Below are 279,808 nucleotides of genomic sequence, written 5' to 3' on the forward strand. Positions count from 1 at the left end.
ATTTCAAAGACAACAACAACAAACAGCTGGAAGAAGGCCTGAGACACCGGATATGTCGTATGGAAAAATGGGAGAATGGAAATGTGGCTTGAAGTTGAGCGCGTGTCTTCTTTTTCGCTCGTGACACGAACATTTAAATATAATACATCAATTTAAGGAATGCAAGCAGAAGAATGCATAGAAAATAAAATAAAATAAATATTTTATATATATATTTAGAAGTTAATATTTAAAAGTTAAGCACAATTAAAAAAATTACTTAACAATACCGAAACGATGGGGAGAAACGATACTTCAGCCGATTATTTAACCCCAAAGAAAGTTGTTAGTGCTCAACTATATAATCTATTTATTATATTAAGAAAATGGAGTAAGGAAATTTGTTATGTAATTGAGAGGGGATATATTGAATATTTTTAAAACTGTTCAATACTTATTTTTTCATATATAACTGATCTTATTGTTAGTATACATAATACACAAATTAATACATGTTAATATACATAAGTTAATCAAAAAATACTCTTAACAAAATATGACCATGAGGAGCTCGAATTGCCGAGTTTGATGAGAACATTTGGGAGAACAGATAATTTTTGCATTTAACGATAAATGCTTCCTGCGGAGCTATATGATAAAGTAGTTCGATATTGATAAGATAAGGCTCAGATATGTCAAGCCTAGCCGAATTTGTAAAGATATCACGACAAACAATAAAGTTTGGTGCACAAACTTAATTTTCGAGCGATCCTTCCTTCTTATGACATCTATATTGTATATATGGTCCGATACGGCAGATTCCTTTAATGTTTAAGAGTATATACTCTATTTGATTGAAGATGTCTTCTTCTACAAATTTCGTTAAACATTTCTTCTCTACAAGGTCTTAAGTATGAGAGTTTTAAACTGAACCCTGAAGTAAACGTCGAGTTCTGGATAAGTTAATTTCTCAAAATGCATATGACCGCGTGCTTCCTCGTCGTCTTTTCGTGTTCGTGTCATGTCGTGCTGGAAAGAAGAAGAGGCGCCCATCTCTAGCTCGGATGCGCCTGGCTGACGGCAGGCCAAGTTGACATTGACGTTGACGAGAGTGTTGACAAAAGGGCAAATTATCAATTGATAATGCGGCAAATTGTGAACAAAGCATTAAAAACATATCGCAGAGAGTTTGGTTAATTTATCAAAAGATATGAGAGAGGGGTTGGGGAAGGGGGAGGGGAAGGGAGAGGGGGAGGTAGAGGGAGAGGAAGAGCCAATTGGTGGGCGGCATTGTTTATAGGGCTAATAACAAGCCAAGAGATGGTTTGTAACAATTTGAAATCGATTTGTCAGAGAGAGAGGGAGAGAGCGAGAGAGAGAGAGGGAGAGAGCGAGAGAGAGAGAGAGGGAGAGAGAGAGAGGGAGGGAGGGATCGGAGCATATGGCCGGACGTGTATTACTTTTTGCTGGCATCTACTCATTAGCACGAGCATAAATCATTCTCGCTGATCGTTTCCCTGAATCGATGGACAATAAGTGAGAGAGAGAGAGAGGGAGAGAAGGAGTGTGTGAGAGAGAGAGGGCAAATTGAGCCGCAGGCAATCAGCAAAAACACTTCCGATGGCCCAACGAGCCGCTTTCAACTGCCATCTTTGAGCTGATGCAACACGTACGTGAAGCAAAACCTTTGCGTAATTTGCACGAAAACGTTTTGTTTGAAATTGAAATTGGTTTTCTCCTCTTGCCAGACAATTTAACCGCAAATCGAGTAAAACGCGCAAAACGATAGGCCCAGCCCCAGCCCAAGCCCAAGCCCCAGCCCCGGCCTGAGACTCTGAAAACTCGCGAGCAACAAAAAAAAAAGGAGTAAGAAGAGCTATCTTCGGCACGCCGAATATATAATACCCTTCCATAATGGTCACAGTGCTTTGCCCGTATCTATCGAGCTTGGTTAAGATATCTAAAAAAACAAAAAAGTTTTCCATACAACTTAATTTTCGTCCGATCCTTCCTATGCCAGATATATGATATAGTGGTCCGATGTAAATAAGACTTTGCTTAAATGTAGGGAACATAGTGAAACTTATAAATGGCGAGTTTGGTCAAGATATCTTGATAAACAAAAAAGTTTTCCATACAACAACTTTATTTTCCACCGATCGTTTCTATGCCAGCTATATGATATAAAGGTCCGATATTGTTAGGATTTTGCAAATATATGAGGAGCATAGTAAAACTCATAAATGCCGAGTTTGGTCAAAATAACTTGATAAACAAAAAAGTTTTTCATATTAGAACCTGTTTTTCGACCGATCGTTCCTATGGCAGCTATATGATATATTAGTCCGATGTAAATAAGATTTTGCATAATTGTAGGTAACATATTAAAACTAATAAATGCCGAGTTTGGTAAAGATATCTTGATAAACAAAAAAGTTTATCATATAAGAACCTGTTTTTCGACCGTTCGTTCCTAGGGCAGCTATATGATATAATGGTCTGATCAAGCTAGTTCTGACATATGTAATGCGTGCAACTAAAAGAGGAACTTTTGCAAAGTTTCATAAAGATAGCTTTAAAACTGAGAGACAAGTTCGCATAGAAACAGACAGACGGACAGATGGCCGGACGGACGTGACTATATCGACTCTGCTGTTGATAACGATCAAGAATATATATACTTTACTGGGTCGGAGATGTCTCCTTCTATGCGTTACACATGTCGCGACAAAATTATAATACCCTCTGCAAGGGTATAAATAAAGGAAAAGATTAATTCGAGCAAATGTTAAACTTTTGTGTGCGATTTAGCATACCCTACAATGGAGACGAACTATATAATTGGACACGCCGCATCAGGCAGGCACGTTTCGTATTAACAAAATCAGCAAGACCCAGATTGAGAGAGAGAGAGAGAGACAGAGAGAGAGAGAGAGAGAGGGAGAGAGGGAGAGAGCGCAGCGGTCAAATGCATGCAATTGGCTATAAAAATGGATGGCAAATGAGACGTTTGCAGTTGCATTTGCATTCGCCGCGAATCAATTGCAAATGGCCATCCATTTCCACTTCATCATCATCAATACAATGATCATTATCATGATCATTATCAGCATCATGATGATGATGATGAAGAAGAAGCAGCCATTGCTGGTTGATTGTCTGGCAACAAACAGAGAAGAAACTCTTTTGTGTCGTTGTTGATGAAAACGATTTTAAATTATTTCTTATATCAATTGCGAAAATGATATTATTGCCCCGACTCGGATCGACTTCCATTTGCGGCCGAGCCTGGCATGGCTATAACAATTATTTGCGCTTTTTGCTGTTTTATTGCTACTCCATTAAAATTGAATTGACTTTTTGTTGTTGTTGTTGTTGTCGATGTTGTTGTTGTTGTTGTTGTTGCTGGCATATTGCCTGTTAATGTTGAAAATATAATAATGCCCATTACGCCGAAACAGAAACGATTGTGCGATTGATGTTAAATTAAAAAATTATTGATTATGCAGCCGACACCAGCTGCAAAATGTTCGCACAAGCGCAAGACATGTTTTTAATAGAAGCAACGCAGGGTAATTAAACTTTAGCCAAGCTAAGCTGAAAACATTCAGAAAATATTTCAATTGGAGAATTTTTAATAAAAGCGATTAATTTTGAAAATAATTCTAGATTGTCATTTCAAAAATTACAGCTTAAATTATTCTCTGTGTTACAGTCTGCATTACGAAATTATAATACCTTCAGCAAGGGTATAGACTTACTTGCTTACAAAAATATCTAGTGTAGCAATTTCGTCTGATTTATGTGCTGTTCTAGATTATCATTTCCAAAATTATAGTTTAAATTATTCTCTGTTTTACACAATTCATTACAAAATTATAACACCTTTAGCAAGGGTATAAGACTTACTTACCTTTGTGAATTTGCAGGTTTCCGAATTCAAAAATTAACGTAAGAGCTCAACACTACGTTACGTCTTGTGCATAAACAGTGCAAAACAAAGTAGTTTTCAAGCAGTCCATATGTCATATCAGTTCACTCATTAAGCAACAGGTGGCGCAACATTTTGGTTGGCGTCTCGACTGTGCCGTTCGAGTCCACACTTAACGAATTTTATCGTATTTACGATAGAATTACGTAGAATCGATGTTTTCATAAGCTTGATATGCCTGACGCTAGAGTGCGCTCCTTATGATCCGAAGTTATTTGAGGAACGTGCGAGGACATGGTGAAGAAACGGGCCTGTTGAATATAGGAAAAGTTAAAATTAAGTAATATGCAACTCAATAAATACACTATTATTACTAGTTCTCAGATGGAGATATTAATAAAAATCTTAAATATAGTCATGAGAATTTTTACATATTTTTTATTGTATTGAAAAACATAGAAATGCAAGCAAAGGCAAGATCAAAGAACTATTTTCAGCACACTGAAGATCAAATACGCTTACAGACATTTGGCTTACGGCTGCGAGATGCATTTTAAAGCTCATTTTTGCAGGGTTTTGTGTATAATAATTGAGAAATATATAAACAAAATACTCATTTTTTGGGAGATTCTTCCTATAGAAATTTATGATAAAGGAGATGGTAAGAAGATTTGGCTTGTATGCAAGGCGCATGGTAAACTTGGACATTGCTAATCAAAGAGATATATATATGTCCGTAGATGTCTCCTTCTATGCATTACAAATAGCATGACAAAATTACAATGCCCTGTAATAACAATCAAAAAATTCCCGATTGTACTTCCGGGCAGAGCAGGTTATTTCCAGATGAGCTTTCACAGTTGAAGTCTTAAAGCTATTCCCATAACCAATTGCCTTTAAATTTATAGTGTATATAGACAGACGCGTATTTTGTCAAACTCAAAGGGCACACGGAACTCGCATTTAAACTCTTCGCACTTGTGTGCAGCTCCACAGTTGCAAAATGAAAACGAATACGCTACAGTCAAGCCTCATTAATAGCCGCCAGTTGAACATGGACCGCCCGCCCGGCTGAAGCGTCCTCCTCCCGCTCCAGCTCCTGCTCCAGATTTGCCGCCTTGCGATGTTTTTGACTTTTCATGTGATTGTCTTAAATTAGGCGATGTCAATGAAGACTGCTGCACGCACCCCGCCCCGCCCCGCCCCGCCTTGCCCCCGACCCTTGCCCGCAGCTCATTCTCTGGCAAATTGTGCGGTAATTGAAGTGTAACGGTAAATGCGGTTGGCGTCGATGTCGACGTCGACAGCGACGCGGGCAGCAGAACACTCATACGCACCGTTGCTGCTGATGAAGGGAAATGATAATTACACACACACACACACACACACACACACGCACACACAGACAGGCGCAATTTTTGTGGAAAAACGTACGTAAATAGCAAGAATCTCATTAAAAAATCTACAGCAAGGGCTCTAATGAGCGCTTACAGCAAAGAGCACCCCCCCCCCCCCCCCCCACTCTATCTACCCTCTCCCCTCACCCCGCCCCACCCATACTCCACACAGTCCAACAAAATGTAATTATATCGCATTATTTGTCATTTCGAGCAAATGAATTGAAACAAATTTAGTGTGACAAATGAATTGTTTATATGCGCGTATACGCACACACACACATGGACACATGCACATATATATATAGCTGCATGTGTGTGTGTGTGTGTGTGTTTGTGGTTACAGTCAATTTGCTTATTTTGCTTTCTAGCCAATTTGATTTGATTTGAATGCGTGCCTCGCATTAGAACTTGGCATGGTCGTATCTCTTGGCCATCGGCTTTTTGTGTGCTTTTGGCTTTTGCCTTTTGGCTTTTGGCTAGCTAATTCAAGTTTATGAGCCATGTCTAATTACCAAATGAATTGTGCAATTATTTATTTTTATTTATTAATTGGCTGCCTCACTAATGAGCCCCAATGCACTCACAATTGAGATGCGTTGCGATGAGTCAGCTTTTGACTGACTGATTGACTAACCGATTGACTGACTGACTGACTGATTTACTAACCAATTGAATTTTTGACTAACCGATTGAATGATTGACTAACCGATTGAATGTCTGACTGACTGACTGACTGACTAACCGATTGAATGATTGATTAACCGATTGAATGATTGACTAACCGAAGGACTGACTGACTAACCGATTGACTGATTGAGTAACCGATTGACTGATTAACAGACTGACTGATTGTCTGACTGACTGACTGACTGATTTACTAACCAATTGAATTTTTGACTAACCGATTGAATGATTGACTAACCGATTGAATGTCTGACTGACTGACTGACTGACTAACCGATTGAATGATTGATTAACCGATTGAATGATTGACTAACCGAAGGACTGACTGACTAACCGATTGACTGATTGAGTAACCGATTGACTGATTAACAGACTGACTGATTGTCTGACTGACTGACTGACTGATTTACTAACCAATTGAATTTTTGACTAACCGATTGAATGATTGACTAACCGATTGAATGTCTGACTGACTGACTGACTGACTAACCGATTGAATGATTGACTAACCGATTGAATGATTGACCAACCGATTGACTGACTGACTAACCGATTGACTGATTGAGTAACCGATTGAATGATTGACTAACTGACTGACTGATTGACTGATTGACTGATTGACTGACTAACTGACTGACTGACTGACTGGCGACATAAATGTCTTGATTTATGACGTCTTGTGGTTTTCGGGTCACATCATCCAGAGCCGATCGATATATATTTATATTTATTTTCTGGAGAGACTCGTCGCCTCGTCGCCAATTGGCATCGCTGGATGCGGTTTTGCGTCCGTAACGAGCGTTTTGGCCTACAATGTTGCCAACGCCAGCGGAAGCAGCCACCGCAAAGAGCCATTTATGCAAAGTGCTCAAGCATTTAATGCTGGTCCTCAGCTCCTCTGCACCTCTGCACCTTTGCGCCTCTGCTCTGCGCTCATTGTGCAACTCATTAGCACTTATTAAAATTAAGTGCAGTCAAAGGGCTGCGCTGGGCAGACCCCAGCTACACTCAGCGAAAAATATAAGGCTATTTATGTACGAGCATGACTGCATTAGAATTCATGACGAGTTTCTTTCTTCGGGTTACTAAATACAATTGGATCTTCATTTAAGTCGTCGATATATAAATTGAATGCTAGACATTTAAAAAATACTAAGCGCTTGTAATAAGAATTTACATGCTTAAATAAAGTGTAAAATAAAAAAATAAATACAAATTTGTGTTAAGAATTTACATGCTAATGAGAGCATAAATAATATATATTAAACAAAAAATATGCACAATTCCTATACGAATTTACACGCCTGAAAAATTAATTTAATGATATAATTGGCATTTACATGTATGAAAAATGCTTAAGATAATTATATAATATTTCTTATAATAAGAATTTTTAAACCGTAAAATAATAATAAGTGATAAAAATACTGAATTATAATAACAAATTATATGCTACAACATTTTTAGAGTTTCTTTAATTCAAACTCAACTAAAGCTATCGTTGATTCAGTTTTCAGTTTTCACCAATTTCTCGCCTTAAGGTTCGTTTCAAGAAATTGGTTTCGCACCTCTTTAAAGCTACCTTTTGGTTCTAGACATGTTTTGATACTTTTCAGTAGAGCAATCAAATTAAGAATTAATTCAATTTATCTCATTATGTAAATAATAATCTATATATATTATATAAAATTTATTGAAAAGGTTGATATTAGAATAGCTAGAGAATCTTGCAATAATACTTACAAAAAACATTAAGATGGCTTGATGATGATTATTATTCCTATTGTTATTATTATCATTATTATTATTATATGATTGGCACCAGACTTAAGTTCGACTGTTCTTTATCCAACTAATACATCGTCATGTACCGCAAAAAAGTTTGAATTAAATAAAAGCTTTGCACTCTGCTTAATATAATTTAATTTTTAGATTTCTTCATGTCATTCTAAATTTTTCTGCGTGTATTTTAGTAGCTGGCGGAAATGATGGGCCTAGATTTGTGAGTTGCGGGCTGGGCCCTCGCCCTGGGTGCAACATCAACAGCGACACAGACGCAGTCGCAGTTGCCGTCGCAGTCGCGGTTGCAGTCGCAGTCGATGTCGACGTCGCAGTCGGCAGCAGCTGCTGCTGCGTCAGTTGTAATCAACATTTCAGCAATTGTCAGTTACAGTTGCAGTTGTTGTGGTTGATATGCTAGTTGTTTGTTGTTGTCGGTTGTTGTTGTTGCTGTTTGTTGTCGGTTGTTGTTGTTGTTGTTGTTGCAAGTGTGCAGTGGCGCGTGTCGCTGGTTGTATTAAAAAGGCAAACAGAGTAACAGAAACAGACACAGAAACAGAAACTGAAACGAAATGCGCCTCAAAATGGCGTCCAATTATCGTTGGCTGCCATGTTTCTTTGTTTAGTTGTTGCCATTGTTGCCATTGTTGTTGTTGTTGTTGCTGTTGTTGTTGTCTGTTGCCGGGCAATAAAACATTTCATTTATTAGCTTAAGGCGCGCCCAAAATTGTGCATTTGCCGCATTCGTAATTCGACTGCAAGTTTCATTGATTCTCCAAAAGTTGTTGTTTGTTTTTGTTTTCATTTTTTGGTCGTGTCAGTTGGCAGTTAGCTTAATGCGCCCAGCTGTGCCACGCCCCTCGCGCAGCCCAGCGAGCAGTTCGCACGTTCACAGGCAAAAGGCGAAGGCTGCGGCCAAAAGGCAAACAAATTAAAACAAATTGGTCAACATAATTTTCATTATAAAAGCAATAGCAACAACAACAACAACTCGTGGAATCATCATCACATTAGGGTGGCAGCTGCTGGCGCCGCGGCTCGATTATCCTTTTCGTGGCCAATCCTTTTGCATACGTGCCGCACCTGTTGTCATGGTTAATCGACAGCCGCAGATCGCAGATCGCATTCGTCTCTCCATGCGATGGATATCGCTCTCTAATGGCGTCCCTGGCCATTAATGCCGCGAGCTGTTTGAATTGGACACGGCAGCCGGGCTGCATGTTAAGTGCTTTGCCACAGCTCCTGCTGCACTGCGGCACGGCGGAGTAGGTGTGAAGTTCGCTGTTGCAGTTCCACAAGTGTTGCCGCAAAGTGTTGGCCCTTGCATAATTATATGCAATTTATATGCACGCTGAGCCCCGTCCAGCCTGCTCCTTCTTCTTCTTCCAGGAAACGGCTACCGTGTTACCTGGTCGGGCCAGGTCAAGGGTCAAATGGACGAATGCTGCACTGATGTGTCTGAGTGGGCGTGCGAGGGGCGTGCGAGCTGCAGCTGCCTGCCTGTAGGTTGCATGTTGCGCGCGCGTTTTAAAACGCGCACAAAACGCGCGCGTGCTTTGTGTAGAGCAAACGCGGCCATAACTCGCTTAATTAGCAGTCAATATCACGCACTTCATATTGTCCAATTAATTTAGCATACGACTACGGCTAACTACGCCAGTTGCTGCACTTGCTGCTGGCAATTACCTGAGCCCGAGACAGGCCCGAGACAGGCCCGAGACAGGCGGACATGCAAAACAAAAATCAGCATATTGCATGTTCCCCCCCCCACAGACCATGCCCCAAGCCCCGCCCCCTAACAGCCCCTGGGGCGCCTAATGACAGAGCCTGCCGCTTGGCGCAGCAAAACGTCAAAACGTCAAGCATCTATTAGCCCGATTCTGTTTATAAACTTATACTATATATTTATATATTTTATGGCATGCGTCGTTGTCGTTTGTCTGGATTCAACGCCTTGTCCAGGTCCTCTTTATTCTTTTGGAATGCCCTGTACCCTAGGAAAATGGCGCACAAGTGGGGCATATTGCAGCTGGTCGAATGTGTGTTAAGTCGAAGTAAGAAACAATCGATGTATTTGGTGTTTTTAAAAACGATCGATGATTTTTTTTTTTGAACATTCGCTGTTTTCTCAGCTCTAATGATTTTTTCTGTTAATATATACTATATATAAAATATAATCTAGTGTTAAGAGTAAAGGCTTAAATCTATTTCTGATCGGAAATTATCTTGATATGTTTCCCTGACTGAGATCTCGGAGACTTTAGGAGCTAGAGAATGTAGGCACATATATTCTTCTTTTTTCGATAACCGATAAAAATCGATATAAAACTTTATTTATATCGAATTTTATAAGAGTTACGCCAAATTTAATGTCTAGGTTCTTGCTTAGTATATACATATTTTATTTATTTCTTTGTCTGAGATCTCTGAGACTTTAGGAGCCAGAGAATGTAGGCACATATTTTCTTATTTGTTCAATCACCGATAAAAATCGATAACTCGATTAACTTATCAGAAATATTATAAAAGTTACAGACGCCAAATTTGATGTCCAGATACTTGCTTAGTATACACATATTTTATTTATTTATTTGTTTGAGATCTTTGAGACTTTAGATTCTTGAGAATATAACCGATAACCGATAAATATCGATAATTAACTTAATTTTTCACGAATATTATAATAGTTACAGACGTTCAATATGATGTCTAGTTTCCCTTATAGTATGCATATTTCACTTATTTATTTTTTTGTAAATATAAGAAACACCTTAATATTTTGAATACAACTCGAGGATTCGTAGAGTTAGCGCCCTGATCTTTGGGATGGTCACTCATTTGAATGCCTTCTTATAGCCTAGAAAATTTAATAAATAATCGGGCGACAAACAGCGCAGTTATTAAAGACTACATTTTCCATAATAAAGGGCTAAGGGTTAAAAGAAGCGCAGTCGCTTTGTGTAAGTGTCTTCCCTTATAGGTATTCATATAAGTATTTCCGGTGCTGATTACAGGGCATCTGCTAGTCGAGCACGCTCAAACATTCGCATGCCCTGTGCTATTTGAAATCAGCTAACAAAGTCTGGGCCCAGCTTCGAGTTTGTTTGTTCGTTAACATTTTCTATATGCAAATGCCGCAGCCGAGTGTTGCATGCAACCGTTGCACTTGCCACAATAGTTGTTGTTGTTGTTCTTGTAAAACAATATTTAGTAAATTTATAGATTGTTGTTGTTGCTGTCGTTGTTGTTGTTGAAATTCTGTCTGAAATTCGTGTCATGCGCCTGTGTAATTTAACGTTTAATGAGAAGGCGTTTGTTGGTCATTAAACTATCGCTGCCTCAGCTGCCTCCCCGTGTCGCCTCCCCGTGTCGCCTCTGTCACGTAATTGTGACTCGACTCTTTTTTCAGCTTATTTTTTTTTAATATTTTGTGGCAATATGTCTCGCATAGCCGCTTATTAGTTGCACTAAGCAGCTTGTAACGCAGCCATTGAGCAAGTTGCGTGTTAGTTTAGCGTGTTTCCAATTTTTCTTCATTTTTTTTGGTTTTTTGGTTTTTCAGTTTTTATTAGTTGCGGCTTAGTGTGCAATCAAGGGTCAAGAGGCACGCTTAAGGAGGTCTGCCATAATTGGGCCACACAAATTATAATTTAACAATTAGGCACATTCAATGTATTGACAGAACGATTTGTACATACATTTAAAATTGAATTTTTATAATAATATTGCTAAATTTGAAAGATGTAGCGAGGCGAGCTTGGAAATGCCAAAGATTCAACACTTTTGCGGACAAATAACAGACATGGAATATTTATTTATATTTATTTATATTTACTTATATTTATTTATATTTATTTATTTTTTTTTATATTTATTTATATTTATTTATTTATTTATTTTTACTTATATATTTATATTTATATATATTTATTTATATTTATTTATTCATATTTATTTATATTTATTTATTCATATTTATTTATATTTATTTATTCATATTTATTTATATTTATTCGTATTTATGCATATTTATTTATATATAGATTAATTTATATTTATTTATTTTCATTTATATTCATATATATTTATAAATTTATTTATATTTATATGTATTTATTTTTATTTTATTATTTTTATTTATTTGTATATATTTATATATACATATATATATTTATTTATATTCATTTATATTTATTATATAATTATATTTATATGTATTTATTTTTATTTTTTTATTTATATTTATTTATATATATTTATTTATTTATATAAACTTATTTTATTGGAATAACTTTTTTTAATGCCAACTATATATAAATTTAGCCAAAATAACTATTGAATTCATGGAAGGGAAATTTAACAAGAAAGAGGAGGTATTTTTATCAAGCCGAAGATTAAATACTCTGCTAGATATACTTTGCGAATATGTGAGGAGCAGAGTAAAGCTCGCAATAGCTGGATTTAGTGAAGATATTTTGAAAAACAGACAATTTGTCTATATAGAAACTAATTTTCAATTTTTCTTAAACATTTTTGATTCAATAAAATAAACATTTATCCCATATGATATGGGAGTGCGATGTTGATAACATTTTGCTCATTTTTGTAGGGTATGGTAATTCTCTAAATTCCAAGTGTGGTTGAAATATAATGAAAACCCAAAAAAGTAGTTCATACAAGAACTTAACTTACGGACCAATTATTCCTATGGCAGTTATATGTTATAGTCATCTGATTCGGCTCTTTCTGACAAAGTTTCAGGATGATGAAAGAGTATTAACATGGCCAGATATCGCACGGGCTCTTGTTACTGATACAAAATATTCACATGGGATGGAAGATGTCTTCTGCCAGGTTGCATTTTCGTGACAAAATGTGCACGCTCAATGTAGAAACGAATAATAATTTGCACTTTTGTTGCGCACATGATTTTCCTATTAATAATTATATAATTAATTGCACTCAATAAAGGCAAACACAGACAGCAGACATTTAATGCAGATCGCAATCGGGCTAATATATAATACTATATAATGCTTGGAATTGTTTTTATTTTTCGGCATTGCATTGCCATTTTGAAAGACACACATAAATAATAACCGCAATTAATTTGGATGTAAAACACAACACACAAAATTGTCGCATGAAAAATGCATGTGAAATGCAATTAATTCAAGTGCCATAAAAACGACAACCACCCAACCGACCCCGTCGGAGCCCAACAACAATTGTTGTAACAATAACAATACAAAACAAGTAAGAGGTACTAGTCGGAAGCTCCCGACTAGGGGATACCCTGCGCCCTCTTCTTCCGACAGGCGATAGGCATAAAATGAAAGATACTTGTTATATATGCATATACTATTCTCGAAGCGAAACAGGATTTCGATTTGTATCGATTACTTTTAAACGGGGCAAGTTATCGAATATCGGAAACAAACTCGATGTGCGCGTGGACTAGGAGGACCTACAGCTGAAATTTCAAGTCTCTAGCTCTTATAGGTTATGAGATCCTGGCGTTCATACAGACGGACGGACGGACGAACAGACAGACGGACGGACGGACGGACATGGCTAGATCGACTCGACTATTGATGCTGATCAAGAATATATAACTTTATGGTGTCGGAGATGGTTTCTTCTGCCTGTTACATACATTTGCACAAATACATTATACCCTCTTTAGGGTATAAAAAAGATAAATTTTAATGACAACGTTGCCGCCATTTTTTTTTTTTTTTGTTGAAATTGTGCCAGCAAAATCGGATTGTGTTTGTATTTTCAGTTGTTGTCGCTGTCATTTGTTGCATTCGTATTAATTATAATTATAGTTGCAAAAGTATCTCATTTTACAAATTGCACTCAACGCCAACTCCGACTCCAACTCCGACTCCAGCTCGGAGTCCGATTCCAGCTCCAATTCCAATTCCAATTCCAATTTGAATTCAGCTCCAACTGGCATTTAAGTTAAATATTTTGTCTTTTGTTGTTGCTGCCGCATTCAAATTGGCGCATTAGTTGGCTAAATGTGTTTCTGGCCGGGCTCAAAGCCGCAACGAGACGGACGCCCCGTGACGGTTTGCCATTGCCAACTGCCCCCCTCCCCCCCCCCACGACTGACGTCCCCTCGCCATCGACGGGCGACCCCATGTCTATGTATGCAGATGCAATGGCCACGCCCCAGCCACAGTTCCAGCCCCAACTACAGCCTTATTTGTAATTCATAAGCTTGACGGCGGCTTTTTGATGTTTTTTATACTCTGTTTACAGGGTTAAAAGAGAGTATATTGATTTTGGTAAATAACTTTTGATATGAAAGAACTCAAAACTCTCAAACTCAAAACGTGCTTAAAAAGTATATTTAATATTTAATTTAAGAACTAACTTTTTAAGAATCTGACCCTCTTAAGGTCAAGGTTGGAAAATTCCCTGTTGTGTCCATAGAGTTTCTTTTATTGATTATTAATAATAAAGTAGTCTCTTTTCAAGCTTGGCTCATTTGTTTTTATCAAAAAAAAATTCGATTCGAGCCCAGAATTTCAAATTCTTTTTTACTCCGAAGCTTAGTTTAAAGTCCATAAAGTGAAATCAAAACTTATTTATTTTCAAAACTAGTTTGGTTTATATAAAAAATATCTTTTGCGAAACTCAGTACAAAGCAGAAATATATCTTGGTTCCCAAAAATTGGTAAATTATATACAAAAAATGCAAATTAATGCAACGGACAATTGCAAAAAAGTAGCTTATATATATATCTGACAAATCAGGGTAAAAATATAAATCTGGAAAACAAGCTGCACGAACTAAACCCAAATATACGATAAGTCTTGCCTTTGTGCTTATACTTGAGGCTCTTACACTCCTTACAGGGTATTCCGTAGTCGATTACATCCGTTCTTAATGCTCTATCTTCTTTTTTGGCTCGTGCATTTGTCATTTGGCGGCAAAAGTTTTCCTCCAATTACACGTTGCAACAATATAATGACATAATGTGTCAGGCGATTCACCAGCTGCTCCTGCTCCAGCTCCAGCTCCAGCTCCAGCTCCACAATCACAATTCACATTCGCATTCACATTCACAATCACAATCGCATTCACATTCACATTCTCAGGCACATTGTGTTTATGCAAATCGGGCATTTCTGCGGCTTATAATTGGCAACAGTCTCTGCAATCGCAATTGCGGACTCAGGCCCAGGTCCTGGCCAAGTTTCAAGTCGTAAACTGGAAACTGGGCCGCTTTGATTGGCCAGCGAGGCGTCTGGCCAGTCCGCCATTGCCCATTAGGCCGAATGAAGCGTGGCTTAGGAGGCGGCTTTGTTGGAGATTTGTTTATGGCCCAGCCAGCTCGCCCGCCATATTGTGCCTCATTAGCTTTTGGGCCGCGCTGCACTCGTCTTGGCCTTATTCGTTTACACTCGGCAAAAAAAAATGCTGCACATTTTCTACTTGCCAGGCTACAATTTCTTAAGCCGAACAACAGCTTTATCTGAAAAAGTTTTGGCTAAATCCCACAATTGTTCTAAAGTATTAAAAAGATTTTACACTTATTTTATTTCTTAAGCTGACTTGATTTAGAAACCTTTTTATCTTATCCCAAAAATTTCTGTAGAGCAGTATGAATCTATTTTTACTCTCATTTTAAGTTGATTTATTCTTGTAATAGACATTTTGCACTCACTCCAAGATCTTTTTTTTTTCTATTGTTATATTTAATTTAACTTATAAAATAGGGCGCTAAAGTTCCGGCAAGGAACCATCTAAGGAGGCGAAAAAGAAGGAGGCATAAAAAGACATACCCTATAGACCTACCCACATAAACCTCCTACAAAATGTAAATATCTAAACTAAGCTACCTTACCTTACCTACCATTGCCCGATCTTCACGCTAATAAAAGTTGCTAAGCTTTAGCAAGAGCATATCAGTTTTAAATGACAGAATTGTAAGCCCAAAAAAAAAAGAAGATTTTCAAATAGGGGGTATTTAGGCTTTATAATTTTAAATTTATCTTTTTAAAAAACCTTCAAAAACAACGCAGCTTGAAACTGCGTGGCTTGGGTGTCTGAGGATTGGACTAACAAACGGTAGGTCGCCGGTACAAATCCAGCAACATTTTTCATATGTTTATTACATTTTTTAATACTAACAGAAAAAAGTAACTTAAAAAATGAAATTGTAGTCCACGACCTAACAAACGGTAGGTCGCCGGTTCAAATCCAGCAACAATTTTTAAATTTATTTATTTAATGTATTACTTACAGAAAAAACAACTAAAAAATATGAAATGAAAAATGAATCAATTTGAACGGCATTTTATGTGAAGTTAGTTCTAGTTGAATTTCGCGCGAATTACACTTAAAACTTTATAAATGATTCGATTCCATTCGCACTCATATTAGAATTTAGATGCAGTTTTTTTCTGAGTGCATCGGTCGCTCAATACTCCGTGCTCCGTGCTCCGTGCTCCGTCCTCATCCTTGTCCACATCTTCATCTGGCGCGGCAGCATTCGCCTAATTGCCTTAATTGCGCTTTGTTGTTGTTGTTGTTGCTGCTGCTGCTGCGAGATGTGTAAAGTTGAAGTGTTAATTTTGTATCACACACACACACAGCATAATTATCAAGTGGGCCAAGTCTGGCCAAAGTCTGAAGTGTGTTTTAGCCGCCAACTCCTCGGATATGGCTTGATGCACACATGTGACTGGTTGCTGGGCATGGGACTCGGACTCGGACTTGGACTTGGATTTGGGCTTGGAAAGCTGAAAGATGAAGTTGAGTCAGAGGCCGGATTTGGGCTATCAACGGGCTCGATATAATGGCGATCGGCCAGCCATTTGACTTGCTAACCAAAAGGCACAAAAATAAATCAATTAGCTGGATGAGTCTCCCCTCTCTCTCCTCTCCGCCTCCTCCTCCTAATGGCTGACTAGACTAATTAGTCTGCGACTATTTTTGTGGCGTTGTCAATTAATTCGTTTTAGGTTTCACCAATTAACACATTTCGGTTTTGTTTATGGTAATTTCATAGCGCAAATGATAAAGCATCGATAAAGCCATGTTTTCGTTTGATTTTAATGCTAGCCAAACAGTTTTATGGCTTTATATAAGATCTTCCACTTTGTATATGACTTCAATTTGCACTTTGCACAAAAGTATCGCGCAAAAGCAGCGTCCACAAAAAGCCGCTAATTGAAATTAGTTAAAACCCACTTGAACCCCATTTTAGTATTGCGCAAATCACGTCCAAATCGAGCCCAGACTTGGAACGGGGCCTGACAGCATTCCTCTACGAAAAAACGATAAAAAAAAAAAAACAAATCAATTAGTGGCTGTCGCCGGGCCCATGCCCAGCTTTCGGAACGTGATCAGCTCATCAAACAATCCGATTAATTGGTAGAAATAGCAAATAAATAGGAAGCTCAAAACTCAACTAAACTGTCATAAGAAAACGGGCTAAGCCAATTGGAGACCATGTGCTCAAAAGTGATCAAAGTTATATGCCAAGCACGACTTGCCGAGAGATATTTTAAAGAAATCGAGTATCAAATAGTTATTTTCTAAATATATCTTTTATTTGTAATGCATTATTGATTATTAGGCCTGCATTTTTGGTAAGGCTAAAGAATTTCTGTCTATTAAGACTTGATTTTTACACACAAATGCAATTACCTGAGGCTTTTTATACCCTGAACCCATTGAAAATGGTCAAAAAGGGTATAATGTATTTGTGCAAATGTATGTAACAGGCAGAAGAAAGCATCTCCGGCCCCATAAAGTATATATATTCTTGATCAGCATCGATCTAGCCATGTCCGTCCGTCTGTCCGCCCGTCTGTCCATCCGTCTGTATGAACGCCAGGATCTCAGAACCTATAAGAGCTAGAGACTTGAAATTTTAGCTCTAGGTCCTCCTAGTCCACGCGCACATCGAGTTTGTTTCCGATATTCGATAACTTGCCCCGTTTCCAAGTAATCGATAAAAATCGAAATCCTGTTTCGCTTCTAGAATAGTATATACATATATAACAAGTATTTTTCATTTTATACCTATCGCCTGTCGGAAGAAGAGGGCTCAGGGTATCCCCTAGTCTCGACTAGAACCTCTTCCTTGTTTTTATTAATTCTTGGCCTTAGTTTCAAAGCAATTGCTCAAAAACAAGGGCAACTCAACAATATCCAAAAGACAAACCATGTCCAAAATGCCATTAAGCATGAAAATTGGTTTGATTTTGGCCAAGTTTGGGGCAGCTGAAGGTCTAGCGGGAAATAAGCTAGGATCTTCACATATTCACACTTTGATGATAGAAAAACATAATCCACATCATAATTTATGTCTTATTTTTAGATATTTTAAGACCCTCAATTGATAATGACCACAAATTCTGGAATTCTTCATGCTAATTAAAAAATTGTTGCGAAAACAGAGTAAATTATATTTTTCCAAAATCATGTATGCATTGTTATATTGAAGGAATATTGGCTCAGTTTTCAAAAGTTTAACAAGGTTTGGAAATCTCAAGAGAATATATTCAATAAAATAATGCTCCTAAAGTTATTATTGTTACGAGTTGCATATTCTTTGAAATCTATGCAGCAAATAGATGCGATTTTTGATTGTCATTGAAGTGGCTATAGAGAGTAATTTCTAAAAATATTTAATATGTGATCCGCGGAGTTGCCGTTAATTTGGATATGGGATAGAGCAGCGGGCTGCCTGGCAACATTGATTATAAGCACAAATCAATTAGTTAGCAATCCGGTCTGAGCATGAGTTTCATTAGCAATGCGGCCCTAATTAAGCTAAAAACAATCAAAGCCAGCAATTGTCATAATTTAGTCATGGCAACAGTTGAAATACCAGCAAATCGACAGTCAGACAGAGTCAATTAACATTAATATCGATCAAGACACAGACGCATTTGAGGTAACTAGAAGTTATAGCTCGATCGGAATTGGCGCCAACTGTACCCCAAAAAATGTGTCGTGTTTGGCCTTTTTTTTATTTAGTTTGAGTTTTTATACGCAGCACAGCAATTGATGTCTGCTTAATAAAACTTAACGTTTCGTATAATTCCGACGAATTGGCAGCGGTCCATGCCAAATGACAAGACCCAAAACGGGCGACACAGGCTTTATGCTTGGCTAGAGGCCTGGGAAGCGGGAATCGGGACTGGGAATCGTTATGCATTCATATATATATATATTCATATATATCTGTATATATTTGGCCTTTTTTTCGCATCACATCCGGCACCGAAATGGTGTGCTTTGTTATTTCTGCTAATTGGAGTGTCAGCTTTGAATGCGAGTGTTGAGCGTCTTTTGTTTCGACTGGCATCAATTTCACTTCACAGCCGGAAACGCCCACTTTTCATACAAATCTGCTCTATTAACATAAATAAAAACTTCTCTTTTTTCTTTGTATAATTATATGCATAATATGCAAGTTTTTATGGTTTTATCGCAAACATTTATCTTGACACTTAAAAACAGCTTATTGTTATTAATAATATTATTATTGGTATTTATTTATTAGTTATTAAATGCAGAAATAAACTAAATCTCGTCTGAATCTCTGTTTCACCTACATCTTTCCTCTGCACTGGGAGAAATAGGTAATAAGAATATCAAATAATATAAGGTATAAGTAATATTCCCTAAATTTACAACCATGGAAAGTTAGCCAAGGTTTTTGATTCAACCTCAACAAAAGCCAATAAACTTACATTCAGGAAAAGTTAGACTTGGTTTTTGGGAGCTACACTGACTAAATATATTAGGCAATATTTGATCTTCGAATAAGTCCATTGCTATAACCCAACCTACGGCAATAAATTGGCATTCAAAAAAAAGAGCTACATTGACTAAATATGTGATATATGATCCTCTAGGAACCCCAAGTTAGTCTTTTGCTGCCTCAATGTAAGGCAATACATAGTCCAAAATACAGTCAATTTCCACCTGAATATTAGCGAAAATATAGCATAAAAACTAAAACATTTTGTCTTAATTATTGGACAACAATGAACTCAACTATACTTTTCAATGACACGAATTTAAAAATTAATAATTTATAAAATTATAAGAAGGCAACAAATAGGCCAAAATAAGGAAAATACAGCCGAAAAATGAAAACATTTTTTCCTTATTATAAGGACTCAAATATAGACTATATTTTTCTATAAGACACAAATTTAAAAATTAATAATTAATATAATTAAAAGGCAATAAATAGGACAAAATATGTTAGAGTCAATGAATATTGCAGCCCAAAATTTAAAACATTTTGCCTATTCTATTGGGCAATATATGGACTAAAATATAGACTTTTTTTTTATATATTTATATATAAAACACAAATTTTGAAATAAATAAATAATATAATTAATAGAACGCAATAAATAAGCCGAAATAAGTCAAGTCAATATTAGGGAAAATGCAACCTTGAATTTAAAACATTTTGTTTTAAATGTTGGGCAATATATGCACTTAAATATAGACAATATATTTTTTGAACATCATAATAAATATTACACAAATTTAAGAATTAATAATTAACACAATTAATTGAAGGCAACAAATAGCCCAAAATACAGTCAAAGCCCAACAGAATATTGTGGAAAATACAGCCTAAAATAGAATAATCTTTGCCTAAAGTATTGGGCAATATATGAACTAATTATAGATCACAATTTTCTATAGAATATGTAAATATTAATGAAAAATAATTAACTATGTTACACAAATCTAATAATTAATAATGAGAAACAAGCAATTAATAATGAGAAGCAAATAATATTCCTTTAGACAAGTGAAAACTTGCCTGCGTCTTTTCTCTGAGTGTATTCAGGCCCGCTGATGACAATTTATTTTGTCCGACTTGTAGCTGGCAAATTTGTCAAATTACCTGCGTGTGCGAGATGTGCCCAGTGCAGTGCAGGGTATGCAAATAAATAAATAGATTAAAAATGCTTCGTAAATAAATTCTCATCTAGTCAGGTTTCGCGACTGCGAAAAGCGTTTTATGCACGCCTCAATGCTGCGGCACAGTTGTTAATTAAGTGCCATTAACTGAAGGATATAAACGCAATTAGCGCCGAGCGGATCTCAAGCAAATCGTCAACGCAAAGGCACTCCCGCACCCGGCTAATACCCTTCCCTTCCCCAAGCCCCCCTTCCCCTCTGGGGGGGGGGGAGAGCTGCATAAACGCGGCCGGCGCTGTTGTAGATGTTGCGTAGCCGCGAGCAAAGTGCCGTCTGCTTAATTAGTCTGCCTCGCTACCGATCCGTATATATATGTATATATATATATATGTGTGTGTGGATATATGGCGACTGGGCATATGTCCCAACTCATTTAAGTCGCATTTAATAAAATCAAAATCCATTATGCGTAATTTTGATTAAAACATTGGCATTGCGCGGCCCCAACCCGGCGACTGCTCATTAAATTGTCACGCATGTTGTCCCCCACACACACACGCACACACACACACTCACACACGCACACCCGATCAGTTGCTGCCAGTTCTGCAATCCCAGCAGCAGAGTCTGGGCGCACTTTGAAGTCGGTTGTGCGGGCCGCCAACGCCTGACACTTGCTTGACATCCCGTTTGACAGTGTGCATCGCGGCATGACACACACTCCGCCAACTCCGCAAACATATTCTCGGATATTTGTTCTACCCGCAATATCTGGCTGCCCCTCTGCAATTGGTGGGATTCAGCTCGGATCTATTTGCAACATCTGTCGGGGTGGAAATGCAATGCAAGGCCCGCTTCGGTGCGGCATTCTTAAAAACGATTTAATTTAATTTTTATTGTTGACATAAACGTAATTGTCAGACCATTTATCCGCATTAAGTCCTTCGATGCGTAAGGATAACAACAACAACAACAAGAACAAGAGCGACAATGACAACAATAACAGCCACAAACAAATATGGCGTCAACATTGCTTGACAAGGGGACAGGGTGGTAGGGACAGTGGAACAAATACGAGAAACTGCGCTCAAATTCTTTAATTGTGAAATTCTTGGCATAGTAACTGAAACTAATAAAGCAGCATATGAGAATGGGAATTTAGTTAAAGCTAGCTTTTATTATACCCTGAACCCATTAAAAATGGGTAAGAAGGGTATAATGTATTTGTGCAAATGTATGTAACAGGCAGAAGGCAGCATCTTCGATCCCATAAAGTATTTATATTTTTCTCAAAAAATATGTGCTAAGTTCTGTTCGAATTTGATGAAATGCGAGAGACAGTATCCCAGCTCTTCTAACATACAGAAATTAGATTTAGATTCTTGAAGCTTCTTTCTTCTTCGATTCGATTATAACTCTGTAAAAACTTTAGTTTAGATTTCTATTTTATTCTATCTATCTATCTGTCTATTCTTCTTTAGGACGAACGGAAGATCGATTTATCCACAAGGAATCAATAATAATTGCAAAACCAGTGTTGCAAAGTAGCACACAAAATACACTTAAGAGAGATCATAGTTGTTTAGGTAAATGTGTTATTTTAAGCGCAAAATGTAGTACAAATATAAATGTAAGAATAGTTTATAATAAATCCACAAGGAATTAATAATGGTCTAAGTAAGTGTTGGGTAAACTAAATTCTGCCAACCTAAACTTATTTTAATTGTGGTAAAAATGCAAAACCAGTGTTGCAAAATAAAATACAATTATATACTTAAGAGAGATCATAATTGTTTAGGTATTTCTTAGCGCAAAAGTTAGTAAAAATAAAAATGTTGTTTAGTAGATTTAATAGAGAAGACTTTATAAAGAGATTGAATAAACTTGAGCATGGGAAGGTCTTGACTTTAATTTCTTTACGAATAAATAGATATTTATCTATAAAATAATAAAGAGTTTCTATCCAGTTTCTTTATCATTCTGACTTACGTCTACTCTCAGCAACTGCACTTTTTATAATTTTAATCCGCAACCAGTGGCATTTTTAGCCAAATCGCAACCACTGTGCAGCACGGGCGACAACAACATAAATATTTACAATTTCGCACACTGTAAAATCAGTTTAAGTTTATCTGCCATTGTGGTTGTTTTACCAGAGAGACAGAGCCGAGGCTTATTCTGGCTATTCAGTGAAATGGGGTTTATCTAAAGCGAAAGCGGTTATTTTCGTTTGTTTCGTGGCTTATTTATATGCAAGTCAGGTTTTTGTCAACAGAATGTTGGACATAATGGCGCGGAGGCGTTGCCTGGTCACAGAGGGGAGGGTTAACGGGCATCACGCGCCTCACTGGACACTAATGGAAAAACTCGACCAGCCGCAGGAGGAGAAGGGCGAGGCAACAACAACAACAACTTCCTCCTGGTGGTTGGTTTCCACTTTCACGCCCTCGGCCTCAGCTCGGCTTTAAAGCGGGCCAAAAAAAAATTGTTGTTGTTTTTCTAGCCAACATTTTTTGAATGTGGATTTGTTGCCCATGAATTGGCTCAATTTATGTTATTGAAATTGTTTCAATTTGTTTGATTTGCAATTAAAAAAAGCGCCGCAATTTGTGGCTGCCACATGCCGCGTCTTGTATTTCCGCTGGGCGCGGCACGTGCGGAGTGTGGGCGTGTCTTATGTTACATGCGAATACCCTACGTCTACGTACGACTTTCACATGTGCTCACACACATTTCACATTTCACATATTACATATCACATTTTGCTAGTAATTACGCCTAATGATCTGATGTAATGTATATAGTCTGATTAAATCGGCATAATTTGATGACGCGCATTAAAATCGAATTAAAGTCAAGGCATTTTCTCTACTTGAGTCTGGCAGCAATTGCAATTAGCATTTACATAAAACAATTTTGGTATTAGAGCTAGGCTAACCCACCCCACCTCTCCCCCCTCCCCCCTCTCCCGCTCCCTGGGCCCATTTTTGGGCGTTGGCTTGCGGCACAACATGGCGTATAATTAATAAATTTGTACACGCGCACAATATGCCCATTATTTAAGTTGTTTTTGTTTGCCGGGCGTTAATTGCACAAATACGTTTCTGAGCAGTCCATTTTGGAATTACTTAAACCACAATGCTTGCCCCCGGGCTCCCCTCCAGCCCTTCATCCATCCCTCCATTCAGCCCTCCTTTCCTCGACGACACCCAAGTCGCGGCGCGCGTCAAAAGCGGAAATTTGTTTATAATCGTTGTTAGCGTGTGGTGCGCTTCTGCAGCTATAGCTATATTTATAACTGAAGGCCCTATCAATACTCTAACAGACCCAACAAAAAGAAAGAAATTAGAGTGCTCTAGTAGGGCGTGCCCGACTGGCAGATACCCTCAAAAGAGCGTGTCGAGCTGTTGTTGAACAGATTCCATAAAAACTTTCTTCTATGCGCACAAACTCACAGACACACACACATATATAGCCACACGCACGCCGTCAGCTCTGGTCCTGCTTCTTCTTTCCTTTAACTCATATCATGCTTGAGAAATGCAACCTTGCCTAACTTTGGTTATTATTTTCCGATCTCTCTGAAATTTTCAGGGCTTAAATATATCGAGCTAAAGCGAGCACATACCAAAGCCCAAGCGTCTACCTTTAGTAATACATTTTTTTTCAATTTCGAAGGAATATACAGAAAGTGAAATATTACTAAACTGTGTATATTATACTTGCACCTACATGCAAAGTTTCATGTGTATAGCTCTTATAATTCTCGAGTTATGCTTAAAGAACCTTGACTCAAAATCGATATTTATCGATATAATGAAAAACACACGTCTAGGTTGCCTCAGACGGTTTCTGCTGCCTGTTACAAACAATTTAATCAAACCAACATACCCCTGATAAACATTTTCAATGGGTTGAGGGTATGAAAACGGAACACAAGCCCAAAATTTGAGGCTGAACTAAATTGATACATTACCCCGCATCTCGCCTGGGCCGTGCGATATTTCAATTTGTGGGCTCAGCTCTTGCTTCTGGGTGTTCCCTATTCCCTATATATGTATATATATCTTTCCATTGGCCATATGACATGGCCACTTTCCTTGGCCCATTGTCTGTCTATGTTTTTTTTCACTAATTTTCGTCTTGCCTTTCTTTAATAAATTTTTTATTGTTTGTTTGATGGCAGCAACAAAAGCCTCAAGTCAAGACTCGAAAATGTATTTGATGGCCGCCGAGCACGCGGCTCTGGCCCTCTAAAATGTATCTATTAGCGAGCGCCCTTTCCCAGAGAGGGAGAGGGAGAGAGAGGGAGAGGGAGAGGGTGGGGGCATCTATTGTTTTGATAAAGGATTTTCGGGTCATCTAATTGCCGCTGCCTGATGGTATTTTATTTTATTTTATTTTTGAGGTAATTTACCGCCTGAAAACCGCAACGAAAATGCACAACATATGAGCGTCATTAGAAAATTGTTTTGCCAAATGGTTTTTAAATTGTTTTTGTTTACACTCGTCTCAGCCGGCAACCGTTTCTAAACGCTTTCTACGATTCGCCTGGCCAACTGGCGCAAGTCGAAATAATCTCTCTCTCTCTCTGTCTGTCTCTTGGCCTGCGGTTTGCACCGAACGTTTAGCGATTTCAGGCCAAAAGTCTCCGGCAACTGTTGTTGGCTTTTGGCTCGATCATCGTGTCATTGATTGGCATTAATTAGTGTTTGTGCCGCATTTCGGATTGACGGCAATTAAATCAACTGGTACCAGTTGAAGGATCCGCTAATTGAAGACGATGCTTAACTTATTCGCACAGCTTTAAACAAAAACTGTTCGCCGTTAGATGCTAAACAATATTTTCGGGAACCTGGTTAAAGCCTATGTGTGAAATACCGCGCAACTAAATTTAGTAGCCATATATTCCAATGGCTGATTGACGCACTGATTGATTGACTGATGATATACGCAACGGCCGAATTGTAGGAACTGGAACCTTTCACAAGCGTGAATAAATTATGGAAGTATTTTATTAAAGTTTACTATATCTTTTATTGTTTTAAAGCCGTCATTATTGATTGATTGCCTGATTGATTGACTGATGATGAATTGTAGAAACTGTGAGGCGGCTGACGAAATCTACTTTTACAAATGTGGATAATTTATTGAAATATTTTAGTAAAGTTGTATGTATATACATATATACTTTTTTGCCTCAAAAATAGCCCGACATTCCGCTCTATAGAGTTTTTACTGTACATACATGTATAGTTTTTATATGGTTATAAAAATGAACAAGGCAACAGCTGAGTTGATCTAACTCATCGAAAGGCTTTCAAGAAGTCATTAAAGCCGTCATTAAGCTCTTATATTGTCCATATCTATATCTGATTGACGGACTGATTGATTGACTGACGATGAACGCGACGCCCGAATGGAAAGGAACTGTGAAGCGACAATTCAGGGCTTACGAAATCTCCTTTTGCAAACGTGAATAATTTATGGATATATTTTATTTGAGTTTTATATATACATATTTTTTTTAAGCGGACAGTCCGCTCTATAGAGTTTTTACTGTACATACAGATATAGTTTTTACATGGTAATAAAAATGAACAAAGCAACGGCTGAGTTGATCTTACTCATCAGAAGGCTTTCAAGAACTCGTACGCCTAAATGTTAAAGTCGTCATTATTGATTGATTGACTGGTTGATTGACTGATTGATTGACTGACGATGCACGCGACGCCCGAATTGTAGGACTAGGACAGCGGAAATTCCGGGCTTACGATATGTCCCTTTAAAAGCGTCAATAAATTATGGAAATATTTACTTATACTTTTTTGTTTTTCCTCCAAAAATGACCTAACATTCCGCTCTATAGAGTTTTTACTGTACATACTTATATAGTTTTTACATGGTAATAAAAATGAGCAAAGCAACGTCTGAGCTGATCTTACTCATCACGAAGGCTTTCAAGAACTCGTATACTCGTAATTCAATTAACTGTTAAAGCCGTCATTAAGTTCTTATAATGTACCCAGGTCAGGCAGGCAGGCAGGCAATGGAGGAGAGAGGGGGGAGGGAGGGAGTTGGGGGAGTCACACAGAAGTAAGCAGCCCATCGTCGGCATCATAAAAACTGAACAACAAAGTCACACCTCAAAAGCGGTGCGCGATAAATCAGCCAAAGATCTGACCGATCTGGCTATATGTATGTATATGAATCTGGCTTGCGGGCGGCCAAAATTTAATTACCAAAATTATGACAAAGTTGTTTACGACATTTTGGGAACGTGGGTCCGAGAGAAAATATTTGAGTGGAAATTTATTGATTTTTAAGAGTCTCTCGCTCGCATTTTATGCAGATACTCTCGCCTTTGTGTGGGATTTTGTGCCCAACCATAAACAACATTTGAGAGCTATAATAAAACAACAACAAAAGCGCTAAACTGCTGTCCGTCTGTGGAGGGGGAATGGAGGGGAATGGGGGGGGGTTTAAATATTGGCTACCGTTTGGCGGGGCAAACTGCAGCCGCGAGCGCTGTAATTTTCGTCAGAACTCATGAGCACAAACTAAAAACGGGCCACACGAGTTCATAATTTTGAATTTGAAACTAACGCAAAAATCAGAAACAAAACCCGATTTAATCCTTGGCTGCATTGTTGGAGCGCCCAGTTGCACGCTCGCGCCCAGATTAATTGCCCAGACGCCAGACGGCGAGGACTGGGCCTGGACCATGGGTCTGGACCAGGGTGTGGGTCTGGAGTTGGGTCTGGGGACCTACAGCAGCGCAGCGAGGCATGAGGCAAAGAGCAGCAGCTGCGCAGCGTACGTTGTGTGTAGGAATGCGAGGCTGGAGAATCCAATAAAGCCAAAATTATCAATTTATTTCACGCCTCAAAATCACAGCCAAGAGAGGGAGAGTGAGAGAGAGGGAGAGAGAGGGAGAGGCTGAGCCTGGGCCGGGCAACGGCTTAATTATAGTCGCGCACATTTGATGATGATGCGGCGAATGTATCTGAAAGATACCGAAGCACCAACTAAGGACTAATGGGCACGTAGCGCACATTGATAGTTAGTAGAACATTAAAGTGAGTTGTCATTTCAAATATTAACAAAAGAAAAATGGAAGGATTGCCTTGGAATGAAATACCATTTGGCGATATCTAACAGATGAGCAGAATCTTTCCATATTGTGCACAGGTATATAAAATCGATTATCTTCCGGGAATGGGGGGAACGTATCCAAAAAGTGAAATACTATATATCTGTGTATGCTATACGAGAAGCTAGATAGCAAGTTTGGTATATTTAGCTCGGATAAATTTCGAATTACGCTTAGAACATAGATGATAGATAGATAGATAGATAGATAGATGGATAGATAGATAGGTAGATAGATAGATAGGTAGATGGATAGATAGATAGATAGGTAGATAGATAGATAGATAGATAGATAGATAGATAGATAGATAGATAGGTAGAGAGATAGATAGATAGATAGATAGATAGATAGATAGATAGATAGATAGGTAGATAGATAGATAGGTAGATAGATAGGTAGATAGATAGGTAGAGAGATAGATAGATAAAGAACAGATTCTTACTTATATTACGAAAATAAAAGCAAAGATATCAGCAAAACAATTATTGACTTGGACACATTAAACTGGCTAGATGGACTCAGCTTGTTATCTAAAAGCAAAGTATATTTATTTTATCTCCTGCCTATAGCGAAAACCCTTTTTTAATAAGATCAGGGTATAAGAAGTTGATCATATTAGACCCATTAGTTCCCATGGAGTTATATGATATAATATCCGATTATTATAATATATTGCTCCGTAATTGTTCAAAGTTTAATTAGTAATTAATAAATAATAAATAATTTTTATAAAATACTCTGTTTTCAAATAATAGTTTCAGCTGATTTGATGATATCAGTCTAGCTATAAGTCTATCTATCTTTAAGTCTATCTATCTATAAGTTTATCAATAAATTGTATCTTTAAGACCTGAGCGAGGCGGGCAGACATGGCTTGCCGATTTTTGGTATAGTTTTTAATCAACATATTGTATCTTTAAAAACTGAAAGATTTGGCTGATTTGTCAGTTGATGCTGAACAAGAATATATAAATACTTGATGTGTTGGGAATTCTCGCCTTGCTTGGAACGCATCTCTCGTCTAAGAATAATTGTGTATCTGTAAACAAAGGATTTTCTCTTTTCTCCGCTCGATTGTAAGCCAATATTTGTTTGCATTGCATCAATGAATTATATATATACTCTTGCCGAATCTCTCCTGCTTGCGTAATTTTCACTTTGTGCGTGCCGCAGCGCAAACAATGCGCCCGTGGAAGGCGTTAAGAGGGTGTTATCCTTTAGCGCCTTTTGCGCTCTGTGAGGAACCCAGAAAGCGGCAGACCCTAATTGCAGCCAGCACAGCTAACCGAGCCCATGCCGAGCCGCCGCACAAAGCGAAATTTACAATGGCCAAGAGTAGAGGCAGAGGCAGCAGCAGCATAAAGGCCAGATCTGGCCCTCTAGGCCCATTGTTGGGCATTGCCAATTCCAGCGGGGGTTTTTTTTTTTTAGTTGTTGCTTTGTGGTCAAATCGAGCGACCACCGCCTGCTGTCCATAATGAATGAATTCCATTAAAGATTTATGCCAGTTTGATGATGCCGCGCAACAGGATCAGCAGCAGCAGCCGGAGGAGGGGCAGGAGAAGGCGGCAACTACGTTTGACTTGATTGAAGGTTGATTTGTTGCGTTTAGTCGGCCGATCTGTCGGTTGTTTTGATGAGATTAGCACACGTGTTGAACACGCACAGCACAAGGTGTACGTCTGTGTGTGTGTGTGTGTGTGTGTGTAGGTGTGTGTGTGTGTGGGTGCAGGTTGAACAAGGCAGCGGCTGCTTGAAAGGTTGCTCAATTTTATTTTGACAAATGACATTTCAATTGCAATTGTTCACACAGCATGTGGCCAGCCTCTCCCTCTCCCCCTTCCTCTTCCTCTCCCTCTCACCTGTATTTCTCCCTCTCCCTCACCTGCTCTGATGCATAATTCAAATTGAAACTGCGCAATTCATTTGGGGCAGATCAAACAAATCGTAAAAGGCAAACGGCGCGCGAAAAAACGTGATTGGAGCCACCTCAACTGATATCTCTCTCCCTCTCTCCCTCTCCCTCGCTCTCTCTCTCTCTCTCTCTCTCTCTGTCTGTCTGTCTACCTACAGCAGAGCTGGAGCAAAGTGATTTGATCTTTGCACCAAAGTGGTAATCCGCATCTAATAATGTGAAGCATTCGGCGCACGATCCGCGCCGCTGTGCATGGAGATCGCATTCGAGCCTCTGGCAGAGACCTCCCAGTTGGAGACCTCCCCTCTCGCTCTCTCTCTCGCTTCGCCTGGCCCAAAGTTGATTGGAGTCAACGATGGAGTTATTTGTACGATTGCGAAGGCCGAGGCTGGCTGCCGGTTTGAACCAGCTGCCGGTTCGCCAATTTGCCGATCTGCTGGCGATCTGCTGGCTGGCTGGCTGTCCGACAAACAAATTATATGCGTTGCGCGTAATTGAGAAATATTGAGACATTATAAACGGCGACCCGAAGAGCGCATGAGAGCTGGAGAGAGAGAGAGCGGGGGAGAGAGAGAGAGAGAGTTTCTTTGAGGTGTGTCCACGTTCAATCAGAACGAACCAAACTCTATTCCAATATTCCATTTCTTTTCTAATTACAAATAGTTTCAACTGAAACGTGTGCTCGCTGCTTGCCCCGCCCTCCGCCCCTTCCCCCTCTCACCACAACTGCTGCGTCATTCCGCCTCCATTCGGATTCTCCAGATTTCTCGCCGTGGCCAAACAAAACGAACGTTGATTTTATTTCATAGATAATTCGCTTAAATTATGGCGCAGCGGCGTCGACTTAATGCCCCAAAGCGACCTACAGCAGCGCCTGATTGGATCGCTCCCCGCTCCCCGCTCCCCCCCTACTCCCCCCTACCCCATCAACTCTGGAATCGATATCGATATGGATCGAGCGACGTCAATCATGCCACGATTTGAGCTGCAAGAGACCAAAAGCTGGCCAACAAACAAAATGGCCGCAGCTAACTATAATGCCAAAATAGTGTGCATTTAATATCAACAATACCGAATAGGTCGAGCGTGCTCGACTTGCAGATACCCTAACTAAGTATTAAGAAGTCATTTAAATATTTTCTTGCTGTAAATCGCATTGGAATGTTTTATTCAATCGGAAAGGCGGCCTTTCAGACTGCTTTAATCCAGTTTGTCAGACTAGTGATACCCTGTAATTTTGTATATACTTGAATTAAGCTGGTCAGCTCAAGGAAATTGTTAGATTGATTTTTGTTAATATATAAATAGCTATTTTAGGTAGCTTCCAGCTCTTTTATTCACAGTCTTTGCTATCGACTTTAGGATCACATAATCCCAGCCCTAACTGGTTGCGAATTACAAGTGTTTAGCTATGAATATATTCTTTATATATTTTGTTTACACTAAAGAAGGTAACTAAACTTTCGTGTGTTAAGCTTTCCTTCGACCCTGAACAGAGTATTTTCTCTATATGTTTACTGGTAGATAGCATAGCTCAGTTAACTGTTTATACTTTTACAGGGTATATTTTGCCCTGGGGCAGCAACTGTGTTATTTATACTAAATATAAGGTAACTAAACTTTCTGACCGTGTGTTAAGCTTTACTTAGACTCTGAACAGAGTATTTTCTGTCTATGTAGATAGCATAGCTCAGTTAATCGCATACAGTTTATGCCTTTATACGTTTACAGGGTATATTTTGCCCAGGGGCATTAACTGGACTCTTTATACTGAAGAAGGTAAATAAACTTTCTCACTTTAAGAGTATTTTCTTGCCTTTTATATATGCATACTTAAAGTTAACATAGCCATATTTAGTTTACGCATTTATACGTTTACAGGGTATAAAAAACAAACAAATATGCAGCTCAAGTGTAATGCATTATATTGTTGCGATAAAAATGTTTTAAAATGTGTGAGTGTGTGAGTGTGTGTGTGTGTGTGTGTGAGGGTGTGTGTGTGTTTGCAATTGAAAAGAGCTGTCATGCATATTTTATACTCGTATTGCGGCATTTAGCGGAATTAAAACACGCCTCTCCCCCCGCCCCGACCCGCGCACCGCCCGCCCTGCCCCGGCCAAGGCTGTGGCACAGTCATGTGTAAAGAGCTGCCCCACCCGAGCCACTTGCTGGTGGCAAAGCGAGAGATTGACAAATTGAAACGAATGTGGCCATTCACTTGGAAAAGTTCATTAAATGCCCAAACAGCAGCCACCCCACAGACAGGCAGGCAGGCGGGGTATATCATAAAAAGGCAGCGGCAGGACATGGGCATTATGACAATATGGCAACACCTCAACGGGAACAGGAACAGGACGGGCAGCGCTTGGAATTGAAAATTCCTCATAGTCATCTGAGAGCGCGGGGGGAAACCAAGGCCGAGGAGGAGGGAACCACGGCCCACGGCCCACCCTGCCAGCAGGCAGCCGCAGAAAAAGCGTGACGTATTTCCGTTTCCCATTCGCACCTGCATTCATTATCCTGGAGTACATTTCATGTTGTAGTTGTCAATTGTTGTTGTTTTTTGTTATGCGTAACTAAGTTTTAGCTGTCAGTTTTTATGCTTGCCGCATAATGAAGTCGGACCAGGCGCAGGGCCTGGGGTTGACATTGCCCTGCTTGAGGTGTGCGTGTGTGTGTGCGTGTGTGTGTGTGTGTGGTACAAGTGCGCGTGTCCAATCCGATTTAATGCAGTCAAGTGACTTTATTTTTATTAGCACAACTTAATGAACTTGAAATTTCAAACAACATTTATTACAATCTCCTTTTTGCTCTTTCTCTCTGTGCGGTGAAATTTGAAATTAGAAAGTCAAGTGATTTATGAACGTGCCGTGACTGAAGATTAGCCGTCGTTTGTATATAACCTACAAGTGTAATCCAAATCGGCAAATTGGGACTGCCGGAGAATATAATTATTCAACATTAAGCTAAGAAGAGAGAGAGGGGGGGAGAGAGAGAGAGAGAGAGAGAGAGAGAGAGAGAGAGAGAGAGAGAGCGAGAGAGAGAGAGATAGAGAGAGAGAGAGAAAGAGAGCGAGAGAGAGAGAGAGAGAGAGAGAGGGAAGAGAGAAAAAAAATAGACAGAGAGAGAGACACAGAGAGAGAAAGAGAGACAAGGGAGAGAGAAAAAGAAAAAGAGGAGAGAGAGGAAGAAGAGAGAGAGAGAGAGAGAGGGAGATATAGATAGAAAAAGAGAGAGAGAGATAGAGAGAGAAAGAGAGAGAGAGAGATAGAGAGAGAGAGAGAGAGTGAGAGAGAGAGTGAGAGAGAGAGAGAGAGAGGGAGGAGAGAGAGAGAGAGAGGGAAGAGAGAAAAAAATAGACAGAGAGAGAGAGACACAGAGAGAGAAAGAGAGACAGGGGAGAGAGAAAAAGAAAGAGAGGAGAGAGAGAGATAGAGAGAGAGAGAGGAAGAAGGGATAGAGAGAGGGAGAGGAGAGAGAGAGAAAGAGAGAGAGAGGGAGGAGAGAGAGAGAAAGAGGGATAGACAGAGAGTAAAAAAGAGAGAGAGAGACATCTCTACATCCATGCACCAATTTAGGATTCGAACCAGTAACTTTTCTTTTTCAGTTGCCTAAATGACTGGAGCACTGCAGTATACCAAGGATAACAGTTAGGGACGTATATTATTACTATTACTTGTGTCTTTTTATGCTAGTCTATCTTTGAAAAAGCACTTAATTTACCACAGCCCAAGATTCGAACCAGTAACCTCCTCTTTAAATGGCCTGAATGACAGGATTATTTAGTCAACTTATCTATTGAGAAGTAGATGAGCAAACTTATTACTATGATAAAAACATTTATTAGTATCGGGCAAACCCGCTTTGAACAATCTACTTTACAGGCTAAGATTCGAACCAGTAACCTTCCTTTTAAGCTGCCCCAATAACCGAACCAATAAGACAACTCATCTAGTAAATCGAATAAATTCAAACATAGGCTCACACTCGATCTATTTTTCAAAGCTTTCAACCATATTTCAACTGTTGCACAACATAGTTGACTGATTAAACCCCCCCCCCCCCCCCCCCCCCGCTGGAACCACCCAAGTGGCTCATTAATGAGCGCAAACGATGCATTTGATGGCAATGCAATCAACAGACAAAATAGCGAGAAAGTTTAATTGCAGCTTTTTAGCTTAAAAGCAAAAGTACGCCGTAATTATATACATGCACAAGCCCAGCCGAGAGCCGGACTAGGGACGCGGACACGGAGACGGACACGGAGAGGTGCCAACCATGACGCATGCGCCTAATTGCGGCAACGCACACGAAAAAAAACAACACGAAAAATTGTTGTAGAAAACGAAAAAAATTGGTTTCCCTTCGGGCTGGCAAAGCTAAAGCAAACTCTAAGCTCTCTTTGATAGATATGCAATAAATTATTCGACTGCAAAGTAAACAACAATTTTGGCTGCTTCTCGACTTATTTATTTTTATTTATTATTTATTTTAATATATTTTTATTTTTGTTTATTTAAATATGGTCGACAAAAACGAGAGTCTGACTAATTATTCAATTAGAAAAATTATATGATAAAAGCCTAATGAGAATACACAATTTTCTAATAGCAACGTGGAGTTATTTTATTCCGGCCCCTTTTCACAGCTAATTTTATCAGATTTTATTAGATCCTATAGCTAAGAGGGAATATGTTAGTAGAGAAAATATTGTTCTTAAGTAAAAATTAAAAATAATCTTAATTTACTATATTATTTAAGAAAATACAATAAATAGGAAAACAGAAAAAAATATGTTAATAATAAAGTAAAGAAATTTATACTCGATATATAGACAGTTAAGAAGGTAGGATAAACAGATTGGGATGGGAAATCATGGCAAAATTTATAGCCTGTTTAGCAAGCTATAAAAAATGTTGTATACTAATATCAAAGACAATAAAAATAGTTTTTATATTGCCTTTATATGTCAAAGTAGGGCTCTTAATTTCAGTATTTATTTAAAATATGTTAAAACACGAAAAAGGTTCATTAAATGAGAACTCATCTTTCGACAAAAAGTTCCTGATAGCTGACATTAGTTTGATCTATTTGAACCGACTCTGACCTATCTACTGACCCCTAATTTAATAAACACATAACTACAGCCAGACTAGCTGATATTCCATGCGTTACATATTTGGCCACAAGCAGAATATGCCCTCTGCAAGAGTATGAGACAACGTCAAAAGAAGCGGGCGAGCGGGTCGCGGCCATTGTTGCTGTTTACGTGACTTATTTATATGGCCCGCATTGTTGTCGTCGCCGTCGTCGTCGTTGTTGCAACTTGCAAGTTAAGCAAATCGCATTCTCATTACTTACGCGGCGTCCAGAACCTATGGAGAGGGCCAGGCATTACCCGAGCCGAAGCTCCATTAACGTCAGACTCGCGTTAAAAATCGATAGATAGATTGAGCCAACTACTGCTGGGAGCTGGACTGGGAGCGGGAGCGGGACCGGGAGCGGGGATGGGGACGGGAACCAGGCAAGGAGAGGCGACGTGTCGTGGTCGCCAACGAAGAGGCGAGGCGAACTCTGGCTTTGCGTCTCGTTGCGGCGGCAGAGATCAAAGCCCGCGAAAAGCCACCATCATCTTCTTAAAGGTGGTAATTATGTCTCGTCTCTGGTCAGAACGTTCTGACTGGGCTTTTACCTCTGCTGCTGCTCGGGTCTCTCAGCCAAGTTCTTGTTGTTGTTAAGGATGTGTCGCTGATCGAGGCGATCGCTGATCGAGCTGATCGTGGTTCCTGGCGCAGTGAAAGCTTCACAGTCAAATTTGTACGCACTTGTGGCCCGCAAAAATGGCCGCCGGCTGCATAAAACTCTTTGGAGCTCCTCAACCGAACCCGAAATTTAATTTAAGTAGCCTTATAGCAAGATCCGCTGGCCCCTCATCATAACTCAGCTGTCAGCTGCATGTCACTTCTGTGGCTACCGTTGCCGATCCAAATTGTAGACGCAATTAGTTTGAAATATTATTATCGACACGTACTGCGGCTCGGGCCGGACTCTGTGTGTCTGTCTGGTCTGGTCTGGTGTGACCGCACCACAATTACCCTCAATTGAAGGGAGCTTCATTCGTGTTAAACTCTTTGACCACATCTCGCACTTATGCACCACACCACTTGCCACAGTTTGTTGAGCTGATTTCACTTGCCCCAAGCCAGACTCCGCACTCCGCACTCATTGATATACAACCGAGAGATATACATATATGGAGCACAAGCACACAATTCCGACTTCCCGTACTCGTTGCCTCAATTGAAAAGCTGCTGACAAAAGTTGTCATTGATGATCTTGCCGGGCACCGAGAACTGAGAGACCCGAACCGCTATTTGAAAATCAAATTGCGCCATTAAGTGGTGGCAATTAGTAAGCCCAGACACAGACACAGACAAACTTATAATTTCTACACTCGCAGAAAACAATCAAGAATATTTTAACAAAATATCGAATCAGGGTTGACATTTGAGCGTATTTAAAAGTTTGCAAATTCATGTATTAAGTATTTTTTTGATATTTATCTTATTTCCCTAATATTAACCACAGACAAAGTTAAATATTCTACACTCGCAGAAAAAGTCAAGAATATTTTACCAAAATAAGGGATTAAGTTTGTCTTAATCCGAGTACGAAATTCTTTTCCAAGACTCAAATAGCATCTAAAAACATTTGAAGCTTATTTAAAAGATTGCAAGAGAGAATCTGAAAAACATTTGCAGCTTATTTAAGAAATTGCAAATTTTTGTATAAATTTGCTGCAAACCAGGTTTGAAGCGAACCGAATCAGACCCGAAACCAACATATTTCATTGTAATTTGGTTATAAAACAAGTAGAATAGAATAGAATAGAAGTAGATTGAAAAGTTCTAGATACAACTGAAAGAACCAAAATCTAAGACCTTCAGGTATCGAGTATTTTGTAGGTCTTTCTTTATATTATTTTTCTAATATTAACCTTCGCTGCAAATCAGGTTTGAATCGAACCGATTCAACATATTTTATTTATCATAAGCCAAATACAACTGAATCAAACCAAATCCAAAGCCTGGATTAACGAATCAAGCTTTAAAGCGAAGTATTCGTTCGAACAGCAAACATTTTTGTTTGGCTTGCAGTCAAACCTGAAGTCAAGAATAATTCAGACTTAAATTAAGTTTGATCAAAAACGAAATATACTCGGCAATCAAAGAACATTCCGTTCAGACTAGAATTTTGATAGGCGCATTTCTCGCAGTGTAGTTGCTGTTATAGACATATCGACTCGGCCTGTCAAACGGTAGTGGAACGTTACTTTTTTCAATTATGAATAGAGAATGATTGTTTCGTGCGGTGCCGAATGATGGATGAATGCCCCGAGCCCCAAACATAGACAATGCCAGCTCGAAATGCTTTTTGCCATATAGACTCAAAGCCCGCAGTCATCTGGCCTAATGGGCCCACAATAGACGTACTCGTCTCTCTGTCTGTTGAAGGTGGCGTTAATTAATTTGTGACAGACAAACAGAGAGCGAGAGAGGGAGAGCGAGAGAGCGAGAGGGAGACAGAGCTTATTAATTAGACAATAAACTTCAGTTGGGGCCTCTTCAAAGCTGACATTTGGCTCGTTGGAATATGAATACCCGGTTCGAGCAATAAGAGCTGAAAGCTAAAAGCGCAATTATCAATAATAATAATATGATACTGTAATTTAAGTAAATGTATGGCTCGATTCTACATAACGGAGGGCGCACAAATTACAGGTATACCTATCTGACTCTTACTCCTCCCTCCGCCGCGCTCCCTCGCCCTCGTCTCTATGAAACACATTTCGAAATGCATTCAATTTCAGTTTATTTCATTAATTTATTTTTGAGTGCCGAGGCGCAACGCAATTGGCAAAAAGAAAAATAAATACTCACAGTGATTACTCGCTATAAAGAACCTGAAAGAGAGAAATGTAATATATATCATATTTAATATACATATTATGTTGAAGGTATTAAAGTAATTAATTTTTATTTTCATATGGTTTTTTCTGCTGCCATTCGTTCAAGCGAAGCTCCACTGTGGCCACGTACCAATGTGTGCGTTAGCCGGAATAAAAAATGACGACAACAAAACGGCAACAGAAAATTACACTGAAATTATAGCAACAATTATTTTCAAATTGAATTACATCCAATTACAAATAAAATGAAATGCAGATGGCATGAAGATAGCGACAATGGCGTCGTCCGCAGCCAGGAGGAGCCTCTCCAGCTGCTCTCGTAGGCGGGTGTGGGTGGGTTTTGTGTCGCCTCCGTTGCCCCTGTCCCTGCCCCCGCCCCTGTCCCTGTCTAGAAAGACGGTGGAAAAAAAAACCAATTAGAGACTTGGCCAGCGGCTGTCACAGTCGGGCGGGTGTCAGCTCATAAGTTATTATCCTGCAATTAATTTGGCTAAACATTTAGCTCTGCTGCTTCTTGCCCTCTGCTCTCATGCGCCGACGCGCAGCGCAAGCGCCTGAACGAGCCGTGCTGATTGGCTGCCCCGCTCGTGATGACGTCACGGTTGCAAGAGCCATGCAAGACACGCCTGCAACACGGCTTCGAGCAGAGAGTGGAAAAGAGCGACGCAGAGAACAGTAAAAAGAGAGAGAGGGAGAGCAACAGAGTGCGTTTGCAGGCAATGTGTGCGCTCGCGCTGCAACATGTTCGATGTTCGATGTTCGAGGTTCGTTGTTGCAGTTGTGGGCGAGTTGCATATCAACTAGATACTAAATACTTGTAGACTTGCCTGTTAACTTCAATTCAAGTTTACTTTTTGTTATATGATACTAAATATATACTAAAATTGCAAATATTACCCGGCTTTGCACGTCGCAAATACTTTTCAGCGAATTTAAAGTTAGTTTTCCTTCTATCTTCTGTTTTTGGATAGTTTTTCATATACAATTTTGAAATTTTCGAATTAAAAATTTAAATTTTGTGGATTTTTCGAATAGTTAGAAACATGCTTCTTCGCAAATTAGCTTGAAAAGGATCAGAAAATATTCAGGCTATTTTTATTTAACCGTTTTCCATTATTTTCCCAATCATCGTCAGGAATTTTTTCATGCTCAACTTCAAAAATTGTAACTTTTTGTGTGCATTGATTAGTAAATCATTTCTGTGAGGGTAATCTATTTAAATACTATGTGATTTAAGCTACTTCACTCTACTATAAAAAACTTACTTAACTGGCGACAAAATAAGGTAAACCGCATTCAATTTCTAACTGAACTTCACTTGATTAAGAACTTAACGGGAGCTTGACAGAAACAAATATTAGCCGCATTTTAAAAAGTAATTTAATTGAAGGCATTCAAATGGCATAGAATTTATGTTCCTAAGACTATTGCACCTCTTGATTAATTCAATTTAGATTAAGAGCCAATCATGAGCTTATCTTAAGCTAATTTCTATCTAAAATGCTGCCTACTTGAGTTGAAAAAATAAAAAAATAAAAATTCTACATTCTTTTTTATATGCAGAGGCAGAGAAACGGAGATCCATTTAGATAGAACCAATTGTTGATTTTCAGCTTTGCTTTCTCGCGCTTATCGGAAAATGGTGGAAACCTTTTAGGCCGGCAACTTGTGTGGCAAATTAAAATTCAATTTTTCAAAATGGATCAAATCAAATCGAACAAAAAAATAGATGCGATGCACAAATTGAATGCGAGCGAGTTCACTTAATTCGAATTAGTTTTAATATGCTCAACATTTGTTGTTGTTTCTGTTGTGTGTGTCAGCGCGTGTGTTAATGACGCTTTACAAAATGTAACTGGTCATAGTTCATGCCCGATCCTCGACCCTGATCCTAAGACTGTGAGGCAGCATTGTCTCTGGATGCGTAACAAATGCGCCTGACAAAGGGAATTGGCACAGGTTTGCCAGCAGGTCTAGGAAAAACTCATTAAAAAGCGTGTGATAATCCGCAGCCGAGCACAAAAGGACACATTAGCCACACGTAGTTAGCGCAAGGACCTCAGAACTATCCATCGCATAGCTCAGCGTAGGTGGCTAATGGACTCTCTCTCGCTCGTTGCACTTTAGTTTTGGTCAATGCCTTTCACACCTTCTACTCCTCACAGTCCGACTAAGCGTGAAGAATCGTAAACGAGAGAGAGAGAGCTGCACTCGGGCTCCGGCTGAGCAGATCCTTTTGTGGCCCTACCTTTGATCGGCGCCGACTCACACACAGGTGAGCCGAGTTGCATGCAACTGGCCAATGGCCAATAGCCGCAATTAGTCCTTAATACGCCAGCCAAATCCTTATACAAATGTGCAGCCGTACATTTATAATTGTGTTAAAAAACTCGCGCTCACATTTCATGAGAATCCTTGGCCCTAACCGATTCGATCTAATCCAATCCAATCCAATCCAATCCAATCTGATCCGATCCGATGCGATGCGATCTGAGGGCGTCAAACTATTTGCTGTTGAAATTTTAAGCTAATTTACACATTTTACAACAACAGCCCCGAGTATTCGACTACATAATACCCCGTAACCAACTCGACAAATCAATAATTTACCTTCACGCAAGGGAAAAAGTATTCTTGAATAACTTACTTGTCTACTGTCCGATCGTTATAGAGCTATCAGCTCTTTAAGATTATAGTTTAAATTAATCACTTATATACATCCTATTATTATTCTCAACTAACCTATATAGACATAGGTCAAAACTTCCCATCCCCGTAACTCGGTCAAATCTGATCCGATTTTCATAAGGTTTGGTTCCTTCTTCATGGTTTGACCTCTTTATCAATTTGGCATCTAAATCTGCCAACAGTATTCTAGGTCGAAATTCATGTGAAAAAGTAACCCTCAACCTATATGTATAGACATAGGTCAAAACTTCCCACCCTTGGAACTCGGTCAAATCTTATCCGATTTTCGCCAGGTTTGGCTCTTTCTTCATGGTTTGACATCTTTATCAATTTGGCATCTAAATCTGGTAGAACTTTTCTGGGTCGAAATTCATGTAAAAATGTGTACCCTCAAATATCTTATGTAGACATAGGTCATAATTTCCCAACCCCATAATGTGGTCAAATCATATCCGAATTTTATAGGATTTAGCTCTTTGTTTATTTGTTTTATACCCGCTAGTCATGCATAAATCATATAAATCTCCTGTCTCAATAACTCATCATTTTTTAATACCCCCAATAAGCATTCTTTCAGTTTCAGACTCGATCGGGTCATTTAAAGATTCACTTATAGGTACATATTCCAAGTTTGCTTATAAAAGCTCCCTTTTAGCTCTGGAATCGACGCATATATATACGGAAAGAAAGAAAGCCTCTGATCGAGTATACCCTATAAACTAAGATCGTTCTTCTGAAGAGGCATATTTATCTTTATGCCTCCATCTGGCTGTGACATACACTCTTACACATTCAGCATACCCTGCAATATCGAGCAGCAAACAATCGGTGCAGGGCATAAAAATGTAAAGTCACAGCGTTAATTGCAGCAACCCCCGCAACCCCGCAACCCCGACCACATTTTCCATTTCCACGCCTCAAAACCGAACATTTTCCCTGCCCGGCTTCTAATCTGAATATCGGCATCTGCATCTGTCTATTCACGCCCCATATTAATCTCCATTATTTGGCGCCCCCCCCTCCCCCGAAAAGATATTCTCTCACTCTTTCAACGCGGAAGCAATAAAAACTCAAATTACTTTTCGTTTACATCCTGAATCTGACTTGGACTCTCTCTCTCTCTTCTAATTCTCATGTTAATGACAGCAATTAATTTTCGTTCGTCTGATATCGTCTGTGTGCGAGATGTGACCCCAACCAGAGCCAAAGTCAAACAAATCGAGAAACATATTTTTATTGTCGCATCGCAAAAATACCGCTGGGAGCTATTAATTACTCAAAATGTACAAATCGCTGGCAAAGTTCACAATCCCCCCCCCCCCAAAACGTGTCTGTCTGCGGCGTGGCGAATTCCTTATCCCTTTGTCAATTTCAGCAAACTTTCTCTATCTCCCTCTCCCCCTCTCCCTCTCCCCCTCTCTCTTGCGCCCACGCAAAACTGTCGTCGCTGCTGGGCTGATTTATGGCCCTGGGCCACAATAAATTTCAGCACTCCAGGTGCTGAGCCACATAAATCAATCCATTAGTTTTTCGCACTCACATGTATTTCGATTTGTTGACTCTCGACTTTTATTTGCTGCTCGAAGGGTGGCTGTTCCCTGGAGGGGAGGGGAAGGGGAAGGGGGGTTGGGGGGGTTGGACCTCCCCCAGACTTGGGCTCGATTCGTTGCACTGTTGCTGGGCTTTGGCTGTGACAATAAATTATGGCCATGATTAGTCTAAATTTGGCAAATCTATGAAAAAAAATCTATGAAAAACTTTGGCAAATAATTCCCACAGCATGGCTAATGCAACGAAAACTTTCCCAAACATTTTTCTCACGGCGACCAAAAAAAAGTTGCGAAAATTGAAAAAGCGAAAAAAAAGAGCAGCTCAACTAAATCATTAGCAAACATCAATAATAAAAGTTGCATATCAGGCGGCAAAGCGCCGCAAGGTATGCTGCAATTTGCGAGCGAGTGTGCGTGTGTGTGTGTGTGCGTGTGTGTGCAACACAGGTGGCAATGTGGCCATTATGGCTAATGGGCAAACGCAAGATGCCTCGCGGCCAAATGAGTTAAGCCAACAAGAAGAGGAAGAAGCAGCCGCAGCAGCAGCAGCAGCCGCAGCAAGCGTTAAAGTAAGCCATAAAAAAGACAAAGCCGTCATTTTTCTAATGAAGCAGCCGAGAAGAAGAGCGCAAAAGATACATTCTTCTAGATACATATAACCCCAAGTAGAAGCCAGTTAAAGACTTTAGTTGCGCCTGTGTAGAACAAAAAAAAGCCAACTTAGCTCGGCCAATCAGGCAGCTGCGCCGAACTTCAAAGCCAAAATCAGACAGCTCGCTGCGGATATGAGCCGCTTAAGATACACACACAAACACACACACACACACACACACAGATACAAAGATACACAGATACAGATGCAGCTTTGATAAATGAGCAGACAGGCGTACAAAGTGGAGAATAACGAGCGAAAGAAACAGGCTCAGGCTGGAGAGCAACTGCAGCAGAGACTCTCTGGGTGTGCGAGTGTGTGTGCGAGTGTGTGTGTGTGTGTGTAAAGCAGGCTTAATCACATTGCTTGGCCATTGGCCAGCAGGCGGCAGAAGATCAAAAGCGCGCTTTAGCTGTTAGATGCGGCTAGCTTGTGTGGTCGCCTGGCAGTCCGACTGAGGCTGAGGCTGAGCCTCGGCTAGAATGATGGCCAGGTAATTGGCAGGTAGCTGACGCTGCAGCCAAATGACATGCCAATGCCCCCCCCCCCCCCCCCCTCCCTTGGTAGATGAACAAACAAAAGCTCTACCGAATGTGATATTTGTGTCGTCAATCTCTGGCATTCCCAGACGCGAATTCCCATGACAACAGCAACAGCTACGATCCGGCGGAAGTGGCAAATCGAGTGGCGTTTCAAGACGCCGCCCTGAGATCCCCCCCCCCCCTTCCCTTCCCCTCTTGCGTTTTGGGCGCATTTTTCGCATGCGAAATGTGACAAAGTGACAAGACAAAATTCTGTCAAATTAAAGTCATTCAGGAAGGCAACGCCCCGAATCCGAAACCGAAGCCGATCTGAGCCCGATCCGACTCAGAATGTCATTAGCATAACTGTCAAAGCGAACGGAGGCGCATCCGTGGCGTCTCTCTGAACGGGGGCCGCGACACGCACCGCTGCCAAGCAGACAAATTTTGGATGAATAACGACAAGCGAATTCGCGGCAAACACTCGATATATATATAATATATATAAACGCTGGGAAAATAAATAAAAATAAATTACAAAGTTTCAGACATGCCACAGCGAAGCTCGAAAATTCTTATTCCAGGAACTTTTTTAATCCACAAATTCACTTAAATTCTATATTCAATCTTAGAAATATTGAGAACGACAATTATTATTTTTACTTAGTTTATTCCTTAACATAATATAAGAAATTTATTAACTTTAAAATTCCCTAACAAAATGTTATAAAATTTATGAAATTTTTTGAAACTTATATTCAGTAGTAATTTATTGATTCAAAAATATTTTACTCTTGTTAAGAATATTCGACATTATTCTTACTTTTGTTATTTAAGGAATAATTTAAAACGATATATTTTTAAAAACTTTCTATTCCCCAAAATATAATAAAAAAAAAAACATTAATTCAATGTTTCCTTTTAAACTCAAAATAAAGAAAAGTTTTAAAATCAATAAGGAAATATTCAAATATTTAATTACAAAATTTATCAGTTCTTAATTTCTTAAATTCAATTGAAATTAAAAAATAACACATTTTTTCTTATTAATATAACATTAATTTTATATTTTTTTTTTATTAAAAACGAAATAAAGTTTTAAAATAAAAAGGGAAATATTTAAATTAATAAATTAACAACTCTCAATTTCTTTAAAGATAAATTGAAATTAAGAAAAGAACATTTGTTTTCCTATTAATATAACATTAATTTAAAGTTTCTTTTTTACTCAATGCGATAAAAAGCTGAAAAGTAATTAAGGAAATATTTTAAATTAGATAAGCTTAAAAGCTTTCAACTTTTTTTAAAATTCAATTGAAATTAAGAGAAGCACATTTTTGTTTCTTATTGAGAAGCCTATATGCCTTTCTCAGGTATGAAAATTAGGGTATTCAGTTTTTTGTACTTTTGTTAAGGATGTATTTCGAAATTTTCTAATAGGCATATTGCAAATATTCAATCTATTTAAATTATTTATCATTTATCATACTTTTTAATTATTTTTAATTTAATTATTCAAACTTTTTATTTATATGGAAGAACTTTATACCAGAATTTCTGCTGTCTTTCTTTAAGTGCATGGGAATAAATTTATGATTTGCTGTGTAAATCGAATCTGTTGTTGACTTGACTTCCCTTAAGTATTAAGTACTTTAATGGCTGGCGACTAAACGTAACACAAATGAGGCACATCCTTAAGGAAGTGCAGGACATGCATTTCCCATGCAACTATTGCAGGTGCCACCAAAGACGCGCGGAAAATTTGAAACTAATTGCTGTAAAAAGTGAAAAAAAAGAGGAAAAAAGGAAAGAAAAAGCATAAGAACAACAATTGTGTAGAATAACAATCAAAAAACGCCCACTCGAAGTGAACAGTTGTCAGCCTAAAACAACAAATAAAGCAATCAAAACTGAAGAGCCGAGCAACTGAGCAACTGAGGAGCTGAGGCAGCGACATATGTTCTCACACGCGGCACCTTTGTCCATCAGCATTACGTCAGAGCCAGAGGAAGAGAGAGGGAGAGGGGGAGAGGGAGGGATACAAATTGTGGGATATTTATAAACGTCAAAATAGCCAAAAGGAGCGAGCTGAAAGAATATGATCTGTGAGATCCCTAAAAGAGTTTCTTTTCGGGTTTTTATGATGCACAGCCCAAGAGCTGGCCAATTCGAGGTTTTAAGAAGAAGCAGAAGAAACCAATCTATAAATTGACATTGGCAGAGCCGAGCCACCGGACTCTCTGTCTGTCTGTGTGTGTGCGTGTGTGTGTGTGAATAGAAACATCAAATAGTCGCTAGAAGGAGGCGGAGGAGGCTGCTGCCATCAAAGGGCCCACGGCCACAAATCGTAAAAACACCGACAATTTCACACCCTCCTTTTCGGTTTCTGCTTTTTTTTTGTTGTGTGTGTAATAAAAAATTAAACGGTAGCTAGTTAGGATGCATTCTTGGAGCTGGGCATTGTTGTTTGCATTGATGTCTGCCCCTTTCGGGATTTTTCATTTCGTGGAAATCCGAATTCGACGGCGGCTTTTGAAGCGTTTCCCCGAATGGGTTGGGGGAGGGGTGGAAAAATGTTGGCTAATTAAAGCACCTTTTAATGGACATCGATGTTAATTTATGAATTTGTTCCGGCCCGCAAACGGATATCTGACGGATCTGAAGAAGAATCTGCCACACAAAACTGAGAGCTGCTGCTAAATAAATTACGAACTAATCATTGGGGCGAAATTAATCAGAAATCAACAAATTTTTCGCTGCTAATTAAAATGTTTACGCAAATGAATAATTCGTTATGCGCGATGCGCTCGCTGGCAATGAATATGAATATTCATGAATCGCCAAAAAAAACCAAACCGAAAATCTTGCCACAGCTCGATATTTAAAATAAATTAAATTTAAATCAATTCAGAGACGAAAATCAAGTCAAGCAATGAAATGCCACCGACTGCGCTGCACGTGAAAGTGCTCTAGTCGGGAGTGGAACGACTAGGAGATACCCTGTACCCCATACAAGGTGCTGTTATAAGCACTGCGTTTCCTCTTCCTCTTCCCTTAGCTCCACACTAGATATAGGAATTTATTCTTTATTAACTTGGGTGTTTATAATCTGATCTTCATGAAACTTTCAAGGATTAAATGTGACATATAACAGGTTGTATGTACCAAGGCGCAAGGCTCTACTTGTAAAAATTAGTTTTGTTTAGAATTTTCGTAGGAATAAGGGACCTGCCCGTAGAGTGAAGCATCCTTAATATGAATAATATATATGAATATATACTATATATGTATAAATAAAACATATTATATACATAATTTATAATTTATATAATTTAAATAAAATATTTATAAAATATAATATGTATAATATACTATATAAGAGAACCTACAATCTATAAAAAATGTTTACTGTATCTAGCTGTTATATTTCTCGAGCTATTCTTAAGAAACTATGTCTCAAAATCGATTTTGATCAATATTATGAATATGAACAAAAAATGGGAGGAAAAAATATATATTATATATAAATATATATTTCGATAACTGTCCTATTTCTCGAGCTATTCTTAAGAAACTATGTCTCAAATATAAATATCGAATAATAAATAATATGCTAGCTGTGCAAATGTTGCAATTTTCTAACTAGTTTCAAAGTTTCAAGTCTCTATTTTCTGTAATTTGCGAGTTAGACGCAAACTGACTGACTTTATCTGGATAGACTCGACTGTTGGGAAGAATTGATATACTTTATGGGCTTCCCTCTGCCTGTTGCACAAAAGCAATATACCCTTTTTTGGCCATACTTCATGGACTTAGGTATATAAAAATTAATTAATTGTTTGCTCTAAAAGTCAAAGAAGCCGCTTCAACGGTAGCAAAACACTCGCACCACACACACACACTCAGATTAACCCAAAGTTGGGCATAATAAATTCCAAATAACGATCAAAATTAGTGGCAACAACGACCAATGGCAGGCCGCCTGCAACTAATCACAGTTTATTAGCTTTAAAACGGGTCCCGTTGTTGTTGTTGTTGTTGTTGTTGTTGTCAACTGTGACAGCATCAAATCGAGCTGTCGACTGTAACAAATAACAAACAACAACAACAAATATAATTGCTATCAAATATCGTAAATAAGTCATCAACAGCGAAAATTCCATATGTCAAGTATTTTTTAAAGGTTATATTTTTTTGCTCAAGCGTACAGTAGTCACTGCCTTGGAAGAATTAGCTGCGTCGTAACTAAACATATTTTCTTTAATTTTAATTATCTATATATAAAACTTTTTGTGCTTGTTGACGGATATGTTTACTGTAGTTATGGAATAAAGGTGGAAACTCTAAAGCGGGTATTTCGGCAAAATTCACTCGCAAGTGTGGAAAATTCGTGGAAGTGAGTGCCAGAAATGTTCACTATAGTTTTGGAATGAAGTTGGAGGCTAAAACGGGTATTTCGGTAAAATCCACTCGCAAGTGTGGAAAATTCGTGGAAAAACAGTTGAGTGAAAATTTTTGTATTTTTCGATATAATCATTAATGCTATTAACTATATAAAAAACTTTTCGTGCTGAGTGCCAGAAATGTTCACTATAGTTATGGGATGAAGGTGGAGGCTAAAACGGGGTTTCGGGGAAATCCACTTGCAATTGTGGAAAAGTCGTGAAAAAGATGTAAGAAATATTTCCTATTTTTCGATATTTCCTTAAATCTATAAACTATATGTAAAACTTTTAGTGCTGAGTGACGGACATTTTAACTATAGTTATGGACTGAAGGTGGAAGCTAAAACGGGTATTTTGGGAAAATCCACCCGCAAGTGTGGAAAATTAGTGGAAACAGTTATGTGAAATTTTTCCTAAACCATCCGAATGGTGTCAAACTTATATTCAAAGATTTCTATGAAAATGTAGTTGTAAGGCATTTCACATTTTCCGCAAAATCCACCCCTCTGGGTGGAAAGAAGAGTTTACAGTTTTTTAGAGCAAAGTTTCAAGGTTCGTCCGATTGGATTTGTTTCAATTTAAAAGCTTGAGGTTAAATAATAATTATCTTGCAACGTTTAAGCATATCGAAGCGGGAGCTTGCTTATAGCTGTCACTTAATGGCAAGCTGCACTGTACTGGACCACCATTTTATTGCTGTGCATTTAATTTTGTGTAGATTTAATTGACTGAACGCCATTAAATAAAAAATGGAGATGAGATTTATGCTGCAATTTGTGCAAAAATTATGTTAATTGTCGCCAAGGGGTAGCAACTTTTAATGCAGTCGAGCGCAAAAAAAAACTATATATAAATAAATATAGATATAAATATATATCATTGATTTAAATTAATGGACATGTCAGGCAATTAATAAACGCAAAGACCATGGCAACGCGACGCGGCGACGAGACGAGAGGCTAATGAATGCCAGAGTGTGATATTTTTGCAAAATGTGGACTCATTTGGACTCGAATGTGGCCCAGTCTATAGTTGGCCTCATCATTTAGGGCCTCATAAATAACTGAGGCATTTGGTCGCGCTGTCAATCAAATTGGCAGACACCCTCGAGCGAGAGAGTCTCTCCTGCGAGTTTAATAGACACATAAATGCATTTTGGACGCCCAGCTGCAATCAATTGTGTCCATTGTCCCGATCGCACTCGAAACTCAAAGGTTCTAATGAGTTTTCGATTAGGTGTGACATGCCCAAAATCTGCCTCCAGAGCTAATCGATGAGCATATTGTCTCTCTGTCTCTCTGTCTCTGTCAACCCCCACGAATTGGCAACCCGCTCGCCGGACATTTTCCACCTCGAGTGCCAAGGATTTAATTCGTTTGCATTAAAATGACATCAATTCATGTACAGTTGAGTGCGTCTTGCGTCTTGCGTCTGGCATGGGGCATGCCCCCGAAAGTGTTTAGTCATGTCGCATGCGCCGGGCACAAAGTTCGCGGGATGCCTTCATTTCCGGTGCTGCCTGTGCCCGTCTGCAGGTATTTGCTGGCACTCGCCATTTTCACACTCATGCAGCTAATGAGCAATAAAGCTAAATGAAAATGCCGCTAAAGAAAAGCGCAAAAAAAGGCTGAAGAGAAAAACGCGCAGCCAACAAATCGATTTGGTCAATTTGTTATTGTTGCAGTTGGCGCTGCAGATGCGACCCATCCTCTGGCCAGGTCCAGGGCCAGAGAGCGCGAGAACAGCGTGCAAAACTGCGATTCTGCGACGGGTTGGGGTTTGGCCAAGAGGGGGTAGGGGAGGGGGGGCAACAGGCGGCAAAAGTTGAAACGTGTCGGCATCCTTTGATCAGTTCATATTATAAAATACTATGGTCACGCCTTAAAGGCATTAAACGAGATGGCGCTCAGCTCCACACACACACACACAGAGACAGAGAGAGAGGGAGAGAGAGGGGGAGAGGGAGAGGGAGAAGCTGGAGCGGGGTCAGCAATAGATTCCAGCTTGCAAGTTCTTTGGCTTCCTCATGAACAGCAACAAGCTTCAGCTTCGCAGCCTCCGTCGCCAGCTCTGTTCTGTTCGCAACAGGAATTGTTATTTCCACATATGGACGAGCGCAAAAAAAAAAAGACAACAAAACAGAAAAAGAGGCAACAAAAAAGATTTCCTCGCTTCCTGCCACAGCCGCAGCTCGGGCCGCGGCTCGTCTCGAGGTAGCGTCGCAAATGCAACGTCATCTCAAGCGGCGCGCGGCAATCAAGCAATGTGGTCTCAGGGCCAGGGCCAGGGCCACAGACAGGGCCAGAGTCGGAGTCGGAGCCAGAGTCGGAGCCAGAGTCGGGGCCAGGTTCTGGGCAGCTCTTCTTAATGCTCACTTGGGGCGTTGTGGACCACCAAACGAGCAACTGACTGCGCACTGCGCGAGTCTGCGAGGTGTTTGAAATGCGCTTTTTAACTGCATTGTAGTTGATTTGATATTCATACGTGCCGTGCCCCTGCACCATGCACCCTGCCCCCTATTCCTACCCCTTACCCCGTTTTGAAGTTGCGTACACGAAGCTCTTTAGTAACAACAATTTGCAAGATGAAATGCAGACCCACAAGTCGAAGATTTAATACTCTTGGACAATGATTAGCAATGCGAAAGTTTTGGAAAGTATTTGCAGTCCTCCAATGATATAGAAAGAGAACAATAATGAATTAGGTATATACATATACATATATACAGCAAACTGATTGATTGACTTACTGCCTGGTTATTTGACTGACTGATTGGGTGATTGATTAAGAGATGAACTGACTGGCTGATTGACTGTCAGTAAGTCAATAATTGAATTTAAGACTAACTGATTGACTAAATAACTGATTTACTAGCAGCCTGTTTGATTGAGTGACTGATTGTCTAGTTGGCAGTTTTTCAATCATAGATTGATTGGTTGAATGATTTACTGACTGATTGATTGAGTGAGTCACTAATTGATGAGCTTACTGGCTGATTGATGGTCAGTAAGTAAATGAATGACTGATTGATTGAATTTTAAACTAACAGATTGACTGACTGACTGATTTACTGACAGCCTGTTTGATTGAGTGACTGATTGACTAATTGTTGCAGTTGTTCAATCATAGACTGATTGTTTGAATGATCGATTGACTGACTGATTGAGTAATTGACTAACTGATGGACTGACTGGTTGATTGATTGTCAGTAAGTAAATTATTGACTGATTAATTGAATTATAGACTAACTGCTTGATTAAGTAATTGATTGACTGACTGATTGATTTACTGACAGACTGCTTGATTGAGTGAATTATTAACTAATTGACAGTTGTTCAATCATAGACTGATTGAATAAATGATTGTCTGACTGATTGATTGACTAACTGATTGGCTTATTGACAGTTACGATTGACTGGTTGTATGATTGACTGCCTTATTGATTGATAGACTGATTGATAGTTAGAAAATGATTGATTGACTGATTTCCTATTTGACTGATTGTCAATCGGTATGACTGAGTCATTGATTAACTGATTAGCTTTTTGAGTTGACTGACTAATTGACAGCTTTTGACTGATTGACAGTCAGTCATTTATTGACTTACGAATTGACGGACTGAAAATTGACTGACTGATTGACTGATTGACTTAATGACTGACTGACTGACTTACTTATCGACTGACTGATTACCTGAATAGCTGACTTACTTACTAACTAACTATTCAACTGACTGACTAAATGATTGACTGATTTGCTGATTGATGATTGACGTACTTCGAAAACCGTAAAAGCCACAATCCAGTTTCTTATGTGCAAGTCTTAAAAATGGGTATCTCATGGAAAAACAGTCGCTAACTAACAATTTATTTTTTTGATCAGTTTACAATTTCCACAATTTTAATTTTCATTTGAAAATACACAACATTGTTAATATGCCCGTAATAAAGTGTATATGTTGACACAATAATGTGCAGCCATATAATTAGTGTATTCTGCATGCAAATGTTGATTGCATTTGCGCCTATGAAGCGCACAGAGAAATAAAAGAGCGTTATTTCCTTTGGCCGATCGGTTGCGGCTACTGTAATTGCCACTTGCATTAATTATGTTAAACACAAGTCCCAATATTTAAACAAGAAGCCGCCGAAAAAAAACAAAACAAATGAAAAGAACAACAACAATAAAAGTGCAGTGGAAATGGCAGTGAACCGTTTGTTTGCGCACGGCGAACGCAAACTTTGAGTCAAAGAAAAAAGGCCGCTGCCTTGGAAACTCGCTCTGTCCGTGCCTCTAAGAGCTGCCCCCATCAAAGCGGCCGCAGCATCGATGCTAGCGTAATTATCACACATCGGTCAAAATGAACGCCGGCCACGCGTAGACCTGGCCCAGAGCCCAACTAACTCAATTAAGTTGGCCGGCGGACAAATATTTGTATGCGGCATTCAGTCGAAAAAGTATCCAAACAAAGTTCTCAAGACATGTAAATGCGCCGTGCCGTGTGGAGCGTGTGAGTAGCCGGATCAGGGGTCAATATTGATATAGCTCGCAACAGTAGCTGCGCCCGAGCAGCACCTGAGAACCCCTGAGAACCCCGCCAAGAACTCGACCCAATACGATCCGAATCCATGTGGCTGTGTCCAGTGCCAGCTAGATCTCAGCCAAACCCACTCGATATACGCGCAAGTATGAGCATGATACACAGCTGTTGATGTGTGCTGCAATATCAAATACCCTGTAAAGCATGTTAAAATAAAATCTGGCAAAACTCAATATCAAACTCGCATTTGATAGACCTTGCTTAAATAGGAGTTAGGGCTCGCAGGACTTCCTTTTTTTTCTAGTCTGATTTGAAGTCTGATTTGCCTTATTGATATGTTGGGAAATTCGTGTTCAGACTCAAAATATTATTAAAGTTTTGAAGTAGACTTAGTTTGTCACGAAAAGAAGGAGAAATTGTTTGCTACATATACTATGTATACTCTTGACCCGCATCAACAACCAATTCGATATAGCTTGGACTTTCTGAATGTATATTTCTTTCTATAATATAACTCCGCCTGCTCTCAAGCAACCTGAAAGATCTGTTTTCTTTGTCGGTAAGATCGAGCTACTATATTCTTCATTGGAACGATCAGTATCAAATAGATATTTCATGCGAAGCACCTTATTATATTAACCAAACTAAGCAAGAAGAAGTTTCTCTCTGCTTCTCACATTAAGGAACAAACCTGTCAAAATTGGGCAACTATATCATAGAGTTCATATAGGAACAATCATTTGGAAATATAGTTCTTCTTTTAATGAAAATACAGCTGAATCGCAATATATAACAAATCGCCTACAAATATTTTCATAAAATTCAGTTCATAGGTCCCTCTTATAAGTCCTACTTTTTGGTCCAATTAATCGAGTTTAAGATTTAGTTCATGATAATAAATAGAATTCCGGACCTTAACCAGTTCGATTTAAAGATATTTTGCAGTCTTATCCCCAAACGACAAATTTTAGTTTCAAAATAAAATATCTACCTTAAAGATTAAATTAATTATTGTTCAGCTATCTAGTCTAAAATACCCCACATTTGTCTATTTGAAATTTACAGGGTATAACCAACAATAAATAATCCAAAAATAAAAACTTTAACTTCGATTTCAAATAAAGTCTTCCTCAGTTATCTAGTCGATAACACCCGACACTAGTATGTTTGTCATTTAGCAGGGTATTACCAAAAAGTTTAACATTTCAATTTGAGCATCGCTTTAATTAGCATTCGCTTGTTCATTGTTTTCCATTTTTCGTGCTTTCCATTTGCAGCGAGCGTTTGATTTGTTGTCTCGCGTTGTTTTTTTCTCGCTTTTAGACCGAAGCTCTTAACTCTTAACTTGGCTTGGTGCTTGATTAGCGTGGCCGTCGCGAGGGCTGCTACCAATCTTGACCTGAAAGCTTTTCGGATTTTCTTTGCCTGCTCTTTGACTGCGCTGCTCTGCTCGGCTCTGCTCTCGATGTGGGTGGCCCTAAACGGCTTAGTTCGATTTGCTACCTTTTTGTTCGAGTGTGTGTCTTTGGGCCAAGCTTTGTTTGGGCCCAGCTCAGTTGGCCATGCGGCTGATTACTGTGAAATTGGCAATGTTTAATGGTCGCTCGAGTGCCTTCACTCTAACTACCTTTTCTGATGAGTTTTCTTCTATTTCGCCACAACAACAACAACACAAAACACAAAACATTGCCGTCTTAAAGACTTTCTCCCCGACAGTGGCTGGCTGTTTGCTCTCGTTGCGGGCCAAAGTTTGTATGTCAAATGGGAAAAACGCGGCCCGCTACTAAAGAAGTGAAATGCCAAAATGTGTGTCATTAACACATACCAGAAATCAGTGCCATATTTGCAAGTGGCACTTTAACGGCGGAGAGGACGCCGGTTCAAATCGCAGACTTGTGCAGGCATTCGAGACGAAGTCAATATTTAAATGATTTTAGATTTGTTGTACAATTAATTGATAATTATGTCCTGTTCTTACAGTAATACAAATATGATTCTTGTATAATAATAAGTCTTGAAAAACAGTTCACTTTTCCATACAACAATTTATATTTCTACCTATATTTTTCTAAAGGAGCTCTATATATTTATTTATTTATTTTATATTATTTCTATATACATATATAGTAGTGATATTTTGATAAGCTTTGACTAATTAGTAGAGCTCGTAAATGTTGAATTTGATCAAAAAAATATTTTAAAAAATTAATCATACAAGAAGTTAATTTTTGTATGCTCCAATATTGATAAGATTTTGTTAGTGTGTGTGTGTATGTGAGAAGAATAGGAAAAATATTAACACTATTACTACCGAGATTTTGTGTATACCTATTTCAACCAAAAATGGTCTATTTTCACATTAGCTAATAAGTGAGGAAAAAGTTTTTAAAATTATTCTCTTATTATTTTTTTTTTTCGAGGATAATGCTACCATTAAATTAATTTTACAATCAATTAAGCAATTAACAAAAAGTAAATTGAGAAAAAATTATTATTATCTTAGAAAATAATTTAAGGTTAAAAATTGATAAGGTGTCTTTTGATACCTTTGGTAGAAATAGTGTTAAATAAAATATTAAAATAAACATAAAAGTTTTCCGAACTAGAACCTAAACTTCGATCGATAATTCCTAAGGCAGATATATATGATTCCTGATAATAGCTCCAAAACTGAGAGCTTATTTTATATAGAAACAAACAGATGGAGGTTTTATAGATTCGACTTTTGAGACAGTTTCGACAGTTGAGGAATATATATAGCTAATGGTTGGAAGATGTCTAAAATTAAATTATTTTGCCCTCTGCATATTTTTCCTTTTAGAATTGGCCAACTTCCAAATACACCTCCGATATAAACAACTTGTCAACTAAATCTTAATAGATTGCAAAATATGAATACACACCCAGATTAATCAAGCCGAAATAGCCGTCGTACAGCACAAGCGTGTAAATTTATAATTCCAATAAATTATGCATAATAATAATTGTAAGACTTAGTCGGATAATTTTCGATACGCTACCAAAAAACGGCAGCTATTGCTTATCTGAGCCAGATATCAGAAATCAACAGCAAGTGCAAATGACAGCCGTGTGTCAATGCAGCGTGGGTAGCCGACTTCTCGACTTCTCGACTTCTCGAGTTCTCCAACTCTCGAGCTGGAGGTGAGCCAAGGCGACTTCGTGGCATATGCAAATTGGCAGCCGCTGTCACACCACAGAACTGTGGAAACCTGTGAGAGGGAAACTGAGAGGGAAACCTGGGGGAAACTCTCAAAACTCAAAATGAGCCACAGCGAAAATGTGTACAAGTCGGGATTGCCCGACTTGGAGATAGCCTGTCATTAAAATCATTCTAGCTTCATTCTAAACATACTTATCCAAAAGACCATTGTGTTTCGTCTTTCTCCCCAGAACCAAAACTTAAAATCCTTCTAGCTTCATTCTAAACATACTTATTCAAAAGAACATTGTGTTTTTTTTTCTTTCTCCCAGAACCCAGAACCAGAATGATGGAAAATGCATTCTTGAATAACTTGCGTGCTTATTAAATTTTTCAATAATAAATAAATAATATATAGCAAAAATCGTGCTTATTCTTCTTCCTCTAGACTCAAACTATGGAAATTGCATTCTTGCTGCGGTGTTCATAGTCCGATCTTTATGAAATTTCCAGGGATTAAATACACCATCCAAAAACGTAAGCAACTAGGGATTAACCGACTTGGAGATAGCCATTAATTAGCTGCCGCTAGAATCATGCTAGCTTTATTCTTTTTTAATTTGCCGAACATCTCTTGGTCACTTTTCACTGCCGAAAATTATTTAGTGCCCTCAGCACAGCATGACTTTATAGATTGCATGCTTGACCTTTCGTTGTTTCAAATCAATTTCAATTTCTAATCATTTGAATAGAACACTTGATCTTGTATTTGTTAACGACTACCTTATTTCTAATGTATCTAGGTCCCCTCCTTTATCTCTTCCTGAGGATGTATATCATCCTACTTTAGAGGTTGCAATGTTCAATTGTAATCCTCATATTTCGTGCTTATCAGCCAATAAGCCCCGCCGTAGCTTTCGCAAAGGAAACTATTCCTTGCTGAATCAGCTTATTTATGCAACCGATTGGTCTTTCTTATATGACTCGGTTGACATGAATACTGCTATTAACTTTTTTTATAACACCCTAAACTCCCTCTTAGATATGTGTATTCCCAAGTCAATTCCTTCGACTACCTCTTCAAAGCCACCTTGGTTTACTCCCAGATTAACGAATCTAAAAAATATAAAATCAAAATATTTTAAAAAGTTTAAAATGTCTGGTTCGTGTACTGACTTGGCTAAATATTCCATAGCCAAGTCGAATTTCTTTCTTCTGAATTCTCAATGCTATGAGAATTATCTAACTCGTTGCAAAAGGCAATTTGCCCTAAATCCAAGACAGTTTTACAATTTTGTAAACTCGAAGCGTAAATCTTCAAGTTTGCCATCTTCTTTTTCTCTCGGGATGGATAAAGCTAGCAATGACTCTGATTCTGCTAACCTCTTTGCTAATTTTTTTCAATCAACTTACTCTTCAGTTTGTCCTAATAATAATTCTTACCCTTATATTATTACTTCCTCTAGTTCTATACCTCCCCCTATTATTTCCCATTCCTCTCTCCTTTTAGCTTTAAATTCTTTAAAATCTTCTTTCTCTCCTGGGCCTGACAATATCCCTAGTTGTCTACTCAAGGAGTGTAGTTCTTCCCTTGTTTATCCATTGCTAAAGCTTTTTAATCTATCCCTCGTTTCTTCTGTCTTTCCATCTCTTTGGAAAGAATCTTATATCATTCCTCTCCACAAGAAAGGTGGAAAGACTGATATACTAAATTACAGGGGCATTGCAAAACTGTCCGCTATTCCTAAATTATTTGAAAAAATAATCACTTCGAATTTGCAGCATTTCTGCAAATCAGTTGTTTCCCCTGTTCAACATGGATTCGTAAAGAATCGGTCTACTACGACCAATCTGCTTGAGTTTACTTCCTTGGTAAATGATGCTTTCCTTTCGAAAATGCAAACTGATGTCATTTACACTGACTTCAGTAAGGCGTTTGACTCCGTGCACCATGACATTTTACTTTTTAAACTTGACCGAATAGGTTTCCCTCCGTCTCTATTGCTTTGGATTAGTTCTTATTTAAAAGGTAGGACCCAAAGAGTAATGCTGAGGCTGACTACCTCTAAACAGGTTCACGTTACTTCTGGTGTTCCTCAAGGTAGTCATCTTGGACCTTTACTCTTTACTCTTTTTATAAATGATCTTCCCTCTGTTATATCCCATGCCCGTGTACTCATGTATGCGGACGACGTGAAACTTATTTTATCATACACCAATCCCCTACATCATTCTCGTCTTCAAGACGATTTGAACGCAATGCAACTTTGGTGCTCGGCCAATCAATTGCATCTGAATTGTTCAAAGTGTATGTTTATGACATTTAATCGTACTACACCTTATCTGGTCAGTTATACAATCGACAATACTCCATTGCAACGTATACTAACAGTTAAGGATTTAGGCGTTCTTTTTGATTCTAAACTCTGTTTCAATCTTCACATAGATACCATCGTTAATGAGGCAAAAGGTGTACTTGGATTCATTAAACGATGGTCGAAAGAGTTTAACGATCCTTTTATAACGAAACTTCTGTACATCTCTCTTGTTCGCCCTATCCTTGAATACTGCTCTTGCATCTGGTCTCCGCAGTATAACAATAGCCAGGATCGTATTGAATCTGTTCAGAAGCAATTTCTGCTTTTTGCCTTACGAGGTTTAAATTGGGACCCTAATCTTCGGTTGCCATCCTATTCCAGCAGGCTGCTTCTTCTTAACCTTCCGTCGTTAACCAACCGTAGGACAATTCTCGGTGTTGTCTTTCTACATAAGTTGGTTGTTGGCGATATAGATACTCCTTTTCTGCTAGGGCGTCTTCAATTCTCTGTTCCGGCTAGACCAACCAGAAATTACCGCCCCTTATTCCTATCTACGTGCACAACCAGACTACGCTATGCACAATCCTTTTCGCGTGCTATGTAAAAATTACAATAGTTTTCATCACGTTTTCTCTACCGAACTTTCTCTACCCCTAATAAAATCGTTGCTTTCAGGATACCTTCGGGAAGTCACTGACCATTCCCAGCTATGAGCAGGGGCATAGCTTGCCGGACAGGCTGCAAATTTTCCCCCACCGGGTCGGTGATTTCCCATTACTTTCCCAATACTATCTCTTTATCCTATCTACTTAACACTTTATATATTAAGCATACAATTCTTTTCTTTATCAACAATCTTCTTACTTTCTTTTCTCCTATTTATGGTATTTTCTAAAATAATATAGCAAATTAAGATTATTTTTAATTTTACTTAAGAACACTTTTTCCTACTTACACCCTTCTTCTTAGATGTAGGCTCTAATAGCGTCACTGACAAAATTAGCTGTGAAAAGGGGCACAGCTGGCCGGACTGGCAAATAAAACACCTCCATCGGTCGGTGATGCTATTTGAAATTTGTGTTCTCTATCTAGGCTTTTAGCATCTAAAAATTTCATAATTGTAAATATAATGTATTGAATAATTAGGAAGACACTCGTTTTGTCGACCACTAATAAATAAATAAATAAATAAATTAACTTCGGTGTTTATGGTCCGATCTTTACGAAAATTTCAGGGATTAAAAATGCCATCCAACTCTCAAAACTCAAAATGTGTCATAATGAAAATGTGAACAAGTCGGGTTAGAATCATTCTAGCTTCATTCTATACATACTACGAATTCTATGCACTAAAGAACTTCTTTCTCTAGACCCACACTATAAGAAATGCATTTTAGATTAACTTCGGTGTTTATAGTCCGATCTTTATAATATTTTCAGGGATTAAATATGCCATACAACAATTTTTAAATACCACAACTTCAGGAAAGATCTTTAAAAAAGTTTTTTGTTTAATTTTCAAGGGTAGAGCAGAGAGTAAAAGTTGGGTATTAAAGAACGTGAACTATGCCCAATCTGTTTAACTTTATACGAGAAGCTACATAGCAAGTCTTGAGCTCTTATAATCTTCGAATTGTGATTAAACAAAAATGTCTCAAAATCGACTTTATTGATTCAATGAGAATGTGAGGATAAATCGAGAAAAAAAAGAAAAAAGAAGAAAAATGAAAAAAATTTTGCAAATTTGCAAGCCTCCAGCTTTTGTAGACGGACTGAAGAGCATGACTAGATCGACTCGACTGTTAATGCTGATCAAGAATATATAAGGTATATATATTATTTTTTCTGCTTTCTGCTGCCTGCACACAACTGTAATACCCTTTTCTAGACATTTGCTAGACATTGGGTTGAGGGTATAAAAAAGAGTGGAAGCTGTGACTCGACTCGGCGCTGTTGAAAGCTTGCTAATTGACAATTACAGACAAGTTGCCGGCGTTGGCCATGAATTCTTGCCCCCGGGCCACATGCTCTTAACAAATATTTCCATGTGGGCCGCATAATTTGCCGTTTGCCGTTTGGCGTTTTAGTTTCATATGGATGAAAAATTGAAAATGTGAAATCGTTTAGAGCGATTATCCAAGCGATAGCTTGGCTGGATAGGCTAAATCAGCTAAATTATGGTGCACAGCATTTCCGCCAGAAGCTGCCACAGCTGCCACAAGACGCGGCCGCAGCTGCCGCAGCTGCCCCGGTTACCCTTTGGCCCTGGCGATAAATCAATGAAATCGTCGCCATTTGAATATTAATGAACCCTTTTCACCACTTTCACCACAGGAACGGCAGCCACAATTTATCAGCGTGTGAATGAAGCCACACACACACACAAATACACAGGTGTAAATTGGCTTTGCTGTTATTGTTTTTCGTGAAGGATTTCCGAAGGACTTTGGCGGCATAATTAACACCGCAGGCTTTCCCACGCCGCGTGTGTATCGAATAGATACACTAATAGCCGCCAGAGTTAAGAAATTAGAATTATGTAAGAAATCAAATAAAAAAGGGCGCTGGGGGCAATACAGAAGCGCTAAACTCGGATATCAAACGGGGCCGCCGTTTTGTTTGGCGCGCCGCGGCGAAACTCAATCACAAAACCGAATGCTCAAATATTTGTGTGATTAGTCCTTATCAACAGAGGCAGAGGCAGAGGCAGCAGACCGCCGCTGCTGACCGCCAGGTAGCCCAGGTGGGACCCACTGCGGCTAAAGTCGAGCGGCAGCCGGCTGGTGGTCGGACAATAAATTCCTTTTTCATTTAGCATCCTGCAGCGACGGCAATTGGTTTCGATTTTGTGTCTTCGATTTTTTGTTCTCTTTTCTGATTCTTAAGTGCGTTTAGCTAATAGAAGCGGAGGCTCTATTGTTCTCAGACGCCTTGACGCCCTTTGTGTGCGCTCTGTTTGCCTTCTTGGCCTTCTTTTGTTCGGCTTTCGGGCGTTGGAGTAATGCGCATTTGTTTCAATTAAAAGGATTACGAGAGACACGTACAATGCGTGTCAGCAATGTGCTTAAGTCGCAGCAAATGTGTCGACAATTGGATAATGCACGCAAGAATGTCACATACAACACATAAAACATTTTCAATTTGTGTCAAAAGGCGCACATTTCGGACGTATATTCTTTTTACTTTTGTGGGTTTTTTTGTTTGAGATATGCAGATAGATGAGATAAGGACATTGTCCTTCTTTCGCTCTCTCTCTCTCTCTCTCTCTGTGCCTTCGGAGAGTTTATATAGATCAAGAATTTCATTAGTTTGATTCATGGTTAGAATCAATTCTTTGGTTTAAAGTTCGGTTTGTTAACCTTGTTTTACGCATCTGTTCGCACAGGTTTGAGTTGCAGCTTAGGGTTCGGCTCGGGTTTCTTTTCCTCTAACTTGTCCGATTGAGTACTCGGTCTATTGAAAATACAAAATTTGATTTTGGCATTTAAACCAATTCTGCCTTAAACTGGCTTTGTGGACTTGTCTAAGAATACGTTCACATATTTCTCTGCCCTAAAAAAGTACTTATTCTCGATCTCCCGGATAGATAGATAAAATGAGCGCAACTTCAATCTAACATACAAAATAAGTAAAATATAATTGTAAGTTTCACTGGAAACTTTCTATTTCTGTTATTTTAAATTATAGCTAAATGTACTAAATTTACTTATTGTCCTAAGACAGAGTAAATAAATAAAATGTAAAAAAAATAACATATTTCTCTCTAGAACTTTTCTTATAAGTAAATTACAAATATTCCAATGCTTATGCTATTATATTTGAAATATTTATAGATAACTTAACGAATAAATAGCTTCCAATTTTTCGGACTAACCAAATTTACTTATTGTCATTATTTATAAGTGAATTAAAAATATTCCAAAACTATTGTTATTTTATTTCCAATATTTATAGATAACTTAACACATAAATATCCTTCAATTTATCTGACAATAAAGTTTCTTATTGGAGCATATTACACGTATCACAGTTTTCCCTCTGTATATTTTTATAGTTTTCTTTTAAATAAACGTATATTTATGTGATATCTTATTCTGATCGTTTGCAGGTTTCTCAAATTAATTAAACGCTTTTTTGCTTGCAACAAATTAAATGCAAACGCTTGACAATTAAACACGGCTGCCGCTGGGTGAGGGAGAGTGAGTAAGAGGGGGGGGGCACGGCGCGGATAGTCGTCTCTAGAATGCGTCATTAAAGGCACATGCGCCTGTGGGGAGGGGGGTACGTCTCTGCCGGCGTCGCTGCCGAAGTTTTGAAAACTTTTGCTGAGGCTGAAATACTAAATACAGTCTCGTTACAAACTGAGGAGCGTCGCGTTTTTCTTATTTCTTATTTTTTTGTTTTTCGTTGTTGTTCTCCTCATATGGCGTTGCGCTGTTGCTGTCTCGCTTTGGCGCGTGGCGCTTGATGAACGCCATAATTACCGTTACGTATACGCCACCATTGCTATTTTTTGCTGGCATCGCTTTCCGGCCAGCCGATTGGCCGGCGCGCAAGAGAGCGCACAGCTATTGCCGGCTCGCTCTAACGCAGGCAGGCAGACCAACAAACTGGTTGGCTTCCGAGAGGGAGAGCGAGAGCGAGAGAGAGCGAGAGAGCAGAGCAGAGCAGAGAGCAGAGTGTGCAGTTATGATTTGATTGCCGAGTTTAACCACCGACAAACGAGACACGACACGAGAGAGCAAACGATGTTAAAGAGACGGCACACACACACACGCACACAAACACGCGAAGTGAGCGGCGCGGGCAGCAAAAGAACTGAAGAAATATCGACGTGTCTAGTTAGCAAACCAATCTTCAATCTAGTTTCGAACAGTTGACTGTGAAACGTCGAGTTGAGAGGTCCTCCCATTGGATCAGCGTCGTTGTCGTTTAACGTTTATCGTTTATCGTTGCGCGTTGCACGTTACACGTTACTTTGATTGATATAAATACTAAATATATTTATTAACAAGACGCAGACACAAAGTGCACACCGTATTCTACACACATCAAGTTCCCCCCCCCTGACATTGAAGTGCGCCCGCGTGTGTGTGAGTGTGTGTGAAAGATTTGACCAGATCTTAAATGCTCTGTCCGCCCACAATGCGTCCGGCCAGCCCTGCCGAATCCGAGATTTCCGTCGGCGGTGCACCCAGCCCGCTGCCGGCCCAACATCAGCATCAGCATCAGCATCAGCATCAGTTGCATCATCAGCTGCATCATCATCCGCATCAGCTGCCACGCGGCGGCACCATCGATCTGCTCCAGCAACAGCAGCTGCTGATGCAACAACATGCTGCTGCCGCTGCGGCGGCCGCTGCTGCCGCCGGACTGACGCGCAGCGCCGTCGGCACACTGCCGGAGGATTACTTCCAGCCGCTGAAGCGTCTGCGCATGTCCTCCTCCTCATCGGAGCCGCGCGATCAGACGCCCAGTCCACCTGCAACCCAACCAAATCCAACTGCCACGGCAGCCGCTGGCAATGCGGGCAGCACAAAGTCCGCCATCGAGGGCGTCAAGAGCTTCTCGATTGCCGACATTCTGGGCCACTCGGAGAAGCAGCGCTGTGCGTCCAGTTCGCCACCGCCGACTGCCACGCTGCTGGCGCCGCCCGCTGCCCGGCCCGTTGCGGGTTTGCTGCAGTCGCAGCGCAGCGAACCGCTGGACATGCATCCGGCTGCGGCTGCCATGCTGCTGCCCGGGGCACAGATTGTGCGTCCGTGGGATCATCTGCTTGGGCCGATGCCCGTCCGGCCGTTCATACCCTCCGCCCTGCTGCACTACGAGCAGCGTTTGGCCCTGGACTATCATCGCCAGCTGCAGGAGCACTTCAATGCCCAGGCCCAGCTGCTGCGCCACATGGGCATGGACATCATACCCTCCGAGAGCGGCTCGGATCGCTCCAGCTCCGCGGCCAGCGACTGCTGCTCGCCGGAAATAGCACGCGACTCGGCCGCTGCCGCCGCCAGCGCTGCCCTGCGTCGCAGCCACAGTCCACAGTCCTCGTCGCAAGCGGCCCAGGCGGAGCGTGAGCGTCATGCATCCGGCGGCTCGGCCAATGCCGCCTCGAGTCCCGCCCAGGCGGCAACGGGCAGCGCCCAGAGCACAGCCGCTGCAGTTGCCGCCGCCGAGGCCAAGGCCAAGGCCAATGGCACGCCGCTCGACGCGCTCTTCCAGATGACCACCAAGGACTTCGATGAGTCACAAGGTAAATAGCCCAACCAATCGATTTACTTATCAATCGATTAGAGATAAATGTTCTCGATTTCGAAATCGAAATTAATTAATTTTGTGGCAATTTCCAATTGAGCGAATGCAACGAAATGTTTGCTTGGATTTTCAATTTTGCCTAATTGAAATTGAACGTTCATCTGTTGAGGCCATTCCCATTTCCAATTCCATTCCCATTTCGATATCTGCTTCTATTTCGCTTTATATACCCTAAAGGGGTATTAAGAGGGGTATAATAGACTTGTGCATTTGTTTGTAATAAACACAAGGAAGCATCTATGATCTATGAGCTGAGTCATTCCAGAGACTTGAAATTTTGAAATATATATATTATATCATGCCACACACAGATCGAGTTTATAATTTTCTCTCCCGATATCTTATCCCATTTCCAAAATGTCGATAAATATCGATTTTGAAAATGGTTTAAACTCGAAATGTTTCAGTGCTCGTATGGTATAGTAGATAATATTAGATAATAGATAATATTTATTATAATAGTTAAAAATGGTTTAAAAGTCTTGAGTTTTATGTAACCTCCTATCTTCGAACTGAATCGGTCTAACCATATCTGTCGGTCCGTCTACAAACTAAAGACTTGAAATGTGGAATATATATTCCTTATAATTTTCTCTCTCTCTCTTATTTCCATAATATCGATAAATATCGTTTTGGAAACATAGTTTTTTACGCATAAGTCGAGAATTAGAAGAGCTAGGTGTAAAAAATTTGGTATGTGGACTCTCGTGTGGTATAGAAGGACTATAAATATTTCACTTTCCAAATACATTTCCCCACATTTCCTTCATAATTCAAAATATCTCATTTGTAAAGTCAGAGCTTTACGCTTCGGTATACACAAAGTTTAGTATGCCAGGAAAGAAGAAGAAGGAAGCCAGAATAGTTTCATAGACAAACGCCAGCTGAAGGGTATCTGCTAGTCGTTCACTCTCGACTAGAGCTAACTTATATGTTTTCTATGCAAATGACTTTGGCTAATTCTCAGTTTTTGTGTGTTTTTCAATTAATTGGCGGCATGTGCTGAAAAAAACAAAAAGCCCAAAACAAATTACAGATAACTCAATATTTGATTGAGAACATTTATAAATGGTATTTTAGCGAGCGGGAGGGGAGAGGGGTAAGGGGAAGGGGATTATAATATAATCCGCATAGCGCACATGCGCATAGTTAATAGCCACAATTTTCCATATCAACGCGAATTGAGAGCCGCATCTGTCACAGTCGCAGTCACAGTCGCAGTCACAGTCACAGTTCATGTTTACACGCATTTGCAGTATTAAGTGGGCGTTTTAGTGTCAAGCCCCAAACTCAACCCCTGTTTTCATGCTAATTATTGCCTAATACTCCACACTGAGAAAAAAAAGAGTGCACTAGAACTCAAATTATTTCCAAACACTTTTAGTTGAAATACATTTTTTTTAATGTGGTATTTAAAAATTTCACTAACAACTTCTTTAAATAACATTTTACAATTTTACATTTTACAATTTGACAGCTCTTCTGCTTGATTTGCCTATTCTTTTCTCTGAGTGTAGCCTAGCTAAATAGCTCAAATCATTTTAACACATTTTAAGTTGAAATTCTCTTTATATGTTTGGGTTTTAGAAATTTCCGAGAAAAATTTTACATTTTGACAGCTCTTCCGCTTGATTTGCCTATATTTTTCTCTCAGTGTAGCCGTAGCTTACTAGCTCAAATCATTTCCAAACATTTTTAGTTGAAATCCTCTTTAAATGTTTGGTTTTTAGAAATTTCAGAGAAAACTTATTTAAATAACATTTTCTCGCTCTTGCTAATTATTGCTTAATACTCCTTGCTAGAGCTTACACTGAGAAAAATGAGCGCTCTAGAATTTATTTGATCTAAAATCATACTCTCGATTAAATTCTATTTTATTATAGGCATTTATAAATTTCAGAGAATACTTACATAACATTTTCGTGCTCAGCTTCATTTTGACAGCTCTGCCGCTTGATTTGATTGATTTGATTTCTCTCAGTGTAGCCATAGCTGCAGCTAACTGTGGCCATATGCGCCTCTGTCTGCTACACTCATATATTTTGTGCATTCGTGTCGATTCTGCGACGATTAGCAACAATTAGCCGCCGGCCAAGTTTGTTCATGTTCATTGCCTAATAGAGTTTGGATTTGTTGTTGTTGTTGTTGTTGTTGTTTTAGTTGTATTTGTTTTTTATTGTTGTTAACATGCCGTTGCCATTTGGTAAAATTGCTGTGTCTACTGCTACTAAAAGCTGACAAGCCTCGGCTCGCAGCTGATAGTCGTAAGCATATTGAAGGCAAATACATTTGTATCTATCGATGTTGTTGTTTTTCCTCTTGTTGTTGTTGTGTTAACGCTCAAACATGTCTATTTATCAAAATATTGTATAACCAAAAACGAAATATTTACGACTGTGCGGCGACTGTGTATATTATGACGCTGGCATCGTTAGTCAATCAGCAACAAGAAGTCAAGCCGATAAACATGTAATTTATATAATATATAATATGTCCCTATCTACTGAGGATTAGGCTCAAGCGAGGGGCGAGCACGGGGGGGGGGGGGGGTGTACACATTAATATCATTAACACTCGGCGAGCAGGAAGCGAGAGTTGACATTGCATCGATAGGAATATGAAAATATTTTTCGATTTTCAACGTTTAAGTATGCATCACAGTAGGAAATTCAAGGAGTAAACGCGGTTTTATTTATATAAATATATCAATCAAGCAATCAATCAGTCAGTCAGGCGAAAAGTTCTTAGATATATCTTTTATATATGTTTGGATTTTCAATGTTTAAATACTCATCATAGTGGGAGGCTCAAGTAGTAAACGTGGTTGTATATACACAAATATATCAATCAATCAATCAGTCGATCAGTCAGTCTGGAGAAAAGTTGTATAGATATATATGTTGTACATATCTATATCTACATATCTATACATCTATATATCTATTTATATATTAATATACAATTTTTCGCTTGACTGATTGATTGATTGATTGACTATTAAGCTCAAGCCGTTAAGGCCAGGAAGCTGAATTCTTCAAAAATTTGCATGTAAATACTTATATATGTGAAATTAACTGTGCTGACTGACTAATTGACTTTTTGATTGATTGATTGATGCTTAACGCACAGCTCAAGCAGTAAGAGCTAGTAAGCGGAACTCTTCAGATTAGTAATATTATATATGTATAAGAAAGTAATATTAATTGTCCTCACTGACTGTTTGATTGACTCGCTGATTGATTGACTGATTGATGCTTAGCGCACAGCTCATGCCGTAACAGCTAGAAAGCTGAACTTTCTTGATTGTAGTGAATACTAAGACAAGGTTTTTCACCACATAAAAATTGTTAAAAAAAACAATTACTTAAAACCTTATTTACTCAATTAAATAAGTATTTAAGGCTTTTCTTTCTTTCACATTTATGGGAATTGTAAAAAACATATTGACAGTTTCCAATAAACTTTTTATGAGGATCTCCTCGAAGAAGTGCCAGACACACTGTCGTCGTCCAGTCCAATTCCACGTATTGACACAAATTAAAACATAAGAACGTGAACTGTGCAACTGTTGCAACGAGGAACAGGGCACAGGTTCTTTAGAAAGTGTGGGCAGTCGGTTGCTTAACTCGAATTACAACTGGAACATATTGTAGTGAAAGGTTTTTCTTTCGACTACAACCAAAACAAACCAGCCCTCAGCTGAAGTGAACATTTCTCCATATAAGTGGACACCTGAGACCCTGACTGCGACAGGGACAGGACCCAAGTGGCCAGCGCACATTTCTCCCTTTAGTTTTAACGTTTTTCTGTTTTTTAGATAAGTCACAGAAATTACTTAATGAGTCTCCGATAAAAACACAAACACACGCACACTCGCTCAAGTGCCTAATGGGTTTTGGGTTACAAAACGTGCTCGAGATAACAAATAGGGCAAATTAATGCGTTTCGCATTTGTATTATACTTAACATAGAAACAAAATTTAGTCGGGCTTGGAAGCGTTTAATTAGTTTTTAATGCTGGGCTAGTTTGTTTGACAAGCAATCGGAATGGAATGGGCGTGAAGACCGGTTCATATGCATATGAATATAGCTAAATATATCCGGATATATATGTGTATATACATATGTATGTATGTGTACTGTATGCATATTTATGAACGGGGGCCAGCCGAGTCACAGTAGCATCTGAAATTCGTAGCCATAAATTAGCTTTGAAATGAGTCGGTCTGTCCGATTTCAACTGGGTTCAGGAAGCGTTATGCAACTTTTACAATTGCAAATTATAAGTTTGCCTGCTGCTGCTGCTGCTGCCTCATTAATCAGGCAACAATAGCGTATGTGATTTGTAGGTGTCAATATAATTATGAAGTATAAATCAAGCGGCAAACGAGACAAATGATTGCCGGCCAAAGTGCAGAGCAGAGCCCAAGTCAATGACGCCCACAACTCGGGCAATTAATCAAGCGAAGCGAAGGAACGAAAATTGCAACCGACTGCACAATACTCTGGGAAAAGAAATGTAATCAAAAGGGGCTCCTCAAGCTGTGACTGGCAAAGCAGGCTGTGATTTATAGAAATTTTATATTAACTTTATTTGATCTGATAATTGCTTGCCTCATATACCCCTTTATACTCTTGTGTACAGAGCATGCAAAGCGCTTGCAATTAAATCATTTAAATGTATAAATCAAAGCACTTTAATTAACACTCGCTCGGACACTCGTCGCGAGCAATTACAAATTATTTCTAATGCGACTTACAAATGCGCTTGTTAACACTCGTGTATTCGAGCTGCGAGCTTCGAGCTTCGAGTATTCGTTCGAACCGGTTTGACTCAAGCCAGACTTTAACTAATCCCCCCCTTCTCTCTCTCTCTCTCGGCAGACAAATCGCACTTGGACATATTCTCGAACCGACCGCAGCCGAAGAAGAAGCGCAAGTCGCGCACCGCCTTCACCAACCATCAGATCTTTGAGCTGGAGAAGCGCTTTCTCTATCAGAAATATCTGTCGCCAGCGGATCGGGATGAGATTGCCGCCTCGCTGGGCCTGTCGAATGCGCAGGTGATCACTTGGTTTCAGAATCGTCGCGCCAAGCAGAAGCGCGACATTGAGGAGCTGAAGAAGGATTTCGACAGCGTCAAGGTCTTCTCGGCGCACAAATCCTTTCTGGAGAATGTCAACGATCTGAGCATACTCAAGAAGAAGCCCATGCATGAGGCGGACATGGTTGGTCTCGCTGCGGCCGCAGCTGCCGCTGGCATGGTCGGCGTCGGCGTCGGCGTGGGCGTGCCCGTATCCGCCGCCCAGTCACTGCCACCCAAATGAAGAGGGGGGCGGCGGGATGCGTTCAGCGCACATGCAACCTGATGAACGGTACAGAAAGCGAGCAAAGTATTGAGGAGGACATTATCATCAAGCGACAGCGCCAAGAGCTTCGCATTTTGTTTAATTTTGGAGCCAGGCCAGGTCACTCCGGCTTCGGCTCTCTAGAGATATTATTTGACACGGATGTGACAATCTAATGACAAGCCTGGCAAAGGCCACGACTGAGGCACAGACACGACTTGCCACGCCTTGCCACGCCTTGCCGCGCCTTGCCACGCCTTGCCACGCCTTGCCACGCCTCCTGGCTCGAGCAACAGACCCGGACTAAGGCCTAATTGCGGCCATCATCTGAAAACCCACCAGCATCGACACACGGCAAGGAGACCAACTCAATCTCCAATTGGAAAAGCCCAATCGGCTCTTTTCAGAGCCACCAAAGCAAACGCCAAAGAGTCTCGAATGCGTTCAATGCGAGCCAAGTTTCAAATAAAAATCACAAACAGAATCTGAAAGCAAGTGTACAAATGAAAATCTTTGTCATAGATATATATATATATATTTATGGCATGAAGTTTGACAGAAAAGTCAAACAGCAAAAAATTCTTTTAAACAAATTAAAATTTTATTGAATAAAAGAAACTTTTTTTACAAACAAGAAAATGTTTTATTAATATTTAAGTTTTAGATGCATTTCCATCTAGAATTCAAGCTGTGATCAAAGTGCTGGAAAAAGCGAAAAATAGTTCAATGTTCAAAGGAACTTCATTTAATGTGAACTCGAAAACTTTCTTGGTCAACATTTTCATAATATTTTGACTATATTTTTGGCAATTTATATTAACAATTCCAGAATCTACGTTTATTTTTTGAGCCTTGACTTACGCTTCGGTTTAAAAATTTATGAGAATTTGAGAAATGGAAAATTACTTCCAATAAAACTTTGGGTGTCAGAAATGTTAACAATGTTGGGAAGATGTTTGACAGAAGGATCTCAAAAATTGACACCCCAAATTTCTATATATAGAAAACTTATGGGCTTCAAATTTTTGAAAAGCACATTATTTTTTGAGGAGTACATAACCTGTTGGTTCAAAACTTTTTAAACTTAATTTTAGATGCAGAATCAAGCTAGAGTTCAAAAAATGCCTGAATTCCAGCTTCTTTTTTTTTAAATTAAATTTATTAAGTGTCAAGCCCGGCTCAGAATGCTCTATAATGCGCTTAGTATCTATCTTAAGTATCTCCAGTTTTATATTCTAGCTTGAAATCGGTTCAGCTTTCAGGAAGATCTGGGAGCTGGATCGAATGGATCTCTCTCTCTCTCTCTCGGCAACATTCGCTAAGCTCTTTTCTTATACACTTTTTAACCCATTTTATGGGCTATGCAAATTTAGAAACCGTTGCCAATAAATTTCAACATATTTAAGCAAACAACGCCGAAGTCGCGGGTCATTAGGGAAACGAGTCGAAAGAGCTTCCATTTCATCGTAGACCTCCCCTCTCCTCCCCCTCTAACATCTCTTCCCCTCTCCCCATCGTTCGTTTGCATTTAGTTAAAAAGAAAAAATTCGATTTAAAATTCTGGCAAGGTTCGATAATTGTGCTGCGTATTTTGTTGGGCTCTTAAAAAGCAAAGAAATCTTTTTTAATTTTTATTAATGATTATTTACAACCGTTATTCAAAATTTAAACTAATTAATTATTAATTTAATCACTTGGCAAAAACAAAGAAACGCAAAACGAGTTGCGTTCACGTTGAAAATCAAAAAAATCAAAATTAAAATCAAAATCCAAATTAAGCGCTCCAAGTGTTTAAAGCCGAGCGCGTTTTGCATACCAAAAATTTTCTTAAATTATTTCAATATTTATTAATTTTCAAGCAATCAATATACCACGTAAAATATGCAAGCAAGGGTATACAGGTTGGAGATGAAAAATAAATATTTTATATTGTATAGTGACTTTCAAATGGACGTCGCATACTTCGATTATGTAGATATTAAAGGGTATAAAATAGATAAAGTGTGTATACCCTGTATATTATCGAAAGGGGTATACAGGTTGGACTGTAACAATAGAATTAGTATATTGGATTGTATATGGGCTTTCAAGAGGACGTCGCATACTTGGAGTATGTGGATATAAAAGTGTATATAATGGGTATACCCTGTATACTTTCGAAAGGGGTATGCTGAGGTTGGACTGTAACAATAGATATTTTATATTGGATTGCACATTGACTTTCAAGAAAGTATCACATGCTTGAAGTATGTAGAAATTAAAGTGTAGAATAGTGCGTATACCCTGTATACTTTCAAAAGGGGTATGCTGGCTTAAGGAGCTTGAACTATAACAATAGAAATTTTATATTGTACATTGACTTTCAAGAAAGCATCGCATGCTTGGAGTATGTAGATATTAAAGGTATGTCTTGGGCATACTGCGTATACCCTGTATACTTTCAAAAGGGGTATGCTGAGGTGACAGGTTGGACTGTAACAAAAACTGGACTGTAATATATTGACTTTCAAGAAAACATCGCATGCTTGGAGTATGAAGATATTATAGGGTATTTATTGCACATACGATATAACGTATACCCTGTATTCTTTCGAAAGGGGTATGCTGAGGTAAAGAGGTTGGACTGTTATATTTTTATTTTCAAAAAAGCATCGCATGCTTGGAGTATGTAGATATTATAGGGTATGTCTTGGGCATACTGCGTATACCCTGTATTATTTCGAAAGGGGTATACCCAGTCTATGCAAATGCATAGTTCGTTTTGAACAGCATTCAAAACTGCGCTGTATTTGATACTTGTGCACTGAATGCAGGATATTTGTCAGTCTATCAGTCTGCCTGTCAATCGACTTACTTGTTTTCAAATATTTCAAAGTGAAGCGGACGGACATTGGCTTGCGTTGGCTACCGTTTTGCGGGCCAGTTCAAAGGCTTTGATCGCCGCCGCCGGCGCACACATTTTTCACTCTCAACTCGAGTCGATGCGATGCGATGCGAGTCGAGTCGAACTCTTCCACTTTGACTGGGTAGTCTGTCGGTGACCTGGCGGCACCTGAGAGCACTTTCCGAAACTGAAGCGCGCCATCAATCGTCGCTTCTGGCCCGGCCTGGCCCGGCCTGGCCCGGCCCGGCCAGCAGCATCGTTTGTTAATAATTTGAATAATCAAGCTATCAATTCCGGTGCTAATGATGCCGACCGCTGGCGGAGCTGAGGGCCCCAGTTCTCGGCTCGGCTTTTTTGGGTATATCGGTTTAATTTGGCGCTTATCGATTCGATTGTCTCTAACAGTTCGTAAACTAGACGGAAAGCCAAGTCCCATTGCATATGCATGAGCTCGGCAAATGCAGCCGCGGATTTGTGGGGGGGGGGGGGGGGACCCAACATTTAGTTAAAAGCAATTTATTTTCATTTTCAAATGTGTGACAATGCGACGCATGCGCCGAGATAAAGAAACTTTTTATAGAGGCCCTTCTCGACCCTCGTTCTCCTCCTACTTCTGATTTGGCTCATCTGTGAAGCTGGGCGTGATTAATGCGTTTTGAAAGTGCCGGGCGAAAGTTGCACTGGAAACCGTTTAATTGAAATCAGCTCATTGGTTAGAGAAAGAGCCAGAGAGAGAGAGAGAGAGACACATATTAGTGGGAGTGCGAGAGAGTAAGAGCTAGCTGAGGCACAAATGACCGGCCATTACCGGTGGCATTTGGTTTTAGTAGCTGAGAAATTTGCCCGGGCAAATTGAGGCAAACTGCGGCTCTAATTATGGGAAAAACTCTCAGCGTTTCCCCGTGAAAACAAATAGAAAACCGGGCGAGAGCGAGAGCGAGAGCGAGAGCTGCAAATGCCGTTTAAGCATGGCTATTATATGCGAGTAGAAATGCGTAAATGTCGAAACTCATTAATCGAATCAACTAAAAATGACTAATGGACGCACCTCACGAGAACTTCCCCCCCCCCCCCTCTCTCTCTCTCCCCCTCCCTCTCTCTCTCTCGCTCGGTTTAATGAACGATAGTTTGTGGAGATGGCGCTACAAACGAGCGCTCTTAAGTTCATTGCGCGGCTAAGTGAAAAGCTTATGTATTCCATGGCCAGAAGGAAGTACGCACAAATGGCCAGAGAGAGCTTGGCTGGCAAACGGAAATAGCTTCATTTGAATATCATTCAATTTTGCGTATGGTTCTTTATTTCCTGCTATAGCCCGTACAAATTATGAGTGTGTTTATTTATTTGTTTATTTAATTATTTATTTATTCATTTATTTATATACTTTATGTATTTATTTATTAATGGTCGACAAAACGTGTGTCAGCCTAATTATTCAATAAATAAAATTATGAAAATTAAATGCTAAAAGCCTAATTAGAATACACAATTTTCTAATAGCATCATGAAGGTCTTTTATTTGCCCGTCCGACCTGCCTTGCCCCTTTTCACAGCTAATTTTGTCAGATTTTATTAGAGCCTACAGCTAAGAAGGAATGTGTAGAGAAAATATTGCTATTAAGTAAAAATTTTAAATAAATCTGAATTTACTATGTTATTTAGGAAAATACAATAAATAGGAGAAATGAAAGGAAGAAGTTATTAATTAAGCAAAGAAATGTATACTAGTTATATAGAGTGTTAAGTAGATAGTATAAAGAGATAGAGATGAGAAATCTCCGGCAAATCCGACAAGCCATGCCCCTACTCATAGCTGGGAATGGTCAGTGAGTTCCCGAAGTTATCCTGAAAGCAACGATCTTATAAGGCGCAGAGAAAGTTCGGTGGAGAAAACGTGATACAAACTATTATAAGCTTTTGCATAGTAGGTAGGAATAAGGGAGATATCATGTAAGAGGGTATATCAGCTCAAAGTGTAGAAGCTATACAACTAAAATGTTTGCTGGAACTGCGCTTTAGATTTTGGAAAATTCAACCCTCAAGTTTGTATAAAAAACGTCAACAACAATGCAGTCAAATAAGTTCGCTTTCCAAGGATTAAGTCGTGAGCTCATGTGGATTAGATCTCTAAACATCGAACCAGCCAGCGGGAGGTCGCCGGCTCAAAGCCAACAATTTCCTAGTTAAACATTTGCTTACTTAATTAGTTATTATTCTATAATAATAACATTAATTCCTTCGATTTGATTGGGTTCCAATTGGACTCCAATTAGCTGCTTGCTTATAATTTAAATTTATTTTGCACAAAATAGGGTATCTTCACATTGAGCATGCTCGACTGTATCATTTGTACTTATTTTATTTGATTGCTTGTTAAAGTGTTTGCGCACTTCCTGCTCAGTCACATTGTCAGCAATTACCCGGCATTGCCCGGCCCCCTTAGCCCTTTGCTGAGCGCAGCTCAGACGATCAAGTGCTGCCCTTCGGTCGACCTACATCAAGTCCAGGTCCCAGTTGCCCGGCTGCCCGGCTGCCCGGCTGCCCGGTTGCCCGGTTAACTGGCGCCGTTTGCCAAAAAAAAGAAAAGCTGCGCCCGCGGCGCTTACAGACAGGCTTTTGCCCAGTGCTGATTATGATAAATGTAAACAATTCAGCTTGGCACACACAAATGCAATCAAAGGACTGCAATTACAACATTGTAGCCAGAGCAAACCAGTTAAGAGAGAGGGATAGAGAGAGAGATAGAGAGAGGGAGAAGGAGAGAGAGAGCGAGAGCGAGATGCCCCCCAAAGCGGCGATCTGGGCATTCGCAGAGCTCTGCCGAACAAGTGTGCATCCGTATCCGTGTGTGTGCGCGTGCATCTGTGTGTGCGTGTGTATCTGTGTGCAATAGAGATATAAAAACTAAATTGGTAACTCATACTTAATTTGGCGGCGGCGCCTTTGAACATGCTGCCAATTAGCTTACAGCCGACACCTCGGGCCGCTCTTTAATACCAAAAAAAAAAAAATGCCGCTCGGGAAGCTCCAGAGTCTGGCCTGCTCAAAGGATATGCCATGCCACACCAACAACAACCAGTCGAAATGCGGGAAATAGAAGGGAAATGGGGCGAAATGGGGGGAAATGGGGGGAAATGATGCAGCAGAAAATGGCAATGGGAGAGGCGCTCGCACAAGCAATTTGTTTCATTCATTCATCCAGTTGATTCAGCTAAATTCTTCGGTTGATCGTGATGCGGCGCATTTCTATGCCACAATCTGCGGCATGAATGAAACCTTATGATTCGTTTCGATCTGAACATATTGTTAATGAAGTTGTAAATTACGAAAGGCAACATTAAAATCGAGTAAAACTCGAATGAGAAAAAAAAAACAACCACAGATCAGTTTATCAAGGCGCACAATTATCGAGGGTAAACAACAGAAAAATAGCTGTTGAAAGACAACTCCATGGATTTTACAACTAGATTATTATTACACCAAAAAATAAAAAAAAATTATAAATAGTATAATTTACAAAATATTTTATTATTATTATATTATATATATTCGTATAGAGCCCTGATTTAAGCTCAATAATCAAATCTGAACCATAATGGGATTCAAGTCGAGCTGAATGAATATATATATATTGAATGAATAAATAATATATTTTATTATTTATAAGACTAGTTAGTATACTCCGGCCTTGTCCGTGTTAAATAAATTCGCTCAAAGATCTTTGAAAATGTTTTTCAAGCCAATCGCACAGTAAGCAAAAAACTTTAATTCAACCGTTTTCCGCCACTTTCCCACTGTCGCGGGTGAAATTTCCCAAATCTCTGAAACACGTATTCATTATTGAATATAAGTTTGAAGCAAATCGAACAAAATTTAAAACTTCGACCAAAAAATCTTTGAAGCTTTGGAAGCTTGGGTTCTGCGAAAAGTGTGAAACAGTCCTCAAATTAATTTAAACAAAGATCTCTTCAAATGAGCTTAAGGTCGATCGGAAGGTAAACAAAAAAGTTTCATACAAACGTTTTTCGCGATTTTTCCACACATGCGGGTGGATTTGCCCGTCTTAACAATTGGAATTTCATATCGGTTGGTCACGAAGTTGGAGAATCGAGCTCCCGTGAAGATAAGCCATTATTATATCATTTAAATTAGTAAGAATAATTTTTACAATAAACGCAAACAGAACATTCTCTTTTGTGCAACTAAGGGGGACTGTACATATAAAGGAAAAAATGAATACGATCTGGTGGAGTGAATGCGTTGAGGCAAATTGAGAGACTTTAAGCTGGCTCTTTCACTTTGAGCGTAATTCATTTAATCCGGGCAATGTTGGGTAATTTCTGCTAGTTATAACAGAAAGCTAGAGTGTTCCAAGCAGCACAGTCGACGGTGTGATATTCGGCATTCTCTATAAGCACTACCTTAGCCAAGGATTCGAACCGTTTTTGCCTGTGCTGGGTTATATCTTCTGGTTATAAGAGAAGCCTTCAACGTTCCAGGATATGCTGGATTATTTCTTCTTGTTATAACATAAATCTTGAACATTCTTTACAGCATTACAATATTCTCTACAAGCACTACTCCAGCCGAGGATTTGAACCATCGCTCAGCTGCTTGCAAGACTGGGCCCATTTGAGAACCTAGCTAGTGAGAACTGTAACAACTTCTGCTAAGATATGCATTTAAAGCTGCTTAAATTTGAGCCCTAAAGGTTGGGAACCAAGCATAATCTCTCAAGCTCTCAAGCTGCGAGTTGTTAAAAGTTTCAAGCTTCCATTCAGCAGCAAGCAAATGTGTTATCTTTATGATGCACTGCTCCATTTAAAAGAGATAATGTTAGCTATGGGCCATGCTCTGGTAGCAGCAGCCCAGAGTTCGCTCAGATCAGAAACAAAAGCCGCCCGATCAATATCCATATCGAGTTCCATCTTCCAGCTACCATCCAATTAGCTGGTGCGCGTGCAGAACACACACGTAGCTCGTCGCCAGCCCCCAGCTGTATATATTTATATTTACATTTATATATATATATATATATATATGTCTGTCTTATATGCATATGTGGGTCTATGTCTTTTGGGTATTTGATTCACGCGTCCCATTCGAAGAGTCGTTATGGCCACTTAATTCGTTTGATGCCAATGAATTGACGTTGACGCCAGCCGCTATATCATCGATAAGAAGAGGAGAAAGAGAGACCCACAATAAAAAAAAAACGAGAGAGAAGGGCTATCTTCGGCACGCCGAAGATTTAATACCCTTGCAGACCCAACCTTTTCAAAATGCTCATAGTGCTTTGCCCGTATCTAAGAAGCACAGGGAAAATAGTTAATGCCGAGGTTGGTCAAGATATCTTAATAAACAAGAGAGTTTTCCATGCAAGATATTTTTCGACCGATCGTTCCTATGGCAGCTATATGATATAGTGGTCCGATCTCGATAGGATTTTGCATATATACAAGATGCATAGTAAAAATAATAAATGCCGAGTTTGGTCAAGATATCTTGATAAAAAAAAAACTTTTTCATAGAACAACTTAATTTACGACCGATCGTTCCTATGGCAGCTGTATGATATAGTAGTCCGATCTTAATAGGATTTTGCATATATTTGAGGAGCATAGTGAAACTAATAAATGCCGAGTTTGGTTAAGATATCTTGAAAAACAAAAAAGTTTTCCATGCAGAAACTACTTTTCGACCGATCGTTCCTATGGCAGCTATATGATTTAGTGGTCCGATGTAAAAAAGATTTTGCATAAATGTAGGGGACATAGTCAAACTTAAAAATGGCGAGTTTGGTCAAGATATTTTGATAAACAAAAAACTTTTTCAAACAACAACTTAATTTACGACCGATCGTTCCTATGGCAGCTATATGATATAGTAGTCCGATCTTAATAAGATTTTGCACATATTTGAGGAGCAAAGTAAAACTAATTAATGCCGAGTTTGGTCAAGATATCTTGAAAAACAAAAAACTTTTTCATACAAGAACCTCATTTTCGATCGATCGTTCTTATGGCAGCTATATGATATAGTGGTCCGATCCAGCTGGTTCCGACATATTTACTACGTGCCGCAGAAAGAAGCACTTTTGCAAAGTTTCATAAAGATAGCTTTAAAACTAAGAGACTAGTTCGAGTCGGCTGTTGATACTGATCAAGAATATATCTACTTTATGGCGTCGGAAATGTCTCCTTCTATGCGTTACACATTTCACGGCAACATTATAATACCCTCTGCTAGGGTATAACAACGACAAGATATTGTGAAAATCAAAAGTTTCACAGCTCCAACTACAAAAGTGTTAATGTCTGTCACTTAAGTAAGAGCCCCGATCTGCCCCCCCTCCCCCTTTTGCCCTGCTCCACACTCGCCGCTGACATTAAGCTTCATCAGAAATTCAACTTCAAACTCCAATTTGCATACAAATTAAAGCCGGGCACTCAGAAATGTTTTTTTTAAAAGAGTTTTCGGTTTGTTTTTTTAGTTTCCAATTTTTGTGTTTCGGTTTTTTTCGTTGACCACAACAAAGAGCCGCATAAAATCCCCCTAAAATGCAGCCAAGGGGCAAACAGCTACCGATTTTATTATTGATAATGTTTTGATTTATCACAAAAAGCTTAAAAATATTGCCCGAGCCCGGGTCGGAGCCGGAGACCGAGTGTCTCTTCTGTCTTCTGGATTAACTTTGCGTTCCTCTCGTTTCGAGCCAATTATTTGAATGCGGTTAGCGGCATCAGCAGCTACTTTGTTGATGTCACTTAAGTTTAATACTTGTGGCTTTCTGCTCCACTTGGGCAAGTCAATCCAATAAAAAACACTCGAAGAAATCGGGGCTCTAAATACAACTCTCACTTGAATAATCGTTGCCTAACCTCGGTTCGTGGACCACATCTGTGAGCCCAGAATAAAAGTATTTCGTATGTAGACTTTCGTATAGTATGCACAGATACAGAATATTTCACTTTTTTAATACCCTGCTAGAATGGGAAAGGTAGAGCCTTTTGCCTTGGTATATACTAACTTTTCCATGTCACATTTAAGCCCTAAAAATTGCATAAAGATCGGACTGTAAGCTCCGAAGTTAATCAAGAATGCCTTAACCCATATCTACCGTTGGGCTAAAGGAAGAAGAAGAGCAGCCGCATTTGAGTACAAAATATTCGACTTTTTCTCTGAGTGCACGATCAACTTGTAATTGCTATAGAAATTTTATAGATTACTAGACTTTTTCTCTGAGTGCATGATCAACCAGTAATTGCTCTAGAATACTCGACTTTCGTTGTTCGACTTTTTTTCTGAGTCCAAGATCAACTATTGATTGCTATAGAAATAATATATTATACATTTTCTCTGAGTGCACGATCAACTAATAATTTCTATAGAAATGTTCTAGAATACTAGACTTTTTCTCTTATATAGTAGACTTTTTCTCTGAGTGCACAATCAACTAGTAATTACTATAGAAATGTTATAGAATACCAGACGTATTCTCTGATATACTAGAATTTTTCTCTGATATACTAGACTTTTTCTCTGGGTGCACGATCAGCTAGTAATTGCTATAGGCATGTTCTAGAATACTACACTTTTTCTCTGATATACTAGAATTTTTCTCTGATATACTAGACTTTTTCTCTGAGTGCACGATCAGCTAGTAATTGCTATAGAAATGTTCTGTTGCCTGACACAAAACGCTTTCGTTTTGTGGTCAAAAATCTGCATAATTATTTGGCAAAATGTTGACAGCTGCAGGTGATGTAGTCCCTCTCCCTCTCTCCCTCTCTCTCTCAGTCCCTCTCTCGCTGTCTGTGTGTCAACCAGTGTGACCAAAGCTGATCGCTGTTCTAGAGCCCGGCACTCGATTTGCACATTCGTCACAGGCTTTGGGCACAGCTGAGAATCGCGCAGCGAGCGAGTTCATTAATTGGCATGCATTTTGGGCATTTGCCACAAAATGTGGCACAACTTCATCATCGGGAGCCGCAAGCAGAGCCGCAGTCACAGCTAAACAAAAGGCGACATTAATGCTGCGCCGGCAGCCGAGACCGCCCGAAGGGGCGTGACGAAATTCGTGACAACAGCAACAACAATGCGAATGACTTTATTACCAAGTGACACTCGTGGCTGATGCCTACCTCCCCTCCCCTCCCCTCACACCTCCCCTCACCCCACTCACCGCACACACCCCTCGATGATATTGTATACAAATACTCGCCCGGAGAGTACTCGTTCCCTGGGGACTTGCCCGGGCCTGCCAGCTGTCCCTCCGGCACCTCGCTGTCACCTCTATCTGTCCCTCTGTCTGTTGGGACAATAAACACTTCAGCTATTTATGAGGTTTTAATGAACACTCTGCGGCCATCTTGTGCTGACTAATGAAAAGGATACCGATACATGCATTTGGCTTATGAATTTGCAGAAATTTTTAGAGGCGTGTCAAATCGGAACGAGTCGAGTCGGGGCGAGTCGGGGCTAGGCTAGGGGCGCGCGCGCTAATTATGATTGACAGGGCGTGTCGCGTCTATTGAGGCGCCCAATTAAGTCGCATTTTGTAATTGATTTCGAATATACATATCTACATATCTACATATCTAAACATACGGCTGAAGGGCGCGTTGCTATGCGGCAACTTTCCTAAATTGAACCAAAGGCAACAACAACAACAACATGAAGAAGAACAACATTTAAGTCAAGTGCAGGCATTAATCAAGCCACAGACGGCCATCTTGAAACGAAAGGAAACCAACGGCAAATGCCAAGCAACGGCATTGAAAGATAACAACCAGGCGCAACAAAAGCAGAAATCGGCGCAACTTTTATACCCTTTTAGCCTAGCCAGGATATACCATTAAATGTGAGAAAATATACATTATTAATACGTTATTTTCATTTACAATATATTTATGCAAATTTGAAGAGCGTATCGCATGCAATAATTTACTATTTTGAGATCAAAGGGAACTTATTTTCAAGAAAGGGATAGATATCATTCAGGCTCGTGTAAATACACTCTGAGAAAATAAATAGTTTTTAGTATATTCTCTCAACCTATTCGAACTTATCTTGACTTGAAATCCAAACAGATGTTCATTAACAAAGTATTCGAAAAAAGGACTTAAATACCATAAAGATCTCTTGATATATGTTGTATATACACTCAGAGAAAAAAAAATGAAATAAATTCTGCTATGATTGAGTCATATTTTGTAAGGTTTCGTTCAAAGTTAAAAGTACTTGAATTAAGTTGCAAACAACTTGATATTAAAAAGTAAAAAATCAGAAAAAAATATTTAATAAAAATACAGATCAACATACGTTCATCAATAGTTCTTCTTATATTTAATATGTACACTCAGAGAAAAACAATGAAGTATATTAACTGGGATGCATTTCGCACCGTTTTGTTGTTAAAATTTAAGTTTGTATATATTTTGTTCTTCGAAAATCTTATAAAAGGTTTGAACCAACCTAATCTTAAAAAATAAATATAATAATAATTTTAAATAATCTTGGATTAAGAATAAGTTTTGCAAGAGCTTTTTAAGTATGTTGTATGTACACTCAAAGAAAAACAATGAAGTAAACTCTTCCATGTCTGGTAGACTGTTCACACTATTATCTTATTCAAATTTTGCAATTCATTCTGTTCTTAAGAATACTGATTGAATTGTGGTGATCAATAGTTACATAAATTAGCAAAAACAACTTAAATTAAAGACTTTTTACAAGAATTTTCTCACTCAAAATAAATTTTAAACGTTGTCAGTAGAAATAACTTGATTTTTCCGATGACTTCGATTTTTCTCGAAGTGCACTCGTTCTGCTTGGAAATCTGGAATATGCCAAATGATTATTTCCCAAAGTGTCGCATTTTTTATGATTTAGCCAAGTGATGTTAACTTGAGAAGGGCACAAAATGTATTATCGATTCCGGTTCAACAGTTGCATCATTTCACTTAGCTAAGTCCACGAGTGGGAGTGGTAGGGTGCAAGGGATAGGGGGGAGAGGGGCGCATTGCAGTTAAATAGACATTTGCATGCAAAAGATATGTCGGAAAAAACCGGGACAAACAACGAAGCAAAAATTGAATAAAACACAAACACACACACACATGAACAGGCACACACAAACACACACACACAAGCACACACATGACGTATATGTAACAGTGCAAAAGCTGAGCAAAAGACAAATGTGATTTACTGCAATCAATTTAAATGCAATGCAACAAGGGCCAGGAGTGGTGACTGGGCCAAGGGAGAGAGGCAGCGAGTGAGGCAATGACAAAGGCAGAAGAAGAGCAGCAGCGGCAGCGGCAGCGAATTCAAGACAAACGAATGTGTGCCAAAGCAAAATATACGAATGCACACACACATATCTATGTACATACACACATGCATATACATATATTTTTACTTTGCCATAAGAATGAGAATGGGGCTATGACAACGACAACGACAGCGACTGCGACAGCGACGTCGACGTCGACGGCGACACCTTCCACAAAGCTGATTTTAAAGACTTTTGCGCAAATTGCCGCAGTCAGCGAATACATCAGCGGCGAAAATAGGCGCTCACAAAGGCGAAAAGGCAAGAAAAACAAAACGGTACAAGCAGCAGAGGCTGAAACTAGACATCATTATTGATGACAATTGAGTGCGCCAGCGAGCAGCAGCTGGACAGGAGTTAACGAAAAAGGAGAAGAGGAGCGCTCTGTGCGTGTGCGTGTGCGAAGAGCGGAAGAGTAGAGAGTGGAGAGCGAGTAAAGAGGACAGAAACTGCAGCAGCAGCAATTACGATAATTAACACAGTCAGCCGCGCGGAAAGGCAGCCTCACACCAAAACACAGTGGAATGAGCAAACGAGAGAGAGAGAGAGAGAGAGCGAGAGAGTGATTGAACGAGGAGTGTCGGGGCGTAAAGGGTGAGTGTGTGAGCGAGCGAGAGCTTCGAACGAGCGCATGTCAAATTGTTCAAATTGATGACGTTCGCACGTTGACAGCCCCGTTGAACTGATGCGAGAGTGTGTGTGTGTGTGTGTGAGAGAGTGAGAGTGAGCGCATGCCGAACGCTGATTGGCCAGCTCAAAGCACGCCTCTGTTTGGCTTCGATTCCAATTAGAAGCCGAACTGCGCAGCTGCAGCTGTGACGTCATCGAGCGCACAGGCAACAAACTCGTTTGGCTTTCGGTCGCTCCAAACTGGTTGGGGGCAGGCAGCGCCAACGAACGAGAGCGAGAGCGAGCGAGCGAGCGAGCGAGGTAGAGGGAGAGAGCGCACTCAGCCCAAAACCATTTTCATCGAGACGAGAGCCGAGTCGCAGCGGCAGCCGCTCGCGTTGCTGTGTTGAATGTGGAACGTTGCACGTTCGCAGTCGCTGTCGCTGTTGTTGCCGTTGTGCGCGTATTTGCCGACGCGTTTTCGAAAATTTCCAAATGTGTAAAATGTGCGTCTCATGTGCTAATTAATGAACTAAACGGGAAATTGAACCTTTGAACTTGATTAGAATTAGAGCTAATTGAAATGCCGCAACGAACGCCGAGTCCCGTGGCCCTGAGTGCCGCACGCAGCTGCAGCAGTCCGGCCGTATCCGAGATCTCCGTGGGCTCGCCCAGTCCGCCGCCGCCGCCGCTCAACATGAAACGCCTGCGAATGCTGCGCAGTCCGGCGACCATCCGCAAGTGCAGCCAGCCGGGCGCCGGCGAGCGCATCAAAAGCTTCTCCATAGCCGATATACTGGGCCGGGCGGAGGTGGAGGAGGAGGAGCGCCCAGCACCGCCCATAGAGCGCCTGCAGGCGCCACAGCCGTTGTTGGCCACGGCGTCGCCTGCCATGCTGCATCCCGGACTGCATCCGTTTCTGCCACCGGCGCTGCTGCACAGCTATGAGCAGCGTCTGGCGTGGGACTATCAGCGCCAGCTGCAGGAGCACTTCCAGGCGCAGCTGCTGCGCCAAATGAGCATGGATCCCGCCAGAATACCCATACCCTCCGAGGATGGCAGCTCCGAGGAGCGTTCACAGCGCTCCAGCAGCAGCAACGGCAGCACCGACTGCTGCACGCCCCACCAGGGCCAGCCCAAGCTAACAGGCCGAGGGCCAGAGGAGAAATCAAAGCAAATAAATGGCCATGAGCCCGGCCAGAAGCCAGCAGCGGGCGCCGATACGCCGCTCGATGCGCTCTTTCAGCTATCGACCAAAAACTTTGACGAGGAGCAGGGTAAGTGTTGCCCCCCAACTTGGGTTGCAAGTGTTGCAACCGCAACCGCAAGTAAATTACATTTTAATATAAACTGATTTGCTATTGGAGCAGCTCGGCAGCTCGGCAGCTCATCAGCCATTAGCTCGGCTCTCGACTTGATCAATTGCTATACCCTGTACTAATGGAAATGTGTGAATGGGGTATACGGGTTTTGTGTGTATGTATGTGACGGGTAGAAGAAGGCAACTCTCATCTTATATCCCCTTTTATATCCCATCTTATATCCCATATCTCCCATAAAGTATACAAGTTCTTGCTCAGGAGGATGGCTAAGTAGATCCATCTGTGTAAACTTTTTAATCCCGGAAACTACAAAAGCTTGAGGCTTAAAATTGGAATAATATATTCTCCTATAAGCGACTAAGTTTGACCCATTTTTAACATATCGATAAATATCGATTTCGAGCCATGTTTCTTTTATGCAAAACTCGAGTATTATATCAATAATTTATGAAGCAAATGGAATGATATAATGTCCATTTATATATAGAAAGAAGCTGGAATGATTGACATATGTTTGATGCTTGATTATATTCAGCATAAAGCGGAAAAACATCGATAAATCGACTATCGATAAATATCGATTTCGAGACATGGTTTCTTTATGCAAAACTCGGGTAGTATAATAACATTGTATGAAGCAAATGGAATGATATAACGTCTATTTATCTGCTTGTTGCTTGATTAGATTCTTCTTAAAGCGTAAATAAATCGATTATCGATAAATATCGATTTCGCGACCTGGCTCTTTCATACAAAACTCGAGTACTACAATAATATTTGATGCAAATGTCTACTTTTATATAGAAAAAAACTGGAATGTTTTTAAAGACAGCTTGTCGTTTGGGTTCAGGGCATCTGCTAGTCGTGCACTCCCTAGACTGGAGCACTCTTACTTGCTGCTTGATGAGATTCTGCTTAAAGCGTAAAAACAGTAGTTGGGGTCAGGCCAGTCCGAGGTGGCTAAATCAATTTTAGCCATTACCCGACACGGTTTCAGTGTTTCAGTTTTCAGTGTTTCAGTGTTTCCACACACATTGAGATTGCCTCCAACTGATCTCTGATGGCATCGGCGCATGCGTATCGTTCGGCATAATTTGCTTAGCGGCGTTGATTTCTCGTTAAGACGGACAGACGGACGGACAGTCAGATTGATAGAGAGAGGGGGGGGGGGGGGGGGACTTGGCAATCCATCAGCTCGTCCGCTGACTCAATTGTGTTGCATAAAGAAGAAGAAGCAGAGAAAACGCGGCTACTGAAATTGAATTTACGCGCCGCACGTACAGCCACAATTTGTGGTGCATCCACAACTGATCAACTCTCGATCCGAACAGCTACTGGCATTGACTCTCGGCCGCAATATGATTGCGCTTACGACTCTGTTTATGATTGTGATTATGATTCTGATTATGTTGATGATTCTCCCTCTGATTAGTCCACTTTACTTTTTTTTTTCGCAAACTGATTTTCCCAGGGCAGCCCAGGCCATCCGGTTGGATGGCCAACAATCTTGGCTAATAGGAACATGATCAAAAGGCGCAGAGCAGCAGGCGCAGCTCGTGAGCATTGCCTACTTCCGTTCCAGCGCAGCGCAGTCGGGGCGGTAATTAGCAGGGTGTTCCTCCAGCTAAGTAACCCGCACAGCGACAAAACTGTACACAAATAATAATTACAAAAATGGGAGAAAATGTGGGGGAAAATTGTTGTAAAAATGGCTGAAAAGTTGTTGCGATTTCAGACAATGACAAAATTGTCGTTAGGGCTCGTCAATTATGAGCCCAAAATAATACTTAATAATTGCCGAGGCACGGGCTGCTTCTTGATTAAACGCCAAGACAATTGGCACAGACAGTTAAAGAGGGAGGGATTGAGGGGGAGAGGGGCTGCTCAGCGGATGCAGCCCTAATTACAATTTAATTACTGAAAAACTTTTCCCACTTGACAAAAGGCAGCCGCAATGGCAGCCAAAGATGCGGCCCAGCCAAGCGTGAGCCACAAAACGCACAAAACACAAATAAAACAGCAACAACAACAACTAAAACAACAACAACATTGACATTAACAACAACAAAGAAAAGATCTTGAGTTGACAGTTGATTTGACAGATAGCAGTGTAAACATTTTACAACATGCGGGTTGCCGCTCTTCTGTGGCGAGGCACTCGCAACAAATTAGTTCAACTAGACGTATACTTAATGCCCAGTCAAGAGGGTGCCAAAAAGCATATTAACTACATATATATATACATACTAGAGAAAATCAACCGGCGTTGCCCGGTTCAAAATGGTGCCAGCTTCAGGCACATACTACATGCTTTTATTGCATTAATTTATTTAAAAGAAAAAGGACAAAGAAGGCTATCTTCTTCTATCACGCCGAACACTTAATACCCTTGCAGACCGAAGCTTTTCATAATGTTCAAATTGCTTTGCTCGTATCAAAGAAGCACAGGAATAATAGTTAAGGTCGAGTATGCTTGGATATCTTAATACACAAAAAAGTTTTCCATGCAAGAACCTCAATTTCGACCGATCTTTCCCATGGCAGCTATATGATATAGTAGTGCGATGTAAATAAGATTTTGCATTAATGTAGGTAACATAGTAAAACTTATGAATGGCGAGTTTGGTCAAGATATCTTGAAAAACAAAAAAGTTTTCTATACAACAACTTAATTTACGACCGATCGTTCCTATGGCAGCTATATGATATAGTGGTCCCATCTAGCCGGCTCCGACATATTAGAGACTAGTTCGCATAGAAACCGACGGACGGACAGACGGACGAACGGACAGACAGTACACAAAATATATATGACAGCATTTTAATTGACAAAGCAACTACAACATAGGAAAAATTTAATGGAAATGTTCTCAATTTATTATTATTGCTTTTTGCTTTGCTGCCATATATTTGAACCGGCGACCTTTCCCTTGTTAGTCCGACACATGTTCATGACGTCACAGCGCAAACAGTTATTCGGCTGTGTGGTCGTTGATCTTTTTCCCCTAGTTGAAGCTCAAGTTTTCCAATTCCCCAAAAGGAAGCTTCAGTAAACATCACAAGTCAATCAGTCAATCAATCAATCTGGACAAACTCTTTAATGTGTATAGAGATATAAAATGCTCGACATACATTTGTAATTAGATGCAAACGTGTCGAGCTGCTGCTGCGTTTGCTAAGTGCCATGCAAACTGGATTTTAACCAACATCGTTTAGAATATCATTTTCCAGTCACGTCAGCAATTGGCAGGCCCAGCTAATATCCAACTAATACCCAACTATGCCGGCTATCTATAGTCTATGGTATTCCATATTGACAGTTGACTGAGGAAAATTGCCTTCGGCTTTTCTGTTTCACACGTAACCAATACAAAACGCAGACAGGGTCATACAAGCGACAGATATGTGTGTATACACTGCAAAAAAAAGCGAGGTGCCTATATAGAAGAATACCAAAACTAAAATGTAACTCAATGAGAATGTTATTGATAAAATAAATCTAATTTTTGGCCACAAATTTAAGTACAAGATTTAAAAGTTTTATTTTAATTATAAATAATAAAAAGTTAACCAAATTTTGTGCTGTGTCGGAAACAAACAACAGACTCAAACAACGTGACATTCAAAATGGCGTGCGCTGATTATCGAACGCCCCTCAAGTGCCACGCCCACGCTGATGTTATGCACACAGAACATGAAGCTATGTCCACACACGAGCATTAGCCCGATATATATCTGGCATATTAGTGGCAATTTGATTTATAATTCCGGTTGCATTATTTGCCCGCTGTTGAAGATCTGATAAAAACCATGTGGATTGTCTTTAATAATTATGGAAATTGTGTGTAGTTTGGATAAGCTAATAAGCAGTTAGCGAGACCCAATAAAAGATGGACGCGATTGATAAGATTGTTAAATATAACCAGGGCAAATATAATTAAAGAATGCCGCTGGTTCAATTTGAGGTTTGAACCAGCAATTTGCCTTTGAGTTCCAGGTTTGAAGTTGGTTCGATTCGCGGTTTGAACCAGCTATTTGCCTTAGAGTTCCAGCTGTGAAGCTGGTTCGATTCGTGGTTTGAACCAGCTCTTTGCCTTTAAGTTGAATTTGTAAAGTTGCTTCGATTCGTGCTTTGAACCAGCTCCTTTTCTTTATGTTCCATTTGTAAAGCTGGTTCGATTTGTGGTTTGAACTAGATCTTTTTCTGTAAGTTCCAATTATGAAGATGGTTCGATTCGAGGTTTGAACCAGCTCTTTTTCTTTATGTTCCATTTGTGTAGCTGGGTCGATTCCCGGCTTAAACCATCTCTTTGCCTTTGAGTTCCATTTGTGAAGCTGGTTCGATTTGTGGTTTGAACCAGCTCTTTTTCTTTAAGTTCCATCTATGAATTTTCTTCGATTCGTGGTTTGAGCCAGCTCTTTTTCTTTAAGTTCCGTTTATGAAACTGCTTCGAATCGTGCTTTGAACCAGCTCTTTGTCTATAAGTTCCACCTATAGAGCTAGTTTACATCGCTTTACTTTTGGTTCACGGTTTGGTTCATATTAAAGAACGAATTGCAGTTCCGGATTCGAGTCGCTCCGATTAAGAACATAAACAACAACTATTTCCTAAAATAATTGATTGACTCTTCGATCGAGAACACTTTGGGATAATTATAAACAAATCAGCAAAAAACACTTGAGAGAATTGTCGTAAACGGCGCAACCTTCGATTACAAATGCAATTTCATTCAATTTAAATGTTTAGCGGGAAAAGGTGAGCACATCACGAGGCGTTTTAGCCCATTGAATAATCATAAAATTGGCTGGCAAAAATCAACAGCAATTTCCAAACATAAATCAAATCAAACAAAAAGAAAAATCCAATAAACAGATGAAAACACAACAAAAAAAAACAAAACAATTCATTTCGAATGATTAATAGCAGCGCAACGTTTCAACAAAAATTTGTTAATGACATTAAAAAACGGCTAAAAACACAATAACAACAAAAAGCAGCAACAAAAAGCTACCATAAAAATTACAAAGCAAAAACCGCGAATCGCTTGCGATTGCCTCAATAAAATTAATAAGATGACTGCAGGCGCAAAAAAAAAAGCATTATTAATAAAAGAGAGAATGGTTAGCCTCGGCACGCCGAAGATTAAATACCCTAAGGACGAGCGAGGCAAGTTGTGAAGTGTGCTGACTTTAGGTTAGAAAAACAAAAGGTTTTCCATGCAAAAATTAATAATATATAGATAATATATAGATATACTAGTCAAACTCAAAGTCTGCGTTTGTTTGAAAAACATCAACAACAAATCGGCTGGTCGCCAGTTCAAATTCAGCAGCAATTTTCGATTTTATATCTGATTTTTATAGTTTTCGAATTGAATTGAATAATAAATTTATGTACTTACCTTCTTATATTTAATTGCCAACAGCTTTTCTTCTTGTCAAAAAATTAAAACATTTTTTTTTAATGGCTCACAGAAAAAAATTTGAAAAAAATGTTAAATTATGAATTAAAACACTTTTTCTTTCATACCTTTTCTTTCTTAGAAAAAAAATTTAACATTTGATCCCAAAATTAAACACAGAAAAAAAATGTGAAAAAAATATTAAATTATTTAAAAAAAATCACATTTTATGCCAAAAAAAAAAGGAACACATTAAAACACCAGAAAAAAATCACAGAAAAAAATTAGAAAAAAATATAAATTCACGCCTTGACTTCCTTTCTTCCTTTCTGCATTAACTGAAAAACACTGAAAGAATTAGAATAATTAATTACTTGAAGTTGAATATAAATATCTAAAGTCATATATAAAAATACAATATAACAGCGGGTATATCCCGGCCTTGCCCTTGGCTGAAACATTAAGTTCTTATGTAGAGGCTTAAAACTAAGTTTCATGCTAATCGGAAACCTCTTCTTCCACGTGCTGCACACCTCATGACAAAAGTGCAATACCCTCTAAAAGTGTATACAAATGAAAACACATTCTAACAGCGCGCGATGCGAGGCTTGGAAAAAAAAGGCTGCCTTGGGGCTTGGCTAGCAAACAAGTTGACAAGCTGGCGCTCGCATAAATTCGCTAATTAACGGTTGAGCCGCGCAAAAGTTGAAAACAAAAAGAAAAGTATATATAAATAAATATTTTATTAAGCAAAAATTGGCAACAGAAATATGAGTTTGCGTGTTGTGCGGCCATAAAGCATTTGCATTTCTAGCTGGCCATTAAAAATTCGCAAAATACCAACGCGAACTGCGTGGCAACAGATTTTTTTTCTTTCTTTCTTATAATTTTTTTCTTATCGTTTTTTTTTTTGCTTTCACTGCGCGCAACTCCCCCCGCCGCGGGGCTGCATGCGGCACACACACGTTTGGGTGGTCCGAACAGACCTTTGAGCAAATTGCAGCAGCAGCAGCAGCAGCGAGTGACTCGCCTGCTAAAAGGCCAACACACTCACACACACAGTCAGGCACACACACGCACACTCCGGGCCTTATAAAAGGTGTGCAAAAGCAACGCACTGAAGGTGTTACCTGCACGCTTTTGATGAGCACTAATTGAGCTCAAGTTGCATTTTTCTTGGCCGGCCCATTACCCCGCGCCACGTCAAGATCAAAGCCGGCAAGCCGGCCATATAAAAGAGTATAGAGACAAGCGAAAATCAGGCATCGACAGTTGCCCGCGAGAGAGAGAGAGAGAGCGAGAGAGAGAGAGGGAATCCTACTGCACACAATTTTGGTAATAACTTTATCATACGTACCATATGGGAGGCCCAGACCTTAGCCCAACTGTTGCCAAATACCAAAGAGGAAGCCAAAACAAATGACTCGCCGTAGCTCGAGTCCGTGTCCGTGTCCGTGTCCGAGTCGAAGTCGAAGTCGGCGTCCGATTCATTGCCAGACATATGGGCGGCCCTTGGCGAGTCAGGACCTTGTCAAAGTTCTTAAAAACGCATTCGCATTCGCGTTTATGCCAAACATTAATCAACAGCAGCAGCAGCAGCGGCAGCCGCAGTGGACTTGAGCTGTGAATTTTCGGCATGTGGTGTCGAACAGGAACATCAAAAGCCCGCGCCACGCACATAAAAAGCCATTTAAAAACGCATTTTCTGCAGTTGCCCCACCAAGTGACCCCGCGGGGCCCAATGGGGCCAATGCAATTGCAAACACGAGTGCGGCTTTTGCGCCCAAAGATTGATGCATTCAGAGACAGCCCAGCGGAAGGGACATGGCAGGGCTAGGCGCTGGAAAACGCACAGGAAAAACCCCGACTGACTGACTGACTGACTGCGTCGCTGGCTCGTTATCGCAGTGCATTGTGGGGGTATTATATGGGTCACTTGGCGCCTTAGCATAGGCAAAACCAGTTTAGCCGACTAGGTGTGGGCAATTAGCCCCAACCAAAGCAAAAGACGAGCTCCGAAACAGGTACTGTGGGATGCAGATACAATTGCAGCAAAAATCAAGATACAGATACAGATACAGATACAGATACAGATACAGATACAGATACAGATACAGATACAGATACAGATACAGATACAGATACAGATACAGATACGAGATACAGATACAGATACAGATACAGATACAGATACAGATACAGATACAGATACAGATACAGATACAGATACAGATACAGATACAGATACAGATACAGATACAGATACAGATACAGATACAGATACAGATACAGATACAGATACAGATACAGATACAGATACAGATACAGATACAGATACAGATACAGATACAGATACAGATACAGATACAGATACAGATACAGATACAGATACAGATACAGATACAGATACAGATACAATACAGATACAGATACAGATACAGATACAGATACAGATACAGATACAGATACAGATACAGATACAGATACAGATACAGATACAATACAGATACAGATACAGATAGATACAATACAGATACAATACAATACAGATACAATACAATAGATATACAGATACATAAATACAATACAGATACAATACAGATACAGATACAGATACAGATACAGAGATACAATAGATACAGATACAGATACAATACATATACAATACAGATACAATACAGATACAGATACAGATACAATACAGATACAGATACAATACAGATACAGATACAATACAGATACAGATAAATACAATACAGATACAATACAGATACAATACAGATACAGATACATAGATACATAGATACAATACAGATACAATACAATACAGATACAGATACAATACAGATACAGATAAATAATACAGATACAGATACAATAAGATACATAATACAGATACAGATACAATACAGATACAATACAATACAGATACAGATACAGATACAGATACAGATACATAGATACAGATACAGATACAGATAAATACAGATACAATACAGATACAGATACAGATACAGATACAGATACAGATACAGATACAGATACAGATACAATACAGATACAATACAATACAGATACAGATACAGATACAGATACAATACGATACAGATAGATACAATACAGATACAGATACAGATACAGATACAGATACAGATACAGATACAGATACAGATACAGATACAGATACGATACATACGATAAATACAGATACAGATACAGATACAGATACAGATACAGATACAGATACAGATACAATACAATAAATAGATACAATACAGATACAGATACAATACAATACAGATACAGATACAATACAATACAATACAATATACAATACAGATACAGATGCAATACAGATACAGATACAGATACAGATACAGATACAATAAATACAATACAGATACAATACAATACAATAAATACAGATACAATACAATACAGATACAATACAGATACAGATACAGATACAGATACAGATACAATACAGATACAGATACAGATACAGATACAGATACAGATACAGATACAGATACAGATACAGACAGATACAGATACAATACAGATACAGATACAGATACAGATACAGATACAGATACAGATACAGATACAGATACAGATACAGATACAGATACAGATACAATACAGATACAGATACAGATACAGATACAGATACAGATACAGATACAGATACAGATACAGATACAGATACAGATACAGATACAGATACAGATACAGATACAGATACAGATACAGATACAGATACAGATACAGATACAGATACAGATACAGATACAGATACAGATACAGATACAGATACAGATACAGATACAGATACAGATACAGATACAGATACAGATACAGATACAGATACAGATACAGATACAGATACAGATACAGATACAGATACAGATACAGATACAGATACAGATACAGATACAGATACAGATACAGATACAGATACAGATACAGATACAGATACAGATACAGATACAGATACAGATACAGATACAGATACAGATACAGATACAGATACAGATACAGATACAGATACAGATACAGATACAGATACAGATACAGATACAGATACAGATACAGATACAGATACAGATACAGATACAGATACAGATACAGATACAGATACAGATACAGATACAAATACAGATACAGATACAGATACAGATACAGATACAGATACAGATACAGATACAGATACAGATACAGATACAGATACAGATACAGATACAGATACAGCGAAAGATACAAATAGGGATAGATCGAGTCATCCGTTGATCAGGAGATCATATATCTATAAATATATACTTAAGAGATTTGGATTGGTATCTTTTTGCGTGGTTATAAAAATTGTGTTTGATAATCGTGCAAATGCAGTGCGACAAATCATATTTACATGGCTGGCTCGAGTCTGGCCCGGCAGCGTCTGCTCCGGAGTCTTTGATGATAAATGCCGAGCGGGCAGCATCAAATTAAAGCATTGGAATCATTAGCAGCGAGGCCGAACAAACGAGCGAGTGGGCAAGCCAGACGCAGGCGAGCGGATGGGAAAATTATTCACAGCTACGGCTGCGGCTCGGGCATTAAGGAGCTGCGGGCTGCGGGTTGCGGAGGCAGCGGGTTGCGGGTTCGACTGCTCCAAAAGGAAGTGGCTGGCAAAAGTGTCCCAGCCGGAGCTGAGGACAAGGTGTTTCTTGTGTTTTGGGCCCATTCGTTGCGCTGCCAGCAGGTGCTTCATTTGACGAACTCGCTTCATGTCGTCACTTCCACAGCTCCGATCTGTATCTGTATCTGTATCTGTAGCTGGTGCCACGAGTAGGGGATCGTTTGATGCAAGATGAATGCGCTTTGTAATGCAAAATTTACAGCTAAGCAGCGGCAATTAGTTCGGCTCGCCATGTGCTCCATTTAAATCGAAAATTTAAAAAACTGCCCTAACGAATTGTGTACATCAATAATGTGTCTGCTTATGGACTGAGCCATAAATTATATTGATCATATACTCAACTAAATTGATCGACCTGTCGAACCAACTTCTTGGGAACCTGATCTAAGTATTCGTCTATCTCTCAGTCGAATTTCTGATAGCCAGAGTACAAAGGAGATCCAATCAGAAAAGCTATTCCAACTTTTGCATAACTTCAAAGAATCAGCTCTTATTAGCTTAAAGTGTTCTCTTATATTTATTAATCTAGTTAAATGTAACTAACAACATCTTTAGTTACAAAAATTCTTTCATTTATTTCTGTTGCTTTGCCCACAACGAATAATTTGTACGCCGTCGAGTTGCGAACCCGTTCGTCCGCTTGTTTTGCTGTCAAAACATGCAATGCCATCATTATTGCATAAATCTTTGTGAGTAAGTCTGACGCATGTCAGACGCATGTACAAAAATTGTATACATTGCGTAAGAGTATTTATTTTTAAACTTTAAACTTTACTTACGTCAGAAATGTAACTCAAAGAAAAAGTTCAGGTTTCCAGCTCAATCAGTCAGTCAATCGTACGTGTCCTTAAGCTTCTCGCTATAAAATAAGTATCTCGGCTTATTTTGACTTGCCTTACCTGAACCAGTCAATCAATCAGTCAGTCAACCAATCAGTCAGTCAATCGGCCAGTCAATAATTCATGCATAGATTAAATAAGTAAGCTTACCTAATTAAATAAATACCTTTGCATGTTTTGATTTTTTTAGGCATATTCAGTCAATCAATCACTCAGTCAATCAATCATTCAGTCAATTAATTAGCACAAACCGTCATGTTTATCAGTATTCGATTCTTAACCTCTATTAAATCATTGGTTTCACTTCTCTTGACTCGCCCTAGCTTAATCTGTCAGTCAGTCAGTTAATCCATCAGTCAATCAGTCATATATACATAGACCAGATCGTTAAGCCTTTAACTCACTTTGAAATTATTAAATTTGTTTCTCTTGAGTTGTCCAAGCTTATTTTGTCAATCGATCAGTCAGTCAGTCAATCAATTAGCAGATTAAGTCATGCACACAAAGATTTGATGCTTAATATTCCCACGCACTTATTTTGACTTTCCTAGCTTAATGAGTCAGTCAGTCATTCAGTTAATCAGTCTGTCAATCAGTCATGTTAGAATTTACTCTACTTGCTCTAGCATAATCAATCAATCAGTTAGTTCATCAGTCACCTTGTCAGCCGCAATTAAATTATTATCTTTGCTTCTCTTAGGTTTTGCTAGCTTACTCAGTCAATCAATCACACAGTCAGTCAGTCAATCAGTCAGCAGAGGGAGACATGCAAATAAAGCTTTAATCCTTAATCGTCTGACTTGTTAGTTAATCGTTTCATTAACTTCTTGACTAGCCTTAACCAAGTCGGTCCGTCAATCAATACTTCAATCAATCCGTCTTGAAGATAAATTCCAATTCCTAAGCTCTCTCATCATTTCCTGTGCTTCTCTTGTAATTCACTTCCAACAACACCCCTGCCCCGATAAAAACATGTAAAAAAAAAACACAAACAACCCCTTGACATAGCATAGAACAATTTTAACAAATACCCAGCACAGTTGCCCCGTTTACCCTAATCCAAATGCCATAATAAAAGCATAACAAATTTTCCAACAATTTCGAGCATTCAGAAAGTAAATTGAAAAGAAATTCAGTGATTTGGAAAAGTGCACGAGTTGTTTACAGCCAACACGCAACAACACACACAAACAACCACCACAACAACAACAACAACAAGAACAACTGGTAGTCCGGAGTCAGCGACAAACTTCACGCTAAAATCAAAGGAAGCTGTGAAAAATGTTTCTTCCCCGAAATGCGCAGCACATAAAAACCGAACAACACAGAACAACACAAAGGGGGCGGCAAGCTGTGGAAAGGTATGCGAGTTGTTCTTGTTGTTGTTGTTGCTGTTGTTGCTGCCAATGTCAACAAAACATTTAACACCTTCAACCGCCTACAGCAGCAGCAGCAGCCCAAAGGGAGGCATATATCTAGCTGCCACTGTGTATTTGTATAATCGTTTATTAAAGTGTGAAGAAAATTAATTTGACTATTTGATGCACTGTCGCTGTTGCAGTTGTTGCTGTTGCAGTTGTTGTTGTTGTTGTTGCTGTTGTTGCTGTTGCTGTTGTTGTTGTTACTGTTGATGACTTGCAGTTGTTGACAAGATTAATTAATCCCCGCGGGAGAGCGTTGGCGGACGGGCGGGTGGGAGCGCAGCCCACGGCGCGTATACGTGTTGCGTTCAACTCAAAAATGAATGTAGAAAAAAACGCCATTGGCAATAATTGTTTTTGTATACTTTTATATGACAGGGTATTCTTAAATACCCTGCAGTCAGTTAGAGGCGTAAATAGGGTACATTGCAGTTATGCAAAGATATGTAAAGGGCAGCTATTTTCGAGCTAAATTTGCCTACTCTTAGTCTTCAGCAACAGTTGAAATTGAAAGCTGAATGTATTGGCAATAATTGTTTTTTTTTTATTGTATATTTCGGGTATATTACAGTTATACTCCTATACGTAACAGACAGTGTTGCCATTTCAGCTTTTTTCTAGCTAAATTAGGCTAGTTTTAGTAGTCAATAAACAGTTAAAACTGAAAACTTAATGTAAGAAAAAGCCATGGGCAATTTTTTTTGTTTGTTTGTATAGTTTTATATGCCTTTCTTGAATACCCTGCAGTCAGTTAAATGCGTAAATAGGGTACATTGCAGTTATGCAAAGATATGTAAAGGGCAGCTATTTTCGAGCTAAATTTGGCTACTCTTAGTCTTCAGCAACAGTTGAAATTGAAAGCTGAATGTATTGGCAATAATTGTTTTTTTTTTTTGTATATTTTTATATGACTTTCTTAAATACCCTGCAGTCAGTTAAAGGCGTAAAAAAGGTATATTAACTCTAAAAGCAACAGGCAGTGTTGCCATTTCAGCTATTTTCCAGCTAAATTTGGCTATTGTTGGCGGTCGTCAGCAACAGTTGGAATTGAAAGCTGAATGTTAAAAAAGGCCATTGGATATAATTGTTTTTTGTATATTTTTATATTACTTTCTTAAATACCCTGCAATCAGTTAAAGGCGTAAAGTGGGTGTATTGCAGCTATGCAAAGATATGTGACATGCAGTGTTGCCAACTCAGCTATTTTCTAGCTAAATTATCGTCTATTTTTAGTAGTCGTTGGCAACAGTTGAAATTGAAAACTGAGTGAGCCATTTTTCTCTTTTGGCTTATGGTATATATAATCTGGATTATTCTGGATTTCTCCCATTTCACTATAATCTTAATATATCGATTTTAAACTAAGCTAATAATTGACATATCAAGCGGCTTATGAAAATTAAGGACAAGAAATTTGGTGTGTGAATTCTCGAATAAAAATGAAAGAACATTTCCCGTTTTCGTTACGTAATTCCCTACCCTAAAATTTCGTACTTTCTAATAGAATTAACCTTGATTTTTTGGTATCTGTGTAAAAACTTTGATGCCATTGATAACATTCCAAAAAAAGATTGTACGAAAAAGCACAAGAATGATATATGAATGATATTTCCATATTGCGGAGCTTTCGAAATGAGTAGCCCAGTTCACTTGCTTACGATAACGATTAAAGCTGCTTACAGGGTATCTACTAGTCGCACACGTTTGTCTAAAGCGCTCTTAGCTGCTTTTTCGCTGACTTTCATGCGCAATTGTTGTGACAAGTCTTGTTATGCCAACGAAAGGCGGCACATACATATACTTATGCGATATGAATACCCCCTAAGCATGCCCCGGAACACCTCTGCCCCTCTCCCTCTCTCCCCCACCCCACCCCTCTCTCCAGGCTCGTGCAACGACTCCCCCCTAGCGCTTATGAGCTGACTCGCAGGCGTCGCGTCGTCGGGCTGTTTCATGTTCTACGACCAGGCCCGAACCCGACCCCGGGCCTGGGCCTGTGCCTGTGCCTGGCCAGTTAAAGCCAGCTCAGACGGCACGACTCGTGTGTGTGTGAGTGTGTGTGTGAGTGTGTGTGTGCGAGTGTGCACTTTTGACAAGTAATTTAATAAAGCCAGCGACATGACGCGCTTGTTGTTATTGCTGCTGCTGCCACATAAAGCCAGAACCTTAGCCGGAGTCGGAGTCGGAGCTCGGCTCGCAGTGGAAGTGGAAGCCGAAGCCGCCGGCTCGAGTGCCAATGTCAGTCAGTTAGTCACATATATGTATATATATATATATATGTATATGTATATATGAGCAGGCAGTCAGAGACCCCGATTGTTGCTTGATTCCAATACGTTTCTTGTTGCTGTTTGATTGCAGCTTGTAATCACAATTAAAGTGTTAAACATAAATGCCAGGGGCCAAATAGACAAAACAAAAAAAACACAAAAAAAATACACACAAAAAACTGCAGAAGGGTTGCCCAAGTGGCACTCAACTTGGGATCGGTCTTCAGCTCGTGCTGGGAGTTTATCATTTTAGTTTAGTGGCATGTCTACGAGTTGACATGACATGCTAAATAAATTACTACAAAATTCCAATTGGAAAATCAAAATTTTGTCAAAATCGAGTAAAGACTCGAAAAAGCGAATAATTTTTGAAAAGACCTTACCCTTAATTTATTAAAAATATATATTTATATAAATACTCGCAAATAATTAATTAAAAAATTATTAATCAAAAGTTAAAAAAAATTAAAAAATTATTAATTAAAAATTATAAAAAATAGATATATCATTATTACATCATCATCAATACTCGCGAATAATTAATTAAAAATTAAGTAATTAAAAGTTATATACAATTAAAAAATTATTGATTAAAAATTTTAAAAAATATATATATCATATATATTAATACTCGCGAATACACTGATAGACAAATACAAATACTATTATTAGCTAGATTTCTCGAGTATTTTATTAAAAACAAATTTTAGACAATTTGTTATTTCGTTCATTGTTTGCTTAATCGAACCTTTTTCTATATATTTCATAAATATTTTTATTGTTTTATCAAGTCTTTACAATGTAAGTGAATATCCGCTTTGCACGTTTAGCTTCATTTCATCGCTTGACGCCTTATAATTCTCAACCAATTATAGCTCTGAACGATTCGCAAAGCTGATGTAGAGCAGGGAAAATAGCTCAACAGACAAACTGTTCACTTTTAATATAATTCATTTAAATATATTTGGAACTATTTAATTTCTTAAAAATAAGTTACGAATGGCATATTTATGTAGTGTATTTTTCGCAGTCAGATCCTCAGGATACAGAACTTGTAGATCCTGGCTTTTCTCTTCTGTGATTCATATGATTCTAAGCTAAATTTATTTACAATTTTGATTTTGCAAACTTTTCTTACAAAGCACATTTTTAAACTGATTTCGACTTGAAAGTACACTTATTTAAAAAGTTAATAAAGGATAGTCCATATTTAACAATCGAACATCCCGAATTTACACTAACTTACTTCTAGTAAAATATATTTTTATCAGCTTAGTTGTGTTATCTAAAATCTGTAAAATGTTTCACTTGCTCTTTGAGCTTTTAATCAGTCTAAGCAATTACTTTCCCACAACCCCTAAAGACTAGTTAATTTGGTAAATGATAAAGTTGGCATAATTCGGATTGACATGAGAATAACAAGCGTTTAAATGTCTGTAAACTGTGACTATAAAGTTGATTAAGTCCCACCGAGAGGCTTGGACTGGCGCCCAGCCTGAAGCAGATCTCTGATATCTCGGCTGCCCATCAAAGACAGCAGCTTAATTGATTTTAATGTGCCAATACGCAGAGAACATGTGTAACGATACGATACGATATGGATCGGCACTTTTCACTAATCGGTTTGGTGTTAATTTATGGCCTATCTTTATGGCTGGCCCCGGCAATTGCTTCCGCCTCGGCGGCCATGTTGAAGCAGTCGGAGAAGCAGCGACGGGCAGCTGGAGCTCTTCAGAATCCACTTGAATCGTCGTCTCTCGCTAATTACGGCAATTAAAATGCACTAAATACAAGAAACAAGAATCAATGGGAATCGCTGCCTTCAAGTCGCCTTCAAGTGGCTGCCGGTAGCGCCAGTTGAGTCGAAAGTGCCTCCGATTCCCGCTCGAAAATAATATACAATTTAACCAGCCAAACATAATCTGCTGCGACTAATTAGAGGCCAAATGGAGGGCACTTGAGAGATCCTTTTGTGCTCAGGATCTGCAGTTAGATGTCGCCGCTGATTAGCCAAGTGCATAACTCTAAAGTAATGCCATTAGCTCGGACTCAGCTCAGTCTCAGGCTCTGTTGCAATTGCAGCGCATTGTTGAGCCTCTCTCGAGCAGCAGCAACAACAACTGCAAGTCATAAACAATTTCAATTGCCGTTGCACATTCGCAACACTCAATTAACGCTTTTCAACAAAGTATTCACAACAACAACAACGCAACAACAACAATAATAATAATAATAGTAATAATAATACTACTAATGCATTCATCACTTTATGACAGCCGCATACAAACTTGGCCTAGACAATAGTGTCAACCATAAAGAGAGACGGCAAAACCTGGCCGCGTATCTATTAAATTATGCTTAACTATGCGCTTTTGTTGCAACCAGACACATACAATGTATTCCACATTATTGTGTAGCTCTTGTTGCTTGTATCTCTGCCTGGGATCGCGCCCGACAATGGCCAAGCTACTTATGGACCCAGCCAGGCAGGCTGGCTGGCAGCCAGGCTGGCAGGCTGGCAGCTGAAACTGGACTTGCCGCCAAACAAAAGCCTTCAGCGGCAGCTACCATTTATATTGGCTAAGACTTCGTATATTCGCCTGAATTTATAGCTCTTTCAACAAGTATTTAGTATATGTAGACTGTCATTTGGCCATTATTAAGTCGCCATGTTTTAGAATTTCGAAAATGTACATAGCATTCGAATTATTTCAAAGTTGACACAGAAGAGCTGTAAAATAATACGAATTGCATAGAAATTTGCTACTCATCAATTGAGAATATTTGAAGGCGTTAAGAGAGATAATTGAATGATGAGAGAAAGAGAAATAAAAGAGAATTACATTATAGAATAATAAAAGGAACAATGTCATTGACGAGCTTCTCTTAGGCATAAAACTACTTGGAACTTTGGCAGCAAAAAAATTAATTTATTATATTTTAATCTTCGCTTTTTGTAACTCGACTTTAATTAAAGTGGATAAATGAGGGTACATTGTTTTGAGGAAATGTAAGTGACTGGCAAAAGTTAATCCGAACTTACAAAGCATCTATACATATATATATATATATATACATATATATTTATATACTTATTCTTCCCTTTTTCAACACTTCTTTGATCACAAAAACTAAAACTGAATACTAATAAAAATAAAATAAACTACAGAATTTAAATATTAAATATTTATTCTCGTTTACAATGCGCAGAACGAGTTAATTAATTTATTTTTAATATCTCTTCTTATTTCTTATTTTTAATATCTTTTTCATATTCTCAAATTATCGATAAATATCGATATAGAAATTTGTTTATTTAAGAATAGCTTAAAGTTTATTAAAGCGCAGCTCATACAGATACAGAATTGTATTTTGAAATATCGAGTAAATATGTTTTCGTATATCGCTTTCAATTATCGATAAATATCGATTACGATATTATGGTTTTAAAACATAGCTCGAAATTAATGATAGCTCTCCTGGTAAAACTAGATATATAAATGACGTTTGAAATATTGTTAAAATGTTTTTCTTCGCATTTTCATATAATCGATAAATATCGATAAGGAAATTTGGGATTTCAAAAATGGATGGAAGTTTTATAAGAACTCTCCTGGTAAAACCAAATACATAAATTAAGTTTTAAATATTGGTAATATGTTTTTTTTTTTAGATAACTTCCCATTTTCGAATGATTGATAAATATCGATAAGGAAATTTGGGTTTTTTAAGGGTTTCAACGCTAGACAAGATATACATATATGAAAAGATATCGAAATTTGGTTTCTTAAGCATAGCTCGATGTTTAAAAGAGCTCTCCAAATAAATATATTAAAAGATATTAAATGAAAATGGGAGAAATGCGGAAAGAGGTAGCAAAAATACAGCCCGTATTTAAACAGTCGAGGTTTGTTTTGAAGATTCAATAACTCAATTTCTAAATGCCCGAAAGCCAACAATTTAGGCTGAGTTACGGGCAGTTGCTCAGGTGGCAGCCATGGCTCAATTGGACCGCATTTTTATGCCAATTGAAAGAGCTGGCTGCAGCTGCAAGCGCAGCATTTGTAAACGCCAACGAAATTGTCAAAAGGCATCATTTGTTGCCCAGTTTTGGACACTCATAAAAGCGGCGCGACGCGACGCGACGAGGTGCAACGCGTCGTATGCGTAATGGCCGCCGGGGGAAAAAGGCAGAAGGCGAAAGGCGAAGAAATAAATGCATAAACTACGCAATTTATGCGTATTTGGCAGATCAGAGCCGCGGCCGGCAGTCAACGGGGCGTAGATTTAATTAAATAAATTCCAAGATCGCGACGCCGGCGACAACTGCGACGTCGACAGCGACAGCGGCAGCGACAGCGGCAGCGAATGGAAAAAAAGTTGTCGTCGCATTTTCATATTTTCAACACACAGCACAAGTGTGTGTAAAGGTGTGTGTGTGTGCGTTTGTGTGTGTGCGTTTTTGTGTGTGTGTGCGTGTGTCGCTAGCAATTAAATAAATCTGCGCGTTGTTTGCGCCACGGCGCTGCAGCTGCAACAACAAGAACAACAACAACAACAAAAGCTACAAATTGTGGCATTTTGTTGTTGTTGTAAATTTATTGTTTTTATACCCTGAAAACGACAGGAAAGGGTATTTGGTAGAGCTGGAAAACAATCGATTATATCGATGTATTTGGTGTTTTTAAAAACTATCGACGATTTTTTTTGTAACCATCGATAATATTTTTAATTAATTAAATTATTATATAAATTAATTTAGAATAATTTTATGTGGAATAATTTTTTTATTTTTTTTTTTTTCTTGGAAAATAATATATCTCAAAAAATACCAATTATCACGGTGGGATGCAATTATTACTTTAAGGCAATATTTCGAAAAACCAAACGAGCCGAAAGACCAAATTCCACTTGGATATTGGATGTTAATATAGTTCAGTAATTGTTAATACAAGCTACAATTTTTGAACCCAAAAATCTCAAAGTTTTTTTCAAATAAATAGCGAGAGCTTACAACCATTCTACACATTTTTTCCGTTGTTACGATGTTTTTTCCAGCTCCAGTATATGGAGTTTTGTGTAAATTTGTGTAACAGATAGAGTCAGATAACATAAAGTATATATATTCTTGATCAGCATCAATAATCGCATCGATCTGTCTATATTTATCCATACGTAGGACTCAGTCTCCCTGAGAGAGAAATTCTCTGAAAATCGGAAACGTAGTTGCTCCCAATTTCCTTCAAATAAACGATAACTAAGCCAGTTGCCAGAAAATCGATAAATATCGATAAAAATCGATAACGATAACCTGTATTTGAGGCTATTTCTATTCTCATCTGATAGAGACTGAGGGTATCTCCTAGTCGGTCATTCCCGACTAAAGCACTCTTGCGTTAATTTTATTTCCCCTTTTTTTTTGCCTGCTTCAACGAGCATTGCAATTAAACACGCAAAAGGCGCGACACGCCCACCGTCGCCTGTTTGATTCTGTGGCATATACACATACCTATACACACACACTCTCTCTCTCACACACACACTCACACATGCATTCGTGTGTCTGCAGCTACTTGGCCAAATATATCAACGGCTTAACAATTGGCTCTGACATGTCGTCAGGTGGCCGCAGCTCCAACCTTGCCCCCTCCCCCCCTCTCTACACCCCCCCCCCCCTCTCGTCTTTCTCTGCGACACACGCATTTTGATACTTTAATTTATGGTTTCGCCTGCAGTTTATTTGCCATGCCAAGCGTCCATAACTGTAACTAGTTCCACGCGCGTTTCACATGCAACAAAAGCGCAATGCTGGTTAAAGCTAATGTCCAGGTCTGGAGCCCGAACTAGAGCTCGTTACCAAAGCCAAAGCCGTTAAGGAGGAACTTAACGACAGCGCTTAAAACGAAACCATTTTCCCTATTCCAATTCTCATTTTGCACATTCAAATTTGATATTATGAACCAACTATACCTAGTTTTATATTTATATTTATAATATGGATGGGTCGCCAAGTCCAGTATTATATATATATATATATTTATAGCCTACACTTCCTACTCTCAAGATTAATCCCTATTAATTCCCCTTACTAAGAATAAACATACCTGAAAGTATGTTCTATTTTATATTTTGAAACAACTTGCTTCATATCTTATATATTTGGGGCACATTGTCTTTGATTATAAGCCATTTCTTAAGCAACTGACATATATGTAAAAGTATTTTCGTATTCCTTAACTTTAATATTTGATCGAATTTATTTCAAAATAAAGATTACAGGGCAACATCTATTTAGTTTTTGTAATATTAGGATATCATGCCTATATACAATAGATACCCATCTATAATCGATGATGGATTTAGAATATACCCAATATATTTCAATACCTTTATTTATAATGGATATATTTCTTCACTTCCCTTGAATATGCATGAACATGCTTATATAACTATTATCCAGTATAAATATAAAACTTTCCACGATCTACTCTATAGTATACACCTCCTATTTAATCAAAACACAAAAAGTATTGTAATTATTTTCTATTCCAATCTTCTCTCTTTTATACTCAAAAATAATTCCAATTTATGTTACGCTTTAAAGTGTCTACGTTCTTTTTATATATTCTATTTATAATACACACATTCTTATGCTACATCTACATATATACAAACATATATAGATATAAATATAATTATGTTATTAAAGTTAATATTATTTCAAGTTTAAAAAAATAAACTAAATATGCATCTCCATATAAAGCAGGTCTTAAAATATCATTTTATTTCGATCACACTCGCTCTCCCTCTCTCTCTCTCTCTATCTCTCTTTCTCTCTCTCTCCCTCTCTCTCTCTCTTTCTGTCTTTAATTTTATGACCCGTTCACAAGCTACGAGCGCACCTACATAAGTAATACAATCGATTGGCTGGCTGCCTGGTCGCGATTACAGCTGCTTATCTGGCCGGCCATATCGATAAACATAAATAAAATAATATTGTCGACCCGACTTGGCCAACTCACGAGCAGTTACTGAAGGTGTGGCGAGAAGGGGGGCGAGAGGGGGGCGAGTGTAAGCCGTTTTGCCAACTGGCAGTCAACATGCAGGCGCACATAAAAACTCGCAATAATGATAACGATAACGATAACGATGCGCAGCGGTTGTTTTACAAGAAAATTATGTGTTATTAGCACACGCACACGCAGACGCATACGCAGACTCGGCCGCCAGTGTTGCCAAATGTCGCTGCATAAAAGTAGCTAAATATGGAAAATAGCTAAAAAGTTGCTGGACTATGGGGCACAATGTTGCACAATGAGCACAAAAAGGCAAGGAGATGCCTCTAATAATAAAAACAATAATAATAATAATAATGACAAGAATAATGATATTGATAATAATGATTATAATATAATTAATAATAACAAAAATAATAATAATAATTATAAATATAATAACAATATTAATAATAATGATGCTAATAATGATAATAATGAGAATATTAATAATAATAACAATACTAATAATAATAATAATAATAATAATAATAATAATAATAATAATAATAATAATAATAATAATAATAATAATAATAATAATAAAAATAATAATAATAATAATAATAATAATAATAATAATAATAATAATAATAAAAATAATAATAATAATAATAATAATGATGATAACAATGATAATAATAATAATAATGATGATAATAATAATAAGAAGAATTATTAATATATTAATTGAAATAATAATATTGCTAATAATAACTGTAAAACTAATGATAAATAAATAATATTTATAATAAGTAAGTTATAATTACAATAATAATAGTTAATGAATAATCATAATAATTAAAATAAAAATAGTATTAATATTAATGACAATAATAATGATAATAATATAATTAATAATATTAACAAAAATTATAAAAATAATATATATGAAAGATAATTATAACAAATAATAATAATAATAATATTAATAATAATAATAATGATATTAATAATAATAAGAAGAATTAATTATATATTAATTGAAATAATAATATTGCTAATAATAACTGTACAACTAATGATAAATAAATAATATTTATAATAAGTAAGTTATAATTACAATAATAATAGTTAATAAATAATCATAATAATAAAAATAAAAATAGTATTAATATTAATGACAAGAATAATGATAATAATATAATTAATAATATTAACAAAAATTATAAAAATAATATATATGAAAGATAATTATAACAAAAATAATAGTAAGTGCTTTTTCATTATATGCAAATTTTCTCGAAATGAGCCATTATCAACTTAGAAACCCTTTCGAGCTGAATGCCGCTAAGAAAAAACCAAATTTAGCTTTAAAAAAAAAAGAGTTAAATTTGCCACACTGTCGCACACACACACACACACATTTACACTTGTTTTATAGCCAGACATTTGGTCGTCCTGCTGCGTACGCGGCGTTATAAAATTGCCAGCTTTATCACAGCAGCGACTCCTCTGACCCGCAGTTGGTGGAGGAGGGGGGAATCCGGCCTGAAAATTAACTTGTTTTTGAATTGTGAGTTCTGCTCGTGCCGCAGTCGGCTGCTGCGTTGCCGCATTAACGGAAATTTATCATAAATTCCAATACCCTTGCCTACTAATGGGCGTTGATTAGCTAATTTGCTGCGCTCGTTTCATTTTCCACTCGATGCCGGAAAGTCATTTCAAATACTTTATGCCTGCTTCGGATGCTTCGGCTGCTGCTGATCGAGCTGCTGCTGCTGATCGAGCTGATCGAGCTGATCATCAGCATCATGCTTGTTCGATCAAAATCGTCTACATATTTGCCACGTTTGCCGCCTCGGCCGGCGGCATGTTTACTTTGATCTCACGCATCACACGGCGCGGGAAAAAAAAAACGAAGAAGAAGATATCAGAAAAAATAAAAAACCAACTTTGCCCAACGACCCCGCTCGCACCTCGGCGCAAAATAATGAATGAAATCAAATCCAAATCAAATTCAAGCTCAAATTCAAATTAAATGCCGTTTTACCTTTTCTTTTCTTTTTTTTTAATATGTTTTATTCAGCCCCTGCGTTAACTGGATCTGGTTAGTCCAGAATTTGCATTTGCGTGTTCTTCCGTAATTTTTTGGCACGCATGCACAAATCCCAGGCCCACTGCAGCAGTTCCCGCTCCTCCAGCCCTCCATTCCTACCTCCCCGCCCCCCTCGTTCTCACTCTTAACAATGAGAAGATTAATTTATGTTATTAAGTCGGCAGTGCGGTCTTTGATCTTGGCTTCTGCTCCGAGGTGTAAGGTAGGCAAGCCAATGCGGTGGCAATCGCGCCACCTGAAGAAGTAGAAGAGGAAGAAGAGGTAGTAGAAGATGCAGAAGCAGCAAAAGCAATGCATATCGATGAAAATCGAGTCGAAGATCTAGATGAAACGCACTCGCCTTCAGGGCGAGCCAGCTACCTGCAGTCTCTCCGATGACCCAGCTAAACTGTCCCCCGGCCCGTGGTTCGAATAGGGACTTCATAACAAACAGTCGGGGTAAGAGTTTAGCCAAACGAACCCGGAACACTCCCGACTGTGGATTAGAGTCAGCGAGAGTTTATCCAAACGATCTAACCCGGGCTGGGTTTCGATCCCTGTACATCACTTCGGACTGCCGACTACATAAGCAAAGGATCTCCACCTGTCTGGGGTATAAATCCGAATTGCTACCGACTTTCTACTATATATCAAGCAGAGTCAGCGAGAGTTTCTCCAAACGATCTCCGACCGCCTGGAGTTCGAACCCTCGAACAGAGGGAAGTTCCAAGTTCAAACCCTGTAGTTCACCACCGACTGCAACCTACACAATAAACAGAGAGGGCAAGAGCTTAACAGCCCGTTCTCCCCCGAGCTGGGGCTTGATCCTCACAAACTGCCGACTGCCGACTACATAGAAAGCAGAGTCAAGCGAGAGTTTATCCAAAGATCTCCCCCGGGCTGGTTTTCAGCTGACGACTACACAGCAAACAGAGAGCGCCCAAAATTTAAGCAAATGATCTCTGCCGATCCCTGCTGACTTATTAACAAAGAGAGAGCCAGAGTTTGGGTTGACTATCTTCCCTAGAAGTTCGATCTCGGTACTTGATGTCGAACCGGAAGTCGACCTCTGTACTTAACCTCGATTACGTAAACAAACGATCTCCCAAAGCCGAGACACTACCGACCGCCTACTTTATAGCAAGCAGAGTCAGCGAGAGTTTATCCAAACGGGCTAGGTTTCGACCTACTGCCGACTGCCTACAACTAAACAAGCAAAAAGTACTAGAGTTTAGGTTAACTATCTTCTCTGAAAGTTCGATCTCTGTACTTTCCTTCCAACTGCAGACTACACAATAAATATATAGAGAAAGAGTCTCAGCCGACCTGAAGCTCGAACCCTGTACTTCCCTGCTGACTAAATAACAAATAGAAAGGACTAGAGTTTAGGTTAACTATCTTCCCTGGAAGTTCGATCTCTGTATCTGACGCAAATGATCTCTGTCGACCTGGAGCTCGATCTCTGGACTTCACCTCTGCGGATTACGTAAACAAACGATCTCCCAAACCTACAAAGAAAGCAGAGTCAGCAAGAGAGTTTATCCAAACGATCTTCCCCGGACTGGGTTTAGATCCCTGTACATCACATCGGAGACTACTTAACAACCAGAAAGGACTAGAGTTTAGGTTAACTATCTTCCCTGGAAGTTCGATCTCTGTACTTCCCCTCCAACTGCCGACTACACAATAAAAAGATAGAGAAAAAGTTTCAGCCGACCTGAAGCTCGAACCCTGTACTTCCCTGCAGACTAAATAACAAATAGAAAGGACTAGAGTTTAGGTAAACTATCTTCCCTGGAAGTTCGATCACTGTACCTGATGCAAATGATCTCTGTCGACCTGGAGCTCGATCTCTGGACTTCACAACCGACTACATAACAAATCGATCGTTGCGTGCTGCGCGACTCACCGATTCATTAATTTGTAATTTATGACAGCTTGTCATAATATCAACGCTTCGGTCTTCCTCTTCTGCCTCGCAGCCGTTAGCTGTTTATTGTAATACAAATTGAGCTAATGCTCATTAGGCAGCAGCAGCAGCAGAGTTACCAAAGTTTATTGAACAATGTCTCTGGGCCATGTTAGCGGTGGTTTATTCAACAACGCATCATCATCATCATCTATCTCCCTCTCCCTCTCTCTCTTCATTCATCTACGGATCGAATGTTGTTGCCCGGGGTCATTGTTGTTGGCTTTATGCTGTTGTCAACGCTTTTTGTTGTGCCACCAATAAAAATGCCGGCCCCTTTCATCTGTCGGCCAGTTCAAAGCCGCAGCGAGCTTCTAACTCAATTAGTGTGTAGTTTTTTAAACGGTTTTGATTACAAGCAACATTTTTCTTCTGCTTCTTTCCCAAAGGCCAAGTAACAAATACATAGTATAATATATATTGTTGCTATACGAGCTACTTATAAAGACATTAAGCCAACTAAAACCAGCACCGCGCCCAGTTCCGCCTCCGTTTGGCCTACTTTGCGCAGATGAGCAGCCAAAGGGGAAGGTCAACCAATCAGGGCAGGACTTCACCAAGCGAGAGTCGAGGAAGTCGGGGGTGTCAATGAAGTCGGGGAGCATTCCTCAAGCTGCGCCGCGCTTTGATCGCATTTTAATGATGATGACCATTGTTAGCTGATGTTAGCGATTGCACAACCAGAGATTTTCACTTAACAACCGCCGCCAACTGGGGCCGCCGTCGCTCCACCCCACGCTGCAGGATTTGGGGCCTTAAAAGCCGTGCAAACATTAAAATGATGTAGCACGGGCAAACGCGGCATCGACGGTGGCTGCCAAATGCATCCAAGACGCGCTCTCCCCCAAAAACCAGAGCCAAGACTTTGAGTCTGGCCTCTTTATGCTTCTGCCCCTGCCCCAGCGTCTGCCCCTGCCCCTGCGTCTGCGTCTGTTGCAGCATCCAAATTGCAACGCTATACAATTTTTTATTATTTCTCTGCTGTGGCCAGGCGATTCTCGCACTGTGGCACAAAATGACATAAACAGTCAATAACAATTGCGATTTATCGAAAGTAAAATAAAATAATGTATGTAGAACTGGGAGGGTCTTCAACTGTGAACTTTGATCACATTTATGTCAGAAGTTATTTATTGGTTTTATTTTTCCAATTTCATTTGAAAATTTCCTGAATTTAGTTGCTCACTTTTACATAAATCTAGATTTTCTTGAAGGAATTTTCTTATTCATTTGGGAAGTTTCAGAAATCTGGATTTTCTTGAACGATTTTTTCCTACAACTATGTTATCGATTATTATAATTGCAACCCGACAAACAGAAAAAGTCTTTACTTGCTTGATGTCAATTTAACGTATTTCTTTCCTCCTACTTCTCCCTTCTACCCTCCTACAACCCTTCCCTTCCCTTCTCCCTAAAACCACAGGTAAATATTTAGAATGAAAATCCCTCGAATAAATGCGGCTTAATCTATATTAACAAAAGGTTCCATTAAAAAAAATATACTTATGTATACCTTTGCTATATGCAGAAAAGTTTTTTCCTGACTGAGGGATTGATTGACTGCTTGACTGATTGACTACTGATTGACCCACTGATTGATGATCATGCAGAGCCAGGAAGCTTCAATATCAATTTGTAGTACTTTATATTACATAAATGCGCTCTAAAGCGTATTTCTAGGCAAATCCACCTGCAATTGTGGAAAATAGGCGAAAAATGGGTGTGTCTGGGGGAGATCTTTGTAAAAAATCATTAGAGACATTCCCAAAAGCCATACCTTTTGGATAAGGATAAGGAAATTTGACATTCTTTGCTTAAAGCAAATTAATTGTTAAAAAAAAAAACAAATACGTGTTTTAACAAGTTTTGAAGTCCACTTTACGGGAGTCAAATATTTTAAATGGTTCGATTTCAAATTTCCCTTACGTATTAAATCGATTTGGAAATCAAATTATCTTATGACTGGATGAATAGCAATGTGAGCAATATCCAACATGTTACCCGGTAAATGGATAAAATATATAATATAATATTTCTATATTTCCTAGTTGACTCAATTACTTAATAGCTAGGTTTCGATATCGTAAGCACAGCTTTAGAGGCCATCCTTTGAATAAAGTCTTAAGTCATTCACTTTCTTAGTTTAAGTCAGACTTTCGGTAATACCCCAAATTGAAAGAATCTAGTTTATTGATAGATTTCAGGCTAAGTCATCCACTGTAGATGCAGGATTTGAACTTGCCAATCAACGTGCTGTTCCACTGTCTGAACAAATCGTGCGACTGCGCCTCGGGTTGTAAGCGTCATGCGGACCATGGAAGTCCAAGTTAAGGTCGTCGCCGTCGTCGTCGTCGTCGTCGTGGTCGTCTACCGTCTGACTGACTTCATTGCTCTTTACGTAACGTTAACATAAGTATATGTTGGACCGAGCGCCATCTCGTTTAATCTACCTTTTAAAGGGCGTGGCCATAGTATTTTATATATGCTGATCAAAGGGCGCCGACGCTTTGTGCCCGGGCCGACACGACGACCACGACGAAGACGAAGACGAAGCTGGAAACGAAGAACCAAACGAAGTTGCAATTTTGTTAAAGCTTTGCTTGGACTCAAGATCCGAGAGAGAGAGAGAGAGAGGGAGAGAGGGAGAGGAAGAGGGAGGGGAGAGGGAGGTGGAGCAGTGTGTGGTCGTCGGAGCTGGGCAATAGCTTTACGTATTCATTATTGAATTAAGGATGACCACGTTTTCGGCGCTTCGTTTGGCTGCGTTGGAGTTGCAATTGATTTGCCAGCCATTAAAATCAATCAAAATATCAAAAAAACAGAAAAAATCAGAAAATATATATACATATATACAGAGACTTGTAATTATATATGTTGTGCATGTGAAAGCGGCTGGCGCTCGCGACGTGTTTTCTCCTCTTCCCCCCCCCGTTTTTGGGCCATTTAAACTAAGGGAACATGGCACGCTAACGGTTTGTTGATATACCCGTTTATATTGTTGTTTTTTCCACCCAAGGATCGACTGGAGCGTCGGTATATAAAAGAAAGTCATCGGACAATATGAAGAAATTATGTACATGTGGCTATTGATTACGGGCCCCGCGGCCGGGCCGCATTGACATGTTCTTTGCCGGCACTCGAAAATGATTATTGACCATGTTTATGTTTACAGGATGTAAGGCGGCAATCAAAATAGCTGCGGGCCGGACATGACCCAAAATTTACGCTGTCAAGAACCCAAAAAACAGGGTAGAAGCAAGAACAGGACAAGCTGGCAGGCAAATAATTTACCAATTCATAAGTTCCATAAAAACAAACTTTCGGCATTCAAAGAAACTGGCCCCAAAGATCAGGTTCACATTGAGTTGGTAACAGGGAAATATACCAAGAATTTTCGTAGTCAAATCAAGAACAAATGAAGACAAAATCTGGAGAGGGTCGAAAGTTATTTAGAACAGAAATTCATCCAGATACTTTCATTAATCCCAAAGTATATTAGACAACTTGCGAAATTCATAGCTAGGATATCATTTCTTAAGCTGAGCTCCAAATTCTTATTTCAAGCACATTTAGCTTCAAAAACTTGCATACTTTTTTCCCAAATACTTTTATCTTAATCTCAAAATTCATGAAATACAAGATCTAAATAGAAAACGGACTCCAAATACTTTGGTCTTAATCTAAAAATTCCTAAGCACAAGATCTACATACAGCACGCACTCCGAGAAATATTTTCATTTGAATCTGCTTTTAATTTTTTCATTTTTATGTACTCAATTAAATTAAAGTTGAAATTAATTATTAAATTAATATTAAAACTTAAGTTGATCGTTAACAAATATTGATTAAATAGAAGTATAAAATATATATTTTAATTATTTCAATCAGGCGAATTTCTGTTATATGTTTTTACAAACTTATTCAAACCTTTAATCTTCACTTTTATGACCAAAAGTAACAATTTTAAAATCAAGAACAATTTATATTTTTTTTAAATATATTGAAGTTTACTTTAAATGCAAAGAACAAGACGTTGTGAATTTTTCAACTATTTGTAGGCAACTATCTTTAAAAGTATGTCAAATTACGAGCTAAAATATTTAAAAATAAAAAATATATATATACATATAATACTTATATAAAACTTAAATATATAAAGTATATTAATTCTGCTTAAATCCCAAAAAATATTTAAAAATATAAAAAAAAAATATATATATAAATAAAATATATTAATTCAGCTAAAGTCCCAAAAGTACGAATTACTTTAAAGAGCTTTGAGAACTTCATAGTACGAATCTTGAATTTTATACTCAGCTTCAACTATATTCTCCCCGACAATCTAGGGGGGAAGAAAAGCCCGCACAGTTCTGCTTCAGGGCGAGGAGCAGCAGGTTAAAGATCTCTGTCACAAATTGGCCAGCAATAAATTGGGAACGCAGACTCATTGCCGCGCACAGAAGTGGGTCTCATTTTAATTCTGCTTTAAGCTAGTTAGCCCAGGTCTGCCCCCCTCCCCCTCCCGCTCTCCGTTGCGCGCACTCAAAGAAATGATGGGCGCACATTAAAGAGCGTGTAAACAAGCAGCCAACGATGACAGTTACAGACCCCACCAGTTGAATATGGGAGCCCAGAGCTCAGACTCAGAGCTCAGGCTCAGACTCGGGCGAGACCCAAATGAAAATACCGAAATTTATAACTTTCTCGTTATGGAGCGTTGCGTTTGAGTCCGTTTTGTTATTTGTAATTTTTTTTTACTGGGTTTCGTATCGAAGCGCAGCTCTCTTTTGTCGGCGGCTAAATTTGTCTCATCTTCTGATATTAATTTGTGTGTTATTGTATTTCGGCTTTTGGTAGCAACAACAACAGCAACAGCAACAACAACAACAACAAGAACAACAAGAGCAACAATAGCAATAACAAAGGTAGCCAAAAGGTATCGAGTTTTATAACCTGCTCGAACTCATCAATTTCGTTGCTAACAACACGCAGACACGCCAAAGTGAGAAAAGGTATGCAGCTCGGCCTGCCATTCCACTGAATCATCATCTCTCTCTCTCCCCCTCTCTCTCTCTCTCTCTCTCCCTCTCCCTTTCTGATCTGGGATTTTGTGGTTAAGTTACGTATTATGCACCCTGTCAAGACTTTTGGAAAGGAGTATATTGACTTGGATCAAATGTTTGTAACAGGCAGAGATTTAAGCCCTTTAAGTATACACATTCATGATCAGCAATCGAATCATGTCCATTTGCCTATCAGCCCATCTGTTTTCTAGATAAAGGCTAAAACCTTCAGAGGATATAGATCCACATAAATCAAATATATCTATTATTTAGAGAGAGTTTCATTTAAAACCTGCCTTGATTATGGGGAAAAATAAGAAAATTACTTTTTTTGATTCTAAGAAAAGTCGCCCTGGAATATACAATAATTTTAATGCAAGAAATTTTAGAAAATTGTATATCAAATTTGAAGAAAACTGTCTTATACTGAGGAACAAATTTAATGTCAGTGCCAATTTTTGTAAATTCTGAGAAATTTTTGGGTGCATGATTAACATTATTTTGGATTATCGGTACATGCTCTCATTTACCCAAGACCGAAATCGATAGTTATCGATTTGCAGGACAGGTTTCTTGAGCATATACCATAGATTATAAAAGAGTTCAGACATTAAACTTGATATGTAGACTATTGTAGAGTATACACATATCAAGCATGTTTCAATTATTGGATAGCTGAACCCCCCTTTTTTCTAATCAAAAATCGTTTAGAGCTCGATATTTGATATCTTTATGCTCGACAAATTTCAAACCGATTCACTTAATAACACATATGTAAGTTATTTAAGAAAGAATGATAGAGAAATAGTTAGGGAAGAAGCATAACTATAATAAAAAGAAGCACATTCGCTGTCAAAAAGATCACATAATATATGTATGCAATAAATGTATATATATATAACGACAATACCCAGCTGTTAACAGGGTATTAGCTAGTCGACTAAAGCACATTCGAGCTGTTGGAATCGCAACTGCGCTGCGAACGTCATAAGTAAATTTCTTGTGTTGTTTCGGAGATTTTCAAAAAGCCATTTAGAATAAATTAACGTGGACCTACCGCTAAAATGATCGGCGATCGTTCCGTTCGCCTTTGTCTTCCTCTTTAACTCTGTCCTCCCGTTTCCCCTCTCCCCTCCCCCTCCCTCTTGTGCTGCTGCTGCTGAGTGAGTGCGTCGCATTAATCTGATCCCTCATCAGCGTGGCCCCAAACAGGATTAAAATTAGTTTTTGATTACGCTTTCGAGCTTCTGGACAACGCAATTTGTGGTCCGCTGCAGCTCCGGGCTCCGGGCTCTGGGACCCGAGTAAAAGGGCCCGGGCCGGGATCTGGGGGGGGTCTGGGGGGTGTAATTAACGCTTTTAGCAAAACTCTTTGTCGCTGCTCGCAAGCGCGGCTCTTTTGCATTTCGAAGGTCGACGGTTTGTCATAATTTGTGCCCTCGGCCGGGCGGCAAACTTATAAAGCTATTGGCAGGTATTTAGCCAGGCTAACCCAAAAAATGTGAAATTCCTGGTGCTCATAAATCCCCACAAGCGGCTTCTAATTGAGTCTTCCGTTGCCGACACACACACACGCACAGCAAATTCCTCAAGTCATGCTCCTGCTGTATCTAAATATCTGGACTAGAGATGGGCACGGGCCGTGCTCAGCCCAACACGAACACGAAGCACATTACATTTAAACACGCACGGAAAAAGTATAAAAGGGTCAAAAGGTTTTGACTAGGCTGAGAAAAAATTAATGTAAATTTATGTATGGACAAATAAGAAAGGGAACGAAAGGTTAAAAATAAGGCACGATTGAGCTTAGTCCAATAAATATTCTTTTCTAAGTTTTCAGGAAGTTTATTTATGTTATAAGAAAAGGTTTTTCGTTTAATATGAAATTTAGTTCATATTTTTGTACGAAAATAATAAATTGTCAATTAAATTGAACATGTTCGAAGTCGAAGAATTGAAGCATTTGCTAAAGTTTTAAATTATGAAGAAAAAATTGATAGAATAGAAACTTTAATTGAATAATTGTATTCTGAACCAAAATCTACTCAACTTCTGCTCTCTCGACTCGAAAAAATTAAGATTTAAGCTGATTAAGATTTTAAGTTGAATGTTAGTTATATTTATTATATATATTATATATATTATATATATTAAATTTATTAAATATTTATTATGTTTATTTTACTTATTGTATTTATTAAATTTATTATTTTTATTATATTTATTTTATTTATTATATTTTTTTAATTTATTATATTTATTTTATTATATTTATTATATTATATTATAGTAAAATAATTTATTATATTTATGTTCCCGGAGCACAATTTCTTAACTGTAGCCTGACTTAGGAGATCGTGCTCTTCGTGCTCTTCGTGCTACACGACGGTCCATGCCCATCTCTAATCTAGATCTTAGTAGGTGTAATAGTCGAATATTTTATTATATTTATATTCCTGGAGCACGTTCCCTTAACTGTAGCCTGACTTTAGAGATCGTGCTCCTCGTGCTGTTGACGTTTGCACGCACGAAAAAAACACGATCGATGGCCATCTCTAATGTGGATCTTAGGTAGCGCAGCTCATCTTACAATCTCTGCGGCACATTTGACGAGCGTGTGAAACGAGCACCTTGTGCTGAAAACACTTTTCCTAGCCGATACTCATCTTGGCCAGCTTGACCGAGCTGCTGCTGCTGCTCCTCGAGGCTTTTAGCTGCGGATTAGATGCCTGCACTCTATATTAGGCCTGTTCAAGCCGGCGGCCTGATTGCAGCTGATAGCTGATGCCAGAGATTGATCTTGAGTTGGCTTTAATTGAAACGTTTCTCTCCCTCTCTCCCTCTCTCTCTCTCACTCTCCCTCTTCTTCCCTCTTAATTAACATAATTGCTTCTGGTTTTGCTTTTCATTCCACATTTGACACTTAAGCGGCTCAATGGCCGACTCTTGGTTTATCTTTTGTTTGGCTGTTGTGCGACCTGTACAGTGTGCCCTCTGCTTACACGCCACATAATGCTCGCTGCTCGTCGGTACAGTCGCATTTAATGAATTGCCTTTCATTCGTGTGCAGCTACTTAATTTACCTAATTACCTAACGCCAACGCCATTAGGCCCAAAAGCGAGCCCAGTTTTGATCTGACGATAAGGCACGCCACAGACAAGTATATATATCTATATACAACTGTATATATATATATATGTATATGGATGACACATGCGACTGTCTGTTGGAGCTGGAAATGGAGGACTAGAAGAACCAAGCCCGCATTCTGAGCACAATGCGTCATTATGCTCTGGCAAAGGGCATATTAAAATTGTAAGGAAGTTTGGCACGTATTGGAGAAGACATTAGATAGAAATACAGGCAGAGATATAGACAGAGATATAGACACAGATATAGACAGAGATATAGACAGAGATATAGACAGAGATATAGACAGAGATATAGACAGAGATATAGACAGAGATATAGTTAGATATAGATAGATATAGATGGATATAGATAGATATAGATAGATATAGATAGATACAGATAGATATAGCTGTAGATATTGATATATACATTAATATAGACATCACTCAATGGATTCAGAAATCCTGCAAAGATACCAGCCTATGACCCCAAGAACTATTACAGGTGTGCTGCTTGATATATGTACATATAAGCAACTATGATATACATAAAGACCTAAACATGAACTTTGTCAGAGGTGAAATAAGAGCTGTTAGTTATATAAATAGGATATACAATCACAAAAATAACTTGGCTCTGAATCTTTTAGACAATAGTAAGGGTACACGACGTTTAAAAAGATTACACGATCTGGATCTTCCACATATGGTCATAATTTAAGTTAAACAAGAAATAATGTAATATATATTGTTTGAACTCATTGAAGATAAAACAATTCTGTTGGGTTTCATTATACTTTACTTTGTTTATTGTCCCAAGACAGAGTTTAAATAAAAATCAAATAAAAAAAAAGAATACGATGAATTGCATAGAATAGAACGTTCGAAAATTGGCTCTTGTATAATAAAGTGATTTAGGTAGATATAGTTAAAGATATATATATAATATCTATTCTAAATACAAGTCCGGACTTTTTGAGAATCGATTTTGACAGCTGCAAATTAATATTAACAGCAGCAAAAGCAGCGCAGAGATAAAACTGTGCAAATCCAGCTAAAATGTCTGAGAATCGAACCAACAAAAGAGAGGTCGCCGGTTCAAATTTAGCAGCAATTGTATAATTTATGTTTTGCTCATCATATTTGTTACTGTTAACAAAAGAAAAGGCAAAAATTTTAATTTAAAACATAGCTCTACCTGATATTAACGCGAAGCTATACGTAAGGGTATTTAGTGCTCTGCCAATTGAGTTTATTTATTTTCCGTCTTGTTTAGTTTGTTTTCTCAATTAGCCACGCTGTTGGCCAGTTGGCATAACTTATGCTTATTTTGGCCCAAACAGCAGCAGCTCCTTAGCTTTTGCCTAGCACACCCCTCCCTCCCTCTCTTTATCTCTCTCCCTCTCTCACTCTCCCTCTGTCGCCTGTCATTCTGATTAGTTATGCTGATGACATTGTTTGTTCTGCACATGTCACTGCCCCGCCCCCCCTTAGCCCACGCTCTTTTGTGGGCGCAGGCCATAATTCATTTGGCCAATTTGAATGAGCCTCAACTCGTTGTGCAACTGCGACTTGGACTGGGAGCACGACTTGGCCAGCCCCTGTGCTGGCTTCATAATTAATAAAGCGCAACAAATGGCCAAAACTCACACACACACACACACACCCGCACACACACACACACCTACAAAATGTAACTCTAATGAGAGGCGTGGCACACATCTTACACACAACAAAAGCGAAAGGGGCGGACTTCATTTTCCAAAGTTTAATTGGCAACTAGCGGGGATTTTTTTTTGGCAAATTGGAATTTTGTTACAGCGAATCGATTGAACTTTAGACGTAATGCAGCTGCCATATAATAATGTCAGTTACATCAGCTTTGCAGCTAGATTGATGAACATATCAAATTACATGATGTACATAAGATCTATTTACGTATCTCTTCCAGTCTATGTCTATATCCTTATCTATTTCTATATGCCTATACATCTATACATCTATAAATCTATATATCTATCTATAAATCTATATATCAATCTATATATCTATATATCCATATACATATATATCTAAATATCTATACTAGCTGGCATTGCCCGGCCTTGTCCGTGGAATCTTTTGTGCTTGAAATTTTAGATATTACCTTTCCAGTAAGTACACGCTCGTGGAAAATTAAAATCTATCCATTTTGATCTGCACTTCTATTTAAAAATATTTTTTGAGTGCATTGAATAAAGTACTTAGTGTTGGAATCAACGGTTACCGCCCATTTTAGCTTTGCGGTTCATAATTCTCTTGAAGCTGAAGAATAAACTTTCGTTTGACCCGCATTTGCCACCAAAGAATCAAATAAGTTGTCACAAATGAGTTTGGAAAATGAATTTGAAATCCATCGAACGGTAAACAAAAAAGTTTCACACAAACGTTATTCGCGATTTTTCCACAAATTGCGGGTGGAATTGCCCGAGACTCCGTCTAAACGAAAATTTCAGCTTCCTAGCTCTTACGGTTTGGGCTTTGCGTTGATCACCAATCAGTCAGTCAATCAGTCAGTCAGTCAGTCAGTCAATCAGTCAGTTAATCAGTCAGTCAATCAGTCAGTCAATCAGTCAGTCAATCAGTCAGTCAGTCAGTCAGTCAGTCAGTCAGTCAGTCAATCAGTCAGTCAATCAGTCAGTCTATCAGTCAATCAGTCAGTCAATCAGTCAGTCAGTCAGTCAGTCAATCAGTCAGTCAGTCAGTCAGTTAATCAGTCAGTCAGTCATTCAGTCAATAAATCAGTAAGTCAGTCAATCAGTCAGTCAATCAGTTAATCAGTCAGTCAATCAGTCAGTCAATAAGTCAGTCAGGACAAACAGTTTTATATATAGAGATATATCTATTTATCTACATATCTATATGTATATCTCTACATCTCTATCTATATCTTGAGTTCTTTTGGTCTGTTTGAATATTATTACGTGACCTTCCATGCAATTTCCTACTATATACAAATGTTATTCTACCCAAATGATAATGCGCGTGCTTCCCTTGGCCTGCAGCTCGACTCGGGACTAGGGAAGGGCGTGTCGGACCGGTCTAGATAAATGAACTTGACAATAAACACATCACAAGGGTGTCAAAATGGCTCTGGGTTAAGCGCAGCCCCAACAAAAATAAACAGAATAACCGCAAAAACAACCCCTTGCGATCGAGTTCTTTGTGCTTGGCCCTTGTGACTGCACAGGGATCGAGGCGCATCTCAATTTGTTAATTGTTCTTCATGTTTAACAACAATTCAAGTTGTTGTCGTTGTTGTTGTTGTTGTTGTTGTTGTTGCAGGGGGTTAAAAGGCGACGCGGCCAGCTGCTGCCATTGCCCCGAGAGACTCGGCGAGCATTTCCTACCGCCATTTCCGCTGCTATTTTCAGCTCAATTCAGGCCATGTCTGCCTGCACAAATTTATGTGCATCAATGAACGATACAAAAATTTGGATAAATAAACAAAGCTTAATATGGTTTCCGTCGGGAGTAAAATCAATCAGCGTGCGTATTACCTTTAAACATGCTAACAAAACAAATGCCGGCAATCAAAACCGAATCAAAACCGAATCAAAACCGAATCAAATGCCAATCGAAGCGCTTAAGAAAACAAGAACAACAACAAGAACAACAACAAAGGAATCGGGCCATAAAAACTTGACGATCGTGCAACATCAAGCGTTTTGTCCATATAAATATAAAACAAAGAGATTCTACAAATTCCACACACTCTTCTTTTTATTAGCCAAACGAATTCCATTCGATTGTTGGCCGAAATTGTTTTTAACTAGTGCGCGGATTGTCTGGAAAGTGGCCCGAAAGGAAAGCTGGAAAACTTAATAGAGGCACCAGTTTTTTTATGGCGGCACTTTCAGTTTAAATATCAGATATTTCGAACCTTTTTTTTTGACAGTTCCTCAGTTCGTAGCGTTATTTATGGCATTTTGTTGGCACATCTATTTCAGATCCGGCGACTCTGAACATCTTTGCCACGAGATCGAATCCAAAGAAGAAGCGCAAATCGCGCACCGCATTTACGAATCAACAGATCTTTGAGCTGGAGAAACGATTTCTCTATCAGAAATATCTGTCGCCAGCGGATCGCGATGAGATTGCCGCCGGTTTGGGTCTATCCAATGCGCAGGTGAGTATTAAATGCAATCAGTTTCAAATACACTCAGAGAAAATATTAGAGAGAAGATGAAAATTCTGTGTGCTGAGAGGAAAATTCTTCATATTTGAAAAACATTTTCAATCTGCGAAGTGTTGAGCAATGAATTAAGAAGTTAGTTAGAGGAGAATTTAATTTCTGAGAACTGAAAAGAAAATTCCTTTTTTGGAATATTTTCAAGTCGAAATTGAGTAACAAATCACAAATTTGGTCAAAAAAGATTTGAATTTCTTAAACTGAGAGGAAAATTTTCCATTTTGGCCTATTTTCAATCTGCGATGTGTTGAGAAACGCATCAAAAACTTTCTCAGAAAAGATTTCAGTTTCTTAAGCTGAAAAAAAAAGTTCTTTACTTGGAATATTTCAAGTCGAAAGAGTTAAGAAATTTGGTCAGAAAAGATTGCAATTTCTTCAGTTAAAAAGAAAATTCCCTATTTTGGAATGTTATTTTGGAAACGAATCAAGAACTTTTTCAGAGAAGATTAAAATTTCTAAACTGCAAAAAAAAGTTGTTAATTTTGTATTATTTTCAAGTCAAAAGAATTGAGAAACAAATCCTGAATTTGGTCAGACAATATTGAAATTTCTTAACTTAAGAAGAATAATTCTTCATATTTTCAAACTGCGATGTGTTGAGAAAGAAATCAGATAGAAATATTTTAAGCTGAGAAGAAAATTCTTAGCTTAAGACAATATTTTTGGAAATTAAATTTCTTTAAAAAAAATCTCTTAAATAATTAATTATTAAATACAAGACTCAAATGCTGAGTACTTTTTTTATGCTTATTTCAAGCACGCAAATTTTTGTTTTAAATATTTTGCGCTCAATTTAAGCGCATTTTGCCTATTTCAATAGTTAAGTATTAAAAGAAAGATTAATTTTCAAAGAGACATTTTAGATTGATCAACAGTAAATCAATTTCTCTGAGTGTAGACGAGTTGTGGTTTTTTTATTGGAACTTTTTGACCTTTCTGATCCAACCACAGGTCATCACGTGGTTCCAGAATCGACGCGCCAAGCTGAAGCGCGACATGGAGGAGCTGAAGAAGGACGTGCAGAGCGTGAAACAATTGTCAGCGAACAAAAGCTTTTTAGAGAATGTTAATGACTTGAGTATTTTAAAGACCCGACCAGTCAGCAGATCGCACGCGATGCCGGCCATCGCACCACCCGAGCAGTAGCCACCATCATAGCCACCATCACCAGGGACCGAGCGGGTCGAGTCGGGACAAGGAGGAGCTGCGCATGCTCAAGATGATGACCCTGATGCGCTACTCGGACGGCAAGCTGCTCTACCCCGCACCCCCGACGGAGACGGCCAGCAACAACAACAACAACAACAACAACAATTCGCATTAACTCAAGATTAGTCCAATTTGTAAATTGCTAAACTGAAAAAACGCGCGACTTCTAATTTGCCAAAAAAAAAATAGAAGAAAGAAGAAAAGAAAAGCGAATGCAAACATTTTCTTTTAATCATTTTCCTAATTGTAGAGTATTCAATTTCGTATTAGTTGCTTGTGATTCGTGTCTAAAATAGCTGTAATACTTATGCACGTTCGTGATTGAAGAGTGTTTACTGTGCTAGCCGAATGTGGAGTATGTAGAGTATGTGGAGTATGTCACGGTTCATATTTTAAGTTTTTGCAATCTAAAATAAATCTTAGCATTTAGATTCGTATCGAAACACCGACTTTTAGCTGCTCTCTCTCCCTCTCTCTCTTAATAGACTACAGTGTTACCTCAATACAAGGGCAAGGCAGACTGTTCGAATTACGAAGCCCTGCTGTTGCCATATAAATATGCTGCTGTATGACACGCTGCTGCCATACCGAAAGTAAGCTCTAGTCTGCCGCTGCCATATAAAAGAGCAACGCAGGCCAGCTATTGTCATATAAAAGTTAAGCTCTGACCTGGCGCTGTCATACAGAAATTGACTCTAGTCTGTTGCTGTCATATAAAAACAAAACAATCATATGCTGTTGCCATATAAATATTAGGATCTGGCCTTGTTTTATATGCCATATCAACATTGGGCTGGACTGAATAGTTTCTGTTATACAACAATTAATGTATTGGCTACTGGTGCCATATACAAATTTAACTCTGACCTGCTGGTATATGACATGCCGCTGACATACCAAAATAAACTCTCGTCTGTTGTCATATAAAAACTTCTGTTGCCACATAAATATCTACTCGGGCTTGCTGTTATATGCCATGATGCTGTCATATAATAGGAAATATTCATAAGTAGCGGCATAGCTGTCATACAGATATTAAACTATGGCCTCCGTGCTGCTGTTGCCATATAAATATGACAGCATTAAACTCAAGCTCCGTCAAATTGCTACCATATAAAAATAAAATTCTGATCTACTGTTGCCATATAAATGTTAAGATCTGACATAGTGTAATATGTCCGGCTGTTGCCATATATAAGAAAACACTGGCCAGCATAGCTGTCATACAGAACATCGAAACTTTGATCTGTTGCTGTCATATATGGCATGATCTGGTTGGGTGCTGTTGCCACATAAGGAAAAACTCTGATCTGCTGTTTGCATATAAATATTAAACACTGTCCTGCTGCTGCCATACAAAAAATAAAGTCATATTACATGTATGACATGACGCTGGCATACAATGCTTTTGCACTGCTTATATTTTAAAAGCAATCAAGCAGTGAACTCGAAAAGTGGTTGGCGTCCTAGCTAAACACTAGTTCCATTGAACACTGACCAAAAATACTGGTATGTGCCTCCGCTCACAACTGGTTCACAAAGCAGGGACCACACCTTGAACTGCTTGCGCCAAGCAGTACCTACAACAACTGCTTGACAGCAACTAGTAAAGTTACAGGTCAAATAATGCGTCACCCTAGACGCACACCGCACTCAAACTTTAACTTGCAATGCACAGCCTGGACTCAAACCAAAGGCTTATGCTCTAATGACGTTTATGTTTTCATATTAAATATGAAGCTATCTTTAAATTGTATTTAAAATAAAATATAAATATAAAATATACAGCTAAATATTTGATTTTAAATGTTGAGTGTTGTGTTTCATAAGGCAGTTAAATTATAGAATTTCGCTGATTCCCCTTTAGCTCAACTGTAAACAGCATTGGGCACGGGCCCTGCAGGCCCATAAAAATAGATCTCAATCGGAGAAGTCGGCAAATCGCGCATAAAATCGTAAAAACTGCAAACTGAGTGCAAATTATGAAGACGTAAATATGAAATTGGCAAATTTGCGAAATGAGCTATGAGAAATGATTTGTTTTCATTGCCTGTTGATCTGAGGCACAAATCAAAATGCGAATGATGTCGATTTTATTGACAAGTGAAAATAAATAGATCCACCTAGAAACAACAAAGCGCAACGAAACGGAATCACAAACGATTTTGAGGGCAAAGTTCCCAGTCAAATGGATTATCAAAAGGTCAAAGAACTATCCAAGATCAGCGTTAATGGGCTCAAAGTCGCACTTGAGCTGAGTGCGGCGCACTTTTCCCAGGCCTTTCGGGGCACAGAGATACGCGCCTCGTAATGACACAATTAAGTCAAATTAGGGCCCCAGCCTAGAGACAGCTCCCACTCCCAGCCGACACTTACAAGTGGCTGCTTTCAGCAGAAATCAATTCAATTATGTGGCTAACACACACACACACACACACACAGCTCCCACAGGGATTTGAGACTCAATCCTTGCAACATCCTGTTGCACAAATACAATACAAGCCGATTAATTCCACACGAGCGACTTTGAAGAGTTGCCGGTGATTAGCACTCGCGGACATTTACATAGAAGGGGAAGGAAACGGGGGCAGGGGAAGGGGTACGGGCAGGGGCACGGGCTGTGGATGGGGCAACATAGCGACCACCCACATGGCCTGGTTCCGTCTGCCCTGCCTTGCGCTTTTATTGCTCACAAAGTAGCATAAACAATTTGCGCTTCTAATGGAGGTAGGAGAGGGAGTGGAGAGGGAGGGGAAGGGGGAGGCATCGGCGACCCACAAAGTCAACGCCGCCGCAACACCTGATGGGGCTGCAGAGAACGAACGATGTGGCAGCCGGGACTAAGTCGGGGAACTAACCAACTCGACTGGAGAGTGCATTAAATGCGCCTCGTGTCGTGCCGGTTGCGGTTGCCTCCGCGCGGCATTGTTTGTTGATGCTCTGCGCTTTGCTTGTTTGAAATATGGTTTTGATTGGAGCTATTTGTCGTTCCGTTCCCAAATATGTTCAATTGAAGGAGTCAATGTCGGCCGAGAACTGGTTCAGTTAGTTCATATTATTCATGAGCTAAGCAAAGACTCGGAGAGTGTCTTCGAAAAATTCCTTCATATCGTGTCAAAATAAAAATAAAAAAAGCCAAAGTCGAAGACCATATGGAAAAGTCCCTGTTAACGATTATTAAAGCTTGTTTACATGGAAAAATCAATGATTCTTTCAAGATTTGCTACCATTTGATGGAAAACTCAAATTAATCTAGACAAATAATTTAAATGATCCAGCTTGGACTTCGACTTACAAGTCGAGTTTAACTAGCCTGTCATGTTTAACTTAGATATGAGGATTGTTTTCTTATATCGACTCGCCAGTTGATACTGAACAAGAACATTTATGCTTAATAGGATCGGCGACTTCTTCTCAAATGTGTTACATATTTCATACGAATATAATTATACCCACCACAAGGTTATAATTACGGTAAATAAATATATACAAATATGCATAGTAATACAAACGCAGGCTTACCCATTCACGAAAAGCTTTAAATTACTCTCGCGCTCTCGCTCTCTCTCCTCTCTTTCGCTGCATGCGGATTATGCTAAATTGCGCGCCAATTGGTGCTCAGTGAAAAATTGGCATCAGGAATTAAACACTTATTTTATGGTTAAATGCAATGGCGGCGGGCAACAGATTAATCTTTGACAATTTACACACACTTACACATCACAAACTAATCACACTTAACAAAATTTCGTTAATTAAAATATGTTACAACACGACTTTAATCACACGCGTAGACAAAGCGACCGATAAACAGGCGAGACGCGCATAAACTAATTCGCCTCATTAAGCTCGTGCCTGCGCTCAGTCGGCACTTGCACTAATACCACAACAATTGAGAGCACGGTGAGAGGATTTGCATCGATGCATAGTAAAGGTAACGGGATCAAAAATGTTGTGATCAGAGGCACGCAGAGGACATTTGAGTTACCCCTTCCCACGCTCATAACAACCACAGCTCTGGTGCAGCCACAGCTTGCTGTGCATACATACATATACATACAAACATGTTAAACGGAATTAAATGTCAAAGATGTATCAACAGCAGTCTTGGAAATTATTAGACACACTAAAAAATGCGTACCTAAAGTATTGTCTAATTTCTCATACATGGAGGTGGGAAATTTCGACCTACATATGTATGTCCGTATAGGACATTTGAGGGTACCATTTTTACATGAATTTTGACTAAGAATAATGTTGCCAGATTTAGATACCAGTTGATACCGACCAAGTAAATATATAGTATGCCTAATGGGAGCAGAGACTCCTGCGTTACACATTACGTGAGAAAATAATTATACCCTCAGCAAGGTTATAAAATGGAATATAAATGCCAAAATGTAATTACGGTAAATAAACATATACAAATATGCATAGTAATACAAGCGCACGCTTATCCATTCAATACAAGCTTCAAATTACTCTCACGCGCTCTCTCCTCTCTTTCGCTGCATGCGGATTATGTTGAATTGCGCGCCAATTTGTGTTCAGTGAAAAAGTGCGGCATCAGGAATTAAACACTTATTTTATGGGTAAATGCAATGGCGGCGGGTAACAAATTAATCTTTGACAGTTTACACACACTCACGCAGCACGATCTAATCACGTTTAACTAAATTTCGTTTATTTAACTATGTTAGAACACGACTTTAAACACACCATACGTAGACAACGCGACCGACAAACAGACGAAGCGCGCACAGACTAATTTCCTTTATTAAGCTTCTGCCTGCGCTCAGCCGGCATTCGCACTAATACAACAACAATTGAGAGCACACACACCCACAAAATTCGCATAGATTCATAGTTAAGGTAACGGGATCAACTGTGTTGCGATCAGTGGCGTGCGCGCAGTGGACATTTCAATTACCCCTCTCCGCCATTATATTAACCACAGCTCTGGTGCAGCCGCAGCCTGCTGTGAATATATACATATACATACAAACATACATATTTAAAACGGAATTTAAAGACAAAGTTGTGTCAACAGCGAAGAGAGAAAAAATGGCGTACCTAAGTTATTGACCATTGAGTAATAAATCTATTTATTACAGATAAATAAATATAAATCTATTATTACCCAATGGGTACTGACTATTTTTACATACATATATGCTAGATATATATGTATATATTTAATAGAGCTCCAATGTCAATAAGATTTTGCATGTATTTTATTTTGGATATAAAAGGGAAATTTTTATAATAAAAAACCCATTATTATCCGATAGTTTCTATGAAAACAAACGATGCCGATATATGTATGTACCTGCTGCCTATCGCAAGGTTAAGAATATGTATTACTAACATATATAAAAGATATTTATATAATTTAAATTTTTATTTATTTATATTATTTAATAGATTATAAATTTAAGCGAAAAATTCCCAACTTGACTTTTGGCTGGCTGCGTCTCTTGTGTGGTCCAGGCGGCGCCTCCGTCGCGCCGCGGCTGGCGTTGCCACTCAGGGGCGACAGAGCGTTGTCATTGGCCAATGTGTCGCAATAGTGGCCAACCGCCGTGTCCCGTGGCGCAAATCAAAACAAATAAACAACAACAAACAACTTGCCGAGGCCCGGAACAGCTGTCTAGACAAGTCCTGGCGGCAACCGGCAGACAGTTGACCAGTTGACCACCAATTAGGGCTACCTTCCCGCACTTGACAAGCTGGTCAAAATATTGAAGCAATTGGTGTCTGGCACAAGGCCACTTGAGCCGAGGCCAAGGCTCGACGGGGCCAAAGGTTCACACATATTTCAGGACCTGCTGCCGACACGCTCAAGTGCGGCCGTGTCCTGTCTGGGCGACAAGTAGCCGGCGCAGGCGTGACTTGTAAACAAAGCCACACGCATGATTAGATGATCAGTTAGCGGGGCGCGCGCGACCATGCCACCATTGTCGACGGTTTCCAATTGCTTGCCACCAGAGATCGGGTTCAAGCGACTGGAGTGGGAAGTCTAGACGCCTTGGGCTAACTAGGACAACCTTGGACTCTGTTGCTGAAGCACTTCACCAGGAAACTAGCGTATTTCGGCTCAATCCATGATCCAGATCCCCAACTGTGCTTCCCGTGGAGGAGAGAGACGTTGGAGTCTTAAGGGCGAACGAGGTGGATGACAGACCTCCATGGGAAATGCTATGGTGACTAGAGATAGGATCAGGACGGGAATTCAGTGGGAACCTAGCAAACGACATTACGGAAAAGGAGTTTAAAATATGTGGAAAAGTATTTTAAAGTATGTAAAATGGGCTAGATTTTTGGTTGATCTCGAACTTCTGGCGGATCCCGAAATTATGGCCGGGTTCCGGACTATTTTTTTGATACAAACAACATTTGAGTTGAGTGAAAATTTGGATGATTTGAATATGTAAAGGATTTATAGCATTTTTTCTTATTGATAACAATTTGACAATTTATAAATGTGTGTATTTATTATTTATCAAGAAGGCATAACGGTATCGGATTGGCTGGGATGAATTTAAAAATCTTCGGATTTGTTCTATTTAATATCTGTTCTGGTAAAAGCAGGACGAAATTATATAATCTTATCTTATCTAATCTTATGCTCACTCTCGATTATCTGGCGAGCTCTCCAAGGAGTAAAGGCATCTTTGGCCTGCTGCTCACTTTGTCAAGGAAGGGAGAAGAATCGCATAGAATCTCAAGGAGGCTGTCTCTCCCTACTGTCTCCCTACTTCGTATCCCCTAAAAGACTCAGACAGAAGTTCAGGTGGAGGAAGCTGCAACAATTCCCAATGCCCCAATAATGATCCGGATCGACTTCGTATCCCGTAGAAGACGGAGAAGATTGGTCCAGCTGGAAGAGGCTGCAATTATGATCCGGAGCAACTATCCGTTCGTAGAACTTGACCGGAATGCGGGCAAGATTTGAACACGGCGAACACTCTGATTGCGACTGAAGGTCAGCAGAGACCTAGGAGGAGGGAGTGGGAGGGAAGCGGGAGGGAGGGAAGCGGGGGCCAGTTCTCTGTTCTTGTTACGTTTAAAGCTCTTAAGTGCCTGGCAATTCACTTTGGCCAATGTGCGCTTTTCAATTCATTTGATTTCGAATTCGTTGCGTTAGTTGAGTTTTTCAATTTTTCCAATTTTTCCATTTTCCATTTGCGCGCTTACCAAATAGTTTCAATTATTATGGGTATTACGGTATTATGGCATAGACAAGTGCGCGTATTATTAATGTAATAGCGGCTAATTGCGCATTTGTTGGCCCAGTCCGAATGCAGGCACTTCAGTCCCGGGCGACTTAAAAGCCTCAATTTGATTGGAACACTTGGCCGCAGTCGCAGACCCGAATTAATGGCTGCATTTTGCGGCAATCTCAAGTTTTGAGTTGCAGATCAATTGCAATTGATTGCGATTTAGAAATGTGCACTGTTAGCCACTTGAGCTGCAGCCTCCGCCAGCTCAAGGTTCTTCTATCGAATCAAATGATTTACCGCATTTATTTTGGCCAATTCGTGCCAATAAACAAAGTATCATTTGTGCGGCATGTGGCAACAAATAAATGCCAGCTAAAGACCAATTTCCCCACATATGCAGCCAACTAGGCGCAGAAACAACAACAACAACAACAGCAGCAACAACAGCATAAATATGATAGTGTAAACAACAATAAGCCCAATGGCAGCCGATCATCATCATCATCATTGGTCCAATGATCATCGGGCAATTTCTATGCATCGGAACCCGGACGTCAGAGTCCCATTCCCAAAATTCCTACACGAAAATAAAATTTAATTGCCTACAAATTGGCGCGTTGAGTTTTATTGCATTCGCAAAAATATGTACCTCATATACATGCCAATGCACTGAGCAAAAAAACAGCATCGAATTTGTATAAATTTAATCTACAAAATTTAAATACAATTTGTTACCGAATATTCTTAAATAAACCAATTTAATAAGAATTAAAGTAAGCAGAAAATGTATGTCAAATTAAGTACACTTAAAAAAATTATTTAAAAAATATTTTTTAGTTTCGAAATATATAGTTTTCGAAAATATTTCTACAATTTCATATATTTATTAATATATTTAATTTTATGGCTAGTTTCTAAAAGATATTAAAATTTTTTTTGTACTTCATTTTGATGTATTTAATCATTTCGAGCTTAAAACGAGTTCTTGAAATAAAAATAACTTTTTCAATATAAAAATGATTAAGAAAAACATACTTATTAAAAGAATTTACATACTTAAAGTAAGCAGAGAATGTACTTTACTAAGATTAAGTACACTTAAAAAATAATTTTTCTCAAATATTAAAAAAATTTTCTTAACTTCGAAAATCGATATTATTAGAAAATATTTCAAAAATATTAAAATAATTTCAATTTTATCTTAATTTCAACATTACTGGAAAATATTAATAAAATTTAAAAAAAATTATATTTAATTTTATGGCAATTTTCCAAAGCGTAACAAACAATTTGGTTTGACTGCATTTTTAAGTGTTCAACAATTTTAAGATTAAAAAGAGTTCTTAAAATAAGAAAAATTAAAATTTTTCTCAATAAAAAAGTGTTCACACCTAACAAAATGCTCGACTATTTCTCTGAGTGTATCAGCCGCGAGCTAAGCGCTTTATCGGGCAAGTGCGATTACATGGAACATTTCCAGTTGAGGGCAATCCCGCTTCCAGCCCCCTGTCCCTTCCCCCTCCCCCTGCCTCCTGCCCCCTGTCCCTGTGTGTGTGGGTGGCAATTTTTTTACAGCAACCGGCAAACAAATATTTGATTTAGACAAAAATGCCTATGATTTATTTACGATTTCCTAACGTTTCGCCTAATTTGTCTGGGAAGTTCATAAAAAACAAATGCAAAGACAAGCTGAATCTAAGCTAATACACAGAGTGTGCACGACTGGGAAATACCCTGTAGACAGCTGTAGCAGGCATTCGCATGCTTCGACTCAAAAAAATGCATTCTCAAATAATTTCCATGTTTTTTTGCTGATTGTTGTGAAAATTTCAGGACTTAAAGCTGGCATTCAAATGTTTTTATTTATTAAAAATCAAGAAAATGCGACGAGATTTTAAGGTTTTCAATTTAAAGGAAGTAGACAGGTAGCCAAAAATTAAAAATATTCCTACATTAATAAAGACTCTAGACGCATCTCTTAAATACTCGTTGGAATTTGAATAGACCTTCAGTTTCTTATCAAGTTAAGAGAATGCGCGAAGTGCTAATCTCTGAACACGTTTCGTTTATCAGCTTATCAGCTCAGCTGGCAATTATGTTAGGAGCATAGATTAAGCGGGTAATACGCACAGGTCTATTGCATTTCAGTTCTAGCAGAGCCACAGCTCGAGGCACAAGTCGAACGACTTCCAGCAGACGTCAGATTGCGAAATGGTATGTATTTCGGAACACGCTTTGATCGCGTGCATTTCGTTCTTATCGATTAACTCTTTGTGAGCACACAGTTCACTGATTATATATGGGTCAAGTACTGAAAGTAAGTAAGACAAATTCAGTTGCCAACAAGAGGCAGAAGAAGCCTTGTCACGCCCATAAATAATATATATACTTGCTCGTAAAGACAAATCATTCTAGTCATGCCCACCTGTCGAACCTGACGTCTATCCGTCTGAAAAAACTTATTGAACTCAGGAATTATTTGGCATATAAATAAGGTTTACTTTGAGTTGTCGAGAGCTGTGGGAGTTGGTCTGGCTTCAGTTATCGATAACAAATTTTTTTGAAATTTATAAATATCGATCCAGCCTTGTTTATCTGCCTAACCTGTCGTCATTCCTTCTGTAGTTCTTACAGATCTCAGAGACTTTAAGAGCTAGACAAAATTTGAATAAATCAATAAAGTTTACTTTAAGTTATCGATAACTTTAAGAGCTATACAAGATTTGATAGAGCTTACTTTAAGCTATAGAGAATATTAAGAGCTAAACAAAATTTGATATATGAAAAAAGTTTAATTTAAGTTATCGAGAACTTTGAGAGTATGTCTGACTTGAGTTATCGATAACTATACAAATTATGCTGAAATTAATCAATATTGTTCTAGCCATGTTTATCTGTCTAACGTGGCGTCTATTCGTCTGAAGCCCTTATATATATCAGAGACTATAAGAGCTGGAAAAAAGTTGTATAAATGAATAAAGTTTACTTGAAGTTATCGATAACAAGATTTGATATATGAAGATTTGATATACACAAGATTTGATATATGAATAAAGTTTACTTCGAGTTATCGATTTATCATTCTAGCCCCGACTTATCGTTCTAGCCATGGCTTGAGTTATCGATAACACTACAAATTTTTTTTAAATTAATAAATATTGTTCCAGCCATGTTTATCTGTCCAGCCTCCGTCTATAGTTCTAACATATCTTAAAGACTGTAAAAACATTGGGAACATTTGAGATATGAATAAAGTTTACTTTGAGTTATCGAAAACTTAATGAGATAAACAAAATTTTGAGAGATGAGTAAAATAAATATTTGCTTGGCCGACTCGAGGTCCGAACAAATATTTATTATATGGAAAGGTCGCCAAAACCAGCATGAAGTGAATAAAGTTTACTTTCAGCTAAAATTCAATGAAATCTATACAAATTTTTCTTAAATCAATAAATATCGATTTATTTATTCGTTTTTTCTTTAGCATTTAATCGTACGAACCAACTTCAATTTTTATAACTTCTTTAATTTTATTTTATTTAATTTTTTTATAATTTTTATTTTCGTTTACTTTCTTTTAATTCTAGAAATTAAAATGGGCTCTACATTTTTTGCTGCTGAGTCTATTGGCCCTTCAGGAAATACAATTTACGGCTGGATCACGAATTCTGGCCGCGTTTTTCCTTCCCGGCAAAAGTCATTTTATGATGACAAACTCGATCATCCGGGAACTGGTCAAGCGTGGACATGAGGTTGGAATTGAAAACGAAATCGATTTAAATAACCGCTTGACACAGAAATTTGACTTTTAGGTGACTTTTATCACGCCCTTCTCGCTGGCCGAAGAGAACCTTGGTGCTAATTATAAGGAAATTCTGCTGGCACAATACGATATCTGGACAGAGAGTGAGTCGCTAAAAGAGACAAAATATATATAATATTATAATAAAATATAGATAGATTAATATGTATTGTATTATAATAAAATATATATAAATTAATATATATATTATTATATGAAATATATATAGATTAATATATATAATATTATATAAAATATGAATAGATTAATATATATAATATTAAAATAAAATATAGATAGATTAATATATATAATATTATAATAAAATATAAATAGATTAATATATATATTATTATATGAAATATATAAAGATTAATATATATATTCACTTAATAAAATTAAAACTAAAAAAATCTATATATTATTATATAAAATATAGATAGATTAATATATATAATATTATAATAAAATATAGGTAAATTAATATATATAATATTATAATAAAAAATATTTAGATTAATATATATATTATTGTAATAAAATATATAAAGATTAATATATAATATTATTATATAAAATATATATAGATTAACATATATAATATTATATAAAATATATAAAAATTAATATATATAAAATTATAATTAAATATATATAGATTAATATATATAATATTATAATTAAATATATATAGATTAATATATATTTTATTATATAAAATATAAATAGATGAATATATATAATATTATATTAAAATATAGATAGATTAATATATATAATATTATTAATCAAATATATATAGATTAATATATATCATATTATAATAAAATTTAGATAGATTAATATATATAATATTTTAATAAAATATATATCTAGATAAATATACATATTAATATATATTTTATAATATTTATTGATTCGCAGTGAAGCAAATGTCGAACAAGGAGATCATTTTGGATACGGCGGATCTGTCTAGCCTGAAGCTGCTGCGAATGCTGCACGTGATGGGCGTGCATAGCACGGACTTTGCTTTCTCGCAGCCCGAGATTCAGGCTCTGATCAATGCCGAGCATAAGGTGGGCCAGTACGATTTGCTTTTGGCCGAGCAGTTCTACAATGAGGGCGCATTAATACTGGGTCATCTGTATCGGATACCCGTCATCACGGTCTCCACGTTCGGCAACACGAACTACTTCAGCGAATTGGTGGGCATCATTACGCCCTGGTCATATAATCCGCATGGCTTTATGACCTTCACCAATCGCATGACCCTGTCGGAGCGTCTGTTCAATGTGTTTATCTGCGGCACGGAGCACCTGATGCGCCAATTCCTTTACTATCCCGCACACGATGCGGTGCTGCGCAAGCACTTTGCCCATGTGCTCGATGTTGTGCCCACAACGAAGCAGCTGGAGCGCAACATCTCCGCCATCCTGATGAACAACTATATGCCGCTGGACGCACCCAAACCCATTTCCTTCAATCAGATAGCCGTCGGCGGACTACACATTCTGCCGCCCAAGCCTCTGCCGCAACATCTGCAAAAGTTCCTCGACGAGGCAACACATGGCGCCATCTACTTCAGCCTTGGTAAATATTCAATATTCTTATTCATTTATTTATATACTCTAATCATAGAGTTACAACTAAGTGATAAGTGAATATCAACAAGGGCTAACAGGGCCTTGAGCTGGTATATAGAAATATTGAATATATTTCACAATATTTTGAATCGTAAGGTATTCCATATGTTGGCCTGATCAGTATCCAAGTCTACATAAACCAAGTCCATTCGTTTATCCATTTCTGTGTAATATTGTTTTAAGTGCAACTTAAAGTCAGCTGGATCGGATCTCTATATAATATGGAAACTTGTTTCTTTAAGATCTTTCAACTCAACTTGGTTAATATCCAAGTCTACATAAACCCTAATCCATCCGTTTGTTTACTTCTGTGTAAGAAAGGTTGGAAGGCAACTTGAAGTTAGTCGGATCGTATCTCTATATAATGTTGAAACTTTAGAAACTTTTGTTTCTTCAAGATCTTCCAACTAAACTTGATCAGGTCTATATAAACCCAAGTCCATCCCTTTGACTATTCCTGTGTAACATAGTTCTGAAGACAACTAGCTGAATCGAAACCCTATATAATATACAAACTATAGGAATAGTCAGATCGGATCTCTATATAATATAGAAACTTGCTTCTTCAAGATCTTTCAGTTACCAAATCTACATAAACCCAAGTCCATCCCTTTGACTATTCCTGTGTAACATAGTTTTGAAGATAACTAGAAAATACCTACATCAAAGTTAGCTGGATCGAATCTCTATACAATATTAAAGCTATAGAAACAGCTAGATCGCATCTCTCTATAATATAGAAAAGAAACTATAGAAACTTCAAGATCTTCCAAACTCAGTAAACTCAACTATTTCGAGCCTTACTAAGCTCCTAGTATATATTCAATAGAATGTCAATATCTAATAGATATATGAGCACTATATCATGTATCTTCCAATGGAATAATACATAGGTCAAAACCTGATCATTATCATTTCATTTCAAGATATTCCAATTCGTTTTTTACAGTCTTTAAAAGTTGCCATACAAATGAGCAAAGTCTTCTCCACACTCCTTTAGGATTCCTCATAAAATAAGTATATTAGTAAATCGGAAGATAGATAACATATTTCAACCGATATATAACATATGATAATTATCCGAAAATCATTTGTGCCTTCAAGATATTCCAATTCTGTGCTTACAATCCTTAAGGGAAGCCTAACAAATGAGAAGAATCTTTTCCATTCTCCTCTAGGATCTCGCATAATATGAGTTGATATAAATGTATATATGATATATAGGATCATACATAATATATTTTGTCCGCCAGGGTATTTAATATTCGACAATCTAGAGATAACACTTTTCTTTTCATTTATTAATCATCTGAACATTTTCCTGGACAGGTACACAGGTGCGCAGCGCCGATCTGCCGCCCGAGAAGTTGAAGATCTTCTTGGACGCCTTCGGCAGTCTGAAGCAGCGTGTGCTGTGGAAATTCGAGGACGACAGTTTTTCCAATCTGCCCGCAAATGTGATGATACAGAAGTGGATGCCGCAGGGCGACATACTGGCACATCCCAACGTGAAGGTGTTCATTGCCCACGGCGGACTCTTCGGCATGCAGGAGGCGCTGCATTATGGCGTTCCCGTCCTGGGCATGCCCGTCTACTGCGATCAGCACTTCAACATCCATCAGGGCAAGGCCGATGGCTATGCTCTTGGTTTGGACTATCGCACAATTACCACGGAACAGCTGCGCTCCTCGCTGCTGGAACTGCTTGAGAATCCCAAATATCGGGAGACCATGAAACGAGCATCGCGCATCTTCCGGAATCGGCCGCTTGGCGCCATGGACACGGCCATGTTCTGGATCGACTACGTCATCGAGCATCGCGGTGCTCCGCACATGGTGTCCGCAGGCCTGGATCTCACCTGGTATCAGTTCTACCTGCTCGATGTAATTGCCATTGTTGTGGCCACAGTTGTGGCCATAATTGTGCTGCCCATTTGGATTTTATGCCGCATCTTACGCAAATCTCAAAAGAAGCCCAAGAGAAAGGCGAAAAAGAATTAATGGTAAAAGAATAAATGGAAGATGGAATATAGATTGTCAATTTCGGATTAGTTTACCTGCAAAATCCCCCATTTTTTATATTTCCCATTTTAAATCATCTTAAATGACACATAACATATAAAAATCTATAGAATTACTTAAACATCAATTTTATGTGTTCAGCAAAACAAGAATTTTAGATTTTGAAATCGTTCGGAATTTAACTTTCACCTAGACAGGCTTAGTCATGCATTTTCCACCCAACTGCGTGGATTTGTCGAGAAGCGTGAAGAGACATTGTTAATGAAAAGATGCATAGATCAAAAATGCAGTTACCTAGCTCTTCTGGTTGTGCATTGGCCATCAATCAGTGAGTCAATCAGTCAATCAGTCAGTCAGTCAGTCTGTCAATCAGGACAAACATTTTCATATAGATAGAGTATTTTGGGCCTTTGTTCTGTGAGTTAAAAATATATTTTATGTTATCGGTGAAACAGATCATTTTGAGTTTGAAATCGTTCAGAATTAAACTTTCACCTAGACAAGACTAGACATACATTTTCCACTCATGGAGGTGGATTTGTCGAGAAGCGTGAAAAGAAAAAATCATTTATGAATTGTCGCTTAAATCAAAAATGCAGTTAACTAGCTTTATGGTTGCGCATTGGCCATCAATCAGTGAGTCAAGTCAGTCGGTCAATCAGTCGGTCAATCAGGACAAAAATTGTATATAGATATATTGAAAACACTTCACTAGCATAAGCCTAAGTATTGTTACCTTTGTTCTGTGTGTTAAAGATAAATTTTATGGTCTCTGTGCAATCGAAAATTTTGACTTACAAATCGATTGGAATTCAACTTTTACCTAGACAAGACTAGACATGCATTTTCCACTCATGGAGGTGAATTTGTCGAGAAGCGTGAAAAGAAAAAATCATTTATGAATTGTCACATAGATCAAAAATGCAGCTACTTAGCCCTTAGGATTGTGCATTGGCCATCAATCAGTGAGTCAATCAGTCAGTCAGTCGGTCAATCCGGACAAACAGTTATATATAGATACATATGTTAAATACATTTCATTACCATATGCTTAAGTATTGTTGGCCTTTGTTCTATACGTGTATTTTTTTTTTTGGTTTTTTGCAATAATAAAGCGCAACACTTAAGCTTTGGCACTTGAGGCGACTACTTAAGTATTTAATGAATCAGAAATATATATGGCATGCATATAGAGAAATTCAACTTAAGGCGCCAGAGTGCCAGGCCAAGTGCTCTCAAGAAATTAAGCAAAAAGCGCAAAGCTCTTTGCCCGAAAAGTATGTATATATGTTAGATCTCCAAAACTCATTAAAGATCAGATTCATCATCATCTCAAATGGATTTCAACATCTTCGGAATTTGATTGCCTCATAGAATTTTTGCCTGAGTGAGGGCCTACCAAATCATCAACTATAAAGATAAAGATATATATATATATATGTAAATATATTTATATATTATTTCCTTAACATTTATAATAATAAGTTAAACAAAGTTTGCCAAAAGACAGTTGTTTCCTGCCTACCCCCTGCCCCCCATCCCTCGCCTTGACAAGTGCACTTGAGGCGAGTGCGCTCCACATACCCCCCTCTCCCACTCTGCCCCTCTCGCGTGGAGCAGCTCATTATGCATGCACGAACTGACACTGAAGTGGCTGCGACGCCAGCCTTCACAGTTTCCAAATTTCCCTTGCCCCACTCCCTCCCCCTTGCCCAATGCCCTGGCGCAAGAGAGCGAGAGAAAGAGTTCATGTGCCGTTAGGGTTAGATTGCCCATTGGCTTTATTATTGGTATTAGTAACACATGATTACGCTTTATTGTAAACAAAAGCCCAGATAAACAGACAAACTGCAAACACGGATGCGAACACACACACAGACACATTAGCCTAGGCTAATGATATGTTAATGCAGCTGGCGCTCAGTGCGTATGCGTGCTGTGAATAGAGCTGTGTGTGTGCGTGTCTGTGTGTTGGTGTGTGTGTGTCTGTCAACGGCTTGAGCAAATAAACTTCATTTGGGACTTATTTGTCGCTGTTGAATGGAATTTCTGCTGGCGCTATAAACAACAGATTTGGTTGGGGGAAATGTTAAGGGAATTGTTGGGGGAAATTGTTGCTCCTGACATTAAAGTGTGAGGCGAAGTTCATTGAGTTGTTGTCGGGGATTTTTCAAAGTGCATTTGCGAGCTGAGTGACTGGCAATTAGGTACTCCGGATCTTGACTGTGATATAGGAGCAGGGACTAACTAAAAGTCAATTACTAAACACGACATTGATTGGGATGATAATTAGCCACAATCTCGATGCTTGCCTTTACTTCGGATCTTGCCTGTGTTCTGGCAACAGGGACTAACTTAAGCTCAAAGGCAATTTAGATCAAGCAGTAAGTAGTCATATTTACATTAAGTAACTAAACAGGTCAGAATTAAATGGGGATGATTTTAAGCCACAATATCGCCTTAGCTCTTCAAGACTTTCAAGAAATTTTTTTCCCCAATTTTAGAAACAATTTCTATCTTTCAAGGCATTCTTTAATCCTTAATCTTTCGTTCATATTTCAGATGTAATATTTCCTTAACTTTATCCATCTGACAAAGTGTTGGCCTGTACTATATATATCCCACTTGTCATATTACGGTTAAAATTGCTGGCCGAGTCTTGGCCAAATAAATAAAACCTTTAAAAAAATAAAAATAAATGTAGAAAATGTAGAAACATGTTTCAGATAATAAAATTTATTTTCAAAAAATGCTTTTTATTTTCATACATAGAGTGCAATTATATAGAGAATTTTTCACTTACAACTGACAAATAAATCATAATAATTATTAATTAATTAATTATTTTTGGGCTCCGCTTTGCAACACTGGCTTTACATGTTTGCCAAGGCTAGAAAGGGAAATGTTACCCTTCAGGGCAGAGCGATTATCCTCTTTGTCATGTAAATGTTTTAAGGCCAACTTAGCTGAGTTCTTGAAGGAAGTCAACAAGTTAACTTTCTTGGTTTGAGCGTGAAATTCTTTTGGCCTTTGGTGAATGGAATTCAATCAAAGGCAGCCAACAAATGCTGACCAGTCCTGGCCCATAATAGCCGACCCCCTCTCTCCCCCTCTCCCCCCCCTCTCTCTCTTTCTCTCTCTCTTGGCGACACGCCGCAGCGTTTAAGTGTAATTTTCTTCTTATTCAATTGAAGCATGTCCTTTGCAGTCCGCCGGGCTGGTTCAGCAAAGGATAATAACTCACGGCAACGCACTGCGTCGACTTGGCCGTCGACTTTTTGGGCTCGTTAGAAATTCACTTCAGACCCTGGCTTTCACTTGAGATCCACATAATGGCCGTTCATTTGCGCCGTCGCCAACGCTCCGCGCTTGGAAATTTGTAAGAAAATCGACTCCAGGACAATTGCGTACGTGCGCTCCGAAGGAGATGATGAGGGCAAAAAAAAAAATAAAATGTGGGAATGTCTCAACTTGTGCTGTGTGCCATGTAATTTGCTCTCTTGCCATGTGCTTCATCAGAAAGGAAATTGAAAATTGCTGCTAATGGCTGACGCAAGGGGGAAGGGGGCGGCAGGTGGGTGTGGCCATTGGCAGGCAAAAAAAAGAACCTGTTTAATGATTATGAAAAAAATAAATATAAAGAAATGACACTATGAAAATGTGGGCGGAATTCATTTGAATCGCAATTTGCGCTTACTTACTTAGCCCCAAGGAACTAACGAAGCGTTAAGAAGATGCCAACCAGGCCGAGAGCAAGAAGAAGAAGAAGCAGCAGCTCCTGACAATGGACAGAAGCTGCTCCGAACTGAGTTGATTTATGCACAGCGTCAAAATTTGAGCTAATTCTTGTGCCAAGATTCCAATTAGCTTTCGTGTTCACATAACTGTGTAAATGTTCCCAGAAATAAATTGGAATTATGAGTACCAGAATTGTTCAGCTTGTTATAATAACTTGGCTGTAAGCCCTAATATGCCACGCCTCTAAATTGGTGAACTTGGCTTTGCACATTATGAAAGAAGGTTGAAACAAATTTAATCCAAAATTTATAATTTATTTGCTTTTGGGTTTCATTTTGAAGGGTAACTAATTTGGTGAATCTAAAGATTCGTTTATTCCTTTAGTTTTTACACATTCTTAAGCTTCACTGTACCCATATATAATTTATAATTTCTTTTCTTTTGCCTAAAGATTTAATTTAATTCTAATTCTTGTTTCTAGAGTTTATAGATTCGTTTGTTCTTTCAGCTTTTACATGTGCCAAGGCTTCACTGTACCCATATATAATTTATAATTTATTATATATAATAAATAATAATAATAATATATCACTTATTTTCTTTTGAGTTAAGATTTAACTGATTCGGTTCTAGGCTGAGTTTCTAGTTTCTAGAACTTTAAGATAACTGTACTTTTTCAGTTTTTAGACATTCTTAAGCTTCACTGTACCCATATATAATTTATAATTTATCTTCTTTTGGCTTAAGATTAAATTTAATTCTAATTCTAGTTTATAGAATCTAAAGATTCGTTTGTTCTTGCAGCTTTTACACATTCTTAAGCTTCACTGTACCCATATAAAATTTATAGTTTATTTTCTTTTGGGTTTAAATTTTGAAGAGTAACTGATTGGGTTCCAGGCTGAGTTGCTAGTTTCTAGAATTTAAAGATTTGTTTGTGCTCTCAGCTTTTTGCACATAGCAAGGCTTCACTGTACCCGTTTACCCATATAATGTTGTTTACACTGAGCAATGAACACTTCAACAGACTTTAAGCGCTTTTTGCTTTTTTTTATGCTTTTCCAAATAAATGTATAAAAACAAAACAACAGACTGCAAAGTGCCCCAAAGGTGTCTGCAGCGAAAACTAGAGAGAGATTCCTAAAGAACAATAACAAATCTTGAAAAACTGATGCAAGTGTTTAGAATAAAATGTTGAATATGTTTTTTTTATATACATATGTATATAGTTTTCCAGCGCCAAATGTGTTCCAAGCAAGAAAGATCAATTGATAGCGAGTTCTGCGTCAAGTGCTTTGGCGCTCTGGCAGCTGATAAGTCCACCCCGAAAATCCACGAAAAGCCATATTGTGCAAGAACACAAACTCACGCGCACTTCCATTGAATTCCGATTTGGTCTACGTTCCATGTCTTTTGGGGGCGTCTTTAATTGTCGGGCGTTACGAGTCGGCAGCTCCATTAAAAATGCTAATTAAGTTCGCACACACATGTGTGTGCTACACCACAAATTTTTATCTAAACAGCTCGCAAAACAACAACAACAACAACAACTGAGATCCGGAACGGAGGCATTTGCCGATTTGAATGGTTGCCTATAAAAGATTCGTTTTATACATGCGGTAAAATTTGAATTGGGATTTTTTTTTTTTTTTTTTTTAGGCGAAATTTGAACAATAAACAAAATCACAAAAACCAAAACATTTATCATTTCAATTTCGAGCAAGCCGAAAAAATCATTTAAATGCTTTTTTATTTCAAGCCAAATAAGCAAAGGAGTGCCTCGTATCGGTAGAGTGAGGGAGCGGAGAAGGGGGGAAGGGAGGGGGTGGAGGGGATGGGGGTGTTGCCACATTACGCAAAGATTTCAACAGCTGCGCTGAGGTTGAGTTCTTTTGAGGTGGGTGGCCATTTTGTTTGGCCGAGTGCCGTTATAATACACTGGCCAGCCTGGGGGCGGCGCATCTGTGTGTGTAGGTGTAGGTGTGTGTGTGTGTAGGTGTGTGTGTGTAGGTGTGTGTGTGGGTGCAATACCATCAACAACTTGCGCAAATAGCATCATCATCGACAACAATTGCTGCGCGTGTCAATGTGTGTGTGGTTCTGCCCGTGTGCGTGTGTGCGTGTGTGTGTGTGTGTGTCGGTTGGTTTCCCATGAAATTTTTGGGGACCGCACACAGTCAACGGGTGCGCGAGTCAGTTTTGGTTGGTTAATGAAATGCTGAAAAACAATTAACTATAAATTAAACGCACAATTTTCAAAACAAAATAAACATAAATAGCACACAGCGCATCATTTTTCTATACTCCTTTGTTTTTCATACCCTTGCAGAGGGTATTTTAATTTTGTCGCGCAATGTGTAACGCAGGAGACATCTTCGAGCCCATAAAGTATATATATCCAAGACGATATAGCTAGGACAGTCCGTTTGTCTGTCCGTCTGTCTGGCCGTCTTTCCTTCCTTCCTTCCTTACTTCCGTCTGTTTGCGAACAAGTTTCTCAGTTTTAAGGCTATCGTCATGAAACTTTGCAGAAATCCGTCTTTCTGTTGCACGCAGTAAATATGTCGAAACCGGCTAGATCGGACCACTAAATCATATAGGTGCCATAGGAAGGATCGGTCGAAAATGAGATTCTTGTATGAAAAAGTTTTTTGTTTGTCAAGATATCTTGACCAAAGTCGGCATTTTTCAGTTTAACTATGCTCTTCATGTATATGCAAAATCCCATCAACATCGGACCACTATATCATATAGCTGTCATAGTAAAGATCGGTCGAAAATTAATTTATTGTATGAAAAACTTTTTTGTCTTTCAACATATTTTGACCAAACTCGCCATTTATAAGTTTCGTTGTGTTCCCTACATTTATGCAAAATCCTATTTACATCGGGCCACTATATCATATAGCTGCCATAGGAACGATCGAGCATAAATGAGGTTCTTATATGAAAAATTTTTTTGTTTACCAAGATATTTTGACCATATTCGGCATTAACTATTTTCCCTGTGCTTAGATGCGAGCAAAGAAATTTGAGCATTATGAGAAGGTTCGTTCTGCAAGGGTATTAGATCTTCGGCGTGCCGAAGGTAGCCCCTCTTTCTCGTTGGTGCTATTTTTTTTTTTCTTTCTTGTTTACAGCATTTTTCGGGGGCGAAACATTTCATTTACTCATCTCGGTGAACACGCTCGTGCTTCCCCCCTTCAGCCGGGCAATTAGGCAATGTCGTTAGCCCTGATACAATCTGAACTCCTTCTGTCTGTCGGTCTGTCGCTCCGTGGTCGTCGATCCCATAAAACCAAGAGTACAACTTCAATAACACAACAAGTCAGAGTGCAAGTACACTCTTTAGAGAATGTTCGACTAGCAGATACCCTGTAAGCAGCTCTAACTTGCTTTCTATCGGGTTACTTTTTCCCTGAGCCTGACATTTGAAGGTAATGAAGATCCTTCTCTTATTTCCATTAGTTTTATTTCTTCGTAATGATATTTTTAGGGCATTAAGCAGGCATTCAAGCCTTTGAAAGAGTCTTGATAGCTTCATTTATGAACTTTCTTACTATTTTATATATATGTTAATAATATTATAACCATGATCTTCGGCTAAGACAAGCCTACATTCACATACGTTCAAGTCTTGGACTCGAATCGATATATTTCAAGGGTCACTTTTAGACAGAGCAACCCACTCTGGGAAAGGGTATAGGTTATCCATTGATAGCGCTCGCTTGATGAATTTGTCGTAGAGTTATTTCTACCAAGAAGTTTGGCTGTTGCATAAACAAGCCCGCCTACGCGCAACACGTGCAACAACAACAACAATAACAAGCAGAACAAAAACAACTGCAAATCGAAGTGTCAGTCGGTGCAAACGCCTCATCCTCAATCCCATTCCCAGTCCCATTCCCATTCTCAATCGCATGCTGACGCTCCTTTTATGGCTGGCGCACATGTGTGCAACAGACGCAGCAGCCGCAGCGGGGCAAGCGGCAAGCGGGGCAAGGGGCAAGCGGGGCAAGTGAACGATGAGACAAGAAGACACGCTAAAAACGCTAAAGCAAAGTGCATGCAAATGGGCCAAAACGCTCGACTCTCGGCCAGGGCAGGCGCGGGCGCAGAGGCCGAGAAAAATGAGGAAAATGCATTTTACAATTTTCCAATTTGTAGAATAAGTGAACAGTTTTTCAGGCGTCGCAAGTGCATTTTGTTTATACTTTAATCTGTCCGATCGGACGCTGCGTTCTGGCCAGTTCTGGTTGTTGTTGCAGCAACATTTGCCATTAAATGCACTCTCAATGGCCGCTTAAGAATGCAGGCCCCAAATATGTTTAAGCAAATATCGCTGAAAATAATCAAAAGTCTTTTTTGTTTAGATTACCCGACGACAGTCGACAGGTTAAAAGATTGCGCATACGCCGCTTGTGACCGCGTCTAATTGACCTTAGTCCTGGCCCAGTGAGTAATAAATGGATAAATAGAATACATATTTCTGTGTAATAAATAGTTAAATAGAATAATTGAATCTGTTTATTAGTCAATGCTCCTGGCCGAACGGGGCGGCCTCTTGAAAGGCCTGCGCTCAAGTAGCTGCCGCTGACAATGTCATAAAAAAAAGGCGCTGCCTAAACAAATCCTTTAACAGCGCTCAACATAAACAAATTAGTAGCAGGCAGCAGGCAGAAGACGGACGTGCGGGGGGTTGAATGCAGCCTCTGAAAACTAAAGTCATGCAACTGGCATGCCACATGCAGCGTAACCCTGCAACATGCCCGACTACCTAGCACATGCCTAGCTAATATCAAAATTCCAGAGCATGGAGTAGAGCAAAGTAATAGAAAAAGTAAGTAGTAGAAAAAGTAACAGAAAAAGGAATAGAAAGAGTAGTAGAAATGTAGTAGAAAGGGTACTAGAAAACTTAATAGAAAAAGTAGTAGAAAAAGTAGTAGAAAAAGTAGTAGAAAATGTAATAGAAAAAGTAGTAGAAAAAGTAATAGAAAAAGTAGTAGAAAAAGTAGTAGAAAAAGTAATGGAAAAAATAGTAGAAAAAGAAGTAGAAAAGATAATAGAAAAACTAATAGAAAAAGTAGTAGAAAAGTAGTAGAAAAAGTAATAGAAAAAGTAGTAGAAAAAGTAGTAGAAGAAGAGAATATCAGAATCTTATTTATTTAAGATGCTGGCTTCTGCAATTTACAACACATTTATTATATATTTTATACCCATTAAAATTGGGTTTAAGGGGTTTATATGTTTGTGCAAAAGAATGTAACGGACAGAAGAAAGCATCTCTAAAACCGAAAAGTATACATATTCATCAATCTGCCTGAACACGATAATCTCGAAAAATACAAAAGCTAGAGACTTGAAATTTTAAATATATATTCTTCTCTATGAATTCCAGCACGAGCTAATTAACTGTTTCGATAGCTCCGCTCATTTTTGTAAAATCGATAAATATCGATTTTTAAAGTAAGTAAAAGCTGGTATTCTGGTTTTCGTATAGTATTATAGATTAAAATATTTACACTTTTAAAAAGTTTCTGCCAATTTCCCGAAATAATTGTAAATCCTTGAGATCTAGTATATACAAACTTTTATTAGAAGAATGCATTTCCTATAGAACATCGCCTCGTGTTGGTATGAAAAAAGTTAACTTTTTGCGAATCACTTTTTTAGAAGGCTCTGTTAAATACAAACTTTTGTTAGATCGAACTATAACGAACGAATTTAATCAAAAATGCATTTCCCAAACATAGTGTAGGGATGAGTATCTCCTAATATGTAGGTTTGTGTGGGTATTCATCCAAAATTGGGAATTAATTCTTTAAGTTACATCCTTGGCTCTGGTAATTAGATCGGACTTTAAAGACCGAAGATCAGCAAGCGTGCAATTCCCATACAGAGCAAAGGAAAGGAGAAGCTTGACTGCTTTGCAGCTTGTTGTTTAATTTAGAGCATCTGCTAGTCGGACATACTCGGACTAGTTTTGTTGGTTTTCATCATTTCTGGAGCACTTCCTGTGCTGGCGCGAAAACTGAATGAATTGTGGCAACAGGGTCGAGTCGGGCGCCCCGCTGCGATGTATTTGGGCGCATAGACACTCGGCATAGACGCCGCCACACTTATTGACACAAGTAATTACAAATGTCAATTGATTTTTAGTGTCCCAAATTTGTCAGCTCTTGCCCGGCTCGGGCTTTTAGCTAGAAAATTGCGGCCAGACATGCCCGAGGAGGAGATGGGCCAGAGATCCAAAGAGATTCAAAGATCGAGACTTGTTTACACAGTTGCTCCACTTGGACAAACAGAGAAGAGGGAGGCAGCGGGAAAGGGGTGATAGGGGAAAATTGGAAAATTCGAAAACTCGATAGACAATTTGTAATTCGAGCCAAATTGTAGCTAGCGCCGGCTAGATAGAGGCTACCGTCTGAAGTGCTTGCGATCATGCAATTGTTGACCTTCTCGCACATTTTGTCCATTTGTTTGTTTGTAAATAAACACTTGAGCCATGTCCTTGTTGTCGTCAGCCACCAGCTGTGCGCGTAAGGACCTGGAACAAGTCCTGTCCAGCTCGGGCCCGACGATCTGTGCAAAAGTCGAGCGACATTTGTGGGTCAGAGACTGGGCCAGAGTCTGCGCCTGACACATTGAAGCACTTCTATGCCGACATTGAGTGCCCGTCCTCATCATCATCATCATCATCAGCATCATCATCATCGTCATTTATATTCGTTTATGTTTTTTTTGATTTTCGCAAGATTCAGCCCACACGCATGGCCCACTTCAGCGGAACGGATCTTGAGGCACTTTCCGCTCGATCTGCCTGTCATTTGTGAAGTTGAGTTTGAAAAGCCAAACGCAGCTCAATCGGGAAATGAGGTCAAACAATATTAAACCAGTTTAAGTTAATTGATTGTGGTGCACATAAATTTTATTAATTTTTTTAATTTTATAGTTTAATAGAGCCTAAACATATCCAGATCTGAGAACACGAAGAAACAACAAAAACATGTTGTTAATTTAATTTAATACGATTGAAATATTGTCATTAATTCAAGGTTCAAATCAATGCAAACTCGTGCTTTACTTATTTCCAGCTTTTTTCTTCTTATTAAGATTACGACATATTCTATCAGGCATTCTTAGGTTTTGTTTCAATATTTTGTAAAAGTCGCAAATGAGAAATTCGTATTTCGTTAAAAAATGTTTAGGCTCATTTAAGAAACTTTTTGGAAAATAATTTTTTGAATTAAATTTTAGTCTGATTTTTTCTTTCTGTGTAATTATTGAAAATTTGCTGACAGAAATGTTTATATTAAAATTACATTATATGATTAAATATTTAATAAGAATATATATTAAATTGAACCATAATTATAGGATCATATACAAGCGCAGTAAAGATAAATAATGATGAACTTGAATCAAAACAAACATTGTGAAAATCCGACCAAGGTCAAAAGTTCTTCGAAGTAAGATGAATACAAATTTCGTAATTAAATGGAGACTTGATAATTTACTTCAATCAAGATAAATAAACTTGAATAGTTTAACGAAAATTGTTTTTCTAGTTTTTTAGAAATATTTGTTCTTTATTTTAAGTCATGCGAAAGAAATGTCAAGGCCCAAGAATTAAATTACTTAAATTAATATTTAAAAATTTAAGTTAATTAAAAATCACCTTGAAATAGAATTTAATTATTTTATTTATTTAAGTTCGTATTCAAAATAAATTGTAAATTTAAGTTTTCTTTATATTAAGTCAAGCAAATTAAATGTTTAGGCCCAGTTCAGTCTCTAAACAAGATTTAATTTGCTTGAAACAATATTTAAAAATTTTAATTCATTGAAAATCACTTTGAAATAGAATTTAATTACTTTATTTATTTAAGTTCGTATTTAAAATAAATTTTAAATTCAAGTTTTCTTTATATTCAGTCTCTAAACAAGAATTAAATTACTTGAAATAATATTTAAAAACTTAAATTAATTGAAAATCACTTTGAAATTGTTTTTAATTATTTTATTTATTTAAGTAAAGAGTTTAACATACAAATATTTACATATAACTAGAACTTAAAGCTACTAAAGCTATCAGCCAGAGACTTGCTTCAACTTTCTCCGCCTCCCAATCTCCCCCCTCCCCCCCTCTCTCTCTCTCTCTCGCTCTCACCCTCTCTCCAACTGGGCCAGCCTCCTCCTGGGCTATACGTAAAGATCGATTGCTATCACAAGGCCGAGAATATGTTCGCGTCTAATCGATTTCCACATTCTCCTCGCAATCCTCCGCCGCAGAATGATTGCTCTCCGCGCCGCTCTCCAGGCACAAGACCTGCGCCTGGCTGGGACTGGGGCAGGGACTGCGCTGTTGTCGCGCCGACGGCGACGAGGAGGCCGACGAGCCGGTCACAAAGCTGGCGGAGAGCGCCGCGCTCTGCTGGCTGGGCGGCGGGATGGGCTGCGGCACCTTCGGATGCGGATAGAAGTACGGGAAATGGACCTGGGGCAGCGGCAGCCCGCCGTAGGCCAGCTGCAGCTGATGCCTGTAGATATTAAGCAGGGCCGGATCCAGGCCGTGCGGATAAGCTCCGACGGCGGCTGCTCCGCCGGGCGTCATATGGGCGTAGGCGGTGCTGCCATCCTCGCGGACGAGCACCTGGACGGGCACACGCTTCGTGGCGCTGAGCAGCGCCGCCTCGTGCTGCTGGATTTGCTTGCGCTTGGTCTTGTACCGTCGATTCTGGAACCAGATCTTCACCTGCGTCTCCGTCAGCCGCAGCGTCTTGGCCATTTCGCTGCGCTCCGGCCCGGACAGATACCGCTGCTGGGCAAAGCGGCGTTCCAGCTCAAAAACCTGGGCGTGGCTGAAGGCGGCACGGGAACGCTTCTTGCGGCTGAGCGGGCCGCCGCCAGCCAGGCTGTCCTCGTGGCCGAGCGGCGACCCGCCACGCCCATAGCCCATAGAGGCGGGCGAGCTGCTCAAAGGCGGCGGCGAATCGCAGTCTATTAAAAAAACGAAAATTGGCCCGAAAAGTTAGCACAACAAAGGACAACAAAGGACAACAAAGGCGTGCTAATGGCGTGCATTAGTCCGGGTTGGAACTTACCGGAGTCGTTGCTGGTGCAGCGTCGCATGTCTAGCGGAACGGCTGCCGCGGACAAAGCGGCGCCAAAGTAGCCCAATTTGCGCTGCACGTAATCGGCGGGCGCGACGGCGGCGGAGGAGGAGGAACCGGAGCCGGAGCTGGAGCTGGCCAATTGCTGATTGTTGTTATCCAGCGCCGCGGCGGCGGCATAATACTGCAAATAGCTGGAATGCTGGCCCGGCTGTGCCGCACGCTCCGCCAGCTTGTACAGGCTGAGATCGCGACAACATGGCTCCACATCGCCGCCGACGCCGCCGCCGCCGTGCTCCGTTTCGGTGGAGGGGGCGACACCGGGCGTCTTGTTGCGCGTCAGTATATCATTGATGGAGAAGGGCGTGGTGAGGCTTTTGCTTAAGGCCGCAATCGAGGCGCCGGCACTCGCACTTTCCATATTTAACATGCTTCTTTTTTAAATCTATTTAATTTTTTTGAAATTAATTTTTCGGCTTGCTCGCGTCTCAACGGTTGACTAACGAATGCGCTCTGCTGTCGCGCTCCGTGCGCTCTTTAAATAAACGCCGACCGACGATCCGCCGGAGGCCCAAGAGAATCACTCACGGAGTGCTCGCATATTGGCACTCAAGTGTTCCATTGATGGTGGTGGATTCTCGGCTATTTTTGAGCTACTTGCCGTGGGCAGACTTCGCGCCCATTGGCCGCATCGCCAATTCGCTCTCAAGTGAGCGCCGCACACTCATCTCCCTCTCTCCCTCTCTCTCTCTCTCTCTGTGTGCGTGTGTAAACAAAAATTAACGTTAAATTCGAGTATATATATTTGAATTGGTGCATTTGTTTAAAACTCTCCAGTGTGCGTTATTTTTGGAAGTGCACGCATCCTGTTTATTGTTTATAAAAATCTGTGTTAACTATTGTGCAATCCCTTTTGGGCTCGGATTAGCCCTTCACACACAAACACCAACACACACACACACACACACACACACACGCCTGGGTACAGTCGGAGCTGCTCTTCATTTGTTTGGTTTTAGAATGTTTTATTTGGTTTGGAAATTAGGCCGAAAATTCTTGGGCTACCAAAACACACGCGCACTTACTTCCAATTTGAAGTCAACTTAATTGTTCTCCATCAATTTCAAGCACTTCATTTGGAGCTGAAGAAAATGGGTTGGATTTTTGGAGCGTACCCTTTTATTTCCCGAACTCATCGAAAGTAGATATTTTGTATAGATTATATAGGTCTATATATGTACACTAATTTCTATATAATATGATAATATATAAAATTATATAAATAGGCTAATTTCTATATAATTTATAGGATATACATATACATATGTATGTAGGCTAATTTCCATATAATATGATAATATATAAAATATATTTACAATTTCTAATTTTCATTGTATAATATGATAATCAGCAATTAATATAATAGACAATAAGCATCTAATTAAAACGCACAAATAAATTATATTTCTGGGGACTTTAAGATAATTTTTGAATAAAATGCGTTTGTTTTTATGGAAAAAAAGATGAAAATATTAAAAATATATATTAATAATATATAAAATATATATAATATATATATATTTATTAAAAAAGTAGCCTGCTGCCATTTTTGGACTTAAAATTATTTCTTTTATATATAGTTTAGTTATACTTGAGAATGCTTTGAGAAAACCAAAACCTGTAATTTAGAGCATTATTTTAAAAAGTTTATTTGACTTTGACGCTTTTTAGTGCACTTTCGAAATCTTAAGCCAATTTTATTCAATATTTCTTGTATTGTGTAGTAGAACTGGACAAATGCAGCATATTTAACTGTTGCTGAAGAAATTACAAATAATAATAATTATTACAAGTTAATGATAATGACAAATTAAATAAATATAATAATTTCTTGCTATTATTATTTATTGAAAGCCATATATTTATATATATTTTCGGTCAGTGAAAAAAATATGGCTAAACGAAAGTTGTTTTACATTTCATAAATAAGCTACTGTTATTTATATTCGAACTATTTCTAGCCTTTAAGCCAGTTCCAAAGTGCCAAAATGCAAGCACAAAATTTACGAGCAGCAATAATAATGCTAGAAACTTGTTTAAATGTCAAGTTTTTAACTAACAGCCAATTAGCTAGCAATTATTAAGATTTTCAAGCTCATTTTCTAGAGCCTCATGTGCCAGCAATGCGTATGTGTTGTAAAATCTCATTTTGAGCACTTTTCCAGCGCCAAAGGCCGCCATTGGCCGAACGCCACATGCACAAAGGCCTCCCATTGGTCGGAGCAGCAAAATGGCTGCGCGCTCGCAGCGCCTTTCCTTGCCAGATTGAGTGAGTTGCTCTGACAGAGAGAGCGAACGAAAGAGAGAGAGAGAGAGAGAGAGTGAGGGAGAGAGCCAAACAGATGCTCTTGCTGGTTCTCCGCTACACTTCACACCTTCGGGCTATAATCTTTTTATTGCCAATTGAATGACTCTTAATGCCAAAGGCGCCGCAGTCAGTGAGAGTCAGCGCCGCGCGCTGCTTGCAACAAAAGGAGGCAACAAAAGCTTCACTTGTACCGTTATATATTGTTGTTGCGATTATTTGCGGTCAGCATTGAGTAGGTAAAGTAACCGAATTCCAAGTGAGCTCAAAGTGTCGAGGGAGGAGCAAGAGTCGAGGGGGGGGGGGGAGGGGGTTGGCTCGTTATATGTTTTCAATTGAATGCATTTCAATAATAGTCGTGTAATTAGTATAATGATGCTTGCCACGCGTTCGTCCGTTCGCCTTTGTCCCAATTTTTGATTGTGACTGTGCTGATGCGATTATCTGCAAATAGTTTATTGAGACGCCAAACAGGTATTGAATTACGTTGCAACGAATGATGAATAGACATTTTCAATTAACTGGAGTCCTTGTTTGAGTTGAGCACTCGCCACCCTGTTGGACTCAACTTCTGTTGTTTTTATGGTATTAAATTCGCTTTAATGGTTTATCAAAGAGCACTTCAATTGTTTGCTTTGCTTTGCATTAGCATTCATAGTCTTTTCGTTAGGGTATTCGGCCAGCCAGTGTTATGATATCTGATCCATATTGCTTTCGGCTGGCTTGTGATTGATTCTGGCAAGTGTTCCTTGTCGTGTTTGTGTCACGCACACAAATCTAACTACATTGATTGACTTATTGATTATCTTCTGTACATTTCATTCAGTTTATTTAAAGCGCACTTAAGCAGCAAAACTTTATGAGGGAGATTTGTTATATTATAGGAATTTTTAAAGCTTGCTTTCATTTATTGGTTAACTGAGGGAAACGTCCTAAATTATTAATATTTTCCGTTAATTTGAATATTCATATTTCGATTAGCTAGTTTACACTGCTTGCATCCACACAAAACTGCTTATGCGAATCCACAAATGCGACTGCTTTGAAGTATGTCCACTGCACTGCTTGTGTACTGCTTAGCAGCCAAGCAGTACGCTATAACTATACACGCTCCGTTAGAATTCAAAAAAATCCCACCCCCATAACTCGGTCAAATCTCATCCGATTTTCACGAGGTTTGGCCCTTTCGTCATGGTTTGGCCTCTAGATCAATTTGGCATCTAAATCTGGCAGCACTATTCTGGGTCGAAATTCATGTGAAAATCATAGTCTCAAATATCCTATATAGACATAGGTCAAAACTTCCCACCCCCATAACTCGGTCAAATCTCATCCGATTTGCACGAGGTTTGGCTCTTTCTTCATGGTTTGGCCTCTATATCAATTTGGCATCTAAATCTGGCAGCACTATTCTGTGTCGAAATTCATGTGAAAATCATACTCTCAAATATCCTATAAAGACATAGGTCAAAACTTCCCTTCCCCGTAAGTCGGTCAAATCTCATCCGATTTTCACGAGGTTTGGCTCTTTCTTCATGGTTTGGCATCTATATCAATTTGGCATCTAAATCTGACAACACTATTTTGGGTCGAAATTCATGTGAAAATCATACTCTCAAATATCCTATATAGACATAGGTCAAAACTTCCCTTCCCCGTAACTCGGTCAAATCTCATTCGATTTTCACAAGGTTTGGCTCTTTCTTCATGGTTTGGCCTCTATATCAATTTGGCATCTAAATCTGACAACACTATTCTGGGTCGAAATTCATGTGAAAATCATACTCTCAAATATCCTATATAGACATAGGTCAAAACTTCCCACCCCCATAACTCGGTCAAATCTCATCCGATTTTCACGAGGTTTGGCTCTTTCTTCATGGTTTGGCCTCTTTATCAATTTGGCATCTAAATCTGACAACACTATTCTGGGTCGAAATTCATGTGAAAATCATAGTCTCAAATATCCTATGTAGACATAGGTCAAAACTTCCCTTCCCCGTAACTCGGTAAAATCTCATTCGATTTTCACAAGGTTTGGCTCTTTCTTCATGGTTTGGCCTCTATATCAATTTGGAATCTAAATCTGACAACACTATTCTGGGTCGAAATTCATGTGAAAATCATACTCTCAAATATCCTATATAGACATAGGTCAAAACTTCCCACCCCCATAACTCGGTCAAATCTCATCCGATTTTCACAAGGTTTGGCTCTTTCTCCATGGTTTTGCCTCTAGATCAATTTGGCATCTAAATCTGGCAGCACTATTCTGGGTCAAAATTCATGTGAAAATCATACTCTCAAATATCCTATATAGACATAGGTCAAAACTTCCCTTCCCCGTAACTCGGTCAAATCTCATCCGATTTTCACAAGGTTTGGCTCTTTCTCCATGGTTTTGCCTCTAGATCAATTTGGCATCTAAATCTGACAACACTATTCTGGGTCAAAATTCATGTGATTCTGTTACCCTCAAATATCCTATATAGACATAGGTCAAAACTTCCCTTCCCCGTAACTCGGTCAAATCTCATCCGATTTTCACAAGGTTTGGCTCTTTCTCCATGGTTTGGCCTCTAGATCAATTTGGCATCTAAATCTGACAACACTATTCTGGGTCGAAATTCATGTGAAAATCATACTCTCAAATATCCTATATAGACATAGGTCAAAACTTCCCACCCTCATAACTCGGTCAAATCTCATCCGATTTTCACGAGGTTTGGCTCTTTCGTCATGGTTTGGCCTTTATATCAATTCGGCGTCCAAATCTGGCAATACTATTCTGGGTCAAAATTCAAGTGAAAATGTTACCCTATATATATCCTATATAGACATAGGACAAAACTTCCCACCCCCGTAACTCGGTCAAATCTCATCCGATTTTCACGAGGTTTGGCCTCTATATCAATTTGGCGTCTAAATCTGGCAACACTATTCTGGGTAAAAATTTAAGTGAAAATGTTACCCTATATATGTATGTATATCCTATATAGACATAGGTAAAAACTTCCCACCCCCGTAACTCAGTCAAATCTCATCCGATAAAAGCAACTAAATCATGTGATATTTTTTAAAGAAGTGAATAAATGAACGAAATATTTAGTTCATGAGTAACTGAACTGAAAAAGAAATGAACAATGAACTAATTCATTTGTTCATATGAATAATTCATTCAACTAAACGTGAATTCAACTCCATTTAGGAGACATAGCTTTCGGAAATACAATAGATAGAGAGTAAAAACTGAAAAAATAGGCTAACTCTCGTATGGTTCGAACCCTTTTCTGGTATATGAAAGAACTCTTAGCCGTAAACTCAGATCGTGTCATGGAAGTTAATTAAATTTCCATATAAAATTTCAATTTCCTTGCCCGACTTTGTTTACAGGTGCCTGAAGTGCAATAGGATATTGCCAGCGGAAGCGAACTAAGCGAGTTGATCCCGATCGAAATCGAAATCGAAATCAATGCCCGCCCACAGCTAATTGGTGCGAGGTGGAGAGAGAGGGTAGAGGGGAGGGGGGTTGGGCTGGATTTGAGCCACTCGAGAGCGGGTTTTCCACAGGCCATAAATCAAATGCTTTTGAACGACACATCTACAGTTTCGTATGCAATTACTCAATTAATTTGAATATAATTGTCACAATATTCCACTTGAAAAAGCCGCACAAAAACTGTTGGATATAAAACAGAAACATTTAACCAAATGCCATAAATATATATTAAGTCGAGGCTGGAGGGAAATATTCATGTAAAATGAGCTCGCAATTTTTATGGCCACATCAAATGGAAATGAACCAACAACAAATAGCGCGGAAAACTCAATGGGTTCCTCTTCTTCTTCTTATTTCAGCTCTTTACTTTTGTATTTGTTTTTGTTTTTTTGATAAAATGTCAAAGTCTTTAGTTGGTTGGCTTGGCTCCACTTGACAGCTGCGGCTGGAAATGAAGATTAAAGACAAAGACGCGCAATGACAGCTAAAGGCAAAAGGCGGAAAATCGATTGGAAATGGGAAATTACGCAATGCGAATGCGGGCGGCAAAAGAGAAAAAGAATCAAATGCGCGGAAGTCGAAAACTCATACACTCAGCGAAAAGCAACTAGAATTGGTTGCACTTAAATGTAGTCAAGGTCGATTATTTCATGTGAGAAAACTTTCACTTTGAGAATAATCTTAGAAGTTATATGTGAGCAATAAGTTTTGTAATAAGTTTTTATTTATTAAGCCAAGAATACTTTTAATAAGTTTTTTATTTCCATTTTTAATTTGCTAAAATAAACAAGAATTGTTTTTACTCAAACGAAGTAAAAGTAGATTTTTTTTTAGGTACAGTGAAAAAGTCCTATTTTATTTCCCCAAATACTCAAAAAAGGAATCAAACTTAAACTTAGCAATAATACGTAAGCATTAATTTCGTTATAAGAATTTATTACATATTTACCCAGAATTATAATAAGAAGTTTTTTTTGTTTTGCAAATATAACCAAGAATAGTTTTTATTTAAACGAAGTCAGGGTCGATATTTTCTAAGCTCAGAGCAAACTTAGAAATTATGTGTAAGCTTTAGTTCTCATAATAAATACTTATAATAAAAGGTAAGTAATAAATTAAACCAAAAATATTTATAATAAGTATTTTTTTTTAATTTACAAAACTCATTACAAATGAAGTCAAGGTCGATACTTTTTAGGTATTGAAAAAACTTCCATTTGAAGAAATAATATATTTTTTACACAAATTCTTAAATACAAGACTTAATCCTTGCAATTATTTTAATGCAATCAAGCTTTGATATTTAATGAATAAATAAAGTATTTAATGCATAAACCTAGAAGACTTAAAATAAGTTTTTATAATTTCTGTCTTAATTTAATAGTTTTTTTTTTACACTGCAAATAAATCGATGTTTTTTAAGCTGCGAAAAAGTTTTTAACTTTAAAAAAATGTATTTTATATTTTATTTTATTTTAAAATAATTTAATATATGTTTGAATATGTATTCAAAAATTCTTATTATAAGTATTATTCGCTTAAAACAAGCCCAGTTTTTCTAAATAAGAAGAATAAGAATTAAGAAAGTGTTGAGAATTTGTAACCTGTTTTTTCTTGCAGTGTATTTAGTTTGTTTTGTATTGTGGCTGAATTTCATATTGTTTATTTATTGTTGTTAATAAATCTTAATTTGCTTACCTAACTCTCACTTTGGCGGCTTCTCGCGTCGCGTGTTTTGATTGAGGAAATGCAAATGAAAGCGGTGAAAGCAGCGCAAGAGCAGGGGCGAAGGGGGGCAGGACTTGGAGGGGGGGTAGAGAGAGGGAGGGGCACACAGCTGGGAGCGCGGCTTGAGGCGTCTTTGATCCTTTGACGCAACATGAATTAAACGGCGCTACAAGCCAGGCAACGATCCTCGCATCGCACGCTTATCGCTGTACTGTGATATATGGGAAAATGACAAATTTTCCACTTGACAATTTTCCCCGGGCCCGACTCGGTCTAGACTCCAGACTCCGGAGCACACGTCGCCGCAACATTGCCGCCGACCGATTTGTAAGACGAAACCCAAATGTATTCAGCGTTATTTCTGTTTCGATCCATTTGCTAAATCCTGTTGCCTCTTTTTTCTTTCATTCTTTCTGGTCAGTGTGGTCCATTAGGCAACATTTAAAGGCACTTCAATTGGAACGGGACACAGCATGTCCTTTGGGGCGTTTTGTTTGCCACTGTGCAGAGCACGCCTCGCCCGACTCTCTGCTCTCTTTCGGTCTCTATAAAGCGGGGAAAATTGGAAAATGGCATTTGCCGTCGCTTCTTGTCCATGTGTGCATTTTAGGGCTAAGAATTTCGAGTGTTTTAGGCGGGAGAGCTGGCCTGAGAAATGCCCAAAGTCCAGGGCCGAGATGGACCATAATATAGGAAATATGTTCCTGAATAACTTGGGTGTCTATTGATCGAAATTGATTAAATTTACAGGGCATAAATATGACAGCAAAATATGTGTAAATACTACAGCCCATTACGATACTTTCAAGCATGCAGTTTTTATCATTTTGGGGGAGAAGAGAGGAATGTATTCGAAAACTGAAATATTCTGAAGCTGTGTAGACAGTACGAAAACCTAAATATCAAATTTCGTATCTCTAGCTTCTATAAGTAGATATTGTCAACAAACGGGAAGAAGATATCGATTTTTATCGCGTTCTGGTAATCGGGGAAAGTTATCGTTAAACTGAAGTAAATTTGAGCTGCGTGGTTAATAGACGAAGTTAGGTTCAAAATTTGGAGTCTCTAGCTCTTGTAGTCTCTGAGATCGAGCGGGCGAGCGTTAAGATGGACATTAAACAGGCGAAAGGATAGTAAGATGGACATTATTTATTAATAGTCGGACGTAAAACAGGTGGTAGGATAAATGGATGGGCATTATTTACTTTATTTATTTATTTATTAATGATCGACTATAACAAGTATCTTCCCAATAGCTTAATACATCAGATGAAAATTAAATACTTAAAGCGAGTAGGTATTTTATTTGCCCCTCCGGCCAGCTTTTTGCCCCTTTTCACAACTAAATTTGTCAGATTTTATTAGAGCCTACAGCTAAGAAGGAAGAAGGTGTTAGCAGAGAAAATAGTGTGCTTAAGTAAAAATTAGAAATTGTCTTAGTTTACATTATTATTTAAGAAATGAAAGAAAGGAGTAGTTAATAAAGTAATTTACTATATTATTTAAAAATTAAAAAAAAATGTGAAAAAAGATAAGAAGAAGTTAATAATAAAGTAAAGAAATGTAAACTAGATATATAGAGTTTTAAGTAGGAAGGATAAAGAGATAATGATGGGAAATTCCCGACTCGCTGGGTAAAAATTTAAAGCCTGTCCGTCAAGCTATCCCATGGATATTGTGTTTTATCCATCCGATAAAGTGACTCGCATATTGGAATTAATTAAATTGAATTAATTAATTAAATTAATTAATTGAATAGTGGTCCAAAAGGGATAGTATTAAATCAATAAACACCTTCCGCTAAAAAGAAAAAAAAAACAAGTAAGAGGTTCTAGTCGGGCGCTCCCGACTAGGGGATACCCTTAACCCTCTTCTTTCAACTGGCGATAGATATAAAACGAAAGATACTTGTTATATATATACTATTCTAGAAGCAACATGTGAAGTTTGGTGACTCTAGCTCGTATTATTTACCAAAATTGCTCAAAACCACGGATTTCGATATCGATGTTTATTGATTATCGGTAAGTTATCGAATATTGGAAACAAACTCGATCTGTGCGGGGACTAGGAGGACCTACAGCTAAAAATTTCAAGTCTCTAGCTCTTATAGGTTCTGAGATCCTTGCGATCATACATACGGACAGACGGACAGACGGACATAGTTAGATCGACTCGGCTATTGATGCTGATCAAGAATATATATACTTTATGGGGTCGGAGATGCTTCCTTCTGCCTGTTAGATACATTTGTACAAATACATAATACCCTCTTTAGCCATTTGCAATGGGTACAGGGTATCAAAATTGCAATTATACTATATATTTATATTTATTTTGATATATGTATGTTTATTTTATATTTAATTTCTATTGCATGGAACTCTCCTATGTGGGGGGAGGAACTCGTAATTGCCCAAATACCCTTCCAGTGGCAGCCTGTCATATATATGTATTTTATCTAAGCCCGCGCCTCTGATGGCCTCTGATTGACATTTAACCCAAGACAAGAACGCCCCCAATCCAAGCCAAAAGTTCAGGCTGTCAAAAATGCTGCACGTCAAACAAAAAATATAAGAGAAGAAAATAAAAAGTGTGATCAGCTGCACTTGCTCCGTTCCCGTTCCCTTTCCCCTTCCCGTTCCGGTTGCGGCCTCTGTGGCATGTGTTTGTGCAGTAATTGATATGCCACTCCGGCGGGGCAACCACTGCACCACCAAAAGAGACCAGAAGGGGCAGCAGGGGCAGAGGCAACTTTGGCCCCCACACGCCATGAAATATTAGCCCGGCCTGTCATAAATGTCGAGTTCCAGTTCGAGTTCTCGGCTGCATTTGTATCTGTATCTGCATTTGTATCTGTATCTGCATCTGCATTTGTATTTGTATCTGTATCTTTGTTGGAAAACATTTTACAGTTGCACCGCATTGCCACTTAAACGTTTCATAAAAGCAACCTTTGTAATGTCTGCGATGCCGCCAATGCCCCCGTCTCCTCTCCCCTCCCCTTCCTCTCCCGTCTCCCCTTCCTCTCCCCCTCCCTTCCTCTCCCCTCCCTCCGCTCCACAACCCTTCGCTGGCATGCGAAAAGCAAAAGGAAAACAGTTTTACGTTTTGTGTGTTGAATTAAAACGGAAATATTCTTGGTGTTTTCCACATTTATTCATAAAACTGATCGTTTCGTTTTGATAAAAATTGATTTATGCGCCGATCGACAACAATTATACCGCAGATGCGGTGCCTAATGGATCCGTGGATCCGCGGATCCGTCCCAGACTAACCGAGTACTCCGATGCTCAAAATAATCCCATACATACATATATATATATATATATACACATAGTCGACAAATCGAAAAGGGAAAGCAAAGTAGGGAATGATATATCGAAGTCCTCCACAATTGAAAGGGAATCCAGCACAAATACCAATTGATCCTCTCAAATTGATCCTTTCAAATCAAAGCGAAAAGCTGACGATAAATATGTGCTCGTTTTTTAAAACATTTTTAATTTGATAACAGAAATTTATAAGATAATATAATATAATATAATCTAATATAATATAATATATATATTTATAATATATTATATAGAATATTTTATATTTTTTATTAATTTCTCCCCCAGTTCTTTTTTCTAGAATGGAGTCTTTTAAAAGCGAAATCAAACTTTTGGAACATTCAATTAAAACATAAAAAACATTTAATTCAATTTCACAATTGATATTTGGACATAAAAATTGGAGCGTAACTTTAAATTCACACCACAACTTTGCCAAAAACTTTAGGTACTTTGTTTCTGGTTTATCCTCCAGTTAAATGATGCCTCTAAAAAATATCATGTACTTTTTTCCTCTCACTCATTTTACAAAAAAAAAACCTACTTTTTTGACCTGGAATCTTACAATTTTATTCACACTCAATTGTGAGCGTATAAATATTATATAATTCTTAGCTTCAAACAAATTTTATTTTATTTTTTATTCAATTTGAAAATACTTTAATATATGTTTGAATATGTCTTCAAAAAGTCTTATAATTATAATCATTTTTATCCCTTATTAATTTTAGAAAAGTAGCTAATTTTTGGGCCTGTAATCTTACAGCTTTATTCTTAATCGAGAGGGTATAAAAAGGTAGAAAACTAAAAAATATTCGGAGGATGTCAATTTTAGGCTAATTTTGGACTTGTATTTGCGAGGGAACCAACTAAACTTGCTCTGGAATTTTGTTGTTTATCTATTTAAAATCTATTTTCTATAATAAATTTTGGTCAAAAATCATGCCAAAAGTAGCGAAAAATGCGAAAAGTCGAGTTCCTCGCAAATGCCCCAACTAAATATCAAATTATCATAACTTGGCCAAGACTTGACCGATTTTTACAATAGTGAGTACATTTTGGCCATGGTTTAAGCTCTTGATTGATTCCACATTTTATATCAAAGGAAATTTGTGTGATATTTTTATACAAAAACCATGCAATTCATATGTGAGCCAAATCTTATCAAGATCGAACTTTATAGAATAATATACTTACCAATATATAATATATCTCTAAAGCAAAAATCGTTCGAAAATTGAGTTTTTATATGGCAAAGTATTCTATTTTTACTATTCTCACATATTCGCAAAGCATGTGGGTAAATGCCTTCAAGGGTATTTAAAATTCGGCGTGCCGAAGCAAGAATTTCTTAATAATTTTACATCAAGGATATTCAACACTTTATCAGTCCAAGTTTGATTTTAATTTATATGAAATTTTGTATATAATTATTTCATAATTATTTTAAGGAAATATCCAAACGGTTTTTAAAGAAATCCCAAGATCAATATTCCCATGATCCCCTACTGTCCCCCCCCCCCCGCAATTCCCTTGGAGCACCCGCAAATTGATCACAAATAAAATTTAGTTTAGCTTAAACTTTGTTTATTGTCCAAAATAGTATAGATAAAGCATAATACTAGAGAATTACGATAAGGAAATATCCAAATGATTTTCAAGAGAATAATCTCCAAGATTCCCTACTTTCCCCCCCCCCCGCAATCCCCTTAGAGCACCCGCAAATTAATCACACGAAAAATTTTGTTTATCTTAAACTTGATTTATTGTCCAAAATAGTATATATACTATATACAACAAGGTACTAGAGTTATGAGGCATTTGCATTGGCTAAGAAAACATTCAATCGACATACAATTTTAAATAAGTTAGAAATTGTGAATTATATTGCCCTGGGCTACTGGAGCTGCAGCTGGAGATGATGCTGCGCCTGCGCCTGCTGCTGCTGGGGAGGCCACATCATGTGGCTGGGCAGCGGGGGCGGCGGTGGCAGCGCGGACGTGGACCTGGACGTGGACGTGGGCGATTGGGGCAGCGACTCCGGCTTCAGCTTGAGGTGCTTGGCGAAGGTGTCGCCGTCGATGTCGCCGCGCTTCGATTTGTAGCGACGATTCTGGAACCAGATTTTCACCTGTGTCGCCGACAGATTCAGTTTCTGGGCAATGATTTCACGCTCCGCGCCCGTTAGATATTTCTTTAGCCGGAAGCGGCATTCCAGCTCGAGGACCTGCGCCTGGGAGAACAGGACACGCGGCTTGCGTTTCATGCGCGGCTTTCCGGACAAATTGTTGTTATTATTGTTGTTGTTGTTGTTGTTGTTGTTGTTCCCGCTGTTGTTTTTGCGCAGCTCGGAGCGGGAGGAGGTCACCTGGCTGTCCTCTGCAAGGGTTAAGGGAAAGAGAGAAAGTGTTAAGATAGCAATTGGGAGCGTGTCCGACTGGCAGTTACCCTATGCCACATATACCCTATAAATTATATTGCAATATATATTTTCTCTTCCTAATTATATTCTCTTTCTTTCTTATATAACTTCGTTTTCTATTCTATCTATCCCTTCTTCATAATGTTAGGGGCTAAATATGATATTAATATGTATGCGTTTTCATAAAATCAGGCTTAGCCCAAAGGAAAACCTAGGCTGATAATCGATATTTATCGATTTATCGATATTTATCGATTTCCGAGCAATTGGGCAGTTATCGATAAATTGAAGGAAACTAGAGCTGTTTAGAGCCGAGCTAAAAACCTAGGCTGATTTATCGATCATCATTACTAATCGATTTGGCGTAAATAGAAGCAAACAAAAAACCTAGGCCGATCAACAATTCGATTTTGGGTATCGAGCTATCGATTAATTTAAATAAACTTGATCTGCATAGAGTTTAACACAAAACTTAGACTGATCAATATCTGGTAAACAGTCTATTGGTAAATTGATATACATGTATTCATCAAGGTTAATCGATTTCGGGTAAACAGAGGAGTTATCGATAAATTTAAATAAGCTTGAGCGATTTCGGGCATCGAGTTATCGCTAAATTCAAATAAAACTGTCTCTATATAGAGTCGAGTTATTGATATATTAAACGTAGCTTGAACTGTATAAAAAAAACCTACAGTGATCATCAAACATCTATCGATTTCTGGAAAATGTGAAAGTTATCGAAATAGGGAAATAAACAGTGGCAGTATAGAGGCGAATATATAATCTACGCAGATCATGAATATTGATAGATATAGAGTAAACAGAAGAGAAGAGAAAACCTATCCCGATCATCAATATTTATCAATATTTATTATAAAATAAGCTTCAGCTTTATAGAAGGGTATTAAAATATATCGATTTTGGGTATCAAGCTATCGATAAATTAAAATCAGTTTCAGCTGTTTAGAAGCTAACAAAAAACCTTGACTGATAATCAAATATTTATCGATTTCTGGTAAACGGAGGGGAAATATCGATAAGTTGAAATGAATTCAAGGCGCATAAATTTGAAGTCTCTCGCTCTTAGCCCTAATTCTATCTCTCCCTCTTGCCTGGCACAGCTGCCTAATACCCTCTACTTAAGCATATTCTATGTGATTACAGGGTATTTTTACTTACTTCGCTTGGCGCACTCCGTCGTCGCCCCGTTGATGCCCCTCGTCTCGAGCAGCCGCTGCGCGATGCCATTGCCATTGCCATTGGCCAGCTTGTGGGCGGGAGCATGTGCCTCCACCTCCGTGGAGCTGTTCAGATCGAGTGTCGGCGACGGCGTCACATATGGCGTGGGTATATATTCGCTTTTAATGCTCGCCGGCAATGACGGCACGCTCGGCATTGCCGTGGTGCTGGCATACACATCCGCCGTCGTGTTGTAGTTGTAGTTGTAGCCGGCGCTGCTCTGATACCCGCCAGCTGTGGGCGTGGCATAGAACTGAGAGGCGGTCACATTGTACGCCGGCTGGTAGCTCTGATGGGGATGGGGATGGACGTGCGGATGGGCGTGCTGCAGCATGTGGGCGGGCATGCCGTAGTCCTGGTGATAGCCGGCATAAAGCTGGGGATGACCATGCGGCGGCGGCGGCAACAGCGGCGACAGCGAGGATGCGCCCAAAGCCTCCTCCTCGACAAGCTGCTGCTGCTGCTGCTGGAGTTGTTGCTGCTGCTGGAGTTGTTGCTGCTGCTGCTGCTGCTGGAGCTGAAGCTGGTGCTGCTCGAGCGGCTGCTGTTGGTACTCGGCGGCGCCGTAGAGCGCCGAGGCGGCTGCGGCGCTGCGTGAGGAGAAGGGAAGAGAAGGACAGAAAGTCGTTCGATTAGTTGGCTGTTGGCCAGCACATGTTGCATCATGGGCGGAAAATCAAGAGGACCCTCGGTGACATCATTTCATGGCTCATCAGCATTAAGAGGACGCCACGGGCGCATATCCGAAACGGAAGGGAAGCGAAAGGGAAGGGAAGGGAAGGGACACACATGCGAATCACACATGTTGGCCAGGCCCAAGCTCAGCCGCAGGACGCAAGTCCCGACCGCCCGCCGGACTAACTGACCGCCCGTCCGCCGGACTGCCCGCCGGACTGCCTGAGCCTGTCTCCGACTCTGCCTCCGTCTCCGACTTTGTTTTTCTTATTGTTAACACTTTGTCTGCCTGCGTCTGCGTCTGCATCTTTGTCCTTGTCCTTGTCCTCCTGCCTCTTGTATAAATAACGATGATTTGTCCTTTGGTCCTATTTGCAATTCATGCTGTTCATGTGTTTTCATAGGATTTCTTTCGCTTAGCTACAGTCTCCCTCTCCCTCTCCCTACCTCTCCCTACCTCTCTCCCTCTCCCTACCTCTCCCTTAGCATAATATTATTATTTCGTGGAAAATTGGTCGAAATTAATTTCCTATGGAGCCTTATTAAAAATAAATAAAATAAGACACACACACACACAAATTGCCGTCCAAGACGAAGATTTGAGGCCAAACAGCAAAAATAAAAAAGGAAAAGGTTGCTCTGGACAGGTAGATTTATACGAAATTGTGGACTTGGCTAATGTTGGATTTTCTATTTTAGCTCAAAAAAATAAAAACTGCCAAAGATTTAAAAGAAATATCTAAAAAAAAGCTTTTGCTTTAGGAAATTTTTATTAATTTGTATTTTCAAAAATATATTTTATATTGTTTTTAAGTGTAATTTATAACCAAATATTAAAAAACTTAACTGAACCAATTGACCTAAAAATCAAACCTATAAATATTTGTTCAAAAGAAAACCCGAAGGAAATGCTTGTGTTTTTATGGAGTCTTTAAAAATAAAAGCCCTGTTTTCCAATATTTAGCTATACTAGCCCAAAACTAAGGCTAAACTAATCTATCTTAAAAAAACAAACCTAGCACGAATCGAGTCTTATATTTAAATATTTGTTCAAAAGAAAACCCTCAGAAAAGCTTGTGTCTTATGGTATCTATAAAAATCTACTACATTCCAATTCATTTCGATTTAGCTATAGAGGGCCAAAACCTAAATTAAACTAGTTGACCTACAAAATGAATCTAACACGAAGCCTTGTTTCTAAAGTCTTCTTACAAGTATTTCTCCAAAAGAAAACCCTAAGAAAAACTTGTCTTTAAAAATCGCTTAGATACAATCCGTTTCGGAGTTCGAACCTTGTTTTTCAATATTTTAATATACTGGACCAAAAAAGTAAGCTTAGAGAATTGACCTAATAAACAAACCTAACACGAGTAAGCTCGTGTTTTGTGGAATCTTCAGAAATAACTTAATTCAAATCCGTTTCGTGGTTCAAACCAAATTTTACAATATATTTTTGAACCAATTCTTAAACTGAAACCGTTTGCCAAGAGAACAAACTTAACCAAAGAAATTTAATCGAAATTTAAAAATTGTTCTGTTTTAAATAAAATAACTTTTCTTGGACATTTGAAAAAATGAATTCTGTATGTCAATAGATTTTATCGGGAAAGTTTAAAATACCATTTTAATCCTATATATAATTCGTTTAGTCCAAGCTCAATATCAGAGTTTTTAATAACTTTTCTTAAAGTTAAAATAAACATAACAAATAGCAATGTTTTCTTTTTTAATTTTAAATCGAATTTATTTCCTTGAAATTGAGCAAGAGGAGAAGAACCAAGGTTCAAACCAAGGCCTGAGTTTAAGATTGGGAAAAAGCGAATTTGAACCATTAAACGAACGAGATTTTTTTCTTTTTTGGATGAAATTCGCTGGAAGTTAAAGGAAAAGGGCATTCTCTTAATATTGAATAGAACTATTATATATAATTAATTAATTAATATAAATATTATATAAAAGAATCAAAAATCGAGGAAGAATCAATATTTAAACTGGACTCTGTTTTGGAATGTGGAAAAAACGGACTTAAATCAACAAAAATGTCCTTGCTGGACATTATAAAATCAACAAGTTAAACTTGCTTTAGTTTGTCGTGACAAAATCTTACCTCTCGAGATGTCCGTAGGCGCCGTCGTAAGCCTCCGTCTGATTGACCATATTTAGTATATCCTTGACCGAGAAGGGCGTCGTGTTGAGGGCATCCGCATTGGTCAGGCTGCTGGGACTCGGCGTTTGATTGTAGTCATAGTAGCCAGCGGATTGGGCCTGATGCTGCTGATGTTGCAACATATCTTTTAGTTTTATTTGTTTTCTTATTTGTATTTATATTTGTGCTTGTGCTTGTGTTTGTTTTGGCTTGGCCACAATTCAAATCACTTGTGCGCTCGCGAGAGGCACTTTAAATTAAAATAAATACAACAATTTGCCAAAATGCACTTGACTCTCTCCAAACGACACTTGACGGCGACAACACGATTATGGTTGAGGGGGTGTTTGCGGTGGTGGAGGGGGGGTGTGTGTTGGGGTTGGGTTGTGTAGCGCACCCCTTGTGCAATCCGTATTGGATATTTGGCTGAAAACTAAAAACGATGCGCGGTTCCGCTGCGCACTCGAGCGTGTCCTCAATTTGTCAGCGCGTTTTTCGTACTGAACGAAAATTGAATCTTTTCAGGCGCTGGCTAAACACCCGCACACACACACACACACACGCACGCGCTCACTCACACTTATGTGTATCTACGCTGTTCGCTTAAGAAAATGGCGGCCCTGCAGCCAATCACAGCGCAGCGCAGCCAAGGCAGCTAAATGCTTGACTTCATCTGCGTGTGTGTGTGTGCGTGTGTGTGTTTGTGTGCGTGCATTTATCTTGCTTGTTTTTGTTGTTGCTTCTGTTTGTTCGCAGCCTCTTCATGCAGATTTAATTTCGCTTCTTGAGCTTAAGTATGTGTATTTATTACTACAAAGTCCTTAAGTTGTTTTTTTTTTTCTACCCCAATGCCATACATACCATATAATATACCCTGTTAATTGGCACTTTTTAATCGCTGATCCGATTTCAAGTGGGGCTCAAGTGCAGATTTTCGCACACTTGACGGCACACTGATGTCTTCCTCAGTAAACAAATCGTGCAATGTGCGGCGATATAAATATAAATAGAAATATAAAAACAAACAAAGGTGTGGATAGGCTTCATTACATTATTTACATATATTGACTATTATTACCAACAGTATAGAATTATATAACTTTGAAAAATAAATAAACTATCCCGAAACCTCACTTTTGTCTATTACGACTGAATTTTCGAGAACTACATAATTATTTCTTAAACAAGTTAACTAAACAATAGTTTCAATGAAATTTTATGTTTTGAAAAATATGCCTAACAAGTCAATATTTTCGAACTAGAAGAATAAAAAGTGGACAAAACTCACTTAATTATAAATATTTTGGCAAATTATGAGTGTTTTACACAATCAAAACAATTTAAAATTATTCAAATCGGTAAAATTTAAAATCCCTACAAATAAGATCATTTTGCATTTTAAGCGACTTTCAACTATCTATTAACAGTTGAAAGTAAATTTTGAATTCTAATCACGCGTTTGCCAACACACTCGATTCATGCGATATGACACAGTGTTGGCACAAAAAACATCGTACATATCGGAATTGTTACAGATACACCCGACGATACATCGATTACGTATCAGCATACCTACCCAGTATAAAAGTCTAGCTCATCCCTAGCTAGTATACATTTATTTCGTTGTACTCGTTGAAAAAGTTGGACGCAACTGCGCGTCATCAGCGCAGTAAAAGTAATTATTTTAAATTTGTGCATCAAATAAGTAATTCATTATAGAAATTCAATTCAAATAGGTAAGTTGTGCGCATTTTCAAACAGTCTCTGTTTTGGCTAGGTGTTTTTAACACCACAATTAAAGCATATTAAGGTGCAAAGTTTTTAGCAGACTCTCTGCACGCGTGAAAAAATTTCCCAGTTTTTTTTTTTTGCTTCTAATTTTTGTATGCGTCTGCATTTTTGATGTGCCTTGACATTTGTAAACAAATGGCAGTGCTCGCATTAGGTTTACCTGTAAATATAATTGGAAAAAATCAAACTTATTTTTGCAATTGTCGATTTTATTTCTGCCACAGCACACACATACACAGCAGATACAGAAAATTCTATTGATTTCTACGCTCGTCCAAGATGGCGGACGACGAGCAATTCAGTTTGTGCTGGAATAATTTCAACACAAATCTGTCTGCTGGGTTCCACGAGTCGCTATGCCGTGGAGATCTGGTGGACGTATCGCTGGCCGCGGAGGGGCAAATCGTGAAGGCGCACCGTTTGGTGTTGTCCGTCTGTTCGCCCTTTTTTCGCAAAATGTTTACGCAAATGCCATCGAATACCCACGCCATCGGTAAGTATTGAAAAACAAGAAGAAAAAAAAATGAACTCCGTTGTTTCATTAATTGTTTTACTTTGCAGTGTTTTTAAACAATGTTAGCCATTCGGCTTTGAAGGACCTGATTCAATTTATGTATTGCGGCGAGGTTAACGTTAAGCAAGACGCCCTGCCGGCCTTCATAAGCACAGCGGAGTCGCTGCAAATAAAGGGGCTGACAGACGTAAGTACAAAATACAAACATACATACACACATGTAACTTTGTCAAAACCGAGAAGAGAACAAACCAAGCGCCTTTCGCGCGCGCAATACATACAAAGCTCACGTACACACACACACATGCACGGGCCACAGATTTGTCTGTATAAGAGCTGGTTTGACTGTACCCAAGCAACAGAGAAATTACTCGAATTGCACGCTGCGCACAAAACGTGTGCGTGTGATAGAGCTGGCACGAGTATGCGCTGTTGTGAAGTGTAGCTGTTCCGTTCTCTTTGCCACTTTTATGGCAACAGCAGTGCGCGCGCTTTGGTGGTTGTTTTTATACCCTTACGGAGGGCATTGTTATCTTCAAATTGCATATGTGACACCTAATAGGAGACTATTGATTTCACCAGTAATATGAATATTCTTGACCAGAAAAGCATGCTAGGAAGTTTTTGTTTTTGCCATATCCAAATAGATAATATTTGTGTGGATAACTTTTTAAGAATTTCCGAACAAACTCGGCCATTATAATTATCCTCAGAATTGCATATAATAAATCATGAAAATTCCATATCATACAGCTCCCATTCATACAATCTGTAAAACTTTCTGTTTAAAAAAGATGTTTTGAAATATTCCGCTTATCTGCTACAAGTCTGAAAGGGTATTTAAACTGCGGCATTCTAAAGCAGTGTTGCCAACTGTCGTTTAAAAAGTAGCTGAAACCAATGCTATAAAAAAATATATATATGTATAGCTAAATTACCTTCCTAGGCATAAATTTGCTATAACCAGGGTTGAGATGCCAATAAATATAGCAAAATGCAACATAAAAATAGCTGAATAAGCACACTCAAAAAAATATATAATTAAACGCAATATTGTCGCTTACAGAATGATCCTGCGCCGCAGCCGCCACAGGAGCCCACGCCCCCACCAGCCGCACCTCATGTACAACAACAACAACAACAAGTCCCCGCCCAGCGTGTACAACGTCAACAGCCACGCGCCTCTGCGCGATACAAAATCGAGACCGTTGACGATGTGCTGGGCGATGAGAAGGGAACCACACAGATTGTCATCCAGACAACAGCCGCACCACAAGCCACCATCGTACAACAACAACCGACACAGCAGCAGCAACAGCATATACAAACACAGCAGCTGCAGACGGCGACGACAACAACCGCCACGCTGGTGTCGACAAACAAGCGCACGGCACAGCGCAGCAGCCTGGTTGGCAGCGGTGCTGTCAAGCGCTCGAAGACCAGCACCGCCAACGTAATTGACCCACTGGAATCGGCAACGGAAACTGTTGCTGCGGGCACAACAACGACACAGCTGGCACCGCCGCAGCAGATAACCGTGCAGACGACTGTGGTGGCCAGCGAGGCAAAGGTGCGCCAACAACAGCAGCAGCAGCAACAGGCGGTTGCACAGGAGGAAGCTGAATATATTGATCTCCCCATGGAATTGCCCACGAAATCGGAACCGGACTATAGCGAAGAGCACGCCGAAGTTGCTGGCGATGGCGATACGGCCTATGTAGAGGACGATACCTACGGCGATATGCGCTACGATGATAGCTATTTTACCGAAAATGAAGACGCCACCGGCGCCCAGGCCGCGGGCAATACAAGCACAACCAGCGTCGCAGCGGCAACAACATCAAAGGCCGTGGTCAAGCAGCAATCGCAAAGCTATAGCGATTCCTCGTTTGTCGACACCGGCGCGGAGCAAAGCAACACAGAGGCTCAAGGTTGGTTGAAATTTGACTATGGCCGATCCAGCGACCCGGCTCTCCTCCGAACCGGGTTCCACGGATCGGCTAAATGCCTATAGTCTTAGCCTAGTCCATAGAGAGGAGGCAGTCGATTTGCGAATTGCGCTCGGTTTCGATTTCGGTTCAATATTTTTTTGGCAACTATCTCTTAAATTTTCGCCCATTTGGTTGGCTTCCATTTTCGATCCGGCGTGCAGCTCGCAATTCGACTTGGGCCCTCGACGGTTGTAAAGAGCGCTTAAATCTGCTTTAATCATACGCTGTGATGTCATCGCTTCACATTACCTTTTTGCCCGTGCACATTTAAGAGCTGCTTTATCAACCATTAATATAGATAAGATAAGCACAAAAGCCAATGCTCTATTTTCGCTAAAAGAGCATTCGGCCGAGCGGCAGACCGAATGTAAATTTCAATTTGCTGAGGCAGCTGCTCCCGCGTTTAAATTCGTTTATTTATTATTAACGCGATGGGTAAGTAGAGTGTTTCATATGCATTTAAAACTGATGAAAACACCTGGATTCCTGGCTGGCGTAAACATCGAAGGACTGGCGGCCTCTGGAGCTACTGCAACTGGACTCGTTTGGCGCTGTAAATACGAAAGGTACTCTGTTAATGCAGGTAATCTCTTCTGTTAGATTTGTAGTATTTTGCATTTTATTTAACATTCTCAGCTAGGAGTTAGCCTGGAAGCACTGGAAATCGCTGGCGTTTGTTTACCAATTTGGTGCAACGTTGCCACCTGGTGAAAACTGGCAATACGACTCTGCCGGTGGTTGTTTTCTCTTTGTGAAGATGTTGTTACGAACCCCTGTGGAGCAACATAAAAGCTTGCTGCCAGGGGTTCGAGCAACGGCATTAATTGCCGAGTCTTCGTGTATTAGGACGTGTACAGTTATTAGCCTTATATTGTTCTGTGGGGCGGTAAGGATTTGGATTTTAATAATGCATCAGCATTTGGCGCATAGATATGCTTGTAAAATATTTGTTAACTGGGTTTGCTTGGGATCCGTCCGATTTCGGAGTAGGCAACAAATTGAATTTACGAATGGTAAATGGAATGGCGGCCGGAGATGCCACTTAGTCAAGTTTTCGCGCACTAGCATGATCGGCGTTGCCACCATAGTTCGTTGACAATTTCAAATGTAGATTGGGGTGGTTTCCGAAAGAATCTTGCCGCCAATAAGTAGTACGAGTAATATCAATGCAACGGAAAAAGGTGCAATTGTACGTTTTGTCTAGCGATTTTCACCATTGATTTTGGAGGTTGAATAACGCTGTATACATGCGTCAATACAAACAGACAAACGGTTGATATGTATGTATATCGCAACAAATACATAGAATGTAACTACAGTTTAAATTTGCATGATCTGGGAAAAGATTGTGCGCTAAATGTAGCGAATTGGTTGACAAGTCGTGCAAGAAAGCCAATAGGTGCGTATTGAAATATTAACTACCTAGGATACCTATCTAGATTTATGTTATATCTTAAAATGTACATTAAAAAAGAGTGCAAAATAAATGCAATTGGTTTTATTTGAATTGTGTGTAGTGCTGCCAGAATGGATTTTTATAATTTCTATAGCTCGTGAATGCAACGCTGTGTTTATAAGAGGTGGCAACGCCGTCAAAGATGCTTTGGCAAACCAAGCTACATACATATTTTTTGTTGGTTCGTTAATTTATTTTCTTTTTCATATATATATGCAAATTAATTGCTGTTTTATTATTGATTGTGAATAAACAGTGAAGTGTGCTGTGACTTGTGTTGTGAATGATCCTTCAAGCTTAATCACAGGCCATTTTTTCGTGCATGCCTCAGTGAATTTGTGCGTGTTTTGTGTATTGACAAAATTAAATTGTTTGTCAGTTTGTGGGACTGATGTAAGTTGGGTTCCATTTCGGACTCGTCTGTGGCTTTTAGAAGTAGCATCTTTATATGTGTGTACAGCATTTGTGTGTACATATGTAAGTAGATAGCGCCTTGGTGATTTGTGCGGTTGTCTCTGCTAATAAAATGCTTAAAGCCAAATGTTGAATGTCTGTTGTTTTATTTCACGTAGCGCCTAAGTCTAAACTGTAACTGTTTCCATATTGACCATATAATAACTAAGGCACGACATTTAATCATTCGATTCTCACAAACTCAATTCTTGTCACCCTCTGTTGTATTTTACGCGCTCGCTGACGCAGCTGGCAAAATCCAATTTATACGCAGCCAGAAGAAGAACGCGCAGCTCGTCTACAAGGATTACATCTACAACAAGAAGCTGACGCAGGCCAATGGCCAGACAACCTGGCGTTGCGCGGACGTTCTCAAGCTGCGCTGCAAGGCGGTCGTTATTACCAAGAACGGCGAGTTTCTCGACGCCCGTCGCCAGCATAATCATGAGTCGCATGCCAGCCGGATTGGACAACGCCAGTTGTACAATGTGGAGGAGGAGCTGGATGAGTATATCGAGATATGCACATCGAATCCAAAGATCTCGCAATACCTGAGCAGCAGCAACATCAGCATCATGACCGCAAAGGATGGCAAGGAGTGCAAACTATATGTGCCCGCCTCGGAGGCTACGGAAATTGAGATGCAGGCACTGGTCGATGCCGCCGACGAGGAGGATCTCATGGAGCGCGTTGTCGAGCTGAAGCCCATACAGCGTCTGTCGCACAAGCTCAAGCTGCATTAGAGGCTAATCAAAACGAAAGTTACAACAAATCCAAACATTTTACCACGTACTTGTACCCATGTCTAACCCTATTCAATAAAGCCAAAAACAAGCAGACAACTAGTTACTATTACTGTTATCATATAAGCCACATACCCTGTAAAAAACTGAAAGCTAACTCCTCACTAATTCAGCTGCATTTCTCTTTCACAGCCGACAGCCAGCTGCTGTTCATCGAGAGCCCCTGGTCGACGCCCTGCCTGGTGCTCAATGGCTACATGTACAACTGTCACAGCAGAAAGAACAACAAGGAATATTGGCGCTGTCACAACTACTCGAAGAAGGTGCACGAGCAGCGCTGCCGTTCCCGCTGCGTACTCGAGAACTGCAAGCTGAAGAGCATTACGGGTGGACTGCACAATCATGCGCCGCATACCGAAAAGATCGAGAAGATCATACAGCGCAATCGTCTGGCCGGGGTGAGCACGGCGCACAAGAAGCTCAAGCGTCTGCACCATATTAGCCACTACCAGCCGGAGCAGCCCAAGGTGGAGGAGGCGGAGGCGGTGGAGGAACAGGAGCAGGAGCTGTTGCTGCAAACGGAACAGCAGCAAGAGCAGCCGCAGTCGCATCATCTGCTGGCAACTGATGCGGCCACGCTGCAGCTAACCGAGCACGAACTGGTGCACGCCTCCCTGATGCTCATACACGACTAGAACGTGGCACATTAAGTTTATATTAGAGCCCTGCATCGGTTAATTTTATTTTCACCCGACTCGAATAGCCAATCAGCCGATGCAGGGCTCTAGTTTCCATGTTGACAGTGCAATTTAGTTACTAAGCACATAAGTCCGAATAAAGGCCAAAACTAAGCTAACAAGTTGTGAAATCTATCTGTATCTCATCTCTGTCAGTTGTAAGTTCTTCAATAAGCTATATATTAACGAAAAATACTCACCATTTTATGCATCTTTATAGTGCTCAGCTACAACTATCGCGGCCAGCTGGTGCATCAGGGCTTCTCGTTCAGCTGCCACTCGCGGAATGTGCCACGCTGTGGCGCCTTTTGGCGCTGCACCCAGTACAAGAAGCTCGGCTGCCGAGCAGCGCTGACCACCGAGCGGAAGGCAATTGTCGCTCAACGCGGATGCCACAATCATGCTGCACCGAAGCCGATGAAAACATTCGTGCCCAGAGTTTATAGTTCAACGAATGACACATAATTTTGTGATTGATTGTAATTGGTTTTAAGGCTTTTCCTTGTGCAAAACACTTTTAACACGCTTTTTTACTTCTCTTGCAGCGGAGCACGGGCTAAAAAGGACCTTTAATATGGATTGAACTGTTCCATTAAGATTACAGAGAAAACTTTTGTCTACTCAGCTGGAAAAGCTTACCCAAGGCTGCGCTCATTCAACATATTCGCTTTAAATAAAGATTCGGCTTGGTTAAACGAAAAAAAAACTACCTCTCGCCTTTCTCTAGATGCTTAAGTTTTAATTAAAATCTTATGTGCAGCTCTCCTCCTAAGTGAAAACTGAACGAGAAGGTTGCTGGCTCGAACCCTAACGAAGATAAAGTCTAGTAATGCTTAAAGCTTAGATTAACTATATCCAATCAAATTTAATTCCAATAGTATCCTACATTAACCTCTGCTCTCTTCCAGCTTACACGTACAGTCATAGAACACGCACCGCGAATGTGAGCAGCCCCTTGATTTTACGTCGCGATCCGCAGCGTGTGCCAGTGCCCAGGACAAGCATCAAACAGTTGTCCGCAGATGCAGTTGTCAAGCGGCGCACATTTACGCCGACAACACTTAACCTCAATGTGGACGCAGTTGTCGCTGTATCCCAGATGGAACCGGTGCGCGCCAGGCTAAATCTAAGCAATCCGGAGAACATATTGCGCACCTCGAGCAATCAGCATAACTTTGTGTTTGTCGGCGTGCCACGGATGAAGGGCAAGTGTGTGACCTGCCTGAAGAAGGGCAAAACCAATCTGGAGCGTCTCACCACCTGCTGCGATACCTGTCCCGGCAGCAATTGGATGTGCGAGCCCTGCTTCGAGGAGCTGCATTAGCCCAGATCCCAAGCATATGCAACTGCAAATATAAAGGTATACTTATCGGACACTGTTCCAATTTATTTTGTCAGCGTTTAAGAGTCGAGAAATATATATCTATATTTTATTTCCAAATCCTTGTAACGTGTCCAGAACTTAACATTTATATAAGTCGTTGTTTATATGTGTATGCTAGATTGGTCCTAGGATTATGAGATTCTGGAGCCGGGCTTATTGTTGCCTAGGTTGCTAAAGATATCTTTAAAACAAACTTAATATGCGAGCGATAGTTCCTGTACCAATATATATATATATATATAATAATAGAATCTGTTCGTACCCGAAACTTGGCAAGAGAGACTTTCGGGCATGGCTGAAGACTTTATATACTCTATGTGCTCGTCGGCTTCTTCCAGATTTATAAAAGTTTTATACAATTTATAACATCCTCTGGAAGCATAGCATGATCTAAGGTCAGACCTGACCCGACTGAGTGTGAAACTATATACATGTATCTTAATTTATATGAAAACCCTTTTTTGGGGTATAAAAAAAAAATGTTTTCACGCGGATGCGATGCGATTCGAGTTAAGATCGTAATATATTAACTGAGTGCGCGTCGCGACTTGGCACGTTCGCGCTGTCGCTTGCACATTTGATGATTGTGCGCTTCGTGGAGCACCTCGAGCGCATTGTCCTTGGTGCGGACGCGGGCGCGGCATTTGGTCGTCGAGCGTGTGGCGCAGATCCACTTGGTGCCGCGGCTGTTCTCCATAAACTTGACATAGCTGTGGCCGCCAAAGTTCAATTTGATTGATTTCCGTTGTCCCTTGGTGAAGTAGAAGATCGGTTCTGCAAAGGAGAGAGAGAGAGAGAGTGTGTGTGGTATTCGGTTAGTGCGTGCTCCAAAAGTGAAAATTGTGTGTACATTAAATCGAAGCGCTTGTGTGCTGTTTGAAGCCTTAGTTAAGTTTATTAAAATTGCGTTTACTTGAATAATGTGTGTGTGTGTGTGTATGCCCTGTAGAAGCATGAATGTATTAATTATAGACAATTGAAACACTACGAACTACGTATACCCTGCCGCTGCTGCTACCGCTGCCTCCCTCACTTCTTGCGGCCCAGCACACGGGCATGGGTGTGGGTGCCGCCCACAATGCCAGTTACATCGGCGACAATCTCCTCATATTTTAAATGCATGCCCAGCTCATTCACATCGATGGTGGCTGTGGCCTCGTCCGCCAACGTGGTGGTCAGCATGGCATCGCTAGCCAGCTGCTGCTGATGGTGGTGCTGCTGCTGCTGCTGGTGATGATGGAGGTGCTGCTGCTGCTGTTGATCCTGCTGTGCCTGCTGCGTCTGTGCCTGCTGCTCCTGCCTGGCTGTTGTTGTGGCATAGGCTTTGGCATTCGCATTGGCATCCGGCACTGGGACGCGCCGCACACGCTTCTTGCGCCGCACAATCTCCTCGTGCGTGTGAAAGCGATTCAGCGGGCAGACAATGTCGTTGATTGTGAAAACGCGAGAGCGGCACTTTTGATTCCACCATTGATTGCAGCGCCAATAGCGCTTCTCCTCGCCCGTCGACAGCTTCAGGGTCTTCTCGAAGATAAACGGCTGCCCGCCATAGATGAGCTGCATGCGGCCGCGCGACGTTGCCGAGTAGATAGCAATGCTGCTTTCTATATGCATAAATAAACGAAAATCGAAATTAGTTTAGTTTGAATACATATTAAAAATAACAATTATTAGTTAATCAGAATTAATCAGAGTCGTTTTCAAGTCGTTTCGCCATTCAGGGCTTACATATATTTTTTGTTTTCAGCTTAAAGTCTAAACCCGGCTAATTGCTGGGAGGCTGCGGGCTCAAATCCTGAGCTACCGGACGTATGGCTTGTGGCTCTCCAGCATGCGAGCAATGCGCCTGGAGGGCGGGTGATTGTGCTGCGGACGTGTCAGGCACACTTTGTAGCTGCCCATGGGTAGCTTGGTGGTGGAGAGACGGGCATTGCACGCCGGCAATCCAGTGCGTCGTATGCGACAGTTCCAGTAGGTGGTGGCGCCGTGCTCATTGTTCTTGGCATAGGCATATTTGTCATAGACCAGCTGCAGCGACTTCCGTTGGCCCTGGATGAAGCGCAGCTTGGGGCACTTGTCCAGCACGCACTGGCCCTGCGCATTGACCACCGCATCCACGGGCAGATAGTCGCCCAGAGCAGCTGGAAAATGGAGAAAGGGAAAATATATTAGTGTGATGAACAGGGTTTAGCAGCAGCGCCTGGCAAAAATAAATCAAAAATTAAAAGATGCACATAAGTTAAGTTTTATTTGCACTCAAGAGCCTTAGCTTAGTTTGACCGGGCGTATCCCCATGCACAGCGGATTGCGCGCCAGACAGAGCTTATCCACGTCCAGGCTCTCCTGCTGCTGCTGCTGCTGCGGTTGCAGCATAAACATGACCGGATGCGTGTGCCTGTAGCTGGTCACGTGTATCAGATCCCCATGGCTGGTGATGCGCGTCACCAGGCGGGCCCGACACTTGGCCTTGTGGTACATGGAGCACTTCCAGTCGCGCGACTTTTGACCCTCGCGCAGCTTCTCGTTGGGCGTGTACGTGTTGCCCTCATAGTAGACCAGGTCCGTGCCGCGATTGGAGCGCACATATTGCGCCACATTAGCTAAAAGCAGCAAAGAAGGCAAATAATTAAAGAACTTACTGTCTGTATTGGGTTAATGCGTAGCAAAGTGATGAGAGTTATATGTATTTTAATTATTAGTGAAAAGCAGGCGATTTAATTTGCATACGAAATACGGTTTATTATACATGGAGTGTGTGTATGTGCGTGTGTCTGTTTGTGTGTGTGTGTGCGTGGTGTACTTGCTCAATTTGTAGCTTTGTGTGCGGCCATTTTCTGCCCACGAATGTGATTGTGAACTCCATTGCGCAGCTGCACCTGGCCGGTCTCCTTGTTCTGTATGGCACGCGCCCGGCACTGGCTCCGAAAATTGGAACACTTCAGATAGCAGCGCTTCCGCTGCTGATAGCTGATCACAAACCGAAAGCCGTCGATGAGCAGGCAGCCGGCGCGGCGTCTGTAGGTGATGCGTCGGCGTCGTGGCGAGGAGGAGGCTGCAGGCAGAGCACAAAATAAACAAATGTTTTTAAAGGTTTAGTGAAGCAAAAGCGTGCGGTATGCGTGTGTGTTAGTAACAGACTAGCTTCAGATGATGACAAAAAATAAAATATAGCATAGTTATGGTGTTGTGTACAGGCTTAAGTTTATTAGGGACTAGTTGGCTACGGCTCGGTGCCAGTGTTGCCAATTCAGCGAATCAGCCAGACACCAAAGGGAATCGTCTTTCGCCTTGCATTCAGTGTTGCCTAATGGGCTATTTTCTAGCTAAATATGGCAACATTCAACTTTCGCCGAAAACAGTTGAAATCTTAGAACTAATTTAGTTTTTGGCAGCTCAATGTCAATTACCAGCAATCCTGTTGACAATTTATAGCTAACTGCAGCTATTTTTAACTTTGGATTCAGCTGGCAACACTGGCCGAGGCTTGTGCATTTTGAACATATTGCTGGCATGATTGTGCTTGCGATGGCTCAGCTTGATGCTGTTGCGGCTGCTGCCGGCTGTTGTTACGCAGCGTGCCGGGCAGCGAATCTTCACGTTGCTATTCTTGGTGCACACCCAGTTGATGGTCGTCAGATATTTGCGCTCGACGGTGTACATGTGCCCATTGTACACGAGATTCTGACCGCCGCGTCGATTGGCCACCAGACGATAGCTGCGCTGCACCCGAAGTTCATCTGCAAGAAGCACAAACAAAGATTAGTTTCCACTGTCGGATAATTGGTGGGTATTGCAAAAGAACATGAGCTACATATTTGTTTAAGTTAAACGCAAATCATATTTATTCGATTCAACGGGGCTTTTCTTTGTTTTGGACACACGCTCTTTAGGGATGATTGTGCTGGCCCCGCAGCGCTGAGATCTGATTCGACTTGGTCACCACGCGTGCCGTGCACTTGATATACTTGCAGCGCAGCTTGACGCACTCCCAGTAGCAGGCATCCTTGATGCGCCGGTTCAGGGTGAAGGGTTTCCCATTGATGGTCAGCAAATTGTTGCCGCGATTGCTGCGCGTAAAACAAACATCCAAATGATCGAAGCTCTCCTTTTTACCCGATTTCCGTTTCAACGATGGCAACTGTATTTTATAGTCTGACAGAAGGGTATCTGGAAAACCAAAAGGTTTACGGCTTGATTAGACGAGTTGCTAAGCTATAAAGTATTCTACTCTTTCAAATTAATTCAAATTCAGACTAGACAAACTAAATTCAATTTAAATATAAATTCTTTTTATTATTTCCATATTGTATTCGTCTTACAAGCTCAGAATCTTATATTAATAATCTTAAAATTAAAGATTTTTTATAAAGAAATTTAGCCCACAAAGCGTTTGATTTGTTGTTAAAATACTTTTATAGATAATTTTTTAAATATGTTTATTAAATCGTTGTTGTCTTACCGTGTGTCTATATTGTTGTAGCCGGGTTTAAAGAATTTATAAATAAAGCGAGATTATGATAAATATTAAATAATTACAATTGGAAGGCGCACTTCTTTTTTTTACACATTTTCACAAGCTTGGATTAAAAAATTACTGAAATTTCTGTTTTAAGTCGTATTGCTGTACGACTTTCTTTATTTTAACACGAACAACTGCCTGAACTAGCTTTCTAGCTACAAATTGGCCATAAACAGCTAGTACCTATTATTGACAGTAACAAATAGCTGAATATGTACAAAGTTCTAACTGTTTTTGGCTGACAATCTCTAAAAATCGCTACAAGTAGCCAGAAAACAGCTGAATCGGCACCACACGAAAGCAAAGCGCGACACGGGCCCAACTCTACTTATTATTGTTATAAATAATATTTAATTTTTGTATAAGTAGACTATAAATATTCACATAGGACACAGAAAAGAGATTCACACACTCTTAAAATGCTCTGGAATTTGATTAGCACCGTGCAGCAAACGTTTTAATTGCCAGACAGATAATTATGTCGTTCATTATAATGGAAGCTGCATTTGGCAGACACAGATGCGGGGCGGGAGACGACATGTTGCATTGTTGTCTGATTAATTTGCGCGCGAATTAGTGTGTAAAGGTGTGCGGGAAAGTATAATTAAGAGAAAATTTAACCATAAACGCATTGGCATCTGGCACATATCAAGGGTTGACTTGACAAGCTCCTCGCAAATTGCAGATTATGTTGATGTCAGTGACAGATTTAAGTCGGCTGTAAATTGATTGAATGTACACTTTTGGGGTTTCGATTTACTTTACGACTGTAGATCATTTCACAGCTTTGATGCCATAATTTGTACACAAACTTTTTCTTTTATTTTACAAACACAAACACAATATACATTAGTACACATATCAATATATAATTATGCTCACATCAGCAACAGCTTCTTTGCCACAATTACACTCTCGCTTGCATTATGGAGGCCACAGCAAGGTATTTACTGTACGCTATTCACATTTTATTCGGTTTAACTAAATATTTAGGAATTTCTTACAGCATTTGCAGAAATTTTGTTTTCTCAACTCCGGCGACTTCTGGCGTTGCCAGATGTTTGGCGTTGCCACACGCTTGATGTACAAAGCAACGCTGAGTTAGCATTTTTTATGTGTGTGTTAGTGTGTCTCTTCCAAAAGACGTGCATTTTCTAGTTTCTCAAGATATTAACAATTGTCAAATGGCATTGAAAGTGATTTCAAATTAAAACGCTTAATTTGTGTACTGACGATTTCAAGTGTTAATTGTGAAATGTGCCTTGTTAACGAAAAAAATGCTCAAAGCATTCGCCGCGTTCGCTTCGCAAATGTAGGATCTCATTTTAAAACTTTATATATATATGTAAAATAAAATAATACAGCAAGCATTAAATGTGTTTTTTTTTTGTTATTTAATTTATTATTTTTAAATTCATTGCCAACATTATTGTTATTAAATAATTGTGTGCATTTGCAGTGCAACCAAAGCAAACGCCAACCGGAAAGAGCCAAAAGGAAGCGGAAATAACCACAAAGTCAACCAAGGATGCGCGAATACCGCTATTTGCGGGCAGCAAAGTGTTCGTCTCGAAAGAAGACTTAGCCAAGGTTTATGTGCCCATTCCGCCAATATACACATCGCGCGTGACTGATCTGGTGATTGGCAAGGAGCAGCTGAAACGCATTGCGAGGGGCGAGCTGCAACCGCAAAAGGACCTGTTCCAGGCAATTATAAGTATATTACCGACAATATTCTATCTGTTATATGTTAAACTAAATGATTCTCTGCCGCAGCTCATGTATGCCAGGTGTTTGCCCGGCGCGGCGACAAGCTGAAGGAAGCCACAGTCCAGGAGTTCATAGATCACAAGCTGGCCACCATCAAAGCCAATCTGGCCGGCGGCATTAGTTAGTTAGTAATTATATAATATACAAATGCCGCATTGTATGTTGAGTGTTGATAACTGAAATAAAATGTTGTAGAACAATTTGTTAATACCCCCGCCCCGCCCTTGTGATGTGTAGCATATAAGACTTGCCATTTATACGTGTATCTCTCTGTTATTGTAACGCCCTAATATATTGATATTCTTTGCTATTTGTAGGTGTCATGCAGTCCATCCGGGCGCTCTTCGAGGACAAGAACACCAGCACCAACATTCAGTATACGACAACGCAACGTGGTCGCATCATGCTCATCTACAACGGCTATCGATATGTGGTGAATCGCCAGAGCCTGAAGAACGTTTTCTGGCGATGCTCGCGCTATGTGAAGCACTGCTGTCGCGCTACCCTGGTCACGTCCAAGGTGAACGACGTGACGCTTCGCATCGCCGGCTCGCCGCACACCCATGGGCCCGAGGTGAAGGCCGATGAATGCAGCTCGCCGGAGTTTACTGTCGAGATCCTCGACGAGCTCTCGGAGCTTCAATAAACTATTTTCCCCGTAATATTTGTTTAATGCATAAGATGTCGCTGCAATAAATTGAATAACACATGAATGTCTTCATGTTCTCGTTTCTCTGCTACACAAATAAGCCCAGCATGCAAATATTTCGCAACTAATTAACTAATCCTTGCGCCTCTTGCAGTTGACGTCAAGCTGGAGTTTAGTTCGGAGCACTCGGCAAACACGACGCCGATTCCGTCGGAAACGGATGCTGCGATAGCCGCCTTTACTGTCGCTTGCCTCAGTGACGAGGACTCCATGTCCATACGGAAACCGTTTACGCTGCCAAAAATTCTCGATGGTAAGTTCTATAAGAATATACAACCCAACCAGAAGACGCCCGGCGCCATACAAGCTACCTGCACCAGCTGCTTTGGCCTCATCTCGGGCACCACCAAATCCACCGGCAATTTCCTAAGCCACATCAAGCGTCGCCACAAGGAGCTATTGCCGCTCTGTCAGCTCTACTGCCAAGCCAAAAGCAATGTCAGCACGAGCGCCAGCTTGAATAGCAGCAAACCCGCGATTCCAATCACCCCAAGTGCCATCGAGCAGCAGCCGCCGCCGAGCATGGCTGCACAGCTGCCCACAGCGTATGCGACGGCCACGGGCCACCTGGCGGTGTCCATGCCCCTGGCCATGCCGCTGTCCATGCCGGTCACTGTGCAGGCACCGCAAATGATGGCACTGATGCAGCAGCATCAGAGGAGCACAGCGATGCCTCAGCTACAGAGCTTAGGTCCCGGCCATGGTGCTGTGTACATCAGCAAGGATTACTAGACCAGGTGTAGGCCTTGGAAGACAGACAGAGTACCTATCCTAAGTGCAACTTCGTACAGGTCTTTGGTATATATTTTGTATCAATTGTCAATTAACGAAAATTATGTGTACATTATAAATTTGTAATACAAAAAACAAAGCTGGCGTCGTAAGTTTTTTATACCCCCCCAAAAACCATATGAAAACGAATCTTAAGGGTTTTGCATGGAACAGGAGACCTTCCTCTAATGTTGTTAAAAAGAATTAAATAAAAAAGATTGTGAGGCATGGTTCAAAATTATGAGCGCTAGGTTTTCGTATTATATATAAATTATGAAAATTCCATTTCCTCCTAAATGGAAACTCTTTTTTGAAGCTAAAGCTGTGTGATTTGGTATATATAGATGTTTGTGTTCCATATTTAAGCCCTAAATTTGTTTATAAGGTTTATAAGGACTTAAAACACGGAAGTTAATCCCGCATTCTTTCCTATTCTTAAGCGGAGAAGCAGCAAAGGCGCTGTGTTAAGGGCTCAGCAAGGGGCTAGAATTTTTGTAAGGGTATCTCCAAGTCGATCACGTTCGACTAGACTTATACTTAAAGCCAGTCGCTTGTACTTTTACTCTACACTAGAACTGAGGAGCAAGTTGAACAATCTTGTGTTTAATAAAGTCTATAAAAAGCCTAAATCTAAAAATTTCATTTTTAGCAGCTTTTGTTGTCGCAATCTTTACCTAGCTTATTTTAATTATTTATGCAATCTAATCTTCTTTCTTCTCCAGTCTGCAGTTTGAACTGACAAAAACTGACAGCTCATCTGCCGCGAATTGCAATCTTCACTTAATTTTCATAAAGATTTCTTTTCCGTTTATTTTCAGTTCAGAAAAAAAGTCGTGTGCGTAAGAAGAAAGCGGCTCGCATCGATGGCGACGCCGTCTTCAACATGACCACCCATCTGAGACCCAAGCTGGCAATTGACGGGAACGAGTACAATTTGCATCGTGGCTGTGATAAAATCGGCGCTTGGCGCTGCAGGCAGGTGGCAAGGGGTTGCAGATCGCGGGTGAGCACCTTTCTGGTTGACTCACAAGTTAAATACCAATTTCTGCGCGCCGAGCATAATCACGGACCTGATGCCGGCAAGACCAAGCCGAAGCAAGGCATTTCGGAGAACGGATCTGGGCACGGGAAATCAAAGTCCAAGAGCGCAAAACGAAAACATGTTCTAACTAAACGAAACGAAAACGTTTGAGTTTCTTTTTTAAATGACATCTCAGCTTAAGTTACCCATCTGGTAGATCCAGAAGTTCTTCTATGCAGCCGGATCTGATGTCGACAAAAAAAGGGTTCTGCGTTAGCCCAAAAAAAATGTAGAAATTTCCATTTAACACAAGCTACAAGCTTCATTTCTAGCATTAAAATAAACATGTTTCAAACATATAAAAAAAAATCTTAAAATAATTCTAAACTCTCCTTTTTGTTAACTTGCAATCATTTTAGTTTAAGATCTGAAGAAACGTCTGTTAACTTTCTTAAAATCTCTTTCGTTTTCTTGCAGTTACAACTCGTGGCCGTAAGCAGAAGTACAGGGCCTACGATGGCACCGCTGTCTTCGTGTTGACGGCCCGCAATCGGCCCAAGCTGATCATTGGCCAAAATCAATTCATAGCCCATCGCGGTGTTGGCAAAATCGGAACGTGGCGCTGCTCGCAGCACTCGAAGGGCTGCAAGGCGCGCGTGTTCACCTTTGCGTGGGGCTCAGAGATCAAGTATCGTTTCTCGTGCGCCTCGCATGTGCATCGAAATGTTACTGCCACGACATTGTATTTTAAGAAAAAGCTGGCAAACAAGTTTGTTAAGCAAGAATAAAACGAATATCTAGGATAAATAACCTAGCTGATTTACTGCAGAAGCTATAAGTTATAGTAGGCCAAATGTTAATGGAATTTCGCTCATATTTGGGAGCTCGATGTATCTTTGTTTTGCCAAATTTATTTAAAATATCTTACGAAACAGAAAAGAACTCAATAATTGTGTTTTCCTATGGTAGATGCATAATCTAGACGAGATATTGGAACTTTATGGAGATTGGGGCATACTCAAAATTCTCTAGATCTCTGAGACCGAAGCGCTCATACAAACGGACAGATGCTGATTAGGCATATATAGAGCTTATAGAGTCGGTGAAGTCTCCTTCTGCCCATTACAAACATTTCCACAAAACAAAAATACCCATTCTAGCCGCTTTTAATGGGCGTAGAGACAGATTTGGGCATATATCTACTCGTCTGCTGATACTGTTCAAAAATATATAAAGACGTCTTTCAGTATTACTTAAAGAAATTAATTATAGCCTGCAAATACTTTTTATATCGATCTTTATATCGATACACTTTTGTCTACACTTAAAATATGTCTTTTTCAATTTATACATAAATGTTTATAATGATAATAACTACAGTAGTTAACGTTTTGCGGGCTCTAAGGCCGTTTCTACAAGCATTCATTTAACTAAGTTAGCTGCTCAGATCTTTCAACGATACTTTAAATATTTTCAATAAGAATTGACTTTTTTGGTTAAGCCTACTTAAGAACTTAGATAACCTACTGGGTCTCAGGCTCATTTCAAAATTGTACTCCATTTTGGTACTATTCGATTTCTGGTTTCTCAAAGACCTTTCTACGCAGTTTCGGACTTAACCATTTGATCGATGCCGCTGTCGGCGCGATTCCAGCCATGTATGCGATCCGCGGCGGTCAGAGAGCTCAGCTTCTTGTGTATGAGCATGCCCGAGGCTTTGGCTGCCTCAATGCGCTTCGTGTCGCCCATATGGTTGTGCACATCTAAAAAAAAACAGGAGCATGTCAAAATGTTGTTTATTAAGTGAGTTTGAGGACAAACCGTTTGTTACGTAGAGATCATCGCCGATGGTCTTCAGGCGGCTGCGACACTTCATCGAACGATTCTGGACACATTCCCAGTACAAGATATCGTTGCTCTTGCCGTAGAACTTGAGATTGGAGCGATAAACGAAATTGTTGATGGTCAGCAAGGTGCCGCCCTTGCGGCTGATCAGGAACGTCTGCGGGCCACAGTTGTGCACATGCTGGGTAACTGCAAGGAGTTAGATGGAGAACAGTGAATTAATTCTACGATTTGTTCGAATATTGTGCATATCAACAAATATATATGCTTGATTTTTAACAGATTTTTAGAGTGTGGCGCTTACGTGCTAGCTATTTAATATGGAATCGCGGCTTTATTGTCCTCAATGTTTGTTACAAAAAATTGTTGTTTAAAAGAATTAAGTGTAGCTTGCAAATTGCCTTGAAACGTTGTCGTGATTATTTTAAGTATATAGTGTATAGTAAAATGTATGTAAATCGTATGTATGTGTAGTTGCGTGTAGGCACTGCGGTGCCGACCAGTGTTGCCAAATGATGAGATGGTAAAAGTATTGCATAAATCAGTTAAAGGCTTAAACTGCCGTAAATAGCTATATTTTAGCTGGAAAATAGCTGGATTGGCAACACTGGCGCCGTCAGACTTCTCAGCTTTTAGTTATTTTTTCTTGTTTTGCAGCGCCTTCTGCAGGCGCCGCTTGATCTTCTCGCGAAAATCATTTGGATCGATTTCTTCGCCTGTGGGTTTTATATTGGAATTTTCCTCTTCTCCAGCAGCGGTTTCTGTGCCCGTGGATTCGTTAGCGTCAGCTTCTTCAATTTCATGTATTTCGAATACTTCGCCGTCCTCCTCCTCCTCATCCTCGGCATCCGCTTTCGCTACGCTCTTTTGTAAGACAATCTCGACTTTTGGTTCTGGCTTGGGCTCCACGCTGACAGCGCTCTCGCCCGGCATAAATTGCGAGGAGGTGACGCTCTTGTCGCTGGCCTGCATGAAATGCACATGTTCTCCATCGAAGGGAAAGACGTTCTTTTGGTCGCACACCACGCGCACTTTGCACTCCTCGCCATGCTCCCTGAAGCAGCATTGGAACACCGAGAATTCAGCTTTACGGAACGAGAACTTGAACAAGTGCCCCTCGTAGACGAGTTTCACGCCACCTGCAAAGTAGGGCAAATCTTTCATTAATATCATCGGGGAAGCAACAAGTGCCAGAGCAGATGACTTACCTTTGGTAGTGGAGGCATACACGGCTGGCCTGCTGGCGACCTCGTTTTCTGTGGCCGCCTTCAGCTTGTCGAGCAATTTGAGTTTTGGCTGCGCATCGTCCACCTTTGTTCTGGGTCGGCCGCGTTTACGTGGTGGAATTACCTGCGGTGCGGGCAATGTTGATGTGGCTGGAGCTGTAGTTAAATTGAAGTGCGGTAGAAAGTGGTTAAAACGGGGCTCAGCATGTAAGCAGCTTAACGGAAACTAAATAAAACACAAGTCTAAGGTTCGTGCCAAGTTGGTGGGCATTTATTAAATAATAAATTAAATAAAAATAAAATATAATGCGCTGCAAATGTAAATCACAAGCTAAGAAGAAGCACTGTACTTGCGGGTGAAATGTTGCCACCTGCCAGCAATTGAGGGCACAGTTGCCACACATGTTGTAAAAATGTACCAACAATGGTACCATATGTATTCGACGGGCCAACCTATTGTATATATTAACATATATCCGTTATATAAAAATGAACATGGTACCTTTAATAAGGCGACATTTGAAAGCTTCTTATCATTTGAAACACCTTAAAAATTTGCAAAATTTCGAAATTGATTTTCTTTTTGGTACATATTAGATTTTTCGAGTGGCAACTATGATAATGTGTGGATGCAGCCTTGCCATATCTGAAAGAGCACAAGTCAGCCATCTTGTTATTATTTCGCCGTATTCTAGTGATTTTTCGCCGCGTTTAACTACGCTTGGTTTTGCTTGTTAATAAATTTATTGAAACCTGCTACAATAATTGTTGTTTAAAATGTGCCAAAGAAGTGAAATACCATTGTGCAAATGTGCTGTATGTGCTGCGTGTATAAAATGTGATCAAATGTTACCAGAACGACGCCAAGTGGCTGCAGCACGCTTTGTATCTTTTGCGTTGTTTGTGTTTTGTGAGACTTGAGCAAAAAAGATTGAGTTTATTTTTGCCATCAATGGCAGTAAATTTGAATTAAACAAACAATTTTCTTGAGCGACGGCAATGGTAAGTGTTGCAACTTAAACAAAACCCATAGATGATACGCTATACAATGTAAACTCCTTTAGTATATGGCATATATATGTATGTATGTATATGTGTGTATACCTTGAATAAAATATTTGCTGCTCCAAATGTTCGTGTATTTTTCTTCTGTAAACTAAGTGATTTATTAAGGACGCCAGCAAGCAGGAGCCACAAATATTACCCATTTTTCTATACAATTGCAGGCATAGCCATCGCCCAGAACGGTCAGTTTATAGCGGAGCTGCCGACCAGCGTTTGGATAAACAAATACGATTATTTCTTTATACGCAACCAGAAGCAGGGCTACAATCTGATCTTCAATGGCTACATGTACAAGAAGGAGGCCAGCTTTCGGGCGACCATCAACTGGATCTGCTCCGACGGCAACGGCAAGCGGATTAACGAGAACAAGTGCTCGGCACGTGCCATCACCAAGTTCGAGGGCGGCATTAAGCTTGGCAAGAATTCGCACAATCATCCGCCCCGATTCACGGGCAACACGCTGCCCGCCAAGCTCATGACCAAGGAAATGTTATTGCAGCACTATTAAAAAGCCAAAACAACCAACAACAACAACAAATCTCTCGTCTTGTAGTCTATTTAGTTGTGTGCGCGTAGCAGTGTACAGTGAAAGCTCGACGAACGGACAGCTCAAAAAATATTCAGAAATACACTGAAAAAAAAAAGACAGTATAAATCTTGAAATAGTCGACAGTGTGTGATATGTACATAATTTTTAAGCGACAATCTCCAATATACATTTTATAAGAAAATAGTTTTTTAAATATTTAAAAATATTGAAAATATGCAATGACAATTTGTAAAAAGCTTAAGAGCTGCTGCTATATGATTAATATGTGGTCCACCTTAGCGAGCTTTCACTGTGCGCCCAGTTTAATTTAATGCTCATCCTAGTATCTATCGCATCAAAGCATTTCTCCTCATCATCCAACCACATAATTTGTATTTATCATCTCGATCCCAACTAGCAGCAGCCGCATCTGTCAAGTTCCAGCGCACAACCCGGGGCGAGTTCCTGCTGATCGATGGGCGCAGCTATAAGAAAACCCGGGCCATGCAGTATCGCACATATTACCACTGCCAGACGCCGAACTGCGGGGCGCACTATGTGCACGTCGAGCTGAGCCGCCGGCCGCGGCTGACCAAGTACAATGGGCATGCGGCGCACTGCGTCTAGCTGCGGGATGTGAATTATAGCCAATAGCCATAGCCTTAGTGTAAGCTCCTGTAACTGATTTGAGTTAACTTAAATGAAAAGCAACAATCGAAACTTGAAGCCTTGTCTTTTATTTATGATCAGGCAGCAGCTGCTAGTTACACATGTTCCGAATCCGTTTCAAACACACACGCACATTCTCTCTCTCTCTTTTCTAATTGCAGTCAAGTTCGACTATCAGATCAGCGTGGACGTGGACGTGGGCGATCCGGATCCGGCGCCGGACTGTCAGCAGCGACGCAGCGCGGCGGCCGCCGTCGGCGACAACAGTTCGCCCTTTTTCATTGTCAGCAAATATGGCACCAAGCAGATCATGCTGAAGCAGCACACCTTCAATCGGCACATCACACGCGAGGATGTCACCTACTGGCGCTGCAGCCAGTTTGCCGTGCTGCGCTGTCGAGCTCGGCTCAAAACCAAGCTGGACACGCTCACCATACTGAACAGCGAGCACAACCATGAGGTCATCTCGAAGGCGCGCAAATATGGTTCGCTCAAGCGTCAGCGGGCGGAGGCAGCGGCCCGTGCCGGCAAGGACGAGGACGACACGAAGGCTGAGACAAGCGCCTGATTTTCATGTTAACCTTAAGCCAATTGTACATACGCAAAGCATGTTTAGTGGATCAGCTTCATACTCTCAATATATGTGTTAAATAAAAGTCAATCTAGAGACGTGCACGCAGCTTTCTATACTCTTTGTGAAAACCTCTTTCTATCTATCCATATTTAAAAGATTTTCCAAATACTTTACTAATTCGTTTTAACTCTCTCTCTCTGTTTGCTCTCTCTAGATGCCATGTCCTATTACTCCTACATCACGGGCTTCCGCGGCAGTCGCAAGCTGAAGATTGGCGAGTTCACCTTCACACGCAATAAGGCCACCGGGGCCAAGACCTATTGGTCCTGTGCACGCGCTGGCGCCCACAAGTGCAAGGCGCGCGTGGTTACCATCGAGGATAACGACGTGATCGTCAAGTGCAGCCAGCACAATCATCCGCCATACTAGTCAACGTTTTCAGTAGTCTTTAGCGTTTACAATTTAGCAAAAAATAAAATTGATTTCATTTAAAAATTTTGGCTACACCAATTGTCAAGTTTAATTAGCTTCTAATTAATTGTATTCCCAGTACATATAACTAATTGCTGTTCCAACTCTCTACACAGATAGTTGCGCGTCGCTGGACATACTGGAGGATCTGAATCGGGCTGCCATCAAGCATTCGCTGCTCTCCTTTGTCCGAGGTCAACGCGGCTGCAAGCTCTTGGCCTTCAACGGCTACAACTATGTGCGCAATCGACGCAGCGGCCTCAAAACCTACTGGATATGCTCCAAGAAGGTGAGTATTTGACCTGGAAGTGTATTGGAGCCCTGCTTCGATTCAATTGCATCATACTCAAACCGACCGACTCGAGCAAAGAGAGACTCACACAAACGAAGTTCGAACTGCGACATGTTCGAGTTCGTACTCAACTCATCCGAAACACTCCGACTTATCAAAGACAGACTCATTCAAACGAGGTTTGAACTGTTCGAGTCGGCGACATGTTCGAGCTCGAACACTCCGAATACTCAAATTTTTGTTCGAGTGTCAACCGACTCAGTCGAATAAGTTCGAGTTACGCATTTCGACTGGTTCGTGCAGGGCTCCAACGTGTATATATTCTATTAATAATTACCCAATCCCTTCTCTACCTTCACAGGGCAGCACCAAGTGCAACGCGCGCGTCGTCACGAACGTGATTGAGGGCGTGCACAAGATTGTGCTCGAATCCTGCCATCATACCTGTTTCAATTTCGATCGCAAGAAGCGTATGTCGATTATCACGCCGCTGATCAAAACGGGCCACAGATCGGCGGGCAAATCGTCGTCGTCATCGGCGCTGTCCGGCTATGTCAAGACGGAAGCCGAGGAGGATCTGACGCTCGAGCTGCGCTCGCTTAATCTAAGCATTGAGGATCTGCAGCAACTGCAGTAGCCAATTAGGATTAGTTGCTAAGAAACTAAATAATAAAATAAACTGGCCTGCTACGCAGCGCATAAGTAATTATACACACACACATGAAACAATGCCAACTAAGTATATCTATTGTTAAGCAAGAGTCGCATTTATAGTTTAAAGCCTGTCTAATTCGTCATCTGCATTTCGTATTTTTGCAGTGCACATTCAGCTGCTGCGTCGCGCCTCGGCGCCAACCATCCAATCGTCCTCGCAGCAGGCGCTGGTGAAGCGCGTGCGTCTGGCCAAGACCATGGAGGATATACACTATATGAAAACGCCCGCCGGCAATTGTGTGCTGCACTGCGGCGAGCATCGCTATCTGCGCAATGCCGCCTACAAGGACAAGGTCTACTGGAAGTGCAGCAAGTGGCGCAAGCAATGCCGCGCCAGAATCATCACAAATACCACGTCCAATGGCCAGCCGCGATATGCCATCAGCGGCGTGCACAATCACGCGTAGTTGGATGCCAGGGCATCCCAGCTAAATGAGGCCAATTAAACTAAGACTAGGCTAGTTACTTATTAAATCGATGCATTAAACGAAGTTCGCCTGGCACAGCTATTAAACTAGGTGAGTTTTCCGCTGTGCTCAATTTGTAATTGCTTTAAACTAATTCCATTTTATTTATTTATTTATTTTTTAGCCGCTTAAGTTTGAGTTTTGAACAACTAGGTGAGTTTCTCGCTGTGCTTAATTTTTAATTGATTTAAACTAATTTTATTTATTTATTTATTTTTTAGCCGCTTGACGTCTCAGCCTTTGTTTATTATTTGACTGGCAGCTAAAATATAAGCTTTACGCAAATCAACTAATCGAAAATGCTTTTAATTTTATATTTATTATAATTAAATTTAAATCTCGCAGAAAATATTAGTTATAATTGTAAGGATATATTGAAAGTACTTGCAACTACTTTTATATTCTTTATCTATATTTAGTTTTCCAATTTGCAAGTTATTGTACTCAAGTGCGCCCAAGTTTCAACTTCTTTTTATTGTGTATTATTTTATTTTCTTCGTATCTTCTGTTTGCTTATTTGTAACTAACCTGACGCCTTTTTCTTGCAGCATTGCGCCAGCTGGATCCCAACAATCTGGGCGACTATGGCAATGAGAGTTTTCTGCCCAAGTCGCGCGGCATTGTGCCGCAGTCGATACGCTGCGGCCTATCCGCGAAGCGCACCTGCACCCGCACCCTGGACGACTGGGATCGTGTGCGCTATGTGCGCACGCTCGCCGGCGATGTGCTCATCTATGATGGACAGCGCTTTACGCGTCGCGGCGCCTACGGGGACACGATTTATTGGGTCTGCAGTCGCAAGCGACTGAATTGTAAGGTGTACATGATCACCAACCGAAACAAGCCCACCTATGTGGCCATATCGGGCGTGCATAATCACATCTAGGCAACTAGGAACAACTAGGAACAACAAATTACAAACACAAATATTCTCTTCTGTTATTCTCAATAAATGTTCGCACAATCCTAACATAAGCCTTAGCCTTATAACTTGCCATGGCACTCTTCTTACACACATAATATCAGTCTAACTTTATAAACAATGCTAATTGTTATTTTTGTACAATTATTTCAGAGCTGGCGGTCTTCGGCACGGGCCAGCGCGGACGCACAGTTCTGCTGCACAACGAACAGAAGTTTGTCAAGAATCGCAGCTCCGCCTCGCGCACCTATTGGATATGCTCACGCAAGGTACGTCATACGATCTCTCATGATATATGCCTATATCTTGGCTGCATATAAAAATAATTAAAATTGTCGCCGATTCGGTTTAGTTTTTCAATCAATTCCTTGTCTTGGCAGCTGCCTTTTTGTAGCTGTTTTCCTTTTATATTCAATTTTTATATTTAGTTTCTATTTTTGTAGAATTTTTGCTATTTCTTTTTGAAGCTGTTTTCCTGTTATAATTAATTTTTATATTCAATTTATAATTTTGTAGAATTTTTATTTATTTATTTTTGAAGATTATTTCCTTTTATAATTAATTTTTTTATTCAATTTCTAATTTTGTAGAATTTTTATTTATATCTTTTATGCCCTGCAGCCTCTGGAAAAGGCCAGGAAGGGTCTAATTTTATATCATATCCTGCTCCATAAAGTATTCCTGACAACGAGCAGAGTCCTTTTAGCTATTTTTGTCTGTCTGTGCGCACATTTCGAACTTTTCTTCATTATCTGATTTTCATATTATTGATAAATATCAATTTTCAGATAAGGTTTTTTTTAGCTTAACTCGACAATTATAGAAAGTTGATGCATTAAACTTAGTCTTTGGGTTTTAGAATAGTATATACTTATTAAAAATATTTCACTTTTTTGCTTACTTCTCCGTCTTCCCCCAAAAATTGTAATAAACTCAAAGGCAAAGCCTTATCCTTGTGTATATAACTACTCTTCTATGCCATATTTAGGTCCTGATTTGAAATTCCTTAATGATGGGATCATTAACGTTGAAGTTAGTCGAGCCGCTGCGACTCCCGAGTAATTTGCAGCCTTGATAATCTTATAAGCATATATATCTACTCATATATCTACTTTTATATCTCCTGCAACCATTTATAACTCTATTGCCTTTGCAGGATGTGACCGTGTGCCGTGCGCGCGTCGTGACCGCACTGGACAGCTCCGGCCAGGCGCGGATTATCAAGCGCAACTTTGAGCACAATCACAAGCCGAAGTTTCTGCATAGGGGCGTCACTCTGTCCCAGCAGCTGTCCATAATCGAGGGCGCCACGACAGCTGCGCTGCTGAAGAAGGGCAAGATGAAGGGCAACCTATTGCCGCTGGCCAGCAAATAGAGGAGCCTAGGCTTAAGCTAGGCTAGAAAAAAAACTGTTGAATGCAAACGATTTAAAATAAATTAAAATTAACATAGGAGTTCTTTAATGCATAACAAATATCAAATTGAAATTAGTAATAGAAATTTATTGTTGTTATTTTTCGTTGCTTCGTTGATTTGTTTAAACTAATCTGGCGTCTTTTGTTTTGCAGCATTTCACATAGACTTTGCGGACTCGAAGAAGAACGGCGGCAAGCTGCTGGTGATCAATGGCTTCCGTTTCTTTAGGAACAAGAAACGCGGACATTTGCAATATTGGAAATGCCGCAACTACTACAAGGAACGCTGCCCGGCCATAGCCATACACGATGAATCGACGCTGATCTTGCGGCTATGCCATCAGCATCAGCACATGGAGAGCAACGATATTGAGATCAAGCCGCTACCGTCCATACTCAAGGAGCAGCAGCCGGAGCAGCACTCGGAGCAGCCCGATCAGCTGGAGCTGATCAACAGCGATCCGGCTGACATTGAGTCGTCCGCGGAGCTGTTGCCAACTGCGCGTGCTCCGCCGCCGTTGCATGAGTACAAATCGAAGCATAGCTACGAATTTTAGTCAATATTATTATGCAAATCGTCTAGCTCTAAGAATTCTTGTATTAAAGCACACAAATGTCCGCCTGGCTTTTCAATGTAACCAAAGCAAGAAGAATTCTCATTATTAATTCTATTATTATTATTATTATTGTTGTGCTCGTTTAATTCTCAACCATGTTTCTCTTTGCTTGCAGCTGCCCCGCGTGCCTCGGGCCATGGCCAGTACAGCGGCCTGAAGCCCAAGATCCAGTTCTCGCTGTCCAAGCGCGGCGGCCAGCTGCTCTGGCTGGACGGCCTGAAATACTTTCGCAACAACGAGAATCGCTCGAATTTCTTTTGGCGCTGCCATTGGTATTATCGACATGTGCGCTGCCCGGTGCTGATCTGCATGAATAAGTTCGACTACAGCGACTTTCGTCAGATCCATCAGCATTGCCACGTGAAGCCGCAGCGCAAGGAGAAGCAGCCGCAGGACCGGAGCAGGTCGCGTGCCGGCCGCGTGGCCAGTCTGCCCGTCGGCCTCGAGGTGGACGCGGAGCTGTTCAACATCTAATTTAAGTGATTTTTCAAACTTGGCTTGTAAATAAAAAGAGAAAACGAAAGAAAAAAAACAACAACTAGGAACAACCAAAAAACTTGTAAACATATTTGGCTAATCCTACATAATAATTGTATATATCTGCAAGCCAATTAACCTTAACTAATTCCGAGTCATGTTCACATTTTCCTTGCAGTTGTGCTGGCCAACGATGAGGTGCCCAATCCGGAGGATGTGCTCGTCTTTTTCACACAATCGCTGCGCGGTCGCCCGGCCATAATGGCCAACGGCATACGATTTCTGATTATGAGCGAGAACAAGAAGAAGATATTGTGGCGCTGCAGCTCGATGGCCACCAAGAAGCTCAAATGTCCGGCCCGGATTACCATGCTCAAGGAGAATCCGCCAAAGTTCATAATCAACAAGGCGGAGCACATGCATGCCGAACTGAAGCGCAACAAATATAGCTCCAGCAAGGCGCATTCCATCACCCAGACACAGACAGACGCCGCCCAGATCAAGCTGGAGCGCGACATGGAGGGCGCTGTCGGCTTCCAGCTGCACGAGGAGGAGGTGCACGAGCTGCACGAGCTGACAGGCGATGCACTCTAAGACATTTAGAATTAACAATGTGTATAGTTGACAGAGATCGGCGTAGTCTTTAGCTACATTTAAGAATAAAGTTCAAAAAGTGTACGAATATGGGAAATAGCTGAACTACAACCAAACTAAACTAATTAGCTTTACAGATTACCATGACTAGAATGTAACTAAAGTTGTCTCCTTTTCGTTGTGTATATTCCAGAGTTGCCCAACTTTTGCTATGTCATCAGCCAGAAGGGCCGCATCCTGCTGCTGCACGAGGGCTTCCACTATGTCCGCGAGAAGGCACTCAATAATAAGACCTATTGGCGCTGCACTCAATACACGACAGTCCTCAAGTGCCACGGACGGATGCACACCCTCAATGGACGGATTGTCCACTTCTGTAAGCACAATCACAGGCAGGAGGAATACGGACGCAAGCTGAAGGCCGTGCTGCGCGGGCGCACCTAGAACCATGGGGCGTACCTACCACACATTTGATTTCTAAAGCACAACTCATTTATTTTGATTTCAATTACATTTTTGCGGGTTCGAATCCCGACTTCGACTGAGCCGTCGGCCAGCAGCTATTTGAGACCTAGATCGATTGTTTAAAACTATAAAAAAATGCTACTTAACATAATGCAAATTAATCAAGCGTTAGATGAGTTCTTCAAGTGACCCACTCGCTTGAAGGGTTGCGGGTTCAAACCCTAGTTTGGCTTTTTAAAAATAATAATAATATACATCATTTGAATATTAAAATAATATTGGTAATATTTACAATAATGCTGCCAAGTTAGTTATACAAGTCAAAAGGCAGCTCAAAAAGCAGGTTGACGGTTCGAATCTTAGGACTTTGCTGAATAACCAAGCCTATTCGCAAGTTCGGTCGATATAGTCTATAGTCTACATATCAATGCAGAGTAAAATGCTTTTAAGTGTATTTTATGTCTCCAGTGGACTGCAAAAAAAGAGGTTGCCAGTTCGAATCCACAAATAAGTGTTTATATGTAACTACATAACTCTATGTACATATATGTATACAAATTGTGATACTTATGTGCAGCTGTATTTAAGGTCTCCAGTGAACTGCAAAAAAAGAGGTTGCCAGTTCGAATCGACAAATAAGTGTTTATGTGTAACTATGTAACTCCATATATATGATATACAAATTATAATAGTTATGTGCAGCTGTATTTAAGGTCTCCAGTGAACTGCAAAAAAGGAGGTTGCCAGTTCGAATCCACAATTGTTTATATGTCACTATATAGCTCTATATATATAATATACAAATTATAATACCTATATATTTGTAAAGTTAAATGCTTTTAAGTGTATTGTAGGTCTACAGTGAACTGCAAAAAAAGAGGTTGCCAGTTCGAATCCACAAATAAGTGTCTATATATTCAATATATATGATATGCAAATTATAATACTTATATATTTGTAAAGTTTAATGCTTTAAAGTGTATTTTACGGTCTCAGCTTAATATTTTAATCAAAAAAATAAAACGTTTATTGAATGTTTGCAGCTGACAAAGCTTTGTACCCCAACAAAAGGGGATGGTCTCGTAGAATTTAGAAGAACTCGAAGAACTATCGCACTAATCTCGCTACAATTTCTCCCATTGCAGATATTATGCTTCTGGCCAACTTTACGAGCACCCGCAAAAAGAAGCGCAAACTGTTGATCGATAAACACGAATTCGTGATGGATCGAAAGCTGAAGAGCAGCATTAACTGGCGTTGCGCACGATATCGGAGCGCCAATTGCAAGGTGCGAGCGACCACGCACGAGCTGAAGAGCGGCCAGGAGGTCTACAGACTCAAATACGCCAAGCACTCGCATTCCTGAGACGAACAAGCGGAAAGCGGGAAGCGGGAAGCGAGAAGCGAGAAGCTGTGAAAGTGTCTCCTAGATTTAAACGGAAGCCTTAATAAATGCCCTGCGCAAAGCTCAAACAACTGTCGCCCTTATCCATTTAATTTCTATAGTTTAGCTTTAAATTCCACTTGATTTTATCTTAACTTATCTAATCTTTCTGGCAATCTTACAGATCTGTGGCGCAAGCGCGGCATCCTGACTGTCACTGGGAACAAGGGCAACCCGAAGCTGCGAATGGACGGCTTTGAGTACTCCCGCAAATGTGTTCAAGGCTCCAAAACCTATTGGGTTTGTGCCAAGGGTCGTCGTCGTCGACCGCGCTGCTTTGCCCGCATCATGACCTGCTTCAGCACCGGGGAATTGGCGATCAAGAATCAGGAGCACAATCATGAGCCAGAGTTCTAAATGTCGCTCCACAGTTAACCTTTTAATAAATAGCCGGGCAAAACCGGTGAATATAAGAACATTAATAGTAATAAGACAAACTTACTTAAATCCTATGGCATTAATTCCAATTTCCACCAAAATTCGTGGATTTACCTTTCACGCGGATCTTTCAAAATGAGTTGGATTATCGAAAGAGAAAAGAATCAAGTTTTTACAAAATTTTCATCCACTTTCACAGAAATTCACCTAACTTTCACCTAAGTTTGTGGTTTCACAGAAATTCACCTAAAATCCACCTAGACTTGTGGTTTCACAGAAATTCACCTAACTTCCACCTAGGTTTGTGATTTCACAGGAAAGGAGTGAAAATCGGGTTTCATCCACTTTCACCTATCTTCCACCTTGGTTTGTGGTTTCAAAGAAATTCACCTAACTTCCACCTAGGTTTGTGGTTTCACAGAAAAGTAGTGAAAATCGTTTTCCATGAAATATAAACAACTCGCACTAACCTTTATAAATTTCCTTCCGTTTCAGTTCGAGTTCGTAATCGAAGACTTCGGAGCAGCTGAGGATTGGCCAGGAGCTCCATAGACTGAAATACTAATGGGAATGGACCTGTGGATCCAATAGATTAAAACGGATCCAAGTTCGAGTTCAAGTCTTAATAAATGCTGTTTGCTAAAGCCTAAATAATTGTCGACCCCCTTATGCATAGGATAATGCACGCTACTTTAGTCTAGGGTTAAGTTCCGTCGGATCGAGCTGATGCATTCTAATTTTCCGATATATTTACAGATCTGGTGCGCAAGCAGGGCATCATGATTGTCAAGGGCACCAAGGGCAAGCCCAAGCTTTTGATGGGCGGCTTCGAGTACTTTCGCAACAACAGCCGCGGCTCGAAAACCTATTGGCTCTGCGCCCGGAACAGATATCTGCGCTGCGCCGCCCGCATCATCACCTGCTCCAGCAGCGGGGAATTGGTCGTAAAGAATCAACAACATAATCATGGGCCACACTTTCCAATGGAGGCCAAGAAACCAACATCGGACACGAACAGCTCGCACTAGCTACTCCGCGCACCAAAGTATTTCTTTTTTTCTCCTTCCAGTTAATAAAGAGATTCTCTTAAGTTCAGCGAAACTGTTTATCCAACGGTTTCTTCGTATTCTGATAGATATATATATATATATATATAAAGAAATATCATAATTATTGTAAATAGGCATAGTTTACACAGCTGCTTTGTAAACAAATGAGTTCTACGAAGTAATCCAATGCCATAGGCTTCTTCTAGGTTTGTCTTGGAACAATGCAATCTTTTTATTATTTATTTTATAACGTTAACCGGTTTTGCCCGGACCCAACCAGTGGAGAGTTCAAATTCCCATTTGCGACCATCACGCTGCATTTTTCGCACCCAAAAACAAACAAGTTCTTTACATTTCTTCGCACATGAAAATCAGTGTTGATCAACTTGTTTTCGAATTTCACGTAGTTTGGTGAATTTACCGAAAAGTGTGAAACTTGAATATCATAAATGTTAAGGTTAATCTTTGTAAATATGTTTGTAGATCGGACAAAAAATTAGATTCAGATCCTTGTGAATTTGCCAAAACTGCTGAGGTTGAGGTTGAAAAGCAAATTTCCGGAATATCTGCCAAATCCTACCGAGTCTTCTACGCTCTATGGATTGCCCTATTGAGAGTTATATATACAATATATATATCCTGATTTTTGTGCCTATTTATTAAGAAAACAGTTTTGTATTACGAGCTTCGAAGCTGATCGAATGTACATATATCAAACTTTTACCCATACAACTTTTAGCTAGCGCATTTTATCCCAGAAGGGTAAAACTCCAAAAAACTGTAAAAACACGCCTCGATTGAATTTTCAGAAAGATTTTTGAGATTTAATAGAAATTTTTGTTTTTACAAATGTTCCACAGTTCTGATTAGAATTTTCTAAAGTGTCGTTTTAGTGTTGTCTAACGGTATAAGAGATACATAATGTGGAGAGATCGGGTTGAGCGGAAATCGAGTCAGTCAGTTATATGCATATATGTTTTTATTTTCTTTGGCTGTTCTTGAACTCTTGATTGTGAATTTGCTAATTTCTTGTGTAAATTTTGTTCTGTTTATACAAAAGCTTGACCGAGAAAGACGAATAACGACGACGGCGACAAGAAAGCTGATTCAGATTTTCAGGCACTTGAATTGTGTCTCATAAATTCCATGCGATGTGTGTGGCACATGCATAAACAAACACACACACACACACACATGCGTGGAGACTGCGTTGCGCTGGGGACAAAGCTGAACAAATATGTGTGACTAACTGCATAACGGGAAGGCGTTAAGTGCCTGCGATTAGTTAAGGCAGCAGCATTTAAGTACAAAGCCTGCGAATTGTATAAATTCGCATTTGCATAACAAATAGCTCGCAATATATTTCAAATTTAAATAATTCAAGCGGTTCCGATGACCGCTAAAACGGTTACCCGTTTAAAACGTGGTGGTTCATTTGTGAACGATTACGAAGAACCAAACAGGCCTTGGTTTTATGCAAGCCACATCGTATTATTGTTTATTACTATACATTAAATAATTTCCTTTTTATACAAGCAAAACTAGGCAAATTTAAAAAAGTTTTCATTTTATTCTCTCAAATATTCGAGCTAGTTCATAGTTATCGATAGTATCGCTCGGACTGACACTCATTTCAATACATCGCTTGTAAATTCTCTTATACATATCGAAACATCGATACCGCAACTTCGCTCATTCGTTTTCACAGTATCGAAGCGTACGGACGTCTCGCGCGTCGCGTAGATATTTTATTATTTTCTCAGCTTCTGGTAGGTGGTGCGCGCAGCAAATAAAGAAATTTGTGTATTGCAGCAGAAGTTTTTCGCTGCGCACAGGCTGTGCCGCTGCTTGCAAGAGACTCTACCAAGCAAAGCATAAAACTAATTGTAACAAAGAAAGGTGTAAATCGCTGGAAAAAAAAAACAAAAAATAAATCCAATAGCAGTGAAAACGAAACGAAACATTTAAGTTCAAGGTTTATTTCCACACAATGCCAGAACCGAAGTTCAAACGCAACTAAATTTAAAACTGTGTGCAGATTTTTGTATACACTGTCGCGTACGTGTGTGTGTGCGTGTGCGTTTGCGTGTGTTAGTGAATGTGACTTCTGCATTTTGCTGTGGCTTAAACCAAGAGCCAGCCAGCCAATTATTGAATTAACAAATGTGCACACAATAAGAAAATATAGAAAACATTGTCTCGATCTATCTGTGGAAAAATATCTAAACCCAATTACTCAGTTTGCTCTCAGTTTAATTCGATTGACACAGAGGCAGGCGGCAGAGCGCGAGCGCAAGCAACAGCAGTAGCGACATCAGCAGCAGCAGCCCCAACAAAATATAAGGCGACAGACTTAACTTGCCCACTTTTCGCCCGTTGGTGGTGGGAGACGCACACAGAGTACAACAACAACAAGGAGAGCCAAACCTACTCCAGCTCTCAGCTCTGCTTTTGCGCAGATTGACGCAGCGAATTCGCCGTCTCGTTGAGCGCTGCTCAGCTGCAGCTCGGTCGACGCTGTTTGGAAACACCTTGCTCCAATATTTTTGCCTGGCTGTGTGCTCTGCTCTGCTCTGCTCTATAACTGCCGTTAGTCCAAACGACTCAGTGGCCGTTGCCGTCGCAGTCGCCGTCTCAGTTTCGTTTCGTGCGATTCTTTAGCTGCAGCTGTAAAAATCGTCGGAAAATCGCAGCCACAAAGAAAAAGGCAACATTTTTGTGTTGTTGTAATTTTCCAATGCTGCTTGACTGCGCTTTGCACGCGATTCCCTACAATTTGGTTGCGGCCAGCACTGCTGCAACAACAACACCAACAACAACAATAACAAGCATAAGCGAAACGGCAGCAGCTTCAACATTGTCGCCGTGTCGCCAGCAGCGCCGCAGCATCGCCAGCCCCTTGGTCTCGCCATGTACAACAACAGCAACGGGAGGCGCAGCAGCGATGCCAGCATAGAACAGGTTTGTAGCTTTAACATTTCTTTTTTTTTTTCTTTTTTTTGTTGCTTTTTTCGTCTTTCCGCTGCCGGCGCTGCCTCTCAGCTCGTTCTCTGCCGCAGCCTGCGCAGCACTCGTTGCTTCGTTTTCGTTTCGTTCGCTTATTCATAACTTTTTTGGTTATAGATTTTTGTCACCCACCCAGCGGCCAACTCCCCCTCGCTGCCCCAAGACTTAGCTATGCTTTGGCATCCCAAACTCCCCCTAGACCCCCAAACCACCCCACCCCCCCGAACTGCTCGCTCACATGCTCAACTGTTTCAGTTTTTCAATTATTAATGGTGGCCATTAGTGCGCGCCGTTCGTCCGTCCGTACGTTGCGCCGCCACGCCCCCCCGCACCGCCTACGCCAGCAACTCGCCTCGCCTCGCCTCGCCTCGTGTCGTGTAGACTTTTTTCCTTATCGGACAAATTGTGTTTGTCTGAAAAGTTCAATGAGGTGCGCGCACTGCAATTGCACTTCGCTCCGTGGTCCGCGGTGCGGGGCTGCCAATCCTGTCATATTTATGCTATCGACATATTTACAGTGAAAACTCGACTAACGAACAACTTGAGTGAAAATCTGCTTTAGCCGGAAGATTGTTCACTCTCAATATTCGCACTTATTCATCCAATATTTGAATCAAATTTTCGTACGAAACATCTCTTTTAATTTTTAGTATTCGCATTGTCCCTGTTTGAATCGAAAAACTGGTACTTAAAAATAAAAAAGTTCCAAGGTGAAAGAAGAGCGAAATGGAATGGAATGTGAATTTCTAGGGAATAGAAGAGCGGCCAATCTACTCGGCGCTGTACCAGGGGGGGATAGATGGGTGGCTAATTGGCACGGTGTTGCACGTCCAGGGGACCCAATAGGGGGACCTAATAGGGGGACCCAATATAAGGACTTAATTGGGGGACCCAATAGGTCCTGCACTTAAAACAAATTTTTAACTATCAACTATATCAAATATCGACATCGAACTTGTACTTATAAATAAGAACATTGGAAAACAACAATCTGACGAACTGAAACCCCGGCTGTCCGCTTAAGAGAGCTTTCACTGTAATGCATATACACAATAGGTTTATGTGCATTTGTAGGCCTGATAAAAATCATGTTGGCATGTTGCCTGGCTTTTCAGATAGCGATAACGATTCGAACCCGCAGCACAACGGAAATGCGTTGCATTAAGTGAATTACGCGACCCCTTGCGACCCCCTCCGAACCCCCCTTCCCTCGAGCTGTTTCACCGTGTTGACTAATTTTCCCGCAACATGCGTGCGTGTGTGCGTGTGTGAGTGTGTGTGGGTGTTGGGAATGAAAAATTATTACTACAATAGCTGCCAACTCATAGAGATAAGATCCGTTCACAAATATACGTAATTCCACGGAAAAAGAGTTCGTCTCCCTTCTGTTGTGTGTCGTGCAAATCTTGGTCATATCTTTGTGAATTGGGTCTACAGTCAGACATAGCTTGCAATTTGTGTAGTATAGAGATAAGAGAAAGGTGAAATCTGCGACTGCAGTTAATCATAGGAATAACTTATACGGGTAATATACACGGTCATAAATACGGGAACTATCCTGTGAAAATTACTGTGACGGCAAGCTGGAAAGGAAAGGCAAAACGATTTTAGATAAGTTCAAATTCATGGATTAAGGAAAGTCAACAACTGAATGAACAAGGTAATAAAATAACTGATAAATTTGAGAGCTAAAAGCGGACGAGCTAAAAGCGAGTTAAATCTAGATCCCAATAATATACAGGATTAATCGGATCTAGATTTCCCAACTCTAAAGAATTAAAGATTAAATTTTCTTGCCATGTTATTTTTCTTCGTATCTGTATGATAAAAAGCGAGATAATACATACACGAACATACATCTCTATATATAGAACTGATTGTCCTGACTGATTGACTGACTGACTGACTGACTGATTGACTGACTGACTGATTGATTGGTGATCAGAGCACAGCTCAAACTTCAGCTATGAAGCTGAAATTTTCACTGTACTTTCCTTATGTGATGACGGTGCACGTTAAGACGGGGTTTCGGAAAAATCCACCCGCAAGTGTGGAAAAATCGCGGAAAACGTTTGTATGAAACATTTTTGTTTACGATTCGATTGTTTAACATTCGATAACGTTTAAAGATCTTTGTCAGTATTTAATTGATAAGTTCTTGTGTGGCAACTGCGGATCAAAGGTTAAATAAACGAAAGTTTATTCTTCAGCTTCAAGATTTCCACTAACATGGGCGGAAACCGTTGATTCCAGCACTTGGTTCTTTATTTGTTGCACTCAAAACGTATTTTTAAATAGAAGTGCAGATCAAAATGAGTAGATTTCCATTTTCCAGTATATAAATATTTTGGTGCCAAAATTGGACCTCTTGGATTGTCTCCCAAAAAAAGTAGGCGATAATATTGTAAAGGCTACTTCTGACTGGAAAGGATACTCTATCTGTGGTTCCATCTGCTGCTTCCTTAATTACGAAGGCGTCAAAAGAGCCTCCATGTGATAGAAAAAAAAAAACAAAAGAAGAGAGGAAATATTTGTTTCGAACCTGCAAGGAATTTCTTGGTACTGCCGAAAGTTGGATGTTCTGTTGATGGAAAACATTCTCATGATGGTATTGACGAAGTTCCCGCAGAATAATTACGTATTCCTTTGCAAAATAGTTAATAAAACTAAAACGAAAGAAGGGTTCTCATATAAGACTTATCGACCAATACGACAACTATATGATATACCGATCCAGTCTGGCCTTTTTCCACATATTGCCTGACGGATTTATGTCAAGTTTCATTAGGCTACCTTTAAAAATGCGAGCCTAGACTTTCATTAAACAACTTATTCATGAAAGGCTACCCTCATTCGTTGCCAACTGCCTGGTTTCTATAGGAGATGCCTTCCCGATGAAAAACTTGTGTTATTGTTAAGTTCCTTTTACCTGGATGCCAGATCCTTGTGGCAATGCTTGGCAATTTAAACGACGCGGTACTTACGGCTTGTCTACTACTTTATTATCCCAGCTTAACCTTGCGTAACCCAAGCTCTTTGTCTTGTGCAGCCACACACACACACACACACGCACAGATCCTTAAGGGGTGGCTCCCCTTGAAAAGTGCTCTTCACACAAAAACCAACCCAATTTGCCACAAAAACCAATAAAGTCATTTCACAGTCAAAATTATAGCATATCCCGTGCTAACTTCAGGCTGGGTCCATTTGATAATTGCTTAAAGCTGGACGAGGCGCATCTCTGCCAGAACTCGCAACACTTTGTCATGGCGGCCCATTCCCGTTTGCGAAAACACATGCGAAACTCGTGTCGGGTCGCATATGTTGCTCAAAGTGATTATTTTCACTAAAAATAAACGAAATGAATGATTGATGAAGTGAGACAAGGGAGCGAAACGTTGCGCCCAAATGTCAGACATCAACACCACGAGAAGACCCCATTCCCATTCCCATTCCCATTCCCACATCCATTGCCAGTTCCTTGCTCAGTTCGCAAACAACATTTCAATCGTAATGAGAAAAGGGGAAAGTGTCATTTAATTGAAAGCAGGTGAAGGAGCTGCCGTTCGCCAAGATGGAAGCTGGAAGATGGATGCTGGGAGCTGGGAGCTGCCACTGGGCATAACCCATAGCCAGTTCTTTCGGGTCCAGCCTTTTGTCACAGCCGCAGCCGCAGCCGCAGCCAGACGGAAATCGTAAAAGTGTTGCATAAAAATATTTTTTATGTGTCTTCGTTTGCGCCTTCGTCTGGCCGGCTGAAAAATAATAATAAAATGCAAATAAAATAAGACAAACAAGAAGCGATATTTTTCTCAGCAGCCGAATATTCAATACCCTTCCAAATATGTGTACATACATATATAGCAGATGTGCTGATAATGCTAAAATTGAAAGTCGTCTTTGAACTGGCGACTTTCTGCTGGCTGGTTCGACGCTCAGACATCTAAAAGCAAAATTCCGCTGTCAACATTTCTTAAATTTTTTGCTAATGTGAAATATGTTGCCTGCACGTTTTCCCATAAGAAACCACATTTTTCACATTTTTCGCCCCGAGTTATTTGTGTTTTATTTTATTCGCTGATTTTTCGAATTTCGTATCGATTTTATGTAAAACATGAAAGTATTATTACCACAAACAGCTGATATAGCAAAGAAGACAAGCGATAACTTTACATTATATATTTTTAAATTTTACTAATTCCCCATTTAAGGATGTCCAAATCCCGCTAAGAGTCCAATTAATGGAGTCCCTCTTTCGAAGTCGTATTATTTAACTTTTGGATGGAAAACTTTGTGGCGCTTAGGTAAATTAGATCAAATCGATCAGCTGTTTATATAAAGAAGCAATACTTTTGACATTCATATGTTAGCGACAACCGACACTTGCTAATGGAATCGCAGAATGTGAAGTTTGAGCCTAGTGGAATCAGGCTTTAAGCGATGTGATGTGATATCAGATTTGCAAAGCTCACTTTTATGGTTGCATTCTCGATGTTTTTCACACAAAACTTGACCATCGTGTTAGCCCACCTTGAGGTCGAATCTTTCAAGCTGTCTCTTGATGCTAACTTTGGATCTAAGACCTCCATTAATAACTTCCTAGTTCTAACTAGCCAGGACAAACGCTGTCAGATATTCTATGGCAGATATTCTATGTCCCAATGGAGAATATCTGACAGAGTTTGACAGGATGTTGGTCAACCAAGGGAACTGTTCGTTAATAGAGCGTTCACTGTATTTCTGGTCAACTGAGGGAACTCTTCATGGGAACTAAGGGAACTACCTGTATGATAAAGTGGGGCTCAAAGTCGGGTCTATGCCAAGTATCAGCATTTGGCTCCTACTTCTTTTCCTCCTTAATGCTGATCAAGAATAGATACACTTTAAGGTCTCAGAGAGGCGTCTCATATTTGCTGGCAAAATGATAATGCCCAATGGGGTAAGGGTACAACAACAAATGCCACAAGACGCCAATGCAGAGCAGGAGGCGTGGCCTGGCCTGGCCTGGCCTGGCGCTGCGTTTGCATGGATGACCGTGCCACATATTTCGTTTATATTTACTTGACAAGTTTCGCAGGAGTCGTCGTCGTCGTCGTCGTTGTCGGTTTGGCTCTTTGGTCTGGTGCAGGCCCCGGCGCTGCATGTCATCAACAACATCATCAGCGCTGCTGGCTACGACTACGACTACGTCTCTGTCTCCGTCTCTGTCTGCGTCTCCGGCTCCAACTGCAACTGCGGCTCCGACTGGTGTCTGCCGTCTTCCAATTTTATAGTCCAAACGTGATGGCAAAATGTGCCTTGCGCATATACATACATACATATATATAAATATATATGTACATATTATATTTTCCTGCCTTGGCAGCGTCTTCCATGGACTTTTCCCAGTGCCCGCTGTGCTCTGCATTTTCGTGCAGCGCCAACGTTTTTGGGGTCTGGGGGGCCTCGCTCTCTGGCATTTTCCGTGCGCTTTGGAAAAATAAATTAATGGGAAACATGCAAACATAAATTCGTTTTTTAGCTGTCAGGTGTTTCACATTTTATACGTAAATTATAAATAAGGCACAAAACAAAATTATAATTCCGCCTAAATGTTTTATTGGCCACCGCCTGCTGTCTGTCCGCCTCTGCTCCCACTGCTATGCCCCATTATACCCTGTACCCCATGGGCAACATTGATTCTTATTCGAATATATATTATTTCTAAAAAGCATCAGCAGACGACTTTATCGACTTTATCGACTTTCCTTGTTATTTAGACCTCCATCTCAGAGCCTTTACTAGCTAAGGATATCAAGTGTTAAATATAATCTCTTATTTTACAGTCAGCTCCAAATTTTGCTTTGCAAAAGATAGACTACTCTACCATTCTTGCTGAAATATAGATTTTGGCCAGCATATATCAAAAATTGTAGGTCCCTTTTTCGTGTCGTATAATTTACCGTATAATATAGCGAATAATGTATCGTACAATGTATCGTATAATAATATATATCACCATCTCTTTAACCTATCTACTTAACACTCTAAATTCTAGTATATAGAGTAGGGCCTTTTTTCGTATAATATATCGTAAAATAATATATCAATATCTCTTTATCGTATCTACTTAAATACAAATACATCGTATAATAGTATATCACTATCTCTTTATCGTATCTACTTAACACTCTTTACACTAGCATAAACTTCTTTGCTTTTTTAATAACCTGTTTTGCTTTATTTTTTCCTGTTTATTGTATTTTCTTAAATAATATATTAAATTAAGATTATTTTTATTTTTACTTGAGAATTCTATTTTCTCTACTAACAACTTCCTTCTAAGATGTAGGCTCTAATAAAGTCACTGACAAACTTGGCTATGAAAAGGGGCATAGTTGGCCGGACGGGCAAATAAAACACCTCCATCTTGTTGAGGATAATATTAGAAATATTTGTATTCTAATTGGGCCCTCAGCATTTCATTTTTTTATTCTTATGTATTACGTGATTAGGCTGACGTAATATATTGATATAGTTATTGATATATCACTCGATATATCCAACCCTTTCCTCTTTACTTCTTTTGCTATAGCCCTACTTTTTACTACAGTAAAACATGTGAAAGCTATTTGTAAACCCCGAAAGTTTCAAGACATCCAAAATTTAAGACCCAGAAGTTATTAAAGAATGAATTTGGAATATCGCGGCGCAGAGCGAAGAAGTTGTATGTCACGTCAATTCAAAGCGTTTTACAGGGCATCTTCTAGTCGTACTCTTTTAGTTGTTTCTCTCCACGCTATTGCGGCAGCCAATGGAAATTAAATTTTATTTAAATTAATGATGAGGCTTATAATTGGCCTCGTTTTTGGTTTCATCTTCTTTCTATTTATTTCGGTTTTATTATTTTTTATGTGGACACTTCACAGTGTGAATGGCGGCGACATTCTCAGCTCCAGCTCCATCTCGCATCTCCATTTCGCACAAAGCCATCAACAGCAGCAGCAGAAGCATTGACGTCGTCGTCTCTGGGCTTTTCTTTGCTGGCTTTTTAAGAGCATTTGACATGACTTGGGCTGGGCTTCGTTTTCCGTGCGATGCGCTTCAACTTTGATTATGACGTGAAGTTGGCCAAGTGCAAATACTTTGCTGGTACTTTTTAATTAACTTAATTAGCATAGATGATGGGCTAAGAGCAGCGCTTACACAACATGAAAATTGCATTATGTCTTCTGCCACTGCCGCCCTCCCTCTCCCCTTCTCCCATACGTTGCGTACTTCTCGCATGCGAAAGTTCGTCAAAAGTCTTGCTGATGGGGATGGAGGGGCGAACGTGAGGGTGATGGGGGTGTGCATGTTTCTGGCCTTTTGATTTCGGCTATGGCAGGCATATACAATGCTTTGGGGGGTTGGCTTCCATTCACATGCTCATTAATGTGCATAATGTGCTCAAAGCTATTCGAAGCGATTGCTCTTTTAAGTACCGACATACTTTTATGCTCTTATGTATGACCCCCCCTTCCCCCAGTCAGCTCCCCCCTTCCCCTCGACTAACCTGCCTTATGTTAAATTAAGTTCTAACATACTAATTGGTCATATTAATTAGAAATATCTCAATGGGGAGGAGTGCTCTGTTGTGTTAAATATTCAGGAATTCCTAAAGGACCTTTTCCATTTTCAAAAAAAAAAAAACTGCAAACGTACTCAATGAATTTGCAAGCTGAATTTTGGGATAAATGCTTAAATCTAATTTGACAAAACTTGGGCTCTTGCTCATATAACTCTGGAACCTTATATTCTTCGCAGGTGGAGAAGGTGGGACATCTTCCAGAATTTATAAAGAATCTATGTAAAAAAAACCCGTTCGAATAAGAAATTGAATAATTGAATGAAGAGCAAATAAGCTTCATGTAACCTTTTTCCCTCCATATTCCACACTTGCAGGCGAAATTATCCGGAATCCCGTTTTAGTGTGAACTGAACTCAGCTTTAACGATTTGAGCTTTGCTTTGATCTTCAATCAGTCAGTCAGTGAATCAGTCAGTCAATCAGCCAGTCAGTCAGTCAGGTAATCAGTCAATCATTCCATTGGTCATTCAATTTATTAGTCAGTCACTCAGTGAATCAGTAATTCAGTAAGTCAGTCAGTTACTCAGTCAATCAGCCAGTCAGTCAGTCAGGTAATCAGTCAATCATTCCATTAGTCATTCAATTTATTAGTCAGTCACTCAGGGAATCAGTAATTCAGTCAGTCAGTCAGTCAGTTACTCAGTCAATCAGTCAGTCAGTCAGTTAGTCAGTCCATCAGTCAGTCAATCAGCCAATCAATCAGTCAGTCAATCAGCCAATCAATCAGTCACTCAGTTGGTCGTTCACTCAGTCAGTTAGTCAGTCAGTCCATCAGTCAGTCAATCAGTCACTCAGTCAGTTAGTCAGTCAGCCCATCAGTCAATCAATTAGTCAGTCAGTCAGTCAGTCAGTCAGTCAATCAGTCAGTCATTCTGTCAGTCAGTCAATTTATCAGTCAGTTAGTCTGTCAATCAGTCACTCAGTCAATCAATCAGTCAGTCAGTTGATAGTCTTAAAGGCCTTGCGATCTATTTCGGCTAGGTGGAAACTTCGATTAACACATCCAATTAATGATTTTTATAGTCATGATTATTGCTTCTGCCGATTGTTGGTTCCACAAATTATGCGCCACGACTTTTGAAACTTAATTTATGTGTCCAAAATTGCCTATTTTTTTTCTCAACTTTTTTCTTTATTTAATTTTTAGTCAAAAAAAAAAGTAATCTCTCAAGTGGTTGTTGTTGCTTTTGTTGATATTGTTGCTTGGTTGTTGCCCCCATTTTCCACCAGCTTCCAGCTGCCCCTTGGCCGGAGGCGCTAAATGCAGGAAAACAAAAAAAATAACGGAAGAGGCAACGCAATGCCGGAGACATAAGAAATTTGTATACGAAATCTATAAATTTTGTCTTAATTTTTTGTGTCTTTTTTTTTTTTCTCGGGTTTTTCTTTTATAGCGCGTGAGTTTTGATTTACGCGCCATTGGACATTTTATTTGGATCGGAGTGTTTGGTTTCCCAGAGCACATATTTATTTTTATTTTTATTGCTTTTTAATGCGCCGCCGAGGAAGTTTTATTTCTGTGGGCAACTGCAATTCCCCTACCAACGTTCGAGCTTAGGCTGTGCGTGTGGATTGTTGAACAATGAATTTTCTTGGGATTATGTATGTGTATATATGGTATGTAAATATATATATACTTGTGTGTGGAGGGATGGGTGAAGGGGGGGAGGAGCTGGCAACAATAGCGCTGCGGTGGCGCTTTATTGTACTCTCTCGTAGAAGGTATTTTTATTTTGACACGAAATGTGCAACACATTGATGAAGTGAGCTGCAATCATACAGACTATAATATATATATAGATAATACTTTATATATCTGTAACAACAGTCGATTCATGATAGCCAAGCTCTTCTGTCCCGTCTGTTGATATGCAAAGACTATCTGCTTGAAATGTGCTATAGATCCTTTTCATACCCTTCCAGAGGATATTATTATATTGTCTCAAAATGTGTAACGCATAGAAGGAGACATCTCCGACCACATAAAGTATATATATTCCTGATCAGCATCAACAGCCGAGTCGATATAGCCATGTCCGTCCGTCTGTCTGTCTGTTACTATGCAAACAAGCCTCTCCGTTTTAAAGCTAAAGTCATGAAATTTTGCAGAAGTCCCTTCTTCTGTTGCATGCAGTACATATTTCGGAACCGGCTGGATCGGACATCTATATCATATAGCTGCCATAGGCACGATTGGTAGGAAAGTAGGTTCTTATATGAAAAACTTTTTTGTTCATCAAGATATCTTGACCAAACTCGGCATTTATTAGTTTTACTATGCTCCTCATATATATGCAAAATCCTAACAATATCGGACCACTTTATCATATAGCTGCCATAGGAACGGTTCGTAGGAAAGTAAGTTTTTATATGAAAAAGTTTTTTGTTTATCAAAATATCTTAACCAAACTCGGCATTTATTATTTTTAGTCTGCTCCACACACATATGCGAAATCCTATCCATATCGGACAACTCATCATATCATATAGCTGCAATAGGAACGATCGGTCAAAAATTAAGTTGTTGTTAGGAAAACTTTTTTGTCTTTCAAGATATTTTGACCAAACTCGGCATTTATTAGTTTTAGTATGCTCCACACGTATATGCGAAATCCTATCAACATCAAACTACTATATCATATAGATGCCATAGGAACAATCGGTCGAAAATAAAGTTGTGTGGAAAACTTTTTTGTTTATCAAGATATCTTGACCAAACTCGACAATAACTATTTTCTCTATGCTTCTTCGATACGAGCAAAAGATTATGAAAAAGTTCGGTCTGCAAGAGTATTGAATCTTCGGCGTGCCGAAGATAACCCTTATTTTTTCTTTTTAGCTGTACTCAGCTCTTCTTTCAATTCTGTTGCCATGTGTTTACAAGTGTGTTTAATTGTCGGCGTGCTGCCGATAGCCCTTTCTTCTTGTTTTAAATTCAAATGCGGCACCTTATATCATATTTACTTGCCGCTGCGTGCTTTATATGCCATTTACAATATATGTGTATGTCTTTCTTTATATATAATAATCATCAAATATTCCACTCTTGTCTTTTGCACCCCACGCAGAATACGCAGCAGCAGTCGCAGCAGGAGGAGGAGCAGCAGATGCAGCAGGCGAGCGCAGTCAGGACGAGGACGAGCACGAGCACGAGCAGGAGCAGGACTATTGCCACGTCCAAGGCGAGAGCCAGGGCCACGTCGTTAATCTATTTACCGCCTTTCTGCCAGCCATGTGGACATGTGCCTGCGGCCAGCAGCAGCAGCAGCAGCAGCTGCTGTTGTTGTAGTCAGCGACATAAAAATTATGATAAACATGCCGCAGCGCCGACGCTGACAGCGGCAGCAGCCACAGTCTCAGCCGCAGTCTCATCCTCAGCCTCGCCAGCAACTGGCTGGAAATTCCTGCAGCGTGATATTCAGTTAAGCGTGGATGAGGACGCAGTGGCGCATAGCTGCAACGATCTCAGACAGGCAACGCAATTAGTTATGCCAATTGTTGTAGGTGGCAGCAGCAGCAGCAGCAGCCACGTCTTGGAATGCCTGACGTTTCCGATGCGGCGCCAGCGACGTGAACGACAAACTCTGCACTCGCTGCACACAATAAAACCAATCAGCAATGCAGCAGCAGAAGCAGCCGCAGCAGCAACAGCAGCAGCAACAAATAGTTCGCAAACAACGACAACGGCTTTGGCCACAAGTGGCCAGAACGACGAGCAGGCGGATGGTCTTGGAGATGAAGATGAATGTAGGTGCTTTAACTACAACGGTGATATTAGTGCGCTGGAACGTCTAAAGCAGGAGCAGCAACAGGAGCAGGAGCAGGTGGAGGATAAGGAGCAGATGGAGCAGACTTGCGAGTGGTATCAACTTCCTAGCATTACGTGGCTAAAATTCTGGCAGCAGCTGCTGCGGCGGCAACTGTGCAACAACAGCAGCAGCGACGCCAACAACTCCGCCAATGCGACAACGCAAACAACGAACACAACGACAACAACAACAACAGGAACAGGAACAACATCAATAATAGACAGGAGCAGGGGAAGGTGCGGGCAGCTGGAGCCAATCACAAGGCTGGCAACGAGCTGTGGCAGCAACAGCATGACGTCGACAAAAAGTTGGCTGGGACCGCTTTTGCTGACTCTGCTGCTGGCCACGTCCGTTAGGGGCTGGGGCGGCCGTCAAGATGGTGAGTAGCAAGTGCAAATAAATAATGCCCCACTCTGGGATACCCTCTAATATTCAGTCTGTCTTTAATTGGCAACTGCGAAGTCGATGTTCCAAGGCGGCGCTAATTGACGCTTAATATGAACTCATAATTGTAGCCGTGAGTTTGTGCTGGAGCAGGAGACGACTTTAATACATGAGTCTTAAGTTTTATTTATCGCAGATTATTCCGAATTTGTAAATAATTGAAATGAAGGAGTTTAAAGATATAAGTGTAATTTGCTTGCTTAACAAAGATCAAGACAAGATCTCAGCAAACGGAAAATAGGTTGAATCAGAGAGTTCTACAGGGCAATCTTTGTGTTTTTATCTCTAATCCTTGGATCGATATTAGGGACAGGGAAGTTATTAGAGAAAAACTCGATATTAATCATGTAATTGGCAACGTGAGATTAAGCTGGAGCTCAGCTTAAGCCAGACGACTTTAATACATGAGTTTTTAGTTTTATTTATATGCTTGACTGCCTTTTGTTTGTTGGAAGATTGAAAAGAAGGAGCTTGAAGATATAATCGAAATCTGTTTGCTTAAAAAAGATCAGGGCTAGAGCTCAGCAAAAGGAAAATAGGTATTATCAGAGAGATATAGTATACAGGGTAATCTATATGTGTCTTTAGTCATATAATAAAGACAGGCAAGTTCTCAGAGAGAATTCCGATAAACTTATTCTGCAGTAATATAGTTTATCACAAATTTAATATATTATTGAAATTTGCTTGACAAGATCTTAGCAAAAGGAAAAAAACTATAATCAGAGAGATCTACAAGGCAATCTTTATGTTTTCAGCTCTAGGCTTTAGGAAGAAAAAGCCGATAGACTTAAGCTGCATTACCAGAAGATATCTATCTAAAATTTCAAGTCTTTAGCTTCCAAACAACAAATATATGCCCTACAGTATATTTATACAGGGTATTCTAAGTGGAATAGCAGTCTAGAAGAAGAGTGGCTGAGAATGCGCGTAACGCATGCCGTTAAGTAGCGTTATGATAAGAATTTATAATTTGACTTGCGCCAAGATGGAGACAGCCCCCCCCCCTCCCCCTCCCCCCTTACAAGTGCCCCCCCCCACAAATACCCCCGTCTCCCTTTAACGCAAACAACAAAACATTTCATTTAATTTTGAGCATAATTTTTAGTTGGCTATGCAGAGCGTCAGCTGCTGCTGCTGTCTGACGCCCAACCCCTACGTCGACGCCGCCTCTGCTTCCATCTGCGCTCCTTCCTCCCTCTCTCTCTCTCTGGTCATGCTCAATTGAATCCATAAGTAGTTTGTGACCACAGATCTGCGTGCTCGTAAAATGCGTTTCAACTGTTTCTCCATGAGCGAATTTGCCCCGAAAACCAACCAAAACGCAAGTAAGAGTGTTTGAGTAACAAGTGCCTGACCTGAAGATACCCTGGACATCATCTGTTGAGCTGTGCTTAGAAAATGTACGGAGATGCCTATTAATATATAGATGGACCTTATGTTCTAACATACCCTTTACCTGCTTAAAGTCTTTAGGGATTTTAGATTTCGCATCTCCAGCTCTTACAATCTTAAATATATGTTATGAAACCTAGGCTAAACAATCATTTTTTTCATTGACATCCGCCTCCCAAAGAGCTGTTTGTGCTAACATACCCTTCACCTTCTTAAGGTCTTAAGAGATTTTAGATTTCGCATCTCCAGCTCTGACAATCTTAAAGAAATGTCAAGAAACCTGGGCTAAAAATTGATATTAACTAATTTTTGGCAAATTATCAATATCAACTGTAGTACAACCTTTATCTTCCATTTTCAATGGGTACAGGGTATTAAAAAACAATAAGAAAACAACAGCAAATGGCAAATTGTACGGAAATTGCCCGAAACAAACAGTCAGCAACCGCCGTCCGTCCGTCCGTTCGACCACCGACCGCTGACCATAATTCACTCAACTTAGACAAAAGCATTTTCGGGACGCCCCGTCCCCACCCCTGCAGCCCCCCCTTCGCCACCCCTCTGCTCTCGGGGTCGCTAACCAAACCGAAACGAAAGTCCAAATTCCAAATGCAAACGCAAATGAGTCTAAAACGAAGCGTCATGCTCTTTGAGCTGCTCTTGAGTGTGTGTGTGTGTGTGTGTGTGTGAGTGTTGTGCGAGTGAGTGTGTGTGTGCTGCGTAGTCATTGTCCCGTCAATAAGGGTGGTCCAGCATTGCGCCCTGATAGTACACTCGCCGGCAAGCACTTAATGTATCCACACCCAGCACAAGGTGCAGGCTGTTCGAGGGGGAGAGGGGGTAGGAGGAGGAGGAGGAGGGGAGGGGAGGGGCGTTTTAATTGGGTTAAGGAGCTGTTAGCGCGTTAAAGCTGTCATTAAACATCCAGATCTGGATCTAGTCGTTGAGATAAGTGCACACATGTCTAACAACCGGTTGAAGGTCTCGTTAAAAGTGCCCGTCATAATAATGTGATAGACAATAATAGTTATGAGTTCCATAAAAGTGGTTTTTCCTTTTTCTTTCTGGTGAGATAATAATTCAAATTGCTAGCATATGACAAGTCTCTAAAAGCCTGAATAAACTATGCTAAACATTTCTTACATTTACAAACTGCACATTCTGCGATTCCATTAGCAAGTGTCAGTTGTTGGCAAAAGTATCGCTTCGGTTCGACTTGATTTACCTAAGCGCCGCAAAGTTTTCCTTTCAAAGGTCAAATAATACGGCTTGGAAGGAGGTGCTTCCTTTAATGGACTCTTTGTGCGATTTGGCCATCTTTAAATGTGGAATTCATAAAATTAAAAATTATAATTTAAAGTTACCGCTTGCCTTCGTTGCTATATCAGCCCTTTGTGGTAATGATACTTTTATATTTTTCATAACATCGATTCGAAATTTGATAAATCATTAGAAAAAAACACGAATTGTTCGGGACGAATACACACATTTTTGAAAATGTCACATTTTTGAAAAATTTTAAAATGGGCCTCATTTTTCACATTTTTTAAAAATGTGACATTCGCGAAAAATGTAAGAAATGTGGCCAATATATTTCACATTCGCAAAAAATTGTAAATTAAAAACAAATGTAAGAAATGTTGATAGTGGAATTAGGGAATTAGGCTATAGAGTTTATGTTAAAAGTAACCTGTTCCTGTTCAAGGATTGTGTTTTGCGGCGGTTCAAAGATACCCTGAACTCTGAACCCCGACTCGTCTGTTATCTTAACAAGCATATAAATTGACTTTCGGATCGAAGATGCTTTCTCCTACATTTTCACAAAGTCAATATACCCTTTTAAGCTATCTTCAGAGGTTAGACATTTCATATATCTCCCCATAACTTTTCTCTCTGGCTTACTCCCATTTGATAGGCTCATGCTGAAACCTTTCTTCTGTTTTTTTTTTTAAATTAAACTCGTTAAAAGCGCGCAACGTGCCAAATATAGTCTGATAAGGGTTTTGGGCTGCGATACGATGTTAATGCCAGCGATTACTGTCAGTTGAGATAAGAACAAAATGCCAAACGCAACTCTTTCGAGTTACTTAAATATTTCCCCTTCGCTGCCCGTGTTTCGCCTTTTTTCCACCCAACAATCCACTCGGCCAGGCGGTTGCCTGCCTGCCTGGCGTACTTGAGCCACACTAATCCACACGAAACACGCCAGAAAAAAAGTATATTTTTTTCTTCTATGTGTGTGTGTGAGAGTGTGACTGTGTTTGTGTGTGTAAAGCCCGTCATTTCGAACTGTCCATACGTATTTGCACGCTTGTCTGTCGCTCAGCTCTTCCGTCCGTCCGTCCGTCCGTCCGTTGCGTTTATTTTTGGTATATTTGCTCTTAGCGTGTAGTTTTGTTGGATTTATCCTGCAGCTAAAATTCGGGGGTAGCTGCTGCTATTGTTGTTGCTGCTGTTGCTGCTTGTTGGGCCACTCAGGCAGAGAGTATTGAATCATGTTGGGGCATTATGCACGGCACTTGAAATTGGCGAAACAATTACAATCCGTCCCGCTTTGGGGCTGCCCTGCAAAGTATGCTACACTTTATATATATACACACGCCCACTGTGCGTAGGGGTAGAGTGTGGAAGGGGGAAGGGGAAGGGAGGGGGGGGACACATTATGACAGCTACCGCAACAACAGCATCGGTAGCTGAACAAATGTACAAGTCATTGGACAATGGAAGAGTCAGCCGCGAGGGGGCCTGGAGCGGGGAAGGGGGTGGGGGAGGGGGGGCGGGTTGGGCTCAATGCGGCTCAGAGTTCACAGCGATTCGCTGATCCTGCGCAGGAGCACCTTTTGTTTGCCACAAATGTGGAAAACAACAAAATGAAAATGAGAAGCAACAAAACAAAAAAAAACGAAAGAACAAAGGCAAAAAAAGTAAAGCAAAATGAAATAAAATAAAATACAGTAAAGTAAAGTAAAATAAAAAAAAGGAAAGGAGAGGAAAGGAATAATAAAATAAAATGTGTATAGCTGTGCTGTGTGTGTGTTTAAGTGTTTGTGTGTGTGTGCGTCAATTCGTGCGCACATTCGTCTCTGCTTCTGCTGGCGACTTTTGTACATTTGAATGCGTAGAGCACTCGGCTTCGGCTTTTTTGGGCACAGCCCGACCCGACCCTGCCCTTCCCTGCCCAGCCCACCCTTAAGCACCAGGCATAAAGCTATATTCTACAGGGTGGTTTTACCATTTTCTAGTCGTGCGTGTGTGTGTGTGCGCTTGTATGTATATATGTATTGCATTGGTTATACTTATTGTTTTCGCTCAGCCCCTTTTAGCTGCCGCTGTGTGCGTTTGTGTTTGTGTGTGTTTGTGTTTGTGTGTGTTTGTGTGTGCGGCATGCCTTTAGCTAACGGTTCGTTTTCTTTGCCTTGGCTTGCCAGCCATGCCCAATGCTCTCTCTTTATACTCTTTTTTTAATATTCACAATTGCCATTTCGGTAGTTTTTCTGTATGTGTGTGTGTCTGTGTGCGACATTATTATTATTACGAGCCGTTTTCTGGTTTTGCTGCTTGTTCAACTTATTTATGCGAGCCTGCGCCAGCGGAGGGTCGTAAATTTTTGGTCTCTTAGAGCCACACACACACTCACACACACATCGACACACACACACTTGGGCACTTACAAGCTGACACTTATGCGCACGCACTTAAATACAATCATAATAATAATAATTGAAACAATTTATAAATTAAAAAGCCACAAATCTTGGCATAAAAATTGACAATACAATTAGAAGAGCAAACGAAGAAAGTGAACAATGGTTAGGTACAATAATGTAGATTGTGGATATACCCTGTACCCAAAGTGACGGGAGAGTATATGCGTTTCAGTTTGAAGGTAGAGACCACAAACTTTGGTTATAGTCGAGTACATACTCGAGTCAATTAAGGTATTAAAGTCTTGTAGCCCCGCCCACAACGATTCTAGGAAATCCCAGAAATATTGGTGTTAGTAGTATCTCCCAAAGTCTAAGATCTAAAATGCGTTAATTTTCCATGTAGCTAATTAAAGATATTTCGAAGTGAATCAAAACTTTTTCGTCGACTTCAATAATCTCAAATACATTTTTACACTAAGAGAAACACAATGTTTAAAATTCTCATACAATTTAGAGTATATAAATGTAGTTCTTGAATATCCTCACATTAACTATGAATTATTTTTGGCTTCAAAATTGTGCCTGATTTCAGTACATGTTTATTTCTCTCAGTTGATCAGAGCGACAGTTCTACGAGTTCGTAACTCACTTAAAGTCTCCTTTCCAACACTGCTTTTAGATCTTTATATAACACTGTGCTTACCATATTTCGCATTCGGCTTCGTTCGACTAGAACCCTCTGACTTGATTTATTTTGGAACATTTGGGCTCTCGACTTAAAAGGCTCTTTTCCAACACTGATTTTAGCTCTTTATATAACACTGTAATTAGGGTATTTTGCATTCAGTTTCGTTCGACTGGAACTCTCTGACTTGATTATTATTGAAACATTTTGGGGAGCTGCTCTTTTATGCTGCAGCATCTTCCTCTTCTTGTTGCTGGTGTCGTTAAATGAACAATGAACCACAATTGAGGTCACATGCTGCTACTCACACCCAACACAAACACACAAACACACACATTCACACACTCGCAATTGTTGTGTAATTCAAATATAGCTCACTTATTTGGCTATTAAAATGTATATTAATAATTTATTTGCCTGCCTGCCTGTTTGCGTTTTTGTTTATTAATAAATGTATTTTTCGCCTTTGCAGCGCCCACAAATTGCACGTTTCCGGCACGCTGGGAGGGCTCCTGGTTCCTATCGGGCTATCAGCAATCCATACACATCAAGGGCTCACAGTTCAGCTACCGCGGCAGGTGTGCGGCCTCAGATGGTAACAAATATCTGATAGTCGATGAGTAAGTACCAATCAATACAGTCTCTGATAAAAATATGCTAACATCTCCACTCGAAATACGCGTCTCAACATTGGCTGGCAAATAGATTGAAGAACAGAAAAGAAAGAAAAGTCAAGCAACATGATGAAGATGTTCAAGAAGCAGTTAAAGGAGATATTAAAAAAGATGAAGATAGAAGATGAAGAAGCAGAAGCAGAAGCAGAAGATGAAGTAGCAGATAAAACAGAACAGGCGTCAAAAGTACTTGTACTTGTACTTGTACTCATCGTCGCAGCTTCCCCCTTTTTTGTGTTTCCTGTTTGTAGGTTATGTTACGTTTTTTTTTTTCGGTACATTTTGAACCATTTGACTTTTGAGTGTGCGCCAAGTGGCTATAATTGAATAAAGTTTCGTTTTGTCGGCTGTTGAACGGCAGACCAAGGTAAGACTCAAGCCCAAACAGTCGCTAGGGCAGCAACAGTAGCAGTAGGAGCAGCAGCAGTAGCAGTACACTCAGAGAAAACACAATAAAGTAAATATTTAAATCTCCAAAATTGACAAATCATCTTTTTTTTAAACTAAAGTACTGAATTTCGAAAGTTCTATAGTTGAAAAAGTTCTAGGATTTTTTCAAGCATGCAAGTTCTTGTAATAAGTATTTGCTGCTTAAATTAAGACTTTTCTTATTAATGCAACACAAGCATTTAATGAAACCAAGAAAGGTGCACAAACAATTTTACTTTATGTATTTCTTTTCATAAGTTTTCAGACTTATTTCAAGCATAAAATGACTTGTTTCAAGTATTTTGAGCATAGGACTTAGGAAATTTCTCGTTTTCAGTATTTGGCGCTTAAACCAAGCTTTAATTCTTGGTAATTTTGTGTTGAGCACGCAAATAAAGTCCATACGCCACTTAATTCTACTTTATGTACGTCTCTTGACAACTTTTTAGACTTATTTCAAGTATGAAATAACTTGTTTCAAGTATTTTGAGCTTAAACCAAGCCCCAATAAATAATAAAGTGCATATTCAAGTTTCTAAAATCAAGCATGCAAGTTCTTATAATAAGTATGTGCTGCTTAATTTAAGACTTTTCCTATTAATGAAATAAAGAAAGGCGCACACTTATTTTAACTTTATGTCTTCTCTTGACAACTTTTTAGACTTATTTCAAGTAAGAAATAACTTGTTTCAAGTATGTTGAGCATAAGCCAAGCTTCCCTTCTTAGACATTTTTTGTTTAACAAGCAAATAAATAAAGTATAATTGAGTTTTAAAGAAAGAATTCTTAGCCACTTGCAGCACAATTAAGTGCATCCCCTTTTCTCTGAGTGTAGCAGTAACCCCATTAAGTGAGAACTTAAAAAAACGCTGCAACATTGGCCAACAACTGAGCGCCAGTTGCTCTCTCACACACAGAGGCATTGACATCGAGAGACACGGAGACATAGTTAGATACTAGGCTGAAAACCTGTCGTCGACGCTCTTGTCAGACATCTGCTCTTAACTTTGCCTATGAAACGAGTTTGTCCCTACCTTCCCCTTCCCCTACTGCCCCGAACTGCTCCTGTCTCTGTGTGAGAGTTGATTTCAATGTTCGACAACAGGCCCAGCCAAGTACCGAAACTCTCTGAACTAGCCAATCTACCCAATAATATATATATATATACATACGTCTTTTTTTTTGTGTACTTGTAAATGCTCTAAAGTTAAACTAAATTTGAAAACTATTTTTATAGGTTCAAAGGTGCCGACAGGCACCTAAACTCTGCTCTGCATCTAGTTTTTTTTTTTTTGTGTTGTAGTACTAAACTTAAGAACTTTGCTTTTTGTACGATAATTCAAAAACCTTTTTGTTTTGAATGTTTTTTATAAAAGAGAACAAACTAAAAAAAAAAAAAAAGCTATAATTATGGGCTGCTATATTCTCATGATTTTTGGATTTTGTGTTTTGCCATGTTTCCAATTACATATAATATTACATAAATATATTTCTAAAAAATCTTACTAAGCAACAAAGTCTTGCAAATTTTTGGTTGTAGCTGAAATGTGTCGAAATTTTTGTTTAAATTCAACTCTTTAAAGCTTTTTGACAAAAAAAAGACAAAACCAATTAGATGTTAATCAATTGACATCTGTTTGTCTTTTTTTTTGGAAATTCTTTTAACATATAAACGAACATTTTTACTCCATTTTTTTGTAAGTATTTTTGTCGTGTACTCCAATTATTTTCATCTCATTAATATTTATCGTAACATATTGAATAAACCTAACAAAGTTTACGTATCGTACTACATATGATCGTATGTGCCATTTACCAACTAGGAAACTAACAAAAGCCCCCCACATTTTGCCTAACCTCTGAAAAAGAATAAAAAAACAACCAAAAACATCTATTTTGATTTTGAAAAATGTTCAATTACAATTTTTAACCAATTGTTTAACATCACTTTTCAACAACATATATTTTTGTTAATCTTATTCAGTTATTAAGTGTACGTCCTTTCAGTTCGTTTTGTATAATCATTTTCTGTTTTCAACAATATAACGAAATATCTAGCTTCCAATTGAAAAGTAGCCCACATCGAACTGGGTTCGCTTTTTTACATACACCGAATATAACCAAACAGCATCCATTTTTTGGTACACATACTTACATAGAAGACTGTGCTACGTGTAGAGCAGCTAAACTATCGATTGCACTATCGATAAATCGTTTAATTGTCCTTCTCTACACTTTTGATTGGAGAGAAAATAATGTAGACACATTACTTTTCATGATCCTCCCACTTCCTTTTGATTTAAATGTTTTGATGTGGATTAAATGAAGCATATCCCTATTTTTGCGATTTAAAAGCCGCGATACTATCGACTTTTCTTCTATCGAAACTATCGAACATATCGACTCTCTAACAATCGATAGTTTAACAGCTCTACATGTCAATTCAGCTTGTTTTGGGGAATCAAAAAAAAAGAAAACTCAATTTTGGCGATAAATCATTGGGTTTTGAATGTAGCCGGATGTTTCCTGCTGCGTTTCGCACTAAAAACATTTCATTCATATAAATATAAAAATATCGAACAAACATGAATTGCAAACAAAATTAAAGTTAAGAAGCCTTGATTTAAGTATACTAAACGCATTTTGTTTTTACATTCAAGTGTCGACTGCGAAAACTTTTGCCAACACAACACTTTACAGTCCAACACCAAAAAAAAAAAAAAAAAAAATGAAAAAAAACAGTCCAGATAAAAGACAAAAGATAAAAGAGAAACAAAACCGAAACGAAACGAAACAAAACACAAAACAAAACAAAACAAAACAAACTTATATATAACATATAACTACAATCGTAAGAAAACAAACACAATACAAAAACTTCTCGTTGCAACCAAAAACTTTTTTTAGGAAAGGATGTCATCGTTGCCTGGTTATCTATGAGAAGCATAAGAATGTGCTCCAGTATAAAGAAAGTGAGTGCGAAGGTGATAGTATGTATATGCATCAGTCGAATCCATCTGCACTGGCGATGCGTAGCTCTATTAAACAAAGTGATCATAGGGGGGGAGCTCATCCCAATACGAACAACGGGCATTCAAGACTATCATCATCGGATCAGTACATAATGAGATCCAATGACGATATGAATGATTGTAAGCATTAACTTTATACTTTTTTATTATTCTAAACTTAAGCAAAAGAAAACCAAATACAAAAACTCTATTCTCTCTTAACTCGCTATCTCAAAATACCAGTTCTATTTTTTTTTTATCCACCTCTTAACATTTCGATTCTCGATCCAACATAACTAACATATATCATTATTAATTTAATCGCATTCCTTAGCTCTTATACTTTAACTCTTAATTTTGATCCCATTTTCGTTTTGTTTTGGTCACAAAACAAAAATACAAAAGTTTTTTTTTGCATTCGAAAGGCTGACAAAAACAACAAGAAGAAGAAGAAAAAAGAACACATAAACTTGAAGGATTCTCTACCTTTTTTTTTCTTTTTAGTATTTTGTAAAGTAAAGTTGAGTTTTTTACGTTGTTTATTTATAATTTATTCAATAATTTTGGTATATTTCTTTAATTTATTCTTTAACTAAAGCAACTTTTTAAGTTATTTTGAAAAAAAAAAAAAATAAATAAAAATTTATGAAACCAAACCAAACCAAACCAAACTTGTAAATAGTCTCAACAACAACAAAAATACTCTGCATACCAAATGATATATATTAAAAAAAAAAAAAAAAAATAATAATAATAATTCACCCCGTTTATGGCAAGGGTCCTCTCTCTATCTGTCTCTCTAAACTCACTTAAAAAGCAAACAAAATAATATAGATATATATTTGTATAAATATATATATATATATATACATATATATATAAACCAAAACCAAAATCGAATTGTATATTTCTCTCAACATACACACGTTGCAATTTATCCAAACGCGATATACAATCTACAATTTCAACTACTATTTAATCGTTAGTGTCAATCCAATTAAGCTACTTAGTTGCGATTCTCGAACGTATTAGCGATTAGCAGATTAACCCGTCCCAACACAACCTAACAAAAAAAAGAAACGAAAAGAAAACGAAAAAAAAGAAAAACTAACGAAATGAAAATCAAACACGTCAGCTTTAAAGTGAAAATCCGAAAAATCGCCCGCAATGAATTTAAGAAAACTATAACCAAATTTTAGTTTAACAAAAGAATCTTAAGTTTTCCTTTTAGTTTTTGCTTGGTTCTTGTTTTCATTTCTTTCAGTTCGACTTTAACTGTAAATAATTATATAAAAAAAAAAACCAAACAAAAACAAGAACTAATGAAAACATAAAATTGTGTAAATATATATAAAAACCATTTTCTTAAACAATTGAATTGTTTGTTCCGAATATATTTTTTAACAAAACATTTACATATACATATATCTATATATATTTGCAAAACTCTATTCAATATTTATATGATATGTATATTTTGTTACTTTACTTCAATATTTTTAAACAACTCCCCAACTACAACAACAGCAATAACTAAACAGCAACAACAACAAAAACAACAACAACAACAGACACCCAAAACAAATCGCTTTCGATTCAGCATTCCAAATATATACAAAATATACAGGGTATTCACAGTTTAAAGCAAAGCTGCACTTTGATTTTACGCAGATTTCAATGTGAACGGCCTTTTGTAGAGTTCAGTATTTTCCACTTCTTATTTCATTTGTTTACATTTGTCAATTGTAGAGATTTGGTATTTTTCGTAACAAAATGCCTCAGTACTAAGTGTATTTTCCAACACTAACTTTGCAAGTCTACAGCAACTCGACTAAGGGCCTGGGTTGCATAGAGAGTGGAGAGTTCATCTCGTTGTAGAAAAGCTAGCGCAAGTCTACTTTATACAGCTTTGCAGGCAATTAACTGTGAATACTCCAACTACAATTTACATTTTGTTTTTTTCTGTTTTCTGTTGTGTGCGTGTGTGTGTGTTTGTATTTTGGTGTGCTTTGTACAGTTTTATATTCGCAAATCAAATAAAACGAAAACCGTGAAACACTAAAGATAATATTAACAAACCAAATTGCACACACAGCAAAAAAAAAACGAAGTTTTCTGATTGGATTTTGGAAATTTGCATTTGAAAATTGTTTTTGTACCATATTTTAAAGGCCGTCACATGCAGAAATTGTTGTAAAATTGCGCGTTACAATTTGTCTAGTTATTGTACTACATACGCACCTTCTAACTAATACAAATAACAAATATCTCTCAACATATATTTTGTATTTACTCGTACATAGAGCTTTATACGTAAACCCGCCCCACCCCCCCCTAAAAAAAAAAAGATGGCATTTTGTTGGGCCGCGTCGCTTCGACTCATTTGTAAATAAAAAAACTCATCTAAATTCATACAAATACGAAAATGCCCAGCAACCAATTTCCATAGACTTTTCATTTATATCCAGCCGCAGAGGCACCTTTTGTAACATTTATTATGCTGTCCATGCGTAAAACTCGGGTTCCACCTGCAACTTTCAGCTAGTTATAATCAATCCACCCAACCACCCACACACACACACCAACACACCAACACACACGCACACACACACACACAGCTCTCTTTCAGTGTAAATTTCATTCGTTCATCTCATCTGAAAGTATGAGTATATAAATATGTATTTTATTTATTGCATACAGCATATACAAAATTCGATATATGGAAAAACCATTTAAAGCTCCGCTTTTAAAAGCAGTTTTTCCCCCCTCTTTTTTTGTTGTTTTGTTTGTCTTTTAAAGTTCAACAATTATTTGCACGTTCAGCGAGTTTTCCGTTTTCCCGTTTTCCGGACTTACACATTTCATTTGTTTCTTTCCATTTTCCATGATTTATTTATGGGTCTTCACGCAATGCTCCGAATACTGTAACCAGAAACATAACCAGACCCCGAATCAGATCTTCTTCATATATGTAAAGTCCATATAGATATATATATATTGTCCGGCCAAAAACTGCAAAAACTGTAGCTTAAATTTTAAAATGGAAAAACCCGAAATAAAAATAAAACCCTTTCTACGAGCATTAAACACTTGACGTGTACATTTGCTGTTATTTCTGATACCCTGTACTCAGTTAAATGGTTGAAAAGGGTAGCTTCTGGTAAAGGTACTTGAAAATAATAAATAAACTCCGTTTATATTTATTTTGATATTGTTAACTAACTATTCTAGAAGTTAGAGATTGATCTTTAGTCAAAATTTAGTGGTTCGGTTCACAGCTTGAACCAGTTCTTCGCCCTTGGTTCCTGTAGCTAATTTTTCACATCAATGAAGACAGGTTTTTTGGTTCGGTTCACAGCTTGAACCAGTTCTTCGCTCCTGGTTCATTTACCTGGCTTTTCACATAAGTGAAGACAGTTTTTTCTGTTCGGTTCACAGCTTGAATCAGTTCTTCGCGCCTGGTTCATGTAGCTGATTTTCCACATCAATTAAGACAGTTATTTCCGTTCAGTTCACAGCTTGAACTAGTTCCTTAGCTGTGGTTCATTTAGCTATTTTTTCACATCAATGAAGACAGGTTTCTCGGTTCGGTTCACAGCTCGAACCAGTTCCTCGCCCTTGGTTCATGAAGACAGGTTTCTCGATTCGGTTCACAGCTCGAACTAGTTCACCTGTGGTTCATTTTCCTGGTTTTCCACAACAATGAAAACAGTTTTTATTTATCTTTTTTTTCGATTTGAAGTGCAGCTTTGATTGCAGCTGGCTTACAGGGTATCTCCTGAGTCGAGTCCTCGTCAGCTGTGCTCTCCATTCAAAATTTGTGTGTGTGTGTGTGTGTGTGTGTGTGTGTGAATGGCTTTAGCTATCCAATCCTTTTGAGTGCAGTCTGGAGTGCTGCAGAAATAGTGCAAAAGTATGCAGCTCCGACCCCTTGGCCCCCCTCTAGCCGCTTTTAGGTTTTCGCATTTTGATATCTTTTAGTGGTTAATTGCTGTAATCCGCTTACTAGCAAGTCAAGAGCCTGTCTCCCTGGCACCCACTTGGCGCTGCGATGCAATTATGGCCAACTAATTGTAAGGCTAACTCCGTAATTGCGTACAAGTATCGCACGGCCAGATAATGCAGGAGCAGGAGCAGGAGCTAGTCAGAAGGTCCTTGCTCGGCTTAGACCTGGCTGCGGGCACGCATAGAAATGTAAATTCATTATTTATTATTTGTTTGCCTCAATAGAAATCAAATTAGTTTAAGTGGCGCCCCACAAGCAGCAACAGCTCGAGAGGACCGAGACCCGGTGTCAGACCCGACTCCGGCTCCGGCTCCGACTACGGTCTTGTGAATCGATTTGAAAGCGCCAACTCATGACACACGCCCACAGGCCCTTCCCGCCCACAGCCCCTCCCTCCAGAGGCCGTGCTCCAATTTAATGTAACCAACTAGGACTGACTGGCTGACTGCCTGACTGACACGTCTGTCAGCCTGTCTTCTGTCTCGCTCTCAGCTTGCGTTTTTGATTTGATTTTGTTTAAATATTAAACGAGACTTTTTAGATCTCATTTTTAATGCAAAGGACGGGGCGGTGCGGGGCGGTTGTTTATTTTGATTAGCAGTCCGTAAAACAATCGCTTTATTAGGTTTATGTCATTATTTGTTCTGACTGTCATACCCACAAATATAAACACACGCACACACACACACACACACGCACACACACACTTCTGCCTGGGGTGGCATTTTGATTAAAAGAGCAGCTTACAATATATTCAAAACTGATTGCAAACTGACTCTCGACTTAACTCACTTGAAATTGCATTTTCTGTACATGATATGCGTAATAATTGAATTTATTTAAGCCACATTTTCATAGCTGGCCAAGACAAAGGTTAATTGGACCCGGACCTGGACCCGGACAACAGGCAACTGTTTCAATTACCGACAACTTTCCAAAGGATTAACAGCTAATGCCAAACAATTATTTTGCGAGCTATACATAAATGTATATACACATTTAAATACATAGCTCGATGTCCTGTCCCTCCATTGAAATTGGGCACCCGCTTGCTTACATTTATCCCAATGGTTTGTTGTTCAGCTATTTTCTAATGAAACACAGTTTCGGGTATCAAAGGATGTTGTGAATGTGCTTAACATATCATTTCAAGCGGGATGCATGGGCTTGGCATTAATGAAAGCGAATATACGTTATAATTGAAAAGGTAATCACAGTTAAAATAGGCAGGTATGAACAGGTGCTGTTGCATTTGGAATACTATTTGATAATAGTATGACAGACTTGTAACAGAGTCGTGTAATTCGCAACCAGTTCTAGCAGATTCTGCTTTAGCTTTAATGAAAGCGAATATACGTTATAATTGAAAAGGTAATCACAGTTAACAAAGTCAGGTATGACCAGATGCTGTTGCATTAGGAATACTTTGTCATAATAGAATAACAGACGTGTAACAGACTTGTAACAGACTCTAGTAATTCGCAACCAGTTCCAGCACATTCTGCTTTAGCATTAATAAAAGCGAATAAACATTATAATTGAAATGGTAAACACAGTTAACAAGGGCAGGTGTGACCAGAATACTATTTGATAATAGAATAACGGACTTTTAACAGACTTGTAACAGAGTCTTGTAATTCGCAACCAGTTCCAGCAGATTCTGCTTTAGCTTCAATAAAAGCGAATAAACATTATAATTGAAATGGTAAAGACAGTTAACAAGGGCAGGTGTGACCAGAATACTATTTGATAATGGAATAACAGACTTTTAACAGACTTGTAACATACTCTTGTAATTCGCAACCAATTCTAGCAGTTTCATCTTTGGCATTAATGAAAGCGAATATACATTGTAATTGAAATTGGCAATACTATTTAATAATAGAATCACAAAACTTTAACAGACACTTAACAGACTCTTAACAGACTTGTAACAGAGTCTTGTAATTCGCAACTAGTTCTATATATAGATCCGATCAGACCGATTCAAATGTTTTTACCCCTAGTTCTAGGTAGAAGAATTTATGCAAAATTGCAGCTCTAGCTTGAAAACTAAGAAAAATGAATTGAAATAGTCTGTCAGAGAAACTTAGCTGTCTTTCGACTCGACTGATCGAAAGCATATACAAATCTTTAACATGTTCTTTAACATTTTCTGACCGAAACTCAAAATACCCTTCGCTTTAAATTAGATGAGTTTAAATGTGTATCTATCATTAGCTGTAGTTGACTTACTCGATTCTAGGTACACCTGATTCAGGGCCACAAACTACTTCAGGCCACAAGCCCCCCTCAGCCTTCGCCTCCGGCTGCTCTGTCCTGTTTGCCTGGCTTCTTGCATAATTATTTTGATGTTTTTTATTTTAATTTTTGGTTTTCATTTTTTTTGGACCCATTTAGCAGCATCTTGCGTAGCAGCTGGATTTTTAACTATTTGCATACCAATTCCATGATAGCACTCGGGCTAGCAAGTGCCTGGCACTGCGGGCATTCAATGAAGGACATTCTGCAGGGCTTGCTACGGCTGGGGGATGGGTTTGAGGGGGGGGGGGGGGGGGGGCTGAAGGAGTCGACCACATTTTAATTGCTATGCAACGCTCGCTCTCAGAGGGCGAGCGAGCTGCCGAGTGCACAAATGTTGGCAGCATAAAAAATAATTAAAATAATTAAGCGCAAAACTGCGCCATCGCTGGCTGCCCCTTGACCCCCCCCTCCCCCCTCACCCTCACCCCTCCCCCTTCACCTGGCTGTGTCTACCCACCTGAGTATTTTTTTGCGTATTATTGCGCTCATCGTTCGCATTTCGTTCACTTTTCTTTTCAATCCCAATTTTTGTGGCGTTAATTTTTCGCTCTTGTTCAGTTTTTTCTGTTTTATTTTCCAGCTGCTGCATTCTTTGTTCGCAGTCCCTTCGACTTTTTATACTTGTGCTGAGGGTCTTATAGTTATATCATGAAAAAAAGACATCTATTCAGGCCTGGACAACGAGCTGAGTCTTTCGAGTCTTGTCCGTTTGTTATACGTTGAATGAGTTTATATTTATTGTCTGATAACTACTCACATTTTCATAATTTCCATAATTTCAAATCGATTTTGTGACCTGGTCTCAAAGGCATAGCTCGAAGATTATAAGAGATAGATGCAAACAATTCCACACTATATTACTTCTTGAATACCTCATCCAATGCCCCCTAAATAGGAAAATTCCTAACTGTAGAGCCTTGCGCTTTAGTATACACTCATTTTGGTATGCCATGTGCAAGTTCTGAAAATTTCATAAGGATCGGACTACGAAGACCGAAGCTAATCAAGAGAGCAAATCTCATAGAGAGGGGCTGGTTAAGAGATGTGCGTGTGTGTGTGTGTATGTGTGCGCAAAAGGAGATAAGAATAAGAGCTGAAAAATATCGATACCTGAGACTATCGATGTTTTCGATTGCTTTTACGCAAATATCGATAGTATCGATATTTTTTAAAAATGAAAAAAATTAAACGAAATTAGTTATAATAGCAAAAAACAAATTTCTTATTTTGTCTAAATATAAGTAAAATTTCCAATACAATTCATTTGAGCTGGGTAAACATCGAAGACATCGATGATTCCAAAAAAAAGTCATCGATAGTTCTCAAATACCAAATACATCGATATATTGATTTTCAACTCTAGTTAGTTTGTTTGCGTTGTCTGTCTGACTGTCGCTAGGCCTAGGGTATCTACTAGCCGGGCACTGCCGACCAACAAAGCAGCTTTAGCCAATTTTCGTGCGAGAATATTTAAATTTAATCAAATGTCTGTAAAAATGTTTACCATGCCTTTTATAACACAACAACAGCACGCATATGACTGTGTGTGTGTGGGTGTGTGTATGTGTGTGTGTGTGTGAGTGTGTGTGTGTGTGTGTGTGTGTGTGTGAGTGTGTGTGTGGCACAACCTGCTTTTGGTACGTTGACTGGGTAATTTGTTGGCCGCGCACAGGTCAGGACAACAGCCAATTTTATTTTATTTTTTATAGTTTTTTTGGCATTTTCATGGGACCCACACAAACCGCAACCGCCCCCCCACCCCGCCCACTTTTCCGGCTGCGTGCGCTGGTACAGTTTTCGCATACCATATACCATATATATATATATATATATATAGAAGAAGAAGAAGAGAAGAGCGTATTTACCTAGGGTAGCCTGGAAGCGAGCTGCGAGTCGCGTGTTTGCGCCCGGGGTGTCAACCAATTTCGCGTGTCTCCTGCCCACCTATGCGCCACGCCCCCTCGCCCCCTCGACCCTGCTCGCTGTTTTGTTAGCCAAGTTGTTATTGTTGGCGCTGTTGTACATGAATATATATACATATATATAGAGATATGTTTATATATATTTTCACATGGCCATTTCATTTCATTTCAATTCATTTCATTTATTTATGCAATATTTTATGTGCTCATTCATTCAGTTTTTTTTTTGTCGTTGTCATTTCGCGGAGCTCCTATCTATTCTATTAATTTGTTGTCACTCGGTTCCGTTTCGCTCTGTTACGTTGTCAATTTTGTTTATATGTGAATATGTACATATATATATATATATTTATATAGGCAAGTCGTGCCATAAACCTCATTCATCTTAATTTGTTTTGCGTTACGTTTCTCCCTTCGTTTTTTTATGATGATTTTTTTGTGGTGGTATTCGTTTTTGGTTCTTGGCGAATGTTTTTCCTTGCTTTTGTCAAGGATTGTACAGAAGAATCGCATAAATCAATTGTGTATTATAATGAAAATCAATTAAGGATATTACAAACACAAAAAACAACAACAACAACAACAACACACGCTGTAAATAAAGACTCCTTCCTCCATCTCTTGTACAGATAAAATAATATTTATTGTGTTTGTTCGTTTGTTGATAAACAATTCTATTCGCTTTTGATTTCGAATAATTCCTAATTATTTGAAGAACTGTTGTTTGTTGTCTTTCGTTTAGTTCAATTAATGTTTAGTTTGTTTATTGATTTTGTTTAATATTCTTAATAATAACTCTTGGAAAAATAACTCTTTGTACATGATTATAATTGTTAATGTTTTATATTAATCCACTGCTAACCAAAAAAAATTAATCATCATTCAGTGAAATCATCGCCTCAATTTTTGTACAATTCTTCAAACGAGCGAGTGAAGCTTATTTTTGTATTGTCTTATGTTTCGGCACAGAACGAAGCTGGAATATGATTTCCGAAATGGGTTCAATTGCATGATATAATACATTTAACTTCTGTTTATCCGATTCGATCGATTAGAGCAGTGTGCTCTGTGTATATATAAAAGACTGGCCCGGACGACGCCGGGTAATTTCTGCTAGTTGTAAATATTTCATTTTTACATCCCATGTGTGTGTGTGTGTGTGTGCCGCTTTTGGAAATCATAAAAACAATTCAAGGACTCGCGGGTTTCTTCATCATTCAAATCAATTTTTATACGTTTGTCCGTTTTCCCAGTTCCCGAACGAAATTTCCCTGAGATACAATTTTCATTTGTCGCTTCAAGAACTTTTGCATTTTTTGTTTGGCAACTAAAAAAAAAATAATCTAAACACATTTTGTATAATAATCAATCAATAGCAAATACATTCCCACATCCAATTAATCATAATTTAGTTATTCTCTGTCACACTTTGTTTTGTCGAAAAAAAAAAGAAAAGAAAAGGATTTCAGCTAAATTTTGTAAAAAAAAAAAACCAAAACAATTATTTACGCGTGCTGTGCGCCTTTTTGGCACAAGCCAAAGAAAATTGTAAATGAAAAAACGAAATAGTAGCAATTTATATATTTATGTATATATATTTTGCATACATATATTGTACATGATGATCAAATGTTGGGATGGGCTGCCCGCTAGTGACCGCTAGTATAATTGTCTCATTTATCAATTACTTGTTGTACTTTCTTCTTACTACATTCTAACCTAACCTAAAAACCTACTACTATTTAACTACTTACCCTACTACTATTTGTACTACTACTACTCTACTACTTCTACTACTATTCGCTCTATGAGTTCACACTTTTCCTATCTCCCCCCCCTCGCCCCCCTTCCCCCACCTCACCCGTGTTGTTGTTTCCGTTTTTTTTTTTTTTATAACATATATGTGTGTGTGTCCGTGTTTGTACCTTTTAGTTAGTTGTTACTGTCTTCTACTTGTTTTTTCGTTTTCTTTTCTTTTTTTTTAGTTATTTTTCTTTTCTTGCGTTTTGTTAATTTGTACATAATACTAAATGTGTGTGTTAATTAATTAATGTAATTTTAACATGAAACTCAACAATTTCTGCTCTCGGTTCTTATTCATAATTTATATTTGTACTTTTCCGTACGAAACTCCTAACTAGATGTGTGTCATTTTTCATTCCGTTCGTTCTAAGTGTTGTTTTGTGCGTGTGTGCTTGTTTGTTTGCGTACAATATTATCGTATTATAGTCCAGCTATAAATATTACACACATTACATTTAACCATTTACATACACATGTGTGTGTGAGCGTGTGTGTGTGTGTGCGTGTGTGTGTGTGTGCGCGCCAACAAAAGGAATTAAAACCAAAAACCACATACAACAAATATTATACATAGTTTATTTTTAATGTCCTGTGCTGTCGTATTTTTGCCTTGTCATGATATACAATGCTTCTTCGTAGTAGTTGCCGCCAAACCAACACTGAACAGCATAATCACACACTTTCCAACACACACGAACGCCACGCCCTAACAGCGCCTTGTTATAACGTTATGCTTTTCATCAAGTCTAGTTGCTACTTAATTACAATCATTACTCAAAGAGGCCACACACACACACACACACACACACAGACACATAGAATACAAAAAACTCTACACACACAGAAACTCTACAGACACCTTCCCAACACACACACACACACGCCCACACGCCCACCTACTCTACACACGCCCAGCATTTGGCTTATAAACGACTGTACATAATTTTTGGTTGAATTTTGTTCAAGCGATATTCGTGTATTTTCCAACACTATTCTGTGTGTGTGCTTGTTTTGATTTAGTTTAGAGATTATTGAAAAAACAAAAAAAAAACGCTCCCGAATTGTTTGTTGTGCCTTTTAGCTGTAAAACCTTTTGTACTACATGTATTTACAACTACATATACATATGCCTGTCTGTGTTGGTTTCCTAACCATATATATATATATACATATATCTATATCTTATTATAAAGCTAACGGATTAAGTTACGATTAAAAAAAAAAACAGCAACAAAAAAAAGAGAGGACCCTTTACCAAAATCGAAACCAACAAACTGCGAAAACTACATTTGCCAAAAAACCGCAAATCAAACTAATCTTTTTATGATTTCTTAGCATACGAGTATTACATATTTAATTATTCGATTATTAATTTAATTAATTATTTTTATATATATTTATGTTATGCTTGCCCTAGCAACAGAAATACCAAAAAAAAAAAAAAATATTGTTTAACAAAAGTTATCCTTTGCCTTGTAGCCCGACTTTCTTCGGTTCCGGTGTGTGTCTCTATCAAGAGAGCCCGAAAGACCATGTGTTCTTTTTCTTCTTCTTTTCTCTCTTTTTTTTTTAATAACTAATAGTTTAACGTGTTGTTTTTTCAGTTGGTTTTTTATAATACACAAAGCTCAGCAATGCAAAAAATCTCGCGCATTGTCGGGAAATAAAAGCAAAAATTTCTCTTGTCTTTTTGATTTGAGTTTGCGCCTCATTTAATTTTTGAACACACATTTCAACAGAAATTGTTGTTGTTTCAGCTCATTGTGTTGCCGCACTCGAAGCTGACTTTCTCCCGCGACTTCTCGAGCGACTTCTCCGGCGACTTCTCAGCAAGCCAGCGAGAGGCCACTTAATTAAAGAAATATCTGTTTAATTTAAATGGCATTCTTGACGTTGCGAGCAGCTTCCAGTGCGACGCACAAAAATGATTTCAAAAAATTCTTTAGAACTTTGTAGCATTGTTTTTTATTTACTCCTTAAAAAAAAAAAAAACAAAAAAAAACTCACCTAAATGTGTTGTTTTCTATCTATCTAACTATCTATCTAACTATCTATCTATCTATCTAATTAAGCTAAACTATCTAACTATACTTTGCTATTCTAATCGATCCATTTCCCTTTTGAAACGTATTCCCATTTCCCATTTCGACTTATTTCCGCCTTTCTCTCTGTGTGTGTGCGTGTTTTCTTTGTCTGCAACGAAACTGTCTTAGCGATTTGCATTAATTGTATTTCTATGTGTGCTTTTCAAATAATCATGTCCCCCAGACTTTTGCAAGGGCCGTGAGACTTTACAGAATCTCTGCGATCAAATACCGGGCGATGCTCTGCTCTATTCCCTCTTCCGCGAGAGCGCCGAGCCGGTCAAGTGCCCGCTAAAGGGTGAGTACCCCAAACAAACCATTAATTAATTAATCAATTAATCAATTAATCATCATCATTTCCTTCGCAGGTCCCTTCATATTCACGTACAATCGCGGCCACGGCGAGTGCAAGTCGCCCGTCTCGAACATCGAGAGCTGCACCGAGGAGAGTCGCCTGCTCCTCAGTTTTCAGGCCTGTCCCGATGTCCAGGGCACCGAGAGCACGGGTAAGTCCACAACATGACTCAAGTGAATGCTCTCAAAGCTCTCTCGCTTGAGTATCAGTCGATTTTTTTGTCAAGTTAAATGAGACGTTTCTGAGAAATCGAAAAGATACAGGAATACATATTCAAGCATGTTACAGTACGCACTCGTTAAATCCGACACTTTAAAAGCGCACTTATTTTACTGTTGGGCAACGGATCTCCCTTTCCACACTTTATCTTTCATTTCATTCAATTAAGTTGCCTTACACCGAAGATTAAATACCCTTACAGCTTGCGGTTTTAGAGATATTTGAGGAGAATTGTGCAGCTCGCAAGTGCAGATGTCTTGGCAAACAGAAAGCTCTTGGCTCAAAAGATGTTTCTGGGAAATCAAATAGATACAGGAATACATATTCAAGCAAGCCACAGTAGGCCCTCATTAAACGCGACCCACTAAAAGCGCGGCTGTTGCAAAAACAGGTTAATAGTAAATATTGCCCAACGAATCTAACGAACGAAATGAATCGATTAAATGCGTATCTTGAGTACTAAATTTGGCGAAATTATTATTGGTCACGTAAAAATGGTACCCTCAAATATCAAATATCCTATATAGACATGGGTCAAAATTTCCCACCCCCATAACTCGGTCAATTCTCATCCGATTTTCACGAGGTTTGGCTTTTTGTTCATGGTTTGGCCTCTAAATCAATTTGGCATTTAAGTCTGGCAACATTATTTTTGGTCGAAATTCATGTTAAGAATGAACCCTCAAATATCCTATAATGACATAGGTCAAAATTTCCCATCCCCATAACTTGGTCAAAACTCATCCGATTTTCACGAGATTTGGCTTTTTGTTCATGGTTTAACCTCTAAATCAATTTGGCATTTAAGTCTGGCAACATTATTTTTGGTCGAAATTCATGTTAAGAATAAACCCTCAAATATCCTATAATGACATAGGTCAAAATTTCCCACCCCCATAACTCGGTCAAATCTCATCCGATTTTCACGAGGTTTGGCTTTTTGTATATGGTTTGACGTCTAGATTAATTTGGCATCTAAATCTGGCAACATTATTTTTGGTCGAAATTCATGTAAAAATGGTACCCTCAAATATCAAATATCCCATATAGACATTGCTCAAAATTTCCCAACCTCATAACTCGGCCAAATATCATCCGATTTTTTATTAGGTTTGATTCCTTCTTTATGGTTAGGCCTCTATATTAATTTGGCATCTAAATCTGGCAACGCTATTTCTGGCGAAAATTCAAGTGAAAATGTTACCCTCTAATATCCTTTATAGACATAGTTCAAAACGAGGATAGCTGTGAAATTGTGAGAAGCCCTTCACAAGGGTTTTCAGAAATGAAAACTTTTATGTTTTGTTGCACAGCAGCAGATCGGTTGTTGAGTTTAACGAGGATCTGCGTGTACCGAGGGTTGCTTTAGGGAAGGGTTTACTTTGTATTTGAAATTTTAACATATTTCTTTACCTAATTAGACTTTCGATGGCTATAGAACCAATGTCTGGCATTTATAATATGTTAAAGGTTAGGTTTAAGTTGAGCTTTCCTCTTTGTTGATTTATTGATTCATTTTAGGGTTTGATTCATATTTAAACTGACCAAAAACTGATTTGCAGACTTGTATCTTTGAAATGTATCTTAAAGACGTTTGAAAATGTTACCAAAAAAGATTCGAAATTGTTGTTAATTTTAAGATTTCTTGCTGCCATTTTATTTGGCTGTTAACTTATATACAAGTTTGTCAGCTAATATAAATATGGTTAATAGAAATATACACTCTTGTCCGTTAGCAGACTTTTCACTGTATCGCATATTCCCGACCTCTTTGCAGTTGAGGAGCTGACCTGCCTGGCGACCTGGAAGGATGGCAACTCACGCTATTTGGTGGGTCTTGTCTTGCATCATCATGCCATTTCGAATGAGGAGCGTTATCGCTGCTTTGTTTACGAGAAAATCTCCTCGCTGATGGGTAAGAAAAGCTGCTTGGCAAACAGCTGGAAAAATGTGTTCACAATTCAACTCAATTCAACTTTTATAATCCTTGCAGGCGGACCGAGCATGCTCAGCTCGAAGGATGCCGAATATAAGCTGGCGCAATCCGGCGACGCCACTTGCAATGGCTTAGACAGCGCCGAGGTAAGCATCAAGCTAGCTACCCAAACCCCAAATCCAAAATCAAAGCCACGCCATTAAATTCGTTTCGTTCCCCTTCCCGCAGGTTGGCTCGCGAATAATGTCGCTGCGGAAACCGCCGGCGGCTGAGCGCTGCGATTTTCCCGCTTGGTTCAAGGGTCCGCGACACTGGCATGCACTTATGGGCAATGCCGTCTACAATTATCATGCCAAGTGAGTGGCAACAACAACAACAACAACGGCAACGGCAACGTCGCCTGCGGCATGCTCGTCCGACACTGACAGCCAATAAAACGTTTCCAATTTCTTTACAGTGATGGCTCCGTGCACATTATTAAGCCCAACGGCTACATGGAGACACGTGCTCTCTGCGAGCAGATAAACAAACAGACCTCAACCGAAATGATGGCTGTGGTGCACTATACCACCGGCTGGTAAGCTATACCAAAAAAAAAAAAATAAACCCTGTAAGAAATCCCGCCGTAACTCGCTTTTCCCTTTGCAGCAAATCCGGGTTTATGTGCATGATGTTTTACCGTCGGGACACGCACGTCATTGAGATACAAACGGGCAAGCAGGCCACTCGTCTGGAGGATGCCTGTGCACCGGATCACTTTGACTTCAATAAGATGGCCTACATAACGCTGCTGGGTACGTTTTGTGTGCACGCTCTATGCGCTGTTTTAATACCCTGTAACCAATTGACAACGGGCTGTGAATGGGGTATAATAAAGTAAATATTTTCCTGGTCAGCAACCTAGTCGATAAAGCCGTGTCTGTCCAACTATCTATTTATCTATCTAGCTATCTATCTATCTATCTATCTATCTATTTGTCTGCCTGTCTGTCTGTCTATCTATATGTCTGCCTATCTATCTATATATCTATCTATGTATCTATCCATCTATCTATCTATCTATCTATCTATCTATCTATCTATCTATCTATCTATCTATCTGTCTGTCTGTCTCTATGAAGTTTCAGAAGTTTTTTGAATATAACATTTTATTTAGATTTTGTCTGAGATAAGAAGCAATTTTCGAAAGGTTTTGCTGCATATTTTTTGGGTTAGTTCCGGCTACAGGGTATCTTCTAGCTGTGCACTCTGATTTGATCGATTCTCTATTTTGCATTTTACTCAGCTTGGTGGTCAGAGATAGGAAGGAATGCTTAAAATGTTTTGCTGCATATTTGTTAGCCTAGTTCCGGCTACAGGGTAACTTCTAGCTGTGCACTCTGATACAGGGTATCTTCTAGCTGTGCACCTTTATTTGATCGATTCCCCTTTTTTCCATTTTACTCAGGTTCGAGGTCTGAGTTAAGCAGAAAAGTTTAAAAAGTTTGAGTGCATATTTTTTGGCTTAGTTCCGGCTACAGGGTAACTTCTAGCTGTGCACTCTGATTTGATCGATTCCCCTTTTTTCCATTTTACTCAGCTTTGAGGTCTGAGTTAAGCAGAAATGTTTAAAAAGTTTGAGTGCATATTTGTTTGCTTAGCTCCGGCTACAGGGTATCTTCTAGCTGTGCACTCTGATACAGGGTATCGTCTAGCTGTGCACTCTGATTTGATCGATTCCCGTTTTTTCCATTTTACTCAGCTTCGAGGTCTGAGTTAAGCAGAAATGTTTAAAAAGTTTGAGTGCATATTTGTTTGCTTAGCTCCGGCTACAGGGTATCTTCTAGCTGTGCACCTTTATTTGATCGATTCTCTTTTTTTTTGTACAGCAAGCAATCCGGAACCGCATATCTGCCCGATGGAGGGCCTGTACACTCTGCGCGGCGCAATTGGGCCGCCTTACCTGGTCACGCGCCACAAGCGCAATCACAATGGCAAATCGCATCTCGGACATGGCCATCATCATCATGGCGATGCCTTGGATGCCGGCTCCTTTGCCCACAAGGGGTATGTTTGAACTTTTGATCAACAGCAGAGCAAGAAGCACAACTCAATTGTGTTTTGTCTATTTGCGGCAGGCACAGCACACTCAGCTTTCGCAATGCCGAGCGCATGGAGCGTGGCTCCTGGCATGCCAACACGCGCGGCCTGCCCGTGCGCAGCCGACGCAATGCACTCCCGGCACAGCAGGAGCCGCAGCAGCAGCAACTCCAGCAACAGCAGCAGCAGCAGGAAGCTCTGGTGCTGAGCAGCGCCAACGATACCAGCGTGGGCTTCGTGGCCACGCGCAGTCGTCGCGATGTGCCCGGCTGTGTGACCAACTACAATGCCCAGCGACAGCTTTGGGTCGGCTGCACTGCGCCCAATGTCATCGATGTGAGTCCCCTGTGCAGCGTGGACGGCGAGGAAGGTAAGCGAGGCGCCCTCTCCAACATCAGCTACTCTAATGTTTGCCCCTTTCCACACGCAGAGTACTCCTGTCATGGCTCGTGGAGCGAGAACAGCACCGTCTACATTATAGCCAGGCACAAGGGCACCAAGCATGGCGTCTGCATTAGCTACAGGCCAACGGAGGGCAATGCAGCCAAGCTGGTTGTCGGCGATGCCTGCTATCGCGGCACGCAAAAGCCGCCCGATCATCATCTGGTGGCCAATCTATCCGTTTTTGGTTTGTGCTATTTATATGAACTGTACTCTGGTCCTGACTGACCGATTGATTGACTGACTGACTGACTGACTGGTGGATGATAAAGCCACTTTTTGAGTTTTCACCTGAGACTAGAGAGAGACCCATGTAAACATATCCAATCCAATGAAGATGGGGATTCAATTATGTTTGTTTAGATTGATTTATAGACGGAAGATGGGTGAAAATCGATGTCCTGTTATAATATATACAATAATAACGAAGGAAAATGAAGTCCAATCAAATCTGAATATAGATGATAAAGCTACTTTTTGGGAGACCAATGTTAACATTTCCAATCCAATGAAAATGGGAGTTCAATTAAGTTAGCTTCGACTAATACGTAGACGGAAGATGGGTGAAATTGTGGTGAAAAGGAAAAATACCTTCTATGAAGTGTAACTAAGGAAAATGAAGTCCAATCAAATCTGTACATGTCACTTGTAAAAAAAAATAGCCTACTCAACACATTTTAGTGTATTATTCTAATACTTTTCCGTTCTATATCTGCAGGTAAATGCGGCGAAACAGGCTCCAGCGCCAGCACAGCTCACCTGGCCAACTGGATGGTTCTGTTGGCCATGTTGACGTGTCTAACGCTGCAAAGCTGAGTTAATCGGGCGAGTAGCATCTAATTTGGGACTGCACAACATTCAACAATTTCGATAGCCAGGCAAGAGGAGCAAGAGGAGCCTGCACCTAAACCCAAAAAACCACAACCAAATCCCCAATATGATGAACATGTATACAAGACACACACATTTAAGACTAATTGTACATTGCATATTGTATATGTAAGGCCTAAGCGACCGTAAAAACAATTCAAATATCCTTTGCTGTATATAACTTATTTGTTTATTGTTTATCAACCTTGTTTTGTTTAGTTCTAAGTGCTTTATATTTGAAATCAATATATTATATATATATAAAAGAAAAAAGAAGTTAAAATTAACGAGCAAAAAAATGGTTTGCAATAAAGCCTTAGAGCAAGCGCTTAGTTTAGGCCTAGTTAAGCGCGCCTTTTGCGAAATGTAGCGCTGCAGTTTAAGCAAATATTTCTTTATATGTAAAACAATTATGCAGAAAAACACAAAAATAAAATAAAAATGAAAAATGATTAAGCAAAAGACAAAATATAACAACTACATATACGAATAGAAGCTAAAAGCTTAACGTTCTGTATGCTTAATAAAGTTCTATGCATTTATTTTTCTATATCATTTCCAAAATGTTTCCTACAACAAAAAGTACACACACACAAACATACACACACATATACATAAATACTAAGTGGAAAAACGAAACAAAATAACAACTTTCTAGCAACTACGTAAATGTATGTAAAAGTTTAAATTAGTTTTCAAATTGTACAAAAAACAAAAACACAAAAAAAAAAGAAAAGGAAATGCAGAAAACGCGTACACACACATATATATTTTGTTGTACAGTGCAAAATAGTTTGTAATAAGCATAATTATACTAATAATACATATATATATATGAGAATATATATATATATATATGTGTATACATAATAATACAATTTTGCATAGGATCACATTGGTTTCATACATACATAATTAATACCTTGCAAAAACTAAGCATACAATACATACACATAGACATATATATATATAGATATATATATATATATTGTATGATTCATAGCGCAGGCATAAGAAATTGTGAAGTTTCATGAACTTTGAACTTTATTAAGTAGCTGCACATCACACACGTTCATAATCAATCAACTAATTTCTAATAAAACACACAGACACAAACCGAGGACAACCAATCCGAGAGACAACAATGAATCAGCAAGAAATGCTAAGAAATAATTAGAGTGTTTAAGGCAATTAAGCGGTGATATAGGTCTAGAATAAACAAAACAAAATGCAACTGTATAAACAACAACATCAACAGGCAGTCAGGCGGACAGACAGACAGACAGACAGACAGAGGCGATAAGCCTAAAGATAGTGTATCCAAAGGATTTCAGAAACTAGCATTTTCCCTCGATTACATATAGAGTTAAATAAACAAAACAAAACAAAAATCCAATTTTGTCCTAAAAGTGAAAAACAAACGAAAAGAAAAAACAACCCCTCGCGGTTAATAACTAACAATTCCGTAGCCTCTTCCAGGCGCATGCATAATTAAACTAGTCAAAATTTACGAAAATTTCCACAAAAAAAAAAAAAAATCCATGTAAATAGCGAATGTTATGCGAATTGATTCACGAACAAATTTTCAAATTGTATTGCGGTGTAAACATATGTAACTAATTGCTAGTTAGCTAAAAGTATATTTGTGAGCGAATGATATATAACTACATACTATATACACATAGGCGAAACGCTGGGAGCTGCAGCAGACAAAGTGGGCTAACTGAATAAGGGTTACTTTCTAAGTACTACACATATATATAAATATATATATATAAAGGTATATAGTATAGTTGTAACTGAAGCAGCGGACATACTATATTCAAAAGACAACAGATCAAGCGGCACACTCGAACCATAGCATCCAGTCCCCCCACCCCCCCTCAATAGCCAGGACGTCGACACTCCCAGGACAAGACAAATCAATAAAAGAAAAAATAGCAATATCGAATCGAATAATGGTTATAGAGCCGAGCGCGCCAACAGCAGCTAAACTAATATGCAAAACATATTTTTGAGTGTACCTATCAAATAAGTATTTCAAATTTGTTGTCAGCTTTTACTAAGTAAATATAAACAATTAAAGAACAACAAAAAACAAAAACAAAAGCGAATGCATTTTAACAAAGTAAGAAACAAACTTGGCAAATAGACACACGAAATCCATATGCAAAAGACACAGGTTTTATGACCCAAAAAAAAAAAGAACACAACTCTCTTTTATGCAATCCGATATCCAATTTATGTTTATTTACGCTTAGCTGTTTTTGTTTTGCAATTGTTAAACTCAGACACAGCCCCAATTCACAAATGTGGTCCAATTCCCGTCACTTTCGCCCTCTTTGCTTTCGTACTCCATCCTTAAACTTCGCACTGCATAAACGTGTGTGTCTCCACAAATGTATTCGACGCAAAACCCATTTTAAGGCAAATTATGAATATTTTTGTAAATAGTTAAATGCAATGCTTGAATTTCGGTCCCAACAATCCCTGCAATCGTGTGTAGGCGGGGCCACGCCCAAATACGCCCAACTTGCAGGCGCATTTTTGGCCGCGAACGGAATCCAATTGGAATGTGAACGAACGCTAAGCTTAGACCTAAGTGATTTTTATATATATATTCAAGAAGCGATTTTATAAATCATTTTAATTGTCTATTTTAAAGCAAAAAACGAGCAAAACAAATACCGAAAATTGTAAACGCAATTAATTTAGTTGATGTGTGTGAAATACTTCTGCAATTTTTGTCAATAATGTTCAATGTTTTCGAGTCCTATGTTTATAAATTAATTGTTTCAGTTTTTTTAAGGCAAATATAAATAAAAATACAAACTAATTACAAATATAACAAACGCACGCGTTTTACTTACCTCTCCAACCAAAAATCTCTCAATAATTGCCATTCATTTCAAATACGTAAATATATAGTTTTCAAACTTATTTTTATTCTTAAGTTTATGGAGGTGAAAATTGTACAATTTAATTTAAATGCCGTGTCTTACTTAAGTGTAATGAAAATAGTTTAATATGAAAAAGGTTTTCAAAAACATGTTGCAAATTTTTTTTAAAAATTATTTTTTAAATAATTTGTTTTATAATCCAAGCCGTAAGAGATAAATATTTTCCGTGTTACCCCCAATAATAGAAAAGTCTCGTGATTAACTCAATCCAAAAACATTTTACAATTAATTTTTAATGCTGAATTCTTCAATTAGAAAATTTAATTTAAAAAACAATACTTGCAAATTATTTATATAATTTTAAAATAATTTATTTCATTTTAAAATCTGAATTATTAAATTACAAAATTGAATTTTTTTAAAAAAATGCTTGCAAATTATTTAAATAATTTCAAAATAATTTATTTCATTTTAAAAACTGTTTTACTGTTCAAGCCGAAGGCTAAAAGAAAAATATTTTCCGTCTTTCACTAACAATAGACAAATCCTGTGATTTAAACTTTATCCAAAAAGTTATTTTTCAAAAAGCTTTAAAATATTTGAGTTCATTTGAAATACAGTCGAAGCCGTAAGAATCGTTAAACTAAAAAATTTTACAATTCATTTTAAATGCTGAATTATTTAATTAAAAGTCCAAATCTTTAATTATATGATATGAAAATAGTTTAATTAATTTCAAAAACTGTGCAGCTTACAAGAGTTGTTCTTCAAATAGTTAAAAAAAATTTAAATTCCTTTCAAATAGCGTCCAAATCGAAAGAGTCAAAATATTTCCGAAAAAATTTATCTAAAATTTATTTATAAAAATATTTATCTATCAATTATTCATTTATTCGAGTTCTGCTCAGATTTTAAAGAAATGTTTTTGAATAAATTCTGATTAGATCAAATCTTTGGCTCATTTGGCTCATATATTTTAGGTTACATTTTATTTTCACGGGTAATTCCCGCTATATATCATTAAATTAGGCTAAGTTAAAAGGAAAGACTTCAGTTGAGGCCAGTTCCATCTGGTTCGTCAGTTCCACAGGAGAGGCTCGAGTCGGACTTCATGCAGCTGGAGCATCCATGGGAAGTACTCGTACTGATCCTTGAGCTCTTCTTCAGACATCAGATAGGAATAGTTGATCGGCATCTCCAAAGTATTTCCATCTCCAGGGACATCTTTTGGGCTACTCGTTCATGGTGCATTGAATATTTTTTATCTCTTTGTTCATATATTTGGTGGGTGAGGTTTTTGTTTGGTTGGTAGCTTAAATACCAAAGCAGGGTCTTTTTTTTATTATTCATTTTGTTTGGAACGAATGTTCAAGATGGGAAAGAGCGAGAATTGCATCAGAAAACCTCACCCGAAATTGGATGCTTCTCATAAGTCGTACGACATATATGTTGGGAGAGTCAAAGGAGTGAAAGAATGTCCAACAAATTAACATACATATACATTTACATGTATGGAAACTGTTAATATTGAATATGTTATTTCACATTTAATATAAAAATTGTTAAATATTGGAATGTTTTGAGAATGTTCAACATACATAGATATTTATGTGCACAAAAGCCATGGAAATAGTTAGTATACCAAATATGATAAGGGTGAAAATAAACAAAAACAAAAAGGTTTTTATTGCAATCAGTTAAAGTTTAAAGATAATTAGTGTATTGTGTAATAATATAATATAATAATGCAATTTGTGCTTGTTACATCAAAAATGTATATTATTTAATTTGAAGGATTAAATAGTTATAAGATGCATGTAACTTATAAAAATTTCCTAGCTTGACAAATAAATACAATACATAGTAATAAATAGAAAAACTAAAAACTAATTTAGCAGACAAATTTTCCACCATTTTAGTTCAAGAGAATTGTGCTTGTGTTTATTTATTATTTTTAATCAAATGAAAAGTAACCAAATATCCAAAAAAAAAAAATATATATTTGCCTGTTAGGAAAATACATAACTTAATTTTAAAAAAATTTTACATGATAATGTAAATAAAAATTGGTTAGGATATTATTCTTTTGGATAAGACGTAATGTCGCAGTTTCCTAGAAGACTTTGCTCTGGAGAATCGCATCCTTGATGTATGTTGATTGATTTGTTTAATGCACAAACTGTGTGGAAAATCGTTAAAATGTAAAAAAGAGCTGTGTGGGAAATATTTTAAATGTAAAAATATAGCTGTGGGAAATCTTTGATATGTTAAAGAGCTGTGTGGGAAATTTTTGGAATGTTATCTTTGAAATGTTATAGAGCTGTGTGAGAAACCTTTTAGATATAAAAAAGAAATTTATTTTATGTAAAGGTGCAGCAGATGAAGTAAATCTTGAGTTTCATATTTCGTTATTCGGCGTGCTCCGTTGAAGCTTTCAGTTATTAGAATTATTAATAAATTGAAGAGGGATATTTTTAGCCATTATAATAAATAGGATCAGTAGGTCACATATTTTTTCCCTTTATGTTATCAAGTTTTATGAATACAAAAAACGCTGAAAATGTTAAGCTCATACTTAATACTTATTTTGTAGACGATTGTCTTTTAAATAAGGTGAGTTTTGTATCTTCAGATTTGTTTCCTTTTTGGTTGAGTAAAAAGATTGTGTTATATTTAAAATAAACATAGTTTTCAAGGAAGTTGCATTGCTTCAAAAATTTTCGATCCTCATTTTTCATTTCTTGCGATTCTAATTAATTAATCGAAAGGAGTTACTTAGATGCAATTATTGTAATCAACGTTGAAGTTTCAGAGTGAAGTTGTATATTAAACAGACGTAAATCGGTAAAATAAACGAAGATAAGTTTGATTTCTAATATTATTATTGACACATTCCTCCATAATTCTCTCGTGGTTTCCGTAGTATGTTATATATCATATTGAAAAGATAGCTTATGTGATATTTTAAGCGAAGTCCATATGGTGAATTTTTGGATTATGGTGCTTACATTAATATTTCCAGATGTATTCAATGGCATTTAAAGCAAAGCTTTAATTAAAGTTTTTATCGTTTACAGACTGTGCATTTATGTTACCAAATCATAAAGTCCTTCTTGAAAAAAGGTACAGTGGAAGTGTTATTTATTAAAGTATAAAACACATAAGGGGAAAAAAATACACAGGGGAAAAAAATAAATAAGGGGAAAAAAGTAAACGACGAATTTACCACAGTTACATATATAATATATAATATTTTAAGAAAGTTGTGGGTATTTTTATAAGTTTTATACCAAATCAAAAGTAACCAAAAGTATCCAAAATTATTAATCCGTTTGAAAATGTTAAATAAAAATGAAAATAAATGATGCAACGAAGTGCAAATAAAATGGAAAAAGGGAGATTCGTATGGGATAAGACGTACTTTCGCAGTTTCCTAGTAGATTTTGTTCTTTCATCCTTGATGCATGTTGATTGAATAATTTAATGCCCAGGGAAAATTTCCTTATGTGGGAAATTTTATAAAAGTTAAGGCTGTGTGATAAAGGCGCAGCTAATTTAAATGATGCACGTTGATTGCATGATTTAATGCCCAGGGAAAATTTCTCTATGTGGGAAATTTTATAAAAGTTAAAAACGCTGTGAATCCCAAGTTTCATGTTGTCCTTGGTATAATTTAATGCCCAGGGGAAATTTCCCTATGTGGGAATAAAAGCTAAAAAGCTGTGAATCCCAAGTTTCATGTTGTCCTTGGAGTAATTTAATGCGCAAGGGAAATTTCCCTATGTGGGAAATTTTTGTAAAAGTTAAAAAGCTTTGAATTCCAAGTTTCCTGTTATCCTTGGAGCTCTTTTCAGTCAAGCCCGTATGTATATTCATGTTTTCAAAATATCTGAATTGGAATCAATAATTTATATTGAAGGGGAATAGCTTTATAATCATTAATTAATTAATGTTAATATAGGAGCAATTGGTCAATTATTTTTTCATTTATGTTTTCAAGTTTTATGAATATAAAAGACGCAGAAAATAAATATTAAGCTCGTCTAATCATATTTTATATACGATTCGTTTTTCATTTACTTGTTTAACTTTTCTCGTATTCTTATTATGGACTCGGGGCTTTTTTAGTTGGGTAGAATTTGTTATATATAAAATGGACAAAATTTGCAATATTTATACGTAGACTGTTTCCATTGTTCCCAGAATTTCCAACAATCAATTTTCATTTTTGCGATTCTTTTCTTTCTTCCTCTTGCGCTTCTAATTATTTAAGCAATAGAAATTAGGTATTTATTCAATTTGAAGTTGAGATAATTTGTGAATTTAACAAATGTAAATAGTTAAAATGAACGAAGATAATGATTTTCAGTGGATTAATTTACATTTTCTCGATTCCTTTATATATGCAATATATCAAATTATAATGCTTATAGCTGTAATATTTTAAGTAAAGCCCATTTGGTGAATTTTTGATTATGATGCTGACATTCATAGCTCCTCATTCAATTTTACTGGAAGTAAAGCCCTTGTAGTTATTCATAGCTCCAGATGCATTCAATTTAAAAGTATAAGCTTTACGAGCCTTGCTATTATTCTCAAGCAGGTGAAACAATTAAACATTTTACAGGTGAGTAGAGAGATTTATCAGTTTGATCTGTTGTGCAGTTTCTTAATATATGTATACATAGATTTTCCTTGAGAATGTTGTTGGAATGACGGACAGATATAACGTAGTACGATTATACAAAAGGATTATTATACAGTATTTATCCAAACTCTAGTGAAGAACTCTTGATGATTACAAAGTTGCAACAAGACATAGAATACATAAGGAAGGGTGTAAAGGTAACAAAGTTGGGGTATAAAATGTTAACTGAATGTAATTAGTTTAAAGTAGGGCAATAAAATAAAGTTTGAGAGGATATACAGATATGTTTTATAATAATGACAACACATTAACTATAAATACGAACTTTACTTCTGCAAATACTTCGAGTTAGCAAGCAGCAAACAGATCTCAACAAAATATTTCCTATAATATCTAAATAATTATTTAAAAATAAAAAACATGTATTTCTGCAAAGAACAAGATTATTAACCAGAGTCGAGCTGTACTTGTGTTTCAATATAGTTTCTAGTATTCATAGTAGTTCATACAAATTGTGAATAATTGCAATGTTAATTGGAAGACCGAGAAAAATGTTAATTGTGGAAATTGTGTGGCAAAGTTCCTTGACAAATGCAACATAACATAACATGTTTTATATAAATTGCTGTTGCTAACAGAAAGCTATTAACAGAATGTTTACATGAATTTATTCAATCTATTCAAACGAACAACGAGTCCAGTTGCTTTGAGTTTAAAGTGAATAGATTTCGAATATAAATGTGTTAGCCATGCACATTCATATAAAATATAAATCATATTCTATTATATATTGTTTGATGTTATTTTTATGTTGATCTAAGTTTTTACATTTAGGTACAGTAATGAGAGATATATATAATCCTATTTGTACATAAGTTTGCAATCGTGTGGGATTATCTTTTTTAAAATTTATAATCGATTTGATCTCCAGTTGCATTTTTATTAATTTAATATTTTAATAAGCGCAATAATAAATATATGTTGATCGTGCAGTTTTTAATGGAACTAAAGTTGACGAAATTAAATTATTTGTAAATTCAAAAATGTAAAAATTCAATTCGAAATAGTAAAAATTCCCATGTTATCACAATGTTAATGCCAGAAAGGAATTTTCTATGTAAGCCCAACTTATTCGTGTATTATATATCCCTATAGGGAAATTTCGATGTTTTCACACTCTTTTCCATAATTTAAACAAATTTATTTATCTGGTATGTTTAGTATTGTAATATTTGTATGTAGCGCAGTTTGTAAACAAAATATTTCGTGTTACTTGCGGGCTTATTAGTATGCTAAACATATTCGGAGTATATGAGAAAAGTGTCACATTTGGCATTAAGTTGGTATTCGAGTTTCTTATTTAAGAATTTTTCATGTGATTTGTTTTATTCTAAACCAGGGTTGTGATTTCTGAGGGATAATCTGATAGTGAAAGATGTGCTTTCTTGTCCTTGAAAGTTAATTACTGAACGTTGGAAAAATATTTTGGAATTGTTGAAGATCAAACTTAAAATATAATGTCAGATGAATTTTAAAGATATCAGTTGTGTTGAGTTGCTTGTAGATGGAGGAGCAGTTGAGAAGCAGAAGATATTGAGTTGCTTGTAGATGGAGGAGCAGTTGAGAAGCAGAAGATATTGAGTTGCTTGTAGATGGAGGAGCAGTTGAGAAGCAGAAGATATTGAGTTGCTTGTAGATGGAGGAGCAGTTGAGAAGCAGATGAATCTTTTGTGGACGTTATACTCGGATGGCACATATTGAATATTATTTGAGAAGCTTTTGCTTGAATTGAATGTGGTGCATTGAGGTAGATATATGCTTGGGCTGACGTGTAGTTCTCATTAATTCAGATGGTGGAAAGTTCATATTCATTCTTTGGAGGGAATTTCCAGGTTGAAAAGTAGACAGATGTTAATTGGATTGGACGTTCTACTTTATGCTGAGCAATTTGGACCATTAAAGGGTATTTTGGTGTCGTTGAAGGTAAAGGTGAAGTTCGTATGTTTATAAATCGTGGAAGAGAAATTCCGTGTATTTTGTCGAGGATAAGAAGCATTTGATGTTCCGTCAATTTTGTTGTGTATTTTCTTTTTGATATTTGAAGTGGATTAACGACTTTTCTTTGTAAACTTCTCGTTGAGTTGTAGTTTGATGAAAGCTAGTAAAACATGGACTGTGTAGAAATAAAATTTAAGACGACAAATCGAAGACATAAAGTTCATAATAAATTATTAGCAAATTGAATAAATTGTGGATCATCCTATGTGGTTGGGTCTTTAATTTAACAGAAATACGACGTTGTGATGTCTTGTGTATATTATCTTAATATTTAACCATTTTCGCATCTTATCGCATAACTTATCGCATTTACTAAAATTGTAAGGTATTATTAATCATAAAATTCGAATAGATGTATTCTCCTCAAGGGGTTTGTTTTTTGAAATTTGTTTTGTTTTTTGTTTTCATCGCAGTTTTCGTGTATAACCAACCAATTAGGGAAATTTCTATGTTTTCGAACTATTTTATGTTTTAGATTTGTGTTGAAATCGTGGTTTATGTATAATAGGTTTATGTATAATAGGGAAATTTCTATGTTTTCATTCTTTTTCTTAACCAAACATCATTCTCTTCAAATTCACCGCAGTTTTCGTGTATGTTTTCACACTCTTGCATTTTTCAGATTTGTGTTGTACTATCTATTAGGGAAATTTCTATGTTTTCACACTCTTTCTTAACCAAACATCATTCTCTTCAAATTCACCGCAGTTTTCGTGTATGTTTTCACTTTCTTGTATGTTTCAGATTTGTGTAAGACCTACCTATTAGGGAAATTTCTTTGTTTTCACACTCTTTCTTAACCAAACATCAATCTCTTCAAATTCACCTCAGTTTTCGTGTATGTTTTCACTTTCTTGTATGTTTCAGATTTGTGTATGACCTACCTATAAGGGAAATTTCTATGTTCTCGCACTGTTTCTTAACCGAACACCATTCTCTTTAAATTCACCGCAGTTTACGTGTATGACCTTCCTAATAGGGAAATTTCTATGTTTTCACACTCTTTCTTAACCGAACACACCATTCTCTTCAAAGTCAACGTAGTTTGTGTATGACCTACCTAATAGGGAAGTTTCTATGTCTTCACACTCTTTCTTAACCGAACACCATTCTCCTCAAATTCACCGCAGTTTGTGTATGACCTACCTAATAGGGAAATTTGTTTATCTTCACACTCTTTCTTAACCGAATACACCATTCTCTTCAAATTCACCGTAGTTTGTGTATAACCTACCTAATAGGGAAATTTCTATGTTTTCACACTCTTTCTTAAACAAACATCAATCTCTTCAAATTCACCTCAGTTTTCGTGTATGTTTTCACTTTCTTGTATGTTTCAGATTTGTGTATGACCTACCTATAAGGGAAATTTCTATGTTTTCACACTCTTTCTTAACCGAACACACCATTCTCCTCAAATTCACCGCATTTTACGTGTATGACCTTCCCAATAGGGAAATTTCTATGTCTTCACACTCTTAACCGAACACACCATTCTCTTCAAATTCACCGCAGTTTACGTGTATGACTTTCCTAATAGGGAAATTTCTATGTTTGCACACTCTTTCTTAACCGAACACACCATTCTCTTCAAAGTCAACGTAGTTTGTGTATGACCTACCTAATAGGGAAGTTTCTATGTCTTCACACTCTTTCTTAACCGAACACACCATTCTCTTCAAATTCACCGCAGTTTTCGTGTATGTTTTCACTTTCTTGTATGTTTCAGATTTGTGTTGTACTACCTATAAGGGAAATTTCTATGTTTTCACACTCTTTCTTAACCAAACATCAATCTCTTCAAATTCACCGCAGTTTTCGTGTATGTTTTCACTTTCTTGTATGTTTCAGATTTGTGTTGTACTACCTATAAGGGAAATTTCTATGTTCTCGCACTCTTTCTTAACCGAACACACCATTCTCTTCAAAGTCAACGTAGTTTGTGTATGACCTACCTAATAGGGAAGTTTCTATGTCTTCACACTCTTTCTTAACCGAACACACCATTCTCTTCAAATTCACCGCAGCTTACGTGTATGACCTTCCTAATAGGGAAATTTCCTTGTCTTCGCACTCTTTAACCGAACACACCATTCTCTTCAAATTCACCGTAGTTTGTGTATAACCTACCTAATAGGGAAATCTCTTTGTTTTCACACTCTTTCTTAACCAAACATCAATCTCTTCAAATTCACCGCAGTTTTCGTGTATGTTTTCACACTCTTGCATGTTTCAGATTTGTGTTTTACTATCTATTAGGGAAATTTCTATGTTTTCACACTCTTTCTTAACCGAACACACTATTCTCCTCAAATTCACCGCAGTTTACGTGTATGACCTTCCTAATAGGGAAATTTCTATGTCTTCACACTCTTTCTTAACCGAACACACCATTCTCCTCAAATTCAACGCAGTTTGTGTATGACCTACCTAATAGGGAAATTTGTTTATCTTCACACACTTTCTTCACCGAATACACCATTCTCTTCAAATTCACCGTAGTTTGTGTATAACCTACCTAATAGGGAAATTTCTATGTTTGCACACTCTTCCTTAACCAAACATCATTCTCTTCAAATTCACCGCAGTTTTCGTGTATGTTTTCACACTCTTGTATGTTTCAGATTTGTGTTGTACTACCTATTAGGGAAATTTCTATGTTCTCGCACTCTTTCTTAACCGAACACACCATTCTCTTCAAATTCACCGCAGTTTACGTGTATGACCTTCCTAATAGGGAAATTTCTGTGTCTTCACACTCTTTCTTAACCGAACACACCATTCTCTTCAAATTCACCGCAGTTTACGTGTATGACCTTCCTAATAGGGAAATTTCTGTGTCTTCACACACTTTCTTAACCGAACACACCATTCTCTTCAAATTCACCGTAGTTTGTGTATAACCTACCTAATAGGGAAATTTCTATGTTTGCACACTCTTCCTTAACCAAACATCATTCTCTTCAAATTCACCGCAGTTTTCGTGTATGTTTTCACACTCTTGTATGTTTCAGATTTGTGTTGTGCTATCTATTAGGGAAATTTCTATGTCTTCACACTCTTTCTTAACCGAACACACCATTCTCCTCAAATTCCACGTAGTTTGTATATGACCTACCTAATAGGGAAGTTTCTATGTCTTCACACTCTTAACCGAACACACCATTCTCTTCAAATTCACCGCAGTTTACGTGTATGACCTTCCTAATAGGGAAATTTCTGTGTCTTCACACACTTTCTTAACCGAACACACCATTCTCTTCAAATTCACCGTAGTTTGTGTATAACCTACCTAATAGGGAAATTTCTATGTTTTCACACTCTTTCTTAACCAAACATCAATCTCTTCAAATTCACCGCAGTTTTCGTGTATGTTTTCACACTCTTGCATGTTTCAGATTTGTGTTGTGCTATCTATTAGGGAAATTTCTATGTCTTCACACTCTTTCTTAACCGAACACACCATTCTCCTCAAATTCCACGTAGTTTGTATATGACCTACCTAATAGGGAAGTTTCTATGTCTTCACACTCTTAACCGAACACACCATTCTCTTCAAATTCACCGCAGTTTACGTGTATGACCTTCCTAATAGGGAAATTTCTGTGTCTTCACACACTTTCTTAACCGAACACACCATTCTCTTCAAATTCACCGTAGTTTGTGTATAACCTACCTAATAGGGAAATTTCTATGTTCTCGCACTCTTTCTTAACCGAACACACCATTCTCCTCAAATTCACCGCAGTTTACGTGTATGACCTTCCTAATAGGGAAATTTCTATGTCTTCACACTCTTTCTTAACCGAACACACCATTCTCCTCAAATTCCACGTAGTTTGTATATGACCTACCTAATAGGGAAGTTTCTATGTCTTCACACTCTTAACCGAACACACCATTCTCTTCAAATTCACCGCAGTTTACGTGTATGACCTTCCTAATAGGGAAATTTCTGTGTCTTCACACTCTTTCTTAACCGAACACACCATTCTCTTCAAATTCACCGTAGTTTGTGTATAACCTACCTAATAGGGAAATTTCTATGTTTTCACACTCTTTCTTAACCAAACATCAATCTCTTCAAATTCACCGCAGTTTTCGTGTATGTTTTCACACTCTTGCATGTTTCAGATTTGTGTTGTACTACCTATAAGGGAAATTTCTGTGTCTTCACACTCTTTCTTAACCGAACACACCATTCTCCTCAAATTCAACGTAGTTTGTATATGACCTACCTAATAGGGAAGTTTCTATGTCTTCACACTCTTTCTTAACCGAACACACCATTCTCTTCAAATTCACCGCAGTTTACGTGTATGACCTTCCTAATAGGGAAATTTCTGTGTCTTCACACTCTTTCTTAACCGAACACACCATTCTCTTCAAAGTCAACGTAGTTTGTGTATGACCTACCTAATAGGGAAGTTTCTATGTCTTCACACTCTTAACCGAACACCATTCTCCTCAAATTCACCGCAGTTTACGTGTATGACTTTCCTAATAGGGAAATTTCTGTGTCTTCACACTCTTTCTTAACCGAACACACCATTCTCTTCAAATTCAACGCAGTTTTCGTGTATGTTTTCACACTCTTGTATGTTTCAGATTTGTGTTGTACTACCTAATAGGGAAATTTTTGTTTTCACACTCTTTCTTAACCGAACACGCCATTCTCCTCAAATTCACCGCAGTTTGTGTATGACCTTCCTAATAGGGAAATTTCTATGTTTTCGCACTCTTTTGTATGTTTTGTATTGTAATTATTTGATGGATCACTGTTTCTCAAAGGATTTTTTCGTGTTATGGGAGTTTACCAGAATTCACATTTTCAGAGTTGACAGGGGTTTTCAGATTTGTTTTGAACCGCAGTTTGTGTATTATCTACCTAATGGGGACATTTGTTTTCATAATTTTTTGTATGTTTAGCATTAAAATATTTGGATTGAACGCAGGTTTTATAATGGAGATATATAAGACAACGTGGTTGGAGTAGAATGTTTCGTAGATTGTGTATTATAAATAAAAATTAAAATTTGGTTGTAATCACGGGCGAGATATATTAAATAGTAAAAGTTGTTGACAGTCAAATGAAGAACGTTGGAAAAATATTTTGGAATTGTTGAAGATCAAACTTAAAAAACAATGTCAGATGAATTTTAAAGATATCAGTTGTGTTGAGTTGTTTGTAGATGGAGGAACAGTTGAGGAGCAGCTGAGAAGCAGAAGATATTGAGTTGCTTGTAGATGGAGGAGCAGTTGAGAAGCAGATGAATCTTTTGTGGACGTTATACTCGGATGGCACATATTGAATATTATTTGAGAAGCTTTTGCTTGAATTGAATGTGGTGCATTGAGGTAGATATATGCTTGGGCTGACGTGTAGTTCTCATTAATTCAGATGTTGCAATTTCAGACGATCTTGAAAAGTTCATATTCATTCTTTGGAGGGAATTTCCAGTTTGAGAAGTAGACAGATGTTAATTGGATTGGACGTTCTACTTTATGCTGAGCAATTTGGACCATTAAAGGGTATTTTGGTGTCGTTGAAGGTAAAGGTGAAGTTCGTATGTTTATCAATAGTGGGAGAAAAATTCCGTGTATTTTGTCGAGGATAAGAAGCATTTGATGTTCCGTCAATTTTGTTGTGTATTTTCTTTTTGATATTTGAAGTGGATTAACGACATTTCTTTGTAAACTTCTCGTTGAGTTGTAGTTTGATGAAAGCTAGTAAAACTTGGGACTATGAAGAAATAAAATTTAAGACGACAAATCGAAGACATAAAGTTCATAATAAATTAGCAAATTGAATAAATTGTGGATCATCCTATGTTGTTGGGTCTTTAATTTAACAGAAATACGACGTTGTGATGTCTTGTGTATATTATCTTAATATTTAACCATTTTCGCATCTTATCGCATAACTTATTATCGCATTAACCAAAATTGTAATCATAAAATTCAAATAGATGTATTCTCCCGAAGGGGTTTGTTTTTTGAAATTTGTTTTGTTTTTTATTTTATTAGGGAAATTTCTATATTTTCGCAGTCTTGTATGTTTTAGATTTGTTTTGAAATCGTGGTTTATGTATAATATGTATAATAGGGAAATTTCTATGTTTTCATTCTTTTTCTTAACCGAACACCATTCTCTTCAAATTCACCGCAGTTTTCGTGTATGTTTTCACACCCTTGTATGTTTCAGATTTGTGTTGTACTACCTATTAGGGAAATTTCTATGTTCTCGCACTCTTTTTTAACCGAACACACCATTCTCCTCAAATTCACCGCAGTTTACGTGTATGACCTACCTAATAGGGAAATTTCTATGTTTTCACACTCTTTCTTAACCGAACACCATTCTCTTCAAATTCATCGCAGTTTTCGTGTATGTTTTCACACTCTTGTATGTTTCAGATTTGTGTTGTACTATCTATTAGGGAAATTTCTATGTTTTCATAATCTTTCTTAACCGAACACACCATTCTCTTCAAATTTAACGCAGTTTTCGTGTATGACCTTCCTAATAGGGTAATTTCTATGTTTTCATACTTTCTTAACCGAACATCATTCTCTTCAAATTCACCGCAGTTTTCGTGTATGTTTTCACACTCTTGTATGTTTCAGATTTGTGTTGTACTACCTATAAGGGAAATTTCTATGTTCTCGCAATCTTTCTTTACCGAACACACCATTCTCTTCAAATTCAACGCAGTTTTTCCCTTCCTAATAGGGAAATTTCTATTTCTTCACACTCTTTCTTAACCGTACGCCAAATTCACCGCAGTTTTCGTGTATGTTTTCACACTCTTGTATATTTCAGATTTGTGTTTTACTACCTATAAGGGAAATTTCTATGTTTTCACACTCTTTCTTAACCGAACACACCATTCTCCTCAAATTCGACGTAGTTTGTGTATAACCTTCCTAATAGGGAAATTTCTATGTCTTCACACTCTTTTTTAACCGTACTCCATTCTCTTTAAATTCACCGCAATTTTCGTGTGTTTTCACACTCTTGCATGTTTCAGATTTGTGTTGTACTACCTGTAAGGGAAATTTCTATGTTCTCGCACTCTTTCTTAACCGAACACACCATTCTCCTCAAATTCAACGTAGTTTTTCCCTTCCTAATAGGGAAATTTCTATGTCTTCACACTCTTTCTTAACCGTACTCCATTCTCTTCAAATTCACCGCAGTTTTCGTGTATGTTTTCACACTCTTGTATGTTTCAGATTTGTGTTGTATTACCTATTAGGGAAATTTCTATGTTTTCACACTCGTTCTTAACCAAACATCATTCTCTTCAAATTCACCGCAGTTTTCGTGTATGTTTTCACACTCTTGAATTTTTCAGATTTGTGTTGTACTATCTATTAGGGAAATTTCTATGTTTTCACACTCTTTCTTAACCAAACATCATTCTCTTCAAATTCACCGCAGTTTTCGTGTATGTTTTCACACTCTTGTTTGTTTAGATTTGTGTTGTACTACCTAATAGGGAAATTTCTTTGTTTTCACACTCTTTCTTAACCGAACATCAATCTCTTTAAATTCACCGCAGTTTTCGTGTATGTTTTCACTTTCTTGTATGTTTCAGATTTGTGTAAGACCTACCTATTAGGGAAATTTCTTTGTTTTCACACTCTTTCTTAACCAAACATCAATCTCTTCAAATTCACCTCAGTTTTCGTGTATGTTTTCACTTTCTTGTATGTTTCAGATTTGTGTATGACCTACCTATAAGGGAAATTTCTATGTTCTCGCACTCTTTCTTAACCGAACACCATTCTCTTTAAATTCACCGCAGTTTACGTGTATGACCTTCCTAATAGGGAAATTTCTATGTTTTCACACTCTTTCTTAACCGAACACACCATTCTCTTCAAAGTCACCGTAGTTTGTGTATGACCTACCTAATAGGGAAGTTTCTATGTCTTCACACTCTTTCTTAACCGAACACCATTCTCCTCAAATTCACCGCAGTTTGTGTATGACCTACCTAATAGGGAAATTTGTTTATCTTCACACTCTTTCTTAACCGAATACACCATTCTCTTCAAATTCACCGTAGTTTGTGTATAACCTACCTAATAGGGAAATTTCTATGTTTTCACACTCTTTCTTAAACAAACATCAATCTCTTCAAATTCACCGCAGTTTTCGTGTATGTTTTCACTTTCTTGTATGTTTCAGATTTGTGTTGTACTACCTATAAGGGAAATTTGTATGTTCTCGCACTCTTTCTTAACCGAACACACCATTCTCTTCAAAGTCAACGTAGTTTGTGTATGACCTACCTAATAGGGAAGTTTCTATGTCTTCACACTCTTTCTTAACCGAACACACCATTCTCTTTAAATTCACCGCAGTTTACGTGTATGACCTTCCTAATAGGGAAATTTCTGTGTCTTCACACTCTTTCTTAACCGAACACACCATTCTCCTCAAATTCAACGTAGTTTGTGTATAACCTACCTAATAGGGAAATTTGTTTATCTTCACACACTTTCTTAACCGAATACACCATTCTCTTCAAATTCACCGTAGTTTGTGTATAACCTACCTAATAGGGAAATTTCTATGTTTGCACACTCTTCCTTAACCAAACATCATTCTCTTCAAATTCACCGCAGTTTTCGTGTATGTTTTCACACTCTTGTATGTTTCAGATTTGTGTTGTACTACCTATTAGGGAAATTTCTATGTTCTCGCACTCTTTCTTAACCGAACACACCATTCTCCTCAAATTCACCGCAGTTTACGTGTATGACCTTCCTAATAGGGAAATTTCGATGTCTTCACACTCTTTCTTAACCGAACACACCATTCTCCTCAAATTCCACGTAGTTTGTATATGACCTACCTAATAGGGAAATTTGTTTATCTTCACACACTTTCTTAACCGAATACACCATTCTCTTCAAAGTCAACGTAGTTTGTGTATGACCTACCTAGTAGGGAAGTTTCTATGTCTTCACACTCTTTCTTAACCGAACACACCATTCTCTTTAAATTCACCGCAGTTTACGTGTATGACCTTCCTAATAGGGAAATTTCTGTGTCTTCACACTCTTTCTTAACCGAACACACCATTCTCCTCAAATTCAACGTAGTTTGTGTATAACCTACCTAATAGGGAAATTTGTTTATCTTCACACACTTTCTTAACCGAATACACCATTCTCTTCAAATTCACCGTAGTTTGTGTATAACCTACCTAATAGGGAAATTTCTATGTTTGCACACTCTTTCTTAACCAAACATCAATCTCTTCAAATTCACCGCAGTTTTCGTGTATGTTTTCACACTCTTGCATGTTTCAGATTTGTGTTTTACTATCTATTAGGGAAATTTCTATGTTTTCACACTCTTTCTTAACCGAACACACTATTCTCCTCAAATTCACCGCAGTTTACGTGTATGACCTTCCTAATAGGGAAATTTCTATGTCTTCACACTCTTTCTTAACCGAACACACCATTCTCCTAAATTTAACGCAGTTTGTGTATGACCTACCTAATAGGGAAATTTGTTTATCTTCACACACTTTCTTAACCGAATACACCATTCTCTTCAAATTCACCGTAGTTTGTGTATAACCTACCTAATAGGGAAATTTTTATGTTTGCACACTCTTCCTTAACCAAACATCATTCTCTTCAAATTCACCGCAGTTTTCGTGTATGTTTTCACACTCTTGTATGTTTCAGATTTGTGTTGTACTACCTATTAGGGAAATTTCTATGTTCTCGCACTCTTTCTTAACCGAACACACCTTTCTCCTCAAATTCACCGCAGTTTACGTGTATGACCTTCCTAATAGGGAAATTTCTATGTCTTCACACTCTTTCTTAACCGAACACACCATTCTCCTCAAATTCCACGTAGTTTGTATATGACCTACCTAATAGGGAAGTTTCTATGTCTTCACACTCTTAACCGAACACACCATTCTCTTCAAATTCACCGCAGTTTACGTGTATGACCTTCCTAATAGGGAAATTTCTGTGTCTTCACACTCTTTCTTAACCGAACACACCATTCTCTTCAAATTCACCGTAGTTTGTGTATAACCTACCTAATAGGGAAATTTCTATGTTTTCACACTCTTTCTTAACCAAACATCAATCTCTTCAAATTCACCGCAGTTTTCGTGTATGTTTTCACACTCTTGCATGTTTCAGATTTGTGTTGTACTACCTATAAGGGAAATTTCTGTGTCTTCACACTCTTTCTTAACCGAACACACCATTCTCCTCAAATTCAACGTAGTTTGTATATGACCTACCAAATAGGGAAGTTTCTATGTCTTCACACTCTTTCTTAACCGAACACACCATTCTCTTCAAATTCACCGCAGTTTACGTGTATGACCTTCCTAATAGGGAAATTTCTGTGTCTTCACACACTTTCTTAACCGAACACACCATTCTCTTCAAAGTCAACGTAGTTTGTGTATGACCTACCTAATAGGGAAGTTTCTATGTCTTCACACTCTTAACCAAACACCATTCTCCTCAAATTCACCGCAGTTTACGTGTATGACCTTCCTAATAGGGAAATTTCTGTGTCTTCACACTCTTTCTTAACCGAACACACCATTCTCTTCAAATTCAACGCAGTTTGTGTATGACCTACCTAATAGGGAAATTTTTGTTTTCACACTCTTTCTTAACCGAACACGCCATTCTCCTCAAACTCACCGCAGTTTGTGTATGACCTTCCTAATAGGGAAATTTCTATTTTTTCGCACTCTTTTGTATGTTTTGTATTGTAATTATTTGATGGATCACTGTTTCTCAAAGGATTTTTTCGTGTTATGGGAGTTTACCAGAATTCACATTTTCGGAGTTGACAGGGGATTTTCAGATTTGTTTTGAACCGCAGTTTGTGTATTATCTACCTAATGGGGACATTTGTTTTCATAATTTTTTGTATGTTTAGCATTAAAATATTTGGATTGAACGCAGGTTTTATAATGGAGATATATAAGACAACGTGGTTGGAGTAGAATGTTTCGTAGATTGTGTATTATAAATAAAAATTAAAATTTGGTTGTAATCACGGGCGAGATATATTAAATAGTAAAAGTTGTTGACAGTCAAATGAAGAACGTTGGAAAAATATTTTGGAATTGTTGAAGATCAAACTTAAAAAACAATGTCAGATGAATTTTAAAGATATCAGTTGTGTTGAGTTGTTTGTAGATGGAGGAACAGTTGAGGAGCAGCTGAGAAGCAGAAGATATTGAGTTGCTTGTAGATGGAGGAGCAGTTGAGAAGCAGATGAATCTTTTGTAGACGTTATACTCGTTATACATATTGAATATTATTTGAGAAGCTTTTGCTTGAATTGAATGTGGTGCATTGAGGTAGATATATGCTTGGGCTGCCGTGTAGTTCTCATTAATTCAGATGTTGCAATTTCAGACGATCTTGAAAAGTTCATATTCATTCTTTGGAGGGAATTTCCAGGTTGAAAAGTAGACAGATGTTAATTGGATTGGACGTTCTACTTTATGCTGAGCAATTTGGACCATTTAAGGGTATTTTGGTGTCGTTGAAGGTAAAGGTGAAGTTCGTATGTTTATCAATAGTGGGAGAAAAATTCCGTGTATTTTGTCGAGGATAAGAAGCATTTGATGTTCCGTCAATTTTGTTGTGTATTTTCTTTTTGATATTTGAAGTGGATTAACGACATTTCTTTGTAAACTTCTCGTTGAGTTGTAGTTTGATGAAAGCTAGTAAAACTTGGGACTATGAAGAAATAAAATTTAAGACGACAAATCGAAGACATAAAGTTCATAATAAATTAGCAAATTGAATAAATTGTGGATCATCCTATGTTGTTGGGTCTTTAATTTAACAGAAATACGACGTTGTGATGTCTTGTGTATATTATCTTAATATTTAACCATTTTCGCATCTTATCGCATAACTTATTATCGCATTTACCAAAATTGTAAGGTATTATTAATCATCAAATTCAAATAGATGTATTCTCCTCAAGGGGTTTGTTTTTTGAAATTTGTTTTGTTTTTTGTTTTCATCGCAGTTTTCGTGTATAACCAACCAATTAGGGAAATTTCTATGTTTTCGAACTATTTTATGTTTTAGATTTGTGTTGAAATCGTGGTTTATGTATAATAGGTTTATGTATAATAGGGAAATTTCTATGTTTTCATTCTTTTTCTTAACCGAACACCATTCTCCTCAAATTCACCGCAGTTTGTGTATAACTTACCTAATAGGGAAATTTCTATGTTTTCACACTCTTTCTTAACCGAAGACACCATTCTCTTTAAATTCACCGCAGTTTTCGTGTGTGTTTTCACTTTCTTGTATGTTTCAGATTTGTGTTGTACTACCTATAAGGGAAATTTCTATGTTCTCGCACTCTTTCTTAACCGAACACACCATTCTCTTCAAAGTCAACGTAGTTTGTGTATGACCTACCTAATAGGGAAGTTTCTATGTCTTCACACTCTTTCTTAACCGAACACACCCTCTTTAAATTCACCGCAGTTTACGTGTATGACCTTCCTAATAGGGAAATTTCTGTGTCTTCACACTCTTTCTTAACCGAACACACCATTCTCTTCAAAGTCAACGTAGTTTGTGTATGACCTTGCTAATAGGGAAATTTCTGTGTCTTCACACTCTTTCTTAACCGAACACACCATTCTCTTCAAAGTCAACGTAGTTTGTGTATGACCTACCCAATAGGGAAGTTTCTATGTCTTCACCCTCTTTCTTAACCGAACACACCATTCTCTTCAAATTCACCGCAGTTTGTGTATGATAATAGGGAAATTTCTATATTTTCACACTCTTTCTTAACCGAACACGCCATTCTCCTCAAATTCACCGCAGTTTGTGTATGACCTACCTAATAGGGAAATTTCTATGTTTTCACACTCTTTCTTAACCGAACACGCCATTCTCCTCAAATTCACCGCACTTTCGTGTATAACCTACCTATTAGGAAAATTTCTATGTTTTCACACTCTTTCTTAACCGAACTCCATTCTCTTTAAATTCACCGCAGTTTTCGTGTATGTTTTCACACTCTTGAATGTTTCAGATTTGTATTATACAACCTATTAGGGAAATTTCTATGTTCTCGCACTCTTTCTTAACCGAACACACCATTCTCCTCAAATTCACCGCAGTTTACGTGTATGACCTTCCTAATAGGGAAATTTCTGTGTCTTCACACTCTTTCTTAACCGAACACACCATTCTCTTCAAAGTCAACGTAGTTTGTGTATGACCTACCCAATAGGGAAGTTTCTATGTCTTCACCCTCTTTCTTAACCGAACACACCATTCTCTTCAAATTCACCGCAGTTTGTGTATGATAATAGGGAAATTTCTATATTTTCACACTCTTTCTTAACCGAACACGCCATTCTCCTCAAATTCACCGCAGTTTGTGTATGACCTACCTAATAGGGAAATTTCTATGTTTTCACACTCTTTCTTAACCGAACACGCCATTCTTCTCAAATTCACCGCACTTTCGTGTATAACCTACCTATTAGGAAAATTTCTTTGTTTTCACACTTTCTTAACCGAACACACCATTCTCTTCAAATTCACCGCACTTTCGTGTATAACCTACCTATTAGGGAAATTTCTATGTTTTCACACTCTTTCTTAACCGAACTCCATTCTCTTTAAATTCACCGCAGTTTTCGTGTATGTTTTCACACTCTTGAATGTTTCAGATTTGTATTATACAACCTATTAGGGAAATTTCTATGTTCTCGCACTCTTTCTTAACCGAACACACCATTCTCCTCAAATTCACCGCAGTTTACGTGTATGACCTTCCTAATAGGGAAATTTCTGTGTCTTCACACTCTTTCTTAACCGAACACACCATTCTCCTCAAATTCACCGCAGTTTACGTGTATGACCTTCCTAATAGGGAAATTTCTATGTCTTCACACTCTTTCTTAACCGAACACACCATTCTCTTCAAAGTCAACGTAGTTTGTGTATAACCTACCTAATAGGAAAATTTCTATGTCTTCACACTCTTTCTTAACCGAACACACCATTCTCCTCAAATTCAACGCAATAGGGAAATTTCTGTTTTCACACTCTTTCTTAACCGAACACATCATTCTCTTCAAATTCAACGCAGTTTGTGTATGACCTACCTAATAGGGACATTTCTATGTTTTCACACTCTTTCTTAACCGAACACGCCATTCTCCTCAAATTCACCGCAGTTTGTGTATGACCTTCCTAATAGGGAAATTTCTATGTTTTCGCACTCTTTTGTATGTTTTGTATTGTAAATATTTGATGGATCGCTGTTTCGTAAAGGTGAAAGTTTCGTGTTATGGGAGTTTACCAGAATTCACATTTTCGGAGTTGACAGGGGTTTTCAGATTTGTTTTGAACCGCAGTTTGTGTATTATCTACCTAATAGGGGCATTTGTTTTCATAATTTTTTGTATGTTTAGCATTAAAATATTTGGATTGAACGCAGGTTTTATAATGGAGATTCGTAGATTGTGTATTATAAATAAAAATTAAAATTTGGTTGTAATCACGGGCGAGATATATTAAATAGTAAAAGTTGTTGACAGTCAAATGAAGAACGTTGGAAAAATATTTTGGAATTGTTGAAGATCAAACTTAAAAAACAATGTCAGATGAATTTTAAAGATATCAGTTGTGTTGAGTTGTTTGTAGATGGAGGAACAGTTGAGGAGCAGCTGAGAAGCAGAAGATATTGAGTTGCTTGTAGATGGAGGAGCAGTTGAGAAGCAGATGAATCTTTTGTAGACGTTATACTCGTTATACATATTGAATATTATTTGAGAAGCTTTTGCTTGAATTGAATGTGGTGCATTGAGGTAGATATATGCTTGGGCTGCCGTGTAGTTCTCATTAATTCAGATGTTGCAATTTCAGACGATCTTGAAAAGTTCATATTCATTCTTTGGAGGGAATTTCCAGGTTGAAAAGTAGACAGATGTTAATTGGATTGGACGTTCTACTTTATGCTGAGCAATTTGGACCATTTAAGGGTATTTTGGTGTCGTTGAAGGTAAAGGTGAAGTTCGTATGTTTATCAATAGTGGGAGAAAAATTCCGTGTATTTTGTCGAGGATAAGAAGCATTTGATGTTCCGTCAATTTTGTTGTGTATTTTCTTTTTGATATTTGAAGTGGATTAACGACATTTCTTTGTAAACTTCTCGTTGAGTTGTAGTTTGATGAAAGCTAGTAAAACTTGGGACTATGAAGAAATAAAATTTAAGACGACAAATCGAAGACATAAAGTTCATAATAAATTAGCAAATTGAATAAATTGTGGATCATCCTATGTTGTTGGGTCTTTAATTTAACAGAAATACGACGTTGTGATGTCTTGTGTATATTATCTTAATATTTAACCATTTTCGCATCTTATCGCATAACTTATTATCGCATTTACCAAAATTGTAAGGTATTATTAATCATAAAATTCAAATAGATGTATTCTCCTCAAGGGGTTTGTTTTTTGAAATTTGTTTTGTTTTTTGTTTTCATCGCAGTTTTCGTGTATAACCAACCAATTAGGGAAATTTCTATGTTTTCGAACTATTTTATGTTTTAGATTTGTGTTGAAATCGTGGTTTATGTATAATAGGTTTATGTATAATAGGGAAATTTCTATGTTTTCATTCTTTTTCTTAACCGAACACCATTCTCCTCAAATTCACCGCAGTTTGTGTATAACTTACCTAATAGGGAAATTTCTATGTTTTCACACTCTTTCTTAACCGAAGACACCATTCTCTTTAAATTCACCGCAGTTTTCGTGTGTGTTTTCACTTTCTTGTATGTTTCAGATTTGTGGTGTACTACCTATAAGGGAAATTTCTATGTTCTCGCACTCTTTCTTAACCGAACACACCATTCTCTTCAAAGTCAACGTAGTTTGTGTATGACCTACCTAATAGGGAAGTTTCTATGTCTTCACACTCTTTCTTAACCGAACACACCATTCTCTTTAAATTCACCGCAGTTTACGTGTATGACCTTCCTAATAGGGAAATTTCTGTGTCTTCACACTCTTTCTTAACCGAACACACCATTCTCTTCAAAGTCAACGTAGTTTGTGTATGACCTACCTAATAGGGAAGTTTCTATGTCTTCACACTCTTTCTTAACCGAACACACCATTCTCTTTAAATTCACCGCAGTTTACGTGTATGACCTTCCTAATAGGGAAATTTCTGTGTCTTCACACTCTTTCTTAACCGAACACACCATTCTCTTCAAAGTCAACGTAGTTTGTGTATGACCTACCTAATAGGGAAGTTTCTATGTTTTCACACTCTTTCTTAACCAAACATCATTCTCTTCAAATTCACCGCAGTTTTCGTGTATGTTTTCACACTCTTGTATGTTTAGATTTGTGTTGTACTACCTAATAGGGAAATTTCTGTGTCTTCACACTCTTTCTTAACCGAACACACCATTCTCTTCAAAGTCAACGTAGTTTGTGTATGACCTACCCAATAGGGAAGTTTCTATGTCTTCACCCTCTTTCTTAACCGAACACACCATTCTCTTCAAATTCACCGCAGTTTGTGTATGATAATAGGGAAATTTCTATATTTTCACACTCTTTCTTAACCGAACACGCCATTCTCCTCAAATTCACCGCAGTTTGTGTATGACCTACCTAATAGGGAAATTTCTATGTTTTCACACTCTTTCTTAACCGAACACGCCATTCTTCTCAAATTCACCGCACTTTCGTGTATAACCTACCTATTAGGAAAATTTCTTTGTTTTCACACTTTCTTAACCGAACACACCATTCTCCTCAAATTCACCGCACTTTCGTGTATAACCTACCTATTAGGGAAATTTCTATGTTTTCACACTCTTTCTTAACCGAACTCCATTCTCTTTAAATTCACCGCAGTTTTCGTGTATGTTTTCACACTCTTGAATGTTTCAGATTTGTATTATACAACCTATTAGGGAAATTTCTATGTTCTCGCACTCTTTCTTAACCGAACACACCATTCTCCTCAAATTCAACGTAGTTTTTCCCTTCCTAATAGGGAAATTTCTATGTCTTCACACTCTTTCTTAACCGTACTCCATTCTCTTCAAATTCACCGCAGTTTTCGTGTATGTTTTCACACTCTTGTATGTTTCAGATGTGTGTTGTACTACCTATTAGGGAAATTTTTATGTTTTCATACTCTTTCTTAACCGAAGACACCATTCTTTTCAAATTCACCGCAGCTTCGTGTATAACCTACCTAATAGGGAAATTTCTATGTTTTCACACTCTTTTGTATGTTTTGTATTGTAATTATTTGATGGATCACTGTTTCGTATAGGATTTTTTCGTGTTATGGGAGTTTACCAGAATTCACATTTTCGGAGTTGACAGGGGATTTTCAGATTTGTTTTGAACCGCAGTTTGTGTATTATCTACCTAATGGGGACATTTGTTTTCATAATTTTTTGTATGTTTAGCATTGAAATATTTGGATTGAACGCAGGTTTTATAATAGAGATATATAAGACAACGTGGTTTGAGTAAAATGTTTCGTAGATTGTGTATCATAAATTAAAATTAAAATTTGGTTGTAATCACGGGCGAGATATATTAAATAGTAGAAGTTGACAGTCAAATGAAGAACGTGGGAAAAATTTTTTGGAATTGTTGAAGATCGAACTTAAAAAACAATGTCAGATGAATTTTAAAGATATCAGTTGTTTGTAGATGGAGGAACAGTTGAGGAGCAGCTGAGAAGCAGAAGATATTGAGTTGCTTGTAGATGGAGGAGCAGTTGAGAAGCAGATGAATCTTTTGTAGACGTTATACTCGGATGGCACATATTGAATATTATTTGAGAAGCTTTTGCTTGAATTGAATGTGGTGCATTGAGGTAGATAGATGCTTGGGCTGCCGTGTAGTTCTCATTAATTCAGATGTTGCAATTTCAGACGATCTTGAAAAGTTCATATTCATTCTTTGGAGGGAATTTCCAGGTTGAGAAGTAGCCAGACATTAATTGGATGGGATTTTCCACTCTATGCTGAACCATTTTGACCATTAAAGGGTATTTTTGTGTCATTGTGGAAGAAAAATTCCGTGTACTTTGTTGAGCATTAGAAGCGTTGAATCTTCTGTACGTATTGTTTTTTAGTTTCCGCTTGGTATTGGAAGTGAATTTGATGTTTCTGTGTGAACTGTTCACGCTGTGATGTAGTTTGATGATATCTAGTAAAACATGGACTATGTAAAAATAAAATTGAGGACACGTAACTAAGGTTAAAAAAATTAGAAGAAAATTGAAAAAATTTTGGAATATCGTCGAATGTTGTTGGGTTTTAAAATTTGCGTAAATACGGCCGTTGTGAAGTGTCTTATATATTATTTGAATATTTAACCATTTTCGCAGCTTATCGCATAACTTTTGTTAGCATTTACCAAAATCCTAATTATATTTTAAATCATCAAATTCAGATGTTATATTTCCCTTATATTTTCGCAATTTTTGTATGGGCTAAATTGTGTACTTATATTTAAGGAATGCCTCGTGTATATATATATATATATATTGTCGATGTTTACCTTAGATTCAAACCTTATAACTGAAAAGGGAAATTCATATTTTTCTATACGCATAATTTTCGTGTAAATAAACCTGTATGGGATTTTGAGAGTGGCCCTTCCTCCATTTGTACGATGATTAGACTGAAATTTGTATAGAATTTTAGCTTAAAATAAAAATATGGCGAACAATTGTTTCGAAATTTATTGGTCTTCTTCGATTTCTTTTATTCTTTTTTGTTTGTAGCTTCTTTTTCTGTATTGATGAGCTCATTCTTTTTTTCTTATATTCTTCATTCATTATCTATATAACTGGTTTGTATGGACAAGTATATTTACAACAATAAATGGACAAATTTTCTTAAATCTTGGGTTGTGTACAAAAACAGAATATTTTTTTTTCTTTAACAGTTTCAGGTATTTAAGAACTTAAGTCGCACATGTCGTGTACTAGCAAATGTTTTATGTTTACAACAAAAAATAAGTAAATAACAGGAATATAGTTTGTAATTTGTGCTGCATAAAACGAACTACCGATCAGCTCGTTCGTTCAGTTGCTAATCCAGATACGAGATATTTATCTTTATCGATCGATGTCAGTACAGTGTTATATATCTGTTTGATCGGTATTGATAACGGTTCGATGATGTTAGGTAAATAATAGAAGGCCGTATATAAACGTATATGTAATTGTGCGCCTTTGTTTTGAACAAGTCATAGTAGTAGAGCAGAGAAGTCGATATACAGGTTCCTATAAATTCAATCCACGCAATCAATCTGATAAAAACGATGTTTAGTACCCCTGTGTAGGTTAGCGACACACACACACAGTCGCAGTTCAGATATACTCTCGCCACACGGCTAACGGGGCCAAACCAACAGCATATTTCAGCTGTTGTAATGCCCTTTCGCACGCATTGCATTCGAGTTACAACATCGATCGATCGCGTATCAACTTTCAACGCCCAACTATAAAGTTTAGAGAAAGAAATACATATTGCTTGGTTAACGTGTAAAACAATTATCAAAATGGCAGTTAATTAAATAAGATTAACAACTAGAATTTTTAAAGGGCTAAAGAACTTAATTTAGTATGTAAATTGCCAATAAAAGCGCCCGTTCGAAAAAAAAAAACGTTTTCCAGAGATACTTGTGTAGAGATGGTAACACTTATACGTATACGTACAGAAGAGGTGGAAAGAGTCAAATCAATACAACAAAGGCGGGTCCAATAACTATGTAACTCACCACGGGGCGAGTTCATTGCGCAGCTGCTGTGCCACGCAAAGGCATCTGTACGTAAGTGCAAGCGAGATAGAATGTGTATACGAGTTGTATATATATATACATGCAAATACAATGCGCGTTATTTTTAGAGCAGGCCAACTGCTCTTCTTTGGGTGTTACACATAAGAACAGTCGAGAAGTTTCATGTATAGACAAAAATAAGATGACTCATGGCTCTGCATGGGGTGGATTTTATGCTAGGAGCGTCGAAAAAAAACGATATTACGCAATACAGAAATTGCAAATACGAATATTACACAATATTTGCAAATTTGTTCATTTCGAAGAGAAATTTGTACAAACGTTTACTTAAGTAAAGCAAGAAAAAAACACGCTGACGTCACACGTTCGGAAACGTTTTGAAAATAGAATTGAAAAATTGACTGGCAATAAAAACTACGCCTTAAGCTTAGATATTTGCTTACGTATATAACAAGAGAACAAGCTGTCTTCGCTGCGTTTTATACCTGGCTTCCTATCCAAACTCCTCTCAAGTCCAGGACAACACACACACTCCGCACACTCCGGCTAGCAATTTCAAACGCCTGGCATCTGCCTCAGAGAGCCTGCCTACAGTGCAACTTTCTAGCCAAAGATGAAAAACTTGGGTTTTCGCACCGCCAAGTTTGGTTTCTCGTGTGGCCCCATATTTCGCCGATTTGTGAAAACGCCTGACGTGCCCACGCTGATGACGACGACGAGCTGATTTGCTGATTTCATTTTCTTTGTTCAGAGCAGAAATGCTTGAAAAACCCATAGTAGCAATTATTTCAGCCTTCGTGCCATGTTATAGCTCCGCAGTTTCGACTTTCCAAATGTTTCTGCACACTTTTTCATCGCCGTTGAACAATATATATGCATGGTATGTGTGTAACAACTAATGTAAAGATTAGCACTTATATCAAAATCAACTTTTTTTTTTTTTAAACTAAATTTCAGTTTCACGAGAGAACTTCACTTGAGCACTTATTTTTTTCGAATGAGTGCGATGCCTGCTGCGAGCTCTATTTATACCCGGTGGCAGATGCCTTCTCGACGCTTCGAAAAATCGATTCGTCTCCCTTGTGTGCGACAAATGTATTCCGAAGGTGTGAGTGAATACACTGCTGTGTTCGCTGCCTACGTGCCTCACTGCTTTATATACTCTGCCCATGGACATGGCTCCTTTGTTATAGAAATCACAAGTTTCCCAGAAAATTTCACATGTGTAATTGCCTTTGTTAAGCTGGCTTAGGATCAACAAAAAATGGTCCCTTTTCAAGGTATGCCAGGTATACATACATTCAACTAATCAGCCCTAAAATTTAGGTACCCTTAACATAGCATAAGCAGCTGGTAGAGTATTTCAAATAGGGCGTCCCAAAATAAATATTTTTTATTTTTTCAATTTACAAATAGTGTTGCCAGACCACAATTGTGCGAGCGAGATCGTTACAACGGGCTGAACTGGCGCTCAGGCTTGCCAGACTTTTGTTGCTGGAAATTTCTATAAAATTAGGGCGCGGCGTTCGAATGTGTTTTTTCTTTTTACTTCTGTTATACTGTTATACTTACATAAATCAATTGTTGCATCGAAAAATGGGAATATATTATGTGTGTAACAAACGTTGAAGAGTTTTTTGGGATAATTAAAACAAAAATATGAGCAACCTTAGAATTTTTCTTTTATGATAGTGTCTTATACTAGTATTAACACCACAATTGATAATAATAAAATAGCAGAATAATTTTCCAATATGAATTGGGGAGATTACCAGGAAATAGAGAATACTCGAAAATATTATATTTTCAAATGGCAATCAAATTTGTATGCAGATCAATCATAAAAAACAGTTTAATTTAAAAAATGTTTGAAGTCTTAAGACTGCGAAGGACTATATATTATTATATTAAATTATAAAATTTTACACAAGGTAATAAAGCCGGAAAAATAAAGTCATTCCGATTTTTATAAAATTTTGTGTTTTATTCTTAGTTGGCCAACTTACAAACGAATTCCAAAAACTTTTTTTATATTATTTATATGTATAATTCCCAAAAATAATTGATTAATTAATTTATTTATAATTAATTATAATTCTTCTATATATAATTTTATAAATGTTTACGAATGAGCTGCTGAATAAATCTAGTGCTAAAATCTTGAACAAAATGATCTTCTTTATTTTGACGAACTTATGAGACTTTGAAATCGAAATTTTGTACAGTGTAGTTGCTGGCATCGCATTGTTTGTGTGTGTTGAACCAAGCACAAGGTTTTTGAACCTTTGCCTGGCCCAGCAGGAAAGACAGCTGTTGCCAGAGCGCGCGCGCATCCAGCGGGGTGGCTATTGCTCTCACACTCTCACTCGCGCTCTCACTCGCACTCGCGCTCTCGCTCGCACTCTCACTCGCACTCGCACTCTGGGTCTGAGTGAGTTCTTTTCCGAGTCCGAGTCTTGCTACTCGCTGCTGGCCGAGTGAGTGTATTTAAACACGCTAAATATGAATGCTAACGAGCTAAGCAATAAACAAAACTGAAACTCGAAAACTGCCATTAAACTTTAAACAAATGCAAAAACAAGAGGAAAAGGGCGATTCGGGTCAAAGTTTGTCGCCATTGGGGCAGGGAATTGCTGACCCAGCTTATGGCACAGCGCTTGGCCAAAACATCTGCGAACTTGTGACCAGAACGACTTGAGATTTTTGTTGAGGAAACGCAAAAATAACAGTTGTTGGAAGGAAGCCATCAGAAAAACGGCAATTGGCAGGACAAACAAAAGGCAGCGGCAACAACAACAACAATAATGGCACAACTTAACGGAAATTGCGTATACGCCGTGGGCGCCCGTGCGTAACTGCAATGATAATAGCCAAGAGTCTGGCCTGGCTTGTTGCTTTTGTTTTGTTTCCTGCGGCTGTGCAACAATAGCAATAGACACACACACACACGTAGACACACACACACACACATACAAGGCACACCCCTCGCTAAAAAAGGGGCAAACATTCAAATGGCATAATAAACGTATTTACTACAAGAATGGGCAGCAACAACAACATGTTTGATTATGGCATCAAATGAGTTTTCCTTTTTCGAAGTTTTCCCTTTTCGCTTTTCCAGCATCAGCTCGGCTCTCAGGGTCTCTCGTTCGCGTTCCCTGACATTTTGCAATTGTTTAACCTTGTGTATTGCCAAATGTGGTCCTTCGAATTTTGAAAGCCTACAAAGTTGTATGTTTGCTGCCTCCGAAAATTGGGTGGAAAATGGGTGGAAATGGCAAAAATGTGAGAGAGAAAACAACAAAACGTTGTAGCATAACTCTGCCAAATGCATTTGAGGGCCAGCCGTACACAATTTGCTCAGCGACAAGGACGACGACGAGTCGCCCACACACACGCACACACGCACACACACACGCACACTCGCTCGCATTTGAGCGCTTACGAAGGCAGGCTGTTCTTCGGCGGGCGCGGTTTGGCAACAGGGACCTACATTCAGTCGTCGGCAGGTTCGTGTCGCGTCGGCTTCTGGCTCGGCTTCTGGCTCCTGGCCTTATCGCGCCTCAAAAGCGAGCTGGCCGTGCAGCATTTGGAGCAGTGCTTCAACAGACACCAGACCGTGCACAGCTCGCGTTGCAAGTGTCTCGAAAATATATTCAAAAATAAAAAGGTCGAGTCGTCAACACGGAAACGAACACGCGTGTGTGTGTGTGTGTGTGTGTAGGAGTTTGTGAAGTTGCAGCCAAGACTTGCGGACCTTTAACCCAAATGCAGCATGCCACTTAATTAGCTTGTCTTGGCCGCAATGCCTGCAAACGATTTGTCAATTTGTTGTTGTTGTTGCTATTGTTGTTGTTGTTGCTGCTGCGACCTATTGGCCAGGCCAGGATGGCCACGCAGCATGTAAGCACAATTTAATTTGAAGCACTTTAACGCGCTGTGCGCCCGGGCACATTCCATTAATGGGTCTATTGTCTGCCAGAGAGGCCAACAGTTGGCGTTGGCCAGCAAAAAAAGAAGGTACCCCAAAAAAAGAAAAGCTCATAAGAATAACATTTTATTTTATTCCATTTTTTTTTATATATTTATTTTCTCTGTTTTTTATTTTTATTTTTGTCACTCCATCAAAGTCTTTCGTGCGTTTGGCAGTTGTGCCTAATGGCATTTTCTATTATTTGCCATTTCTCTTTTTATTTTGTTTTTTTTTTTTTATATTTGGCACGCCTCTTTCTGAGGTCAAAGTGCAGCTAGAATAATGGCAATTCAATTAGTTAATAACAGCTGCCTGTCGCCTGCGCGCATGTGTGCATGTATTTGGCCATGTCCCTGTCCCTGAGCTTCAGCTGCCTCCAGCCTCCGCCTGGCACGCCCATCTGGCTTTCTTTGTTTTTTTTTTTTGGGCGCGTGTTACCGTGTCCGTGCCTGCGTCCATGTGTCCGGGTGCAGCCAACATTTGGCCTTATCTAAAATATGCAACCAAGTCCTTGGGGGCACTCGCAGAGTTTTTCGTAATGCCAACTCAAGGCAACGCCAGCTGACGAGCTGCCGAGCTGCCGAGCAGCCGAACAACCGACAACAACCGACAACAACAACAACAACAACAACACCTATAACAATAACAATTACAACAACAACAATAACAATTACAAGCACAACCACAAACAATTTTATACGTGCAATCGCAGGTCTTGTATGCAGTTACAAATATTTTGCACTAACTGCATATCAACCTTGGCTGGCGCGCAGCAAATTGCGACCAGTGTTGCCAAGCGACACCTTTAAATAACAAGCCAAATCTAGTGTTGAAAAGAAAGCCAAAGAAAGCTAAATTGACAAGCTGTTCCTTATAGTGCACAATTTAGGGACACAAAAATTAAAAAAGCTAAAGTTTCTTTCAAGTAGATCGAAGGGTTTATCCAAAAATTCCCTTGTTAATTTAAATTGTGCTATTGTCAAGTGATGAACAGGGTTGTCAATACTTGACATTGAGCTGTCATTTAATAATAATAATAACGATAATAAATAAAAATAAAAATATAATTATATTAATCAAATAATATTACCTTCATACGCAAGACATACGCAAAAATAATATTGGAATATTTCTTGTAACACCCAAAAATTGCTAAATCAGCTCAAAAATGGATAGCATAGTGATTTGAATAATTTTGAAAATAGTGTAATTTAGCTAGAAAATTTCAACAATTTCGAAAATAGTCAAATTTAGCTACAAAATTTCAATAATATTAAAAATACATAGTCCAATTTAGCTAGAAGATTTCAACAATTTCGAAAATAGTCCAATTTATCTAGAAAACTACAACAATTTCGAAAATAGTCCAATTTAGCTATAAAATTTGAACAGTTTTGAAAATAGTCAAATTTAGCCACAAAATTTCTATAATATTGAAAATAGTAAAATTGAACTACAAAATTTCAATAATGTTAAAACTAGTCCAATTTAGCTAGAAAATTTCAACAATATTGATAATTGTCAAATTTAAAGACATACGCAAAAATAGTATTTCAATATTTTTTGTATCAGCTAAAAAATCGCTAAATCAGCTTAAAAATAGCCAGCATAGCGATTTGAATAATTTTTAAATAAGGTTGAATTTGCCTAGAAAATTTCAAAAATATTAAAAATAGTCAAATTTACCTAAAAAATTTCAATAATATTAAAAACAGTCCAATTTTGCTAGAAGATTTTAACAAATTCGAAAATGGTCTAATTTAGCTAGAAAATTTCAACAATTACGAAAATAGTCAAAATTAGCTACAAAATTTCAATAATATCAAAAATAGTCAAGTTTTGCTACAAAATTTCAATAATATTAAAAATAGTAAAAGAACTACAAAATT

At 38.7% G+C, this 279,808-nt stretch overlaps 16 protein-coding genes and 2 long non-coding RNA genes across 44 annotated transcripts; 5 read left to right on the plus strand and 13 right to left on the minus strand.

Annotated features, from left to right (window-relative positions):
* Window positions 1–3,898: 3,898 nt before the first annotated feature.
* On the minus strand, window positions 3,899–89,907 carry LOC135436399 (uncharacterized). The gene is made up of 3 exons (XR_010437513.1): window positions 89,825–89,907; window positions 37,707–37,729; window positions 3,899–4,221 (listed from the first exon to the last, which is right to left on the minus strand). It is a non-coding gene; the product is annotated as an uncharacterized LOC135436399 (long non-coding RNA).
* lbe (ladybird early) lies at window positions 62,537–69,799 on the plus strand. Its single transcript, XM_064694060.1, has 3 exons — window positions 62,537–63,705; window positions 63,790–63,859; window positions 68,806–69,799. Exons 1-3 carry the CDS (start codon window positions 62,737–62,739, stop codon window positions 69,246–69,248), a joined length of 1,482 nt encoding a protein of 493 aa, XP_064550130.1. The 5' UTR covers window positions 62,537–62,736; the 3' UTR covers window positions 69,249–69,799.
* Window positions 83,517–123,973, plus strand: lbl (ladybird late). The gene is made up of 4 exons (XM_064693988.1): window positions 83,517–84,376; window positions 122,279–122,457; window positions 123,472–123,557; window positions 123,610–123,973. Exons 1-4 carry the CDS (start codon window positions 83,683–83,685, stop codon window positions 123,842–123,844), a joined length of 1,194 nt encoding a protein of 397 aa, XP_064550058.1. The 5' UTR covers window positions 83,517–83,682; the 3' UTR covers window positions 123,845–123,973.
* A 9,145-nt stretch (window positions 123,974–133,118) lies between these two features.
* On the plus strand, window positions 133,119–138,455 carry Ugt49B2 (UDP-glycosyltransferase family 49 member B2). The gene is made up of 5 exons (XM_064693812.1): window positions 133,119–133,166; window positions 134,540–134,704; window positions 134,765–134,858; window positions 135,679–136,344; window positions 137,727–138,455. Exons 1-5 carry the CDS (start codon window positions 133,164–133,166, stop codon window positions 138,395–138,397), a joined length of 1,599 nt encoding a protein of 532 aa, XP_064549882.1. The 5' UTR covers window positions 133,119–133,163; the 3' UTR covers window positions 138,398–138,455.
* An 11,866-nt stretch (window positions 138,456–150,321) lies between these two features.
* bap (bagpipe) lies at window positions 150,322–151,708 on the minus strand. Its single transcript, XM_064694179.1, has 2 exons — window positions 151,261–151,708; window positions 150,322–151,156 (listed from the first exon to the last, which is right to left on the minus strand). The coding sequence occupies exons 1-2, from the start codon at window positions 151,697–151,699 to the stop codon at window positions 150,408–150,410; spliced, it is 1,188 nt and encodes a 395-aa protein (XP_064550249.1). The 5' UTR covers window positions 151,700–151,708; the 3' UTR covers window positions 150,322–150,407.
* Window positions 151,709–164,093: 12,385 nt separating this feature from the next.
* Window positions 164,094–168,824, minus strand: tin (tinman). Its single transcript, XM_064694651.1, has 3 exons — window positions 168,643–168,824; window positions 165,801–166,450; window positions 164,094–164,575 (listed from the first exon to the last, which is right to left on the minus strand). The coding sequence occupies exons 1-3, from the start codon at window positions 168,822–168,824 to the stop codon at window positions 164,094–164,096; spliced, it is 1,314 nt and encodes a 437-aa protein (XP_064550721.1).
* Window positions 168,825–170,263: 1,439 nt separating this feature from the next.
* On the plus strand, window positions 170,264–201,805 carry mod(mdg4) (modifier of mdg4). 24 transcript variants are annotated; one of them, XR_010437587.1, is made up of 7 exons: window positions 170,264–170,417; window positions 170,697–170,965; window positions 171,034–171,173; window positions 172,053–172,917; window positions 194,031–194,443; window positions 194,517–194,545; window positions 194,614–194,681. XR_010437587.1 is itself a non-coding variant. In XM_064694456.1 (7 exons), the coding sequence occupies exons 2-7, from the start codon at window positions 170,752–170,754 to the stop codon at window positions 184,683–184,685; spliced, it is 1,920 nt and encodes a 639-aa protein (XP_064550526.1). In that variant the 5' UTR covers window positions 170,264–170,417; window positions 170,697–170,751; the 3' UTR covers window positions 184,686–184,752. The 24 variants fall into 24 exon arrangements, 23 of the variants coding, with proteins under 23 accessions (XP_064550526.1, XP_064550535.1, XP_064550534.1 ...); XM_064694456.1 differs by lacking the exons at window positions 194,031–194,443; window positions 194,517–194,545; window positions 194,614–194,681 and adding exons at window positions 183,729–183,986; window positions 184,046–184,159; window positions 184,357–184,752; XM_064694465.1 differs by lacking the exons at window positions 194,031–194,443; window positions 194,517–194,545; window positions 194,614–194,681 and adding exons at window positions 183,729–183,986; window positions 184,046–184,163; window positions 184,357–184,372.
* Window positions 178,052–178,705, minus strand: pre-mod(mdg4)-U. Its single transcript, XM_064694481.1, has one exon. The coding sequence runs from the start codon at window positions 178,703–178,705 to the stop codon at window positions 178,277–178,279; it is 429 nt and encodes a 142-aa protein (XP_064550551.1). The 3' UTR covers window positions 178,052–178,276.
* Window positions 178,616–179,313, minus strand: pre-mod(mdg4)-V. The gene has a single exon (XM_064694480.1). It carries the CDS (start codon window positions 179,311–179,313, stop codon window positions 178,780–178,782), a length of 534 nt encoding a protein of 177 aa, XP_064550550.1. The 3' UTR covers window positions 178,616–178,779.
* pre-mod(mdg4)-W lies at window positions 179,551–179,937 on the minus strand (the record flags this gene model as incomplete). Its single annotated transcript, XM_064694552.1, has 1 exon — window positions 179,551–179,937. A coding segment is annotated over one exon (387 nt), but the record flags the coding sequence as incomplete, so codon positions are not given.
* pre-mod(mdg4)-AD lies at window positions 179,972–180,688 on the minus strand. 2 transcript variants are annotated; one of them, XM_064694484.1, is made up of 2 exons: window positions 180,555–180,688; window positions 179,972–180,350 (listed from the first exon to the last, which is right to left on the minus strand). In XM_064694484.1, the coding sequence occupies exon 2, from the start codon at window positions 180,226–180,228 to the stop codon at window positions 180,016–180,018; it is 213 nt and encodes a 70-aa protein (XP_064550554.1). In that variant the 5' UTR covers window positions 180,229–180,350; window positions 180,555–180,688; the 3' UTR covers window positions 179,972–180,015. The 2 variants fall into 2 exon arrangements, with proteins under 2 accessions (XP_064550554.1, XP_064550556.1); XM_064694486.1 differs by having other exon boundaries at window positions 180,551–180,569.
* Window positions 180,555–180,839, minus strand: pre-mod(mdg4)-AE (the record flags this gene model as incomplete). Its single annotated transcript, XM_064694487.1, has 1 exon — window positions 180,555–180,839. A coding segment is annotated over one exon (285 nt), but the record flags the coding sequence as incomplete, so codon positions are not given.
* Window positions 180,661–183,290, minus strand: pre-mod(mdg4)-X. Its single transcript, XM_064694482.1, has 3 exons — window positions 183,274–183,290; window positions 181,158–181,487; window positions 180,661–180,802 (listed from the first exon to the last, which is right to left on the minus strand). The coding sequence occupies exon 2, from the start codon at window positions 181,408–181,410 to the stop codon at window positions 181,183–181,185; it is 228 nt and encodes a 75-aa protein (XP_064550552.1). The 5' UTR covers window positions 181,411–181,487; window positions 183,274–183,290; the 3' UTR covers window positions 180,661–180,802; window positions 181,158–181,182.
* Window positions 181,565–183,420, minus strand: pre-mod(mdg4)-Y. The gene is made up of 3 exons (XM_064694553.1): window positions 183,415–183,420; window positions 183,274–183,346; window positions 181,565–181,917 (listed from the first exon to the last, which is right to left on the minus strand). Exons 1-3 carry the CDS (start codon window positions 183,418–183,420, stop codon window positions 181,637–181,639), a joined length of 360 nt encoding a protein of 119 aa, XP_064550623.1. The 3' UTR covers window positions 181,565–181,636.
* pre-mod(mdg4)-Z lies at window positions 187,821–188,632 on the minus strand. The gene is made up of 2 exons (XM_064694483.1): window positions 188,362–188,632; window positions 187,821–188,303 (listed from the first exon to the last, which is right to left on the minus strand). The coding sequence occupies exons 1-2, from the start codon at window positions 188,414–188,416 to the stop codon at window positions 188,140–188,142; spliced, it is 219 nt and encodes a 72-aa protein (XP_064550553.1). The 5' UTR covers window positions 188,417–188,632; the 3' UTR covers window positions 187,821–188,139.
* On the minus strand, window positions 188,700–190,015 carry pre-mod(mdg4)-T. The gene is made up of 3 exons (XM_064694559.1): window positions 189,962–190,015; window positions 189,594–189,837; window positions 188,700–189,524 (listed from the first exon to the last, which is right to left on the minus strand). The coding sequence occupies exons 1-3, from the start codon at window positions 190,013–190,015 to the stop codon at window positions 189,022–189,024; spliced, it is 801 nt and encodes a 266-aa protein (XP_064550629.1). The 3' UTR covers window positions 188,700–189,021.
* A 1,640-nt stretch (window positions 201,806–203,445) lies between the features above and the next one.
* aus (argus) lies at window positions 203,446–245,965 on the plus strand. 2 transcript variants are annotated; one of them, XM_064693303.1, is made up of 15 exons: window positions 203,446–204,714; window positions 215,436–216,555; window positions 222,820–222,967; window positions 226,358–226,602; window positions 238,765–238,878; window positions 238,949–239,086; window positions 240,932–241,069; window positions 241,148–241,236; window positions 241,319–241,446; window positions 241,548–241,667; window positions 241,739–241,884; window positions 242,959–243,136; window positions 243,208–243,539; window positions 243,600–243,797; window positions 244,329–245,965. In XM_064693303.1, the coding sequence occupies exons 1-15, from the start codon at window positions 204,664–204,666 to the stop codon at window positions 244,424–244,426; spliced, it is 3,243 nt and encodes a 1,080-aa protein (XP_064549373.1). In that variant the 5' UTR covers window positions 203,446–204,663; the 3' UTR covers window positions 244,427–245,965. The 2 variants fall into 2 exon arrangements, with proteins under 2 accessions (XP_064549373.1, XP_064549374.1); XM_064693304.1 differs by having other exon boundaries at window positions 226,358–226,422.
* Window positions 245,966–272,867: 26,902 nt separating this feature from the next.
* On the minus strand, window positions 272,868–275,272 carry LOC135436598 (uncharacterized). Of its 2 annotated transcripts, none has more exons than XR_010437552.1 (2): window positions 274,432–275,272; window positions 272,868–273,646 (listed from the first exon to the last, which is right to left on the minus strand). It is a non-coding gene; the product is annotated as an uncharacterized LOC135436598 (long non-coding RNA). The 2 variants fall into 2 exon arrangements; XR_010437553.1 differs by having other exon boundaries at window positions 274,390–275,272.
* Between the last annotated feature and the right edge of the window lie 4,536 nt (window positions 275,273–279,808).

Source organism: Drosophila montana, unplaced genomic scaffold, assembly GCF_035044405.1.
Source record: "Drosophila montana isolate Dmon_TW-CO22-7 unplaced genomic scaffold, ASM3504440v1 contig_3733_1, whole genome shotgun sequence".
NCBI classification, from domain to species: Eukaryota; Metazoa; Arthropoda; class Insecta; order Diptera; family Drosophilidae; genus Drosophila; species Drosophila montana.

Coding starts and splice junctions, on each gene's coding strand:
- lbe (XM_064694060.1), top strand. CDS start 62,737: ATGCTCTGTCCGCCCACAATGCGTCCGGCCAGCCCTGCCGAATCCGAG. Junction 63,706..63,789: donor GTCATGCATCCGGCGGCTCG/GCCAATGCCGCC, acceptor GCCGAGGCCAAG/GCCAAGGCCAATGGCACGCC. Junction 63,860..68,805: donor GGACTTCGATGAGTCACAAG/GTAAATAGCCCA, acceptor CTCTCTCGGCAG/ACAAATCGCACTTGGACATA.
- lbl (XM_064693988.1), top strand. CDS start 83,683: ATGCCGCAACGAACGCCGAGTCCCGTGGCCCTGAGTGCCGCACGCAGC. Junction 84,377..122,278: donor AAACTTTGACGAGGAGCAGG/GTAAGTGTTGCC, acceptor CATCTATTTCAG/ATCCGGCGACTCTGAACATC. Junction 122,458..123,471: donor TGGGTCTATCCAATGCGCAG/GTGAGTATTAAA, acceptor ATCCAACCACAG/GTCATCACGTGGTTCCAGAA.
- Ugt49B2 (XM_064693812.1), top strand. Junction 134,705..134,764: donor TGGTCAAGCGTGGACATGAG/GTTGGAATTGAA, acceptor TTTGACTTTTAG/GTGACTTTTATCACGCCCTT. Junction 134,859..135,678: donor ATACGATATCTGGACAGAGA/GTGAGTCGCTAA, acceptor ATTGATTCGCAG/TGAAGCAAATGTCGAACAAG.
- bap (XM_064694179.1), bottom strand. CDS start 151,699: ATGTTAAATATGGAAAGTGCGAGTGCCGGCGCCTCGATTGCGGCCTTA. Junction 151,157..151,260: donor CTGCACCAGCAACGACTCCG/GTAAGTTCCAAC, acceptor TTTTTTTAATAG/ACTGCGATTCGCCGCCGCCT.
- tin (XM_064694651.1), bottom strand. CDS start 168,824: ATGTTGCAACATCAGCAGCATCAGGCCCAATCCGCTGGCTACTATGAC. Junction 166,451..168,642: donor GCCTACGGACATCTCGAGAG/GTAAGATTTTGT, acceptor CTCCTCACGCAG/CGCCGCAGCCGCCTCGGCGC. Junction 164,576..165,800: donor GACGGAGTGCGCCAAGCGAA/GTAAGTAAAAAT, acceptor TAACCCTTGCAG/AGGACAGCCAGGTGACCTCC.
- aus (XM_064693303.1), top strand. CDS start 204,664: ATGTACAACAACAGCAACGGGAGGCGCAGCAGCGATGCCAGCATAGAA. Junction 238,879..238,948: donor GGTCAAGTGCCCGCTAAAGG/GTGAGTACCCCA, acceptor TTTCCTTCGCAG/GTCCCTTCATATTCACGTAC. Junction 241,447..241,547: donor GTCTACAATTATCATGCCAA/GTGAGTGGCAAC, acceptor ATTTCTTTACAG/TGATGGCTCCGTGCACATTA.